Raw genomic sequence first — 288,358 nt, 5'->3', positions numbered from 1 at the left:
TTGTCGTTCAGTTTCATTAAAATTTCTTTTGGAAGCACAGATTTTTTCAAAAAAGTAAAAACAAGAACCGCGCGAAGTTGGAGATGCTGGGATTTGAACCCAGGACTTTCAGCATGCGAAGCAGACACTCTACCACTGAGTTACATCCCCGCTGTGAGTACATTTCAAATAGCTAACTACTTCCATACTATTATGTTATCTCCTTCAATATTTAGTGGAATTTAGACACACACTGACATTTTGCAATGAAACATGTAAAGTATCATTGTTGACATGCGAGCGGAAGCTGTTTAAGTGATACGAGGGGTACAAACTGATCACAAAGCTTTTAGTCCGCCTGTTTATCTGTCCTTCGAAACCGATGTAATTATATTATTGCTATAACAACAAATGAAAAAAGGGTATGAATGTCGTTTTTTTTTTCGTAACCCTCACTTTTCTATTGCAGTATTGATGAACTGGAATATTTTATTTATATGTCGTGATAATCAGGCCTATATTATTGTGGTCTCATCATGAAAAATTCCTTCTTTTTTTTAAAGGAAATAGCCTAGAGCTAAATGTTTTAAATTGTGATTTTCAATATACAGAATCAATAAATTTTTAAAAAAATATCTAAGATGTAAACTTTTGTTGTGGTTTTAGGTAACTTAAGTACTACTATTTAAAGTAACAAGAAAAGGTTTTCTCTAAAGCTACTTAATTCTTGCTCCGTATTCCAAAATCTCTTATTTTGTCGTTCTCTACTGTTGATCCAAGATTTTTGCCATGCTAAGTAAAACTTCAGTAAGCCTTGGGTATATCAAAATTTTCCAAGCATCTACATTTGAAACTAAAATGGTATCCTTACCAAATTCAAATGATGAATAAACATTTTAGACATTGGCCGAAATAACTTACGAAGAACGTCACGCGAATACTTCAGGGTTTCACGAATATACACAAAACTATTTTGTAAGACAGGCATTGCTCAGTATGTCATGTAACATGCACTTTTGTGATTCCATTGCTCGAGTACGCATTGTCGGCGTGCATGGGAGACATCGCGGGCAAGCAATGTATGCCGAAGGTGAACCTCGAGGTATGCAGCCGAGTATGTCAGCTGTATGTGTAGGCTATAACTACAATATGACTTGGAACGAGACTGTTATTCAAAAAATATGTATACCGCTTCTTAAATCTTAAAAGAACTCATACCAAAGCCAAAAAGTTGAATGAAAGCGGTGAATAACCTAAACAAAATTTTTAAAGTAATTATCATTAGTAATTATCAATTAAAATAGTAGTCATGAATATCAAGCCTTTAATATAGCATCTGTTTCCATGAATGCAACAAATAATTGCAACACTTTTTCCCCAAATCAAATAGCGGTAATACAAATGAAGCCATCAACGATATAATTATGAGCCGTCGGCCACAAATCACGTTAATGAGATAAAGATGATTGTCAGCCAACATTGAACTATTAATGAAGTCGCGTTTGAATACTGTTTAACTCGGCGATCAATCAGCATTCATTGTCCGCCGAGCGCTGGTGAAGGCTTCAATCGCGGAATTATTCACGCACATAACACGCGTTTGATTTTGTCCACGCCTGCTATTGTTGTTTATAGATTTACTGAATAATCGCTTTTAAATTATACGTGATTGCAGCATTTCAGTTTTAAATTTGATGTATTTTATCATAATAGTTTTAGAGGTGTATATTTTTGTTACAAAAACGTTGTTTATTGAATGATCTTTTTTAAAAATACAAAACGATGTTTCCAAGTTATTGAGAGAGTATGAAAAGTTATTTACGACAATGTTAGAGTGATCTTCATGAAGCCAATTGAAATAAATAACCTTTTCTATCAACGCAGACAAAAACCCATAAAATGACGCTTACATGACAATTGAACAAAATCGGCCACAACTCAGCATTATCATTGAATAATCCTCTCCTTAAAACAATTTAACTCGCGCTTAACGGACGCCGGCTAATAAATTATATAAAACATTAATCTAATACAGTACCGGCGTGATTTATTACCGGGCAACAGGTGCCCTAATAAGGGTTAATATTGGAAAAATATAACCGATTGTATTTGAAATTTATTGTTATAAACAATGTATTGTGAATGTTGTGATGTGTGCGGAATGCAATATCCGTGGGGCTATGCCGGGCATCACATCGCCGGATTGTTGGCATCGTGATCCTCAGCCTAGCGTGACATGGTCATATGGGCATTCTTCTTTTTTGGGAGTCCCATTAAAATATGTCATGGTGCGACTCAATAAACCTGTCTGTTGACAAACTACCACAATACAACGATGTATTTATATAGTCTTGATAAACCTCTTTCCATTTTTGGTTGCGTGTTACATGCTGTCATACAACGAAACATTAGTAAGTTTGAATGTAATATAATTAGTCCATAACAGCAACAGGCTCTCTAATTTTCTGACATTTAACATCACGTACTCTATGTATCAAAATAGTTATAATTTATTGCAAACTCATAATAAAGCTGTAACAAAATGGAATTTCAATTTGTAACTATGATTCAATCAATGGCTATCTAAATTCATTTGACTTCGAATTATTACGTTAATGAGAATTTTAAACAAAACATTACAATGTGTTTTCCTTCTCTTTGTATGAAAAGCTGCAACTCAACGTAACACACTCATAATAATCAGCTCCTCATCATCAGCCCACATTCGTCCACTGCTGGACATATACCTCGCCAATTACACGCATGCAAGACGTAAGACATTAATCCCATTTTTTTCAATGAAATGACTTTTAACCAGTACCAAATATAGTTCAAAATTTGTATTCAAATTTCCGTATACTGGCACACGTGTATAGTAGAGACACGCTTCTATTACACTTGGGCTCTATCTTGAGAGTGTGACAGGTTCTAAATCGATCAGACCTGTATCGACTAGCGGCCGGAACAGCCCCAGGAGGCGTACCACCACCGCGTACAGCCACACCGTTGGAATTGTGGAAGCAAGACAGCGACATACACGGCGTAGAGCGGCCTCTCCCTTGCACAATACAGCGGAGTTAACTGTAGAGTTGGCGGTAGGCCCCAGGTAGTTCTCACAATATTGTGTCAAGCCGAGACGTGAAGCCACATTACCCGGCCGTGTTATGCATTTAATAAAGCCGTAATACCTATGGTAATACGACGGAGGATGTGTCACAAAGAAATGTATTGCGCAGAATGTTCACAAAAATGATGCATCCGCCTTGCTTGATATTTAAAAGTTTTATTGTATGCTAAATGACGTGACTGACAAGCTTTAGAAATACTATTTTTAAGAAGCTTTATACTTTATGTAATTAATATTTATGTAATGAATAGCCTTATTTTCAAGTTTACCATTTTTAGGTAGAGTGTTTATATTAAAAAAGTACTCAATTGACAGATCACTAAAATTAAGTTTTTGTATATTATTTCAAATTAATGTTCGTGTAAAATATGCAGTCAATCCACAATGCCTCATCACACCGCACAAACTTGGCTGAAACTTGACCTTAGCAACCTTCACAAGTGAACACATCCATAAATAGAAAAGTAAGAAACCTCTTTTCTCGCGGATGCAACGTTTCAATAATAATAATAATATTATAGACTTGTCATACTGTAGTTCCTCGTTCACAGCTCGTACGTTCCGGAATGTCGCACGGATCCGCAATATCTCAACGTGCCTATTTGTGTTCACGTGCTCACGTGGCCACTTCGCAACATAAACACACACAACTTTGATGAAGCACGACTCGGAACTACTTAAAGTACTTCTACGGATATATTGTTCATAATATACACATTTTATTATAAGTCTAGCAATTAGAGAGGATTTTCAAATAGCTAAGTTAGCTTATCGTAATGTTAAACGTTTCAACCTTATCTCGTTCCAAAACAGTGAAAGAGGCTTTTCAAACACCCACAACAATTAGAATGACAAACTAGATATATTTAGAAATAGATTTTTAAACTTTATTAAAATCATATCCTAATTTAACACTTCAGACGAATAACTTTTGTTGCTTTGATTGAGTCAGAACTTAACTCTCATTCAGCAACTTAGTCGTGTTCAGCAAGTAAGTACCAAGTAATACAAAGCCTCCGTGTACCTCTAAGATAAAACATAGATTCTTATTCTTGATTATGAAAACAACTAAAAACAACGCTTAGTGAAATAAAGTCATCTCGTTGATTACAATTATTTTTACAACACTGAAATTTTCACAAAAAGCGAACATCAAACACGGCTATAAAACTGCGGCCCGAAGTCTAAATACAAAACTTTAACGCAATTCTCTAAACAAGAACACAGAAAGGCGAAAACACAACTTTCTGTTATTACTCTTCTTTATTTTATTATCAAAAATGTTTACGAGTCATTATACAAACTCCCGTCGTTTGGAGGCCTTGATAAAGATAAATTTGCTCGGCAATTGCTTCGATGATTAATTATCATAAACAACAGGTGGAGGTTTTTATACCCGGCTCTAATCCCGGCTAGACCTGACGAATATTGTTTGGTATCCACCCGGGACTGGCCTGTCACTCTGCCTGATGCCTTCCTACACAATATGACATTTTTTAATCTTTTCAAAAGTGAAGTTGATTAAAAAATCGTGTATTGTTACGATTTTTGACATCGAACTGGGAATAAAAGGAAATTCGTTGTGTCAGGTGATTGGTGGCAGCGAAACGCGGAATATGGCCGAGTGGATTGTAAGCGATGGGTCGCAGCTGTCACCCGGGATCTGCGGCTGACGCGACTAGACATCAATCGCGGACCTGAAGCTGTATAGTGACGAGATTGCAGAGTTACGCGGCGTTCGGTGGATTATCGGCGACACAAATGCTGTCAATATCCTTAGTCTAGAGTCGACAGTTTTCTACACACCTACATGAATATCGTAGAGGAGTACTCTAAACTTTTCACAGATAGTCTCTCGACTGGTCTAAAGGGTTCGTAGAAATAAATGTTTCACGAATCATGCTTCATCGAAAGTCAAATTTATTTTAATATGAAAGCCCACGATTGAATACAAATAGACGTTTAAATCATCTACTCCTTATTCATTAAGTATTTTAAGCCAAAATTACATATTAATGAGCAAGTCTTGAATACTTGGTTCCCCCACTCCGCACAATAACTGTGTTATATTCAACTTGACATGTGAATCATAAACACTTAGTGCTGAAATTGTTGAAGGCCTAACGAAATTGGAATTATTACGCGAGTACATACGCTGGTTTCTGGGAACTTGTAAAATAAACGGCAATTTCGTTTTTCACGTCAGTCAAATATTTAATGGTGGATAGAGCTTTTGATATTTCACAGCATTATAAAGCCTTTATAACTATTAAAGCTGATACAAGTCTCTTTGTTTCAGGACTCACTCGTATCCTAATGGGGTGTCAACTTGTCCGCTAATTATCAGGGTTTAACACTGAACGCTGCTCAATACACTTAGGTATTATAATCCTCTGAATCACTGTTCTTACAACGCAGACCTACATCTATACAATAAATCTAGTCAGTCCAAATATTCCAGCAAGTCCATATAAAAACATTATAACCATGATAACGGCCGTCGGCCGCCTGCGATAGTGCACAACCAAGAATTGAATTTTAACAAGGCCGTTTCATGTGCCGATGAATAAACGATTTCGGACGGTTTATGTGTTACCCTTGGATTATGGCCCCCATGACGCTCGCTCACTTTACAAACATGCACGTTATTTTGTTGTTAAGATATTCCTGAGTGAAATGATGGGGTATTACGGGGTTCTTTATTGAAATTATTCAGCCTAATGTTATGGGGGAAAAATTGAATGTGTTTGCTGGTTTAATCATCCGAGTAAGTGGATGTGATCGAGATCTGTGGGGATGACAGTGAGTGAGTGTGTAAAGCTGTCACTTCGGAGAACAAGGAAAACAAGAAAATGACAAGTTTATATAAGATGTCGCTCGGTACAACAGTACAGGTAACAATTATTCTGTTCGAGACGGTGCTTTACGCTTATCAAGCATTTATTAAAATATGTAAACAAAGATGATTTATAAGAAAAACTAAATTACTTAATGTCATTCTCAATGTGATTTCGTCAAGTAAAGCGAGATAGTTAAATAGCTCCGTCACAGAGCGTCTCAGCTCTACAATTCAATTACCGAATCTCCCCAAGGGATCCCTATGTGAAAAGTTCAGTCAACCTAGAACATGTAATGGAACTAAACTTCTTTATTGTGAAATAAATTGATTAAGGCTGACATCAAGTATTCTTTTGGACCTACATTTTATAAGCAATAATTGGGGTAAAAGAATTATAATTGTGTTACACTCACTGTTTTTACGATGTTTCGTAGTTTTAATTTTACTCTAGATAAGTAATCATGATAATTTAAGTAAAGTTTAATTATAAAATATGGCAGAAATAATACTATTAATTATCTCCATCTCTGACTACCCAAAGAGTCAGTCGACGTTTTTGTCGTCCACATAACTATAACAATTTGTCCATTTAATGTAAATAAAGTAAGGACATTGAATCTTCATATCGCAGCTACCTCATTCTAGTGTAAGTAACAGTGTTTTGAACAAAGTGCCTGGAGAACATAAAGTCTTCGTGAAATAGGTTATGTAAATGCAAAGAATATAAGTTCATATCAACATCGGCGATGCAAGCCGCCAGGTTGCTGACGAAACACACGCGCAATGACTGTGGACGGACACGCTAAACTTTGAACTTAGTTGACTCTCCTTAATTTTTTTTAATTATTTTATTATTTAAGTTAAACTTACTATTGTAAGACTAAGGTTAGAGTTCCTAATTGTGTTAATACTTTTGCTATAACTATGTCAATATGTTTATCGGTTTAATTAGAGTTTTAATTGGACCTTTACATTGATTTATCCGTCATAATAATATTTCGCGCATGTCACACTAAAAGCTAATCGAACTAAAGCACTGTATGAAAGTTTATCAACCAAGGTCCTTTTATGGAAAATCCATAAAAGGTCTGTAAGTGCTACATGTGATAAGTGTGTTTATCATCAATTTATTACGCCTTACACGTGACTATAATATGCCCCGGTCATAACACCCGTTTAATCCTAATCTATATAAACCTCTGTTGACGCTAGAATCAGTAATTCGAAGAAATCTGTATCGCTCTTACAAATATTTGTTCATTCAGAATTCCAGTGAGAATTAATTCCGCGAAAACCAATGTCAAATATTGTTTTGACTTCCATCAAAATATTGTTCTTAGGAAAACAAACGTGTAATTGTTTACACCACACATCTAGTAACGAAGCAAGCCGCATCTGTTAGCTAATCCCTCATCAATGTATTATTCAGCTTGTACTAGACCAAAACTAACTTATTTGGAACAACACTGACCTGCCAGAGAACCAAAATATACTATCTGGTTAAAACACGACCTCTATAAAACACAGGCGTTAAAACATAATTAATATGTAGCACGAGACCCGAAGCTTGTTGTTTCAACATGTTTGAATAAACTGAGCTCCGAAATTATACATACGTAATGACTTTGTAGATTCTACGCAAATTACTGGCAAATGTTGCTTATATACATAATCCTAGAACGTAAGTGCTCATTCCGACATAGAGAAATACTTCATTAGAAATAAGAGGCGGCGCCTAAGTCAATTTGACTTTCTGTTTGTAATGTCTCTTCCAGTTAAAAGCCTCTCTATCTACAATAATATCTAGCTTGTTCATTCATGTAAATAATTTTAAACGGAAATCGAATATTCTTACCAAGAAAGAGCAGCCATTAATAACTAATTCTTAGGAAACCTTGCCAAATTAATATGTCAGTTAGATTGCAGAGCGTTGCTTTTGCAAATTTGAGAGAGTTAGTTGTTTTTACTGGTGAAACCCTCAGGTGCACGGGAGGCCGCCCGGCGCCACCTCCACGGCCGTGTGTCGCCCTTCAGCCGGCACTTGTGTCGCGAGCGTCTCTTGGCAAAGCACCACTATAGTTCTTCTCAAATTGTGATTTATTCGCGACAAATGTCGAAATAAACCCTCGCCGCCATTTTATATTGCAGGCCCGTGTGCTTGCGTTTTATTTACATCCCACTTATAAAGAATTGGAACTGTTTGCAGAATACACAATTTGTAAACGACAATCCTCTTCAAGGCCAAAAAGACTCAACCTTCGCGATTAAAGCCAATATTTTGCAGGGTTTCTTAAAACTTGGCTTCTGAAATTTTATCGAAGGTCCATATTTCATTTCGTTACCTTCGCAGGGTAAAAATAGAGTTCTTTTCGTTTAGTTTCTATGTCTTCACCTTGAAATGAGAATAACTTAGAAACTCAGTGTTAGGTATAATTTAGCCCGTAAACTTCTTTTTTAATCGAAAGTCGAAATCTGATACCAGAGACAGGCGAAAGAAAGAATACAGAAGACCCATACTGACCCATTAAATTGACATTCCATAAGAAACAGACTCTCCACTCATACACTTATATTTTAGACTCTGTTCCAGGCTAGGCTAGAACTTTACAATGGAATAGAAAAAAGACTACAATTATAAGAAGTTTAGTTGTAAGTATATCTCACTCTCAGTTTTATTACAGCCATTGGTTTGAATTTTTACGGCCAGGACGTAATAAACATTTTAAGGCACATTTTGTTTCTCGTAAAAATTGGCTATTGCTGTTATTTCGGAACAATCAAGTTAGGGGCTTGATATAATTGGCTTTCTGATCGTTGGTCTGTAGTGCGATGGCCTTAAAGTCAACAAAGTAATTGGTTTCATAAATCTGACTTCAATTGAAGATATTTCTAGTTTCTCGTAATTGTATTTTATGATGGAAAAATATTCTAAAACATCGTTTTAAATTATTGTTTTAACACAAGTTTATATTATTTTTATGATAAGGTTTTGAATGACTAGATAAAGTAGTGTCTTTTGTAGAATTTTTTTGAAATAAATTCAATCAATAATTTAAGTAATTTAAATTTCTGGTCTTTTCTTCCCTCGGGCCTCTGTGAACATTTTGAGCGGTAAACAAAATTCAATTCTGGGAACCCGATCACAATATCCGGATCCGGATCTGGAGTTTGTTTGAAAATTTATACATATGCAGATTTAAAAAGAAATGCCTAACCGGGTCAGTTGATTGGCCGACAAGCCATTGAGCAAAATGAATTTCTAAAATTCTGTGGCTTTGACTTTTAACTATTTTTAACTCTCGTTTTTTTTGTAAACCGTTTTAGAACCAAAATTGGCTTTAAATTCACAATCGAACTCATAAATTCTAAAACAAGTTTCATAGTCGCCTAAACTGCACGGTCCATAATTTTAAGTCTATTACATCAATTTAACTTTTTTGGCACGGCGACCCTAGCTCTACTGGCTCTATATAAAACCTATCTTCCCCTACTTAAAATGACTTGAATATTCTTCAAGTTTAATAATGAGTGCTAAGCCGGGCTCCCTCTCGAGGGCGTACTCAATGTTAAATGAACTAGCGGTTGTATAAAACGTTAATATCACAAACATGCGGCCGCATCCTAGCCCCAATTATGGCGAGCCAGGATCGCGCTCATATATATTTCAGTATTTACTCGCGGGGAAACAAGCGGATTTCCCTAGAATAAAGCTAATAATACCGAAGTATCGGGGAGATGTGCAAGGGGTGAACGGTAAGCGGTTTAGCACGGCTACTGTATTGTGTTTAAAATTGGATCGTATTCTTTCTTGGAGCATTTTGTAGCGCTGCACTGCTTTGCTGTAATCCTTATGGACTGGCTCGGAGTTTTGGAATTTTCGATGGTTTTTGTTTAGTTTGACAAATATTTGTGTTCTTAACTAGTATTGAATTTTTTAAATATACATTTCTTCTCAGCTAATGCAAATCTCTGCTTGCTCTGAAACGTTCAAAGTGTATATTTTTGTAATAGTCACTAGTTTTGGGGTAAATCTTATTTTTTCGTTTGGCCATTACTGTCTCTCTGTAGAGCAAAGGATCTTTATCGTATACTTACAAATATAAATAGGTCCATTAAATAAATCCTGAATAAACGTCATCCAGCCTACATCCTCCCTACCATAAACGCGACATCTCATCCCCTGTACCACGGCAAGCTCCCAGTCGTCAATCCCGATCGCCCGAGGCGCGGACTCGTTGTTAACTATGACAAACACAATTACCCACTACACACAACACGCGTATATCAGCTATATCCCGCTACATGTGATTACGGTCAGAACCTATCATTGTAACCCGCTCTGCTTTATTGGAGACTCATCCTATTTTCACTAGGTGAGTGTGCGTGGGTCTAAGTATCAAGTTTTGTAATAATTATGAACTAACTCGTGGAATATGCAGATTGTGTCTCTGTTCTGTTGCGTTTTTGTCACCAGTTAGATGTGAAGCTGCAGAAAAAGAAATGAAAAGTCCATTATAACGAATTTTCCAGGAAGAATAAATATCTACCATTTTTTTATCTAGCCCACTGTCTCCCACGGCTGGGCAAAAGCCTAACCCAAATCCTTCCACAAGTAAAACTACAATACAAAACCGACTGGCAGACAATATTCATCGAATATAACATTACCGACATATAAAGCGATCTCGCATCAAATCTATGAGAGTTACGCGTCCAGAATGCCGAGCGCCCATTATATTAGGGATAAAATTCCAAGTAAATAATATGGATCAATACATACGTTCAATTAGTGTAACGGCCGGTTATCCTACTGGCAGCAATGAGCTCGGTGTTATTTACTGCCTGATAACGTATGGGTGGTTAAGAAACAATTATTATTCTAGTGGGCGTTGAGTGTAGTTATGTACTAGCATTTGCACTACTTTTGTATAATCTTTTGACTCGCGCTAAGGGGTAATTCAGGTTCTTATAATTATACATAGTGAATTATTAATATTCGCCTTCAACCTCATGAGACGAAACCCGGTCCGTTTTAAGAGCGTACACAGGGTCACAGGTCCAACATGCTGCTGCTATCTATTATTATTGCGTGTCAATTTAAATGTTCAATGAACTTCAAATAAGTAACCTATTGTAAATTTCAACATTAAGAGACTGCAAGTGTAGTTTACTATTCAACCATAACATTTAACTAAACCTAGAATTCTACATCTTAACAAAACGACTTCTTAGTTTCCTTGTAAATGAGATAACAAGCCTTTAAGCAGTTAAATGCAGCAGTCATTGTCATGGCTTGCACTTAACTACCATGTACTATTGTACACACAATGCGAAGACCATTACCGAGGCTGCACACAAACTTTGTATGTATTGCATGGACTGCCGCTAAAAGTGGCCAACTACATTTACGTAAAAGATACTTAATGGGCAATACTCTAATCTTTATATACCTCATTATTTCTTAATCGATCTATCTAATAAATTATACACCGAAAAAACAATTGAATTAAACGGTGATTTTGTCCTTTTACTGTATGTACTGAAGCCAAGTTGTTTGATATGAAAGTCGTACAATCCGTGTACAGAGAACGGGGCCAACATGATACAAATCCTTCGCATTAAATAAGAATTATCAAGAAGCCGACATCGGAGACAAGTGAACAGCAAAACGTCCAGCCGTAAGCCTGTAACCCCCAAATAAATAAGGCATAAAGGTGGGATCGTGACGGGAACATTCCTCATAATCCTGGGTTATCTTTATGAAAACTATTCGCTGTCTGGCATCTGTATGCCGCGGCCGACGCCAGCCAATCCGTCAGCGGGGCTGGCGCGTGACAGGAATCCGCTCCCGCTACCTTCACGTAAACAAAATAGAAGTGGCATGTTGCGCCCGAAGCACAGTATTTCTAGACCTCTATACAAAGTCATAAAATAAGGAAGATTTATCAGCAATTCATGATGGTATAGATCGATGTTAAGTGCATCAAGATATGATGCATCAGATGGAATAGTATCTGATTGTGATCTGTAAAGTATTCAAGTTTGCCAAAAACGGCACTTAACTCAGTCTTACGACGTGCTGCTCAAATCCAGACACTTCTTAATAACATAAAGCATCATTATATTTGTGTCACGGGTTCAGTATAATAATTAAAAAAGTGGTCACTTCTAGTAATGTATTCTGTTAGGGTATCCGTGTTGTTATGAAATGTTACGGACACACAATCGTTATGCTACGCTATTGACTTAGATTCAATGACGTCATTTGCTGGACATGCCAACCTCCCCGTACATTATAGCATTATTCAAGTTTATGTCCCATTTTTAGAGTCCCTGAAATATTAACACAAATACAATATGTACGTGTTTCAAATTAATGTAGGTACTATTCCGAGCTAAACATAAAAGGGGGTTCTTTATAACAATTTATTATAATTATGAACAGTTTGTCTCTTGTTCGCATTTATTTATTTTTAGTCGGTGTCTTGTCTCATTATATTCAACTGAATACTATAATTTATTGAGAGTACACTTTTAATACCCCCACCACCCATTTTTACTGCAACCATTTCTTTAATTTTTTTATTGTATTTCTTGTTGTCATTATTAGCATCTGTCTAAGATCAACTTAAAGCAATCGCAGGTAGCCTGAGCAATGGCTTGGTTTCGAGGCTCTTATAGTATGTATACTTTGGATAAATCTCATGACTTAATCAAAGGGCAAGTTACTATAAGCATTCCGTGACAAACACAAAAATAAATACTGTAAGAAAAATACAAAATACTGGAAACTAATAAATATACGCAAATCTTATTAAAAAACGCAAATCTTATAAATTTTTTCCTTAAGGCTATAAAGTCTAAAACTATAATCACTTTTATTATTTACCAAGTTCCTGACACAAAAATTAATATCAGATATAATAAACTCTCTCTATTATTAAAAAATTTTAGATGACTCATTTACTATGTAATCAAATAGACAATAGTATTGAAATAGAGTGTCAGGAATTAGATAGAATTGAAAACTGCCGGAAAGTTTTGACTTCCAATTATAGCCTTAAGATGTTGACTTTTAACATTCGCAGTATACAGCACAACTTCAACACCTTTTGCATTGCACTTAAACGTCTCAACATCGCATATGATGTCATCGTTTTAACCGAATGCTGGCTAGCGAGTAGCCCAGTTATTGGCCAGATCCAGGGTTATACCTCATACTCTACGCAGAATAACCTCAACCAGTGTGGTGGTGTCGTTACTTACATCAAAGACTGTTGGAATGCAACTGTTTCAGAGCCTGTAATCCTGGACGCTGAATCACTATTAATAGAATTATCCAATCATATATCGCTAATCGCCATCTATCGCTCTCCTTCGTACAAACAACTGGATAACTTCTTCACTTCTCTTGATAAAGTACTTACCTCAGTAAACAGATACCCAACAATCATAGTTACCGGAGATATAAACATAAATATTTTATCCACGTCGGACACCACTTGTTCTGAATATACGTGCCTAATGTGTGAACATGGATTGAAACCGGTCATCTCCAAACCAACCAGACTAGGCTCTTGCCTGGATCATATATTCCTTAAATCCAGAAATCAGTCAATTATGGGTCTTGTGTGCGATACTGACATCACTGATCATTGCATGGTAATGATGGGTTATAATATGCATACACCGTCGCGTAAAAAAAGTCAACACCGCACTGTCAATAAAACAAATATACCCGATTTACTAGAAGAACTTAAAAATTGTGACTGGAGTGGGGTAGAGGCTGCACCAGATGTAAACGTGGCTGTTAATGAATTTTACACAATATTAAACACTGCAGTTAAAAAACACACCGTTGTGAAGAAAATTAGCCGCTCTAAATATATTTGTAAGCCGTGGATTACACCTGGACTTATCAGATGTATGAATCATCGAGATAAACTTCATCTGGATTTAAGGAAACATCCGAATGACCAAACCAAGAAACTTATTTACACCCGATACAGAAACTTTTTCACCAATCTTGTACATACTCTAAAAGCTAACTACGACAGTCAAAAACTTGAAGACAGTGCTCACAATACCAAAGAGTTATGGAAAACCATTAAAAATATCAGTGAAAACCCAAACAATAAAAATAACGCTTTAGATCTTCTAAAATCAAAGCCTACCGAACAAGATGCAATTAACAGCTGCAATAAATACTTCTCCTCTATCGGTAAAGATCTGGCCTGCAATATTCTTTCTGAAATTAAAGAAACGCAGGCATCATTAATTCCCAAATTAAAACTCGGTGAGCCAGCGAGCATTAACTTCTTCTTGCACCCTACTGACGCTATAGAAGTAAATAAAGTAATCTTAAATCTTAAAATTGACAGCGCCCCAGGGATTGATGGCTTTACACCAAAACTTATTAAAGAAATTAGAAGTGAAATAATAAACCCCTTAACCCATATTTTTAATCTTAGTATAAGTACGGGAACATTCCCTGACAAATGGAAAGAAGCTCTGGTTACACCAATATATAAAAATGGTTCGAAACAAGACCCTGCGAACTATAGACCAATATCACTACTGGGAATATTTTCCAAAATCCTTGAAAAGATTATAAACAAACGTCTTACCTCCTATCTTGAAATTAATAAGCTATTGTCCGATAAACAGTTTGGCTTCAGGCAAGGCAAATCCACCGAAGACGCAGTTAGTCTACTTACCAATCTTGTAACATCCCACCTGGACAATAATGAAAAGTGTATAGGTGTATTCCTGGATCTGGCAAAAGCATTTGATACCGTTGCCATACCCATACTACTAAAAAAGCTAGAGACGATAGGTATAAGGGGTTTGCCACTAAAATGGTTTGAGACCTACCTGACAGACAGACGACAAAGTGTAAAGGTGGAGGATTACGTCAGTAATCAAAAACATGTAGAATTCGGAGTCCCACAGGGTAGTGTCCTTGGCCCGACTCTGTTCATTATCTATATGAATGACATTCACTGTGTACTTAATCAAAATGCAGAAGTCATTTGTTATGCAGATGATACAGTGGTAATTTTCCGAAATAAAACATGGACTTCAGTATACGAAACTGCGCAAAGAAGTTTATCTAAAATTAAAATTTGGCTGGACTTGAATCTGCTCTCGTTGAATATTAAAAAAACTAACTACATCTGTTTTCACAAAACGCTTGCATCAGCATCAAACAATAGTTCCAAACTTAAAATCCATTCTTCAAATTGTAACCTAGATACCTGTTCCTGCGATGATATTAAAAACGTGAAATGTCTGAAGTATCTAGGAGTTATAATTGACCAGCGACTTTCATTTAAACCCCATATTGACCTGGTATCTAGGCGTGTCAGAGGGCTGGTTCACATAATGAAGCAGTTGCGTAATTCGGCCAACAAAAAAATCCTACACCTCGTGTATGTTTCGTTATGTGAATCAGTTATCTGTTACTGTATTACTGTTTGGGGTGGAGTGGGCACCACATCCATGATACAAATAGAACGTGCCCAACGCTCTGTACTAAAAGTCATGTATAAAAAACCGTTCGAATATCCTACTGTTAGTTTATACCATGAAGCGTCTGTGCTAAACGTCCGCCAGCTTTACATCCTTAAAATAGTCTTAAAAAGACATAAAATTATTCTTCAGTCTTCAGTATATCCACAATTAATCAAACGACGAGTTTTCAGATGTCCAACAGTTAAAGTAAAAACTAGTTTCGCCCGGCATATGCAAGAATTTATGCTTCAATTTATATATAATAAAGTAGCTAAAATACGTGACATTAAACGGTGTAGAATTAATCAATTAAAACAATTAGTTCGGAAATGGTTACTTACCCAATCCTATTCCGAATCCGAATTATTTGTTAGAGTGCTAGCATAATATCACACCCACATACACGCACCTACACACACACACACACACACACACACACACACACACACACCTGCACAACACACACTCCCACACACACAACACAAAACATATCCTTACTCATACACACACATACATTTACATCCTCAGATACACATACACATTGCATGGATACATATTTAAAATTCCTTATAATTTTCTTACCAGTGGTTGGATATCCTTGTTTATTTTCATTTTACGTTAGCTTTTTATTTTTCTGAATTTTTACTTCCTGTTTAGAATTTAAATAACTTAATCATTACGTATCGAACCGGAATTCCAAAGAAATAGCTGTAATTGTGAGATTCCAAGGTCTCCTCGAGACAGGCCCGACCTAGTGTGGAGACCGCAAGCAAAATTTCCTTTATTTTTAAATTGTTAACTACTATTGTTAATTGTTAGCAAATAAGGAGATGTATGGTACAATTTTACTGGCAAATAAATGATTATTATTATTATTAAACACTTCGATAAGAACAAGTAAGTTGTCTCGCGAGATTGTATCTCCGAAGTAACGTCTTCTTTCATACAAACTTAGTGGAAATACCTCCCTTAGGGCGAGTACATAACCTAGGAGATACAAGGGACTAGTAACAACGCATAAAAAGTACATAAGTAGCTATAATAAAAAGTAATGACACTTGTTGTAGCTTAGTGTGGCAGCCATCTTGTAAACGAGACATTCAAAAGTATGTTCGTGTACATATATATTTAGTAGATAGGACTCGGCACGCTGAAGCTGTGCTGAAGTTTGATCGTAACATAAATGTAAATATCAACATACAATATTAAATTATTGAAAATCAAGTGAGCAAGAGAACTACTGTTATAACATGCTGTTTTAAATATTGAACAACAAAAAATTGCCACAACTCAAAAAACTTTTCTATATGTGGCAACATTTGTACGAACTAAAATCAAATTGTACGATTAAAATCAAATATTAGAGGTTCGTTGCCCCGAGCGCACCCGCTGCGCGGCCCTCCCGCAATACCCCTCAACCTAGATCCATCACCCAAACAAGGGCTAGAGCAATAAAACCGACTACGAAACATCTATATTTTGAAGACATAAAACTTATATTTGAGCATCTGGCTGCGGCTGTCTCAATATCTCAGCTGGCGTCCAGGACCGAATACTTGGTGTTTTTCTCCCTTTTTCCAATTTCCCGGGGCGTGCTCGCAGCACCGTATTTATTATTATTTGTTTTCAATTGCAAAGTAATCTACGGACTGTGCAGCTGCCGGCGTAAGATGAGAACTACGAGCACAGTGGAGGCGCGCGCGGGAGCGGGAGCGGGCGCGGAGAGGTGGAGGTTCGTACCACACAGCTCAATGGTTATAAGGTGGCGTGTGAACAGAAATTATCAATGTCGTCATTGATTAATTAAAAAAAAGGTAACCAAAGGCAGTGTCTTCATACATAAGAGTATAATAATCCATTTTATTACAGTGTCGTACAATACTGAATATTAAAAAAAAACATCGTCTGCATACTAATTTTCCGACACAAAAACACGATCCTAAATAACTTGAATCTGTAAACAAACTACAAATACAACATGCCCAACAACTTACTTATTAATAAAGCAAGCTTACTTTACGCAAAAGTTCTTGTTGAAAAATTCCAAACGTTTTAGAACAAAGACGCAGTCTCGGTCAGATCCATTAAACATAATTCCTCGAGCTTTATGTTGAACAGTCGCGGTACAGAGACACAACAGCGTTCCTATTGTAGTGTCACGTCTTACTTAACCCAGCCTATTACAGCACAACGTGATTACAGAACTGTGTCACCGAGTGTCGCCATTTCTAAACTGTAAACTAATTTGTCAGGGGAATGCCGCGTCAGCGTCAATGCATTAGAGATAATTGTAATTATTGAATCTTATCAACTATTTGCAATATAGACAGGATATATAAGCTAATAACGTATTAGCGTTTAAATATTATAGACGATCAAAATAGTGATTTATAATGAAAATACAATTGTATTATGTCACAATTGAATATGACTTGTCAAGTCTTTTTATTAACGCTTAATGTATATTCAAAGTTAAAAGTAAGATAGAAATACAATTTCCCACTTTTTTGTGCCGTCGTAGACTTTTTATCTACTTGTTCCTTCGCAAAACTTATTGTACTTTTATAGTGAAAAAGTTATAGTAGTGACACAAACTTGAGTATTTTGACTAGCTGTATCGCTTCTTAGGTTCACTATCTTCCGCTTTCCTTTAGCGTTGAAACCCCAGCCTAAGAGACAGGCTGGTTCGAATACGCCAAAATTGAGCCGTCAATAGGGGCGAGAAACAAGTGATTAAAATGTGCCTCACCGTGGTGCCTTTTTATTTATTCCAGGTCAAATCTGGATAAGTTCTCCTTTTCTCTTGGCTTTGTTCGCGCAACGAGATTTATTTGCAAATAAGCTAACATCACGGAGATTATTCTTTCTCATTCAAAAACTTTGAAGATTGTTGTAAAATATTTTCGGATTGTTGAGGAAGTTTTCGTTGGAATTACAACATTATTTACATAAAAACCAACATAAAGCAGCGTTGGATTAATTATGTAAATATAATTTATTTGCAGTGAAAATTATATTCAATTATTCTACAACTAAAATTCCATACAGCTGTAGTATAAACAATCATTCTGTAAATAGCAATTAATAAAACACTCAATTTTACGGCGCATTTTGGTTTTGTGAACTACAAAACAAATGCCGACATACTGAAACAAGGGTAAAAAGCCGGCCAAGTGCGGGTAGGACTCTTACAAATAGTCAAAAGTTAATTATAATCAAATCAGTGGGTGTCAAACAAATTTATGCCGGTAACAACCGTTGCTTAACCATAATCCTTAGGTACATACTTTGTAAATGGGATCGATCAAAACTTGTTTTTATGTACAGTCAGTTTGTATATACAGCCTGGTGACGGACGGATTGACAGACAGGCGAACGGACATACCATTTGGGTACACTTAAAACTACGTCAGCCGGATCGCCAAGACCACAAAGCAAGATACACGGGAAGCACTAAAATGTCATCAGATAATGAAGGGAGTTTTTAACACAGAAATTATAGCAGCAAGTTTAGCAGTGCTCGGTGCTCAGTGAATGTTGTCGCCGAACTAGTATTATCAGCACAACTATGCTGAAACTCACGCCACGGGGAAATTGTTACACTCGAATTTCAGACATTTAGGATATTGTAGGTTGACTCAGAAATTTTGTAGAGTAAACGTATAGTAAGTATTATAAACTTAAACAAAAAAAACTTAGTAAAAATGTAAATAACAGAAGTTGCAATAATTTTCCAGACTGCCATCAGAAGTATCAGGACATTTTTTCTCATTTTCTCCCCTTCTACCAGTGTGTATTTAAGATCGCTCTTCTACGTAAAATGTACATAACTTTGACATAAAATCAAGTCACAGCATTGACATTTGAAAGCTGTATCTGAGTAAGTACAGCAGTGAACGGCTAGACTCCACAGTTTTACGAGACCTCATAAATCCTGAGCACACACGATCCAACATAGATGATACACTGTTTTATAATGATGTTGCTACGAACAGAAAATAAGCGGAAAATGTAACGCAATATTCTAGACGATGTTTTTGATCACAGAAGAAATAAATGTAGAAGAGACAGTTGCTAATATTGGGAGCCACATCATATTTTAAGTTATAAGGTATTTGACAAAATAATCTGTTTCGTCCGTCACAGACTGATTCCTAAAATATTTTGGACACGTATTTTTCATTTATAACGTAAACAAAAAATGAAGGAAGTTCAGTGAAATAAAATCTCGTTTGACGTCAACAGTTCCGTTTTAATAGCATCGTTCAATATTTCGTTATTACACATTCAGCAAAGATAGTGCTGTCCTTGTAATCATTTTCTATCGCTACACTTAAGAGTAATTTACAATCACGATAACAACAGACAGGACAAATTGAACATCTTCAGTCGTTTGTTAGTCTGAGTTAGTTTAGCCTCTGGGATTAGCTACGATTTACTCCTACGTCTAATATTGCACGTCTAGACTTTTAAAAAAACCTTGACCTGTGCTTGGGGGAGTTTATTTTTAAAAATAATCACCAAAACGAAATCCTAAGCTAAATAAAGAACCTGATTTTGAAACCTTATTTTAGTATATTGTACCCTCAGAGTAAAAGGCTCTATAAGCTCTGTTCTCTGTCCGTAAGACTGTGCCCAGATTGCATTTCATTAACCGTGATAGGTAAACAAAAGATTTTCTTACTCTTGATATATATGTGTTGTCTCTATACATTAAATAATAGAAAAATAAACATCGAGGTGAAGCAGCGAATGGTCTTCAATTTGATGAGTGACCAATTGTTTTTGTAAATTATTCTTAATACTTAGCCTATTCGTCCAGAACGCTATGTGTCGCAAGTCCAACCAGTTTAATTGAGAATGTCTGGCTTTGGAAGCCGTAATTTTCCGAAACGTTACATGATAATACAATACAGAGTAGAATTTATTATTCAGAACGCACATACATTTACAGAAATAAACCTAAAACGTGTACTTAAGTAAGACATCAACGTAGTTACATGATAGAGCGAAAAATAGTGGAAATATCATAAAGTATTCCCGTAGCTGCTATTATAGCGCTTATCGTAAGATCTGGGGTTTCTCAAGGCCACAGGCTCGAGATAAATATCTTATACGTTACGAGAATCAATTATATAAGGATTCGTACATGTACATGGCTAGGGCGGCTGGGTATGTTGTAACTGTGGGTGACGAACACGACGCCCAGACACGATATATGAAATATACTTGAATGAATTCTGATAACAAATTATTACATAAACCATAATATATAGTAAATATATGTCGTAAGAAGTCTCCTTTTCAAAGACTCTTCAGTAACCAGAATTAGTATTAAGCTCCGTGAATCTTTCAAACTAACTTATTACAGAAGTCGTCTTTTTACCTTATGATATTAATTTTATGCCAACAGTTTTACATTCATCTACAAGATTAAAAATCTAAAACACTAAATAATTTCTCTTAGTCTCCTCCAGCTAGACCAAGACCTGATTTCTCCAACACTCTTTGTTTATAAAACAATACCTTCATGTATTATATAAAGTCATAATTTATTTTCATAAGCCTGGAAGTACTCCTGTTCGAGAGACACAGTCAAGCTTAGTGTTTCAGGTGGCTGACATTTCTCATGATTGAAGATTATGTGCGATCCCAGATTAGACAGGTTAGCTTAACGCAGGTTTTCTCGAAATTGCCGTAACAGCTCTTGTAAACACATTTTACGAACACATAAAAGTCGTATACGAAAACTGACTGGCAATTGTTTTAAATGACACTCTCTGTTCAAGTCAGTTTTATTTTATCAAACAGAGTTATTTTTGAAGTTTTATTTCATTGAGAATTTTTCTCATTGGTCTTTGTTCATGTTATTTTTGGTTGGTTTTCGTTTTTAACTGAAAAATTAAACAAAGAGAAAGAAAATGTACATATTACTATATTACCTTTTTTCTTTTTGACAATATTAATTCGTTCAACGGGTTTTTGTTTTTTTTATGGGTCTACTGACCTGATTAAAATAAACAAACATGATGAAACTAAAAAAGCGTATAAACTAGAGCTAGCGCCGTATCTCAAAGTCAGACATCATCCAATACCCCTGGGCACTTCACACTGGGGCTGCTACAATATAATCCGATGTTTTACGCGAAATCAATAGGTCACGCGCGTAAAGATAAGGCTGGGTGGCAATATCGCCGGACCCATGTCAGCTCCGCGATATTACGGCCGATATTACGCAAGCCAAGGTTTCACCAACCTCCTTACAAGCGCCACGCTTCAACGAAACCAACCAACCTCTGAAGACATTAACGATTCCAATGAGTGTATTGCTAGACCTTGTGGGGACACTGGCCTCTTTGACATTCCACTGTTATATGAGAGTACCGGAACTGAACTGAGGCCCTGTACCACGTCGGGAATATGAATCTTTTCCTTCTAGTCCTTTTTCCTTACAACAGCTATGGATACAAAATAGAAGAAACAAAACGAATTATATAAGTCCTTATCTCCTTATCCTCGAATGTTGGTATATAGTAGCAGAAGTACGGTGTACCTTAATACGCCTTGTCACCTAACATTTATGTTATTGTGTTGGTAGGACTGTTCGCGTGCCACCCAAACAAGTTATTTTCGTGAGGTTGTTTTCTTTTCGTTAAGAAGCCAGTTTAGATTGTAGATTTTGACATTGCACGCCATCGCGAATATTACTTTCAGGTTAATTGTACTTATTTTTAAAGTTTCATTCTTTTTTACATATTTTTTTCTCAAATTGCAATGTTTAAAAAGGAGTTATTTAAAATTTCCTTGACACGGTTTTAAAAATTAAACTAAATGCCTTGCAAACGGTCTTTTATAATTAAGCATATTTAACAAGCCGTGCATTCTTCTTTATAAAGTACTTCAGAAAGCTGCCGTACTTTTGATTGTGTTACGAAAATAAACAATTGACATGAAGCACAACAATAGATTGTTGCCCACAACTTATTTTTGTATTTTACAAGAATTCGCCCGTACATTTGCCTACTAAGTACCAGGTGCGCATAAACCTGAGAAGGTACAACATTCCGCATTATCTTTTCATCAATCAATCGCTAAGCATTTATTTAATTTGCGAACACTCTCGCCTAATTCTATTACCGGCCATGATGGATGGACTGCCCGATGTTTACCATCATGTGGGATTTCGTAAACAACGCCTGGACGTGACCGAAATATAAGAAATAAGAAAATTTTCTCCAAAATAAATTTTGACATCCTGTTTGTCGAGCAGCGGGCGATTTAAGTGTGTTTATATAATATGATACTTTGCATTATCCTTTTGTTTCACACTGTGTCAGTGGCCTTGAAGTACAAGAGTGATCGATCTTCTGTTTTGTGCGCGCGGACAGTGTTTGACAAGTCCACTTGAGTTGTCCGACTATCTAGTTTTGTATTTAATCATCATTTCATTTTGATGTCAAGCCCCAAATTATTGGTTTTAGGTCCTAATGCAAAGGCATTGTCTTTATTCTTCCAAACCTCTTGCCGTCAATTATCGTATATCAAACATCACACACTGACACACATTTCGTGGTCATTACATTTATTTTACATCGATACAATTAAATCAAGTTCCAATTTCATAATAAAAACGTACATTTGATTATAATCAAAAGTTGGCGTAAGGGTTTCGTTCAACAAAACGAGTTCCACGTTAACGGGAACAGTTACTGATAACATCTGCCTTTGAAATCACATCAAATTTTAGTTGATAATTTGATTTCAATCAAACAATTGCAAAACTTTTGCTTCGTTAACGCCCAGAGTTGTTGTAACTTCTGATTTATTCACAATTCATTTGTTAAATTTGAATTTTTGATTTATATAAAATACAATCCGTTTACTTTTAATAGATTGAAAGTTAATTTGATGAAATTTTTGTTTTTATTTATTTGTTTGTAGTACATTAGACTCCTACCTAAAACGTAAAAAATCAAATCAGATACCCTAAATGACTTTAAAAAAACAGATAACCTGACTTTGAGGTAGACAAATCAACGAGCACAAAATGTTAATACTCTGCTCTGTAATTGACGTCAATATTTGGCAGTTCAATTTGGGCCTATTTACAGTTAATGATTTCACCTTAAAATGTTCCACTTGCAATCTTTTTCCAGTGACTTCATCTCCGAAGCTGAGCTCCGAGCACATTACAAAGCAACAACAGAACTAGGTCTAGCCTGCGGTGGTGGCGCCGCCCCGCGGTTGCGACAAACACTAAGCTAACAAGTTAATTTGCTCGGCGCTGCATCGTAATCTGATTACAGCGCCGTTATTAAATTAACCGAACATTATACCGCCAAGAATCCCTAAAATACCGATAAATTAATTTTCTATTCTTGTCTGGCCTCACTTGGTAATTGTGATTTATTATTCGCTTTTGTTCTGACTGTACTCGTGTCTTCTGCCGACCGCACTAAACGCCGGATTGGGACTCTTTAGTTTTTGGTCGTTTTAATTGTGGGTTAGATGGCTTCCCTTCCTATTCTTGCACAGCGGCTGTCGTTATCACAAAGGATTTTCGTACGTCAAATTAAATTGTAATTGTGATGAGGTATTTTCATTACTTTTAATTTGATTCAAGCAAAACCAAGCTTTATTAAATTACTAAAACATTGTGACTTCCAGAAAGAATGATCGAAGCTAATTAAGGTAAGTACAATATATGTTCGGAGTCCACTCCTCTCCTCTCGCGGCAGGTCGGTGGCTGGCGGCTGCCGATGCCGGCTATCGACTACATCCACTATAAATCCACCGACATTGTTACGCCCCTACAGATAAGGCGCAAAACACAGATAACACTGCCTGGATTGATCTTCAATGAGTGGAAATTCATTTATCTCGACTAAACCTTAAGTGTGACAGATCAACAAGCCAATTTTAACTTTACTACGAGGCAATAAAGTTGATTTTATGTAAGTAGTTCTGTGTAAAGGTAGAGATTAAGGGGGTGTTTGTCTAGCACGGATTTTAAGTGGGTTCATGAACGATTTTTTCAAATTCGATATTGTTTAGCTTTCGCATTTTCTTTAGCGATTCGAACGTTTTTAAGGCTTCGTGCCCAAAGGGTAAAAACGGAACTCTATTACTGAGGCACCTGTTTGACTGTATCGCATGAACTGTGATAGCTAGGCAGTCGAAATTTTAAAAGTTGAAGACCACTTGTTTTTCCCTAAATTTAATTTATATGAAAATTTAAAAATTGTTGCTAAACCTTAAGAAGACAACTGGCAATTACTAAGTACTTTGAACTCTCAATTGATAGCTAATTATTATTCATAAAGCCTGTAGCTTTAACAGAAAGACTTAATCTCATTATTAAAACTACCCCTTAAACCAAGGAAGCACATAATTTGTGACCGCTATCGACACGAAGATAAAACCGTTCGATTCGGCACGACTTTAATTTCTTTCCCGACAATAAATGCCCTCTTGTGCACATCCCGCTCACATTGCATACGTTAGAGGGGGACGGAGCAAGGTTTGTAGACAAAGAAGTTTAGTTATTGGATCACAACTAAGAGGCAAGTTGAATTGTGTTTTGTTTTTTGGGTAAAGTGTTGATTGTGTGACCGTGATTACACGGTTCTAGTTTTAGTTAGAGTTATAGTTCGTGTTGCTTACTTACTTTGCTTTCAATGTAATGCTATAGATATAATTAAAGTAGAATGTACTTGTTATTTAAAATCAATGACAGATTAAAATTATGATCGATAAATAGCGTACTTCATTTCGTTGTTGATTGTTTAAAAATTATTTCTAAAAGTAAGAATACTATTCATTTAAATAATAGTTATTATAATTTTAAAGGATTATCCAAAAAAATATGTCAATTTTTTTTGTCATCGTTCTCCGAGAACCGAACCCAACACTAAGTTCCTCCCTTCTGCCTTCCTTCTACTGTCACCCACAGCAGTGTAACCGTCGCCACGAATATTCTCGTCTACTAAGTAAAACTAGTGTTCTGACAACAATTTAAACGATGAACAACTCGTAGAGATGTGATCTCTCGTAAACTGTTACTCAAGTGGGAGATTACAACTGCGGCCGTCGAAACTACACGTGACTCTGCTCATACATCTAGAATGTTCCACAAACTTCTACAAAGTCTTATGTATTACACTCAAATTACTTCGTTTAAGTCTTGGGTATTATCCTAAATGAATCTGTAGCGAACTTCGTACGATGTTAATCTTGCAACAGCAAAAAGGTTTGAGACCTGTCCCACTGTATTTAGTTTGATACTTAAAACGTCTAATACGACTCTACAATTCATGTGATTAAACTGTATGGCACCAAACTGTCTCGTCTACAGATTTATTACCGTAGAGATTTATATTTTAAACAAATATTTCAAAAATAAACAATGTATTTGTTCCACGACAGCTGAAGACACATGATGTGGGTTCAGATTCAGACACGTTCCATGAATTTCAAAATTAAAATTGGAAAATTCATTGACCTCTGTCAAAAATTTAAGCGAAGTCTGTAAATGTGAGGCGTTGTCCTATGAACAGTTTTTTGGCAGCGAAACCTCTGTCAAGCCTGAAAGAAAATAAAACTCTTATCATTGGTAGACGCTCAGATGTTTACACAAGCCAAGCGTGAATTATTGTGAAACATATTTTATAGCATCATCAAGTTATCTTTATACTAATGAAAAACTTTAGATTTCTTCGTACATTGGTTTTATGAAATATGTGAAATTATGTGTAATGTAGCGTTACAGATTTAGTGTTCTGTGAAAACATATTTGTTATGAGATAAACCTTATGACATGACCTTTGCCTAGCTTACTTAGTTCACTTTTTGGTTTCAACGAGCTTTTTAACTTTTTGAAAGCACTAAACATTTAAGTAGCATTTATAGATTTTTTGTCATATAAAAATCCCCAAAACCTAAAACACCTGCTAAACTGACTTAAACTTGAACGGAGAAGAGTAAGTACAAATTTATCTGTCTCACATAATGGCTCAGACATACATACACAGGTAGATACTACGGTATAGGTTTAGTGTACATTTGATAGAACGAAGTGAACATTAAACAAAGCGGCCGGCCACTTGCGGCGCTGATTAAATCTGAAGTGACGCGGAGGAATGACCGGCCGTGCGAGAGCACGGGATTTGGATGCCGGCGTGTCACACCCTACTGTAACATACATAGGTCATTAATTAATTAATTCAAGTCTGATTTCCTCTTTGTTTCTGCTTCTATTTTCACAACATAGTTGAAGAGTATTATGTTTAAACAATTAACCGAAGAAGAGACTATTGAGCGTAAGGCAACAAGTTCATTTTTTTTTTATAAAACTCATGATCCATATCGTTCAATCTATTAAAAGTTATTCAAAAAGAACATCATCGTCACCTTTGTAACAGCAGACACTACAATAACAGCACAGCACTCATATAAAAGAGATGTTACAAAAAACGGGTAAAATTAATACTTACTACGAAATTACAACAAGCCAGACATTGGTGTAACAGACGCCGGTCTCATGTTTAATCTAGGAGCTGGTACCTGGCGGGGTTTAATCTAGACTACCTGCGGTCGCCGGAGATATGGCCTGCCAGCCACGCAGCAGACCAGCTCGCCCTGTCATAGGCCGAGCACTAACTACTGCTTAGACAGACTAAAGATACCGGGATCTCTTAAGATATTAGCTGAGATTTAACAAGTTTATGGTTATTTTCTGAGATCATTATAGATTTCATTTTGGGCTAAACCACTTTTAGTATACTAAAAATTTATAATAATATTTTTATATAACTTTTTCTATAGATAACCTAACGTGTCATTTTCCAATCTTATTTATACTATCCCGAAGTTCGTTGCTCGCAGTGAGCTTGAACGTTTTCAACCCGCTCCCAATCCCCAGCATCTCCTGAGGATCACTCAGCCAAGTGCCTCAGATAACGCGCGTCTCCGGCAACACAATTAGTCGTTAGCTGCACCGGAAATGACGTCACCCAGCAAATGCTCCACCATTCGTGGTTTAATAAATCTGCACACCTAAGACTTGGTGTTAGTTTAAATTGTCTTGTTTAAGACGCTCTACATCACTATCTTAAGTTCTATAACTCATGCAAACGAAATTCGACTCTGAACATCAAATTATAAAGTTACATTTGCCGTAAGTTAATTTGTAACAGGGTAAGTTAAAGTGCTTTAATGGATTCCAAATACATTAGTCTCCGTGCTTGCCTTGACATACAAACGAAGTGAAAATAATTTATTAATACAGTGCTGCCATTAATCAGAATAAAATGTGAACATTGGCAAGCTTCTGCTTTCCATTTGGAATTTTAATAAACTTGTTTAAAATTTATTATTGTTTTCATTTCGATCTGAGCTCGAGAAAAATGTGTATAGTTCCAGTGTTAGCTGTTTAAGATTCTGCACAAGCTGTTGCAAACAATAAAATAAGTTAGTTTGCTGGCTGTACACACGGCATTATAGGAAATGAACAATACTGGAAAGTAAAAGGCTAACGGAAAGATATAAACAAGTTGCCAAAGAATATTTGATTCTAAAAACACAACACGGAAAATAACAATTCTGTTTCGTAGAACTGCTGAAAGTAATTGCTTTTAGCAAAATAGGTAGAGACAACAACATACAACAACATTTATTGTAAAAATACTTTTAATTTTAAAGGCAACACATCAACTGTCTCAATAGTTAGAGAGCGTAAGAGCTCTGCCTCATTTTAGAACAAGCTTTTCCTGGAGTCGAAAATGCGATAAGATTTTTGTAAAGATGCAAAGTATACCGACATCCTTGCAGCCGTATATATTTTGTTAACATTATAACGTGGAGATGGAGCCGGCGCAGTAAGCCTGCTATAATTTGCGAAATGTGGGTCAAGAATTGCCGGGTTTCATTACAGGAGAAGGATTCATTCATGATACGACAAAATGTAATAACGTAATTTTGATGTAAAATTCCACTCAATTAGGGTAACATTTTTATTTTCGGGGTTCGCGAGTCGAATGCCTGGAATCAGGTAATAAACAGAGTTCAATTTAACTTGGCTTCGTTTACAATTCTGGGAAATTTTAGCTTAATTTTAGAACTTTGATTGAAACTAAATTAAATATTATATGGTAGTCACATTTGTGTATGTGTGGGTGTTAGAGAGCGATCTTATTGTAGGTCTGTATTTTACCAGATTTACAAGTTGTCACTTACCTCATATACACCTACTTTTATTAGGAATGTATTGACCGCAGTCAGAGTACAATAAACAAGGGATACGAAAGTTAGTTCACGGTATTGTACCGTAGTTTTAACACTTTCTAAAAATCGAAAACATACAAATAATGGTCATAAAATACCGCCAGCAAACGGTATCTCTTCACCTAAGTTATTTGCTCAAACCGTTGAAATTGTGTCGAGTTGTTTTCTCACCAGCAAATCCTTGCAAAATGTAAACTAGCGTAATTTGTTACTCTCGGACTCGAGATCTGGACGCGTTGATTGCGAAACACCAATTTATTTATTGTCGTTGCCTTTAATCCTTAGATATATAGCTGAGGACGAATCAAGAAGCTCCGAACATTCCAGAAAACTCCAGAATTCTTTTGTTTCCCTTTGTTTTAAGAGTCGGTGACACAAGTAACCCATAGTCTATACGCCTGTGCGGCAGTCACACGATACATTAATTTCAAAAGCAATTACTAAAACAGTTTAGTAAGCCAATTCTCGTATGAGAGTAATGAGTTTGTATGGTTAACCATTTCTATTGTTTAACTGTCAAGTTCATTTCCATTTCAATTCAATTTATTCATTTAATTTAGATTTTAGTAGCAGTTATTAGATAGCATAATAAATTTAATACCGAAATCATAATGTTGTTTTATATGAATACTCTAACAATGCATATCTACTTAAAACGATGACCAATGATTTTTAAATTAACAATTATTTTTATAGTCTTCTTGTTTTTCTTACCATATTCCACTCAACAACGTAATTCATAATATACGATAAAATAGGGGTTCAGATAATATTATAAAATCTTAACTACAATCTTTACCCATATACAGAGCCATAAAGGTAGATTCCATGAATCACAAAATAACTAAATTCGAATTCGAATTAGAGTCGATTAAGTCTCTTCATTCGAGAATCTATTAAAAACCAACAGCAGATCTTCCGTTCAGTCTATTATCGGATCAAACAAGTATCGATTCATCCAAATTTGAAATAGCTTTGTTCGAAATAGCCGTGCCTCCTCAAATTTAAAGAAGATGAACTCCACAAACACAACCTAACTAAACAGTTATACGAATTTATCCGGCTTCGTTTGTTCATTCTGTTTAGGGGTTTGATAAATTTAAGACAAAATAATGTATCTCACAACATTCGTTTAGTTGACTAGTCGATCAGTGAAGGTGTGATTAGAGAGTGGGCATCACTTTTGCGCGTTACAAATCAGCAATACGAAACGGGCTTGATCAATAGCCAGCAGAAAGCACACACACAACAAAACAGGCAGTGAGCGTGCACTGCATACTAACAATCCCGTTAATTAACCAAATTAGTTTGCTCACCCTGTACGAAACAAGCAATTGCCGGCGAACCGTTCTGCAGCAAGCTTTCAATATAGAGAGACAAATACCCCCAGTATTACGCGACACCAAAATAAAACTAGCTCACTTCAATTTAGTTAGATGTCCCCGTGTGGCGAGAGCGGCGATAAAATAAAAATTTCAAATTCAACGGAGTACGTTTCAGTGTTTGCAACGAAAATGTTTCAATTTCAACGCACTCGAGTATCCCGCATTTAATGCATCCAAACTCCTCGCAGTTCCAGAGTGATGAATAGACGCAACAAATTATTAAGTTTGCACGTTGATGCACCGCTCCGCGCTTTGTTCCGAACGCTCCTGTTTTACGCTGTGGCATTGTTTTTATTTGTTTATCTTATAATTGGGAGCGAGAGAAGTATTTAGTTTTGCCGACGGTTAAGGGTGTTTGCAGTGGAATCTTTGTTGATTTCGGGATTTTGTTGAAGCAGTGGCAGATATGATTTGTTTTGTTTTTTTTTTATCTTCTATACGCCACGCTTTATTTACTATTGAAAAGAACATCCAAGTGAAAACAAAGAGGTTCTTAATTTGTTTCACACGTACGATCAAATCATCCAAATCCGGTGAGCCAGAAACAAACGAGCGTCTTATTACGCGCTCATTTTGAGCACAATTTTATATAAACTGGCATTTGAAACATAATCTTGTCGAATTTAAACGACGCCATCAAATAAGAAGTCATTTGGACGAGTGAGCTCTTTAATTTGGCAGCGTTGGAGGGAGAAATCTGTGCTAATGAGTCGACCCAGTAATTAGTCATTTATTCCGAGTCAGTCAGTTACCTTCGCGTCAGCGTGGGTTGGGAATATTTTCCACTGTTTAAGTTATGCCTCCCTTTTGCATACGATTTCCTCTGTAGAATAACAATGTGGAACAGAATACGAGATGTATTCGTGGATATGTTCTCGTTGCTCTAAAGTACTGCTTGTTATTTAACCGTGAATTCTGATTCTATTAAAAGAGCATATTCTGTTTTACTTGCTCTGTTTGCATTGCTATTAATAGTCTTACCCGCGTCTCTTATTTCCCAAGATAGACAGCCAACGTCTAGCTAATTTGCAAAACTATTTTATCTAGCATTTAGTTATTTTAATTCCCCAGTAGCATGTACTCTGAAGTTAAATGTTAACGGAACAATGTCATTTAATAAAATTGAATGAACATGTGAATTGAAAAATGATATGGAAAAAGTAAATACTGAGTCAGCATGAAAAATCTTAGTAAGGTAATCCAAAGACAGCGAGACAAATGTGTTGTTCAAACAAATGTTAGTGAAGACGACGAAAGGATAAACTACTATTTTTATCCTTCAACGAAATGTCGGGATTCGAATGTAGCAGCATTAATATAAGTGTGTAAGTCAGTTCTCTTGAGGGACTAATGCGGGCCTACAACAGTAGGATTACGAGGAATTCGTCGCGGCTCATTGGGCTGGGCCTCGCGTCCTCCAGGGCGCCACTACCGTGAACTTCAATGTATCGCGACATAGACCTTGTTATGCCTTGTTTGACTTACAAAGGCTTGTATTATCAGAGTATGACCTCTTTTGTTACTTTGATGTTTATTGTTGAACTATGAGAAAGATGTTTTTTGGCATCTTGTCATTTATACAAATAGTCGAGATATGTCTGTCGTACGAAACATTAAACTATTTGTGTGATCAGACGTAGGTATGTTTCAAGACGTTCGCAAAGGGATAAAGAGTTTTAGGATGAAAGGAAAATGTAACAAAAGGTTATTCTATAATAAATAACAAAAGAAGCTCAAATACAACTGTATGAGAGCCATTAAAATAATGCATTTTCTGTCGATTGGTACAATCGTTGAAGGACCTTTTACCCAAAGCTAAGTGCACGCAACAACGAATCTTTATCGTAGGGCTGCTACTAGTCGTAAGAGGTAAATGTTTAACAAAATGAGTAAGTTTTAAATATTTTCCTTTTTATTGGCAAGTGGCCCAGTATAATTATTTATTAGTCATAGACATCTTCAAAAGGGAAATTCTTGGATTTGACTTCTCCGCTGTCTGATTTTATAAATGGACCCAAATTAGTTTACAAGACTATAAAACTGTTACTTCTAGATATTTTTGATACCATTATATTATGATTGTTATTTTTAATCATGATTGATTTGATTAGCTATAGATGATACAAAAAATAACGAAAAGCTCTAAATGAAGACCAAATAGCAAACGATCAATTGTTTTTCAAGTATTATGTCCATGTTTTTGTTTTTAAAACAAATCGCGTATTGTTAGCGATATACTGCGGTGACAGCCCTACGTCTACTGGCATGCTTTTAAAGACAATTTGCACGTTCCGCATAGAAAAATGTTCACTTATGGATTTGTCTATCGACTAGACGTCCTTTTCTTGGCGTAGTGATTCATTTTTATGACGCGTTTGGATATTTTATACGAAATTATTCTGTGTTAGTATAGAACTATGTTATTACATGGAAATTGTTGGTACTAGCTCTTCGTCTAGAGCCAGACTTTATTGAGTGTGGAAGACTAGGTAACAATTACTGAAGCTTAAATTTGTATATAATGGGATGGGAATAATATACATATACATAAATGAATATAGATAAATTACACCCAAACACCTAACAAATGAACGTGCTCATCACAAACATTTTTCCAGGATGGGAATCGAACCCACAACCTCCGGTATAGCAGCCAGGGTATACTAGCCACTAAGCCAACAGGCTAGTCAATGGTATAATAATATTTTAATGGTCAATAACATAATTAATATGTTGATCTTTAAAGGCAGAAACTTTAAAAGCTTTGTAATTCTAGCGCAAAATATGTATACTGTTATAATATGTATATAGTCGTGTAAACAAGAAGCGTTGAGCAGAAGAAACAACAAAAGTAATTACGACGTACGACCCGCCTTAAGCTTTGCCTATTTGTGTTTTGTTTTGAATTTGTTCAGGCTCGCTGTTTATGTAGCTCAGGTAAGAGGCGTGATCTTATTCGCCTAAATTGTAAAATATCAGAATAATCAATAGAAACACGACTCCCGTCGGATTCCCAATTTACGAGACAGCTGTCGAATCCAGTCACATCAGAACATTAAAGCCACTTCGGACCTTAATAATAATGAATTATCATGTTACTGAAGGATAACGCTCGATCCTCTTTTCAAATCACTTTTACAGAAAAACTGACTATATTCTTTACGCCACAAAGTCGTGTTTCCGCTGAAGAAGAATTATTTTTAACCAATTGTCTTGGGTTGGAAGTTTTACTTGTTCCAGTTGTGCGTGGGCATGACAGCGGTGTCACAATCTATGAAAGATGACCTGTTCCTACGACGGACATGTCGGGCGCTACTATACTGTTTTCGAGAAGCTTTGGCTAAACTGGTCCTTGTGGTCGAAATACTGAGGACCGCCGTAAGTTGAGCTGTTTTCCGTATGAAATTAGGCATGTACGAAAATAGCCTGTGACGTTATCTGGGTAGAGTCTATTGTCACGTTAGTATTATTTGCGATAAGAGTGGAATAACAAGGGGAATGATATATTAAGTGTAGCACTAATCAAACTACATTTGCCGGATCAAATACTTCGCAATAAAGGTGCTGGAGTTTTTATGGGAGTACCTAAGTATCTAGACCACAAGAGGCGAGGCAGTTAAAGTCCAATAACGTCAGTATTATAGTCGAAGCTTTATTACTATGGTTGCAGTGAGCGGGCCGCAGGTGACACTTAGCTAACCATATGAAGCAACCGATAAAAGTAATATGAGGACAATGTAGGGGTGAACTCTCCGGATCTCAACACGAGGAAATGTATTATTCAATAATTACTATATTCTTTACATATCCATACAAAGACCAACTAGGTATGTTATTATACTAAACAAAATACGCATCGTACCAAGAGTCCTTTATTTTAAGACAACTGTTACAACTTTCTACGGATTTATAAATATAAATTGAACTATGTAAATGTCGTGTGTAGCGGAAGCGTGCATGACGTGCTCGGCTGTCGGCACCGCCGCCGCGCCGGCAGGACCACAAACTGCCGGACAACTGTCAAGTTTAGGCAACATATAATGAGAAAATCGGATTCCTGAAACTCCACTTAGGTAAGTATCTTAAGAGATTAGATTAACTTACCTTTACTTAGATTAGTTTTCTTGGGTTAGATTAAGAAGCACCGAGTTTACCAAATTTTCAAGTATTACTTGTAGAAAGAAACAGTTTTTTTCCACCAACTTAGAAGTTTGTTTACCAGCCGCGTTATTATTTTTCCACGAAATCTGGCGGGTAATTCTGTTTAAGGATTCCTTTGAGTTATATTCTAAATGATGAATGATATTAAGGGAACTAAATTTTAATCATAAAAATATGTCATAAACATTTTTCTAAATATCGCATCCCTTATTAAATTACTCGATAAAATAAACATAGTTAAGCAGCTTAAAAAAATATATATATAACTACACTCGTTAGGTGAAGGTATAAGTAAGCGAAACTCATTAATTGTATTTCCATTCGCAGACAAAAATACAAAACTTCTTCATCTATAATAGACCACCCCTCTCACATCCTAACAAAAAAAGTATTATATTAAACTGTAACCTATATTTCAAGTAAACTCACACGCGAAGAGAATTGTGTTAAAATTATCATATTTTCATCCCGCGAATGAATTTTAAAAGGGGAATTCAGCCAAGACAATTTTAATTAAGTCCCTGAGAGCTCATTATCTCCGGCGTCACTCCCTCTGTGCGGATGGAAGGACCAAGTTTTTTTTTAACAAAAATCTTTTATGTTAAGATAGCGTTATCTGGCGCAAATGTACCCAACTTATATCTACGTAGTCGCATTAAGTTTCTAGAATTCAATTTTACTTTTGTAACAACTTGTAACTTGTAAGTGTTTTCAACTGTGGCGTGCGCTGTGCTCCTTCATATTATTTACTGCCGGTTAAAATAGATTCCAGATCAATCCGATTTTTTTTGCCGCTTTTTACTTAACAAACATAAAAAAAAGGTTTACTAAACTCGATCAATTAAAAGGATTTTATTCAACTTAAATCAAACATGAGAAATGAACAAATACCGGAGAGTGCAGCAATACCAAGCATATTAAAACGCTTCGTTGTATATACCATGCACGAAAATATCATAACATTTTTAATCGCGTTAACAAAAATTAATACTTGATCCGGTTCACGAGGGAATAATTGATATAACTTCAAAAGGACTGCACTGAATTCACTTTGTCCGTGAAGGCTTAAACATGACAAGCGATTTAAGCCTTAAGCGGTGATTTATTTTAATAAATAGAAAGGGGATTATTTAAACGAGTTTTTTCTACAAAAATAAGTTGTCGATGAAACCTTTTCGCCCTCCTTGATTCAATTTAATTAAACCTTTTTGGGTTATACGTAGGTATTCGTTTAACAGTTGGAGTGGTTCAGTTATTTTATAGAAGAAAAACTTTTATTGGACTATTTTTCACTTTTCTATTGCTTTTAATTGAAAGATAAGAAATTTTAACGGGACTTTCTTTAAGTGAGAAATTAGCTTAATTGGTTGCTATTTACAGGTGTTTTCTTTAGCAGTCTATTTTATGAAATAATAGCATAGCATAGTAGAAATTCTTAAAGAATATCTAGGAAATTTCTTGGTGGGTTATCTATTCATAATATTATGGCACTAATGTAGAGTTTAAAAGAACACGAAAATACTGTTAAACTGATCACAATTTTACATAGAAAATGAAAAAAGTACCGAATTGTTTATATTATTATTTTTTAGTTCTCTTAACGAACATTCCAAGAGTGTACAGTATGAACGATTTGCCGTGTGTCATAAAAAATTCTATTGTTTAACTATTATGTCTATTGGCGGAACAGCGAAGCAGATAAACAAATAATAATAACATAAGCCCTATCTAGTCACCGAGGACCACAGACTTAACAACATAAGGTCGTAAGTGGAAATTAATCGCTGTATTTAGATATCAGGCGTAATATTTACGTCGAGCGAAGAGATTTTGTTCGAGTATGAGGGATTAACATGATTAATGTGAAGGCGAAGTGAATTAATAACAGTTTATAAAGTTATATATATTGTCGTGCTGGCCTTGCGGCTGTATGCACGAGGTGAGGGTTCGATCCCAACAACGGAGACATTTTCAAAGTTATATGTACTTTGGACACTACTGTCAAAACGGTAAAGGAAACCTGGACTCCCAATATTGAAATCTGAAATTGCCAACCCCCAGCAAGGTATGCGGTGATCAAAGCTCAAAGACTGTGCCCAGCAGACGAACTTGAATAGGTTTATCGTTATCATAAATGTAATAGCTATGTTTGTGATAATAAAATAACACAGCAGGAGACATTCACAATTTTGTTTAGTAATGAAACTTGACATACTCGTTGTAAAACTTACGAATTAAGTTTTCTATCAATTTCGTAACATCTATTATACCTTCTTGTTGACAGCTCCATTCGCTATTCGTGTTGGTTTAACTTATTTTAATACAAAATCTATAAAAGTTAAAACGGCGTGGGTCGTTTAATAACGATGTCTGACACCCCTTTCAATTTCTATAGATGTACAAATGTAGTCGGCAACTTGGTGTTTATAAAATGTATTGAAAACTGTAAGGTTTCATTTATTAAGTGAGGATGGATGGATCTATAAATAAAACGTAGCCGTTTGTTCGTTAGATAATTATGATTAATTTTGCTCTTTAAAATTGTAGTTCTTTTAATTCCAATCGAAGATAATAAGATGTTGTAAATCCATCATCGTAACAGATAAGTCTGTTGTTGAAGTTTTGTAGTTTACAATAAAATAAGGTTCATCAAATAGGTATTTTAATTATTTCAAGTTTAATTGAGTGAATTGGCGATGGTAGTGCTTCTAGAGCTCAGTAACTAAATGGTCCTTTACGCACGAAGTGACACAATTAGGGTCAGTATTCGTAACTCGGGGCTCTTAATGAGTCCTGTCCCTGATAGACAGGGATCACTGGAATTTGTAACTGACCGCGGATATAAGGACCAGAAACAAAGTTTGTTGATACAAGCGCCGACGGAAACAGACAATTTCATGTTACTATGAGAAGTTGTTTCGGTGAACCCATGTAACTATCGTTCAAAGTTTCAATTAATAATTTAAAAGGTCGCTCAGAGTATATATCGTTTTTAATCATCAATTAAAAACTAATTTTCACCATGTCCTCACCCAATGCCCAATTAAAAAAAAACTCTTTTGAAATAAAGACCTTAACGCATCTAGCACTAAAGATCCAAAGAAGAAATTCCCTCACAGCCGTGCATTGTCCATTCGCGTGCACATAATGCTGATGATATAATAACTGCTATCACGGAGTGCATCTGAAAGCTTTGGACATGTACCTCCGTCTCGTGTATACTCACCCTTATGTCTGTACGTCGAAGCAAATAAATATTCATGTAGTTGTAGCTTTATAGCAACCTTTTTTAAGTCACTATTTGGTTATGGCGTGTTGGTAGTAATTATAAGTGTTGTTCATATTAAACTTCTTATAGGGAAATGAAAAATAACTGTTGAAAGCATTTAGGCTGATAACTTTGTTTTGTAGTTAGCTGTTTATGCCTTAGAGCAATATAATTTGATTATCTTGTTTTTGTACGATGAAGTAAAGTTACCTACTCTTTGGCTGCCTTTTAAGAGATCCCCAAAATATAAAGATAGAAAATAGCCAGTAAAAATGTTTATCTCTTTGAATGGTTAGACACTTTAGAAAGAAAAACGAACTCCATTTAATATCCTCCAAAAATACAAATCTGAAGGTTTCCATCAATACCAGTTAAATACACTTACAACTAAATCCGTCTGTCAATTAGTCCGGGTGAACTCAAGGAATATCACAAAAGAGGTTTGTTGAAAAGTTTTTTTAAAAAAGAAATGGAAAAAGTTTGCTCATTATAACAGGTTTAAGGGCGGGCATAGAAAGGGGAAAGTTGCTTGTAATCCGAGGCTCTTCTGATTTGTTGAATGTAGAAAACAGATGTTGGTATAACAGCCTATAAATATTCAGCCCTAAAAAATAATAATCCGGATGAAATATTGTTTTTTCATTATAATCAAAATTCGGCCTCTTTCGACAATTTATCGTAGGCCTGGCCGTAGCTTGTTAAGTTTACGGACATGATTGAGAAATTCAATTAACTTTTGACACTAATAAGCGCGAGCGGCTCCAATTATGTCTTACATCTACATATTACGTGTGGAGTAGACATAGTGAAGTATAAAGATATACTTGACTACTTCATTTTGACTTTTTAAGAGATTACTTGATTTAACTGAAGTATGTGGAAATCTAGCGTACGTATAGACTAATAACCAGTACGTAAGTAGATATGTATATAGTTCACAACTATAGGAGTTATACTTATGCCCTTTGTCTAATAGGTACTATACTGCGAATGCCACAATATATATTTTTAAGTTGTAGAGCTAAAGTAAATAATGAACGTACACTCAGACCGCTAGAGACCTATTGTCGGAGAGTATCTGAGCCCCGTCAGGAGCACACCCACTAATCCCACTCCGTAAGGAAAAATAACTTTAATTCCTTGATTAAGGCGACACATTTGTCTCTTGATGTACGACCCGGCTTAAAGTATTTGAACTGGAAATAGTCATTCTACGAGTTACAGCTCTCTAGTAAATATTGAACTTAGCTTTCTGAACAATGTGTTAGCTTATTGCTTAACATCTCGCATTATTGGGGTCCTATAGCCCTGGCTCTATTGTTTTAACTGTAAACACAAAGGAGAATGCAAAAATACATATGGACTATTGTAAAAATGTAATCGTAGTCAATTCTTCTGGCAAATTATTATTTTTCACTACTTTCAAGACCATTCTTAATTTAAATTTCAAAACTCTCGCAGTGTATATTCAGTATGAGCACATTCAGTGCGATACATTTCATCTGGTCCTTCGGTACAAGTCAACAGTTAAATGCCTGGAGTTTCGCATCAAGTTAATATGTTTGCTACCCTCGCTACCGTCCAGCTAATGAATTAGTTTAGACTATGAGATCAAACTCGCTCAAATAATTAACTAGTTCGTATGTTTGAGTATCTGAGTGAGGTTATTCTATATTATTAGAGGAGTATTATGTTATAAATGAACTAAGTTCAAGTAGCAGTTTAGATTGTGTTGTAGCCTGTACTGACTGTGAAACCAGTTCCCGTTCAGTTGCGTTTTTGTAAAATAAGATCCTTAAACTTACATTTTTTATGCAGACTTTTTCTGGTACTATTTTTATACGAGTTTCTTTGTTCAATTATTTTGACAAACCGATATTGATGTATATTTTTTACATTTGGTTTCTTAACTTATTTAAATAATTTTGGAAATCTACGTGCTCATACACGACCTTAATGCCAATTAAGGAAAATAACCTTACGTTTTAATAAATTACTGAGAATTCAGAAAGCGGCGTCTGAAGTTATTTTAAAATATATTTTAAAATAACTTAAGTGAATTACTTTACTTACTTTTAATAAGTGAATTAGAGCGTGATCCACAATTCGGTTGAACTTGCCCTTTGTATCTATTTTAAATAATTTGGTTATTAATAAATATTATTTATGTATAATAATTAATGAAGAATACATTTCTCGAACTCTTGTAGTATTTTACAAAACTTTACGCATTGTAGAATTTATATGGCATCTGTGATTTAAATTAAATAATAGATTTATTTTAAGAAGGAATACATCGAACCTAATGTTCAGAATTACAATAGAGAAGAAGAATAGGCTATTCTAAATTCGCCTTTTTGTATTTTTTATCAATAACGCTATGCTAATACTAGGACAGGTACACGTAAAGTGTGTGAATATATGTGTGACGTAAACAGAAGCTAAGCAATTACGTGGAATGTTAACAGGCAAGCAATGTGGGGCGTGTGATGTATTCCCGTGATTAGCGCCCAGCCGCCCAGCCGCGCCGCCCAGCTAGCCGCCCAGCCCTGCGCTGGGCACTGACATATAACACTGCTTACCGCTTTTTGTGTAAACCTTGAATATCATACTTTAATATAACACGCTACTGTCTAGCGAAGCCTCAATAGCACGTAAATCTCTCTCTGACGGAGGCCAAAAGTTTAACGACCTAGGACACAAAGGTTTAGTAAAAGTCGAATATATTCAGTTAATTTTAAATTTGATGTGAAGCTACGTAAATTAGACCAGTAAATATGAAATAGTATGATTAGAAACCAGACCAATTGTACAATTATTAGTAGAGTTTTGATAAAAACGTAATTCGTTTAATAACATAAGCCGACGTACGTTACAAAGGCAGGCAGAGGCCTGTTTGTTCCTTGTACTGTAGCTTTTTTTACTAAAAAAATTTATCAAAATCTCTCTCGTTATAATTTAATGGAATTAATTTCGTCAAGGGAACAAATTTTAACGAAGTTACAAAATATCAGCATGTAAGTAAATACTCTTGGCCAAATCTTTTACATAAAATGCTCGGTCAAAATGATGACACAAGAACACGTTGTATATAAGTCCAAACCGTGCTCGTCGCTGTAGGAACAGAACAATTTGGCTTGGAACACCTGGTGAAATCAATTTTCTGGTACGCGCACATACGGGCGCCGGTGTTTTTGAGCACACGACTTTACCGACAAAATATAAAAGCTATTTGTACGCCCATTTTAATTATATGAAGCTGATTGAAATATGAAATTGTTTTCATTTTAATGTGCTTTGCAAATTGCAGGGGAAGTAGTTGAGCTGGGGATTCATAATCTCTCAATTATGAATGCAAGCTTATTTATTACAAGTTTACATTCATAATTCGATATTTCGTGTAATGCCTTTTTCTGATTAATGTAATACGAAGTTTAAACCAATACATTTCTCGATTAAATAAAAGTGGCAGTTCAGTTACAGTTTTTTGAAAGTAAGTTCGTGCTTTTCTAATAAAGTATTCGTCGTTCCGAATAACCGCTCTCGACTGCATTTGTTTTATGTTCACAGTTCGAAAAACAATAATAATGGTGTTTCTACTTGACTGGTTACAAATGTAAATATTGTGTATTGTATTAGCACTGCATATGAAACAGAGGGGCTTTCTTTCCACAGTTTTATTTCCGCCGTTATCCTATTACCGCCCCCTATGCGAGGCCGGTCGGGTTCACATTCTCTAAAGCTCCAAGGGCAACTATTGTTAACCTACTTACAGTAAACTCTATAAATAGCACCTTTTTGTTTACATACGTATTTATCATGGTTGGACAAACTAGTGACTGGGTTTTAGAAAAGTATTTATTTTACACAAAATTAACTAGATATACCTACCTAACCTAAACGGTTTCAAGCTTAATAAGTCTGTTTTTGCAGATGTGAAAGTCTTTCAAATTTAAATCTGGGGTTAATTGAGTATTTATTATGATAACCACAGACCGCAAAACTTAAGACTAGATTACTCAAACAAAAGTCTTCACTTTAATTTATATTCAAAAGAATAATTTAAAAATCTAAAACGAATTTCATAAAATCTTTTTAAGTTATTTTATTAATAATATCGTGTTTTTAATTTACAAAGCAAATAGAGAGAACCGAACTAGTATACTTACTAGTATATGCCTAAAATCCAAGTAACGTAATAGTGTATTGAAAACGTATTTTCCATTGAAATTCAGCAAAACGGTCTTCAGTGTTAGTCCCGCCACGAAAGCCTCGCTCACATCGGCACGGCTCACTGGGTTTCTACAGAAATGTGACAGACTTCAAACACTGTTATACACTGGGCTTCTGAGACTATCTTAGAACAAGATTCAATGAAAGGACGGTTTGAGAGTTAATGAGAAATCGAAAACAAATTAACTTTAAGAAAGAAAATTATGAAAGATAGCAGAAAAGTATAGAAAAAGAATTGTCTCCTACCCATTCTTAGGTAAACTATGACATAAGTGATTAATATTCTACAACTGTCACACAACGCCATCTAGTCTCAAACGAAGTAAAGCTTGTAGGTATTTTGAGTAATTGATAACTGATGAACACACTAAGTGCTAAATACTTACGTATTATAGATACACTTCGTTTTAAACCCTAAACAAAATGTCAGTATTAATTTACAATTTCTTATATTCGTCGCCTGCTCTAAAACACATGTTTTATGACACCTAGCGTGCATTCTAGTTTCCAATATAGTCCAGTTTATTGAATCAATCTGCTATAAAACCTTGAAAGTTCTCAACCCTCGGCCAACCCTTCGCTAAATATTGACAGTAACTTTCTTAAAAGCCCGTTAACCTCTTGTGCACGCCGCCTTAACCACGAGTCCGCATGCTTTTAACTGATTGCCGACGTTTCGGGGCTGATAGCTTAACCCTGTGATGGTAGTTAGCTATCCATGTAACTTTTCAATTTAGATCGGTTAAATAGCATCTCTGGCTGGCTTTGAGAATCTTGAGAGACTTGAAACGAATTCTATAGATACAGTATTTACCGTTTCACTTGAATTTTCTTAACTTAATGTGAAATGATCTTTACCTGGACTTTTATTTTCGACCTTTTTGCTAGTACGATTTGTATTCAACCTGAGGAGTTTTTATACCGATACCGACAGAGTTTTTCTATAGGTTAATAATATGAAACCTTGCCTAATGTTAATTTATCTCGCGGTCTAACAGCGACTGTAAGAGAAGGCGAGTGAGACTCAGACACACCCCGGTGCCCCTGAGCCACACTCGAGTATCACGCCATCGTATCTTAATATCGCGTCAAATACTACAATAGTGACACTCCTCCCACTTGCCTTCCTTTTGACGTCCATTCGACCGAGCAATTCGTTCATTGTTTCTTTTCATTCACTCACTCCCGGCCGTTGAATGAACGAGTCTGTTGAACGGCTCGGCTCAAAGACAACTCTTTTGTCGTTCGAGATGAAAAAGCTACGATTGGAAATGTCATTTTATGTTCTATCCGTGTTAAAATGGAGTCTCTGCACTTTTTGTAAGTAAAAAATAAGTGTGCAATTTCTTTTGGAATTGAAGACTGAAAGTAAAGTATTTAATTATGGGCAAGCTTTGTTTAGGAAATACAAACTTTATAGCGTTGGAGAGATAAAGTGATTGTTTGCTTGCGACAACGACGTAATTAGTGATTTATTAGAGCACCGACAATGCTGAAAACGCGGTTAAGTGGAAAAAAGATAGGTACCGGAAATCAGAGAGATATCAGATAAAAAATCATGAAATAGCGTAGAGTAAATAATACAAAGCAAATTCTAAATTACCTGCTTGTCATAAGACCTTTTTGCAGGTACGCAACCTTCCATGTGATACTTACCTTCTCAAAGTTTGCACACTTTTGAGTTATGAAACTTTAACTTAAATTATACTTACTTTGTTCTTGAAACTAGTAGCTAATACCTGTATATAATACCGTTTCGAAAAGTAATTAATTAAATAAGGTTACTCACCTACTATACGGTTACTACGTATAGTAGGTGAGTAACGTATATTAATTGCCTTTCCTTTGTTGGTCTTCTTGCTCGTTTTCCTCAATATTAGGTTTGAATCAAGATACAAAGAAAAAATGTGTTATTGGGTTAGTGCTGAGCACGTAAGGTTTATGTTGGTGGCCGATATGCCTGTCCCCTGCGTTATTGCCTACTGGCAGATAAGAACATAACTTGAAACAGAATATAGGTCTGTGTTAAAACTCCAGCAGTAAGCATATGTTTAGTGTACTTTCACATAGATTTCCCGCATAAGAGAGTTATATCAAGAGATATTTGACGACCATCCAGAAAGCACACTTTGTCCGATGCGGGTCGCGATCACGGCTACCGAACTCATTAATCACTCGGGTTTCTGTACTTGGAACGCATTTCATCGCATATTATAATACTCTTCTGATAGTACAAACCTTTTGAAATGAAATGTTAATATTGGTTAACATTTTATAAAGCCATTGTCCTGTGGCACCATTTTGTAGAGCAGGAAGTTTACACCTCCAATGTTTATCCATCGAATTGGATCCTTAAAAATATAAATACGTTGAAAGTGTTTCCAAAGCTCTTGGCTTTTCATTTTCGTCCGTTTTGAAGGATTAGCCGTTCTCGTAAAGTGAGCGAAGCAACCGTTCACGGAGTACGTGCCTCCCTCCATATCCCTCGGCTATAGATATTTTTAAATCTTCCTTATAAATCTGAGAGTGAAAGGAAAAGGTATACTTAATGTAAGGGTATTTAATATACTGAACTGAAGAGACACACAATAACCCTGTGTTTATGAGCTGAGCTTCATTTTGTTAGACGTTTCATCGATATTCCTGCTTCATTTTAGGGATGCTTTAACACACGCGAGCTGACTCCAACACGAGGTTTATAAGGAAAATATATTTTACGAGTACCAAACTAATTAAACGTGGTCGCAAATTGTACAAGTTATTCTTAGTACATTATGCAATTAAATTATAAATGCAAACTTTTCGGTGCCTTATCTTATAAAGATAGGAAGTAAAGTTGACTTGCGACTTGATTGAGGCAGTGCAGTAAAAAAGTCATAAATAAGTTTGAGGCATTTCTCAAGAAACTTTTTATACTTCTTAAATAACTAATAAAACGAAGAATGCATCTTCAGGAGGCGTGGAAAATTATAAGAAAAAAAATGATTATCAAAATCTCTTTTTAGATTAACCTAATCAGTAAATTTATAGATTTCCTTAATTAATAATTTACTTTGTGAAGACAGTTATGAAAAATATGTAGATAGTAAGCTTGCGCTATTAACAGTCACTCGGTAACTGGGGTATGGCAGACAACAGCCTTTTTACGCGCATCATCAAAGTATTTTATGTGAATTCAAATCCCTTCAGGCTACTTTTATTTTGATGCCTACTCGTAAAGTGCTGACGTCACCGAGTAGTCGTATCGTTGAACTGTGGTACTTGGTAAATATTATCATTGGAGTACAGAAAAAGAGAAGTTCTTGTCTGAAATTCAGAAATGAATGCGAATTTACCAAACAAAGAAGTATCCTTACAGAATTGAAAATGTAGAGATGAAAGATGGTGTACTTATTAATTAGTGACGTCACTCCTGAAACGCGATTAACTCTTTTTAAATGAAAGGTTAAAATTCACGCCACACACAAAACAAAGACCTTATGGATATAAGTCAGTATCAATTTGTGAGGCCCCATGATCAAAATTGCAACTGCAACTCAGCCAAAAGTGCAGTTAAACTCCAAATGAATGGGCCCGTTAATTTAATTTAATCGCTTTATTCAATTAATTGCCCACGGCAGCGCAAAAATACAATTTTGCTTTTATTTTCGCCGAACCCCGCTCGCTCTTGATGACTCATTTGGCGTCGAAATGAGCTTCCTAGTGACGAAGTAAATCGACTGTTTAAACCTATTAGTATAAATATCATGTCAAAGGACAGATTTTAATTGGTTCACATTGATTTCATTAATAACGCAAAACGGTTTATTGTGTCCTCATATTCCCGAACGATTTAACAAATTGATATGAAGAAGAGTCTTTCATCGAAAACAGTATGATCTTCATTATCTTTAGCATCTCTCAGCATGCTATTCGTCATTCCCTAAGCTCAAATTCCAATACAAACTCATCGGGCTTTCCGCAAAATCTTATATTTCTTAATTATTTCCGCGTTGACGACAAAATTGTTGGTGTTTTGGTCGTTTGGCTTGATTGCGGATGAGACCGTGAACATTGCTGGGACTGAGTGATTATAACTGCATCGTTTACAATGTGCGTGGACGATTTTACAGTTATTTTTGAACAAATTATGATATTATATTATATCAGACTGATTCCCAACTCCTGCTATGGCCGTAATAGTCTGCAATGTATTTCGTTTGTCAAGAGTTACGAAATTTCTCACAAACCTGTAAACATCACCAATTGAAGGCTTCAACAATTATGACAACTTTCATTCGAATTCAATTCCAGGGAAACCGTTCAGTCAAACCGACTAACTTTTTGACTGGTGGGTTTCCCTATTCAAATCCAAACCATCTGTAAGTTAATTCATTTCGAATTCTGGTAAGCATCTCCATAAACAATGTTGTACATAAAACAATCTGATGTACCTCCGCGCACGGCGTCTGATTCAATGAGCAGAACCCGCGGGACCGCGGCGGCGGGTGTCTTACAAAATTCCATTCCAAATAAAGTCATTACGCACGCCCGAAATCCCTTGGAAAACTGTGAATAATGACCGGGAATTATACTGTGTTTTATGCCTCCGTTCCACCAGGACTCAGAGGGGAAGCAGCGAACAGCGGCGGGGGAGGGGGCAAATTTTAACGAATTACTGGAAAGATTGGAGCTTTTGCCTGAAAGAATTGGTGTGTGAAATTAGATTGTTGGTTTCAGAAACTTCATATCAGTTTATTACACAAAGAAAACGTAAAATACGAGGTTCCCAGAATTTTTGGTACCTCTTAAATGTTGCTACCTACTCTCAATTGCGAAAACTTTAAATAACGATTATATATGTAATTATACTATAATTGATTTACGAGTAAGTACGTATTTCTAAAAAAATCTATAAAAGCAAACGTTGACAAAAGCCATCGCTCAGTCAGTCAGCTGAATTTTATGTCAGAACCGAAAAAAATTATATGTCGGAACAGATCAATGCAACTTCATCACCGTGAATGTAAGTCAAAGTCAAGTTCGTCCGAAAAGCAAATGTATGTTAACCAACCATAGTATTATTAAGGCAACTATGTTGAATTTTATACATGTTCAAATGTTCTCAACGCGCGTCGAAAAACCTGATTCTACGCAACAATGTGTGTACAGTACAAAAAGCGAAATTACCAAACCATACAAAATGATATTCAACAAACACCAAACTCGTCACGAACGCAAAGCTTTAAAAAGAAAGCTAATTACTTAATTTTTGTTCGTATATTTTGGTACAACGTTATCAAGGCAAACCGGGCTCAGTTAATATCATGGGCCGACCAAAGCCAAGTAATTATCAAATGAGATTTTTATCTCCCCTGCTAATATCCTTAATTTAATCACTTCGGTATTAATGCCGATGTCATAATGGAGGAAGAAGAGTATGCGTTTTGTATATAAAATGAGAAGGGCGTGTTAAGCTTCATTTTAATTAATAACTCAGGGTAATATCTTTGAATCAAAACCCATACATTTACACAAACCTGGTGCCAGACGAAGATGATTAGACAGTCAAGTGCACTTGACCAGTTTTTAATTTTTACCGTTAGTTTATATTCTTTAATTAATTATGATAAGCCGAAAAACCAGTATTAATGTTTTGGTAAGTATCTTCTTTTCTAAGTAAGTAATGTTGTGTTTCTAAATGAAAACTTAAAGCTTAAAACTCAGATTTAAGTCATCTTTAGATCTTTATAGACAATATTTCATTGATCATCATAAACAACAACAAAACACACTTGAACGTACATTTTACTTTACAAATTGCATAGCACTGCAATGCAATGTCATAAAATACTTGAACTAAAAATAATAAGATTCAATCGCTTCCTCGTAAAACAATAGCTGCATGTTACACAAATAGCGGGAACAAGCGCTGGTAACAACAAATTCTTTTCAGAATCCAATATATCGGCGCATCGATGTATCATGCGAAACATTATACATCACTCCGACTTTATCCGTTCTATTCCGGACATCGTATGCAGGATAGTATTCGAGAAACTTCGCCGCGTAAACACACGGCGCCGGGTGGCTCGTAGTTCACGGGTAGCGGTCGCTCTGCGGGACCTTTCGTTAGCCTACCTGGCTGCGACAAAGAGATGCATCTGGCTTCACCAGCCACCGAGAGCACAATGCTATTTATTGCGACATGTATGGTAGCCCTTAGTGTATTGGTGTGTATTTGCTGAGTCTCACTTATTCATTTCGCATGAATACGCCAATAATACTCGTATACAATGTAGGCCAATACTGGTTTTAATATTTTCATTTTTAAGAATTCTTAAGTACGTGCAGTATTTCCAAAAACCAGTGGCGAAAAATCAATTGGTAAAGAAAATGTTCAGCGATGCGTCGTACATTACCATGCCCGCGTACCCTTCTCAACTGGCTGTTATCAGTATATTTTCACACAGGCCACCGTACAAGTCGTGGCCACTGTCTACCACAAATGCTTTTCTCAATCCAAACAAATACAACCCCTATCACAACTATGTAAAGTCCATCGCAGCCGCAGGCTCCAGTTGGTAGATACATAACTAGTTGGACCGAGGTTTCCAACAATTTACAGAGTCCGTTCGTGGCGATCGCTGGAATTATGTTTCTGTGAGATATTTCAAAATTTTCGCGTTTTTATTGTAGTGTTGTATGAACTTCGTCTTGTCTGTATTAGCATAGTTCTCTTAATTGAAATAACTCTGTTAACCTTTCATTTTGTGTCTATTGTTTTATCATAATATCTCACCCTAAAGCGATCTTAAGTCGGACATTTGATGTGCTACTGATGTCCCACAACGAGCTCTATATCTGGTAATGTAAAACGTTTATGATTTGCCAAGTGGCGGCCGGTCGTAATTCTGTCCTAACCCTTCGATACTGGTGCCTTTTAATCGGCACATCACAATTTGACGGCCTATTATTAGGTAATTCCAAGTAACGTCGTCGTTTCATGAGGTGTCCAATCTACGACCGGACGACATTTTGAAGATTAAACTTAATTAATGAAGATACTGGGTGTGTTTGAAATTCTCGAGCTATTTATTATAATATTTACGACGAAGCGCTCGCACCTTAATCCTGTGAAAGTTCTTTATTAAACTAATAGGAAAACGGCAACTAGGATAAGGGAGCTAGACAAAAAAGAAGCTTAAACAAATATTTCAAATACATACTTCATTTTTAGTAGTATTTTATTTTACAGCCTTTTCTTATTTTGTTAGTTTAAATGTCAGTTTCTTTACCGAACTGGCATACTTTAGTTCCATCAAAATTTAATTTTACTCCTGAAAAACAACCTATTTATTTAATGAGCCATAAAACTGCCGGCCTTTTACAGGCATGTATAAGGATTAGTTTAACGTTAATAAGTATATATTTCTTAACACAACTGTACAAGGCAGTAAGTTAATCACCGTTTTCGGGTCGTTCCGTACCTGGCAGAGAGCCAGGTGCACTGATAACGACTCTTGTGATGCAAGTGTTGCGTTTTGTTGTATTTCTCTCGGAATTTACGACGAAATAATTACTGATTATTTAGATGGTAGCAATGTATTATGCTGTGGTTAGACACTTTGCTGTTGCCAAGTTGTACTAAATGCATTTGTCGGTACTAAGCTGGTGTATTTATTTCTGTTGCTTTTGTGATTAATTATTGTACAATATATGGAGGATATAGTAGTAACAGTAGACGATTAGTCCTAAATAATATTCAGGTACAAGAAGCTATAGGTTTATGTCAATAGTAACATGACATTGGATCACAATGACACGTTTGATCTACTGGCATAGGACCAAGCTTTTAATTATATAAATATGCCGTCATTCTCGAAACACCCGAAGCAGCTAAAACAATATCATTAAAAGGTATATGGTACCCATCCACCATAATAATCCCGCGTCATTAAGAGTGACGGCCCGCCCTTACGGCCCTGTTCTTAACGGAACCGCACGGCCTTATAATTATCTCAAACGACACCAACCCAGCATTAACTCTATAAGAACACATATACTAATTGCTTCATCATGCCAAAGTAAAACATCTTCTAAATAAAACCTTTTAAAATTAGCATATGATGCGTCCTGTCGCGCGAAACAGTAATTACATTATAGCTTTTAATTACTTCCCAGCCGTTTAGCCCGCTTAGTAATTAAATACGGACAATTTTACGTCGGAGCCTTGAGGAATAACGGAGCTGTCTGGATTGCCAGATTAATGTAGATTATAGAAAATTGTGTATTAAGACTGGGAGACAATAATAGCTGCTGAGTAATTATTATTTAAACTTTAAGGAATTTTGTAGACGATCATAAACTAAACAATCTGATTAAAACGTCCGTTTCATGTATTTTAGATAAAGTTTTATAGAAAATATGACAATGCTCACTGAAAATAAAGTACAATAATTTTAAGAAGGGGTGCACTAACCAATACATCTCTACAAACCCCTCCCGGAAACACAATACGTACAACCACACTCCATCCCACAAATTCCATTAACTTGGTCTTCTTTAAAGCCCGAACAAAACGAAATATAAAACTATATCGGCACATTAAATATATTGGGGATAGTGATTACAGTTCGGAGGCCAGGCACAAAGGCCGCGCGCCGGTGCGGTGCTGGAGCGTTTACCTTCGTCCCCATGTACTGATTGTGCGCAGTTGAAAGCGACTCACAATAGAAACTTATCCCCCGGCCGGCCAAGTTTCCCGACACAGATATCACGCCACTAGACGAGCTAACGGAAATAGGTTAAGAACAAAAAGTGACTACACCAGTACGTGGGACTTGACTGAGTAAATGCCTGGCAGTACTTGTGGAATGATTACTTGCCTGATTTTTAGACTGCTTACGTGTCAGCCTATTTCATGAATCCTTTCAATAGTACTTGTTATTTTGGGCAATGATACATTGTATGTTTACTAAGTACGAATTGATGAATTCTCTTGGTATTTTGGGAATACCAAAGCGATATCAAGGAGACAAGAACGATATCGCGTCGTGTATCAGGTGGTGGTCGCTCTACGCAGCGCTAGATCGGGGTCAACTAGTTTACCGCCTCGCTACTTAGACAGTAGTCTTAATTCAGTTCTGCTGTCGCAGCCAACCGCTGCGGCGCCGCAGCGATCCAGCGACGATAAACTTGCGTTAAACTGTTGTTCACTAGAGTGAGGCCAGTTAAAACTAAACTTTTTCAATTATTCCTTTTGTCATTTATTGGATTCAATTCCATACAAGCAAGTTATTTGATTTGCAAGTTCCAGTAATGCCGTTGAAAACTTGTACAACTAGTTATGGAGAGAGATTGAGGAAATTCTAGGAATGCTAAGATTGTCCGCTCACAAAGCCCTCATAACAAAAGTCAGTCGTTGCTAAGAAAAAAGTCTTTTATATTTGAAAAGCGGATACGAACTGAAGGAAGAGTTCTGTTCAAATAACTCTCAGATTGACGAGATGAGATAACATCTGCACAAGAGTCTTTATCTTGTTAAATAATTACGTTTTAATTAAGATATTCATTAAGTGCAAGATGCTGAAAGTAGCCAGAGAGACAGCAACACTTATTGCAAACATTGCTTACCGCATTATACTGAGCTAATCACATACTCGTTTTAATACAACAAAATATTATCAAAGCTTATATTCGACATTCATAAGTCGCCAATCCTTAAAACAAAGTTATCTTAAGATATTTGTATTTTTTCAACTTTGCCGCAGAATGTCTTGCATCGCTTCTGAAAGTGTATAAAACAATATTTTCCGATATTAAAACTGTATTTCGAATCGAGTCTCAACAAAAATTCGATTTGGTAACTTTTGTGAAACGTGCCAAAGTTTAGCAGAGTTCCTAACTTGTCGTCATATCGTGGCCGGAATACATGGCTCGCACGTCTGCTGCGCATGTAAGCTTTATGACATACGCCTTAAGGACTATATTCGTCAGAATGTACGCATAAACCCGGTATTATTAAGAAACATGTGATGAACATCAATGTAAATGTTTAGTTAGTCGCTTCCGACGCTCATATTTATGTTCCTGTTGCTTTGAAATTACACACATATGCGTATGTTTATATCCAACTTATATTCAACAAGAAATCCGAAAGATGACACAGTAATAAAATGGATCCCCGCGGTCTCAACTTTGAACTCGCCTCGAAAGTACCTCCTCATCGGAGTTGTATGAATTACATCTCCGATCATATAAAGGAATGTTATGTTATACCTGCCCAGGTTATGTTATTCACATGAAAAGGCAACAAAATATTTCTTAAGCAAAAATATATTATGATAAAAGGCACTCCTTAAAGACCTTTTCTCTGTATCCAAATCCTGCTCGATTTATGTAGAACTCTCACAGTCTAACTTCAAATAAAAACAATGTAGGCTTTCTTGGAAATCGTTTTGAGTAAATCACAGTTGAAACATAAATATATTGAGAAGAGGGCTATGTATCCGCTAGATTATGTTAAATGGGTCGGCCAGTGTTTGAGATCATGATCCGACCACTTACAAAACATAGTTGGGCTGCGGGCTCCATTTACCGCTGGTCACTCTAACCGGATCGCGCCGGTTAAATCCGGTAAGTGGGGCTCGGTGCTCGAATAAATCCCCATATTATTGTTATTGCCGGAGAGGAGCCCTCCTTTGTATACGGCCGTCTCGTACTATTATAACCTGCTTTTCGATTGTGATTTCCGAAACACATTATACGTTCTATTTCAGAAGTTAAACACTCTTTCAGTATGTGTATCTGAACTATTGACAGATTGTATTTAAGTTTAAAGTTATCTGCCATAAGGGTCGAAACGAAAATGTGTTATACGAGGACAAACATCCTTCTTTTCAGGATCCAATTTTCACAAGTACTTTTTTCTCAATGCAACATGTTTAAATGTTAGTTTAGCAAATACTTACATGTGCTTTAATAACGACGGCAGTACGAGTTTGCTTAAGAACAACAAAAAGCGGCATTACTTGAAACCTACTAAAAATCGCGGAACCGACCTAGGGGTGTTTCGGCTGAGTCTAAGTGTCCTCTATCACTGAGCAACTGGTCGTCACTGCTTCTCCGGGCACCCTGTATATTGATGCATGAATAGAAAAATTACAAATCGACCTCGATTTGGTTCAGAAAAATGGAAAAAGGACGGGTTGCCTAATAAAGGAAATAGGAGAATAGAATAGGTTTTTATTTGGAGCTGTACCTACAGCAATTATAAAAAAAAACGTTTGCCGAACACGCGCCTGCGATTCATGCCTGTCGATTTAATTTCGTTTTAATGCGTTGAAAGGCAGGTGCCATAGTATTTCAAATTTTGTGAAAGAATCTTTTACATTATACAGGATTACACCAATAGCCCACATTAGTTTTAAGAAGCTCCAAAATTTGCAATATCTATTTTTGTACATTGAAATACATTTTAGATTAAAATTCCCAATAGGTTTCTGCATGTAAGACCAACAGGCCTAACACGGGGTAACAACCACGTATAAGCGTTTAAAAAGGGCGGTATTTCTTCCCGTTTAGTTACCCCGTCCATAAAGAAGGAGATACAAAAATGGTGACAAGTACATTCACAAGTTTATTGGACAGTTAACTGTAAGAATATTAAAACAGACTTTTTCTGTAAGTTAAAATTATTTCACTTCCCTTTGTCTGTAAATTATTTCTTCTTCAGTTTTTCTCTTTCTTTTTCTTCTTCTTCCAATCTCTTTCTGAGTGATTCTGGCATTTCTGGAGGAGGAGGGCGAGGCATTCTCGTATAAACTTTAAAGGCATCGTACACAAACCATTGCAGGCCAGTCAAAGTGCCTATCATAATGATACGAGCAACTAAGCCACGCCAGATGCCCATTGGTCCCACCTCTGAAATAATGCCACCGATACTGGAGCCCGGTTCTTTATTAAGTTTCGACACTATCGTATCAGCTGGATGCGACACTATAGCACATAATACTCCCGCGATATAACCAGCTGTGAACGTGACTATCAACTGTTCTACTTTTGTGCATTTTTCTCTGGCCTTGGGGACAACAGCGTGATACAAATACTCCAATGTCCTTTCGAAGGAAGCAAACTTCATCATTGTGTAAGGTATCTGCCGTCCCCATAGTGGCGCAATCCCTTTGTAGAACACACCAAAGCCTTCCGTGCTCAACATGTGAGGCATGGCCTTCCTCATCTGCGATGTGTATCCAGGAGTAGTCTGCATGCGCACTTTGGTTGCCTCCAGCGGACATAAAAATATATCAGCAACAAATTCAGCTGACGCAGCCGCAGCCAAGTACAAGGATGTTCGGTATATAAACGCGTTTTCCTCGCCAGCCATCGTCGCATATCTGTATTTAAAATACTCATAGCCGGCAAACTTGAAGGCTCCTTGCAGGGAGTATCCTATACAAGTAGGCGCCCAGCCCTTGACGATGTTCCGGATGCCTCCTTCCTTGATCGACACGGAGAACCCCCTAAAGATGGACTTGTACTTGCCGGGGTCCACCTGCAGCCGGCACTTGACCAGGTCGAGAGGTGTCACGAACGTGTGCGTTGTGCCGCATGCCAACGCGCCGCCGAACGCGCACAGTATGAAAAATTTGTTACTGAACATTTCGCAATAATACTTTTCTTCTTTTTCTCCATCTTTTTTTGTCATTTTGGCAAATTTTGTAGGTATAAGCTAATATAAAAACTAAAATTAAAACATAAGCCACCCGTTAGTCACAAATATATAAATACTGTCATGACGACAGAACGTTTATTTTTCTAAATGACAGAATGAAAATACTCAATCAGATTCAAAATGAGGTATCGTTATGAAAGAAGTATAGAAGTGGAAAGAACTTTGTTTACCTACCGAAGTACACAATCAAAAAGAAGTGCAAAAGTACAAAATTCTAAGCAAGGCACCACTGCTTTATAGAAATCGGCGAAGTAATAGTGGTGTATTATAATAAGAAGAAAAAGAATAAGTGAAATAAAATATTAGTTGCACCCAATCCCGAAGGTTTCATTAGATATAGCAAAATAATAAAGTTTGAATCGCCAAAATGTCAACCTTATGTGATCTACGAATACTTTTTATGAGTCTGAGTTTGTACATGTAACATGGACGTTTGTGAAACACGCAACACAAGGGACTATGTATTCCATAATAATATTGTAAACGGAAAGACAGGTTGTTGCTGTTTCTTCTTTCGCAGCAATAACGCGATGAAGGGTGGGCGGAACAGGGTGCTGTCTAATGTAATTTGATCTTCAAAAAGTGTTACTTAGTAGCGTAATTTGAATAAATGGTATGGCAACCTGGTAGGTACAAATGTTGAACAAGGTCTACTTTAAAGTACAGGAACGTTTTATCGTACTCTCATAAAACGGAAATAAAGCAAAGTGTTAAATTAAAAATTTATTAATTTCATTTTGATCCACTTTGTCTTACAACTAAGTTAAAATAATTCCTTAAATATTCTTCACTAAAAGTAGCTACATATTTTATATTAATTTTATTATTTGTATACACATATTTACAAAACAAATCTATTGCATTGGTTTTTGTACTTATACAAAAAGACTTATAATTGCCCAAAAACTGCATAAAAAAGTATGTCGATTATTTTGAAAATCAAAATCGTTGCAAGTTAAAAACTACGACAAAAATAAATAGTAAATTATTTCGTATAGGCTTTTTAAGTTGCATAAAATACATTTCTTGAAATGTATCCACATTTACATAAAACTGGATATTATTTTGACATAATTAAGATGCAAAACATGAAATAACTGTTAAAACATAATATTATGGCAATTATTATTCCAATAATACCAATCCAAAAGGAGCGATTCTAGTATTAGACACCAGATTTCTATTATAATAAGAGTAAAACTCACTAACTTTTAAGATAGTAGATGAACTGGTATCGTATTGTTAATATTACGTTCAAAAACTTTGTTACTTGAATCGTCAACTAACTAGGTATTATGCATTCAATCTCACACAAATTATTTAATACTGCCGACGCGGTCGGTGTCGCCGACCCGATGGGAACATGCGGCCAATATCTAGTGGGGACGGCCATATTGGAACATGTTAAAACAATCGCAGCATAAAAAACAATTCCGTCGGCACATAATATTTAGTCACACATTAAACAGAACCAGTCTATCATTTCAATGACACATCAATTTTCGTTTCGTAGTGAGACGTTATCATTACATTCCAATCGGTTAATCTTAACAATCATATGAAATCGATTGTGTTATTTTCTAATTTACAAAAGAATTGGCAGTCGTTGAACGTTGGCAGTGTTATAAATAAGGAGTATGTACAAGTCTCACTACAGGACACAAAATAGGAAGAAATAGAAGGCTCTATCCTGCAATATGGAACCCACACAACCATACACTCTAAGGGCCCAACACACAGAGCAAAGCGCAACTAACGTTTTGGAACACTTGAAAACAGACAAACTATTCATCGCCCATTAATTAGTATTAAAAAAAAGAATTTTTAAGATCTCTTTTTGAGTGTCATCAATAGATCTGCTGTTTTGGGCAGTGCGAACTTTGCGCCAGCCCCAAAGCACAATACACTTGTAAATAGTTATGGCTTCAACATGGCCTTTAGAATATACACGTGTGTAAATTCCATTTCGACGTTATACATTCCTAGGCAACCTATCAAAACGTTTCCAAAATTCAAATTCATATAAAAACTTAATTACTAACAAAGTGAAAATGGTCAGTTCCATTTATTGTTTTAGATGGTCATGTTAGTTGATTATGGTGTGGTGTGGTATGTGAGTCGTATAAAGCGTTCGATAGGTCCCCCGTTGTGTGTTGTGGTCAGGTGTGTTTGGGCGCGATCCTCACGGACACGTAGAGGCGCAGCGGCGCGGGCGCGTCGGCGGCGCGGCGCGAGCGCAGCCCCCGCACGCCGCGCGCGCGCCGCCCGCCCGGAGACACGAACCGAGCCTCTAGCTCCAGCTGCCGGTCCATCACCACCTGGTACCACAAAGCAATAAGTGCCACATTCATACTTCAATGTATTCAACATTTAGAAAACCGGTCGAAACATAATTTTTATTTACATTTCTTTTTTCAACATATCTGTGTCAGTCTAAGCTTCCATGGTGTCCCTCTAGGGACAATCCTTGGATACTTAAATATTATAGTTATACGTTCTTGATTTTTCTGAGATATTACATACAAATATTAAAGGTAAACTAAACCAAACACCTCTCTAGATTTCAGGCGTAGGTATAAATGATTTCAACCAGCATTCAAATTCTCTTTCCACAATATAGGAAGAGGATGTGAATGATGTTCAATGACAATTCAATTTCACGATCAAACATAACACAGATATCCGGGTACCTGTGAGTTGAGATGCCTGCGCAGTCGCAGCGCCCAGACGCCGTCCCGCTTGGAGAGCAGGAAGTCCTGGTGCGGGTCCCCGTAGGCCACGCGGTAGTGCGCGCGCGCGCCGCCGGCGGCGGGCAGCAGGCGCAGCAGCGGCGCGCGCCCCCACGTCTGCCGCGCCGTCGCCGACACCACGATCAGCTCCGCCTCCGGCTCCAGCACAGAGCGTCGTCCTGACAAACCATCATGTCAAACTTATTATCTGAACTTTAAATTTCAATTCACATCTATTGCGCATTTAGAAGCACTGAACGTTAACTAACATTTCATAATGGTTTTTTTTTTTAATAATAACCTTTTTTATTCTTAATGCGATTGAAATTTGCTTTAATCATGCACATACAGTATATTTATATCAGCTACTTATAAAAAAAAATAGTTTGTTATTGTAATCATTATTCATTGTATAAAAGCATTTCTTGTTTTAACGACAATCTCTTTAATCTTTCAATCCAACAAGTTGTTTTCCTTCAAATATATTTATACAAAATTAAGTTCAAGATACTCACGGCGACTGCGTCGTTTACGTTTCCTGACGATTGTGGTGCCGTTCGCAAACACAATCGCTTCATCGGGAGCTCTTCGTCTACGTCCGTTCACCTATACGTAAGTAATGGATTAGAATGGATAGAGGTAAGGTCACAAATCAAGTCTCCTATCGCTTGTCTATGTAGGACAACATTTCAGAGATTGAAAAAACAAGCTTGATTATCCCTACTTCCCTACTAATATTATAAATGCGAAAGTAACTCTGTCTGTTTGTCTGTTACGCTTTCACGTCTAAACCACTGAACCGATTTTAATGAAATTTGGTACAGAGATAGAGTTGACCTTGAGAAAGAACATGGGATAGTTTTTATTCCGGACTTTTGAAGAGATCTCTTGGAAACGCGATATAACTGACATCGACGAGGGCGAAGCCGCGGGCGAAAAGCTAGTTTCTTATAATAGCACTCACTTCTTATATTTTTCCAACAAAAGGTTCTTCAATCTTGTATTGAAAAAAATGTAAGCAGTGTATGATATCGCCTAATTTAAAAATAAGCTAGCCCTTCTTCTGAAGTATTCATGTAGCTAACTTTTCACGACTTCGGCACTAAGGAATTTACTCGTGGGGACGCGATGGTTCACAATCATTCACGTCACATGCACAAAAGTCTCAGACTCTTGCTCTACGCTTGTTCTATGCGGGGATCGAACCCACAACATGTCAAGTACAGCAGGCTCGGCGTAGTGACCTCAAACAGACCTCAGTTATTCTTGCTAATGAATACTTTTCTTCTCTGCTCGTTGTGTTCTCACCTTGCAGCTGAAGCAGCCCTCGGTGGAGATGAGGTCCTTGTCTCCGCCGATCTTGTACTGGTCGCGCACGGGGAAGACGGGCGCGTCGCCGATGTCGTCGGGCGGCAGCGCGCCGTCCAGCGCCGTGAGGCAGTGGCCCGCGCCCACCAGCTGGTAGCCGGCCGGGCAGCCGCACTGGTACGACGCGCCGAACGACGAGCAGCCGTACAGGCAGCTCGCCGTCGCGCACCCGCCTGCCAGCTGGACAACATACGAGTTTCATTATTTAACAGTTAAAAGAAATTGATAGTATCCTCAAAATAAATTCTGTCATTTTTCTTTTATAACTTCTTTACCGCATGAGTAACTCCCAGTATCTAATGGCACTTATTTCTCTCTTTATTCATTGCAACATCTATGTACGTATTGGGATTGATTTCAAAATATAGGTCCTTCAGTACCTAATACTTCAAATCTCTTAAAAAGACGGTGCTATACTCAAACCATCACCTTTTTGCCACTCAGAAATGTACTATCAATTTAGAATGTCAGGTTATTTGTAACATGTTGTTACCTGCAGACACACGGCGTGCCCGGCGTCCCAGCCGTAGCCGGCGGGGCAGCCGCAGCGGTAGGCGCCGGCCACCGCGAAGCACGGCGAGCCGCCGCACGGCGACGCCGCGCACGCGTCCTGCGGCACGCACACGCCGCTCGACGACCGCACCGAGCCTGACGCCACACAACAGAATTATCATATAATAACCATTATTGTTTTAATAATAAAACAAATCTAGCCCAAGTGACATCAATTAATTAATTGAAATCCAAAAAAAAACTAAATACATATTTCAATTGGATTTTGATCAGTTAAACACTGCTAAATAATTGATTATTTGAGTTTATTTTTTTCCATCTCCAGCTATTTTCACAACAACGCCATCTGTGTCTTAGCAATGAAACTAAATGCACGACCCTTGTTCCAACAAGTTGAAGTAATGCTACTCTTGTGCCGCCAACGAAACTGGAGATACTACGTAGTTCCAAATTACAACACCCCACTGTATATTTGAAGTATTTTCATTACCTTAATCGTCTTCTCGTTTATTTAAAACTGAATGAAGCTATTGGCGCTATTTTGTAAATACTGATGCAGTATTGTGTAACAACTCTGCAGCTGGTGACGTAGTGGGACCTACAATCTCCTAAGAAGAAAAATCCTTGATGAAAACCAATGAGCAGGTAAGTACATACCAGCGGGGCAGTCGCAGCGGTATCCGCCGGCGTAGTTCCTGCAGGGCGACTGGCAGCGGCCCGCCTCGCACTCGTCGCGGTCCAAGCAGCGCGCGCCCGCCACGTCCAGGCGGAACCCGCGCGGGCACACGCAGCGGAACGAGCCCAGCAGATTCACACACTTGCCTGGCGCCGGGCACAAACCTTCTTCATGGCACTCGTTCACATCTGCAAAACAATAGTAACAATAGTGTCTTGGCAATAGATTGGAATTTTAGAGCAAGTATTTTTTTTTATACATGTTTGCCAGTCCTTCAATCTGACCAAGTGTCTAGAACTCGACTTCCAGACATTTAAAGTTTGAAGATATGACTAACCAACACAGGCATCGCCCCTCTTCTCATATCCGTCCTGGCAGGAGCACTCGTAGGAGCCCTCGGTGTTGGTGCAGGTCTGCTGGCAGGTGTGCGTGCCGCGCTCGCACTCGTCCACGTCGCGGCAGTTGGCGCCGTCCTCGTCCACCTCGTAGCCGCTGCGGCAGAGGCACTCGTACGAGCCCTCCGTGTTCTTGCAGAGCTGCTCGCACGGCGGCGGCCGCACGCTGCACTCGTCGATGTCCGCGCACACCTCGCCCGCTGCTTTGAAGCCGCGGCCGCACACGCAACGGAAACTAATAGAACAATCATAATATTTTGATTTATTTAAAAAAAAATACCTTTTTTGTCATGAAAAACTAACTAACTGTAAAAGACAGAACAACGATTGAGGAAGCCAATTTTCACCTTAAAAAGATATGCAAATCGGATTTATCAAATGTTTCCAAACTTTCTCTCTCTAGAACTTTTTAGTGACACAAATATTTATTGATTTTATTAAACATTTGGTCAAAAGTCTGTTTTGAACTCACCTGCCAATAGTATTAACACATCTGCCGGGCGCGCACAGGCCAGGCATCGCGGCACACTCGTCTACATCGAACATGTCGATGCCGTTCCCGATCTGTCCGTTGTTCTCTCCCTTCATGCCGGGTATGAGGCCAGTGGTGCCGCCGCCCAAGTTGATAGGTGAACACAGTTCCAGGCGCTCGGGGGTGCCAGGCTGCGGACACAGCTCGCATTCCGGACCCCAGGCAACACCCAGCGTACAGCAACATTGCGCTCTAGAACGTACAGCAACAATGTGTAGTGGTTAAATCAAATCAAATATTCGCTTTTTATTGGTATTTTTATGGTATGTTCATTAACGAAAAAAAGGACTTGAATTGAATCTTTTTTTTTTTCAGCTACAAGATTTTTTTTACTAAATGCAATAAACATATGAGAAACGACGTTTTAGAACTAAGAATAGGTAATAGTGACGGTAATGGTCTTACTTGGTGACGTGTGCGGGCGGCGCGGGCGTGGAGGCGAGCGCGCGCGGCCACGGCTCCGGCATGCAGCGCCCCGCCACCAGCGAGCGGTGGCACATGCCTGTGCGGTGGTCTGCGGGCAACAGCGCAATAGGTGATACAACTCCTACAGGCTTGGACAAACTATAGTTACCAAATGTCAAGTCCTGCTATCCCTTAGTGAGGGATACCCTATACCTATCTTCATCTGAGGGATGCCAGACTCTTTTTAGCTAAACCTATAGAGCAAGGTGCTCTATAGGTCAAGTACCTTATGTCGAGTTACAAAAAATTTAGTCACAGAAATGCTTGGGTAAACTACCATGTAATTAAAAATCCTCACCGATACAGGCCATTCCATCTTCACTCGGTTCGTAGCCCACATCGCAGTCGCAGAGGAAGCCGCCCTCGGTATTGATGCACACGCCCGGGGAGCAGCGCTCAGCCTCCAAACACTCGTCGATGTCCTCGCAGGCATCCGGTGCATCGTGGGGTGAAGATGTTCGTTTGTAACCTGTAGGACAAAAAAAATATTTTAAAGGTTTAGAGGTTTTAAAGACTCCACTGAATGGCCATTTTCATTAGTAAAGTAAGCATGTATTACCTTCCGGGCACTTGCAGATGTAGGACCCGACGACATTCTCGCAGGCGTGCGGACAGACCTTGAGGTCCTGCGCGCACTCGTCGATGTCGGTGCAGTGCACGCCGTCCGCCGCCACCGCGTACCCGTAGGGGCACGTGCAGCGGAACGAGCCCAGCGTGTTGTGGCAGCGGAACGTGCACAGCGCGCGTCCCTCCGCGCACTCGTCTATGTCCACGCACGTCTAGAAGAAAAATACTATGATTTCACTGAATTCACTTAATCAAACACAAAACAGAAAATTCTTGTCACAAGGGTTGTTATTGGTTATGTCATAAATCCGTCAAACATTTTACTAAAATACGTTTTTTAATATTATTTCGTTCATGTTCCTTGATTTACACAGATATTGATACCAATCACAAAACCAAATAAATAAATGTTTTAAGCCAGGGCCAAGGGGTTTAAAATTTATAAAATAGCTAAAATTTATAACGTCAATGACAAGAATGATAGGAACTACAAAGGATTCTGTCGTCACCTGATCAGGTCCCTGTGTGAAGCCGTAGTTGCAGCGGCACTCGTAGCCGCCGGGCGTGTTGGTGCAGGTTCCGTTCCCGCAGATGCGCGGGTCGGCGGCGCACTCGTCCGCGTCCACGCAGGCGAGCCCCGACGCGTCCAGCACGTAGCCGGCGGCGCACGCGCAGCGGAACGACCCGTCCGTGTTGATGCAGCGCCCGCCCTTACACACGTCAGGGCGGACCTTGCACTCGTCTAGGTCCTGAATGTACCCAGGTCAGAAATAATATCTAGATACAACGCATCTAAGCATCACGGATATAGCTTTGTGAAAATAATTTTGCGAGTATACGTACTATGGTTTAACTGAAACTCACCTGAGTAAGATTAGGTCTGCCCATTCCACCTTGACAAATTCGAAGGAATTCAGGTGAATCTGGCGTCGGACAACGTTCACAGTATCTTCCCCAAGCAGCACCTATAAATGACAAAAAAATTATCAGTTAACATTCAGAAACACTTACCTAAAATCATATTAAACAAAAAGTCTAAATATAAATTAAGTTTTACCTTCGGAACAACAGCACTCTGGTCGACCAAGCTGTAGAGGTCTAGCCTTGTGACATCTTCCGGATTCGAACTCATCGTAACAAAGTTCTTTACGCTCGTCGACACAGATGGCAGCCGCCTTATCGAATCTCCAGCCAGGTGGACAGTCACATACGTATCTAGAAATATAAGTAATATTTCATTATGAATACAAGACAAAAAAATCGTCTACAATATTTTTTTATGTTAAAAAATTAAAATTGTTTGACTTAAGTAATGAGTATTTTTCATGAAATCGTTACTTACCCTCCGTTAAAGTTTCGACAGTCTCCTCCAGCGCAAACGTATTGGATCTCTCTGCACTCATCGCGGTCCACACATCGTCGCCCGACCAGCCTCCAACCCGCACCACATGAACATTCATACCTACGCACATTTTTTAGTTAATATCTAATTTCTAGTGTAATTAAGGAAATTTATCTTTGATTAAAATTTTTGAACAGAAATGTAACCCTAAACTTATTTAAATGCTCATGCACTTATGCAGCACGTCATGTGCCAAAGGTGCTGCCATTGGCCTGGCCACTTTTAGGGCAGATTAATTGTACCTTTATATTATATACTATCGGGTCTCTGACGAAGAAGAACATATTAATGGTAGACGAGTAGTAAGTATAGTTTGGATACGGACCCTCCGTTGGTGTTGGTGCATGAGGGCGAGCCGTCGCGGCCGCAGGGCTGCGGCAGCTCGGAGCACTCGTCCACGTCGCGGCAGTGGCGCGCGTCCGCCGTCAGCGCGTAGCCCGGCGCGCACTCGCAGCGGAACGAGCCCACCGTGTTGCGGCAGCGACCGTTGCGGCACACCATGCCGCCCTCGCGACACTCGTTTATGTCTGCAAGCAAAATATATTACACTCATTATTTCTTAAAGATCTTATTTGTGGAGGGGAGATAATGTACGTAGTTCGAAATGGAGATTTTGTATTTTAAATAATAGTACGAACCTATACAGTCGTTGTTAGCGCCTGGCTTGAAGCCCTCATCACAGTGACAGGCGTACCCTCCGGGCAGGTTCTCGCAGGTTCCGTTGCGACACATCGGTCGCGGGCGCGCGCACTCGTCCACATCACGACAAGCATTATCGCGGAGCGTGTAACCTGGCTTGCAGTCACATCTGCAGAAATAAAGAAACATAAATAAAGACGTCCAGCCTCCTCAGTCTCATTATGGGAAAAAATGTTAGGCGGAAGTTTTTTATACATATGGCCAAGAAGTGGTGTAGTGACCTGTAAGATCCGATGGTGTTCCTGCAGTCGCCGTGGTCGCAGAGGCGCTCGTCGGCGCACTCGTCGACGTCGTCACACTCGTCGAGCGAGGCGCTGAGGCGGTACCCGGGCGGGCAGCGGCACTCGAAGGCGCCGGGCAGGTTGACGCACTGCGCCAGTCCGCGGCACACGCCCGCCTGTGACGCGCACTCGTCGATGTCGCGGCACAGGTGTGACGTGTTGTCATGCTCGTAACTATACAAAAATATGCACATGTTATAACAGCGATAAACATTTAAAATATTTTCATAATTAAGATTTGTAGCTCACAAAAAAATAAATGTAAGAAAATTAGTCATACAAACCTTAACGAAAATGCATAAAAAATTACTTACCCGTGATCACATCCGCACTGGAAACCAGTCGGAGTGTCGTGACAGGTTCCAGGTTTACACAGTTGTGGCATTATATCACACTCGTTGATAGGCTTGGTCTCATTTGTCATAGGATTGATGTATTCTCCAGGTTTCTCCCCACAGAGAGCCATGTGTTCTTGTGATCCCTTGTCTGGGCAGGCTTCGCAGGGTGCACCCCAAGCTCGGCCAACGGAACAGCAGCAAAGGTATTTAGTTTGCGGTACTCCGGCGGCACCCGTGCATCTGCCCGTGTCAGGATCCCAGTCCATGTAGCATTGCCGTTGACGAACGTCTACACACTCCTCTGAAATAGTGCATGGATATTAGAATAATGTAAACCACGAGCATGTATTGATGAGTGTTTTTAGAGTACTAACTTCCATTGGGCATGGCGACGTATCCCTCGGGGCAGAGGCAGACGTAGGAGCCCTGCAGGTTGCGGCAGATGCCGGGCCCGCACAGGCCGGGCGTGGCGCACTCGTCGATGTCCTGGCAGCGCGCCTCGCCGGGCGCCAGCTGCCAGCCGGCGCCGCACGTGCACACGAAGGACCCGAACGTGTTGGTGCACGTGCCGTGCGCGCACAGCGCCGGGTGCTGCGCGCACTCGTCGATGTCCGCCAGCGTCACCACGTACGACGGCTGAACAACACACACATATCAGCACAACTGATTTAAAAGACCATCCCAAAAAACATCTAATAGGATGTGAATACATTTCATCATTGCATGCAAAATCCTATGGTAAATCAACGTCATCTCATTTAGGCAAATTTTCCTAAAGATTTATATGTCAACATCACCACTCACTGGTTCAAGCACAGGTTGGTATCCGGGTCCACCAGGGCAAAGTTGTCTATACGCTTCAGAGCCGGGCTCCGGACAAAGATCACAATAGTTGCCCCAAGCAGCACCTGGGGAAAAAAAGATTTGGTAAATATCGGTAACGATATCATGAATATAATGTCTTTCTCCTGTAAATGTGACTCACCAACAGAACAACAACAAGCGGCCATTGTCCCATCTTCAGATAATTCGTCACTGTCTCGGCAATGTTCTGCTCCAGACTTCAGATCTACTTTGCCATAACAGCGAGCCTTTCGGGAATCTAAAAACAGATGTAATTTATATCAAACACGTAAAAAAACACTTCGTCATCAGATGCTAGAGAATTAACATTTCAGACTTTTACGGAAGGAGCTTACCATAACAAGCAGTGCCGTCGGAGACCAGCTCGTAGTTAGGCGGACACCTGCAGATGTAGGAGCCCTGAGTGTTGATGCACTGTCCGTACTGACAGGACTGCGGTGACTTACACTCGTCCACGTCCGTGCAGTTGAAACCGGGCATCACTGGAAATAATGTCATTATTAATCAATAAAATTATTCGAGAAAGCCGCTTGCTTCTTTCTATATTCCAAGTAACTCATTCCAAGAACTCACGATCGTCAATGCTGTCGGATTGGTATCCCTTGTCACAGATACATTTAAACATGCCGTACGTGTTCACACACCGACCGAAAACGCAGACATTGTCAAATGTCGCGCACTCGTCCATATCTGAAAACATAGAACTGTAAGAACATTTCTTTGACAAAACTTAATTAATTCAAGATCATTATTTATTAACTTACCAAGACAGGATCTGCCGTCAGGTGACTTCGTAAAGCCGACATCACAGTCGCACTCGTACCCGCCGGGCGTGTTGGTGCAGTGCCCGTTCTCACAGAGGGTCGGGTCGTTTGCGCATTCATCAATATCCACGCATGAATAACTGGAAATGAAAAGGAACCAGGTTAACAAACATTTTATAACGGTGGTCTCACTGAATTACTGATGCGGCAGATCGATCGCGCGTCCAACTATTACGACTCATGATTAAGGACTCCAGTTTGATCGGGAAATAGTCAGGCGATCAGGTAACGCGGTAAAGTGACATACGATGATCGTACATCGTAATTTATATTGTCTTGTTTTACTTACTGTAAACAATTGAATAACTGTAAGATCGGTTCTTGTAACATTTAAAATATCCTGGTTAGAGGGTTATGTGTCCTCACCCGTCGCCCTTGTATCCAGTATCGCAGAGGCACATAAATGAGCCGTCGGTGTTGGTGCAGGTGGCGCGAGGGTGGCAGCCGCCGTTGTTGGTGAGGCACTCGTCGATGTCCTCGCACTCCGTACCGTCGCCGCGCCAGCCGTCGCGGCAGCGGCATTGGAACGAACCCTACATATACAACACGTGACATTAAATGCAGAAGAGGAATCTTCTCACTGCCTTAAGAAAGTTAAACACATTGGCGAAGTTGCCTGGCAATTTCTAAAAAAAGATAGGAAAAAAATATTCCAACTCTTGCAACTCACCGGCAAATTAATACAATCAGCAGCTGGATGACAGTCGCAAGTACCAAGTTCGCATTCGTCATCATCAGTACATGCGGGACCTTGCTCCGGCTTCACGCTGTAACCGTCGGGACAGCGACAGACAAAGCTTCCAATAGTGTTGTGACATTCACCAGCTCCACACAGGTCAGGAACCTAAAGAAAGGGAGTGATATTTAAACCAAGTCATATTATTGAATTTTCTATTGACCTTCAGGTGATACGCGCGTTCAACTACATTATAATACCGTCCAAATACATTGTTATTATAAATTTCTGATATTCTCTTCATCATTATGATAGTCCCAAAGCATCTCTTAAGAGGATGAAAAAAAATATTAAGAAGACTACTAACGTCGGCGCACTCGTCAATGTCGTGGCAGGTGGGCTTGGCGGCGTCGGGCGCGGGCAGCAGGCCGTCGCTGCAGGTGCACACGTAGGAGCCGGGCGTGTTGCGGCACACGCCGCCGCCGCACGGCCGCGCGCCGCCGCCGCACTCGTCGATGTCGCGGCACGAGCGCCCGTCCGCGCGCCGGTGCCAGCCCTCCCTGCGAACAACATACCATGAAGATTCCAGGCTTATACAAACCCAAAACACACGTCTACAGCTGCAGTACAATATGCAGAAAAACTCGAAAAAGTTTCCCTTTTCAAACTAATTAGTTTTAAGTTCATTAAGATGCTCTGAATTAGTATTTTATTATTTTAGAAGATCGAATATTTTGTTCTTTCAACTCACCTGCAAGTACAGTGATAAGATCCAGGAGTATTGACACAGTCGTGCTGACATCTCGTGGGGTCCTCCGTACATTCGTCGATATCTTCACAGTGGGACTTAACAGTGGACTGTGCATAACCTTCGTCGCAAACACACTGGTATGTACCCATGAGATTCTCGCAAGCGCCGTTGCTACAAATTCCTAGAGAGACAAAAAATAATAAATTCGTAGGGAGCTCAAAATGAAAAGTTGCAGCATAAAATAAATAAAAGCAAAGAACTGACCAGAAGTGATGGAACACTCGTCCACGTCCTTGCAGGACAGTCTGTCGGGCGACAGTTCCATGCCGGGGCCGCACTCGCAGCGGAAAGAGCCGGGCGTATTGATGCAGCGACCACCGCGACACAAACCACGAGTCTCAGCACATTCATCGATGTCTGGAAATTATAGTATGAAAATAAAGGTACACCGTAACTTAAATCAAGAATTTATGATAAAGATTCAGTGTCATAAGTTCTTACCAACACAGACTTTAGAGAAGTCATCAGCCTTATGTCCAGGGTTGCAGTGGCAGGTGAAGCTACCCTCAGTATTGCGGCACTCGCCAGCTCCACAAACACCGTCTACTATCTCGCACTCGTTTACATCCACACATGTATGATTCTTTGAGTCCTGATAAAAATAAGTAACATGATGTGATAATCAAATACTTAAGCTAAAAATTTGTTTTTTCTCTACTTCCATTCCATTCCAACCAAACAAACCTTTTCATATCCAGGGAAGCAGTCACAAGTGAAAGTGCCGACCAAGTTCCTGCAGCGGCCATGTCCACAGAGCCCCGGGAAGGCTGCGCACTCGTTGACTTCCATTTGTCCGGGAATAACCCCAGGCCCGCCCTTGTGCCAGCTGTCCCCGGAGATGTTCCTCCAATTGTCATCCCCTCCACCGACTTGTTCCCAATCATAGTCTCCTTCGCCACCACCGCCACCCCCACCAATACCACTGATACCGCCGTTGTCGCCTCCCCACACACTACCATTGCCAATGGGTCCTCCTGGTCGGTCCCAAATTGTTGGCGGGTGTCCTGTCCCTTCAGCGATGCAAAGGTTGCGGTATGCATCCGTTCCTGAATCAAATGATGGCCGATGTAAATATGTATAGAATAGTCATACAAATAACAAGGTAGGCTTTCAGATATTTAATGCAACTGCTATAGAAATAAACTTACCCTTCTTAGGACAGGCTTCGCATCGCCTGTCTCCCCAAGCTTTACCCAGTGAAGAGCAGCAGCAGACAGCGCGCAACACCTCCACTTGCAGGGGATTTGAACAACGTCCTCCAACAAAGTCAGTATAACAATATTCACGACGAGTGTCCACGCAACGGTTACCTGGTTGGAAAAGACGATGGAAATTACAGGTTATGTTTGACTGCATCCGCATCACCCTATGGTTGACTGGTAGAGAATGCCTCAGGCATTAAGTATGCCAATGTACAAATATTGTATAAAAAGTGTAAATAAATAAATTAATAGATACTAGGTAGCAATAACGTCAAAGAATAAAAAATGTTTCCATACCAGTTGGGTCAAGCGTGAGTCCTGGTGGGCATTCGCACTTGTAGGAGCCATCCGTGTTTACACAAGTGCCCCCAATACATAGCTCAGAATCTAGCTGGCATTCGTCCACGTCTCTGCAGGTCGCTCCGTCAAGCTGAAGTCATGACCGAATTATAAAATATGATATTAGTATGAAATACGTTGAAGACTTTTACTGCAATCAAAAGCAATTTTGACACGAATTTAGTGAGGGATGGTAACCTTGGCGAAGCCCTTCTGGCAGGGACAGGAGTCGGGGTCGCAGGGCTCGCAGGGAGAGCCCCAGGCCAGCCCCACGCTGCAGCAGCACTGCTGGCGCAGCAGCGGGCGCAGCGCCGCCGCCTCGCACTGGCCCTCCACCACGCGCCGCCAGCACGAGCCGCGACGGTTGTCTGCACACACACGGAATCACAAGTTATTTTAATTCAGAAGGCAAAAACGATGATCCGATAGATCAACAATGTTTATGTTTTTCATTTTTATTCAGTTCAGCACTAACATATGGAAACAATTCCCATACATATAACAGCTGAATTTCTGATCAGAAAGATCAGCACACTAAACAATATAAATAGCCACAAAGTGCTTAAAGTTTCGAATAAGTAAGTACAGTTATTTGTAGAAATCCATTTTAACACTGATAAAAGTGATCTTACCAATACAGTGCTGGGCAGTAGCGTCAAGTACAAATCCATTTTCACACTCGCACTCGTAGCTACCGTGGGAGTTGATACAGCGGCCATTATCGCAAGGGTTCGATTGTTCTATAAAAGTACACGATATCTTAAATGATGTTTAAAGCAAAATTAATCAGGTATTAATTTATTCTCGTTTTATTTTTTATTTATTTTCTTATGAAGTACAGAATTTTATTTTTTATTTATATTTATATTATTTATTATATTTATGGTAATATAGCCAGCAAGAATGTTACAGAAAAAGACTTCATAATTTCTTAATATTCTAGCTGGCAAAAAAAGGTAAAAAGGAATTTTGACAGCAAGAACCATTTTTACGAAGAAATAGTATCGTTAAAAGTGAAATATTAAGCAGTGCAATGAAATCGATTGCGTGAAATTAATGTTTAATTATAGACCGACATCCATTCTCGATGGTAATACGTAGATTAACATGACCAAGCTCTGATGTTGGTCAAATGACATGAGCTAGTCCGAGGTTAAGATGCTCGATGGATGGAACATTATGACGTGTTTGCTTTTCACACAAAGGTTGGTAACCTGTTCCGATTGGGATCATAGGGGGGATGTCGCCCCGATCGTATTCCTTGACGATGAAAAGAGTCTCACCCTCGCATTCGTCAATGTCTCGGCAGATTTGTTCGTCGGGCTCGTAACGAGTCCCCGGTGGGCATACGCACGTGAAGCTTCCGAGCGTGTTGCGGCACTGACCGCCTGTGCAGTACTGCGAATTGAAACACAATTAAGTAAATTGTGTCGATAGTCAGTCTACATAATAATATATGGTTATCATACTTACCGACTGGTGCATATCACATTCATCAATATCCCTACAAATTCCATCAGCATCGGGATGGAATCCAGGGTCACAGATGCATTTGTATCCGGGCTCTAAGTTCTCACAAGTACCGTGAGGACAAATTCCAGGAATCATAGTACACTCGTTAATATCTGCTCCTCCGTTATCCTTGCTCGAACCTTCGGGACAAAGGATGTCGTATTCCTTGCTTCCAGCTTCAGGACAGGCTTTGCAAGCAACACCCCAACCTAAATGAAGACCTGTAATTGAACAAGTTTAAAACGTGTAATTTATGTTTCAATCGCTGACATCAATCAAAATGTTGATGGGATAATTACCTTTACTAGAACTACAACAGCACTGAGATCGAGTTACTGGATTTTGTCCAGGTAAAGTACAATGCCCTTCTTCAAACTTTTCGTAACATAAATCTTGCACCTCATCTGCAAAAAAACGTTTATTCTTATTTTGGTTCTCGTAATTAATAAAATAAAAGTTAATATCTTTATATGAACCGACTTACCAAGACATGTCCTACCATCGTTGCTTAGCGTAAAACCAGGCAGACATTCGCATCGGAAGGAGCCGGGCGTATTATGACAGCGGCCATTCCTACAGACTCGTTGTTCTGAGCATTCATTAACGTCAATACATGCACCACGGTCTGGAGTGGGTCTGTAGCCTGCCTCACATACACACTGGAACGAGCCTTCGCTGTTAACGCAGCGACCACCCTGTTAATTGAGAACAGATTTTGAATACTTAAATAGTCCTAAGGTGTAGTCCTTGCGGTACACTATGTATTACAAAACTTCGGTTGTATGGAAAGACAAATTAACTGTTTAAAATTAAGTCAATACAATAAAGGCTTGATGGATATTACAAATCTTAATTAATCTATCTAAAAACGAACCAATATAGAAAAACAATATTAAGCTCCACAGTATCAAAAGCTTGTTGTAAGGCTACCTGGCAGACGGTGTTGTCGGCGCACTCGTCGATGTCTGTGCAGTAGCCGCCGGCGCTGATGTCGAAGCCGGGCTCGCAGTCGCAGTCGTAGCCGCCGGGCGTGTTGCGGCAGCGCCCGCGCCGGCACACGCGCGGGTTGTCGCGGCACTCGTCCACGTCGCGACACGCGTGACCGGTCTCCGTAGACTCGTAACCAGGGTTGCACACGCACTCGAATCTGATGGAAATGTTCATATCATAATGTAAAGTTTGCCGCAGAGTTTTGTATTTTAAAACCCATTCAAATTTAAATACAGTCAGTTATCTAGTATCTAGATAGAGTTTTACGCTAACCTTATAAATACATTGATAAAATATGACAGGACAAAAATAATGCTTACCCTCCATCGCTGTTTCGACACTCTCCATTAGTGCACATTCCTCCGTTCGTCATTTCACATTCGTTTTTATCGCTGCACCTTTGACCGTTTTCGACAGGATCGAAACCAGGTGGACACCTAAAAACACAACATTTAGTATAATTTTGGAAAACTTTGATGCACTTGCAAATTAATTGACACCAGACAATTTTTACCTGCAGTCAAATCCACCTGGTCTGTTTATACACGTTCCTCCTTTACAATATTCAAGAGCACATTCGTCGATATCAATACAAATTGGGTTGCCATCTTGTATCACTGATTCAGCACCATCCCAGCAGTCACATTGATATCTGCAAGAATTAAAATCAATTTATTAGTATTCATAATTTGTATCTTGAGCGTCATGATATTATTGGTTATCATGAAAATTGATGGTTATAAGAGTGTGTGTGAGTACCCGATGTCCTTGTCGACGCAGGTTCCGAGTCCGCAGATGCCGTTCCTGAGCATGCACTCGTTGATCTTGGCGATGGCGGGCGGCTCGTACGAGGTCCCGTCGTCTTCGCCGCCGCCCGTCACGTTGCGGCGCCAGTTCGGCGGGATCGCGCCGCCGCCGCACAGGTGCGTCCACTCCGCTGCGGGGAACAAGAAACTTTGAATGACCAGTAGAAAGTGCTCAGGTTCAATGTGTTCATCGGTCACCGAAACAGTGTAACATGAATAGGTTTTTGAAAAAATATAGGTTTAGTAGTAGATGACTAGTGATTTTTTCTCATTCACTTTACTTTCGAAGAAAACTTAATAGAAAATGTTTTCTCTGTACAATGTCCACAAGAAAGAAATAACATGGTACTAACTGGATCCCCTAGGCGGGCAGGGCGTGCAAAGGTCCCCCCAGGCGCGGCCCATGTTGTACCCGCAGCAGCAGTCGCGGTTGGAGAGCGGCATCGGCAGCCGGTCCGCGCACTCGCCCGTCTCGCTCATGTATGTGAAGCAGCTGCCCACTCGTCCGTCTGGGGAGAAATGACATTCATCGTATAGTGTGACGTTACTTTCTTAAGTTAAATGAACAAATTTTAAAAAATAAGTTCGATGCATTAACAAAATAATGAAAAAAGTAATTACCTATACAAAACTTTTTGTCTGGGCTCGGAATGAAGTGAGGGTTACATAGACAGTAGTAGTCGCCTTCCGTGTTAACACATTTGCCGTTCTGAAAAAGGTAACATGGCATTAAAATGCAGCTACATAACACCAAACTGTAAGTTCCTTTTATTTCGTCAACTCACCGGACAAATATCTTCGTCCTCGCACTCGTCGATATCCTCACAGTTGTTGGTGACGCGATGGCGGCGCTGTCCGGGCGGACACTCGCAAGAGAACGACCCGATGGAGTTGATGCAACGCCCGCCCTCGCAGAGACCTGGGACTGCTGCACACTCGTCTATATCCTGGAAATTAGAAGCAAATCAGAAGGTAAATATATTGCTGAATAAGTAAGGAAAAACCTGAACTTGAAATTCAGGTTTCTAAATATTAGAAACAGCAATCGCTATCTGGAAATGAACAGGTGTGTAATAGATAGGTAATAGGTAAAACAAAGGCTCTCTCAAGGCTTCTCAGTAGTGAGACTTTTACAGGTCAATATTATCGAAAAAAGGCAAGAGCAGCAGTCAAAGCGCTTAAAAAATTGCATAGATCTATTCAAAATGTGGCATGTCAGTGTGTTGGTGAGTTACCTGGCACTCCTTGGTGGCGAGGTTCCGCAGGTGCCCGTGCGGGCAGTCGAGGTCCGCGCAGCGCTCGCAGGGGTGTCCCCAGGCGCTGCCCACGGTGGCGCAGCACAGCTGCTTGGTGCACACCACGCCCTCCAGCGCGCCCGTGCACAGCGCGCCGCGGGTCTCCGTGTAGCACGGACCTGCCCGGGACACGGACACATTACAGCACTGATAATATCATATACAAAGAAAAACCTACAAGGAAAAAGTGATTTACCTGTTTTTCTAATAACTATAATCGAACCACTTAAATCGAGGGATGGATTTTTATTAGAACACTAAACTTCTTACCACGATGTAGGAATTCTAAAGACACTTACTTATGCATGGAATGGATTTATTATCCAGACCTTCAAGCATAACCCAAATTATTTTAACAATTCATTCGATTTCCCAGTTTTCGGCAAAATGCATGAACATTCAAGGGTACAGAATTATATTACTAAAACGATAACTCACCAGTTCGCCTGTCAATCTCACACCTTGTGCCGGACAGTCCGTGGAAACAGACGCATCGATCGGGAGCGATACATCTACCGCCGTGCAAACATGGCTCACGACATATAGCTACAATCAAAAAACAAACTTCATTTAAAACAATCTTATTTTTAATCACATTAGTGTAATCGAGCGAACTAGTCACAAATAAAAATCATGAATGTGCATTAAATTAATTTTACATTATCCTCATCATACTACAATAATAACTGACCTCACACAATGTTCTTGACTCCAATGACTTAAGTCATTTAAACAATCAAAACAATGAATTACAGCTAATACGATGGAATTGTTTATGTTATGCTAAATGTGTTGCATTAAAGTTAAGTAGAGTCTCAATCTTCGCTCAGTTAAAAAAAAACAACAGGAAGATATGTTACCAACCAGACCTTCTCTCTATCTTATATATTCGGGTATCGGGCGAACTAATGTTATACCATATGGATACTCACGTTCAGTACAGAACTCTCCGCTCCAGCCGGGCGCGCAGGAACAAGTACCATTGGAACAGGTACCGCCGTTCATGCAGATACGACGACAGCCGCCCGGCGTTCGTACTGCAAACAGAATCCAGTATACATATACAGAGAACTACTTGAAGATGTCGCTCTAAGCGTTTGACATGACAGATTTGAAAACATGCACCAAATACCGAGATTGACAAATTAAAATTTCATTGTTAGGATGGAATAGGAGGGCGCTTTTTTTCGTTTTGAACTCTACATTATACAAATATTTGACTAAATATCACTTATCTTGGATCCTAAATGTAATAGTTACCTGGGTAGGGGTAAAGTCCGCCACCTCCACAGGAGGGCGCCTCCACTCCGGTGGCGCAGCGGCACATGTTGGGGGCCACGCACGCTCCCGGCGAGCCGCAGTCAGGCCGGCACACGGCTAACAAATAGTAAAGGATTATTTATTTAGTTAAGTACTCTATTATACTATTTATCCCTTAAGAACACCCTTTAAAACTTATCATATTATTTTAGATTGTTAAATCTGACGATAAGAGTTAAAAGTAGTCACATACACATACATAGTTTGAAACCCAATACAGCGAGAAAACAGGAAAAAGGGACAATATGTGGTCTTAACAATCACAACATGAAAAATAAACTACTGGACAGGCCCATATTGAGGTCACGCGAGGATTACAACCGTGCCCTTAATTCCCACAAATATTTAGTTCACTACCGTAACATTCACTAAACCGAGTGTAGACAACATTGTTAACGTGAGTAGCAAAAAAGATACAGTGAAGTATAAGTTGTGTTACTTACGGACTATGCAAAGTAATGAATTCGGCCTGGACGTCCATCCGGGACAGCAATGCGTGCTGTTGCGAGATCGACAAACGTGGGGCCTGCAAATAAACAACATATTAATTACTATTTTCAAAAAGTATAAATTAATAAAAAGTATCTACTATTCAAAATCCAAACTCTACATAACTCCATTAGCGCACTTAAACATTTTACATTACATGATAATTGTCATACATAATTCTACGGTTCAAGGATACCACCAACTCTAAATAGGTAATACTATATAATGAGCCACATGTGTACTTCTAAACAATGTAACCAAACTACTAGACACATCCCAACAAAGGATTGACTAGCAGCAAACTACAGTTATTTGACACCCGTCAAATAATACATTACAATTATTTATTATAATGCAAATGTAAAGCTTAACCTCTGCACTCTATTTAAACTACAATTACTTGAGTCCGTAGAACATAAAACTTAGTGTTCAGTTAACAATGCAGATTCTAAAGGCATTTGTATGACAAGTAACGAGAAGCGCTCATTAAACTCGGACAGGTGTTGTTTAATTCTGATTTACTGCCCATCGTAAACACGATCAACACAACATGTTAACAGCTAACATATTTTATGGAAATTCGCAACTTTTCAAGCGCTACTGTTTACTACTAAGTCTTTATTCGAAATCTTTTATTCTATGAAGCTTCGTCTATCATTATATTATCCTACTTTCTGTTCGTTTCAGACCTAACGGTTAGCGATAGGTCATCGAAATCCATAAACGGCTTGCCTCTAGACATTACCATTTAGACCGAGACGTTCACGAAAACGGTGGTCCTTTTTTACGGAGCGTGCTATATTGACTGTTCTAAAGTCTGTATATGTTTTTAATCACATCCGTTTTTTTAAGATACTTACCTTGTAATAGAGATGAGATAGATATCATGCCATAAATACGGCTCAATTAGCACTCCCTAACAAGAATGTCTCAGTAACAATTACGCAATACTTAATAGAGCAGCTTATGAGCGATGATCCTAATAACCTTGCTCATTGTGCGACCGTATCTAAGTTGTACCAAATAGATTCTCTACGCTTGTTTAAAGTAGACTAATTTGTTCTAGGGTCAGAGAGTATCGCGAGTCCTTACACCGAGAACCTTGTATCGAAAACGAGATTTAGTGCATTGATGCACTTAATCATATCAATGTTTTGCTAAATATTAGCTTATCATTCAAGAGCATTGCGGTCAATTAAATAATTATTATTTCTGAATAGATATTAATCATTATTTAATTTTAGGTTATTGAATTTTTGTTCGGCCTATGTTATCTGCTAGCTTTGATGTATGCGGGTAATAAAGTAAGATAGCATCATTCTGGAATTAAACAGATTGTAAGCGGTTCCTTAAGTATAATGCCACAACCACGCTGCGGTCATACAAAATGGGCATAATGTGTAACTTGCGTGTTTACCATAGTAAGTGAGTGTTACCTCATCAGGCGTTCTGTTATCATAGCAATACCAACATCATATACTGTGCAAATATTCATTTGTTATTCATGATCTCTTAGCTCCTGAGTTTAACTACGGTCAATAAATACATTTTCGCCAACTTTGCCTATATTCTTAAGCTGAGAGTTCGAAATTTCAACTTTATCAGTCATTCAGTTTCAGAAAACTGGATTGCCTGTAAGCATCTACAATAAAACCATAATAAGTTATTATCTGTTGTTACCTCATCATACCTGTAATAAATTATGTCCAGAATATAATCTTTTATTTCCTTGCCTATTCTTTTCGATTTAATAATAAAGGCCTCTCTACTTCCTTTGTTAATCAACGCGAATCCATAAAACAAACTGTATTTCAAAGGCCCAAGAAAAGTATTCCCACAATAATTTTAATTGCCTGAAATGGTCTAGAGAAGACCTATTCTCAAACGCCGTGACCGATTTAACCTAATTCTGAGTATCATCCTTGCATCTGTTGATTGCATCTGCGACCTTGGTCGAACCTGCTCTGTCATAACCTGTCCTAGTGAACTCAGCGTCGGTTCCGCTATTGCCCTCTGCCCGACTCCCGAAATTGTAAGCGTGAAAATCACCTACGCGCCGCCGCCCACGGAGAGTGTACTACACATCATGTATTATGTTACTGCTCTCTGACAAACTGTATAAGAATATTATTTGGGACTGTGCTCTACATTTTAGTGTAAAATCATATTTTTAATTTCTGTAAAATAAAACGACTTCAATAGTTGCCAAGTATTTTGATGTCAATAATAGCAATTTTTGAGATCCTCTAGATAAACTTTTGTCTCAAAAACATAGCATTACTATGACGATTTATCTCATAAATGTTGAACTTAAAACTCAAGGGTAGCTTTAAAGTAAGCAATTATAAAATCATCCAACGTGCGACGTGAACTGGCCAGATTTGTATCAAGGCACGCATCACGTACGCTTCCAAGGACCGACGAACGATGCACCAGAGATTAAAATGTATTTACATCACATTCTTCACTTTGGCACTTGCCTACAAGGACCACAATTGATTTTTCCGTTTACAATATACTATCCTCAGTTAAATGCGTTAGGCAAATGACTCAGTCTTTCGTGAGTGATGTTGTATCTGCGGTAGGTAATATCATTATTACATTCAAACCAACACTAGCTACTGCACTTACTATGATATTTAAATGAATCAAGGAGTTGCTTAGCACCAGTCTAGCGAACATCCAGTAAATACACGCGAGTAGTACTAAATATTGTAGAGCGTTTTAAGTAATTACTTACTCATTTAAGTCTTTGGATTCTTTCGAGTCTATGTCCTCTCTTCTCGTAGTCGTAAGTAAGCAGAAATGAGTGTCAAATACCACAATCATTCAACAATTTTGTAATTATTTTTTCAAGTAATGAATTAAGTAGTTTTAAGTTAACACTTAACGAAACACCAGCTGATTGTATATTTGTAACTAGCATAAAATTTTTAAAGACAAATTTATTATTACGAATCTTTCCAATGGAATACACAATAAAATAGTTGGCTTTAAAAGTAGAAATCAGATAAGCATTTTTCAGAACAGTTGAATCTATTAGTCCACTCTGTCCATTTTCATTTTATGAAGAACCTAGTCATAAAAGCATTGTAGTGTAACTTACCCTACGAACTGGTTGGGCTTGCGATCTGAGAGCGTGCGCGGCGCTCTGGGCCACAGGCGCGGCGTGCGCGTGCTCTGCGGGGTGCGCGGGTCGGCCGCGGAGATGTGAGCGCACGCGCAGAGCACTGCCGCCGCCGCCACGAGCCGCCACATTGTCATCTTGGAACCATCACCCTGGGGGACGAACAGATACTTATAGGAAGAACTCTTTGAAAAACTCTTCAGTAATATAACATGCTCCACTGAACGTGTTTTTACAAATATTTTAATTACAAAATATGTTTTCAAGGCAAACCCTTAATCCTCTAAATTATTCATCATAGGTTTAAGTATTTTTGTACGATACCTGGGTGGTGCCGCAATTGAATTAATTTACATGTTGATGTAATAATTTCAATATTTTTAATAGATGTTATGAATGAGTATTTGTTATCGCAACATTAATGACATCTAAACAATTTCAAATGACTTTACAAAGTTATTCTATCGACACGTAATACTACACTTACAAGAAACTAAGATAACTCCCCTAACACGAGATAACATATCGCGCCTTTAACGTTAGCAATTAGCAACATCTAATAATAAAATAATTATGTAACTTATCCCTGAAAACAAGAAAACAACGAAAAGAAATACCCCTTCAAAAATGATTCTAGTTTAGTTCCGCAGGTGAATATCGACGGCAGTGAAGGTTAGAGCCGAAGAAAGGCGGTAATTTACTTATATTCATCAACCAGGACAGGACTACAAAACCAATACGCCACAAAAATAATTATAATATATTAAGCTCACTTACATAATTGAAGTAGCCAAAAATATTGTGAAACTGACGCGCTATCAACCGGTATTGGCCATTCACGGCCACATCGCCAATAAAAATATGAATTCAATACAATATTACATTAACCTTATAAAATCTTCATAAACAAACAGTAATTGGGGCAAAGATTACGTGGTGCGCACTCTTATCGACAACTGCATTGATAATTGTGTGTTTACACAATAAAAAGCACATTCTGATGTCAGTGCCAAAAACATTTTTAGATATAAACGCTATCAAAAGCTTGACGATGATAATTTTGTGCGAGTTGAAGATACAAGAATGCGACTAAGTTTTCGATTCTAAAATTATTTAATTGCGAAGTTTATGAGTTTTTTAGATTTAAATATTTGCGGAGACCTAAGTTATAATAGAAAATTATTATTGTTGACCAATGAGTCACTAGGCCTCACTAGGCATATCAAAATTATATAAGCGTAAATTATTACTAGTGCTTTATAGACTCGTTATAACACAGTTAAATTAAATTACAAAATTGTTTGTAACAATTCTAAAGTACTTTTGAACTAAGTTATCACCGACTCATACACAGTATGATGTATTGAACAAGCGGGGACATTTTTTACAAGCGTTCCTTGGGCTAAATAAACATGGAGTACAAAAAGTTGTTTATAGAGATTTGATTTATTAGAGGCAATTAATTAGAAGCTATGATCATCGTCACTTCAGATACAATACAACCATTCAAGTCACAATATCCAGAAGTAACAATAAAAAACTTATGGGGTAAAGTTAAGAATATACAAATGTGAGCGACAAAAAATATTTTTGACTAAAAACGACAAAGCAAGTAATGAGAGAGAAGCAAGCATGGCATAGGTGGGGGGCGGGGGCAGCGGGGCGGGATCAAGCAATCTGTGCCGAAATGATAACGAGGGCCGTCGACCGCGCGCGCATCACTATCACAATCTGTTGCTATAATTAGTAAAAATTCTTTAACGGCTTTGTTCTAGACATGACGTAGATACAAATCAACAAACTTTCTTTACAATTTTGTCGTATCGTTGAACTAAAGAGATTGTGCCGTAAACACCGGTATGAAGTCATAAATGTATATTTATATATCATGTCATCTTGTCATGAAATTATGGAAGAATTCTTAGGCTCAGTAAATATATCCTACATTCCAAACACATAAGGCTATTTTTTTGTAGCATTGCCTGTGTCAAGTTCCGTCAATGTTATGATATTTTTCTTTTCTTCCTAGTGTAATACGTTGACTGGACAGGAACGAGTCAAAGTTGGGCGCCCATCAATGGCATGAGTCACGCAGAGTGAATGCCACCGCCCACGGGACCGTCTTCCTTACTACATGGCCATTTGCCGGCCACACACTGGATATCATAATGTGACGTGACGTACTTGACGTTTGGACGTGATGTATAAAAATATTATAAATGGGGAGCCGTGTACTAGGAAGTCAAGGGGTCCTAGTTACGGGAAACAGGTACAGGTACTCTCAGAAGCAAAAATAAAATTGGTGATTTTTGGTACTACATTCAAGTACATAAAAATATGCTACCGACGCTATTCAAAGGTAACAACTATCACTGAAGATGTCCTAATGAGATTTTGAAATTAACTTATTCAGAGACTTTAAATGATGTATACTTAGAATGAATCCTCCGGTACATAGTTAATTACATTTGATTGAGACGCTCGTGAGTTACCGATCCTTGATGAGTACCGTTAGATGCTGACCCACATACGACCTCTCAAATCAAACGCATCCTAAGTAAACATGTTTCCTATACACTCATCCTGAATAGTCACTAATGAGCTTACAATATATATTTTTACTACACGGATTTAAAAATATAAGTATTTTTTTTTATAACACCTTGTCAGAAATATTTTTAGTGTTAATGGTATGATAAAACCTATGTGCACTCACATCGCATTCAACGCTTTTCCTCTAGAAGCCCAAATACCCCACCCAGAGCCGAATACCAAAGAGCTAAATTATCCGCAACCGGTAAATTCTAAAGTACGCAGTTTCTCAAGTGCTAAATCCTATTACTTTAGGCCGTTATCAAAACCATGTAAGCTCATAAATATCTAATGCAAAACATGAGCATTCTCATAGCTAAGGTAGTGGTGTGGTCTAGCCGTCTCTAAGGACCCCACACAGCACCCATTATGTGTACTCCAAGTTGCATGTCCATATATTTCCACGGCATTCGTTGTCCTAACAAAGTACTATTATTAGTACAGTCGATTCATACTGATTTTGATCACAATTGGCCGTTAGCACCAATGTATAACAATAGGCCAACCGCACCTCGATATGCTAAATAGCGTTTAAAGTTATGACCATCATTAATATCAATGGAGGCGCCCCGAATACTGCCTAATAACTATATTATGTGTGTGTTTAGTGCAGAGGACAATGTGATAAAAAGTATTTAAAGCGGTTGCCAAGTTAATTTCTTTTCTCAGTAAAAAACGCATAACGACTAGACCAACTCACTTCTAAGTATATTTAAGAACCACTAAACTTTAAATGCGTGAACACTAAAGCTTCACCTTAAACCCATCCTTACCTTCGTCCTTGTCAAGGTTCGAATCATAGCATCGCCCAATCAGTGTCAAGTGTCACACAACTAGTGTGTACGGTCAACAAACGCAATGATCAACGATGATGCGTCAAACGCTACGGCCGGCAGGCGACGTCGGCACGCGCTTAGATCAATATTGTAAGGAGGCGAGCGCTACTCATGAGCGGGAGCGACTTGGGTACTTTAGCTAAGTAGTACGGTGGCAAAAGTTTATTTTAACTCCATTTCGTTTGACTTTAGTAAAATATAGTTCTGTGCAGTTAAAACCAGGGACCGGACAACCCCACTTTAGAGTTAAGCCGTTTGACAGGGTAACCCGTACACGGGGTAACTCATATCGCAGTGTTACCTTTTGTTCGAGTTACATCCTCGAAACCCAGCGAAATGGTTAACACCTTCATTATGGTAACCACGTGAAGGGGTTAACCCCTTCAATAACTTAACCCTTTGAAGTGGTTACCTTCACGAAAGGCTTTTATTCGTGTTACCCTGAATTACCCACTAAACTTGAGCTGCATACTTGCACCCTAGCGGCCCCTCATTGCTTTACTAAGACTACGGCTGATTTTCTTCTATCGCCGACGCGTCGCGCCTCTCGGACAAACTACCTACGCGCGAAACGTCATATAGGTAACTAGTTGTTGCCCGCGACTTCGTCCGCGTGGTTAGAAGATATAAGTTAGGAATTTTTTCTTTATTTGCCTTCATCAGTATATTATTTCTTTTGTTTATTTGCCACATTTTCCATTAAGTCTTCGCTCCTATTAGTTGCAGCGTAATTTTATATACCTAGCCTAAAACCTTCCTCGATTATTGGTCTATTGAACACAAAATGAGATCAAATTTTTTAGATGAAATTATTTATAATAATTTAAAAAAAATCGAATACAAGTTTTTTTTTCATTTTTTGCATTTTCTGAGAAGATTTGACGGGTGAATTTTCGATTGAAAATTAGAGTGTTTTTTATATTAATTCAAAATAAGGTGAAAAAATAAATATTTTTAATCAAATAAATTACAGCGTATTTGGGACACAAAAAAGTAAGTTTTCACCAAATCTCGTTACAAAAATAAATTTTGGTAAAAGATAAAAATAATAAACCACAATCTTGGTTTTTTAGATTTTTCACATAAATTTTGACGTTATGTGAAAAAAATGTAAACACAAAAGTTTTAGATCTTTTTCTTTTAGAACTTTGCCATTTGACTTTTTTCGATACGAATTTTAGTTTTGCCGGAAATTGATAAAAACCATTTTTTACTCTTCAAACGTCACTCCCACCCCCTTCCCGACCTCAGATCACCCGTAAATTATTTTTCCTTTCATTTTTATAATATTCCCCTCCTTTTCTAATGGGTTTCATCCTACTATTTTTTAATTTGGTTTTAAAAATTATCGACCCTGGTCTACAAGTATAGACACGAAAAATATATATCACAACGTTTGAAAAGTGCGACAAGCAAAATTAAACTGTAAGATCATATCTACAATGATTTTTATTCCATGTTTACAAGTCGCTCGGTAAATGCAACAATGGCGCCGCTGGGCGGTAAGATGTCACGTGCGCTCGTGGTTATACTATTTTCAAACTAATGTCTATGATAAAGAGTGCATATTGCATTGTCTTAGGTTGGAGTGGGTTACCCTGTTACAGTGTTACAGGGTAGTAAAGGGTAACCTGTTCAGAACAGGGTTCCAGTAACCCGTTCGAAGGTGTAACATATGTCATAGGGTTTTTTCTTGAAGCGCTTAAAAAAACCCCTTCAAAAACCCTTTCAATGAGTATCCGGCCGGTCCCTGGTTAAAACAGTCAAAGGTAAGTTTATTTACCAAACAACATTTAAAAATATACCTCATGAACTAAAAGTTATAAGTACTTGACAATAATTGGTAATAACCACTAGATATCAACACCTCACATACTGATATTTTGAAAAAGCATTAATATACGACATGCAACAAGGATACAACTCGCTACCGCCTATGCCTTGTAACCGCACCTTAAAAAGGCGAGCGAGTGCCCCCAATTGAGGGGTTATTAACGCAGGCCGCTGCGCCCGCGCTGACTTCTAACGATCCGAAGCAACAAACAAACACAGATTGTTTAAGTAAAGTTTCATGTTGAGCTGAGAACGGTGGGAGCGTACGAAACCTACACACTACTATTCATATAAATCACTATTGATCGTTTATCGGGGAGTCCTAATGAATCTGTGGCGGTTAAGGTAAAGAGAAAAAGTGTCGAAAACAAGACCAATAAGACACAAGAACAACTCTTGTTACAAGATATGGGTAAGCTTAGCTATATGTTCAGACGTGATTGTGCATTGTAAAGCGTAACTGTCGAATAGAAGGTTTGTGGACAAACCATTAATTTCATGAGCAATTTCGCATGATACGATACTTCAAAATTGACGTGCATGGCGCCAATAGCTACTGCATATAAGTGCAGTGTTTCAGGCTGAAGCGTGTTCTGATACCGCGGGCTACGGACCATGAAGGACGTGTCATTTAGGTCGTTAAGTCACGTGCCACTAAAGCCCACTGTAATCCCACCTTTCAGTACTGCCGAGGACATATTCAGCGAATTCGGATATTATTTTTTTCTTTATATTGTTTTTTGTAAGTACTTTATGTGATTGTGAAAAAAGAATCGCTACACTACGAAGAAAGTCTCTTTACAAAAAAAAAATACAATACTTTACAATTGAATAAATTAATAATAAATTTAACCGTACTACACAAAAATAAGGACAAAAATACAGCAGCCATTTTTTGTCTAGAGGGTGGTCCAGCGGTACAAAAGCCTGGCCATTAATTAAAATACTTAATTATACTAGCTCCGAGAGAACAATAATTAATTATAACCCGTATACTATAATAGTAACTTAACTTAATTGATTATATTAAATAATTTATTAACCATTAATCGATTATAGAACGTGAGATTTTCTGTATTCTACAGCGTCAGTTAAATGTAACTAGAAATAACGAAAAATAGCAGGACTTTTAGAAAAATAAAGAAAGTAATAAGATCGCTCAACTCAAACAAAATGATTCGAAATTGTAATTCAAAATAATACTGAATTTCAAGTGTATTCGTCGTGTGAATACAATATTTTATTTAGTAGCAATAATAAACATGAGCTATTTGGAATAATAAATCATATATTTTTAAACATAATTAAAAATGGCTACCATAAGATTATGTTCGTCATAAAGTAACCACAAACGGTAAGGTCGTCGACCTCGCCTGCATGCAGACTGCTAGGCGCCAAAACATTTGACATTGAATCGAATGATTGATGTATTTGTAATCGATGATCAATCGAAACTCTCGATACAGCTTCATGTAACTGTTTCTATGCTTACTCTTAAGTACAAGTGATGTAACTCAACTTAAGGCTTATTATTCTCGATACGTTATAAATATAAGACTAACTGATAAAAAATCAAAACTAAACGTACACTTACCTTATAAAATGGTTATGCAATGATCCGTGAAAATAAATTGCACTTTAAGCATTTCTGATGTTAATTAAAAACAGGCATTTACAAAACGAAGTCATATTCTAACGATTTAACAAAACCGTAAATTAATAAAATGAACATAATTTGCGTAATTAAAAAGGTTTATTTTTATTTACACCACACAGATAATAAAAAACAAAATGGAATCTAGACCAAAAAGGTTTGTAATGTTGACAGGTACAAACCTCATTTCCCAACCAACCTTAAAGGACAACACTGGCACCTCACAAAACTAACACAAACTTGATAAGAGCGACCTCATTGCGTTGCAAAATAAAGGTTTGAACAATAATGAGGATCAATCATGATGATTGATCGGCGAGGTAAACACGCCGCGACCGACGCCGCACCACTATTGGGGCAAGAATGCGTGACACTAATCTTAATTAGAGCGCATGAACTAATTAATTTAAGGTGTTTGAATTCCGAGGATGAGGCGTGGCTTGGACTCCGTAGCTCGTATAACTCTGACCTGTTTCATAACTCAATTTATTCAACTCTAAACGCATTTTATAATATTCATTTTATAAATTTGAAATTTAAAATAAAATATTCTGAAAAAATCCTCCTTTTTTCCTGTCTGAAAAAATATTTCGATATTTCTTGCATTTTTTATAATTTTCGTCTGACTAATACGACTACCAGAATATAACGAAACTGATCTAATAGCTCCAGCATTGGTGATAAACAATTGGGTCAAGGCCATTTCTTTTAGTGATTCCTTTTTGTCATTTTCGACTCTCGGTTTGAATAGATTTCAAATATTAAAAGGGTGTTTAGCTTGATTGCAAAAAAACATTAAAAATAGCTGCCTGACCATTCTGACACATGTACAAAATCATAAATAATTTATATCACATTTATGTATGTAAACCAACCAATGAAATATATTCTAATTAACATACTTCATCAGAATTACGCAAAAATCAATTCAATAAATTTTCGTGTTGTAACAATAGAATGGATTCTGTATAAATTCCAATTCCCGAAACAGAACATAAAAACGCAGAGACCCAAATACCGGAACGTCTTCGATACACAAACTGAATATCCATTTAGATTTCGTCGTATCGCAAAAAAAAATATCGTAATTTAATCATCCTAGTGATTCTAACCAAATATTGACAAGCATGTCCGTTCGATTCCGAAATTTTTGTATTCCTGTCATTCGTTTAACCACTGCCTGAAGCAATAATTTTCTATCTCAATGTAAGCGAAACGAAAACGTTGCGTCTATCGCAATAGACAAATTAAAAAGACGATTTCAGTATAATCAAACACAGTGCAGCTTCATTTAACATTATTAATGAATACGACACGAGAGACAAAACCAAAGCTATACGACAACACTATAGATGATTTCGAATTCAAAATAGACGCATAGAGGTTAATACCGACATTTAATTAACAGTAATACTCATTACACTGAGGAAATTGCATGATTTGAATGTCTACAACATTGTCTGTTAGCGGTAACTGACATATGGAGGATCTGGCGATTAAATGTTTTGCAGGCATTTGCAGACATTTGTCTGTAAGATAACCTTAGGCGAAAACAAAACGTGTTTAATTTTGTCATTGACTCTGGTCTCCTGCTTCCCAAATATCCTTGAGCAGAGTCTCAATTATAGAAATAATATAACATTAATGTCGGTCGGCCGGGCTGCACTGGCCGCTTCATATATTTCCGCGACGCATCGCATCGCCTCCACCATAAAAACAAACTCGACACGAGGAAATCTGTTTGTGTACGCGATGCACTAATGATCTGTCATTACAGCAACTTTATTTTCGTTTAATTAATTCCAGATGTGATTTCAAATAGCTTTATGTTACTAATTAAGCGTGGATTATTATAGCTTCGAAAGTGTGTGAAATGTTTACAACTCATAAAAAATCAAAGATGCTTTTTTGATTGCTTCACAACAGATATGTTTCTTTTGAAATTTGTAGCTAAGGGAATTTTAATATTGCTGTTAGGCTTTGTCTGCCATTAGATTAGTAGTATCAGTTTATATATCTGAGATAAAACAATGTGATAAACAAAAGAAGATCCATATTTAAAGTCTAGTCTAGTCGATCCGCGGAGTACACCAAGGCGCGAAGTCGACCTCACTTAAGTTTTGTAGAGATTACACTGTACGGATTCACTTGAACGGCGCTCAATATCGATCATGTTGTAATACCAACATATGTTCTATATTTAGAACTAGAACGAGACCAAGGATTAGTACAATGATACACGTTTCAGGATTTAGGATTATCTCATAATTTACGTCTGATGGTGTTCTGAACATGGAATTTTGATTCGATTATAGCAAATTAATACTTGTGTCTTTAGGCAATACGGATACTAGCCTATTTGATATTTTTGGAATTCGATAATGATTGTCTTAGCTTCAGGTATACATATACAGTAGCAAGATGACAAGTTCTGCTTCAAATTTGTCATCTTACTCCTCACCATCACACCATCACCACCATCAAAATGTGGCTTAGCGAAAGCTTCCCCTTTACTTGCTCCCCTCGCACCTCACATAAGAGGCCATTCACACTTATTCCATATCTCCAGCCGCGTGTAACTTGTAAGCAGTGATTCCACATAACAAATCAGCCTATTTCGATCATAAGGAGGCCATTCATACGTCAACTAGGAAGCGCAGGCGCCGGTGTACGTTTCAGGACGATCAAAGAGCCACTTACGGTGCACTCGCGAAATGGAGATAGCTGTCGAGCATTCGCTTTGGGAGTAAGTGTGCTGCTATGTTACGGTGTATGTAGATCGCGCTTAGATATCCTGCCCCTTGAGGTGTTGTTACCTGACTACACATTCACAACATATTGTTGCTTGTTACCTAGTTTTGTCAGGAAGGAAAAGAGCTTGCGTGACCTCGTGTTTTGTAGAGTCTAAAGTATAGTGTTCATTGGTTATTAATAGCATCATTATTTTGTCTTGAGGTGCTTAACTATCGACATCTATTAAAAAGCCTGCATCTTGAGGAAAATGCAAATGAAATTGAATTTAAATAAAAACACTTATTATTTGTGACAGTATCTAACTCAAACAAAGGCTAAAAGAGTAATAGAAGTGCACCGTAATTAAGCCGTGAGCTTGATATCGGAGGCAGCGCCGCGCGCCGCCACTAGTGCATGATGACAGATTGCTCGGCGTGCCTCCATGCTTCGTTTGTAATCTATTGCGCTTAATTGACTCTACGGGCGACACCATACATGATACATCTTTTATCTAAAGCCGCACCAATTTCATTTTCCTTAAGCAATGACCAGCCCGTATACGCGTTACCCAGGAGACGCATATTTTATTCTATGTAAAAAAATTTATTTGATTAGGGGTAAATACCATGGTGTTACTGAATTTATAAATATTGTGATCTCAATGCAACTCAGATCTAAATAGGCGAAGGAAGTTATTTATTCAGAATCTAAATAAACGGAGCATTTCTTAGCCGAACTTCCTCAATTTTGTATTTTCTATCACAAACATACATAATTCATTCAAAATCAGTTCGAATGTTTAAAATATTTATAAAACTAATGCAAGTGGAAATAAATGAGACAATTAGATTTTCCGTACCATGCGAACAGTTAGATTTAAGAATATCGTAAACAGCCAAGTTTTTATGTGTGTATAAACAGTGTTTTTAAACAAACGTATCTTTCGTTTCGATCCATAAATACATTATGACGTAACAAACAATCAATTTCATCCATTAAGATTTTTATATCCCGCTGGATTCTGTTTAAATCTATAATTTATCGTATTCTTATCGTAAATTTTGCATCATCGAATCGAAAATAGAAAACGTAATTGTATCATCAATCACTAGCAAAGATAAACAGAGCAAGTAATGTGGAATACCTCAAAACCAAGTTATCTCTGTTTAACATTATTTTGGGATCAGTCCGCTCTAGCGAATTAATTAAAGGAATCAAAAGCTCAAATTTTAAGGTACACTCACGAAATGTGGAAAAAATCTATTGAACCAACATCTTCCTTGACAATCGTCTTATGATTAACACAATATCTCTCAAAATAATCTTTCATGCAAATCTAAATTCAACTCTTCGATCGCTTCTCCATGAGACACAAAATACTTTTCTATTAATTACATATAAACGAAGGTAGTGACATCATCGCCGGACCATATTAGTTCAAAGCTACTTAGATAAACAATTTAAACCATAAAATCTGGCCGACGAATGTGACAAATACTCGTCTTTTAATGGGCTATTCGAAAAACAAACAAAAGCAACTGAAACATATGTTATATCTGTGTCAAAGGAACTTGCAGCGCAGCTGTGCAGACAGTTCTCATGAAGACGCCACTTATTTGCAAATGTAGGTTACACTTATTGAAAATGATTAAGTCGTCACTTAAATTTGACCTTACACGGATCGAGAATTTTCTAAACCTAACTGTAAGCAAGTACTCATTTTTGTTAAAAAAAAGCTTGAATACATTAGGTACACTAATCGCTATTTGACCATATCAATAAATCTTAAAAAGAGTCATTGGCTAATTATTTGTTCGTAGTCTTTGAACATAAAAGTTTTGCTTTTGATAAACGTCCTGTAAGCGGTAGTTCGCACAGTACTTCAGAATTATCAAATTGATGATGACATAACATTTCGGAACAAAACTCGTAATGTTTTATCGCCGACCACAATACCGTTCAAAGTGACAGATAAGTGCCAACACTAAGTCATAACGACATGTTGTAAAATCACGAATACAATGGGGAATTAGCTTTTAAATGTAGTGCCAATGCCGGCCGGTCCCGACTCACAGATATGATGCAAATTGTAATCATTAGAGTCAAACTCGGCGGATCATACAAGTATAATGTTGAATTAAGGTGTAAATTACGGCACGTAGAAGGCGTGAAATCCGATGTGAGATAGCCGAGCCATAACGTCATGTTACTATCGTCAATACCTCTCGACAGGGATTATGGATTTTTGATGCTTTCAGAAAACGATTTGTCTTTAAAGAAGGCTTTGTAAATTTTTATTTAATCATTAAAGCTAACGCTACTATAGACAAAATTCTGATAGGAAAGACTTGTCCGATACATTGAAAAAGCTAAGCTTAATAAAAAAATATCCTCCCATAGTTTCGGAACTTTAGCGGAACGTACCTCTATGAACATAATTGCATTTTGGATGAACATTTTACTAACGGTAATAAGTTTTGCATACATTCAAAGACATTTAAACCTAACCTTAATTACAAGTCGCATTCATCAAATAGCTTTTACTGAAAAGGTAAAAGCTTGCCTCAATATTTAAGCCCTTATCTTATATAAAGGACAAATAAAGCTCTCAATAACGTGAGACAAGCATGTCTGGTGAGCCTTTCATATAATTAGTCCAAACGGTAGCACTAATGGAGTTTCTTGTCGGCTCTTCACTGTAGGAATGATTCTTACAAACCTATCAACTAGACTCGACTTTATATTACCGCATTTCTTAGCGAAGCCTATTCTAAGTAACAGTTTTTAAGGTTTTCCTTAAAAATGAAAATCTTTTTATCATCACATTTTAAGAGTCCAAAATAAGGTTAGTGCAACATTTTAAAATTTGTATTATGAGACCAAAACTTGTAGTCACGAACAGAAGCGGTTACAAATAATATGACAATTAAATGGAGAGCATTATTCCCACACAAGTGAATTTAGCGTCGGACGTGATATGGTCCGGCCGATTGCGCAAATCGGCTAGCCTTCGGCCGGTTCCTACTCTGATAAGGGACTCATCGCTGACCAACGTTTAACCCTGGCCCTATTAACTGAGGATGTAGGCATCATGCTGTTTAAATGGCAACATTATTATAACGAGAACAAGCAATAGTCAGCGAAACTTGTAAAAAGTTCAGAGAGAACTGAAAGGACTCGCGTGCGGAGCGCGGACTCGATCGAGCTTTCATCTAACTTGAATTGAAACAAATGTTTATGTGCATAGTCTTGTTAAATTGCAATCTTATTCATTTCCAATGCAAGTCGCGCACTAGTTTCCCGTAGTGTTTTTGTACTAAATGCTAACATGCCATAAAAAATGTATAAATAAATTAAAAATAGGTTAAAAAGATTTAAAAATATAAAATATTTTTTAATACACATTACGTAATACAATACCAATCTCTAGCTCTATTCACGAGACAATAGGCGGCAAACACCCAGGATCCGTCCGTAACAAAATTAAATCAACATTATCCTGATGGAAGTATTATCACAAATTACCATGCCACTGGATTCCTCGATGGAGGGCAACCAGAGTACTGTTCGATGTTCGAGAGTAGTTCGTTTGTAGATGATGATACGACCGGATGGATGATAAACGCGCACGGGTTCCCGCGCCGACCGAAAGGGAGGACCGCCTCGATCCACGGCACGCTCCCGACTGACAACTAAAATTGCGAGCTTTATCATCGGCCATACAATGCGCGCACGCGCACGTTTGCCCAACCACTTAGATCTGCGGTGCTTCCGTTACGCTATTAGTATTGTCTTTACCAAAATGTCTGTTGGAATACTCTTTACACTTCTAAGGTAAACAATTTTCATACATTTTCCTTTCTTAACCGAACCTCATTCATGATACGTATCGAGATTTCTGAAAGTTAATCATAAACAGCTATTTAATTAGTCTTGTGTAACGGACATAAGTGTTGAGTAATGAGCCAAGCTCACATTCTAGCCCAGAGTACTCATTACCTATAATTATCCAAAATCTGCATTGCAAGAGTCATTGTTATATTAATAAGTGCTGGTTAAATGAGATAGAGAACTTACGACGGTGCGAGAGTTCGTTCCGAAACGGTTTAAGTATACAATGAACTCTAGTACTTCATTACTTTCAATTTTTGATTAAATGAGGTTAAAATCTGGAACCAAAAATTCCATTTGTGGATATATTGGGTCATTACTCTGAGTAATGGGACCGTGCTGGGTCTTGTCCACTGGCGCCAACTAATCGAAAGCTGGAGTGCCCCTATGGTACCCTACTGTTTAGTAAATAGCTCTCATTTGCATAAACGTTTAAATTAATTTGTCTCTAATAGCCGTTGATAAAAAGTTACTTTTTATTTAGCGTTACGTATCTTACAGGTATAAACTACCTATTACTGAAGTTTCACTGTCTATCTATTCTTCTTCCGTCACTAGGCTGTGTCTCATGAACTGTGAGAGCCAGACAGTTTTGATTTTTTCATAGATGATGTATTTTTACTGCCTCTATAACAACACATTATAACGAAAATTAAGTTCGAGGTTTTTCATTAGGTACGCTAATTTTATGTAACTCTCAAAGTTAATGATCCAACTCGCGCTTGATCTGTTTTACTCATGTGTGGGGTCTCTATCAAGTTCTATACAGTTAGGTTTTGGTAAATAATTAGGAAATGCCGAATTAATGATAAAATTAATTGCCGTATAATATTTACGAAGTCCCTCTCTCAAGTTTATACAAAGTCGAAGCTTACGTTACCTAGAAATAATGACATCAAACCAGATTAACATTAGTGGCATGTGCGCAATAATACATAATGCAAGTCCTCGCGAATTTAATAGCGGCAGTAAAATCCTGCCTATTTATAAATAAACACATATGTACTTTAGCTTGTAAATAACCATGAGCAATGACTTTGTAAAACTTGACAAGAAAATATATGTATTTACAATATGCAGAACTCTAAACAAAAGTTCCGAATGACTGCAGACTTGACATTATATTAGAAGTCGTCAAACAGTCTTTTCTTTCAAACAATTATAATTATGTATAACGATGTTTTATTCTGACTCGTCACTTCTGACCAATATATTAGTATAAACTTGTTGAGGGCAATATAATTTAAGACTATAGTTTATTCGTGTAATTAATACTGTACACTATTAAATGTTTTATAGGCACTACATCTCGCAATAAGGAAATTAACGTCTCAGTAACTTGTAAATCTCTTATTCTTTGATTGCAGAGATTGTGAACTTGGCAATCATACTTCTGTGAATAGGGATGTTTCTGGGTATAAGTAGTTTAAATATATATTTCCAGTTTCTCCAGTTAATTTTAACATTAGACACGATTTTTTGCCCTATCTTGAACAACAAAAATTAATAAAGAAAAGCTGCTTTAAAGTTTAGGAGACAAGAGTTACGATTTCAAAAATACACAACAGTGTCGTCACGCGTAATTTCCATTCATTGTTATTTGATCAATTTGTGTTTGCGGGACAACCGAAAAAGTAACTTATTAAACGATAATAAGGAGTCTAAAAAATAATTGTCCTAATCCCTGTCTTAATTCTAATGCCAATTTACTTAATAAGGATCCTTTGTACCCAACTGTTTTTTTTTTTCGAGTCCAAATAATATTAACAGTCGCTTAGTATTAACAGACTGAAAAATATTGATGTCTGGTTTAAATCTGTTCCAATTCATTTGCAGTTTATTTTAAAATACAGAGCACACGATAGAATTATAGTGACATTTAATATATTTATTGGATCTAGGTCCCTTCGTGTTTACAAATAAGATAGACCACCCACCACAAGCATCTGCGATACTAATTATTGCAATCGACAAGAAAACGTCTTTAGAAAGATCTCATGACTGAGCTACAAGTGCACAAGTTGATTGATCACAGGTTAAGCTATGCTTGATACGGTCAGTTCATGGATGGGTCAAAATCTAATGAACTCCTTCGTGTTTCGGAAGCCTGAGTCGAAGCTTATGATGGAAAATATCTAAAGAAAAATCAATATCAGAGGAAACCTTCGCGATTGACCTTTCAATTAGGTTTTTTAAATAAAGGCAAATTATGCAAAGCGAAGAGCTTGTGTATTAAACCTGACAGCTCTAATTTGTTACATGATTGACCGTCAACAATTACTCATATTTAACATACAATTAACACCCATTATGACTTTGACATGAGATTGATAGTCGCCTATGATTTGTACGACGATACACCACCATTTTGGTGACCGCGTCTGCTGACCACACTTTATTTGGAGATCGTGGGCGAAGCTCGCTTTATGTCAAAGATGAATACTCTTTGAATGTTTTTTCTGTAACTTTGTTAGGTGCATGAACAGTTAGAGAATGGTATTGAAATCCTATTAAAAAGCTTCAGATTAAATAAAGAAGAAGATATTTCGGAAGTGTTGATGATGTCTGCTTTGAAATTGGTTTGCTGCTTTCTGTGACAGCTTTCACCTGCTTGAAGAGTAATTTATATTCTTAAGTAGCCTAAGATTAAGCGAAGTAAAATAAAGTTAAGTACTCAAGACCTAGGTGTGTCCAAACATTTGCGTGCAGTCTGGCTTAAAAAAAAACAAAGCAATGCAACAATTTGTACGAAATTATTTAAGACTTGAAGATTTAAGAGCGTTTTCAAACTTATAAACACTACAGATTCATTTGCTAAAACAACCTTACCACATGTGGATAACAAAACAATCTCTTCGCGAGATCGTCATCTGTTTATTATTACTTTTATTTAGAGTTGTAGTAACTACTTGTATAAAATTGTTATGTTGTAGTGACGACCTTGTAATGTAGCCATGTGTTTCCAGAACATGAGCAATGCGTCATGTGTGAACGCGATACTTCTCAATCTGGTCTTAAACCTGCCAGTGGAGATTAGTCAGTATTGTTATTGGGAAATTTGTCTTGAAAAAAAGCTCATAAACCTATGCAACTCGAAACTTGTTGGTCAATTAACCCCAGTGCACTAACGAATGTACTACACCAAATGTCAGTAGCTTTTGTTTTATTACTGGAACGGCCATCGCGTAACGCTCGCTTGTCCTTCACAACAATATACTGACGCCAGTATTGACAAGTAAAATGTATTGCATAATTATATCACCCAAAAAGGCATTACCCAAATAGATGGAAAACGCTTACCTGTTACATATGGAGGCGTTCTCTATCAGCTTGTGTCGTGTGTAGGCTCAGCTTTATTGCCCACCAATTACGAGTAACTATATGGATACAACTCACTTTGTTTGGATATGTAATTATCTGTTAAGTAAATTGGTAGCTTGATGAATTGCTGATCAATTGACTCGACTGTTGAATTATGTTTTCAACCAGTCCAAGTTTTGTTACATATCGAACAAAAAAGATATCTATTTTGATTAGTGTTTGCGGAAGTAAAAGAGAAAATGTTTGATAAATCTTTATTGCCCTATATTCTGATGTTAATTTTATAAGAGTCCCGGCAAACTAAAAACTATGTATCGTTATCGTTCCTCACACATAATTGGATTAATGAGATATCGACTACTAATCTACTAAATAACAAGTCTGTATCTACGATCTCAGGCTCTAAAACTTTCAGGAATTTGATGGTACTCTAATAAGGATGGATAATTTTAATTTTAAAGTTGCCAGTTTAAAACTAAACGAATTTCATCGAAACAGGTTAAGCAATACATATTTTTTCTGTATTAATTTATCTACTTTAAAATATTTCAAAACAAGCCATTCATTGAAAGAGAAAATCAAATTGGCTCAATGTCCCACATCAAATATTGACTTTACGTCTCAGGGCCAGCAGCTGGTGCGGTCCTATTGTCTGAAGTCCGACGTGTCCCAGCGAGCCCCATGCCCGCCTGCCCGGCCATTCACCTGCAGATAATATTGTTTATTACATCGCGATAATAAAACTAATTGGAGACAAACTCTTGTTTAGTTGACTCAGTAATGTAGACTTTTGTAGAGTGTACACAGGTAATCCTGAAAGTGTTTCTTCTCGCCGCCGCCGCGGACTTTAACCCGCAAATATAAAGTTCATGTAAATATCCGATTTCGTATTCTTACTTGGTTAACAAAAAACAAACACAAAATCATATAAGTTGTCTTCGCGTATCTTTTAACCTTTTAAATTGTATTGGCAAATGTATCCGAGTCGCAATGGCGGACCTATGTTTGTACTTTACTCCACTTTAAGATGTTTTAGGCACAGTAAAGACTAAGCACGCAGTTTACATTAAAATACATTGCAAAAAATATATACTTATTCGGGATAAATGAAAACAATGATAGCGGTACCCTCTGGTGTTTTAAGTGAGAGGTTTTATTCATTGTAATTAATTTAAATGTCAAATTCTCTTATACCTAGCATCATTACCGTAGCGCTGACACACAGACAACAACGGTACAATAATAAATAAAACATTGGCTGCCAGCTACTATAACTACTAACAAATGACATTTGACCCCAACATTACTTGAATCATTTTGAGAGCACAATGTTTTGAGACGCAATACACGTGATGTTTGTTTAGAAGCTATATAAAACACACCGACATACATACAGATAGGTACGTTTGTTTTCAGTCTCTCATATTTCGGTGGTTACGTAGGAGAGGAGGCATTCGCTTGCCATCAGCAGGATTAACACGTGAACTAATAAGATAAGATTGCGAAATGTTTTGTTGCTACGTGAGACCCGTACGCCTGTTTCTATAAATCCCTCTGTACACACTGACAGTCACTATTTTAAACTGCTCTAATACTAAAACTACGCGGGACAGTGATCCCTTTAATGGCGATGAAACATTATAAAAGTTAAATGCCAAGTACAAAGCAGAATCCAACCAGCTGTTAAAAATTAAAAATTACTTAATTGTGATTTATTTAGTTCTTTTTAAATACTTTAAATCAAAAATAGGTATTTAAAAAACAAGATTCCATTATGTAAGTCAAAAAAAGTGTTTGGATAAGTAAATTCCTGAAAGCTAATAATCAAACAAGGTTAACGTTCGCAGTTTGCTTATGGATTAACATTTTTTAAATACTTTCTTAAACTTCAGGTCAGTGTACAGACCACATTCCTGGTTAATGAAATGACTCATGACAAAACATACTCAAATTGTTTGACCGCTTTCGGAGGTTCAGTATTTTCATAATCCCGACTAATACCTACCCACTTTGATCTCAGGGGTCCTACGACCGCTTCTTAAAGTAAAACCGCTGCAGTTATGAAAGCGACTCAGCTAGCAACACAGCGTGGACCTAGATCCTCTACAATTCTGGCATTTTTTGTACCATCAGAGGCACTGGTAGGCCCCACAGGTAGGCCTCTATTGAATTGTCAATTTTCAATTCAATTTTCTTTTATTGACTACATTCATCTCCAAGACAGAGATTTGCATTACTTGCCTAACAATTTTACCCTACGTTATGTTAAACCTATAGGAGTACCTGCGGCACCTCTCTCAGTTTTCTTTGACCAAATATTTGAGGTTGCAAAGATAATCTCGTAGAAGGGCCACGCGGTAAATTGTTCCAATTCATTATAGTAATCTGTTAGCTAATTCACGCATCACTAGTTGGCGCTCAGCTATCTCGTGTTTGTAAACGCTATCTAATCTCTGTTTGCCGCAGCCTCCTTGCTAGCCTGACCCAATTTCTGGACTTCGAATGTTTTACTTGAGAGCATAAGTAATTAATTTTGTTGAAATTTATGGCAGGAAAATTAAAAAGATAGAGTTTTCTAATTTCATTTGCAGGAAACTGATTTTAAATTCACGATAACAGTATTTTTTCTGAAATATGTAGGTAGGTGATGCAGCAGAATTATGTTGTTTTTTTTTCTAACCAGAGACATATTTACGGTACTACTTTTAAAACTTGTGATATTTCACAAGTTTTAAAGTAGAGTAGAATAGTTCAAGACGCGGTATAAATTAATTGCTCCGACCAATTTGCAGTTATCTCAGCGAAACGTTAACTTATTGTGTTATCTGCAACCTTGACTGGTTTTTAACTATTGCTATGAGCGTTATCAAACCTCGTTATAACTATTAGCCGATTCATTTATTTGCAACTTCTTTACTGTAAGATCAAGACAAATGTTTTCGCGTTTGAAGGTAGAGTTCTCTCACTATTATTCGGGACTATGTTTTGAGCATGCATGATTTCCAAGTAGCAACAGGCAGTCGCTACTTGGAAAACGCTGCATCCGGTTAGGCTGGAAGCCAAATCCAACATAGTTGGGAGAAGGTTAGGCTGATGATGAGTATAAAATGCACTGTAATAAGTCTAAATAAATTAGCTGTACACAATGCTAACTTCATGTTTTACATTCTGTAGAGCTGACATTGAGTATGTTAGCTTCAAAATTATACCGTAGGTACCATATGAGATCCCAAATAGCTAGGCTAAAAGTGAACTAACAAGTATCTAGATAGGTACCTACAGCTATATGATGTTCTGTAATCAGACACAAAACTAGTCCCTTTGAAAAGCTTATCAAGACATCAACAAATCATGAAACTAGATTGCTCAACGAATCTAAATAGCAAAAGTGCAAACATTAGTATGTTATGTAATGTTGAGTAAACAGCACAAACAGTGACTACGGTGAGATAATATTTATTTAATGTAAAACATATTGTCGCACATGCTGGAGCTTGGCTGACATCATATCTTACTTCACACCGAATAATTAGCAAGGGAACTAAAAATATACCGATAAAATCGTAGATTGTCTCATCTGGAGGTTCTTTAACAATTTTTTTTAAATATTGCGTTGAAAGTAGCCTTAAACAGAATTAGTTTCAAATCCATATACCTCCTATTTCATATAGTATAAACACTCCCACCTAAAACAATCCCCACTGCGTTTAGTAGTCATTTCCAAAACATTTTTCTTTACCTCTTCAGCTTACCTTAACCGAGATCCCTTTGGGAAGAAACCTCGTCACCTAGTGTGACGCCAAGAGATATAACATTATGTACAATTAATTATCTTTAATTATATTATCTTTCGATGCACACCGCTCGTAAAGATAAGTCACACTTTGGTATGCGACCTCAAACTGTGTTTGATCTAGCATGCACCCAGCGCTGTGCAAATATTTTCGCATTTTTTGGCCCACATTTAGTTTGCAAACATATGCGACTATGTTACATAGTTGAATATTTTCTATTACAACTTGAATCATTGTTAGGAGAATGTTTATAGCCCGTAACATACGTGATCACCGCAACAAAATCAATTCCCTTCAGGGAGGTAACAGATAATGACGTCTCCTGGAAAACCAGTTCACGAATGTTTTGAAGGTAGATTAGCAAGAAAATAATTCTGCTAATACCTGCATTGCATTGTTCCAATTAATTAAAAAAAGTTGATTTCTCTGCTAGTATTTCGCTATATAATAATTAAACTACGATGGATCAATGTGGATACAAGTAATAAGAATAACACTTAAACCTACTAGCGCAAGCCTATTTTAATTCGTTATTCTTAACTAGTTAACCTGGTCACGTCTGATTTCCAGGTCAATTGCACAACAGTTGTGCCACCCGGCGCCATATCTCCCAGATAAATTACAGCGTGATGCTCCATTCACTGCGATTATAATGCTCCCGAATTGCGTAGCCAAAAAACAATCTTCAATGAGAGCCCTTTGACTTGCATCCTACAATAAATTGGATTATCCTTGCCTGGATAACTTGAAATTATGATAGAGCCAGCGCATGCCACGAGTACAATAACTTATTATAATTCCTTCCCGTCGCCTACAAAAACTAGTGTAATGAGCATCACTTGTTAACATTGTTGCAGTATAATGAAGATTGGCTTCCATCACGCGGACACGTCGCCACCGCCCCCGCGGAACCGATCCTCGCACCTGAGTGACGTTGACACGTCATGTCCTTTTGAAACAATAATACCATGTACTACTTTATTAAAGTTCCTACGTAAGAATACCGACAAACAGACGCTGAAAGAAGTTCCAAGAATTCAATTAATTTATTTATTCATTAAAAAGGTACATGGTAAAAAACATTTATTGATTAATTTTGTTATAGTACTGAATTATTCTAGATCGTAAAGGGCTTAAAAACACACACAAAATGAAGAAAAGAAAAGGGCTCTTGGATATCACTTCAATGGTTCATTACTTAGCATATCCCGGAGCAGTATCCTCGATGTAATATTGTTTTGTCTATAAAAGGCATCAGTATGTACCTATATTTAATAATAAAAAAATCCTTAAGAATGTACGAAAATCCTGAAAAGATGTAGGTCTAGAAATAAAAAAGCAAGTCCAGGTTTGACTATGGTTGTCCAGACCTACAGACCCCTAAGCAACTCTTCATACAAGAATAACCAGTTCATAGTTAATGTTCTAAATATTCCCTTCAAGTATTACTAATGCTAATACATAGGTACCTGGTTAAAGTTGGCAGCCCTACTGCCGACCCACCGTAACTTATCAGTTTGATACTAATTTTACAATTTACCATGCTATACTTACACCCACGGCCGGATAAAAATATGATAGTTGTCGCTTAACGCTGATGCTTATCGTGCAGGCATCTAATCAAGGCCTTGGATAAAGTTATGTACCATTAGAACATCGACTAGTAAGTATGTAGGTTTGGCTGCACGATACTTAAAATTAAGGGGACCAGAGGACCTAATGCCTCGTCTTAAAGTAGATAATCAAGAACTTAATTAGAAAAGGAAGGAGTTCCCAATTGTTTCCAGCGAGCTACGGACTGGACAAACTGAATTTCTTGACTCGTTTTTATTTAAATTGAACTAGCTGTCACTTGGCCCCATAAAAAATCATCTAGTTAAGCTCAGTATTGTTTAATCTGAAAAAAATTATTATTATTGCAGGTGTTGAAGAGAGATGCGGCTCTACACCGTGTGGTGCGCTATCACGCTACCACAACTATAATAATATTGCCTTCAGACTTGGTAATAGAGTTTTAGGCGATTTCTCACCCTCAGTCATGGTTACACTTCGCAATAACATTACGAAGAGGCCATTTAAAAATAATCGATATACTAAGGCGGCTCCCATTTTTGCAGATGAGAAGTCCACCGAAAAGCTTTCATCATTCTCATTCTCATTCTCTTAACTCCGCTTTTCTCTTTCAGCTCGTCCTCTAGGACTGTTCCCCCAGGGCGGAGTAAATCAAAATCACAATATTTTTATTTCCAGTAGGCCTAAAACGGCCACTTAAGAGACGTTTTATACAATGAATTACTCTAAGTGCATTAGGATACAAAATCCGTGAAAACCGTGGAAAAAAAATTCTTTATTATTATATTAAAGGTTACGCCAATAGCTTTAGATATTATTCTGACAATAACCAACTGGTAACATTGTTCAATTTTGAACAGTGCTAGTTTGTTATTGATTGCTTATAATATTTTTTCAGGCGCTTTAAAATAACTAGACCGCTGTTATCATATGAATCTGTTGATAAATATTTCTAACCATATCTTAAACATATTACCATCAAATCACAATACTACCTTTACCACTCAATAAACTTGGAAATAACAGATTTTAAGTTTCCCTTACAACTAAAACCTAAGAATTACAATTATTACGTATAGTCGTATGCCTGATCTTTAAGCCTGGCCCAGTTACCGCACAATACTCATCCTAGACCTCAATAGGCTGAAACCTGACTATCCGATCAACACTAATGATGATGGAATGGAACAGCTGAGACAATATCGTTCGCCCACCAGAATCATACATGATGCACGACAAAGCTAACCCAAATCTTATGCAGGTCTCAGGACGATCATACAACTTTATAAATGATGTATAACATATTATAAGTAGCTTATCTTTGACATATATCATTTAAACTACGCCTCATAACTTATAATTTTTAAAAAAACAGCAGGACTATTCTAATGTGATGTAAAAACCTAAGAATTTTATAAATATTTGTTTAGAAAGCTACTGTACCCTGTGGAATCCGGAGGTAGGTTAAGTAAGGTACACAACCTGTAGATTCTTATAAAGTTAAGTCTTACGGAGATTATGTATTGCAGCCCCTGTAGTTATCAAGACCAGTTAAAGAATCCTATATGAATTCCTCTTCCAAAGACAGCTGGTTAAAAAGGTGTGCACCAGCCCTACGAACTTAACTTTTCAAGGACCAGGACCACTTACAGCATACCTAAGACAATTACATGAGAATGATGCCCCACACGGCGAGATATTCCACAATAACACAGGCGGTGTGAGAAACGCTCTATCTTGATTGGACCAATCAGCTGCTGATCTCAGATAAATGTATCAATCAGTCCAAACACGCAAAGGATGGGTTGACGTCATCCCTTGTTAGTTGGTATGCACTTTACATTGTTATTTAATACTTGAACAGGACTCTACTAGAATACTTTATTTCAACATAATCTTTTGATTTAGAAAGAAATAAATGAATGTTCTAATTAAGGCTAGCACAGGACCGTAGAAATTGGCACGGGAAACGGGAGGTCTATGCCCAGCAGTGGGAGGATAAAAATTGTGGATGATGATGATGAATTTATCGTATCCCACCCAGGTCTGATGTTCAATACTGTTGAATTTTTTTTAATGTTCTTTTCATCCATTTGACGTGTCGCAAACTGTTGGTGAAACAACAGCTTTTGATAAGAAAAATAAAAACAATAATAATTAAAATATAAATTTATTTAGAAGATCACATAAGTTTTGGTTTGACACTTATTAGCCATAAATCACTGAGTAACTATATGAACCGCACAGGAATGATCTAAGCTAAGTAAGAGATAAATTTACTACAACTTACTGTAAGTAACGTGCTAGTACAAACAGCCTTTATAAAATGGTAAGTTGGAAAAGTGTGGGTAGTAGAAACGAGTTTTACACATAACACATATTTTTATTGAAGTAATTCACATAGTAGGTACGTAGTACTTTGACTATGATTATTTATCTGTACTTAACTAATCAATTATCTGTTTGTATTTCAGTCTTGGACAATTTCTTCCGGAACATTATAAAAGATCGAAATAGGGTTTTACCAGAAAATGTTCCTAACGCGTTATTGGCTGCCTGTTTTACCTACCCGAAACTCGGCGTAGTTACACAATATTACTGTGGCTTTAAAACATTCAAGGCGTTTCCCCTGTAGGAGTAGGCTTTAAAATCGCCAATCTTCTTGCCGTCCTTATACAGGTAGAGTTTGAAACAAGTCTCGCAGAAGAAGGAAGGGTCGAAGGGCACTCGTGTGCAGCCGACGACGATCCACTTGGCGGAGATCTCTGCGCAGGTGGTGCAGTAGGTGGTCTGGTTCTGCGCGATGGCGCTGGAGCAGGGGTAGCGCGCCGCGCGCAGCGGGTCCGCCGCCGACAGCAGCCGGGCCTCGGAGAATATGAACACGTGCTCGCAGTTGCCCTGGTGCACGTACACCTGGGGGGGGGGCTTCTTATAAAACTCCTTAGTCTCGGCATTAATGGCGAAACACTAATGAGCGGATTGCTAATAATAAAGAATATTATCAATTAGGCTTTCAAGTACAAACTTGTGGAAGATATATAAGTGTTCGATCCAGTTCTCGAAAGTGGTCAGATCACACTGGACTATTGTTGACAATAACCCTGATATAATGGTAATAGATCGATTTACACGGCACGTATTGTGAGGAGGTTCATCTCTTTGTAACCCTAACCACCGGCAGCTTGCTAACCGAAACCCGCTTAGTCCGTCAGTATGTCAGACTGATTCTCAAAAAATATTGAGTATGTCATCATTAGAAAGTGTGAATGATTAAAAGCACTTAAGATGATGAAATGTCAGGTAGTAACTGCGTAAAAATAATACGTAATAATACGCTTTTTACTAGCACTTGCTAGTAAAAAGCGTATTGGTAAGTAAAGTCACACCAGGTTTTAAATCACAGATTACCCTTTATTTTAGTTCGCGAGATTTTGTCATAAAAGAAAAAAAAATGGAAATCTTTCTGACCGACCAAACAGTTTTTTTTGTTTTTTTTGACAAATACAATATTCTTAAAGATGCTAAATGTTGTTTACCTCAGGATATCCAAGCTTTAACGTCAGTTCTCCGAGTGTGACAGTGCACATGTCTTTCTTTGGAAACTCGCCGAGTTTGCTCTTGATGGCCCACGCACGGATCGGCTCGCTGTAGTCGATGCATCCTTTGCGCGTATCCACGTAGAACACGTTGTTGATAAACAAAAACCCAGACGGGAACAAATCCTGGGAGATACAAAATGACCTCTTAGTAAAAAACGAGTAACATGTGCAATAATTGCGATTAACTGTTTATGGTAATCTTTTATGATTAGTCTTTCATTATCAAACCAAAAGAGGTGGAGGAAACTAGCAACAGCAGAAGAATTTTTCAAGGATGAGAAGTCCAGTCAACAGCCAAAAGGATAGTTTAAACTCTTCACCAGATTACGTTATACATCAACCATCCGAGGAAAAGAATGAAAGCATGGCTACGAGTTGCAAAACTTCCTGAGAAGGCGTCCTCATCCATATCACCGAATATGCCTTGGGAATGAACGGACGAGACACCCCTGTACCCGTTGCCCTGTAGGTACCTTAGTTTGAGCGTCAGTACTTATGCGCGGCTGGATGCCTCAGCTACCTTAGCTTTCTGTGTGGGCAGCCTGTCAGGGTGATGCGAGACGTCGGTCCGCGAGTCGAAGTCGTTGTGGCACACGAAGCGGTCGCGCAGCTGCGCCAGCGTGTTGCGGCCCGTCAACACGATGTCGTAGCAGAACACCGAGTGCCGGGTGCGAGTCTGCAGGAGTAACATAAACAAATGCATTTCTAAAAATGATGTGTAGTCTTTCATACTCATGCTGAACGGAATTCCAAGTATATTACTAAAATAACATGTAGAACATAAGAATTGCTGGTGCACTATTATTATAATGACGGACGCACGGATAGCCGAGTGGTTAATGACATCACGCCACACTCACAGTGCGCGAAGTGTCGCGGGTTCGATCCCCGCGTAGGCCAAGCGATTGTGTGATCCAGGAATGCTTCTGAGTCTGGGTGTCTTTGTGCATGTGAATAGGGTAGTTAACAGTGAGCAAATATTTTGAAGATTTCTATTTTTTATGGTAGCTTAATATTTGTAAATGTGAAAAAACGATCACATTGATTAAATAAATCATGATTATTTAATATTTTTGAGAAATAACATTCCAAAAATACTGTCATTAGTCACGTGACAACGAACGCCAATCACGACGCGTGACGTCACGTGTTGCAACACAAAACAAACATTTGACAATATTATTCACATATCGTGGTCATAAGCCTGGACAGTATGTGGAGTTAATTCGTGCTATGTACAGGCAATCCTGTACATACGTCCGATCGTCTGCTGGCAACTCCGACCAGTTCAGTGTGGCGGTGGGCTTGCACCAAGGGTTGGCATTAAGCCCTTACCTCTTCCTGCTGATTATCGATGCCCTTACGGCAGACATACAGGAACAGGCACCCTGGTGCATGCTGTTTGCCGATGACATTGTTCTGGTTGGGGAAAATGGACCCGAGATCCAGAGCAGATTGGAGGTGTGGCAACAGAAGCTGGAGAGTGTTGGCTTGAAAATCAGCAGAACCAAGACAGAATACATGTTCTGCGATTTCGGCGGTCTCTCCAGTCCTAAAGCTATAAAGCTTGATGGTGTGCGCCTTCCAGTCTGCTCCGACTTCCGGTATCTTGGTTCATTCATTCAGAGCGATGGCGAAATAGATCGGGCGGTTAAGCACCGAATTAACGCAGGATGGATGAAATGGCGGCAGGTAACGGGAACGATTTGTGACCCCCACATTCCCCTTAAATTTAGGGGGAAGATCTATAAGACCATGGTCAGACCTGCTGTCTTGTATGGATCAGAGTGCTGGGCGACAAAAGGGATGAATGAAAGACAATTGCATACAGCAGAGATGAGAATGTTAAGAGGTATGTGTGGTGTCTCCGCTCTCGTAGAGCGGATAGAGTAAGAAATGAGTATATAAGGGGAAGTTTGAAAGTGGCACCGGTTACAGAGAAACTACGTGGTAACCGGCTGTCATGGTATGGGCATGTTATGCGGAGGAATGAAAATCATGTGGTAAGGAAGGCGTTAAGCATGGATGTAGATGGATATAGGGGAAGAGGACGACCAAAGAAACGATGGATGGATTGTGTGAAAGACGATATGGCTGTAAAGAGTGTTCGTTGTGAGATGACGGCCGATAGGAAGGTATGGAAGAAGATGACATGTTGCGCCGACCCCAAATAAAATAATTGGGATAAGGGCAGGGGAATGATGATGATCGTGGTCATAATACTCTACTGTGCGTCTACTTGTATTTTGATTTCTTTGTTGATAATCTTTGTAAATTTATTGTTATTCCGAAAAGTGCCGGTTTAGTTAAGAGTTTGTTACAATGGAAGCGGGTTTTACAAAAACAAATAGCAGTAATCTGCCCAAGATCGATGTCATCATGTTGGGAGCATTTTTCACAACTAACACCAATCTTTGCTCTGCAGAATTCCGAAATATTAAAACTTCGGTGTTAGTATACAATAGTACATCAATATAATCATAAAACTAATTAGCCTACCAACCGTTCTGCGGAACTATAGTACCTACCAATCAGATAATTTTATATTGTTTATTTTTATTCAACCCACTTATTTCTTTTCTTTTTCATGTTACAATAACGATTCTAACCTAATAAAATCTAGTCTCAATCGGGAACAGTAAAATTTGTTAGTTATTACATTTATAAATTTAAAGAAACATAATTAATAGCTTGAAAGTTCAAACTTACGTCGAAATGATCCTCGCAAAAATACATTTTGGAATCCGAAGCTACATTTACGTCCCGTCTTGCAAGTTGTAGCCACTTTTTCCGTATTTGTTCCTTTCGAGGCACATGTACAAATAGTTTTTTTGGTGTTTTGACTGTAGAACTTTCACACTGAGGTACTATACAATATTTATAAAACTTGTGTTGTTATCCACTCAACCAAACAGTTTGTTTAGCATATTGTGACGTAATATAAGTCGCCATGACAGTTTGGCGTGTTTTTTAGCCATATATAAAATATAATATTTACAGATAGAATTTTACTGAAATATTCATATCTCAGCTAAATTAGACCATAAGGCACACAATGAATTAGTTTTTCAAAATTAGTCAACTACCCTATTGTATGTCTGTGAAACCCCCCGCGACACAAGGATTAAATTCCTTAGTGCGGGAATCGTTTTTACAAATAAGAAACAATGACAATTTTATTATTCCTGTGGGAATTAGGATCTAACAGACACATTCTGAAACGATACTGAAATTACATACAAATCTATCCTTGGCCGAATGGTAGGCATATGGTCTGTAGACCCTCACTCGATATATCACATCTTTTCCTGGCTCTAGGTCTTCATCAGGAGTTGTAATAGGTGGAGTAATATTGTCAGGTGAAGTTGTTTCAGGTGATGGCTCATTCAATGGATTGTCCTGAAAAGATAAAGTGAAACTGTAGTTTCTTTCTTACAGCATTAAGTATTAGCTCCATAAGGGAATATAATATATGGTGTAATACATATTAAAAGACATATTGTTTAAGTATATTTAAGATTATATTGACTATATATATTATTGAGTATTTAATTTGAAAAGTTGTTTGTTTCATACTAACTTCCTGAGTGAAAGGCAGCATCCGCACTCCTCTGTACTTAAGCTTCTTGGAGAACAGTCCTTTACGATCCCTAGCAATTCTCGACTTATTTCTTTTATATGTGGACAGGGAGAGAGTTTTCTTTTTCCCCTCAATTTTAGGTTCACTGTTTATATGCATGTTCAAAACTCCCATCATTGGCACATTAGATCTCATTGTCAGGTCTATATCACTTCTTAAATGATCTGGACTGTAAACAAATTCAAACACTGTTGAAACCAATGAGATGTTATGGGTCCAGAACTAAGAGATGAAAAAATGTATCTCAATTCAGTTGTATGACATGTTAAATCAATTTTGACCTACACACACTAGGATACAGTTAGACATGGACCAGGTACCTACTTTAAACTTTAGAATTCAAAATGTCATTGTATCATTTCAAAACTAGATCTACAATTCCCCTTGAGCAACTCTATTTATTTAGTTTGATACAAAAACTATCCAAAATCGAACATTAGTTGCATCTATCAGCTTCATTAAATGTCATCATACACTAAAGTTGTAACTAACCTGCAATATCTTTCCAGTTCTGAGAACTCTTCATCATTCATATCACATCCCACAAACTCTCTTATTTTTTGATTTAAGAAGTCCTCCAACTTAACATTTTTTGGAGGTGCCCCAAACACAGGTAGGAAAGCAAATACATCAGGTAACCGCCTTGTTATAATTGGAGGGGTGACAAGGCTACCTTTGGCATTATACATCTGTGGTCCAACATCATCAGTGTAGAGTGTAACATCCCTGGTTCTCACACACGGTGGCACAATGCTGTCTATATAGTCTTCATCATCTTCAGTGTCTACTATTATGACACCTGAACCTGATTCTAAGCTTTTTGCAGTCTCTTCTGAGGATTCTTCATTACAATCCATACTTTCAACAGTATCTGAAATTACAAGTCACAGTACTCAAATAAAGATTAGCCTGACTTGGCATGTCCCAAGCTAAACAGGGCCTTGGCATCTACTCCTTCTAGAATCAGATGAATGCCATATTTAAGATATGCAGAAAAACTGCTATTACTGCATTAACCACTACAAACACCACTACATTAACAGTGCAGCACAGAACTACATAACTGCTTACTTGGAGGTAAAAAACTGAGATTTTAACAAGACTTCCTTAAAAAATTAAGTTTTTTTTTTTATTAATTTTCATACTAAGATTTTAAACAGAACTTGGTCAAATTCATTAAACCACTTCTGTGCCTGAATATAAACAACTTTCATCAAGGGAGCAATAGCACATTTTAACCAGACCGATGATTTTGATCCAGAAAACAATGTTCAATGAATATTCTGAGGGTTTTTGTCACCCCTTTTATTTCTGTGAATTACAGTTTATTCATGGGTATTAAGAGTAGGGACCTGAAGAGGCGGCAGGGGGCGAGCCCGCCGCCTAGAGTTAATTGTTATTTAATAAATAATAATTCTGAATAATAAAAAAATACCGTCTTCTGTACCCACAGTCTCATAGCTACAGAAGTACTGTAAAATTAATTATGTTTTCTATGGCACAAGACTTGTAACCGGTAATGATTCAATTTAGACCGGCTTTTTTTGCCGAAACATATTATGGTAAAAGTCTATTATACAAAAGAACAGTTCACCTTTGCTCTGTGTCGTCTCCGTATTCTCGTCGACTTGTTGACTAGTTATCGAAAGGCTAGATTCAGCAGTCTTACTTCCAGCATCACATGTCTTGATGGGATCCGAAGTGGTGCCAGACATTTTATTGTTTTACAAATGAAACGTAGTGCCTAAATGCTAGTCTATTATTACGGATACAACCAATGTCTTCGAACAATGTCGTCAAAAAATGTTTGTTTTTTTTTGTATTTCACAAAAAAAATATTAATTTCTTGAGTGAACAAGTCAAGGAATCAACAACTCACAAATGTCACTAATGTCAATACGATGCAAAAAGTCAAAACAATGTAAGCTGAGATCTATAATGGTCACCAGCTGGCGCTACTGGCACTTCATAACTTTTTGTCACTTTTTGAAGCCTCCTTTTGGGAATAGATCTGAAACGGGAAGGTTTTTACTTTTTACATAGGAATAAGTTATATCACAATGAGTCAATGAGGGATCAAGATCTATGATACTGCAAACGTCGTTTTTGCATCAGTGTTAATAAAATAAGGATAAACTTCCGAAAAATAAAGTATTAATAAACTAAGTTTCGAAAAATATTTCAAACCTGCTTCTAAGAGAAACACGTTGATCGTATCAGCAATATCGGCGTTATGGATAAACTACTTCCAAAAAATACCGGCCCAATGAGAATCTTATCATTTTTGAAATCGGATAAATACGAATAATAATTGTTATAACATTTAAGACAGAGTCGTTACGAAAATGGGATAGTTTCGGAGACTGGCAGAACGTGAGCAGTTGAAGACTGGAAAGGGCTAACATTAGAGCTTCTATTTTTTTCGTACCCTTGAAGATTTATTACATTGTTAAGATCTAACGTTGTGGAGCGAACATACATTATGCTAATTAGTTTCATGGTTCATATAATGTACAATATGTGTACGATACGTACAATGGAGTGGCTGGGTTGCTGATGTCAAAATGTTGTTGTGTTGTCACTTGTCAATGCCAAACGTTGAGTTAACAGTGTCAACTGTCACAACAAATACCGACGATTATTTTCAATATTTTTTAACTTCTTAGATTAATTTAAATTGTTCAATATGCTAACGTTATGGAATTTGTTTGAGGCTTCGTTACTTTGTCTGAATGCTGTCTGCGTGTTACACGAGGAAAGATTTATGCAAAAGAGTAAGATTAAATTAAACCTAACCTATTTTTCTATCCAATCTAGGTATCGAGTAGCTTGATTCTCATACAAATGATCATACTATGAGTTAAGGACCAACATTATTTGTAAAACGTACAACGAGATAAATCAATTTTATGTTTTACATTATTTCAGTGGGATGGGGATCCAATAATCAGAACCAAGGATTTGAAGATCAATCTACAGTGAAATTCCAAATTTTAAACTTGGTCAGATCTATAAGGACGGTTACAAGAAGTGAGTATCTTGAAATATTTTTAATTTATAATAGTAATAAAAGGTAATTTCAGCCTGTATAGGCACATCCCACTGCTGGGCACAGGCCTTTTTTATACAGGCAAGATTTGAGCACTGATCACCACAAATCCTGGTTATGTTAATAGTTTTCAATTTACATTTTATTAGTGCTGGCTTAGAATAATTGATAAATTACTATTTAAAACTTTGAAAAAGTTGCATTCATACTGTACCCATGTTGGGATCAAACCTGTACCTACTATGACAATTTTTTTTGATATTATTTAATAAGTAACATGATAGGTACAGAAAAGTTACCTATTTGAATTTGAATATAATAACATCAATATGCAAATTTATTTATGCAATATTACATTATTAAATGAAATTCATTTCTTTTTTCAGTTCCATTAATCATCTTGAACATATTAACAATAATATTTAAATTATTATTGGGATAGTAGGATTATATTGAAGATGTTTAGGAGTTTAAGAAAATAAAAACATTACAACAGTTTTTCAACAAGAACAACTAATCAAAGATAACTGGACATGATCCCTGAACAAGTGTTTGGTAAAAAATATTATTAACATGGTTCCATACCAACTTATAATGTTTAATATAATGTCTTTGCTACTTTAAATAATCAGTGTTTTTATTTTAACATATCCTCGTTTTCTTCTTTTTTATATGGTTCCCATTCAGCTTATTCATTTGCTTTAATAATGGTTTCCATAAAAGAATAGATTTCTGTTTCCACAGACTAATATTATGATTTTAATCATGCAACTTAGTGGCATTAATTTATAATTCTTCTGTATGTTAGTCACAGAAATCCTTAACTGATGCCTGACTTCTTCAGGCATACTAAAAAAGAACTCAGTCAAGTTGCACTTGCGTTACAGAATGAGAGTAAGAATGCTTATAATGATGTGGTGATTGTGGTCATCAAACTTTATATCCTCCAAAATGTTCAGTATTGTCTACTTTAATATACACAAGAGTTAAAAGCCTTCCCCTATCACAGTTCATGAGAATCAGCATACGGTCACACGGCAAAGCCCTATTAATATAGGTATGATATACCCTTTGGGTACGGAACCTAGGAAAAAACTAGACCATGGTAAACTTTTATCAAAATAATGGCTGTTGCCTGCGACTTCGTCCTCGTAGACTTCAGTTTAGAGCGCGCGGTGGGTGGTTCCCGTTTCCGTGAGTACGCCGAGAAAGAATGAAGCCTTCACCCCGTTAAAATCAAATAACCCAAAACCTCCTTTGCACATATTTCATTATTTTAAATAATCAATATTCAAGCCAATTTTCAAAGACCATTAATATTTACGACAAAAGTATTATATGAACTTCGTCCCCCCACTATAATGTAATCTTTTTATCAAGATGAAACTAGCCTATGTGCTTTCTCAATCTGTGATTCTTATTTCATTCATAGATTTAGAATTATAATAAATTTACAAGTTCTATTTTAAAAACTCTTAACTAATTACTAATATAGTATCTTAGTATAAATTACTAGCTGTTGCCCGCGACTTCGTCCACGTGGTTAGAATTTTCCCCGTTTTTTCCACATTTTCCATTGTATCTTCGCTCCTATTAGTCGCAGGGTGATGTTTTATAGCCTAAAGCCTTCCTCGATAAATGGTCTATTCAACACAAAAAAATATTTTTCAATTTGGACCAGTAGTTCCTGAGATTAGCGCGTTCAAACAAACAAACAAACAATCAAACAAACTCTTCAGTTTTATATATTAGTATAGAGTATAGATTTGATTACAATCGGTTTAGTAGCTTTGGCGTGAAAGCGAGACAGACAGACATACTTGCGCATTTATAATATTAGGATTCAAATTTGTAATGTAACAAATAATCTACTTCTAAATTTTTAACGAATTCTTTGCCATGTAATATTAACAGTTTTAAGGCACTACAATTTTTACGACATCATAGAATGGAAACTTGATATATTCCTAGGACCAGATAATAATTACTAAAGTTCAACAAAAAAAATACGTGAATCTTATGAGCTGAATATTGTATTTTGTACGCCCGTGTGGGCAAAACATGTAAGGGCGTAACTTTTTTTATACCATCTTGCTTGCAAACCTATTTGTATTTGTACTGCATACTCATTTTTTTTTTACAAATAAATGAAACAAAGAAAGAAAGAAACATTTATTTGTTAGAATGTAGTAGTTACAATAAGTGTTTTATGGTTAGTAGAGTATTATACATTCTACCGAATCGGTGTACAAATATTAACTTATTATCTAGGTACTTATAATAATTATTATAATTATACTGCACTATATCTACTATACAACAATGATCTTTTATATTTTAACAGAAATTGAGATGGACCTAATATATAAGTCTACTAGAAAATCTAAAAATATGAAAAACCTAGTGAGGCAGTCACTGAACTCAAAAATAATTATCATGATGGGACCCACTTCATAAACCTTAGCCTATCGAGGATATCAGTCCTTATACTCACTAGTTACTCAGTCAGTGTAGTAATTTTGTCTATGCAAAATTTTAATGTTGCTATAAAAAAGTCGTGCAATCAAATCAAAATCATTGCAATTGTACAGTTTATATTCAATTCTTACTTCATAGTAACAGCTTTTTGGTTCACATAAACTGTAAGCAATTTCAAAAAATATAATCCTAAATCTCGAATTTATTCTACGCCTGAAGTTAATAATTATATTAACTTTAATTTTATACTTAACTGCTATTTTGTTTAAGTTAATCCATTGATTTTTCAGGATCTGTATGATATGTATGGAAAAGTAAATCAAAAACTGTTTATTATGTGTGCAAAAAATAAGTACGTGAGTACATGTCGAAATCAGTTGAGGTTTTATTCGAATGTTTTTAAAACAAAATTGTTAATTTAGTTTTACATAACTGGCAGTACTTTTCGAATCGATAATCTTGGCGGCCATATTTGTCAAAGACAAACAAAACGCCGGTCTTTTCCGCTCCGAAGCGTCTGCTGTTGTTTCATTGCGGAAAATTGGTAAATGATGGCAGCAAATAATTATTTTGGGTTTACTCATGGAGGAACCCAATATGGGTAAGTAAATTTTTGTGACGAACAAACAAAGTTATCAAGTAGCAAAGCAAGTTAATGCAACATAAAATATTGTGATGGATGTGCCTTGTGCTCATGTTTGTCCAATTCAAAATGGCGTCTGATGTGTATTGATCGTGGAATTGTGTTGTTAAAATGTGATTTTAAGTGAGATATGCGTATCTATTGCTATTTTAGAGCGGCGACAGCGAGTGCGGCATATGGGGGCCAAACAGGGTATGCGGTAGCGCCAGCGGCGACTGCTGCTACCTACGGAACCCAACGTGCCGCCGCCACAGGATACGACACGGCTTATCAGGCAGCAGCGGCTACTCAAGGTGCGTGGTACCATCAATCAGTTATTTTACGATGCTCTTGCATTGTTTACACAACAATGGTATCTATAATAGTATCACTTTTTCCACAAAAAGTATGAACTCAAATTGATATACTTTCACTGGATTTGTGTTTTTCTCGCTATGTATTAAAATATTAATATGATAACTCTTGTTAGAGGTTTTGAACAATAACCTCATGGTTCAATGACTATATCATACTGTCACAGTCTACCTATTCTAAGATCGTATTGTTCCATATTCACAAAATATATTTTTCCATAGAACTGCAATCTAATTTCATGCCATTTTCTTAATAAATTGTTATGCATTAAAAATCCGATTGAGATTGAACAATGACATGGCATAATAAAAAATAATACTGAAGAGAGGACTCATGATCATTTGTTTTTTATTATGATGCAAATCTTCAAGCTGATGCTTGTAAGAGTTTAGTAACATATGTGTTTTTACCAGCAGCGGCTCATGCTCATGCACATGCAGCAGCCGCAGCAGCATCTGCTTATGATGCCAGTAAGTCAGCATACTATCAGCAAGCGGCTGCAGCCTACCCTGCAGCGGCACCTCCACAGCCGCAGCCCACATATGATGCTACAGCTGCTAAACCAGCCTACTCTACACCAGCAACTTATGCTCAAGTTAGTTCATTTTCTAGTTACATTATACTCAAAGATCTGTTCAGTTCTACACCGTACGTAAGAGTTGTAATGTCTGTGATTTTGATGTATCCAGTATTGAACATGACTATATTAGATTAAGTCATTCAAACTGTTTAATGTAGATGTAGTATTAGTAGCAGCAGTTCATTTAATGCTCTCAATAGAACCTAATGTACAAAGCTAAGACAACTAGCCAGCTTCCATTATTTTATTCAGAAAGTTCTGCTAAATTGCAGAATAAAACTTTGATCATCTTGCCTTAAAAAGTCAACCACTCTTTTTATTGCCAAAAATGTACCCTGCTGAAAGAAAGATGCGTATTTCTTGTAAAAATGATTTCATTATTCTTATTCTGGGCAATTTCTGACCATGTCTGTCCCGAAATAACGTCCAGATCGTCACTCCACCTACGCCGCGGCCAACCTCTGCGGCGATACCCGCGCTCAGCCGCCCAGTGAGTTATAATCATCATTTTAGCCTTAATGTAGGGGTGGGCTTGGACTGAAATTGTCATTGAGTATTATTCCCTGCTAATAAGTTCGAACTCAACATTTTATATCAGTTCTATAAGATTATTTTTCAGATGTATGTAATGTTAATAATTTCTTAAAGCAGATAAAAATTTTTGGCTTTCTTAGTACCAACCAATATTTAATAGTGTACTGATTGATATTCACACAGTTGTAAATATTTGTACACAGTTGTAATTATTCTCTCCCTTTTTCAATACAATATATTTATTTTTTTGTTGGTTTTCAACCATACATTTGGCTAATTAACATAATTGGAGAAAAAAAGGCTTTTGAATAAAAAGAAAATCACAAAAATAACACTGTTATTTAGTATTAGGAGTCATCATATTCATTTTAACTTGGTTTGTGTAAATTGGATGTTTGCCAAAATATGAACTGTAACAAAGTGGCCTATGTATGGCTTAAATTAAAGAAGTTTCCTTTTTTTGCTGTCATTATTTTCCTATAGTATGTAAAATGTTAATTTCTGTGTAAATCATAATTTTAAGTAAAAATAATAACGTGCATATCACATAGCTTGCATAGTATACTTATAAGATAATTACATTTATTAATACGCTAAAATATAAACTGACATAACTGGACATAATTATTATAAACTAATTACACTGAATCCATCATAGATGACAGCAATGTTTTGCTATGCTTGTAAGTGTTCAGTGGGTACTGTAGCGGGTGTGTTCGCGCAGGGCGGCGCGCGCGCGGGCGGCGGCGCCAAGCCGGCGTACGGCGGCGTGTACACGGCCACGACGGCCGCCACGTCGTACCCCACGCAGGCCTACACGGCTACGCCCGCGCAGCCCGCCAAACGTCAGTATATACACGTCAACATAGGTACCGTACTCTTTGTGCAAGCGACACCACGGGATTGCGGTCGCCGCGCCCAGGGCCCCCTCCTGAGTTTGTTCCTCTACCGCACTCCCGCGCTGTCGCCTACTGTACTTGTTTGTCTTACTGAGACGTGGAGTAGTCAACTGATGAAGTGCACGTGCTTCTCTTTTCATTCGATCTACCCGTTGCTTCCCTATATTTTAATAAAACCGCAGTACACGCGTTGTACGTGCCGACCATGCTTGTTCACCTGCACGGTATCACTCCATTTGTTTACTACTCTGGAATCTATCTAAGAGTATGAAAAAGATTTTACGAAGCGCGTCGATAAGAGCATGATATGTTTTACCTTTAGTAAAATTAGATCGCGCTCCTTTTATTTTCTTTATTCTGTAGCATTATAAATTTCCATACAGTTTATTGATATAGTTTTTATATAACTAATGAAAATAAGTGATCGCGTTTAGTTCGCGATAATTGCCACTAAATTATTTGTAGATGAACACAAACATTATTTACCCTTAGGCTGTATGTAATCTGATATATTTTGTTTATAAAATACACTTGCTTTTAAATAATGATTCTGGGGTAGCAATATATGTTGGATTACGTTTAGTGTAAGGTATGCTAGAAAACTAGATACGCGCTTTGTAGCTTATTCATACTCTTCCAGAAATGGCAGCCACTGTCTGCCTACTAAGTTTATAGAACGTACTGTGATAGTGCAGGACTATGTTCCAAAAATAAGTAATTATGCATAAGTAAAATTCAACATTTTAAGACTATCCTGCATTTTTTAGAATAAAATAGGTATATTAAATAATAAAAGGCGAAAGTTAAGGCAGTACCTAAAAAAGGAAATAATTGTAATAATGTATCAACAGTGTCTTCCCAATGTGTTAAAATTAATTAATTAAATAAAATCAATGTTTAGGTATAACTCTTTTGGACTTCATCTATTGCTTAAAATATGCCTTATGTTAATTAATATGCCTAGTGGATGTATTTCAATATTAAGTCGCAAGGTATAAGGCAGACCGAACCCAATATGGTATTATAGTTAAAACCTATATTAAAACCAAAACATCTACATATATTCGATTCTGCTATATGCTATACTTATCTTTTTGGTTTTGCTTTAACCACTTTTGCTCTGATTTGGTGTTTTTTCAATACTTCTTTCAAATCGGAATAGTATTATGCAGATCCCATTATATACAATAAGGAATTCTCTTCTTATTGTATATTAAAAATGCTATGTTTTAAATAACCAAGTCAGAAACCAGTGCTAGAACTGTATATTTTTAGTTTTAGAAAGGTGAGATAAATACCTAGTTCTAGTTCAAAACGTACAATATTTTTAAATTTATTACAATAATAATATGGTAATTAAAAAACTTTAGTAAAAAGCAGATTTAAATCTTTATAGAGCCAACAAACAGAGGGAACACAGCATACGACACTGCTCTCTATAACGCGGCAACGATGTATGTCGCGCAACAAAACAAAACGGGAGGTGGAACGTAAGTTTAAAAATAAAGAATATTAAGAAGCACTTTAAAAATGAAAAATAAAAATATCACGCCATCTACTCTAGTCATATTGTAAAATATTTTTTATTTTGGGCTATCAATAAAAAATACTTTAAAAGCAATAAGCGACGGTAGGAAAAAAATGATGAGACGTTCGGGCTTGCCGACAGCGGCTGGAAGAACTACAACAAGAGCGGCGTGGGCGCCGGGCAGGCGCGCCGGCCCAAGCCGCCGCCCAAAGCGCAGCAGCTGCACTACTGCGACGTCTGCCGCATCTCGTGCGCCGGCCCGCAGACCTACAAGGAGCACCTGGAGGGCCAGAAGCACAAGAAGAAGGAGGCCGCCGTCAAGCTGGCCGCCGCCGGCGCCGCGGCCGGCGCGCTGCGCGGCGCGGGCGGCGGCGCGCTGCGCTGCGAGCTGTGTGACGTCACCTGCACCGGCGCCGACGCCTACGCGGCGCACGTGCGCGGCATCAAGCACCAGAAGGTCGTCAAGCTGCACACCATGCTGGGCAAGCCCATCCCCTCCACCGAGCCCACCAAGCTCGGACAAGGTACGACATTCAACAGTAAGCTTATACTGTACCCGCACCCTTTATTCCAGAAAAGCTGTATTTTGAATGACTTAGCAGGTATAATTTCGTCTTGTTCAGCGTGACAAAACCATCGTTTTCCTTTTCAGTATTTTTTTTATTGATAAATCAAATCAAACTAGATTCCAATTTATAAACTATAATTTTGTATATCAGATATGCTCTCCATTTGCGATAAAAATCGCGAGGAGAACATATTTGTTGATACCCCGCTTCTGTGCTGACCCGCATTGCCACAACGCCATATCTGTATAAATGCGCGCGTCTAGTTGGCAGTTAGATTTTCAACAGTCAAATTTTCTCAATGTTAACCAATTCGGCACCCAATACAGATATGTGGAGTGTGATAAATGGGCCTTTTTTATAAATGTATAAAATCATTTAATTAACCACAAAATAAAAAATCCTGTTAAATATACGTAATATGTAGAAAAGGCCCAAAAAAATATTTGTCAAAGTAAACTATCTAGGAAAGTATCTAGAGAAAATTTGACTTTTCCGATCTATCAGCCAAAAAGACGGTGGCCGGAACACCGAAGATCGCATTCGTTGCGTCCGGCGGGCTCAGTACAGTCGCGGGTACCTCCAACAAAGACCCAAAACCTGCCCAAGGCGAAAAAGACAAGGACGGCGAGGACAAGGACGACGAGGCCGACACCGAGCCCGAGGTCCAGCCCGTGGGGCAGGACTACATCGAGGAGATCCGCGGCGACGACGGCAAGGCCCTGTCCTTCAACTGCAAGCTCTGCGACTGCAAGTTCAACGACCCCAACGCCAAGGAAATGCACATGAAGGGCCGCCGCCACCGCCTGCAGTACAAGAAGAAGGTTCGTCTTGCACGCTTTACTTACACACACTATATCCATCAGGCCGCTTTATCCGATGATTACTTAGTAAAAGGTTTGAGGTGCATGTAGAGCCTGGCATGTCCTAAACAACATGCCAAGAGTTCCGTGTGCTAAATGATTAAAATTTTCAATGAGGATGCTTGATCATCGTTGTCTACATGAATTAAATAGATGCTGTTTAGTAAATGGACTGAATTATGCAGGTACAACCTGATTTGGAGGTGAAAGTGAAGCCATCAATGCATCAGCGCAAGTTGGCAGAGGCGAAGGCGCAGAGAATGATGGTACGCGATGAAATGTGGGCGCGTCGTCGCATGCATGACGTATGTATCGTGCCCTTGTAAATGTTAATCTGCGCTGTAAATGCATGTTCGTATACTCTGACTTTTCTAAGAGACTTATGACTGTTTTAAGTGACTGGGAAATAACTTAATAAGTTACTCATTGGATTTACAGTGAAATTTGGTTGCAACAGTTTATTTTCTTTTGTTAATTTGTTAGTGTTTCATGAAATATTGCTCTTTATGCTATTAAGAACCTAAATCTAACTCGTCTTGTCACATAATCCTTGGCTTTTCATTCGCCTTGTGTTAAATATTCGATTTTTAAACTTCAATATTTAGTGTATTGACTTGCAAGTATGTAATACAATTTGAAAGGACAATCGAAAGGGTTTTTACTTTTTTCAATTTTAATAACTTTTCATTTACGACTTTGTTAAAGCATTCAAAATCATCATGATAGATCATAACGTTTTTTATTTTGTAAAATTTCAATAATTGATTGTGTTGTGAAGTAAGGGCAAACACAGCAGTACAGCTGGACCATTTAAGTTTAGCCGGATGGCGGATATCCGCTCATCGACACTGGTATGCAAATTTAATAAAATGCCTAATTTTAATAACCGATTTATGATTTCGGTTTTTACTATAACTCGGTAATTTCCTTTTTCTACTTTTATATAGGTTACTTGCTTGTCTTACGAGATCTGTAAAAAAGTTCTTAGAATAGACAGAGTGTACTTGTCATCGTGCTTTGAAATGTATAGTCGTCGAAGTAAAAGTGCATAAGTAAGTAAAACCGAGGGTGCCCCGCGGCAGGGCATGGAGGAGGAGGAGCGCATGTACTGGGAGGGCGGCCTGGAGGCCTGGTGGGCGCGGCCGCACCATCACCACGCGCTGGCGCCCGGCTACCCGCCGCCCGCGCGCCGCCCCGAGACCTCGGACGACCGCCACGTGCTGGCCAAGCACGCCGACATCTACCCGCCCGACGCGCAGCTGCAGGACATCCAGCGCGCCGTCAGCCACACCGAGAAGGCGCTCAAGTCGCTCTCCGACGCGCTCGCCGACCAGGCGCGCCCCAAGGTAGGCCCTCACGCGCGCGCTCGTCCGCGCTCGCCTCGCGCGTCCTGACTCATCACCACCTTCTGCTACAGGGACCCAATGCGGCTAAAGCTTCAGCTAAGCCAGATGACAAGAAGGATGATAAGCCTGAAGGAAAAGAAGACGGTCGTGATAATCAATTGTGAGTAACATTTTGGTACAGTACCTATATTTTTATAATAATATATTGTAATGTATTTTTTTGCATTTTTGTTGAAAAAAAAAATTTGTTGTAAAATATATTTATTGTTTGTTACATACACAATTGTATTTAGAAAGGAAGTAGATTAAAGTAGGGTTGAAATCGCAAGGTTCAATACAAAATAAATGAATAGTATTTTTAGTGGAGTTATGAAAGCAATTCCATGGGCGTGCAGGTTCTCGTTCGCGTGCGAGGGCGAGGCCGGCGCGGGCGCGGGCGCGGGCCCCGGCGCGGGCGAGGCGGGCGCGCGCGCGCTCAAGGGCGTCATGCGCGTGGCGCTGCTGGCCAAGGGGCTGCTGCTCAAGGGCGACCGCGACGTGCGCCTCGTCGTGCTGTGCCACGACCGCCCCACCGTCACGCTGCTCAAGCGCGTGGCCGCCGACCTGCCCGCGCACCTCGCCAAGGTCAAGGTGAGCGTCGCGCCGGCCGCGAGCCCGGCCTCCAGCCCGCACTGACCGCCTGTCTCCCGCAGGGCGGCGCGGACGAGCCCCGCTACAAGGTGGAGCTGCTGGCGGCGGAGGGCGCGGTGTCGGTGTCGGACGGCGGCGTGGCGGTGCTGGTGAGCCTGACGTCGGCCGTCATGCGCGAGCCCGCAGGTGCGTGTTCTGTGTCCGCGGCGGGCGAACTTCGACGTCGCCAATTTCACCACACACCTGTTCTGTCACTTCTCGATCTGACCGCTCCCGGCTCTTTACATGTTTTAGACAAAACTTAGCGCGCTGACGATACTAACACGGACGAGTGGAAATTGGTAGTCGAAATCGTCTATTTTTACTCCAACCGAAGGAGGACCGTTCAGCTCAGAACAAACTATCTAATTATGGTATCATATATTGTATATTTTGTATATGTATTTTACTAAGTATTTTTGTTTTACATTATCTTAATGTGTGATGAAAAAAAAGATAATTTGTTCAAAGTTTACCGCTCGGCGCCCAAGGCGTCGGGCACTGTGTTGAATGCTTATTTTTAGGTGTGAGTAGGTAAGATGCAGCGAGAAGAAAAGGATTTTTGATCATCTATCTCGATATATCACGCGCGTTGACTCCGCACTGGTATATCACTCTACTGAAACGGAGCAAACATTTTCTTGTATATCTTTATCATGTATATATTTATTGTTATTTTCTTTATATACAATTATTCTTCTTTGAATTTAATAAATTAGGAATTATCTAATGCAAACCTTAACTTTCGTAATGATTATAAATTGAACACGTGTTTTGTAAGATCCGTAAATTATCTGTAATATTACGATTATCTACCGATCATTACACGCCATATGTCAATTTAATATAAACGCCCGCTACTTTCAGGGTGCGATCAGTATAATTCTAAAGATCTCATCCTGAGTTAGTAGTGAGCTTGGCCCCATTAGTGTAGAGCTAGGGCTACACCCATGTTTGCCCCGTTTTCGTCGATGTTTTGATGGTCAAACACCCTTTGTGTTGTTGTCGCTAGACGGTGGCGACATAAAGCGAGACGACAAGGATGTGCTACCGCGGCAGAAGTGTTTGGACGCGTTGGCCGCCCTTCGGCACGCCAAGTGGTTCCAGGTACATCGCCAGAACTTTTACAAAAGTGTGCGCACTCCACTCCACATTAGAACATTATCTTTCAACAGTTAATAATCCTTAGTCCCGTATCACCTCACTTGTGCAATTTATTAGTTAAAGCGGGAGTGCGCACGTATTTTTTAGTCACATGTTTATTTCTTTAATTTATCATCTAAAGCAGTAGTCTTTAAGTTATAAAAGTAAAGTGAACGTAAGCTCCCATGAACATGTGGCTACAAGTGCTTGTGTGTGCGGCAAGCTGCGTTTCCCGCACTCTGTAGCCACCAGTGGGACCTGGAAACGCAGTTTCTGTTTCGTGTACTGGCTCGGCCTCCGGGCGAGCGCAGCGTGACCCTTCCGCGTGTGCAGGCTAGGGCGGCCACGCTGCAGTCCTGCGTCATCATCATCCGCATCATGCGGGACCTCTGCCGCCGCATCCCCAACTGGTCGCCGCTCAACCCTTACGTGAGTACTGCCACTGCTACCATGGATATGATGATACCGATGACGAGGCTGAGACCACGCCGAGTTAACGGTTAATGTGCGTTTGTGTCGAGTTGTTTGACACTTCGCTATGTTAACTGCTACTGGCGTGTTCGCTGACGACATGGCAATCTGATCCAAATTAAGAACCATTTCCAGTACAACGTCCGTTGAAAAGCAACATAGTTAATGAAATAAAGTGCTCTATGTGTTACTAAATATCATCTTATGAAATCGAATGCCTTAGACTCCTAAGTAAAGGAAACAATTACATACTTTTATCGTAGAAAGAATATGTGCACTCTGCATTGTAGGAATTGATTTTATGCACTCATTATTTATAAATTCCAATTAGTTCGGTTGGTATATCGCAAGAAATCGCAACAGCGCCTGCTCACAGTGACATTCGCTTATGAATTAAGAGTAAATAAAAATTGCATTGATAGCCCTATTTTGTAGACGTAAACGCCGTAATAGAATCAGTTCAGCGTCAGTGAAATCGGTGAGGGGTAAGACGATGCGTATTGGTGTCGGCAGGCGATGGAGCTGCTGGTGGCCGGCGTCATGCAGTCGGCGGGCGCCGCGCTGTCGCCGGGCGAGGCGCTGCGCCGCGTCATGGAGGCCGTGGCGGGCGGCCTGCTGCTGGAGCACGGGCCCGGCCTGCGCGACCCCTGCGAGAAGGAGCTCGTCGTGAGTCACGCACGCTCTCTTACATTGTTACATGCGTAATGTTAACATGATGGCGGACATTGTGACTCAACTATAATAGTTTAGCAGCGTACGCAGATTTCGATTTGACACTTTGGGGGGTACACTAATATCCTTCAAAATAAATTATAGCCTATTTTGAACGAATTTTTCAAATCGGTCAATTAGTTTCGAAGCCTTGTCGTTTCAAACTCTCCCGCTTTGGCAACGCCCACTTTGCAACGGGCCGTGCAGCAGTAATCGTAATATTTTACTTTCACCATAACTTTAAATTTTAGTAATTGATAGACTAAATATTATCTACATAAAAACTACTAGTTTATTAAAAAATGCGGTTAAATCCAGTAAAAAGAATTAAGTTTAAAATATAAACTGGTTGTCGCGCAGTGCTTCGCGGATTTTTTGAACATACTTATACGATCTATTATGTCCTGAATGAAATTAAGCCTATGTTGCTCGTGGATAATGTAGCTTTCGAATGACGAAAGAATTTTTAAAATCAGTCCAGTAGTTTTGAGCCTATTCATTACAAACATATACACAAGTTTTCTTCAAACATTACTCATACGTTTTATCTCATTTTTTATAATGTGGTCAAGAAATTGTCTTCTTAAAATAATTAAGAAAGTGTATGTCTTTAAAATGTCAAATGCACTTGCTAGTTCGCATCAAATGTGCACTACATGCACACATCCATACATGAAAATGTTTTATTATGTAAAATTTCAGGATGCTCTGGGTAACCTGCCACCTCAGAAACGTGAAGATCTGACTGCATCAGCACAGCAATTTCTCAGACAGATTGCTTTTAGACAAATTCACAAAGTATGTATAGATCTAATTTTATGTTTTAAATTGCTAGATGAACTATGAAACACTAAAAGAAATATGATTGTTACTTAGGTGCTAGATATGGAGCCGCTTCCCAAGCTGAAGCACACAACGGGCGCGTGGAAGTTCCCGCGCAAGCGCAGGCGCTCCAACACCGACGCAGATGCGGACACTCCTAACGGTAACATACGTTTACATGCTTTGATTTACTTCCACATATCCCTTTTTTATTGTATGCAGTCAAATCTTGCAAGGCTAATTTGACTTTTATTCCTTTTACCGATTGAAATTTGTATGTATTCAAATTTTTGTTTTTCATTCCTAAATAATAAACACTGATATTGGGAATTAATACTCAGAATGGTCCACTGCACTTGTTCTTGTGTATACAATGAACAAACAATATGATGATATCTGATGACGAGTCGTAGAGCGCGCAAAGTGTGCTGTGATCCAGCTATAGCGTCGAGTTATTCGATGCTTCGCTGTGGTCATCGCCGCTCTCGCAATCCTTGACGACATGGCACTCTGACTTAAATACGCTTAGAAATTTCCATTAGGATTTTTTATTATTTGATTTCTAATTTCTTAAAACATTTATTACAGGTGAAGGCAAGGTGGTGAAAACAGAGGAGAAAACCGATGCGTCTGAAAACCAAGCCAAGAAGTAACAGTCAAGACTTCCCGCTGCTGCTGTGCTCGCTGTGCCCACGTTTTCGGGAATCGTTTATTTTCAGACATTTTAATTACTCTAATAATCACTAAAATGTGACGGCATAGCCATCGCAGCATCAGCAAGTATACTTTGCTCTGTGTTAGCTAGTGCGTGCGAGTCAAAATCTCCGATATTTTGTATTACCGTGTATGGTTTACATAAAATGTTTTTTTGGTCACACAAACTCGTGGTGATGATCTGTCCAAAATATTCTAGTACACATAAATATAATGCCGCGATTTACAGTAGTGTTTAATATTAGTTAGGATTAGACTTCTATATTATATAAGTAGGGTTAGCGTATGCAAAGAGACAGGGAAAGTCTAACTGACGAAATGCCGATCGCTGTAAAGGAATTGTCATAGAGATGATTGCGATTAGAGTATATGGATCTGTCTCAGACAATGGAGCATTTGGAGAATAATATCTGTATAGCTCTTCGTCTTCCACAGTATGAGCGACGAAGTCTCTAATCTCCAAGTTTGCAGACAGTTTTTATGAGATAGGGTTACAGTATTTTGACTTTATTCATATTTAGTTCCTTACCTGCCCAGCCACGCTGGTCACGGGTACGTTATCCTGCAACGATGCAGTTTATTTTTAATATACGATACCCTATATTTAATAGTCGTGTAAGGTGTATATTTTCGTGTATGAATTTTTATGCTGCCTCATGTGGAAGTATACTTAGTATTGTATCCAAGAATTGGTATGAGGTCAGCTTTGGTCCTATTTTGTCGAAATCAACAAATAATGTTTAGTACACGCAGTACCCGGTAAGTACCATATGGTACTTACGACCTGTATTTATACGTCAAAGCAATTGCTATTTTTTCTGGTTTAGGCATTAATAACAGTATACCGTAAGCTAACGCATCTGAATACGTTGCAATAACGATAATGCCTTAATTATGACAGTTCTGTGTTATATACGTTAAACTTTATTGCTGTTCCGATAGCAATGTTAGTAATTTAGCAAACACCAATCTTTTATTATTAATATCGAGTTCATATCGCACCATGCTACATAAGAATTCGGTGTGTGATGTGTTGTATTATATTATTTATTATAATAAAGGGTTATTATGTTATGACCCATGAAAATTCGATACATTTAATAATTTCTAACTAGGTTCTGTGAAACTTTTTTTTGTATTGTGAACATTATGTACTTGGGAGATTAATGTCAATAAAGATAATGACTACAGTTCGTCAGTCTTTTATTAAATCCCGGTCATATTATTATCGCTTCTGTAAAGTATATTTTCGAAGAAAAACCTACGTGATTCTGCGGATGTCCGTGAGGCACCAGACGCGAGGGAACCCAACGTTCTCTACTCCCCCCCCCCTCAGAATGAACAGCTTATGAGCAGCACGTTTACAACGAGTGGCGATGATTGAGGAGCCATATCGGATATTTGATCTGACCTCACGATTATTTTTAACAGCAGTATGGCTTATTTCGTAGCACTCGACAAATGCCATATTTAGCAGAAAAAATAACTATTATTTTAGTGCAACAGTGGCTCCTCAATCTAATCGTATGAATTGAGGAGCCACATCAGATTTTTGAAATCTGATTTCACTATTATTTAGCAGCTATTTAGCTTATTTAGCAACACGAATGCCCGATTTAGCAGCAAAATATATCAGTAGATATTTGCAGAAATCTTTGCTAAATATATACGCACAATTCAACAATGTACATATTATTTTGGATTCTGGAAAAACATTATTAAAATATTTTCTTTAAAATTCTGTGTACAGTAGGGTGACCACATTATACTGTAACCACACGGTTACCATGATTATGATTCAAGAATTCGTAGGAGTACTAATCATCCAATACCGTAATATCGCGTTAATCCATAGCGTAATTGCTTGCTAAATAACCAATCCATACAGAAGAGATATATTATTAAATGATGTAACGGTTTACTCACGCGTATTTATCGGGGTAGCCCGACTAGTTTCGGACCCAACCGGAGTCCTTAATCATGAGCAGACGCGGCGGGATCGCGAGTCGAACTGACGTCAGCGGCCGCGCATCTCGCTGCATAGCGCCGCGCTCGCGCCGTGAGCGGCGGAGGGGTCGGCGACGCCGGTGTCGCGGGTGGGGGGTCCGCCGTCGTCATCGTCATCATCCGTCAATACGCGTGAGTAAACCGTTACATCATTTAATAATGAATCATTCTCACGACAGTTACTATCAGAAGAGATATAATCTGTTACAAAAAATAAATTTAAGCTTACAATATGTGGTCACTCTACACACAGAATTTTAAAGAAAATAGGTAAGTACTGTTACTTAACGAGTTCTAGGTAGCTCCTCAATTCAGACGTTTAGATTGAGGAGTCACTTTTGCACTCAAATATCTACTGATATATTTTGCTAAATGATGCTATTTCATAAATATTCATCGATTACTTAACGAGTTCTAGGTGGCTCCTCAATCCTTACGAACACGAGTATTTATAATAATTTTGTATTATTTAGCATCAATTTTGCATATCACCGTCAAGGAATAAAATTCTGCTTCAGTAGGACTAAAAAAAAGAAAATACAATACTTTTAATACAGCTCCTCAATCTAAGAGGTGAATTTCTATTGGACGTGGGCGTCTATCATATACTACAAAATGACCATTTTGCAGATGTTGTGCTTGTTTTTGCATTACATCGGAATAAAATATAGTAAAGCAGTAAATATTGTATATCAATGCATTCTCTTTGGCTCCTCAATCTTGATGTTATATTCCTACCTATATTCACCCCGATTTACCCTATATAATATGTTTTAAAGGAGTCACCAGAGTTCTTTATTTATTTAGGCACATCAACAACATAAACACAAATATTTCACGAATCTTGAAAAGATCAACGGAATCTAAAGCCTACTAACATTTAGCAGAAATGTCTGCTAAGTGTATCTGCACTATTCAGCAATGTAGGGATTCTGTAAAAATAAAATTTATTTTCTTAAAAATCAGTGTCAAAACGGACACTACAACGATGACATAACACTTTGGGATATAGGGTTGCTTAAACAACCAGTAAAAATTTAACAATACGACCTTACATAATACAAGATGTTTGCTATGGGATACAGAATATTGAGTAGGTGAAGGGTAAAATAATACAAGTGTTTGGCAGTTGTATATATTTAACTATTACAGAATATTTTCTTTACAATAATTTCTTTGTACAATATGGAGATAAAAATCTGCTTGTGTTCAATAAAAATAAAATGCAACACAAGACTAAAGTTGTCAAAAACGTGACAAAATATATATTTTTACAAAAAAGAGGCCATTTAGAGGCAAAAATATATTACATGGTCACACTATACAGATAATTACAATAGTATACAATTTAATACATAATCAATATATAATTACATAATTAAACCAACCGTTGAGCGGAATAACAAAATGAGAAGATCTACATTTCAGAGGAAAATTTGCATTTTATTTCTATGAACCACAATTAACAATTCGGAAAAATTAAGTACGTTTTATAACGGATATATACCTTTTTAAATATAATTTTAACATCTGTTTTTTTTAAACAAGGGTTAAGCGTGAAATCGCTTTTAAAATACTGCCAAGGAGATCAAAATACCTTCGATAAATAATTTTATTAAATAACAGCCAATCCTTAAAAGTATAGGACGTTAACCTGGCAGTGATGGTTTTATAAAACAGTTCAAATATAGCCCGCAAGTAAAACAATATCTGTTTGCGATGGCTTCTTTGTATTGCATATAATATATAGAAACGGGACGGTATGAGCCTAAGCCTTCGAAGCAAACGAACTCTAAAGAAATTATTGAAACCTACGTGATTCATGTAAGTTAAGTTCATCTTTATAAATAATACTAATAGACAACCACGTTGGTTTCCATTTATCTTTAGCTACCGTATAGATGATAAGCAACGCTTTTCCCGTTCATCACTAACTCAGAAAACTGAATGATTAAGCCATAATCATCATAGCCGTGCAGTTACTAATAGAATTGTAATGAGACTGGTTAACATGTCTCCATTATGTCTGTAAACATATTTTGTAGAAATGTAGTGGAAGAGGTTGACCGAAGAACTAGCTGGACGAACTAGTGTAAAGCAGTCGTCCTCGCAGTACCATCGTCATAGTTGTAACGTTTTACACAAGAGTAGCCTGGCAGTGAAGGCAGCAGTGCTGCTGCACTCTTGACAAGCGAGGTTTGTTACAGTTATGCTAGCTTCTGTATCTACATATTATATATTGAGATTTATTGGCCAAATTCATTCAATATCTTTCCTATTTTCAGTCATTTTTATATTAATATTATGAACAATATCTTCAAAAGCTAGTTTTATTTTTAAAACAACCCCTGAGATAAATGATTTTTTTTTAGATTTTTTATAGTATATTTGGTAATATAGTGCATTAAGTATTACATAAATATTGATTTAAACAATAACAAAAAAAAAAACAAATCCGTTTTATACGAGGCACATGAAAGCCAACTAATAAAACATGCAATTAAATTTTGTAGTTGTCAATAATAATAACAAAAGATTTTTTTCTGCGAATTTTACACTTTTTTTTGTATTTTTTTTATATTTTTTTGCTTTTATGTTTTTTTTTTATTTTATGGTTTTATTTTTTTGAGAGTTCAATTTTATATATTTTTTTGTTCTTTCAATTGAGTGTCGAAATTTTTTTTATATCTTTTCAAAAAATTAACAGTTTTGAGAGACACTTTTATTTATAACTCTAATCAGTTTTCTTACATATAACTTGTTTTTAAAAATTATTTATTGTACTTTAATTATTCAGCGCGGCCAAGTGCCTCTTATGTAAAATCTTTATAAAACTTATACATAACGCGATATAAAATGCCAGGCGTTTCAATATTACATCAAACAGTGTCAGTGCTTCGGGCTATGGGGGACAACGTCCAGATGGTGAAACGTTACAAATAAAATTACAAAACAACAACTTAACAATTTTAGTCTATCTAGTGGCTAGTAACCGTAAACTTAACCAAACAATAGTTGCGAGGCATCGATGAAAACATATCGGTAGATGCCGAATCTTAACCAGAACAATAATTACTATGTAATCTAACGACTAATTTATTTGACTTAATTATTTTAGAAAAAACCTGTAGAAATATATGAACTTTGATAAACAACACATTTTCGATTCGAGTTCATGCGTGAAATGCTGTAAAACATGTGGCGACGTTCAAATTATTTATACTTCATATTGTCAGTTCATTATGACGCGACCGCTAGTGGTCGCGTCATACTTCTTAAGGTACAGAATTCCTAACTCGTGTAAGTCATATTTTATACAATCTTTGTATTATTTTTATAGATATGCATTGTTAGTAACCTCACATTTAATTATAGGAATTCTGCGCTAACCATTTACACAAACGCAAGATCGTGTCAAGATGTTACTTTATACACAACATACATATACGTATAAAATAAAATCTTATACATTATTACTTGTTTCATGAATGTTGACCCGATCTTGTCTCAATAGGATTATTGCTCTTTATTATTAATATTAATAGCACAACACATACTAATTTAAGCTTTTCTCAATTTGAGAAAAAATGTAAATTAACATGTCAAGTAACATGTAAATTATGTATTAGGAATTATCTAGCGAGGAAAGATTAAAGAAGGCGTATAGTTTAATTTGACAAGATACGGAAATATTCGTTGGACGTATTTTTAATATATTATTTCAGTCAAACTGTTGAAATTCGACACTTCTTAACATTTACAGCCAAAGAAAAACAACGTGTAAATATATTATCTAAAACGTCTCATCTCCGTGCTCGTACGGAAGCCTTCCATAATCTTACGATACCTAGCAACTGTTACTTCGTATATAAGCGTAGCCGAGCGCCAAATATAAGGCAACACAATAATTTAGCACCATTATGTAAGTTCCACGCACTCCGCCGGCGACCGCGGCTCGCCGCTACTTCCTAAGCGTAACTAACAGTGTTCTTGAGCTGCAAACGTTGCATTTGGAGCACAAACATCTAGTAATAGCACCTTTAAACAATTATTTCAACATCAAACACTGTACACATACACCAATATAATTTGTTTCGTATAGTATCACAGGAAATTTACTATCTCCCACCGTACGCTCTCCCACATATAGTGTTTGTTACGTGTCCGGTCCTGGCTCCCTCCACGCAAAGCATGCATATCATTATATTATTCTATAATATATATTTTTTTGTCATTTACCCTTTCCTCATCACAAAAATACTATTTACATAAAAACCATACACGACCCTAAAATGAATATTTATGTATTTTTTTATTTCTTACTATTTACATTTATTAAATAACTTATAAATAAACAATAATAAATATTTAAAAACGAATAGGACGCCTTTTTGTCGAGGCAGCGTAACGACTTGTATTGCGACGGTCGTTTCTGTCACAGAAATGCGACCGACATTATCGACTAGTGAACCACGTGATAATTTCATTCCTTCCACTCGGACTCCGCTTCAGTCTTGTTGGCGTGTGGAACAACATGCGTTTGACTACAGATAATTTTGACGAAACTCTTTGTATCAACATACACGATTGTCTGCGGGCCGAGGCAGGGCCGCCGAGACCAGTCTCGCGGCGGCCGCCAGCAGGGGCCGTGTCGACGTGTTTCTGCATCCTTCGCACATGCTCAGGGACTATTTGCACATGGCCGACCTGCTGGCGACCGAACCTGATTAAACCTAGGTAATCACAACCACTATGTTTAGGCAACTTCATTAGTTGTTGGTGTTTACAGATCACAATTACCAGTCGACATCATTCACAATCGAATATGTTGCACGCATGTCGTGCATTCGAACATAACTAACTAAGGTTTTGAGGTATAACTCTTATTGTGACAACTCATAGTTCAAATAATATTTTCACTTAACTTTGGTCCAAATTGAGCACTGGGCTTATATTAGAAGGTGGGTTACATATAAAGTATTATCACTTGTTAGATAGGAATAAATCGACTAGCTTCGTTAACTATAAAATAATTAAACAGAACTTTAGGTATTTGAGATCTATGAACAGAAAAGTAGAATGACAAGAGCTGCATGCACGCTCTTGTCATTTCCGAGTATCGTCCGGGAACTATTGCGAGTCTGGTCTCCACGGGCCGGGCCGCGTCCTACAAGTTGCTAACACGCAGGACGCTCGCCCGGCGGAGCGACACTGCATAGGGGGTCGTCTCAATAAGATTTGTACCTCAAAACTGAGCGCTCGTAAACGTATCAAATACAATATGGCACTATGGAATGTGAACATATAATTTTCATAGTGGCACATCTACAGTGAATGTAAATAGTGAGCTATTGTTGTGTCCCGCGCGGCCTGGCGCGTCATCATCGCTGCGGCCAGGCGTCGGCCAGGCGCAGGCCGGCCGCCAGCCGCTTGTAGCTCTCGCGGAACGTGTTCACGATCTTCTCGAACGTTTCGGGGTCATACACCGACCGCGCCGTGTTCGTCAGGTCGAAGGGCTCTGCGGACAACGCGAACACCTGTCAGACTGCGACGGACACGACTGTCGGCTTGTATGCACAGTCATAATTTAGACAACAAAACAGTAGTTGTGTAATAAACATGTAATAACGTTTGCACGGTAAAGCAAAGCAGTATTTTGCGGATCAACGTCGGCCGGGATTATTGTGAGTGCTTTATCTATGATTTCTAGTTTAGGCACTTAGAAAGGTAAACAAGAGGTTTCAGTAGTAGATTTCATATTTGATTTAGTAATTTCTTTAAACTTTTTTCCAGTTTCGTTTTATTTTTAAATTGAGTGTTTAATCACACACAAATTGTTATTATATTTTAATTATCGAACAAAATTCATTAGTTTTTATAGGATAAAGTTATGAAAACTGTAGGTTATGGAGGAAGGTTTGAATCCAATAAAATGTTTAGCCTCATTTGAGTAACGATGTGTGTCGGTGGAGGTAGGTAGGCAGGCGGCTCACCCTCGACGCAGAGCAGCTTCCACTGGTGCGGGTCGTTCTTGTGCGCCTTGTTGGAGCGGCAGTCGGCCACGGGCACCATGGCGCCGGCGCGCACGGACACGGCCATGCTGTCGTAGGGGAACTCCGCGTAGTAGCGCAGCAGCTGCAGGAACAGCTCGGCCAGCGGCTGGCGGTTGCGCGCCGCGCCCGCCGCCGCCGCGCCCGCGTCGCCCGCGCGCGGCAGGATGCGCGGCGCCGCGCCGCCTGCGGAGCGAGCGCGTCAGTAGGCGCGGGCCTGGCCGCGGCCAGCCGCGCCATGGCGCCATACTCACACTGCAGGAAGTGGATGACCATGAGCGTGAGCGAGTACGAGGACAGCGTGCGATGCCGGGCGTCGTTGATGTCGTGCGCCTGCGCCCACAGCTTGGTGAGCGCCACCAGCGGCCGCACGCGCCAGTCCACTGCAACACCACATAATGTAACCGCGGGGGGACGCGCCTGGACAAGTCACTCGCGACAATCAAACACACCAGGACTTACCAACGCAAACACTTTCCAGAATAAATAACCTGAACACAAGTTTTCGATTATTACCTACACTATCACAGTCAGCATAACTTTCGTCACTTAACAGTGCAAAGCATCACCATGAAAACTTATTAAAACCCGTCAAGTGTACATCTTAAACATTAGGTACTCCTATTTACGCATCTATTCCATTAATTATTGACGGCTATGAGACGCTTTTTTTTAATACGAAAATATGGGTATCAAATAAAAGATACGTTTTTTTTAAAATATCAGTTGATCACTATTTCGAATACATTTAGTTTATGACGATACAAATAGTATAATTTGTGAATATGTTACCGGTCGTATGAAAATAATAACTCACGTCTGGAATAACAGTGCAGCAGATTGGTGTTCCGGATGCCGACCACGTTGTTGCAGTTCAGGTCCACTTGTAAGCCGTTGCGGGAGTCGCGGAACTTCAGGATCGGCACCTTCGCCTGGATCAGCTCTGCATCTAGGTGAGAATGGACTGTTGAACATCTGTTGGAGATAACTATTAAATATAAAGGTATATCGAATTCTACGTATATCGATGTTTCATTATATTGTAACACCAACATTTTACTACATTCTAAACATTTTTTTAATTCTTCCTTAGGACATATAGTATGCAAAAAACTTTAACTAGAGACAGCGGAAAAGCGGGCATTTTGTCACCGCTTCATGACATGATTACGGTTCCCTGTGACGATGTGGTGAGTCGGCAATTATAATTGTTTCCGTCGGCGCAGGGCTCTAAGCGTAGCGTCCCTGTGTAGGCTGTGTAGGCCGGCCAGTGGGTGTGTACTGACTGGGGTCGAAGCTGCGGATGTAGCTGAGGATGTAGTTGAGATGCAGCAGGGCGTGAGCGCGCGGCTCCAGCTCGTCCACGGGCCGCACGTACAGGCACAGGTCCATGTCCGACGAGTCCAGCCCGAACCCGGACATGGTCGAGCCCACCACGTACAGCCCGTAGCGTGGGAATATCGTCTGGAAACCATGCGGATTATTAGCGACTTTGTGGCGAAGCAGTTCATTTTCGTTCTTTGTGGTTCATAATTGGTCGTCAGTAGTGATACGGCAAAACTTATTTATGCTAAGCATGCAGCAACTATTGAACATTGGTTTCTTGACAAATTACGCAGAAGCGAAGAACACACTAGTAAAAAACTAGAATTCTATTGATTTATGAAACTTATTATTATTACTTTTTTATAGATAATATGTCATCAGCGCGTCATCATATTGTATCAATGATTCACATACTTCAAGATGAGTGGCTTCAAACATACCTTGATTGTTATAAATAGATATCTCCAAAGGTTCATTTTCTTTCTAAATGTCTCTTCTGTCTGTTGTGACTTTATGAACTTGTCCCAAATCTCTTGAGATAATGTGTCCCATTTTGAACCTGAAACAGAAATTTCTCTTACTTATTTCCTTTCATATAGTGTCAGAATTCAGAGCACTCCAATCACATGTAGTGTAAAAAGAGCATTCCGGTTTTAAAAGTGGTCACCCATTCTCGGGCCAATCTTCTCACCACGAGACTTTTGAGGAATGAATGTACAAGTAATGTGTTGTGTCTCACCGTTTAGCAAGTCGTCGGGCGTAAACTTGACCTGGAACGGGTAGGAGCCGTTGAGGTACCTCTCGGGCGCGATGCGGCGCTGCGGGCGCGGGTCGCGGGGACGCCGCCCGCGCCACTCGCGCGCCGCCGCGTACCCGCCCGCCAGCAGCTGCGCGCCGCCCCGCAGCGGCGGGTCCTCGCCTGCGCCCCACAACAACTCTGTTACTCCATGAAGATAATTCATTTTCAGAATTGGATAGAGGCTAGGCGTGCTTTTAGCAATTAATGAAACGTCAAGAGACATTTAGTAATTACTGCTACTTTTACTCAAAATAAATGTATCTTGCTTGCTACGAAGCAAAACGGATCCATAAAACTGTATAACCGAGGTATGTACCTGTTAAATTCATAAAAAAATCCAAGTCATCCAAGCAAACAAAGCGTAATCAAAGTTCGTCTCTCCTTTATATGAGCAGAGATTAATTTCCCCGCAGTGGGACAGTATAGATTAGTATTGTTACAACATGTTTAACAAGTACCTCTGTCGTTATGCAACAGGCAGACGTCATAAGGTTAATTAACGTCAAGATTTATCATTCGATTTACGCATATTTAACTTAAAGAGTCAAACTTATTTGGAATTTATGGAACTATGGTTTAAAAATTACTAATATTTTTCGAATATGGAAATTATATCTACTTTGAAAAACTGATTTCCATTACTTCGTATATGACTTTCAATCGATGACGGCATTAACGAATTTCGTCATCATATTGCACAATATTGTTAAATGCATTATTGCGCTCTTGGGCCTGCGCATTGCATCAACTACTGAAGTCACTAATATTTCTAGATAATGAGGCACCTACATGACGTAAATGGTAAACGGGATTGCAATCTTACAGACGAATTGCTGTCTGTCTAGTAATATTTCTATCATAGATAACAATCGTCAGGCTATTTATCCTACTTAAAGTTTGTTATCAAGGACCATTCAATGAGAATTATTGTAGTCAAGTATAATAACGATAAAACCATCAGCTGATCTTAAAAAAATAATAATTTGTTAGTGCGTTATTTTACAAGATGACTGTTTCTGAAAGTAAAACAGGCTGGTACTATTATTTTTTTGGCTAGTTTAGTTCACCAAATAACATAACTAGGTAAATATGAATCAACGCGTAATTCAATTACTAGACTAGGATAACGTAATTACGGTTTTGACTGGCAAAGTCCAGCTAAACCCTGATTATGAACAGCTTTGCAAATTACGGTGAATGTGTAAGTTTACAAACGAAATAAGCATTTATTCACGAAAAAATCCTCATTTTTTTGTAAGCTACGAGGCGCTGTTTGACATGTGGCCAGTTTTTCCTTCAATTAATTTTCATACCTTGGTTACTACAGTCGGGAAATGGCCAAGGTTTAATGCTTAACAATGGGACTCATAATTTAAAAAAGGCAAGTAACTATCTGAACCTATATCGGGTAATGATCTGTCCCCCATGATCTCGTAGCATACCACGTAATCAGAACGCATGTTTCCTGCAGGATGACAAAAATTACTGGAGGCGTGTCCATCGCGAATAAAACGTGTAACGGGACTGTTTCTATGCAGCATTAAGTTTATAGTAAACAGTATTTTGAACCTACTGAGCGCTTTTATACGATTGTTTGATAGTTGGTCACATTGGAATCGAACCGCTATTAATACTGTTTTTCATTTAGTATAATTAATAGGCGACATTAGCACTAGATATAAAAAATTATCTCTAGAAATGTCGAATTATATCAAACCGGGTTTAATAAGCAAAAAGCCTTCGTAATAAGTGAATTCAAGAGTGCACAAATTACCGAAGCTTACCATCCATTAAACAAAGCCCGTGCAACCATATTAAAACGTGCAATTAATTTCTTATTATTTTAATTGGCATAAGAGCGCCAAATTAAAAAAAGAACGGCTTAGCAACGGTTACGTGAAATCAACGTTAGTTAAGTGGCGATAATCTTATTCGTTGCGGATTTTACTACAGGTTTCTGAGAAAAGAAAATATTACAGCACAATATAATTATCAATTAAAATATAAGCGGTATGAAGCATTCGCTATGTATAATACCTAGCTCAAAAATGTGATTTTAGGGGCGAGTTAGTAATCCTATACATTTCTCTATTTAATAAAACGTATTTACTCTGGACCCATCGCGTCGCTATTAGAAAAATAAAATTAACACGAGTGAGGTCTAATTTAAAAATTATCAATGTGCAGGTTTGGTAACCGTATCAGTACGGTAAATCTCTGTTATTCCCGTACAACGACCACGTCCAAAAATGTATGTACTTGCATTCTGGGAGTAATGGTTATAAAATAGTTCGGCGATGTTTTTAATACGCCAAGCGAGCTCTGTAACACCTATTTTAAGAATCTAGATGACTTCTCATTGCATAAATTGCTAATCTTGCCTGTACTAGGTGCATTGCTTATATTTTTGGATTGCGGGTAGTAGTGGAATAAAGTGATCGAAATTGAAAAGCAGTTGTTGCTACATAACATAATTAGGTGCGGATCTATTCGTTGGAGTTATTAATCCTCGTTTTTATATAGATGTTGCATGTGGGATTTACTAAACACGGATATCGAATAATACAGGGGCTGTTTTCTCAGCCGATAGGACACAACACGTAATGGTTAAGATTTTTATCTAATTTAGAAAATGAACGTGCAGTTTGTTCCGAAAGCGTATTATTCGTGTTATTTAGGTCGTCAAGCCAGATGATGCTATTTTCTTGTTGAACAAAACCAATTTTTGCTATAAAATTGTAAAAATGAACACCGCTTTTACACGTTACGAGTTTACGAGCTAAAATAATAATTCATATTGCCTCCGTAATACGCAGTTGTATTTTGTAGACGGTGGATACACCTAAGTGAATAACATATAGCTGTTAAAATAACTTGTGTTTTTTATAATAAAGCGTGCGTTTTGTATTTACCATTTATAATGTAACAAATCGTACATAATAGCCGTTGTATTAATTTTGATAGAACGATATTGTAATAAAATCTTCATAATAAGAAGTTGCGCTCAGCGGAGTGCGTCTTCGGAATTTGCGCGTCACTGCTAGTCGGTCATGGTAGTAAATGGGGCGGACCAATGAGTCCGCGCACTTTTTCAATTTTCCTCGCTTCGTATCATACGACACAATTCACGAAAGAAGCAAACTGATCTTATTTAGACACTTATCTCTGTCGCTTTCAAGGTTAAATCAGTTAGATATTATTTACAATGTTATCTAATATTGAAAGTTACGTTAAATGCGGCAGGTGATGCATTCCATTATCACCTTTATGTCTATTCGGTAAAGCATAAAATTGTTGCATAGAGAGCCCGAGTATTTCAAGCATCTAAATATACCAACAGAATATGTGTCTACAATGGGATTTTATTCTTAGTTTTTACGAAACGTTTAAATGCGTAATAGCGTAAACACTATCGGGAAACTAGTGTGGTTCGGTTTCAGAGTTATTATTTATGCAGTAATAAACATGTTTACATCAATCTGTTAATTTACGTAAACATTGCCGAGACAAACAGAGAAAGGCCAGTAGAGTACTGCGTAACTTACAACGCATATTATCTTTTTGAATCACTACACGATATCACAACTACGTTTTGGTTTGTAACAAAACTGCGCAATTGAGGCGCCAGGAAATTGAGAAATACGTTTAAAAATATAACGACAAACACGTGAGAAATCGCGTGCTGCAGCTAATTAGCGACCACTGTAGTAGTGTCCCAGTTTCGTGAAGGATGTGATACCGACACGAATTATTAGTGATTGTATTATTTAGTTAGGCACACTACAATCTAATTGGATTAACAAAACCTCGTACTGTATGCAAAGTCAATTTCAATTTATTTTCACCCTTTCTTTACTGAAGAAAATGCTAGCTTGTATTTTACAAAAAGGCGACCATATAATAACACACTGAAGGAGATTGATGGAAGCAATAAAGTATTGAGTATTGAGTAGGAGAGACAGTTCTTCATAATCATTTACAGAATTTTAAGCTTTCCACAGTTAATACAACGCCATTAAAGGAAGTGATTGTGATCAGTAGACTTGCAATAGACAGTTTCTACTGCATAGGAAAATGATATGGAGGTAACAAGCAGGAGTGTCAGCACTGTCAAACGGCAACAACTAAACTATACCTGAAAATGGTTCCATCAATATCGAAGTTCTCTTAATTTATTAATTCCATTTAGTTATGTAGAATAAGCTATTTAATTATCATGCATATGTTATTAAACAAACAATTGTTTGAATAACTGAATATTTTAAATCACAGTGTCCGTAACTACCCTCAAGAATAAATCTTAATATTTTTGGGTTTTCAAATAATGGTGTTAATTCCCATAACATAGCACACATAATGTAAATAATATAATCACAATTAATTGTTTAGCAAACATCAACCTTTTGATTAGACATTCCTTAATAACTGATTTTCACTTGGCAGTTATCAATTCTCTAATCAGTGTATTTGTTTTGATGTTAATTTGAACACCATTTAAACATTATTTTGAGTAATGATAAATAACATTCTACTAATTATTTAACCTGTTAAGTGCTTTTAAATATGAATAGTTAGTGAGGGTGGTATGAAATATAAAAAAGTGTTGTCTGACAAAACCCAAATTAGGAGATAATTGGTATTAAAAACTGCACTTTTAATTGCATAGTAAACAATTATACAGGACTGAGTAAAAAAGTTATAATATACTTAGAAGCTAGTCTTACCTTTCTCTCCAGACTTGTTTGACCCAGAGGCATTGCTTGACAGACTGGAGTCGTCAGAATCATAACCAAAGGCTGTATTGTCTCCCGCGCCCTTGGCGTTGGGATGTCGGTCGCGGCGGGGCTGCCAGCGGCGCGGAGTCGCGTGCCCGGCCGGAGAGCCCCCGCCCAGGCTCTGCAGAGCGTCGAGCGGATAGTGCCGCGACGCTCTCTCCTGCCCGCCCATCATGAATATCTGCCCCGGCCCTCCAAAGCCCCCGCTCCCATGGTACATCATAGGCGCGCCCTCGTTCATGCCAGCCTCGATACCCTGCCGGCGGTTCAGGTTATGAGCTAGGTTCACCGGCAAAATTTGACAATAATTTTTTGCATACCGACCTGTATTTCAACCGTTAATCCGATGGTGTCCGGCGTGGCTGGCGACTATTGCGTCATAGTAGGCGTAGTAAATTAATTAGAGTATGGTGCGACGTCGAAATCGAGTGATTCTATTTATCTTGAGTACGCCGAAATTCGAGACGTTCGCAGAGTTAGACGTTCTTTCCGATTCAAAAGCTTCCGGCCTCTTATTGTGTCGATAATAACGTGTCGCTGGCCTCCCACTGTGTGAACAAAACGAGCTATAATTATTTCGACGCCGGTAATAATAAATCTACCCACGAATTATGGCAAATCTGTAAAATCTAATGAGGAAGATCCGCCATGACTTTAGGGAGCAACACTAGCGACATCTGATGGCAGGCATTGAGTGAAGTAGTACACGTGATTTTACTTTTTTCTACTTCAAATTCCAATGTTCCATTTTGAGCCAGTGATAAAAATAAAACTGTTTTGGTTATGATAACAGTGCTGCATTAAATAAAACTCTGTATTTTCCGTAGGAATGTACTGCTTATTTAAGAAATATCAGATCTTGTAAGTCACATGACAATATTCAAATTGTTTTTTCCGTATTGCAATAATTACATGACATTGACATTAATTTCGTTCCAATAAGTCTTCCGTCAAACTCTTGGCATAACAACATTCCAGCCTTGTCTTTCACAAAGACATTGTATAATGATATCTCTGTCTAACACTTTACATGTCCTAAATATTTGTGTTCACCTTACAAGCTGTTTGACATTAGTGTTTGATTTGCCAGACACACGTAAAAATAATAAAATTACGTACAAAAATAATCCAATTTTCCATTAAAAATTGTTTACAATGATCATGGAAAACATATTGGCTTTAGTGCAGTTCTTTTATCTATACTAAAATATTTTAAGCGAGTGATGACGTTGAATGGGGACTATGTAACCTTAAAAGTGCTAAACGAAACAAACTTTGCTTTCTCATTGTTTGATAATCATCGTTATCTTTGCTGCACAGTGCGTTGATATGTCACATTTCGGAGATTTTATGGACGGTGTACCCGTTAAAATATCAGAAAAATATAAGCGACCGCTGCGAATCGATTTACCTTACACTGTAAACGAATGCCCCATTAGAACGCAGAATGTTGTCGACAGCGCTAACTATTCGTCTACATTTGAGAAGAACGTTCTTGCTAAACTCAAAGAGCTTAGGAATGCGAAAGAGACGAAGAAAAATGAGAGGAGGCACCGTCTGCAGCTGCTGCAGGAGGCGGAACAAAAGAGACTCGACGCGATAGCTGCCGCCGAGGACGAGGAGCGGCTGAAGCAGCTGAGCGTGTCCGACGTGACGTACCCCAGCACGGACGAGCTCAGCGCGCCCTCGCCGCACGACAAGCCCAAGCACTGTGATAACACGACGCACGTCGATAATACTACCCATGTAGATAATGTCCCTGAACATGTTAATGCCTCCACTAACTTTAACTACCCAAACACCAGCATACCCACTGACTCACAGTTGAACATTTTACAGCCTATCCTGGTGAAGGCTCACCAACAAGAGAACAGCCTACTGGATGATCCTGATCCTTTGCAGAACTTAAAATTAAATACAAAGATTACTAGAGTACCACACAACCCTAATATAGATACATTAACATTTAGAGACTTTGAGAATGACACTTCAAGCCCATTTGATAATGTTGAACTGAAGACTATCAATGACATGGAACTGTTGGCACAGGTGCTGCAGGGTCAAAAGGACTCCTCTACTAGTTGTCACCCACAAGCTGGCTATGCACCAGAACAAGGATACACAAACTGTGCAACACAAGCACAGATAGATGGCATGACATATTTACCAGCTTCATATTTAGAACAGCCCCTTCAAGGCCCCAATATGATATATAATTCTCCACAGCACTACCCATTATCAAATGGATACTATGTACCAACAGACAATGATACAGTCAACATGTATATGCCAAACTATCCATATTATGCTCCTAACCCTTATGCTAGTGTGGACCCCTACTATGGAAATCAGTTACCAACAACATCAGGGGATGTCAGTCAAGTGCCTAATGGTTCATCATACATTCCACAGCCTTATTACTTCCAGTATCCTCACATGCCAGTTTCATATCAGCCTCCAAATGCAACAGACACTTACACTGCCCCTCAAGTAGCTAACGAAGCAGCCGAGCAAAATACAGCAAATACAGGAACACAGAATGCAGTGAAATCTAGATCTAGGAGTGTACCGGACATTGTAAAGGAATTGAATGAAGAGTTGGCTAAACTGAGAACTAGTGAGAGATCATACAATGCTAGTCCCGCTCCTAAAAACCAAGCTGCTCAGGCTGCTATTAGTGAAAGAAAAGAGGAGAAGAGAGTTAGAAAGAAACCAGAGCAGTTGCCTAATCCATTTGACAAATTAACTCCTAAGTTGCAGGAGATGTGTAAAAAGATACATGGAATGGGATTTCCTCTTGACAGGGTAGCCAGAGTCTGTACTCTTGTAGGAGATAATGATAAAAAGGTAAGCTTAACCGTTTTCTCAGTAATTATAGCAATATTTTGACATTGAATAGAATATTACTGTGTAATATGGGTAACACACTAGCTTTAGAGTATTACCAATTTATTTTTAGAAAGCTAATATCTAAATTGAAACTAGCCATATATTTCATTATCTAATTATGCTCTGCAAATTTCCACTGAAATAAAAATTAAGATTATAATTATTACAGATTAATATCATGTTGAGATTGTTTTGTAATCAACTCCATATAATACTATCCACTACTTATAATTAAAAAATGGTGTAAGTTTCACTTATCCATTTATTAGTAACATTAGAATTTCACACACACACACTAACTAAAACTAAGAAGTTAGTGTGTATCTGAAGGTTGCTGATAGTAATGAATTTGACTGTTTCTGTTTTTCCTTGCAAATGCGACTTTTACTTATTCTCTCCCTGAGGCCAATTATAAAACCATTTTAAGCATTATTAATTTGACAAACCAGCCTTTATTCTCCTTCAAACATTTAACATAGATACATAATAGACCAATATATTTTTTCCTCATGATTACTTTTAGAACATTGAACCCTCTAAAACGCGTGTTTGTTGTCTGATATTAAATTAACATTGAATATGTTTCTACAGAGCAGAAATAAGCTTAGTCATCTAATTAAGTTAGTTTTTGTGTCTATAACTGGACTATACAATGATCCTTTTCCCAGATGATTGAAAGTTACAGGGTGAAACTAAAGTTAGTTTTATTGTAATTTGAACCTAATGTCCTTGAACCAAGGTTCAGAATATATTAAGTAAGACTATCGACGGGAATGGGATCATACAAATACAGAATACTGTGAAATGAACCTTGTGCCGTGGTCCGAGGATCTTTTATTTGTGAGCAAGGCTTGTGGCGTTTATCTCTATAAGTGTCTTCTCTTTATTTTTTGTAAGAAATGATATTCCTTTATGTAATAACCTAATTATGTTGGTATTCGTAGCTCCGATTACAATGTTTACTTAAAATAAACTCATTAGCGTAGATAATGTCTTAACACTGAGAAGACCACCACAGAAAAGTAATTTAAATAACGTGGCTATTAAACGAATGTTTTCCTTATCAACAAATAAATGTTGAACGATTTCAGGGTCCCATAAAAAGTTTAAACATAAAAAGATCATAAATCATTAAATTATACCAATGCGGGATTCCGGACAGTAATAAACGCTAATTTAATTAGTGCCAATCATAAAGCTTATTGTGAACAAGACTCAAGACACCTACTGATTTTGTTGTCGATTTTATGTTAGACACATTAATATGCTAGGCTTAGAGCAGATAGTTTCTGTACCACACGTCGGATTTCCGTAGTTTTTAATTTTAAAACTGAATCCTTGTTTGAAACGCTTGTTTGAACATACGAAACATGATTTTTTTTATTGACCTGTATTTATTTCTATAATTCCAGGTGATCGAAGGTCTATTAATACTCGGCGAGCTGATGGATCTGGGTTTCTCAGAAGGCAAGGTGTCCGCAGCTCTAGCGAAGCACGAATTTAACAGGGATAAAGCTTTGGACGCGTTGGTATCTTAACAGAGTAAGGAAATCACAACATACGTAAAGACTCGAAAAGTCGAAAGTCAAACGATTATAGAATTTAAGACGAAGGCAGTAGCCCTTGTTTTTCTATATGGGTCAGACTGGTGAATAAAGAATGGCGACGACACGGTTAAGGAGTCAGAAATCGAGGGTTGATTTTTATGTGATGGTAGATGAGATACAACCAGGGTTGCCATATGTTAAACTCCTGTTGCACTAGACGTACTTTAAAAAACGAATCTCCTAAGGTTGTATATGTAAATGATGGTCAAAATTAAATAAGTGTGCTGTGTGGCAAGCAAAAGATCTAAAGGAAGAGTCTTGGAGGTTGGTAACCCTTGAGTGTATTATCTCAGTCCTGTGAGTATTGAAGAATAATTACCCTGTAATGGAAGGCAACAGAGAAGAGATTCGTGAAGTATTTCAAGTGTTTTGTAGTTGAAAAATACTATAGAAGCATTAGGTACAGGTATTAAAGTTAGTCGAAGTCTTAGCGTGAACTTGCCAGCTTAAAAAAAACATCCTATATTGCTATACTATATAAAAAGTATATTTTAAAAAGTGTGTCTATATAATTTTATTCTGGATTAGTGACAGAGTAAAAGCTTATGCATAAACAATATTGTGATATAGAACTCATTTGATAATAATTAACTTTAGATCTAGACCCGGACACGTCCTTCACTGCCTAGGTCAATCTGACATAAAACAATATAAAGCAACAAACACTTTACTGAAAATGAAAAAGAAAGCAATAAAATATAGACATATAAGGTAGCTTTGTTTTAAAAAGTCTCTGTCTTAGATTTTTTATAAAATGTTATTAGCTATTCTTGAGACTTAAACACACCGACTGCATATAACACTATTTATTTATTGAAGTGTTACAATTTGTCTATCAATTTAAGAACTGAATTATGAAGTAGATGAATCGTCATCAATTTACTGTAAAATTTAATTGAAAGTCGATGTATTAGTAAAGTTTTCCGAGATACTGTCTTGATGAAATATATTTTCTAAATATTTGATCAGGTGGCTTGGGTTACCAAGCGATCTAGATCGACTATCGTCACTGTTCAAATTAGTGTTGTATGTAGGTACTGTTATTTACAAATGCATAATATATCTACTTTTGAGGAATATAGAATTCATTTTCTCTAGTTTCACTTAAATTACTGGTAATTTTCGGACGTTTTATGGCTGTAGCAGCAATTACCTTGTATTATAGTCTATTTTTAATTTATCGCTCTAAGCAAGAACAACTTTCAAAATCTGTTGTTTTGATATCAAAACAACTGTGTACTGCAATTGTAGATTTGAATCTTTTTACTATTTCGTAGTAAAATTATAATTGAAAAGTCATATCGCCTTCATATCTATTTTCCAATAACTATTTTGTAACACTTGTTTTCCTTGTTCCGTTAATAAAAACGTTGTTGTTAACACTAATTAATATGTGTAATCGTGTAGGTAACACAACATATAAAACGACTTTCTTGTATTTTAAAAGCGTTTTATCAAACTTCCAAAATACTTTTCATGTTAGATCGGTGTCCGGAAACGTATAGATTTGGGTTACGGTAAATTATTTAGAAATTTCCCCTTCCTTGTTTTTAGCGATTACTATCAAAGTAATAATATCTAATCTGTATGATAACATCTTACACCTTTTGATAAAGGTTCCTAGATTTTTACAAGACAGAGCTTTCAGATTTGTAAAAAGGTATTCGATTTTTTTATATAAAACTTCATAAAGTTAAAACTACATAATTAACTTTGACACCTGGTGGGCCACGGTCCCGAAATAACATGCAGTAGCTTACTCAAACAATAGGAGTTCTGTTTTAATTGAATTGAGATCGGCTTGGTGCTTTGGATCCCGACCCTAGCGCTAATTCTTGCAGTAGTACGAGTTGGGACTCGATCTTGGTTGCTTTTGATAGTACCATCGTAGAAATAAATCGAGAACCGAAATCGAGAAGCTTAAAAAATGGCACCAAACCAGTTTTAGAAGAAAGCCTACAGGAGATCACGTATTGAAAGTAACATCACAAATTTCATACGTGTCTAGTTATGACATTACAAATGATATGCATTTATATTTTACTTGAGATAAATACAATGTGATAATCATCATCAAATAATAAATTCTTTTACTTTAGGGCTTTTAACGTAATGTTAGCATTTGTGTATACGAGCCTTTGAAACACCCTTTTATTAGATCCTACTATTTTAGACCTGTAGACAGTTTGTTTAAATATTTTCAAAATTGCCTTTTGCGAAGCCTTGTGTTTCTTATATTTTAATAAATTTATCAAAAATATGATAAAAGAATTGATTGTATTCTTTGAGTGTATGATGCGAGTAACTGCCATTCTTAGACCCTTCTGTATTCGAGTCTTGTATTTTATATAATTATGTTTATATTGTAAATATCACTATGTGCAATTTTGTTATATAATTTAATTCATGTATTACAATCACAAGACTTCATATTAGAAAATGTTAGCGAAACAATATTAAGATAAAACTTTTATGATTCAGTGTACACGAGTTCATTCTTAAAACTTGTGAGCGAGAGCGTACTGAAACTGTGCGGATGTGTGTATAATGCTTTGAAGAAATGTTATATTTTTACTCCTAAGGAAAAATTTTAAGAAAAAGAAGCTTATGTAAAATACTCTATTTTTATTAGCTCGTTGTTTGAATTTAGCGTCATTTAAGCTTTGGTATCATTTTGAAAAAGTTAGTACTTATATTGATACTTTTCTATCAAAGCTAGTACTGCTAATAACGAGCTCTTAAGAAAGAGTAAAATAAAAGAGAAAGCTAGATCTTCAATTGCCGAAGTTGCGTATTGAAATTATATTGTTTTACTGAAGACAATAGAATCTACTGATGGAGTAGAAAACAAACGAGGAATTCGAAATATATTTTGCATGCATTGACCGGTCCCGTTGTAGCTATTGGAGTATTCGTAAAACAGCTTGCGCGGTGACCAAAATCCCTGGTAAATATTAAAATAATTCCAATACTGTAGCATCCTTGAAACTGATGATGATGATGAAGTAAAATGTATTCACGACAGTTTATTTTGAATTTCGCATGTTCTCTACTCAGACAGTATTCACTTTTGTCGTAAGTATTATACCATACTATATAATTATAAAGACTAGAGGTTATTTACATTTTACTCTTGGCACGCCTTGTTAAGATTCCACGTGAGCTCATACAAAAACCTTCTCGAAACACGAATTTATTGAAACTTTTCTATCAGGGGCTTATCAGGTTCCTACTAAGACTGTCGAAGGTAATGAAAGAGACAGCGCTATAAACCGTGTAGAGCGATGTCTCGCTTCGACAATTGAAACAGACCATAAGACATGGTAGGAGGCCTCTGATTTAAATGAATTTCCTATTATTGCTAAGGTTTTTATATGAGAACACGTAATGCGGTTCACAATGACGCTTATAATATTTTATTTTTGTATGTAGATATTAAAATTACTAAAAATGTGAATTGTGTGAACCTTGCTGTGGAGCTCCTTGATTCAAACGAAGTTTTTATTTATTTGTAGAATAAACACGTTACTAGTAGTAAATTATAAGTGAAGGCTTCGGTAGTGTGGATGGAGATTTTATACATTACTGCTTCACAAACGAAATGTATAAATAAATTGTTATTTTCAATGTTATTGTTTTATTCACTATGACAGGTACCTTTTTTCGGCTGAAAGCTGGTTAGACCTAAGTTACAAGCAATGTTATTTTTAGAGGCAAAGCCGCAACATGCGAGTATTGAACCTGTATACTTAGGTGGATCGACTCGACCGACATGCCATAGTTCACAGTCTCGATAAGGGCTTTCAATCGTGCAAGAGCACGGAACAGGATCTCAATAAGTAGAAATAAATAGCTAGTTCCCTACAGGATATCTTCAAAAAAAGTATTTCATTTATTAAGTTATAAGTAATATTCGTAAGATATTTGTTAATTTCATAGTTATATTATTCCTAGTAGTTCATTTAACTTCCTAGTCTCATAGGGAGGAGCTCGTGGCTAAGCTATAACCGCAGAAGTGAAACGATCACAGGTTAAGTTATGCTTGACGCGGTTGGTCCTTAGATGGGTGACCATCTTTGTCATAACGAGTTCCTCCGTGTTTCGGAAGGCACGTTAAATTGTGGGTCCCGGCTGTTATTCTTACATCTTTGACAGTCGTAACAGGTAGTGAGAAGCTTGAAAAGTCTGACAACCAGTCTAACCAAGGGGTATCGTGTCGCCCAGGTAACTGGGTTGAGGAGGTCAGATAGGCAGTCGCTCCTTGTAAAACACTGGTACTTAGCTGAAACCGGTTAGACCGGTAGCCGACCCCAACATAGTTGGGAAAAGGCTAGGCCAATGATGATGAACTTACTAGTATAGTTTCATGGATAAATAAATTATCTTGATATTTTGTTATTTAAATGCCTCATTCTCAAGTAGGTGCAGTGCATACCTATTAAAAATACTATGTAAATTTCGGTCTGGGTTATTCCCACCAAAATGTGAAAAAAACCCAACGTCACCTGATGGTGCCCTATTTGATGACAAAATACTGGAAATTACAAACGCAGTTTTAACATACATAGCGGAATTTAAATAAAGAACTGTCCCGCCAAATGTAACGAGTCAATGACCATTGTTCATTGTAAAAACAAGACACGAATAAACTAGCGCTTGTCTTCTAACTACTAAAGACCGCTTAATTAAAATCCACTCGCAAACTTTCCGAGTTCTTGTAACCAAACGAACAAAAAACAGGAAGGGTTTTTATACAAACTGCAGTGCCGACAGACGAAACCCATGCCACGCATATTATCTCCGACAAGTCAACACTACATCTGCGTTTAATTTACTTACGTTAATCCGTGTTACTTAAAAATGCTCTCTAACGCCTTGTAATAAGAGCGGTGAACTAAGTGGGTTTTTGGTTACATTGTTCCATTTCGCGTAATAGGTCAATGCCAAGATTGTGATTAATGAATGCGTGCACGCATGCGGTTGTTTAAACACCGGCCCCGTGTGTTTGTACTTCGGTGTAGTGGTTTGATGTTGCAGATAGCACGCCATGGCGCCGGAAGATACTTTTATGTTGGAATGTAGGCAAATGTTTTCTTTTATGTTTCCTTTTGTAGTTGCAAAAACAGGTAGTTTTACCTGACTTGCTAGATTGGTCGGGAGAAAAACCAAGGAGTATTGAACAAAATTGTTAAATTAATTCTAGGTAGGTTTTCTAATAGGCTAATAAATAATATGCAGGTATTATAAGCGTGCACTAGAGAAATCGTGTGTGTGTGTTACTATACAACAACAGGTAAATTGGCAAAAATTTCGTCAGGTAAAGAAACACAGCTTCCTGCGATATCGCGTAGTTCCCGTCCTCCTGTAAATAGGTCATAAAATTGAGTTTCCGCGAGCCGGTGACCCACCAGACAATGGGCGACCACCGCATTGTCTATTGTCATCACCGGCCAGACATGCTGCGATGAATGGGGCAAGTTCATTTCGATCCGGCCCACATTAGCTGTCCGAGTGAAATGCAGATATAGCAAATCCATGCGCACGAACGAGACGTCAGCAAGAATACGGTCTGCGCGGACAGTCGGAATTACCGCTGCTTGAGTTTTGTTTTGGAACGGTCCAGTTGGTTGGCGGGCGGCGCACGAGTCGAACTGTTCCCACGCGCGATACGATTAGCTCGGCGCTGAGTAACGTAACATGAACGGGTCGCATTTCTATACGCGCCGCGCCTCGCCGCGCTCGCACCACCGATAACATCTGCGAAACCGATATTTAGGCCGGCGATAGCGTGATAGGGTTCGAATTCGTGCGCGACATTTCGCCGGCATCGCGCGGCCATGTGATCGCTCCCCGACCGATGGGAGCGAAAATCGAACAAAAAAGCCGCCCGCTAATGTCTACCCCTCCCGGCCGCTACAAAAAAGGGATAAAAAGGTTATTCTTGGAATGCACACATGTGGACGCCGGGTAAACGTGGGTGCTCGTATTGAATCTTCAGTGTTACTAAGATGCCTCGGAGGAGCAGGTGGATGCACCTCGCGGCGGGTGTCGCGCTCGGCGTCACCTTCGGCATGTTCCTCAAGCTGTGTTTGAGGAGCTCGTCCAGGACCACCATCGAGGCGTGTCCGGAATCGGCCAAGCAGTATGTCGAGCCCGACCCGCTGGCCCTGATAGGCTTGCTGCCCAACGAGACTGTTCACAACTCGAACAGGACATTAGTGTTCGTGGGTGTTATGACAGCTGAACAATATTTAGGGTCGCGAGCGAAAGCTGTTTATGAAACGTGGAGTGAGGACTTGCCGGGACGAATAGCATTTTTCAGTTCGGAAGTGTCGCGAGCACCGGGATTGCCTTTAGTTCCTTTGCGTAATGTGGACGACAGTTATCCTCCGCAGAAAAAGTCATTTTTGATGTTGTTGTACATGTATGAGAAATATGGGGATAAGTTTGAGTGGTTCATGCGTGCTGACGACGACGTTTATGTGAGAGGTGACAAGTTAGAGGAGTTTTTGCGTTCGGTGGACAGTAGAAAGCCGCAGTTTATAGGTCAAGCAGGGCGCGGGACGAACGACGAGAGGGATGCCTTGTCGCTGGACTACAACGAGAACTTCTGCATGGGCGGGCCGGGGGTGCTTTTCTCGCGGGAGACTCTGAAGCGCGTGGCTCCGCACGTCAAGTACTGCCTGAAGCACCTGTACACCACGCACGAGGACGTGGAGCTGGGTCGCTGCGTCGCCAAGTTCGCCGGCGTGTCCTGCACGTGGAGCTACGACGTGAGTACTATACGCTACCTTAGGTTTAGTATTCTACGGGGGTTGGATAGTCACAACAAATGACTCGAATTATAAATAAGTAACAAAGCGTATCATAACAGCATTTATTATCGTGTGTTGGACTATCGAAGGTATTACGTTATTAAACACAGTATTTAGATTAATAGGTGCGCGCGTTCTGAATTGTAATAGTTTGACTTTTGTTGCTAATTAGCGAACGCATGATGGAAAACAAATCCTAGCATTGATTGTTGGCTCGTCTGTGTGAGCATTCGTTCAGCCTCGATGCTGTTGAAGCTCCTTTACCTAACAAATACCGAGTAATTGATTAATATTTGCTCTGTCAAAATATTCTTAAGCTGCGATCAATATCAGGTTTTAAGTAGTATTTTTTGCTGATCGATAACGTGCTTATAAAAACTATAATATCCTTATCGGATCTGGTTTGACTGGAAGACCGACTTACGTAAATGGGAAGACTTGCGTGGTTACGATTTGTCTATTTATAAATAAACGAATGTTTAATAATATAAAACTTTGCTACTTACAGTCAAAGTCTTGTCTAAGTTGTATTATTATTTTCTTCTAAATCATGTGTAGTGCATAGCGCAGTGGTCGAGTAACATCTTACGGCGTCGAACTCAATTAAATTCATCCTCATTTAGAGAGGTATCATGGAAACTATGATTGAAGTCTATTTTATTGCAACGAGTACAGCGAAGGAAATCGATTTAACAGCCTTAAAAGTAATTATTCGTCGATTCATTGAGCGTAAATGTTTCTGAGTGGCCAGTGTTTTTCTATTTTAAGAGCACTGACCGCCACTACCTGGCTGTTTGGCTTTACGGTATTTTTTTTATGCGTTTGGTTTACCCACCTTTTTGACACTTTGGTCTTTTTTTACTTCTAGAAAATAATTTATTATTTTGGTTGACTTTTTTGTGTCGCTATACTTTCACTTGCATATTATTATATCGGATAGTGACTTATTTTCTATAAGAATTCATGGTTATCAATATCAATCAGGCATTCTTGTCTTAATTATTATGTAAGGGAAACGGAAAAGGCTTAAAGTAATAAACTTCCATCTCATTAAGAAGGGATTTAAGTGGTTTGAGTTATCCGGTTTTATGGTGCCCGACATAAATTACTTTCTGTACTCAACATCAGGGTTTCAAGAAAAGAATATTTAAAACGAAAAATACAATGTCACAAACCTTTTTTTGGGCTTTTATGAACAGAGCATAAAAAAAATCGCTTAAATTGCATGATAATTTTTAACGACGACTGTATGTATGTATAATGATGGCATTGAGATACTGTTTATATCAATATAGATAAATAAAATTACGTGCAGCTGTAAATCAAGTTGAAAGATTAATGACACAAAATAACTATACAGAGTGTTTCATACTTGATTCATACTTAACGGAATCTTTTTATGTTAAGTATCGATTAGGTAACATTTTTTACAATTTTGTCATTTGGTGAAATCCGTCCAATACTCATAAATTTGATCAAAAGATACGTAAGGTAACATATAATCCTACCAACTTATTGTTTTGGTAATTAGCAACGCGATGGTATAAATTGTTCTTATACTTTCTTATTCAATAATTTTAAAAACGTTTTTAGTATTTCCAAAAAATTAAGTCATATCTGCTTCTAATTTACACATCTAGGCAAAGGCCTCGTACAGACAGGGATTAAGCATCATTCGTTCTATGCTTCCTTGGTACAGTTTCAACATACACTGCCGTACTTTACTTACCAACTCTATAAGTATGATGTGTGCCCGTCGCTCAGCTAAGAAACAATATGAACCGTTACATTTGGACTTGTTTCCACGGCTCGTGTTAATTTAGAGCAATTGCATTATAAAATGAAAGTGTTAGCCTACATTTATTACTTCATGGTGCGGCCTATAGACGTGTGCTTATGTTTGTACACCATCGCGATTTTTCCATGGTAAAGACCTACAAAGTAACTCTATGTGGACTTAATGATTATTCTGTTAAACTATTTTCAGGTAAAGTGAATTTATTACAAAGTTAAGAAAGTTCAAGGCACGTGACGTTTAGGGTCTCATCCGTATTGTTTCTAGGTTTCAGTTTAATTTGTTTTACGTCAGTTAGTTTTATAGCAACTGTTAATGAAATATCATATTATGTCTGGAAGACCTGAAATAATACTGTAAATGTAAATAAACATTCGAAAACAATTTGAACTGAAATAGACTCGGACTGATTTAGAGACAGTCGAATTAAATAGAGGGTTAGTCGGTCATTCACGAGGGTAACTAGTTTTGTTACCAATTCAGATTAAATTATACAATGTGAACTATTTAAATCTCATCGATGGGTTACGGAAAGCGTCGAGAGCGCGAACGAAAATCGCATTTGTAAAATCGATAACCGTCACTACAGACGGTTCTTTTGGACGAATACTTTGTGAAAGAAAAAAATAAACGTCTATGTATTTTAAGGTCCCGTTATGTCACACGATGTCACTAGCCATTTCGAGAGAAAAAAAAGTGACAGATAGACATTGGAGTTTGTAGAACATTTCAATCCTATTTTTTATGAAGCAGTTTTTTAGGAACCCTATGTGTTGTTGTGGGCTATAATCTTTCTCTGAGCCTCAGTAATTTTTGCGTGAACGTGTAACAAACATCTCTACATAGATCCATACATCAACTATTGGAATTGAATAATTGGAAAAAAATCTTTTTCCTGTACTAAAAATAACACGGCTACAAATTAACTCAGTTTTACCGGTAAAAATAACCGTTTACAATCTAGACTTTGCCACCACGTAAGTAACCTAAGGCTACGTTTACATCACAAAGTTCAAGGTGACGCACTGTTTATTTTAACTCGCATTTCCGTAATACTGGTTTACACGAGGTTAGTAAAAAAATGATCGATAGTTAGATTTATTTTTAGGCGGATTTTTATCTTTAACCCTTATTCAATTTAAAATATTAAAAGAAAACTAGTTGATTTGAAAATTTTACTATGGTAACATTAAACAGAGAATATTATAGGTTGTTAATTAGACCTTTTTGAAATCAGTTAATATCGGTGTTTTTGGGGTCGATTCAACATCTTATTTTACTTTTCTTATGTAGTAAAACTATACAATATTTATGTAGAACTCAATTAACCCGTCTAAGAAAGTCACTCAATAACAAAACAATTTAGCCAGTACTGACAGCTACCTGCTAAACAAATATGGCGTCAAAATGACAAATGTAATGTCATTAATATTAGGTGTAGGTCCGTCTTTTTAGAATTATTAATAAGACCTTCGTTTATCTATAAACTTGATTGTAAAATAATTAATTAAGTAGGTAGTAGTAGGTACTCGTGTTGGACAGTTACCGGTAATCAATGTAACCGGTACTTTTAATTACAAATTACAATACTAATGATAACGGTAGCTTCTCAGTGGCTATCTTGCTTAGGGATGAAACTTGGTAAAATTTTAAAATCGATTTCAAATTCTCAAAATTTGCGATGTTTATTATTAATTTATATGTTTTTTTTTTAACTTAAAGAAAATGCTTTTTCGGTTTTTAGTGCTCTAAAATAATTTAATCATTAAATGTTGCCATAACAAAATTTTGTATTTTGCTTGCACATTATAATCGATTTTTAGTCAATTCGAAACACGAAATCAATCAGCTCACTATATTATATTTTATTTGGTAACAATTTTCGCGTCCATTTACTTAATCAAAAATAACACCTTTCTGCTTAACGAAGTATTCCATACATACAAACATGTTTATACATAGACATTAATTAATCCAATTGACACCTCAATATCAAAGCAGAAGAGTTCATTTTCGTAACTCATTAAACCACTAGATAATTTAGTGTATTCAATTAAGGCTATAATTAGAAGTGTTTGCTTCCTCCTGTGAACTTAATATGCACTTAAGGCTATTCTGCTTACGACATGGGTATCATTGTTAGACCACAGTTAGACTACATTAGTATAGTAATGACGGGAGCCATGAATACAGATCGTTATCACGATGCCCGGTGCATAAAAAATATAGGGTTGACACTTGACGGACACTAGAAAGATTTAATAGATTTTTTTTGGGACTCGATAAATTTTTTTTTTATAAAATTTCATTTTATAATTAGTACTGTTTTAATTCTAAAGACACAAAATATTATGGGCTTATCGACAGTTAAAAAGCTTTTTTTCGCGTTACACTCATGTTAGGGTACTAATTGCTTTTTTGCGTAAAGTCTAAAACTATACCTAAGGGAATGATAATTGTGTGTTTGTAACTCAGTATACAACGGCTTGTTTTATCAGATATGGTTCCAAGAGTCTACGTTACTTTCCTTAAGGCTCTCACTTTCTTTTTGTTCGTGGGTTCAAGTTTTTTCTAAAGGACGGCTCTCATATTTTTTGCTGCAACCGCAAGCAGTCTGTGGCTTTGTCAGACCTTATTAGTACAAACCTTGTTTAACATACCGCATCTATTACGATTTCTTCCTATCATTCTGTTTTTGTAAACTTAAGCTTTCTTATATATTTTTTGTTTTTTTGACGACCCTAGCCTCTGACATAAGAATCGGGTACTGAGCTAACGGTGAGTAGACATGAGTGTGTCTCAATTAAATTAAGTGGCACTAGCTAGTCCCACATACACTAATCTCAAGTACATATTAAGTACTGCGTTAAGTGTATGAACAGTTTTGCGTATCTGCATAACACGCTTTTCTTGTGTAGCATAATACAGTCTAACAACTTGCTTGTCTAACTTGTACTTGAGTAATTAAAGCTGATTTAATACTGGTGTCGTTGTGGCCTTGCGGTTCAATGTATGGACTTGTCTGCACGAGGTACAGGTTCGATCCTAAGGCTCGCAAACTAATAAAGTTACTTACAAATGATAAAGAAAAACATTGTAAAAAAAACTTAATTAAAAGTATTGTAGTCTGTAACGGCCAATCCGTAGTCAGTTAGTCGGTGTCGGGTGTTCCCTATATGGGATAATGCCTGTGTCTAGCAGTGGGACATTTATAGTCTGGTATTATTATATTTTACACCATGACTTGGGATTATCGTCGTACAGCTATTTAATAGTCCTGTGTCTCTTGACTGTGTAATTAGATACTTGGAAGTCTAAAATAGGGTAATGTGCACTTTCTTGTAACCGTATTTGGTATTACCAAGTATCTTATTACTTCTTGAAAAATATGTAGATTCGTTTTATTTCATGGACGCGTTGAACACATTATTCTGATGATTGTACTTCGTTGAAATAACATCATAACGTGTTGTGTAACTTCCGAAAGCCTTCACTTTACATAATTGTTTTGTCTTAGAATTATTCAAATTATTCATTCAAGGTGGTTAAAATAATTTTATGCTGTTAAGTAAAAGCTTACATAATTAGAAGTCAATTTTAATATGGGGTAATAAATAAATACCTAAAATGTTAAGTATAAGAAACGATTAATCTAAAACTAAAATTAAACTATCAAATGCGCAGATTAATGAATTAGTTCTAATGAAAATTTCTAGAGATTTATTCGAACTTGTTGTTTGGAATATATAAGTTACCAATAAACATTGAAATGAAACTACTTTTAAGGATTTTATGGCGGTTTAATTTTTGATTTTAGTTCCCGCCGTTTCGACACCTTTGCAGGTATCATGGTCACGGGCAGACTCAACCCGCGGGAATGTCGGTAACTAAAATCAAAAATTAAACCGCGATAAAATCCGTAAAAGTAGTTTCATTTCAATGTCTAACATTCGCGTAAACCTAAGAAACCACTACTACTAATAAACATTTTTTAATACTTCTTTTTGCATAAGAATCGGACACAAGACACACCTGCTAATAATGTCCTCCAAATAATTCTAATGCTCGCATGCATGCCCACTTAAGTTCGATGTACCCGTTTGACGTTGTTTCAATTAATTTGTATTCAAAACATTAGCACTCGTCTACAAACGGAACTAATGCACTAAGTTTTAGTGTGTTGTTGTCTTGACGCATTTATAACCGAATATTGATTGTAAACTATCTTACATATACGTCATCAAAATTTTTGGATTACGTCAATCAGATTCAGGTGGTCGGTTAAGTCGTTCTATCTTGGTCAGATTTGATTGTAAAGTAAAGATTAAGATTTAAATTAGTTCGGATCTAAGATGTAATTCTTCAGTGTAAGATCAAGATCAAAAAGCAAATTTATATTAAGCTAAGATAAGCTACAGATTAATTGAAATTATAGGAGCAAAAATGCCTTCTACTTTTTTTAAAACTTTAAAGTTCAAGCTAATTTACATTTTTATCACAAATAATAAAATTCAATTAAGATATTTCTCAGCGTACGAGTAAGCTCTCTCGTGCTCAAGTATTCGTAATAGCATATTAAAGTATCAAAGCAACCCCGGCGCGATGGTTGTGCAATCGCAACCGGTTTTTGTAACCGCAAGCAGTTTTTGCGACCACGTGATCTACAGAAACGGCCGGCATACACTAGAATACCATGAAGGCATGAAGATTAAAACATAAAAATGCAAGGAGTTTGTATGTGCGGCATTTCATATCTTTCAAGTTTACATGACATTAATATCCTTCGTAGAAATGATTACGATGCTCCTTAAATGTAAACAAGTTTTGATCTGAGATCTTAGATTCAGATGACAGTTTGTATCTATATAACGTGTTAATATACATGAATAAATCCAATTACGGACTTACAAAAGTTGAGCAAGAACATTACCGTGTAGATTTAATTATATTTGCATTAAAAACATTCTCACTTGACACCATCATACTTTCTTGTAAGGGAAACAATTGTTTATATTTTAGTTATTTTAAATCGTATTTTCACGATGTTATGTAAAGAATTCCATCATTAAACCGTAGGTCATATAGTTTAACCATGGCTAAACCATTCTTCCTCATGGCTAAGGTATGTCATGATTGAAAAACATCGACTACGTCTGCATAAATTGTTTTTATGTTTAAAACATTCCTAAGTACAGTTTCACGATTGTAGTCGACGCCAGTACTAAAAGGATAACATTGCTTGTTTGTTAATCGAATTTCTGCGTGAGACAATACAATGTCCTGACACCCAGGATACAGGTTTTATACAGATATTTATTTTTAAAGCTTTGCACCTAGATTTGTTGTCGTATATTGGAGTATTGTGGAGTAATTATGAAGAAACTCGAAAAACTTACATTTCAAATTGTAGTATTTTGAATGAAATCACATATTATGTAATAACGATTTAATACCATCACTTTTAAATGTCAATCCTGAGAAGAAATGTCGAAGCAAACTCAGGAGTCAGAACTGGTCCAAACTCTTTCTGTATAAACACATTTATGTAGACTGCACACATAAAACTAATTATAGTCTAATTTATTTGAGAACGAGACAGGAAATGATCTAGACTCAAAAATATAGGTACAAGCGACAGCTATCTGAATTTCTCTATTTATTCGTGAATGCAGTGCAGTGTTATGCAGTAGCTTCCTACAACATTTATTTAGCTAACCAAACACGTCACGGTTTGCGGGCCAGATAAGATAGCCTGAATCTTACACGGTTCTGGTCTGCGGGCCGCGTGTATCACGATAATAATAACTAGCCGAGAAAGGGAAAGTCACTAATAACAGCAGAGTCATTAGTGACGCCCCCAATTAGTAACATATCTGATAAATATAAACATGCAGTTTAGCTCTTGAACATGACGCAAAGTTGGAGTAATAATAATAGTGAAACTACGACAATAGTGGATACAAAACGTAAACTTCGGAATTTTGATTTTGCTGGATAGTATTCAGTTGAATATTTGTTAGGACTAGAGGCCAAAAAAATTGGGGCATAAGATTTAGGTAAGGATAGCCTTCTTTAACAGTTACGATGTTACAAGTTACATAGAACAGTTGGTTTTGATAATTCTGTATTTCTTCATGCAGTGCCCATTGACACTAGATTTTTCCCCGTAGTCAATAGTTTGTCTTTATTGAACAATACTTGCACAGAACGTGTCTAAAAGACATTATTCCCTATGAGTGTTCTATAAATACACTTATAGTAAATAGTAACAATGTTAATTCAAATAAAACAAAGGACTACATTGTTGTTATGTAAACTCCTTTGTATAAAATCGTACGCTGTTTGTTTCACGTTACATAATAAACTCCAAACTGTCTAGTTTGTTAAAAATAAGAATTGTTTTACAAAATGTGTGTAAATGACTAATTTGACATAAATAATAATTTAATGTTGCGTCTGTGTAAATTATGCGAAGTTGGACAATCGTAGAATAGTGAACGTCAACACAATTGATCCAAGTGTATTGACTTGCTTGTTCATTAGTCGGCACGTGTGTGTTATTATTTCACAATAGTTTCTAAATAACACTTGTTTTGAAGCTAGGTAAATTGTAGGTTGATTCTTTCTTATTTAACGTGAAATTGCTCATATTATTTGCCAATATATTTTATCAAGATTGATAATAATTAATGATTAATATTTTTGAATTCGGTTGTATGTTATTGTTGCTAAAACACATTATTATAGCTCAGTATACTTACTCTTCTTTCCATTTTAAGCAATTGTAGAGTAGAAGACTTACCATTCCTCGTTGACTAGACAGCATCATGGTTACTTAAACAGGTGATAGTATACACCAAGGTTTCATTCAGTCAATCAGGTTGCATCCGTAACAAAATTAATATCTTTGATTTACATTTCTCTTCTCTCGTATTTCCTCTTCTAGTATTAAGTACTATCCATTAATTTATTTTGCACAGTGCAGTCATGTATTTAGTATCAGTGTTCGCTCGAGAAATGTCTTTATTATCAAATCTGTATTAAATTGTAGGTTACGTGTAGGTACGCAGTGATATCTTATCTGCTACAGTGACGCTACAAAGGCCATGTGCGGACAGACGACTGTCTAAACTTAACTTGTAAAATACAAAGTTCGTAGTACTATGGTGTTAGTGCTTGAAGAATATCGGAATTGTTATTATATTATACCCAAAGGTTGACTGGAAGATAATACCTCGCGACATTCAGTCCGTCTTATGTACCACAAAGTTCCGTAACCAAAGTATAATACGGTCATAAATTTGTTTAGTGAGAAATTAATTAACTGAACCGCACTCTCAAATTTATTTTTGATTTAACTGATTTGTTTTTCTTGTGCCTATTATATACTTATCAGAAACATAAAGGCAAAATGGCTACAAAAAGTTAGATTTTTTGGACGTCATTTTTCAAAAACATGTTGTTCTGTCAACTTAACCAACGTAAACGAATTTGACAGAAATTAATCCGATTCATCAGTTTATTTAACTCATCCAATTCTAGAGTATGTAACTATTAATTCCGCTTCAGTAAGCAAATATTAATATTATGTAATTTCATTTGTTTTTCAATCCGAAAATGATGCAATTTAATATCCTATCAGCAATTGCAAAACAACTTCTGAGCTTAGAAAATAAAGGCTAAGAAGAATATGCGAACTCTATTTCAGTTGTGGGACAAATATTTATGTGTCAGTGAAAATGCCGTTGGATAAATAAGTCAAAGTTTACGACTTAATAAAATGAGCATTTTTCACTTAACATATTTTAAATAACTTCCTATCTAATAAAATTAAAGAACTCGTATTTTTTTCTGTTAAATTATCTTTATCATGAACAAGTCAAGAATAACGTGAACGATAAAAATTATCTTTAAACTTACTAAATTAGGATTTTGATATAAATACCGAATAATTCTACAGTCATAAAAAAGATAACGGCTTTCAAAAACTAAATGTGTCATTTATTTAACACGAAATATCTATCAGACATGATTGACTAAATTGCATCGTGCGCTCAAATACCTATTTTAAGTACATACTTAAAATAGGTGGTATGTAGGGAGTATGTATCACCAATTATTTATTTAAAGAAAAACCCTGAAAGCTTAATTCTTCAGTAACATGTTCAGTATCCGTCTTGTAGTTTATTAAGTAATGATGAATATGTATTTTTTTCTGAAAACATAAATGGATCAATTTACAGTGAATGGAACTTACGCGTATCGTCTCATCTGTGTATAAATTTTGCGATATTGTTACGTCAGAAACCGTCACCTTAATTTTAGAGCATTTTATCTTATCTTAATACGTGTCTTATATTTTTTAATATATCATCAACCTGACGGACTTAAATGATTTTGATGTTTTATAGCCAGTCATCATCCCTATTGTGAAAGCATGCTAGCAATTCACAAACTACACAAACGTCTTTCTTCCACCTCTGCAATAATACTGCCATATTACTTTAGGGGGTCGCCGTAATTTTTGTTTAATTTTTGCCCAACTGTCTATTGTCCAAATTGCTGAACAACATCGTTTTTCAAAACGGTGCCAGTAATAGCAACTAGCTCCTAAATTGTTCTGAATTTTCTACTTAACAAATAATTAAGATACTTTAGATACCCAATAAAAGCTTGCAGTTAACCGATAAATATAAAGTACATTGTTATAGACATTTCTTTATTAGGAACCCAACCTTATTTCCCTACTGTATTCATATTTGTACAATAAAAGGTCGCCTTTTTACGAATATCTTGGCAACAATTATCGGTGGTGCTAAACTCCTAAACAGATGCAATGCAGTTGTTTATCTGCCTGAGTGCTTATTGTATTTGGACATGGTTTGTTGGCATTATGTATTCTTCTCGATACATTACAGGTGCTTAGTATTTGTAGTTTTATGCTTTAGCTCTTTAGCGGCTAGCTGTGAAAGACTCTTAAGAGGTGCTTTTTAGTTTTTTTTTCTGTCTTAGCATTGGGCTATTCTTTTTTATAAAACATATTTTAGAATCATATTTTTACATTTAAAATTCGAGACGTGCCTTAAAAAATATCGCCTGTTCATATAACTTCAAATACTTCAATACACTTAACAAAATCCGTTGGACGGCTTAACTTTAAATCTGATAACGCGTGGATTCCCAATTCTGCAGATAAATTGCTACTTGTGTGCGAATGTCTTGCGGTTTTGATATCGTTTCGTCAGATTGATTCCTGACATATCTTGTTACTAAGTTAACTTTCAGAAATGCAAGCGAAGTTTAGATATGTTATAAGCGGTAGTTTGGTAAACGAATGAATGTTTGAAACCAAACTTTTATGACATAATAAGTTACTGACAAAGAATAGAACACTGATAGTTTAGCAGTATGATCACCGAGCTGCCAACTCAAAGATCGTATGTTCGAATCCCGGCACACACCGATGTCTTTTTAAATGTGCGTATTATAAAGGAATTCTCACTTGCTAAAAGCGGCGAAGGAAAACCAGTAGAAACCCGAGAATTTCGCAAGGGTGTGCGTCAAGCCACGTCTCGTCGTCCTCTGACATCATATTGTAAGTAAAAAAAAGAAGAACGAATTAGAGGGTAACCTGTGGCTTTCTTGAATATATTAGGATATATCTTATCAACGCTATAAAAATCAGTGCTAACCAAACAACAATAAAAATCTATTCTAGTACATATCTAAGCTTAGGTGTTTTCGCATTTATTTTTACCCTAGCCATAGCGATAAAAACAGGTCTGTCCTGTACATTATCGATAGTAATCTCCTAGTAGCGGGTCCTCGTCATAAGGAACTGGGTAGTGATGCGCGGTAGTGGGCCTGCGCCTGCGCACCATTACTGTATCGGTATTGTGCTCCGGCACTTATCGTGAAGTTCCCGACTATCTCGTAAAGGGTTATGAGAACTTGCGAAATGGAAGATAGACATAAATAGGGTTGGCAAGTTGTAAAAAACAGTCATATAATTATATTGTCTGATATTGTTTATTAATTGATCGTACACTCATATTTGACTGACTCTTTAGTAGTATTGATACGCGCGGTACGGGAAAAATCAAGGTAACTCAGGTAGATCTAGCAGTTGATGGCTTCTTTTACTAATCATCATCATCGGCCCAGCGTTTCTATCGGCCTTCCGATTGAGCTAAGTACCAGTGTTTTACAAGGAGCGACTGCCTATCTGACCTTCTTAACCAATTTGCCTGGGCAACATGATACCCCTTAATTAGGCTTCTTTTACTAATATTGATTTAATTTTTTGTTCAGTAGTTATTAATCGTGAACTAAAAATAATATATTTTATTTCGGATCATCCTTATTTTTCCATACCTATTCATTGACGTCTCAATATAATTTGATTTGGCGAATCATCATCATCATCAGCATTTTAGTGTTCCACTGCTGGACATAGGCCTCCCCCAATGTGCGCCAAAGCGCCCCGTCTTCGGCTTACCGCATCCAGCGTCCGCCTTCAGAATACTCCATAAATATTCATTTTGAGTATTTATTAGTATATATTTGAAGATCTGACAACCCTACTAAGGTTTGTTGACATGATATGTCTAGCTGTATGAATGCTGGCTGTATTTACAATAGCTATCGTTCATGTTTATAAAGACAGTGTTTAAGTTAACTCTCAAGGACAAGTCAGTTCCCTTTATCGCGTTAATTGTTCTGTGTCATTGGGTTATTTATTCTCGTATCTTATTATTTGCTTATTATTGCTGTATGAAAGTTAAAAATATATAAATTTGCATATATTGATTGAAACACCATTCTGTTGTTAAAAATATTAAAAGATCTGTTTTAAGAGGACCTAATTTTTGATCAAATGAAATAATTTATTACTTTAGCTAAGTATTTAACTAAATAATAATATAAATAAATGTTACTTGCTAACTAAAAACAATCTAGGTTTTTCAACCCAAAGCTATCTTAAGGTCAAGAACACGCAAAACATTTTACTGAATTTAGCTTTTTTAGATATTATGAGGTACCAACTAACTCATTAAATTACGTAATGAACTGATAATTATAATATACCTAACGCTTAACCTTAACTCATAGTGATATAGGTACATAATGTACATACCTACGTGTGCTATTATTATAGATAACAAAATTATGAAATAGAAATAGAATCTACAAATGTGTTTCAAATGATAGACGAAAGAGATAAGTTCGAAATTCGAATGTTATGATAAAACTACGCTCGCTGTGACGTCAGAGTCTACATGTCATAGAGTGACGTCACATACGATTCGCGAGATAGTAATTATAGGGAAATGATGTGTCACTGGAGTAATGACCTTAAAGTTACATCATTGTAGTTCAGGAAGATAGAGATGTCGCTCTACGCCGGTTACTACGTCGTCTCACTTCCACAACCTATATTGCAATCAGAGATTATTCAAGGCGGGTTTGCATTTTTTTTTCAATTTCTAGAAGATTTTTTTTAATATCGTGGAGTTATTAAATTTTCGGCACCCATTTATAGAATTGTTGTTGAAGGTAGATCTCTTGTAATGGCGAATGCTTAATATTGTTTTAGGATGACAAAAACGTCTCTGCTGGTTTAATTCTAACCTTTTTATAATTCTATAGAAATAAAAAAACAGGCTGGACAGGAAATGTATTAGATATTCCAATTTTAAATAAGGAGAAATGATATTTGTTATCTTTACACACAGCGCGAAGGAATTAAATTATTCTTATTTATTCATGGATCTTTATTGCTACTTTTAATGACTAATAGACAATTTTATTCACTCCATTTATAGACCAATTAATGTCATTTATTAGCAAACACATAAATCAGTATGAAATCACTTGTTAAGTTTCTTGTTTATTTCCAAACTAAAGCTGTCGGGGGATATATTTAAATAACTATAAATTAACTAACTAACTAGTTAATTATTTGCGGTAAGTTTATCCAAATATAAGTTACATAATAAATCGCGCTCTAAGATATTCTCCACTTTTATTATCTTAACGGTAATCGGTAAACACAATAAGAGAAAGTTAAAAATCGACGCAAAAAACAACGATACTTATGAATCGAATACAATAATATTATCTCAATTTTTTTTGCGAATACTTACAATTTACACTTATAGCTATATGGCTGACAACGTAGTTATCAGTGCCTGTTCTGTAGGTGAGCTACACGCACACACGCACACTCACAGACACACGGACAGACGTAAGCGTGATTCACTCTCAGCTCAAGTGATCGTGAAGTAATTACTACGGGACAGTGAACTGCACGACAGACTAGATTATACCAACTGTAATTGATAGATTTTTATTCTATTCATAGATAAAAAGTTCCAGTTAAAAAAGAAAATAAGTTAGTAAAAATATGTATACTTGGGTATTTCATAGATTCATCAGACCAGGCTCCTGAAGGTAGAGTTAATGTAAAAAAAGCTTGATTTGAATTTATTTATAATATGAAACATCAAAAAATCCCTGTCGCTTCGGTGAATGGAAATAAACAACTTATCCAAGAAAGACGCACGTTGATGTAAAATTTTCTTTCTCGTACGAAGTTTGCTAAGATTAGCGCGGAATATTCATGTTAGAAAGCATAAATGGTCTAAAACCAATACGTCAATAGTTGACAATAGGTTTGAATCTTTACATCGTGTAATGACGACGTTCGATAGAAATCAAGTTTCTTGTAAATAATTGTCATTCTTACGTTTATGCATTGATAGATGCAAGCCATGAATCTCAACGCCATAAAAGTCCATACTCATTCATATAATAAACACGACTTGCAAAATATGCACATAAGAAGTTTTAGTTTTTGTTATTCCATTAGAAAAGTCTTATTTACGTTTCAAATAAAGATCAAAACAAAGCAAAGCAGAAAAGAATTATATTGAATAAGGTACCTATACAAAATTGCCGTTCGAAACAATATCAATTTTACCGCCATTAAACTCTAATTGACTTATACGTTTTACAGTGATTTTACAGGCACATAAAATGTAAGAATAACCTCTATTTTACCTGTGTACACTATTAAAAGAGGAATGTATGACGACACTGACGAATTGACGACACTCGAGCATTGTGGAGTTGTTTCATAAACGTCATTAGCATTCCCGCCATTTTCCTCCAGTGTTGCCGTTATATTGTCTGAGATTTAGTGAAACGTCTCAGTGATATTATGAGGAATTGTGCAGAAGTATTATTGCCAACCGCAATTTAAAATATTTTGATGAACAATAAGAATTAATTTGATTATTATATTTAATAAACTTTGCTTAATTTACATGCCATTCTCAAATTTAATTACTGTTAACACATAAGTAAAAACAGTTATTATTGTAAATTATAGGTTAATATGCGGATGTAAATTATTGCGTAGGTTGAGACGCTAAACATTACATTAATGTAACATAAAGATATCATAGTGTCAGCTAAAATTGCTTTGCCAAACAACTTGTCACAAATGCAATATTACACAGCAGCTAATATTAAAACTCGTTTGGTCACTTTTGATAACACAATAACTGTTCGGTATTCATAATACCTAGACGTTAGTTCCTAGAAAATTATTTTATCGCTTATATAAAGATAGACACAAACATTATCTTTTTTTTAAGCATTACCTTTTATTGTTGACACAAGAAAGACTTGTGGTAGGCAAATCTAGCATTGTCGCGGTGGTCTGCTGAAGCTTTCCCGTTCGTTTAGGATCAGTAAACATAATGGTAAATACTCCATAATTTGTATGAGTCAGTTAGGCATTCTTATCATTAACAATTATTTCTGGACGATATTCCGAGAAAAACAAGCAAATTGAGGGCTCTTGCCTGTCTGTCATTTAAAGTAGCGCTTACGAGAAGTATCCATAGTAAACCAACTTATTGTAACTCACGTCAATGATAAAAATACTTGTGAAGTTTGCAAGGCCGTGGTAAGAAATAAAATCAAATTATGACGGTTTAAAAATAACTTACAAAAAACTATTTTACATACATGCGGGCTAAAAGCAGGTTTGTTTTTTTTTATCAAATTAAACTTTTTTCGGTTTTGTATGGACGTTTAAGAATGTACACGATATATTATGTCGATACCCTTTAGGGTTACCAACTGTTTTATTTTTTTCTCTCTCGACTCACATGGCTGAGAATATTTGCAGTCCAAATAAATTCTCAGGGATTTAATAATGTTTACTTGCAATTTATTATTTAAGCACTTATGTGTATTGTTCTGTCTGTTTTATTAATTGCAAACAGTGGATTAAGTTTTTTTGTTGACTATGGATGGGTTAAAATATTCGCCACTAGTGACCCACCTCAGGGCAAAGGTTGTTCTTTCCTCCTTCCATTTATTCTATCTATGGCTAACATCGCCTTGTTTTGTGAAAATAAAAAGGGTTCGCTCTCTTATTTTCTTCTCTTCCTCTTCTTTTTCTTAATGACCGATTTCGTTACCTTTGCCCAAAATGACAATGAAATATGAGAACCTATTAGTTGTTAAAAATATGTTTACATGCACAAACGTCGCAGCAAGGATTGTCAGTCAAGCTATGCAAATCACACCATTTAAATCATAATTTGTTTGACTGACATTTACATGTAGCAAATTATGTTGCATTAAAGAATAAAACTTGCTTTGTGGACCGCCTTTAGAGCTAAACGATCATACAATTATTTTATGGATCCATATTATGTTAAACCAGTTTGCAGAAAATTACGGGCACTTAAATCTATCTGGGCCAATGGTGGAGGCATGTTGAGAGTGATCTTACTAGGCATGTAATGTACGAGGTGAAGGAAGAGTATCTGTAAAACATGTTGCTGTGGGGCGATGTCTTGATTCTATTAAAGCAGTGACTAAGCTTAGTTGTAGTAGTATTTACCTTGTTCGTTATGCTGGTTACATAGTCATTTTCCTGGTTTCCAAGAGTTTGTTCAATCTAATATTTAATTGACGAGTTGAATTTTTTTAAATGACTTAGACCTAAAACATAGCAGTTTTAGGTTACATAACAATGCTAGTACATGTTATCATTGAATTTTACAAAGTTTATTGTTGATGGAATAAAAGTTACTGCCAATAAAGAACTCTTGCAAAGCCATAAAGACAGGTTTTTTACGAATATCGCAAAATTAAGAAACCTATCGGCTTTGGCTTACAAAAGAGTAGCAAGTTTACAAAAGAGTTATTAATACTGGCAAGTAGATGTCCCAATGCTAGGCCTCTTCCAATATATAGAAGTTTTGTTCTTTAATCACCACACTAGCTCACCGCGGGCTGGAGGTTCCAGTAGGATACTATAATAATTTCGCGGTTGTTTGCGAAAGCCTTCTCGCATGGCTCCCGACTAAAGGAAACGGGGAAGCATTCCAGTAGTTTTAGGCGGTAGGAGTTCCGCAGGGTGAAGGAGGTCCATGAGGAATTCCACTGTATAAAAAAATACTATAATAATTGCGTGTGATAAGTTATCACCATGTTTCGGAAATGTCTCTTGCAGGTCTCTCCATTATGTTTTCTAAGATAGTTATTGCTAATAGCTAATTGATAATCTTATTTGTGCGACGTTACGTAAGTGCGAGAAGCCCAGTGTCAAATGTCAATGTCGGTGTCTTGTTGGACAAACTAACAACATCGTCAACATCCTTGGCAATATGACACGTAAGACAAATTACTGTGACGCTACTTAGGTCCAAAAGCAATACTTTAATTATGCTCGTGTTGCTTATATAGTCAAGCTTTTTGTGATGCCTAATTAATGATAGCCGTGGTCATGTACTTGTTACAACTGCTGAATAAAAAAAACCGTCTGGCATAGCAGGTGACTGGAAGGTGTTAATTCATTTTCAAACTATTTCTATACCAAGTAGCATTGGCGGTTACGAAATTTAGAATAATTTGCGCAAGTTTTAATTTAGAATATTGTGAAAATAGGTTCTACATAAAATAAGGTCTATCATGTCACAGTACTATATGATATTTTGCTTTTTCCAGTGTTCAAATATTTCATAGTTAGTTTTTTCTCGAGATCAAAGTTTTATAACGATCAATTCTCTAGTTTATCCGTAAGATGTCACAGACGAGGATGTAGACTAAGTTTCTTCCTTATTCACAACATTAGTGTGGATACTTAATTTAGTAACATCTAACCAGGTTAGGCATCAAACTACATCGCTAAACAGCATGAATATTCGGCGCGTTACAAAGATAATTAGCATAATGTTATTCTCTTTACCTCGTTATATTCGAGCACAGATTTTATCAATAAGTGCATCATTATACCAGTTTTCGAAAACGGGGAATCAGAAGACAATGGTAATGTTTTTATTTCTCTTTTACGTTGAATTCGATGATGTATTTAACTTGCATATTGTGTTTTAAAGTGATAAGAGGAAGTAACGAATGGTAAATCTATTTCAGATTTAATAAAAGCATCTTAAAATGCTTTCAAGTGGGTTTTGACAAAAACTGTTTATGTTTTAATTGACATTATGAAGAATTTAAAAGATTGTAGTGGAAGAGGTATGCTAGCAGAAAATTTTGGGACAAATCTGAATTAAAATTTTATTATTCTGTTAATATTAAAAAAAAAATGCCGATAACTAACAGGACTTCAAATTATTTAATAAATAAAAGCTTATTTTTAGAATATTTCTTATCGATGTATTCACAAGTATTTGACCTCTGATTTGGTCTCCGTTCCGCGTCGCAGATCACTGACTCAAATTGGGTGTACTCAAACCGAAACAATTGAGTATTAAGATGTTGAACGTGATTTATACTTCCTACGTCTAGGTACAGCGTTAAGGTGGGTTTTCACTGACTACAGAAGTATATAGAACTAATTATCCTAAATATAAGGTTCCGAAAAGGTAGAGCCTTCCATAATTGCGCTGCTATTTAATATGACGAATTGTACCATTGTACCACACAGATCCATGTAATATGGTCATTTTTACAGTTAATTTAAAACGAAAATTTATTAGCTTATTATTATACAGGTCTACATTTGTTGATAAAACCTATTGTTTTTCCTTTAAATATTTCACAAAGTTCTTGTCAGTGAAGACGTACCTTAAGCTATTTATTTTGGACCTGACCTTGGGGGTCGTCAACTCGCATATGTTAGGCAGACCGAGTGTTCTAGACTGAATGCCAGTCCTGACAATATATTATAATTAATACATACTACATTACTAATTAGGATTTCAAGATGATGCTTATTGCTTCGTAATTAGTTGCTTAAGGTAGAGTTATTTAATTATGAACGGATATCCTGTGCTCCAATATTATGGTTCACGTTTATTAAGATTGCTTTTTCATTCAAATTAGGTTGAAAATCAAGGTACTGAGCGCTGCGCAGGGTCCTGATTACTGAGAATTTAAAAATATTATGTTACATTGTAAGGTTAAGCTTAAGTACATAGGTACATGCTCATACATTTTAAGTGCATACACTAGATTGCGAAATAAAAATTGCAATAATCAGATTTGTATTCAACATTCCGTTTGAGTGGCGGTTAAGTCTTGCTCTCCCTGATATTACCGTGTGAAGCAGCAACAAATAGTCATTTAAAATCTTCAGTTTCAACTCTTATATTGTTTGATGGATGTATACTGGTCGGTTTGAACCCCGATTGAGCCTGGGTATTACTTGAATTTTTGTGAAACCACCGCGACACAAGGATTCAATTCCTTAATGCGGTCGTAGAGTCGTATTTAAAAAAAACTAATGAAACTTCAGACCATTCCCTTGCAAAGTGACTGATACCATCCCGTCAACTAATTCATTATGTATCAATAATCGGCAACACATTTTGCAGTAACAATAACAGCAATAGATCGAAACAATACCGGTCCTTTGATCTCCAAAGGACGAGTTTCAATGTTAATTGCTTCAACATCCTTTTACATTCTCTTTATTCGATTGTTCTCACTATCGCGTTTATCTTCGGGATAACGACGGCTCTGCAGTCGCTTTATAAGAATCTACTCAAGACATACGTTGGGTTAAAAGGAGGTTTATGTGTAAGTGGTAAGAAAAATGTAGAGACTTAAGGGAGCTTATGTTAAGTAATTGGTTTTAAGACAAAAATTTAACACTTATGAGCACATCTAGCCAAGTAAAGTGTCTTTGAAACAGATATTTGAATAGCATACATTACTTATTAAAGAAACCGACACCGCTCAGCCCAATCATAATTACTTTTCCCTTCTTAATAACACGCATTAATCACTTTTTAATCGTGTAACAGTAAACCCTTACTAAGTAAAAATGTAGGTTACATATGAGCTTAATTATGGCCCAAATTATACGTAGTTCAATTTTAACCGTTAAGCTTCTGCTGTCCAAACTTTTAAGTTTTCATTTAAGAGCTTTTAAAAGTGGAGTTCGCCTTGAACTATTTTTCAGTTTTCTGGGGTTTGAGTAAAAGTTTTCCGCAAATCAAGACGACCGCATAAGATCAACGAACTCGTGTGTCGTAAGGTAACGCGGGCGACACGCGGTGGCATGATTCAGGTGTTGTCTTACAAACTCACTCGACTCGAATACGCATGTTGGCACACTAAGGACTTTTATACACGAGGCAACACAGGTCCCCAAAACCGACGACTGGATGCCTACAACCAACAATTGTGAAAGAGAGACGTCACTCTACACTAAAGAGTACGTTATCTCTTTTCCTCAACTGTAGTAGTAAAATTACTGTAAAACGTGGCCTCAGGCCTTCAGATGTTCGTAAATAAGCAATAAGAATACGTCTTCGTATTATTGAATCTCATCGTCATTGAAGTTGTCGTGCGCTATCACGGTTTTCTCGTAATAATGTTACTTTAATAAACGGTGGTAGGCATTCTGTTCAGTAATCAAAGACTTGAGTTTAGCAGCCTTGTGTAGCCTCGTGTATTAAACGCTTAGTAACAACACCTCGTAAATATTGAAAGTAAGTTTTCTATGATAGGAATGTGCTTTCAGCAAATTCTTTAGTATTGTGTCAGGAAATGATGCAATATATGTACATATATATAATGTATTTGCACTTCTTTAGTTTGTATTAAGCAGCAATGGAAAAGGGAAATGGAGTATCTAGTAATCAGAATATGTGAGTAATTTTCATAGAAAAGTCGGCAAGTTCAGGGGGGCTCATTAGGGGTGATGCCCGCCAGATCGTTTTCTGGATTTTCTGAAAGATTAGAGATTTTTCGGTGCACGATAATGTAAAAGTCTGAAATTCTCTTTCGCTCAAACCTAAACAAGAAAAGTGATTTGATGATTTCCCATCCGAAAAAAAAGTAGGAAATCACAAAAAGAGATATATTTTGCCCAGTACATTGGCAACGAATTTGGGTCTTTAATTCATGCAAGAAATAAGGACATTCTTATCTACTTCAACCTGCAAAGATTGATGATACGTTGTACCCCTATGTAGTTATGAATGTAGATTTAGCAGTGGGCGTATGACATTAACTAATTACACGACAATGTCACTCTCAAACCTAACTGTGTATGATACAAAAAAATATGAATATTAAACATGTATTTTCAAAAGTAGCTGTAAAAACAGTTTTGGATTTGCATATCATTTGTACCTACATATTATCAACTCTTAGAACTGTTCGAAGGCAGTGGTGCGAGCGAGAGAGCAATATAAAGTCTAGAGCGGCATCTCTCTTCCACCACTATACTACGCTCTCTATTCTACACGATAGTACTTTAAAACTTTCTGGGGCAGTGTCTGAACTTACCTTTACTGCGGTGGATCAGAGGTGACTCCTAAAGAGTACAGATTCCTTCTTTACCTGCTGCATAGACCAGTACCTAAACTTTTTATTTAAGCGGTTCCCACGTAACATTGTGTAAAATATATGAAAAACCTGGTTATGAAACGGTGACATGCTAACGTGTCTTAATGTTTTCTAAATTCAAGTTTTGATGTATTCTTCTTGACCATATTGTGAGACTCTCTGAGACACAAGGACTAACTTCCTCGCTGCAGGGATCATTGTTTATGTAATCTTGATATCTTCATCCTTTCTGAGGTTTGAATTTGTTTATTGTTTTTTTTCCCTAGCGTTTCCATTTTTAAGTGTTTTAAGAGGTATATTTGGGGCAAAGCAGTAATTATTAAAGATTACACACTAACAAGTAGGTGGAAGGTGCTTCGCGAATTCCGTATTAAAATTATTCACATTGCATCATTTAGACAACATTCATACTCTATTGTCTAAGCCGATTCCTTGCGTCACACACTAATGAATAGACTCTAATTCCTTATACAAAATGTTACGTGACATTTACGATCTAACAGCTCATATTAAACTGGTTAAAAACTTTTATAGAAGTATCACCAGTAAACGTAGACCCCTGTCATTGAAATTTCGACCTACAAATGCGTTGGAATTTTCAGTGTGGTTTTAGTGCCATTTAGCATTGCACCTTTGACAAAACTATAAAACAAACGCACTTTATAGACATTCAAAATACCATTATCTTTACAAGCCCATGCCCCACACACAGAGGTTATTGAGTTATGTGTTTACCCATAGATAACATAGACAATATCTAATCATCGCATTACTTTCTATTTTGATAAATAGGTTGCAACATATTAACCTACTTAATACTTACATTTGATACATGAATTTCGTCATAAAAATGTTTATTTTAACCATTGAAACATACTTCAATTTTCAGAATTGCTTTCGAAATAGGATCGTGAGACAAATTGTTGTAGTTGATAAATGTCGAGGAAGGATGCATTTTAGAATATTTTTTTGAAGTAATTTCCTCTTACTAAATTCGATACATTATACACAAAAGACTCGAAGGTCAAAACAATGATTGGCCAATTCATAAACACTCCAAATAAATGGTAATGCCGTTCGATGATTGTCCCTAATAAGAGACCCAGATATATTTGCAACAATATGGAGTGCCGTTTGTCATCATTGTTCTCACTTCCCACGGTGAAGACGACTGGGAGTTGCATTGTAAAATGTTTATCAGTTACCTAGATTGACGACACATAGATACGTGCATTTAGTATAGTCACATAATATAGAATAGTACTGTACAGTATAGAAGTGTGTTTATGTTCTGTTGAAGGTAATATTATACTTAAATGCAAATGACTCGATTGACGATGTCAATACACTTTTCTAAGTGATTTAGTGAATCACAGATTGAGTGGTTATGTAAATTTTGAGAATTCTTTGTCATAACACTCGTATGGAGAAATAAAATCAGTAGCTTATTGCTTTTGTTTGCTTTCCGGAATCACGTTTCTTAGGTTTCGGTAAACGTCTTTAACTTTCCAAAAGACGGTTTAAAGGTCCTCCAAAGGACCCTGTCAAGGTCAATTTAAATTTATGAAAAATTAAAGTGACCCGTGACCCTCACGACTGCGGCCTGGTAATGGACCATAAAGTTCCAATTGCTGCCCACCTTCCTGCTTAAAAACATAAGGATGTAAAACATTCTGAGTGTCAAACCGACGACTTACTTATTTACTGCTTTGAAGACCATCAAGATGGCCCAGAAAGTGGAATAATTCTGCGTTAAAAATGTTGAAATAATTGAAATTTATGGAAATAGTTGCAAGAAGAGACCGTTATTTGATATAAGATCTAGACCTACCCGATCTAGTTATACTGGTTATGCAAGAAGCTGGCGAAAAACTCGAACTTAGGAATAGTTTATCCTGTCGAAAACTGATTTTTTAAATCAGCATTAATTTGCAGAAACCTTTGAAGTTGTCTACACGGGGCCACACTGTTTTATTTTTTATCGTGCGGCTTTTGCAAAGCTTCGTTTATAGGGATCAATTAAAACATGGTATGCAATTTGAGCCCCGAGTCGTAAGTAAAGGTCACCACGCCATACCCGCTGTAAGTGAGTGTAGCGTGTTCGATCCCTGCTTAGGACAAGTATTGTGTGATCCACGAATGTTTATTTTTGTCCGAGTGTCTCTGTGCATTTGATTCGCATTTATAGAACCTACGAAACACAAGCATTAGTAGCATTACAAGCGTTACCTTCCTTAGGGAATTTTTAAGTAAGGTTGTGAAAGTCAATTGTGGAGTTGAAACGGCATATAACACGGCGCCTGCAGCGTGTAGCATTGTCTCTCTTCCACAACTGCAATAATCTTTCTTCATACCGTGCCAATAGGCCCTCTGATCGCGTGCATCTTAAACAACACCACAACATTCAACTGCAACCTCTTGGCGTAATCACTTCACAAAACAAAAAGTTAATAATATACACTTGCTGTAATTTCGGTGTTCGGCGTACTTTGGCGCCAAAAAATATGGTAGCGCTGTCCTGGGGTGAATGAACAGATTATGTTTTCCGCATTTTTAAGGACTCAATAAGGCTTCGCTTACGTCTTTGCTAATTGGGCACGAGCATCGACAGGGGTCCAGCTCTTTCAGAAGTATTGCCATTTATTTTGACTGTAGTACATGTTTGACTTATTTAAGACGACAGTACAGTCGTAAGTGGTTTCATTGTTCTGTGAATGCTTGTACGAAATCGTTTAAGACGAAATATAACAGGAAAATACTTAACGATTGCTATATGATTTTTTTTTCGCTTTTGAACATAATTAACAGTGTAATTTAATTGAATTGAAATGTTCGTTCAGAGCCAAGCTATCAAAAAGTTTTTAATCGAATTGTCATTATTTATGTGTATATGGTCTTAATTGGTAATCTTAAATTCTAAGTGTTTATGATAATTGCAACGTTCATTTCACTGACGTTATATCGAGAATTCTGCCAAGTCTGTTAGTAACAAAATTAAATAATATTACATGTTAAGTAAAAAAGTATTTTGTAAGTAGAGCATGTTTTCTTTACATTTTGTGTTGAGCCAAGTTTTATCTATTAATACACTTGACACGGCTACTCAATTGACGTACCTATCTTAGCGATAAATGACACTTGATGCCTGATCAGTTTCTAATTACAATTAAGTGTGTTTGTAGTTAAAAAACCATTGTGTCATTATTTTTCATTTTTGAGCTTTAAAATCATAAGGCGTGTACAATTTTTAGTATTAACACTTTTGGTTGCAATTACTTGAGCATGCGGTCTATTAAAATAAATAATACTCTGGTTTTTATAATCATTGCATGTATAAGAGTGTAAAGCGTTGAACACCTCTGCTTACCCTCTAAACAGCCGAGTCATGATACACACGGACATTTAGGTGTATCGTTATTCGCACAAAGGAATGTAATTACTTGTCTCTGCGTTTTTTTTTTCTATTCGTACCTGCCGGGCATAGGTTATGTTACAATTCAGGCTGGGCACGATCTGATGATACCGTTAAACCGTCTCGTCTGCTAAAAATACCATTTTTTATAGAACACGGATTTTGGACAGGCGAGTGATACTGAGAAGTGGTTTAGGTATTTAGACATTGTGAATATTTATCTTTATTTATTTTTCTCTTGCTTTACTTATTGTTAACTTTTTACTTTAAGTATATCAGATTCGTGAATTAAACGCATGTAGAGTCTAATAACAGATTTTATGTATTTGAATTTATGTGCATGAATATTGAAGTATTGTACCAATAATGGTTTGACAGACAAACAATAGATGTCGATAATGTGCAAACGAAAAACTATAATCAACATCGGTCAGTCAACTGCAGCTTGATCAGCTCGGTAGCTAAGGACATATGGATATAGTGATACATAATTATGCGGACAGGATAACTCAAACAGCTGCGGTCAATGTAACTTGATGCAAGAAGCAATTCCTTCTAATAACTCCAGGCAGCCTCGAGTCAACGACCGCTGCCAATCAAGTTTGCCAAATTCGCTGCCAGACGCGGCCGCGGCGCACAACGGAAACCGAAAGTGCAGAAGTTCTGCCACACTTTAATAGTATTGCGACGTTTTTTATCTTTTTAATGTTGGCATCTAATTTGTGTCAGTTTTTTGTGTTGCCAATTATTTAATTGATATTGATTTGTAGAGGTGTAACGGGCGTACTCGTTTATGTCGAAGAGTTTTTCACGTTATAATTTAGACATATTATCTTGTATATTTGAGTGAACTGATTCATTAAATTCTAATAAAATCCTTTTTCCTCGCGTTATGTACCTTATATAATTAATATAAGGTATATATAAGGTAATTAATATTGATAAGCTAGTTGTACGTTTGGCTGTTTTAGATTTGCTCCAAATTAAATCGAAATTGAAATAAGGCTATCGAATGTTGAGAGGAAAATGTGATAATATTTTTATTTCATTATAGTATTACGGTTAACGGATTTAATACTAGGTATAGTAGTATTGTATCGTATGAAATACTTATTTATCAGTGAAAAGGGAAATGTATTATATATTAATTGGATAAGCGATAAAGTTATCTACATACAAACTTTTGTCGTGGATTTCGTCCTTATAGATTGGTTTTCAACAGACCTTTTACAGAGCAGGGACGAGGCAACGAGGCAACGGGCGAGTCTTTATTCAATATGATTTATCCATAAAGTTAATTTCCTCAAAAGATATTGGAAAACTGACGTAAAATGATTAGATGTGGCCTGAAGATACCTTTCGAAATAAAATAGTGTGTAGACGTGTGAGCAACATGCTGCTCTACAAAGCGCAGTGCGCTGTCACTCTTACCTCCAAGTATTAAAGTAGAATTTACTAAAATTAAGTAATATTTAATTTTGTCACTTAATTTTTGTGTAAACAACATTAATATACGACAAGATAATTGCCAAATCATCATGACTAGCATATTTTTAGATTATAATGTTTGTGAGTCTGTAGTTATGTAAGAAGGAAGTATTAAGCAATCTCTTAAATACATTACGTTAGTTTAGATAAGCTTTACCAAACACAGCTTTATTTTCTTTTTCATAACTTAACATTATATAATTGCAATTAAACTGAAAACAACTAAAAATACAATAATCCATCTCGTTTAGTTAAAGAGTAACAAACTTTGAAGGCTTAAAATAATATTCGGTTACTAAATTACTCAATACAGCTTACTGTCGAAGCGGGCAATAACCCATAAAATAAAGGAACATCATATTTTGATCGGCCGTTTACCATAAAACGAGCATTTACTGAAGGGTAGCAATTTGAGGAGTAACAAGAGAAAAACGACGATCGTGAGTCGCGGTGGTCGACACCGATTCCACGAACATTGGATGAGAATTATTGCATGCGTTAGGTTATATGGTATATATATACCATACATTCAACGTGTGACGCACTTTAACTACAACGATTTATTGGATGGGTTTTTTTGAGATTTAGGTTCATCTTAATTTTTCCGATAAGTCTGTCGTATCAATTTCTGATGCCAAAGATATAAGGTAAATCTAAAATGTTAACAAAATATTCCTTTAACCGCAGTCGGGTAAAAACCCCTTTAAATTAACACGAACAGCAAGAAAATGACCTCACCTGCTTGGTATTTAAAGTAAATAATGGACACATAAATGTAGGCTTCTAACTTGGTCTGTTGGTAGCAAAAATGCCAACAAGTTTACCGTTAAGTTAAGCTCTGCTACCGGTCCTCGGCTAAATATTACCGCAAACAAACTACACGCCGTACTATAGGAAACAACCGACCTTCTTGGATTCACTTATATTGCCAATTGTGTTTGTGGCCAATGTTGGGCATACATTCAGCTTTCGTTGCTAAGTCGTAATATTCTCATGAATTAAAGAAGATGATCTATTTTATTCGCGGATCTAAAAAACGGAATTACTGCGTAAAGGTAATAGAAATTCTGGCCGTGTTCTATTTTTAAAATGTTTGGACAAAGAATTTGCAAATATAATGCAAAATAGAGACTTTATTTTTTTGTGACCACGAAATGATGTTATTAGATGTTGCCAGCCGAAAATATAGCCCAATCGATTACTCTTGCATGAGCCTATTACCGGATAGCTAGGGCAACACAGCAGGTGGAAGTGGCATACTTTGAATGATAACTGACCATTGCTATTATAGAAATTGAAGGCATTGAATCAGCTTTTGACTATAATTGCTTCAAATCGGCTAATAAATAGGTAATATTAATGTGATCAGAAATATTAAAAGGCACTACTAACTTACTAAAACCTAATAAAGAAGTTTGATGATTTATATTAAATAACAATTACCCTTTAAATAAACAACTGCCAACGAGTTTTTATCGATTTTTTAATGAATTTACCAAAAAGGAGAAAAATGTTTTTCTTACACAATATTTTTTAAATGAGTACCGTCGAAACCCGTGACTTCGCCTGCTCTACCTATCTTCGCCTAATTTTTAGTAAGTTAGATTTGCGAACATATTTTTAGTACAAATTGTGCAAAATACTACTAAATACAAAGGATTTTTTACGTATGGCAAGATTTTGCAAATAAATTGTGACTTACTTCACACTATTGGCCACCATTGCGTTTTTTCCGTGAAATGGACGACACGTTTTTTTTTGCTGGTGTTTTAACTTCAGTTTTAGGCAGTATTACAGAACAGGTAATGTTTATCTTATTATTTTATTATGAACTACAAATATCTCTCTTTCATTGGACACTATTATTATCTATCTTATTCACGTTTAGAGGCTACAATTAAATAAATATCATTGTGTTGGTACTGGTAGCCATTTTGTTGCCGAACTTCGCCTACTGCTAGGGTTGTCAATTCCATTGTTATTGTCTTTTATTTATTATTATAATATATATTATACAAATAGTAGAGCTTTTTGCTTTAAAAGTAAGTACAATTGTGTAAAATTTTTATAGATATTTTCTTAAATGGACAAAACATTTTTTTTAATAAATTATTGGAAAAAAGAGTTCAAGTTTCCGGATACATTTGATAACAAACTGGTTGTTGCAGAATTACCGACAATGCAAGCGAAGCAACGCAATAGGCGGTCATACACTACAAAACACTCACAGCATATGATAGATTTGGCAGTAGATGCGTTACAAAATAAAACAATGTCCTCGTACGATGCAGAGAAAATTTTTGGCATACCTCGTCGAACATTATTAGACAAACTGCACAATAAACATCCTAAGAGTCCAGGATGTCCGACAAGGCTCAACGACCAAGAGGAAGCTAATATAATTAAAGTTCTATTAGCAGCGGCAGAATTCGGCAGTCCTTTGACTCTTCTGGATTTGCGAATTGTCGTTCATAGGTAATAATTAAATATGTTTTATTAGCAATTCTATTCAACAGGCACTCAATATATGCAGAATCTTGTAGATAAATATGTACATACCTACTTTAGTTTAGAGTGGTATTCTTTTTTCAGATACTTAGAGGGCAATGGCAGACTTACTATTTTTGACAACAAATTACCCGGCAAGAAGTGGGCATACTCTTTTATAAAAAGACATAAATCTAAATTAGCATACAGAGTGGTACAAAATATAAAACGAAGCCGTGCAGAAAAATCTCCTGATGAAATGAAGGAATACTTCACAAATTTACAGTTATCATTGAAAGATGTTCCTAGTGATAACATATTAAATTATGACGAAACGAATTTAACAGATGATCCAGGGTCCCAAAAGTGCTTATTCAAAAGAGGAGTGAAGTACCCCGAAAGAGTATTAAATAGCACGAAAGGTGCTATCTCTATAATGTTCGCAATAACTGCTGGAGGAGAATGTCTACCTCCTTACGTTGTATACAAGGCGGAGCATTTATATACAACATGGACATTAAACGGTCCTAAAGGTTCAAGATACAACCGTTCTAAATCGGGATGGTTTGACAGTGTCTTGTTCGAAGATTGGTTTGAAAGTATTATTCTACCATGGGCTAAAAACAAAACCGGTACAAAAGTTTTGATTGGGGATAACTTAGCGTCCCACATAAATCCCAAAATTGTGTCATATTGTGAAGGAAATAATATACGTTTTGTATTTTTACCTCCAAATTCGTCACATTTGACACAACCGTTGGACGTCTGTTATTTCGGGCCATTAAAAAAACTGTGGCGAGAAATTTTACTAAATTACAAAATAAAGAATCCAAGACAAACCACGGTTCACAAAGGACATTTCCCAGATCTTCTCAAAAAACTGGTGGTACAGCTTAACGAGAAAACAAATAACATAATTAGTGCTTTTAAAAGTACTGGCATTGCACCATTTAACCCCGATAAAGTTATTTTAAAAATACCGGATACAAATAAAACAACGATGACGTATACTGTCGATGAAGCACTATTAGATTGGTTGAAAGAGACACGTAAAGCAGATCCTAATAAGAAAGTACGAAATAAAAAACTAAATGTCCCACCGGGCAAATCGGTATGTACAACGGACTTTGAAAACTTAAATATTCTTCCAAAAAAAGTAGGAACATATAAAATACAAAGAAAGACGAATTCCAACACTATGCAATTAAATCCTGACTTATTACTGCAGCCACCTTTGATGCTTATAAATCCCGATAGCCTCAAAACGTTGTGTCTCAGAAGCGTTAACAATCATTTGGTTCAGTTAGAGCAATACCAGTACCCAGGTGAACAAACTTTGCAAGTATCTGACGTTCATAATTTGTGCGATATTTCAAAAAATTACAATGCAAATATGCGATTCATAAATGAAATACCAAACTGCCTACAAACCAACAAGCCTAAAATTATAATTACCTCGGATATCACTATAAAACCAGGAGAGTTTACAAAACATCAACAGATCAAGCAAGGAAACATCAATATCAAACAGAAAAAATGTAAAATTACGCGTTCCGCCATACATATGAAATTAATTCCAGCAAGAAAAGAAACACTAACCAAAAGAAGAAAAGTTTTTGAAGATATTACAGAAGAAATCAAAGCATTACACACACAAGTCATTAGTAAAGTTAGCAAAAAACCTAAAGAAGAAAATATGAAAAGAAGATTAATAAAAAAAGAAACTAATAAAGCAAAACAGAAGAAGCAAAAATGCAAATCTATGAAACAAAAGAAGAAATATAATAGTAGTGAATCTAGCTTTACTTCTGACACTGAAATATCTTATGCTGATACGGAAGATTCAGAATATGAAACAATGGACGATATCATCACAAGCCAGCAAGAAGAAGAAAATATTGAACCATCTATACCCTACGGCATTTCCGACATTAAATATCTCACAGAGGATGATAAAAAGTTAGAAAACGACTCATGGATTTTGGCTAAATTTACAACAAAAAAAAGCATGAAGCATTTCGTTGGTAAGGTAATATCAATAAAAGATAACATTCCTGAAGTCAAATTTGTGAGAAAAAAGAAGGAATCTAAATTTGATGGAGGATTAGTATTCAGCTATCCAAGAGTAGATGATATTTGCACCATGCAACATTTAGATGATGTTATTATGAAATTGCCCGAACCAAATATTTCTCGACGCGGCGAAATCATATTTAATATCGATTTGAGTAATTATAACGTACAGTAGGTAAAAAAGATGCTTGTGTAACACATCATTTTTTTTAGTACCTACTACATTCTAACTGAGTGATTGAGATTGATTTATGTTTTTAACCTGATTTAATAACTGAAACCAAATAATCGTGCCATTTTTTGTTTATCTATAGTTATTGTTACATAAATGTTGCTTTGTAGTAACGGTCGATTAAGTAAATACTAAATAGGTAGGTATTCTGTTAAAATCGATCGTTTTTAACAGTTTAAGAAACGGTAATTATTGAAGATTCTTTTAAATCTTACTAATTAGGTACTGATTTAATAAAAAGTCTGATATTAGTATAAAAGATATAATATTTGTAAGTACCTACATAGCAAATAAGTAATGATGCTAAATTGCCTTCAATTTTCTATGAATGTTTGTTTTTATCTTTTATACTTTTAAAAATAAATAAATAATTGTATACATTATTTTCCTTTAAAATGTCCCCTCCTTGAAATGCAGTAAAATAACAATTGTTTGGCAGCCCTAACATCGTTATAACAAATGTATGGAACAACTTCAAACTGCTCCCTATCTTCGCCTACTGTACTCATTTTAAAAAAAAAGGATTCTATTAAAATGAATGTAAGGTATATATTAGTCTGTCACTTATTAAATTGTTTGGATCAGATGTACTTCACAGAATTTTATATAATTATCTATAATTCGATACCTTACGACGATGTAGGCGAAGTTAGGGAAACTCATCCATACTTCGCCTATCACGTTTGAAGCCAAATTTTAGCCAATTCACAACCAAATTTAAGACTTATTTTCTTTACAATAGTAACCAAAGTGCAATAAAATATTTTTTCTGCCTTAGTGATTCAAAATATTTTCGAATTAAAAAGTAGTGTTGAAAAATGAGTCAAAACCCAGGCGAAGTTACGGGTTTCGACGGTAATTATGAATTGGGTAAAGTCTTTTTTTTTTATAGTTTGGTGTCGGGTCCCAAGGCCCAGGCCTTTCTTCCGCAGACTGACATCAAAAAGTATATTCGAAATAAATTATTCCTCTCAAACATACTTTATTATTTGACTGATTAACAAACTTTTCTTTTCACACGTCACATTTACCTACTGCCTCCGAATAATATGGAAATAAACTTATACAAATACATCTTCTGCATACGTCACTATACCTTGAAACATTAGCACCTGTTTCAATAAAATAAGACGAACATGGCTACCAGCTACTGTAAAACGCAAGGAGGTTTTATTTAATTTAAACCTGTCTGATCTTTATAGAGCGGTTTTAATTTCCGAAGAATTAAAATAATTCTGAATGTTATTCGCAGCTGCAGTAGTTGAGTTGGACAGTGTGAGTTATATAGTAAGTTGTTATACATTGCGGGTTTAAACGAATATAGGTATTGTAAGTTACCAGACATAGTAGGCAATGTATCGCAACTTGCACGATAATTTTCACACCTTTTAATGTAAGCTTAAAGTAGTTTTTCGATAGATAGTCATTAGAGGCTTTAATGTTTTTGATTTCAAACATCAAAGATGTTAGGTAAAATAGGTATTTATACGCAAAGAAAGTGTTGCCAACTATTTATTTTCAGACTTACATGTAAATTCATCTTAAATTAATTTTCAATTCATCGACCGATATTGACGCACGACCCATATCCGCCATCAGATTTGAAATTTAAATCAAAATTTATTCTTTATCGCCAATGTCAAGGATAAACAAAGATACCTTGACATTGAATGATCAAATTCAAATTAAGTCAGGAGACAAAATGTTATGCGGTTTGGCAGAATTTGGTAATAGAAAAAACTTGTGCAGTAAGAGTACTAAATATTAATTTTCTTTTTTAGGCACTTTCGAAACGTTATTATCAATGGCTCTGGTTACACAGATTCCAAAAGTCATAGTTAGCAAGTAACTCTATAAAAAATAAATTAAAAATCATGAAAAGAGGAATAAAAGTCAGGAAATCTGTAATTGCAACGCAAATAATTATGATTACGATAAAATGTTGATACTGTGGTCGCAAAAGGATCACGATATTGGTTTTTAATTAATAAGTGGCACCAACGGACGCAAGTCAAATTAACTTGATCTAAACAAATTGTTTTGGTACCTAAAAAGGTAAATAATCTTCTTAAATTAAAAAAAAAATTGCCAAATCGATCACTTTTTCTGTTTTGCTATAAAAAAATACCAAGATTCACATTCTCTATTGTAAGATTGTTTACTATTTTAAATAACCTGAACAAATGAAGCATTGGCAAATGACTTAGACATTCTATTTAAAATTAAACCACGTAATACTAAAGATTAGAATATTGCAAGTCAAAGTGCAGTGACTCAACTCAGATAAACCTGGAGCAAAGTCTCTTAATTGATATTACATAGTTTATAATTAATGGCTAAGTAATTTGCTAGAACAGTCATTATAGACCAAGTGTTTGTTTTGTGTTTAATAGAAAACAAAATCAATCAATGCTTGTGTAGCAGCGGTCGATCAATGTCAGATGACTTTAATACAATTGCTTGTCTATCATGGTGTAATATAACGATTATTTGCATGAAGTAAAATCTATGTTTGAGACATCAAAACATTGTTTTTGTATTATTGTGACTTTAAGTAGAATGTTATAAAAAATCCTAGAAAGAAGAAGAACTATATATCATCATTCTCCTGCCCATGCATCATGCATCATCAGCAACATGTCATCTTCTTCCATACCTTCCTATCGGCTGTCATCTCACAAGAAAAACTCTTTACAGCCCTATCGTCTTTCACACAATACATCCATCGTTTCTTTAGAATAAATAAAGAAGAAGAAGGGAAGAACTATATAATCTAAAATTAATAAAACTTTCACTCGGAACTGGCACTTTTGAATAGTTATGTATTTTTTACTTCTCTTATATAAATTGTTTGTAAGTCTGTAAGGTATGTTGCCTGATATTTATAAATGATTATGATAAAATATTTATCGATTGGAATCTATATCAATAATCGGTGTTAAGACTAACTCTGCAAAGACGCAACTACAAGGATGTTGCTTGGAAATTAAAAATAAATCCTAACAATTTAAAGCTTACTACTAGTATTAATAAAAACATTAGATAGATTAGAATCTAACTTGAGATGGTAATGATAGTTGATTAGGATCTACATTTGAAACCAATTAATTTATCTTTCTTATCATAAATTGTTTCCTTAATATTTCAGTACTTATAGTTGTTTATTATAAAATTGCCTTTTGATGTACCGGAAAAATGTATTTAGATTGTAAATTGATTGTGTCGATCGATTGATGATAAAATAATGCGACTGATTGTACATTAATATTTACTATCACAATATAGTAATGTTGAAGATACGTCAGCCACTATGTTCAAATGACAACATTTTAGTAAATTATGTGTTATCTCAAGTAAATATATAAAAAACGGGTTAAATGCCGTAGAAGAAGGTTGAAGAAAAACATTTCTACAACAAATTGCTCTCTAAAAAATTCATTTTTAGTATTTGTTGTTTGAAGTGGCAACAGAAATACATCACCTGTGAAAATTCCAAACTTTCCCCCGTGTGCCTATCATATTTCATGAGACACTGCCTGGTGGAGCCTAAGTAAGCGTCAGCATCCTTCCATAGGGAATCCTAAGAAATAAACGACAAAGCTGCTAGCGTAAAGAAAATTCCTATCTATAGGTATTATTAATATATGAAGCTGAAGAGTTTGTTTTTTGTTCAGGAACTACTGGTTCAAATCGAAAAATTATTTTTATATTGAATAGAACATTCATCGAGGAAGGTTTTATAAGGCTTTATATCATCACTCTGCGACTAATAGGAGCGAAGATACAATGGAAAATGTGAAAAAAGCAGGGCAGGTATAAATTATAACTTATATCTTCTACCCACGCGAACAACAGCTAGTTATTTATAAAGGAAGAAAGTAATAGTTACAGGCTGCATGATTATTCTCTACCAGTTAGCAGCTTTCTATTTCGTTTCAAGTCTTTGATATATTTTGACATGTAACTCATGGTAAACACATTTGAAGACGCCAAGTTGTGAACACCAGTCGTAACTCGTACTGAAACAGGTAGACTAGCTACTTATACGTGTTAATGGGCTGTGAATCAGCGTCTTCCTATTACTTGAGTAATTTTAGCTCAAATGGCCTGAGGGCTTGTATTTAAGTAACTGTCGTGGTTGTGGAAGAGCGATGCTGCTCTAAGAAGTATAGTGTGCTGTCTCGTTTTTAAAATGGGCAGTTTTATTTGAAGCTCAGTTGTGCTGCGGAAACTTTTGTGGGTATCGTTAAGTGAAGCTTGCGTTGAAAGGTGTGATTTTCCCTTTTTAAGCTGTAGTTATCTGGTGGTCTTTGCTCCATTTGTTTGGTTGTTGTAAGTATTTACCATTCTTACGTCTTATTTCGTCTCTCTTTCCACATTTTTATTAACAAACATGCCAAAACTTTGTCAGAAGAAATGCTTAGATTCCTTTCTCTCTTAATGCTTTGTTCGTCATCATGATCTCTGATGATTGTCAACTTTCTTTATCTTTCCTCATCATTTGGACACGGCGTTAACCCCATTATGAGGAGGATGTGCGGTCTCAAGAATATCGCACTGCCAACATCTATTAATCCAACTATTTCCATCTAGGTCAAGGGGATAATTGCCATCTCCAAGGACCCAATCAGGAAGTAAGTCCGTCTCAGTTTTGTAAGATTGACGTATCCTCGCGTGCGTGGTTCAATTACACCTTAGGGGGGCAAATGGGTGCTTCCTTTTGTTGGCCACTCAGTTGTTCTTTCATTGCAATCTAATTGGCGGTGACAGATGTTGAAGTGAACGACTTCTGTCAGATTATGTGTCATTTGTGAAGCTGGTTGATCGTCATCCTCTATTTCTGGACAGCCGGACGACGAAAACTATTGCAACTGTAAATGTTTTTTAATCTCCGCTTCACTAAAATTTGAGTCAGTCAAGCGACTATTCTTATATGTCTCTCTCTCTCCTCTAGATCTCCGTCTGCGTTTACTTCTTTAGTGTTGTTCAGGGTCACATCTGTCTATACATACATATTTATTGCAGTGAAGAGTCTGCTACGTATTTACGCAGACCATCCCGACTTTAATACGACATAGCATATAAATTATGATATTTACTCGAACTCTTATTGCTTCAGCTGTTTTGTGCAGCATCCGTGTGCCCGATAAGTCCTTTTTATCTATTTTCATTTGTGACGTATTTTATGTTTAACACTTGTGTATACATTTAATATGTGCCAATGTTAGTATATGTATGTAAGTGCAAGTGTTCTGACATTGATAATATTTTTACACTCTTATTTAATTTATTAAATAAATTCCGTTTGCATGTCGAAATGTGCACATGTATCAATACTTTAATTAAAAATAATAATTAATTACTCTTTTTTTAAGTTATACGTAATTCATGAGATAATAAGTTAAGGTTCAGACTACGTTTTATTAGATTAAAAGGAAAGTGAAACATTTGTCATTGGCGGTTTTAATTTGGTTTTTATCCGGAACTAATTATCATATATCTAATCATATCCTCTACAAATATTATAGTGACAATTGTGTATAGATTTTAAATTGATTAACATTCAATTTAGTTTGATGTATGTAACATAGTTATTTAGATAATACATCAGTGAATGCCGACCGATATTCATATACGATAGAAAATATTTTTAAAATACATGATTATATGAGGAAAAAGGAAGTGTTAGGTTGCAGTTACATAAAAACTATATAGGATATAACCTTTGTGTTATTCGACCTACAAAAACTATATATAAAGATAAAACTCACTAATAGGAGCTATATTCAACTGTCTAAAAATAAGCGTCGCAATTTTTTGTAACTATTGTGACGTGCCCGGATATTGACATACGTTAAATATTATAAATATATTTTGTTAATAATTAAAACAGATGCAGGTATATTTGGTGAGCTCAGTCTTACGATATCCTTGTCTCAGGTATTTACTCACGTGTGCGCCGCGGGTGGAGATCGCTCACGATTTAGGATCACACGATATTTCTTTAGTTTTATTACTTGTCTGTCACTTGCAACGTATTGCACATTTGTATTCTCTTGATAGCTTCTAAACATTTCACACACTTATAGGGCTGTCAATTCTTCAAAACAATTTCTAAATCATTTAATTAAATTTTGTAAGTTTGTATATAAAATTTAGAACATACGAACTCACTTAAAATAAATGCAATTGTAACAAATGGTCCATATTATTTATTTTCATTCGTATTTTGAAGTTAAAATGCCGCAGTATTAATATTCTAATTCCACCACCAGCTATGCAGCAATAAAAATAATTTTCAAATATAAATCGACAGTAAAAGTAGAGTTGACAGCCCTAGAAGCACTTGTTAGTGTTGTGTTATTGATATGCATTTGGTGTTTAGTGGCGGTTAGGAGAATGATGGAATGAACATGGATGAGAGAGCGACACATCGAGATGCACGAGGGTGACTCAGGCAGGGATACCAAGAACTGGAGATGGAGAGTCAATGAATGAGGCTTAATGAGGAGGCGGGTCGTGACAGCCAGATGATTAGGTCAGGAGTTCTTGCTAGAGTTGTGAGGGAGCTATCTTTGGATGCTTTTGTTGGTGTAAAATGACATAAACTAATGGGGTTGCTTTCAAGACAGTATAGTTTAATCTGATATGAACATTGCAGATGGCACTTAGATTAAAAATCGACACGATAATATTTTCTGGTGCTGATGTCAATAACAGAATTTGGCACCTCGATTTTTGGAATAAATTATTATAGTCTGCTGGTATTGTTCACGCGCGTTGGCGGGCCAAACAAATATTTATTAGTGAGTCCAACAAGTGAAGTATTAGTTTGGTCCACAGTCCAAATATTTGTCCAGTACAGGGATCTGACCCAAGCAGTGCAATGAACTTGTCCACTTCACCAATCGTGATAAATGTATTTACAAATTCAAATTCGACATTCACGTCGTATTATTTGTCTTTATTTTTAAATAAATTTGTTATTTCTCAATCTTCTGCATGTGAATCTGACTATTAAACCTCTTTGCTCGATCTCATAAACTCCAAGATTTAAGTATAATATTATTGTTTTCGGCATTCTTTACACAAGTATGTGGTTCAACCTAGTCTATGTCAACGTATTTGGCACACGTGGATGTTAAGATAAGATAACGCTAGTCAAGGATGAGGTGTGATTTGATCGCGGCCTGTTGGAAAACGAAAGGCAAAGATAACTGTTCGTAGTATACGTTAATACAGTACTTAACATGTGTTATGCCAACTTTTACATGTTTTCGCTACTAGACTATAACTGGCGAAAATGGAATGAGTAACTGAGTTATTTCTTATCAGTGAACTATCACTAAAGTATATAGTAGCTTATGAATGACGCCAAAATAATCACAATCGCTTAAAGTGAAGTACGTTGTACAGTAAGTCCATTAATTCAATCCCAAAAATTAGATGGAAAATGTGTGATAGTTGACTGAAGGTAGAGATTATTATATGGTTAGCACATTTTGAAAAAAACTTAGAAGTGTAATATTGGAAGGAGATCATAATCATAGTACTAATTCCAACGACATTTTTTTCAACCAAGCAAGCAGTTTACTTACTCTAAAATAAAATTAGTTCAAGTTCAAGGTACTTATTTGATTAAAAGTCCAAGTGAAGGTCAATATTAATATATAACGGTAGAATGAGCATGAGTCCCCTCTAGTAATAAAAAAAACTGACCGTTTTCAAAGCCAATTTCGAGAGATTTAAATAAGGTCAGCTGAGGACAATGCTCGTGTTTCTCAGCCCCATACAAATCAGACCACATCTGCACGTTTACAGGAACGCGTCATGCAACAAACGATTTTATTGGATTTAAAATGGCTTTTATTAAGTAAATTGATGGATAGTGTGCGGATTCACCAGTTCAAGAGATCATTTCGCAATTGGAGAATAGGCATTTTAGAAACGATTGAAGAATATATAATAGGTAATGATGGTTTATTGGTTATCGGGTTTTGATAACAACAAGATGTCTTGTTAAATGATTTGGCAATGAACTTTACGGGTTTCATTGCAATTTTCGAGCATGTGGGTTGGCATAGTAACGCCTTTCGAGTAAATTTAGTACGACCTGCGTTTTTTTACTTGCTGATGGCGAATTTTCTTTTAATAATGTTATGTTTGTATGTTAAAAGAAAAATCGACAGATAGTATATGTAAGTAGTATTTGTGTCTGCATCGAGTATGAATCTGTGGAAAGAGTTACGATATAGGGCGTGCAGACCGGTTATGAGTATTGAGAAAGTGTGCAAACTTGCAGACTTCACCTGTTTTTCTCTCACCAGCTTCTATAGGCACAAGGTTTATGAGATAAACACTAATATGAAGTTTCTAATTATTTATCACGTTATAAAGAAGAGTAATTACAATGACAGCGTAACGTCCAAAGCTTTATTCTAAAGCAGTAAGGTTGATTTTCGCATGTCATTGCTAGGTAAGCTTACATGCGGTCGTATGTATCTGGTAAAAAATAAAGTGGTCGTCTAGAGTGCTTTCATTGCATGTATCCGTATTCTAGTTTGCAAATGACTTTAAGTCATTGGACTGAATTGCTGTTTTAATTGATTTTTTTACGAGGAATGTCTCGTCATGGCCTAGTGGCTTCAATGGTAGGATACGTGGGGCTCAGGTTCTAGGTTCCAATTCAGTTCCTTGTGGTTTTTGAATCAGGAATCACGGAATCATGTTTTTTTTGTCTTCATTTAAAAAAATATTTTTATTAAAGGTTCACTCGCGCGCTTTTATCTTCCCGACGCTGTGGCGGGGTTTCAAAGCAATCTGGTTCGATTTGCAATTTAAATAAATAATTATGAATCCGCCTCACAAAAGTTATTATCTACTATTAAATAACGTACCTACGTAAGAAGGAAACAGGACCAATATTATCAGATTCTAATAGTCTTAAGATCATTGATATGATCATTTCCACATGGCCTGCACTATACGGCAAAAATATTTCAGCTCGCTTTAACTCACATGAAAAAAACTAAAGGAAGTAGTTAGTCAAAAACATTCAGTCCCGATCATTGATACTCTTAATTTTAACTAGAGTCGTAATCGCATCACAGTCAAAGGTCCGTTGAACTAATTCTGGGAACAACATTACCACTAACAATTTAACAGGATTACATGCGACATGTTAAGTGCCGCTAGTTAATATCTATTCGCTCTTAATAGTATAAAGTGATCCGCCGGCTCTGGCTGAGAGGCATTTAACTGATTCAAGACATGGTGCTTTTGAGTAAATGATTATTTGACCCTTTCCTGATAAAAAGCTTTCTTTTTTAGGATCACGCGTCTTAGGTTAAAAACTAACCCTATTATTGAGGTACCACTGGCTGTGCATCTGTGTGTTTTCTGAACCTTTCGGTCGAAGTTGAGCAACGTTTACTTCGGTCATATATTTGATGGGTGATCAATTTTGTTTTCTTTGTCACATTTGAACTTGACCCTTAGTTTCACGCGGCTGACTCTCACTTAACCGTTTTTTCACTTAAGTGACGTATTATCCTTAGATTCCGTTTATCCTTAAGTTTTTATCGTTAACTGAATTATGCATGACAGAGAGTGTTGAAAAGCATCGATTAAACACATCCCTACCTATCAAAATTCGTACGACATTATTCGTGAACTCCTTCAATAATATAGCCTCTGAGACCCCACAACCCGCCGCGGCGGCACAAATTGCAGAAATCTAGACAATTTAGCATTAAGTCTAAAGAAAGTGGGTCCTCGTCTTCAAGGGGCCGACAAAGTCAGGCCAACTGTATTACCACACAATGGGTTCACAAAAACTTGTCGCGACATTTGAGCTTCCCTGCGACAAACAATATTATTTTCTTAAATTATTTTTAGATTTTGCGACTTAAGAGGACATTCCTGTTCGAGAAAGTCGTATTTCTAAACGTTATTATTTAAACAGAGCATTATTAGATCTTCTATAGACTACCTATATGTTTTTCTTCTTTTTTATCTTATATTTGGTAAGCCTCCATCAGCTGGCAAAATATAAGCAATACCTACCAACAAGTTTGTTTTTTTCTGTCTACGTACCTATAACAGTGATCTAATGAGTAATGTGTGCGAAACTGAAGACTCCCTCCAATTCGAAATCTGAAAGCTAATAATTTCAAAGTTCTGAACTTCGTGTTAGCATCTGCGTAAACAGCGTCTCCAGTTTTACATTTTGAGTGCAAAACAAGATAAACCGCGATCCGCTCGCCGCAGTACAAAACTGAGAATGTTCCGCATTCATTAATTCAATTATATGTAACTGTAATTTGTTGTTCTCGCACTTTCCCTGTTCGTAGTCAACGGCTATTCGTTCCGCTGTGTCTAGGTGTACTGCTACAGCACTTGATTGGATATAATTTGCATTATTTTCGAGGATAACAGTAACTTCAGTCTTTTGTTCAGAAATCCATTATGCTTCGCACGCTATGTCTTCAGTAGGTATTCATTCATTCGCTCGTGCAACGGGCTCACGGTTTTTAGAACGAGCTTGTTTCGAACCTTGCATATCGGACCTTTGAGATGATCAGATCTATAAAATGCCGTTGTAGTCCACGTGAAGCCAGACCTGTAAATCTATATATTTGTATTGTCTTGTCTTGTAAGATAATGGGTTGATGGGCGAAGTGGCTGTCTCAAATGAATACCATACTATCCAAAGATCTGATTGCATAACGGGTAATAAGTATTACACTGACGCTATGACGTTGGTTCTGCAATGGTTAGCACCTTGTCGTCACATAGTAAACCATTGACTACGTAGGCGGCATGATATACTCACATACCTCACAATCTAGGTCATAGTATTCCGTCTAGACACAGAACAGATGTCTTAGAAGCATTTTTATTATCACAATGTTTGGACTACAAGTGTAAGTATAATCGATATATTTTGATAAACATTCGATTTTGTAGAAAAAATCCCTTACATAATAAGACCCAAGGTCTTCGTGTGCATTTATTCGTAAATATTTGGATAAGTTTGTAAACTTCTAAATTACTTATTCGCTTCTTTGGTTGTGCAATATCCATAAATCTGCAGTGTTTATTTTTCGGTGTGTATTTTGATAGCTGCAGTGCATGTTACTCGATTACTTTCATACAAGGTTGGATTCCATCGAAAAGCAAATTCTTCTGCTTCTCCTGTATTTCTAAAAACATAATAACATATTTTTTAAAGCAACATTTGTTTTAATTATTCTTTTCATATGAATAACAACGTGTGTATTCTTTTTTATGGCTAGTCTTTTCTACGCTATCCATTTTTTTTTAAATTTTCGTAAAGATTTTTTTGACTTCCATAAACAAAGGTTGTTTCTCTTTTTGAAGACTTCTATACAGTTAGCTTGAGCAACTGCTTAGGCTACTTCACCGAAGTTAACGAAAACCTTCATATTTTTACCTACCTTACAATCTATGTCCGTAAGGAGAGCCGTCAATATAAGTTACGGTAGATATTCCTGTAGTCAAACTGATGCGACACCAGGCCGCCGGCCAGTCGTGACTGGCGCTGCAGCCTGCATAGCTGAAGTGCTCTTATTCCTCGTTCAGCCAGATTTATAGACCATTAACTGTAAGCTTACCTGAGGGTCTAGCACCGCTAAATATTATGACAGTTGTGGGAAAGAGATGCATCTCTACACATTGTAGTGCGTTGTCCCGCTTCCACACCTGCAGCAATTTTACTTAACGACGTGATGGTAGGTCTCCTGAAGATAGTTCAAACTAATGTTAGGTCTCAGGTTCAGTAGGTAGTCTAAGTGTTTTTTGGAAAATTTCTGCTTAGAAATTTAGTGTAATGGTTTGACCTAAAATTTGTGCTTGGTTATTTGCACCTATCCTATAATTTAGCACCGTTGTGTAAAATTAGGGGTTTTAAAGCCGCTTCTGTTGTTCATATCCGTTTTAAGTTAATCTTATATTTAGTAAGGCTATTTTAACAAAACTGCTATGAAGTGAACTTTGTGATATATACGATAGTTTTGTTTTTAAACCAAATTTTAATAGCTATCATTAGGTTAAACAAATAATAGTGAGCATAGTTAACGGTGCTAATTATAATCATAGTAATACCGGCTCTAACAAATAACGGCGCATGTTATCAAACATTGATAATTTTAAATGTTTTAATTAATTCCTCACAAATCGTATTATCGATATAACAGAGTTTAACTATACTATCGGGATTGTTTTGATTGCTCTCTGGGTCAAAACCATATAGTTACATGTTATCGTTATCACACTAATTATGAGTTTAGGCGCCGACTTTTGACCAAAATTTTGTTCGGAAAAAATTATTGATGCACACTTATATATTATGGATTTTCATTTTTTTTTAATACCCTTTAATAATAAATTCCGGCACAAAGGACCAAAAACATATTAGGGCCAAGGACAAACTTGCTTAGTAAGACTTTGTCACGTAAGGAAATTGTCGTAAAGTGATTAGTATGTAATAGTATATTGATAATTACTCATAATCTAATTAAATATAATCAGTTCTATATCAGTTTTCTTGATCTTTCACCTACAATTAATTACATACGTCTTTGATGTGCCGATGCGGAAAACGATATTATTGAAGTGAGAACGTTCTGCATTAAGTGTCGTATTGAAACGATTGACTAGAGCCGTATGAAAATGAACACAGTTTCAAAAAGCTGAGGGGATAATTGGTAATGTTTAAAATGATACATCCTCTAAAATATTTGGAAAAACGTGTTTGTTTGGTCCCCTAACTAATTAATGGCTGATGTTATTATATACTTTTCTTAAGGTTGCTTTTTGAACTTCAGCTTGTTTAATTCCGATCGCAAATCAAAAGACCTACACGGGCTGGATTATCGATGGATCCACAGCGAAAAAAACTAGAATAATACAAAACAAGAACGTAACGGATGTGGTATAAAATGAAGTAATAATTAATCCATTCCAACGGAAGAAGCAATGAGCTCGGATAATTTATTAGCAATAACTTGGACACATTTCCACAATAGCTTATGAGTTTGTAAACAGCCGGTCAGTTTGCACAACAGATTATCCCGCGACACAAGGCTGTTTGACGCTTACCTGTGCCACTCCGTTGTATTTGTCACTTTCAAGGCTACAGAATTGGTCGTTCGAATTTAGAACTTTGATTGTCTATACAATTTATGTAATTTGGATAGGTTTTGAAATTGGAAGTACATAGCAACGAATTTTTTTTTGGTTTTTAAATTAATTCGTTAAGTCTGCATTAACTTATATCGTTGCAAATTCTTACTTTTCTTTTTGTATTTTCCAGATGCAAACAATTCTCCACCACAACGGCAGCGGGGCCCTTGCCTACACGGGCAGACTCAAGAACAGAGAAGTCCACAGAGCCATCACCCTCCATCCTGTGAAGGACCACAGGCAGATGTACAGGATACACTCGTACTTTAAGGTAGGAAGGATATATATTTAGACAGCTGTCAAGATTTAATGTCTAAAGTTGTGAAGGCCCAATAGTAGTTTTCCAAAAGACGAAAAAAAATATTTGAAGTATTTTGAAAGCAAGAAGGTTTGCTTCCATGAACAATCCGGCTGGAAGGACGAGTAATTTTTCGAAATTTAACTTACTTCCATTAGTAATGTTATAAGTTATTACCGCAAAATACAAGTGTTATGCCCAGGAGCTATGAGTAAGAAGATTTATGATTAACACATGGGCTGTGACTTTAACAATTTGCTTTAGATTTAGTGCGTTTTAAAACCGATCGTTTCCTGAAGTTCGTTGTTCTCAGACATTGTAAGCCACGTGTTGTGTTATTATTTTGTTTACATTAGTTTTCGCGGTAATTGTTTTAGTTTTAGTTGTTGCTTCATTGTTTGAAGGAATGTGAGTAATTAAGACATCAGCTACTACTGATTTTGTAGCTCATTCTAAATTATTGTTCCTTTTGTCCCTACGATTATCGTGACTATTTTATTTAAGTGAAATAACTGGTTATATGAGTTATATCTCTCCGAGATTGGAACGTAGGTTGTGTAAAATCATGGCTACTTATCAGGGCACTGAGTCAAATATATGGTTCAATACTTTTTAAGTTGTGTAGCGAAAAATATCAGTGTACATTATTTATAACCAGCTCAGGCCCGAAGAACAAGATCTAGGTGGAAACCATAAATCATCAGACGCACAAAGCAACCTGCCTTTGATCTTTTATGGTTGTTTAACTGAGTATTAATAGGACAAGGTACGTAATCCATTACCAAGTTAATGTTTTATCCTTTACAATTCAATTAATTTATTTGATACAAAAATATCGCTTGTGTGTAATTTTCGCATTGTGATTATAATATATTTATAAAGTGTTAAAAGTCGGTCAAAGAAGGTTTTAAATATTTAGTGACACTAAGATAAATTGTGCATTTTCGCAAGGGTTATCCATATTATTTTTTATTTATTAACAATATTATTCAACTCCTTCAGGTAGGTTTTAGGCAAGGGAATTTTTCAGAGCGCAGTGAAGAATATTTCTATAAATTATAGGAGCATGAAATCTCTGTACTTTGTCAAATTCATACTCCGTAGTAGCCGGCGGGATACCCGGAGTTGGTTTATTATTGGAGATACCCACTTCGTTATTGTTTATGAGACTTTGATTACACAGATGAGTTGGCTGCCATTTTTTTCGTTCTGGTACGGCCGTAAACTGCCAGGTTAATGATCTGAGAGCGTTAGGGCGCAAGGTTTTATTGCAATTACTAAGAAACGTAAAGGAATTTAAAAAGAAATCACTGGTGGCGACTGTCCAGTGTCTATCTTAACTGGTGGTTGGGTTTTACAACTGCACAATAATAGTTGAACGAGTTGGAATGAATGAAGGAAATGTTTTGTCGACGGATGTTTGGAAATACCTATGACTAAATTTCTGGGTATAGAATTGTATACTTATTAGTAGTATCTAAGAATTATCTTGAGGCCATACAATTTTGAAACGCGAATGTTTCTTGGTACGGAGGCGTCTTAGTGTAAAATGACACCACCAAGAAGAGAAAAATAAAATCAAATATTTCGCTACCTCATATTTTTATGCATATTATGTTTCGAAAACGATTAGTCGATAATTGAATATAAATATTGAGTGCATTATTTATTCGGTAGGATAACGGATGTTGACAAGATAATGCGAGTGCAATAAACGCATTCACATTAGTCTGACTTTTTATCAAACTTGTTATCTCTTGATTTTAAGAGTCAGTACATAAGGCTATCGACAGATCTGCAAAGTATGGCGCATCCTGGTCTTATACTTCAAATGGAAATTCAAAGCATTGTCAGTTTAAATTTCGTTTTATACTTAAAGACATTTCCAAATCAAAATCGAAATTTTAACAAGTTAAGCTACTTACATGAGTATTTATGTTCTTAAAGCTGCTAAATATGTGTGATGATTTTGAGATTGGTCCTTTTCCTAAAATCTTTTTTTCATGGTCTGTAACAAATCGATATTTAATGACTAACTCAATAACAAACATCACCAATAGCAAAACATAGTAACAATAATTTTCTTCGTCAATTTCCAGAACCTTCGCATCCAAGAGCTTCGAGAACGTTCGCTGGACCTTCACCGCGATATCTCCTCGGCCATGCACGAGCTGAACGTGCCTGAGGACCAGGTTGACGACTACCTGCTTCAAGAAGACGTGCCGCTGTTCCCAGCTAAACTTGGGGAGCCTGAGTACTTAGGGAACAATAAGATATTAGGTAGGGGTCTTTGGATCCTGGAAAATATGATCTACGTAGTTTCTTGATTTTATGAATTGCCGCCGTAGTTATAAAAAGCACGAATTAACCCATGGTCTCGTACTTAAAGACAATATTATTCACATGATGATGAGATAAAAGGGTAAATATTACTAAGTAAAATATGTAGCATCTATATCAAGGATTTTGATCATGTAGGCACTGAAGTGCTTGCAATACTGTGTTTTTACAATATTCGTACAGTGTAAAGGCACAGTGGCAGTCTTAAGAACCAATAGTGTCCCACCGAAGAAATAAAAGAGTTTATATAGTATTATAAAAAGTTTCATGTTTATTATTCTAGGAGCTCCAATAGACATGAACCGCTACAAATCGAACACGGTGGAAGACATAGTGCCTTTCGATTTCATCAGCAAGTCTCTGTACTCCGCCAGTCACTCCAACCCGAAGAGACGGATCGAAGGACCGCTCCGAGAAGCTCTCGACGATGTTATAAGAGAGGTAATTTAATCACTAAATGATGTGAATAAACACTAAACAATTTATGATATAGCATTTGAGTTAGAAAAGTGTTGCGAGCCAATCAAAATCGACACCAAGACTTAGAAATGGGCCTAGATAATGTTAGATTGCATTCATTAGAAAACTCCTAATGTAGGAAATATTACGTTACAACACAGAAAGGTATTTTTGCTAGTCAAGTGAAAAGAGTTTGACTAGTAAGTTCAAGACAAATATTTAAGCTATTTATCAACGTTGGTTCTCGGAGAAAGGCTGTGAACAAACATTAAATACTTAATAATATCAAGGTCGATCCACCTGTAAAATATGTATAGAACTTCTAAACAACAGACCTCTTACAAATTCCAGGTGATGGAGATAATAAACGCTCCGTCCCGGCAGCGCGGGCGCGTCATCGACTTCAACGAGCTGCTGTACGGCTACACGCGCCTGCAGCCGCTGCACGGCGCCGACCACGTGCTGGACCTGCTGCTCAAGTACCGGCGCTACCGCGGACGCAAGATGACTGCCGCCGTCCGGAGGCACGCCTATCTGCAGCAGAGCTTTACTGGTCAGTTTCTCTGATCATTCGGGAATTTGGAATGGCAAAATTGCTTTAACGCTTGACAACTGAAGATACAATTTATAAAGTAATCGGTTAAAAACTAAATTTAGTATTTTTTTCCTCTTTTCATTTATAAAAACACATACAATTTTATATATCTTAAAGATTCGCTAAAAGAGCCGTATATCCCCAAGAGAATGTTTTCTTGGAGATATACCGCTCTTTTATCTAAATAATATTAGCCACTTAGGAGCAGAGGGCTTCCCTACTGCCCTTTAGTAATGTCATAAATAACAAGATTAACAGCAAAAAAGATGAATACATAAATAATTTTATTTTTAGGTATGGAAATCAGAGAACTGCCGATGGGAGATCCGCCGCCTTTTGAAGATCCAGACATATTAGATAAAGATGAAGTGAACGCGATCTCAGTTGATTACGAGGACTTTGACGAGTCGCGCCAGCAGCAAGACAGCTTCCTCGATAAATTGAACGTGAGAGAAGCTCTCGAGAGCGGACTCATGAAGTTACAGAATTTGCCTAAAGTCTTAAGTTGGAATAATGATGACGCAGAAGAATATTCTGTATATGATAGGCGAATACATTTCATAATGCCACTGTCTGGCAGACAGGAAACTTTCGGAAGGTTCATGAGAAACTACGAGGACATCGTACTGAAAACCAATGAGGCTGTATCTCTGATAGTTGTAGTGTACTTAGATACTACTAGCCCTCTAGACTATAAGAACACAGAAAATTTAATCAATTATTACATCGATCTCTACGGAAAACCTATCAAAATGGTACAAATGGGAACAGAGACATTCTCAAGAGGTGCTGCATTAACAGAAGGCCTTAGACTCTGTTCAGGTGATGATTTAGTATTCTTCATAGACGTTGATATGATGTTTAATTTTGATACGCTAAGACGAATAAGAATTCATACTATAAAATATCACCAAGTATATTTCCCCGTTGTATTCAGTCAGTACAATAATGAAGTTGTTAACAGTGATGATTATAACAAACTTATAAATGATACTCCAGAAGAAGTCCAAGATATGGACGACATGGAGGAGAATGAGGAGCCTGTCGAAGAAGAAGTCAAAACAGAAAGGGAATTGATTAATTTGAAGTACACTAAAGAAATAGGAAATGATTTTGGATACTTTAGGCAATATGGCTTCGGTATTTTAGGTATTTATAAGTGTGACTTTGAACGCGTGGGAGGATTTGATTTAAAAATCAAAGGTTGGGGAATGGAAGATGTTCAGATGTTTGAAACATTAATAAAATCGAATTTGTCAGTGTTTAGAGCAGCAGACGACAGTCTCGTTCATATTTTCCATGCGGTTAACTGTGATAAAAACTTGGAGAGATCTCAGTTCTTGATGTGTCTTGGAACAAAAGCATCTACGTATGGCAGTGAAAAACAAATGATTTATTACATGTTGAATCATCCTGACGTATTATGGCCTGAAGTAAATGAAGAAGAAGCTGCTAAAAAAGCCGAAGAAGAAAGACAGGCTGAAGAAGAAAAAAAAGCAGAAGAGCAAAGAAAATTAGAAGCTGAAAAAAAAGCTGAAGAAGAGAAAAAAGCTAAAATAGAAGCTGAAAAGAAAGCCGCGGAGGAAAAGAAAGCCGCCGAAGCGAAAGCTGAGGCTGAAAAGAAAGCGGAGGAAGAGAGGAAAGCAGAAGAAGCAAAGAAGGCGGAGGATGCAAAAAAGGCCGAGGAAGTAAGGAAATCTGAGGAAGCGAAGAAGGTTGAAGAAGCAAAGAAAGCAGAAGCAGAAAAACAGGCTGAAGCGGACAAAAAGGCTGAGGCTGACAAAAAAGCATCAACAGAGAAGAAGGGTGCTAGATAGTACAGGGTTAAAACAGTCTAAATTAACGGTGCAAGTGAACTAAGTAATTAATGATTTGTATAAATATGAGTACGACTTCTAGTATTTTTTAATGGTTTATCGTCCTTTTCTGTACATATTTGTGTTAGTTTGAAAAGGAAGTCAAGTCCGAGGTATGTTAGACAAGAGAGATTTTACATTATTTTCTAGGAAGTTAAAATTTACATATAATGGGAAAACATTTTTCCTCGTAATTGTTTTTACATGAACGCCTTCCATTGACTCACGTCAAACTATCCTTGTACATTTTATCTTTAATCTTATTCTATAAAATATTCCAATCTTTAATGATGCATTTATTTCTATTTTATTAATTTAGTACTCTCTTATTTATTTTATAATTTATGCCTTTTGGATTTATGAGAGTCCATGTTATTGACAATATTTTTAATCGATAAAGTAATTTGAAACTGCAAATTATACTATAAACTGTACTGTAATGTTTGGAAATTATTGCCTTGATGTCCACAGCCTTTATCTTACATGAAGATTATCGTAATGAAATTGAAGCACTGATGAAAACTGGACCTATTTACTTGTTACAGACTTAACTTACTCCAGGTTTCTGCAGAAGTTTTCAACAAGCGTTGTCTCACTACAAGACAAATAATATGATCAATGACAGCGCTTAATATCAGATTTGAGAAGTTATGATTATACTGAGTGACTCATTATTAAAGCATGTTAAAGCAGCTGTGGACAGAAAGCTTTAGATAAGAGTAAAGTATAATAATTATTTTGTTCCTATAACGCAAACAAATTAAACAATTTTAATCCTATTCATAATCTATCCAGTTGTGTATTTACAGTAATATTTTTATTGAATTATCAACCATATTTATATTGGAGTATGAAGCATTTTTGTGTGACCGTCGATCGGTTTAAGGCTGAGCCTGTTACATTAATGTCACTGTATAGTCTGTGAAGACCAATGAGTCTTACAATAGCATAATATTATAGTATAGAGGAACTGTATCAAGTTCAACGGTGTTCAACCAAACTACGTTATTTCGCATAAGTTTTGTAAAATATTTTCTTTCGTCCATCTACTGTCCATGTCATACAAAATACTCGTAACTTTGGTTGTGACAAAGCTTATTTATCAAAAACGTTCAAAATAAGCTCAGGTTCGAAATAGGCAATATCACTTAAAGGCAATATTACTTACTTTACTATTATTTAGGAGAAATATTGAATTTGTGATGCCCGGTTTTACGACGTAAGGTTCTTGAGAGATTGTTTAATTCTTAACTTGGAGTCTTTGCCAGATACGTAATTGTAAAAATTATTTAAACCTTGACCGAATGTTTTGTACAGTTCATTTAAGGTCTAAATTGTTTTTAAATATCTCAAATTGAGTAAATGAATTATGTATATTCAGGCAATTGAACACACTATGAGTTGTCCTTTGTTACTCCTAAAATAGTGTTGGTCTTTTGAGCCAAACAAATGCAAGTAAACGTGAGCACTGAGCAGTATACACCATAAAGATTGTTGGTTGTGTAAATATCTCGTCGGCCTGGCATCATTCTGCCATCAACTAGTGATCCATCTTCGTCTCCAACCCAATGTTCTGTCATAATACGTAAAAATAAGTATTATTTTTAAATAAATGTAAATAATCATGTACATTGTTAATATTGTGCTCACTAAGTGCCAACCCCTAGTATTTTAAGTAGAACAATGAACGGAAGGCAAAACGTATGTATATTGAAATTATTTCGTGTTGATATTAATGTTAATATTGAAAATTGTATTGTGATTTGAAAGTGATGAAATTAATCGAAATAGTATGGAAAATTAAATATATTTTGTGATGAATTTGCTGTGCTTTTATTTTAATTTTTGAATTAACAATTTTATATCAAAAGGGCCCCAATTACTCATCAGAGATACACTATAGGCAAGGAAAAGGGTGTATTACTCAAAAGATTGAAGAAATTAGGCAACTTAGCGTATACGAACCTAATAAGTAAAGGCTACCGAAAGGGAATCTCGGACCATTATCGATAATTGACGAGTGTTATATAGTAATTCATATTTTATTTACCTTTTATGAAGTTATGTAAATAGGAAGTGTAGAAACCAATAGAAGCTTGCCGTCGCAATGGTTTGTAAATTTTCTTGACATGAATGTTAAAGCCTCTTACGCCTCTAGTGTCACTTCAGAATACATTAGGTACGCAACTCTGACAGCCAACCATATTTAGCTGGTTTAGAAAGTCAAATAACAGGCATTTTAAATGTTGATGCTGAGGTGTTGTTCATGTGATACCCCATTTTTAGAGGTCCAGTTTTACTTTTTCTTTGTTTTTTTTTAATCCATCTTCCTGATTACTGGAGGATGTCATTTTTAGCTGACTATTGGTATTCAGTATTAATTTGGAGCATGACCTAACAGAGAGTGTAAACTTTTATGAAAACGACTCTCTTTAAGGAATGCGCTAATTGTGTCCCCGTTGGTGTCACAAACATACAAATCGCATGCACATGCCCACCTAGACTTAGACAAAAGAATTTGAGGATCACACAAATGATGGGGATGGAACCCGCGACTCGTCGCCCTTAGTGGGACCAACCCGCCAAAAAAGATTTACCGAAAGTCTTAATAATAAAATCACCTAGTGGTTTCTTAGGTTTACGCGAATGTTAGACATTGAAGTGAAACTACTTTTACGGATTTTATCGCGGTTTAATTTTTGATTTTAGTTCCCGACGTTTCGACACCTTTGCACGTATCATGGTCACATCCGTAAAAGTAGTTTCACTTCAATAAAATCACCTCCAATAAAACCTACATCATCCCAACCAACACTAAACATACAAATTCCTGCAAACCATGTCACCAAGCCATCACACGTGTCCCAAATTGCGTGATAACACAAAAAGATAATAACAGATGTCTGGTGATGATTGATAACTGTCCCAGTACGTCACCGTTGAGCAAGATGAATCGTGAAATGAAAAGAACATGAGCATTACCTTACATAAAACACTTTCGTTGAATTCTGTAAGCAAATAAAGATTCGATTTCACTTCAAGTATTAATCCCGTCAGTGTGTTGTTTGTTTAAAATTCTATTTGTGCTACTTTTACTTTGGTTTTCGTGTTAATAATGTATAGATTGGTTTGCTGTAGAATTTGTGTGTGTGGACGTCATGTGTTGTATCATTTTATACGAATGCCCCTCGTCTGTTTCATTGATGGTTCTTGTCGGAGGTATATCAAAATATAACCGTGGTCCAGTTACTTGAAATTACATTAAAATAAAAGACTAGTAGATTGTAATTAGTGTTTATTGTTATCAGTATAATAGTACTTATTTGGTAAACATACCAAGGTACACAAGAGCTAAAATACCGAAAGCAAAAGGGACGAGCGTCAGCTTATGCCCAGAACTCCGAAGGGGTTAAAAAGCCCTGTTTTCAGCTTGAAACTGTGACTCCAGTTTACAAAAGTGAAAAAATAGATATATTTCAAAGAGTGACTGACAGAGTATTGACTCTAACTGCGTTGTAAGGCGAGGCTAAATTGAATTCAATAACCATAAAGTTCTTTGGTAAAATATTCAAAACCTTTGGGAGAAAAGCTGTATAATAGATTTAATTCACCATCTGTGTCACATCTTCACACACTAAAATCTGTGATCTATCCTGGAAAGTGAGTTAACAATGTCGCCATAGCTTTAGTAATTAGCAATTAAATAAACAATGGCCGCACGCAACCGCCCGGAGGCTGAATCTAACCGTTAACGTGCCATTGCGACAGGAATGCGATTACGTTGCGTTTCTACGTAAAACTTGGGACATGACTTCATCTTAAAATCTTTGAAGCTTCTATTTCAGTAACATTTCATAATTCAAACCATCACTCATTATTCTTTCAGGTAGCAAACTTAATAGCGAATTAGTCGATGTTTGAATGAGTCTGAAAATCTTTGCTAGCGCAAACATTTCAGTTGATTCCCATAACACCAAGATGAATTTATTCGCTGCCTCATTATCATCATCACCCTAGCCTTTTCCCGACTAGTCGGGTCGGCTTCTAGTCTAATCGGTTATCGCTTAGTACCAGTGTTTTAAAGGGAGCCATTTCGTAAACCCAGTTACGACTTAACACGATACCCCTCAGACAACTTACTCGCTACCTGAGCGGCCATTTTTTTTTCTAACTGATAATTAAGTTTTTTCCTCGGTATTGACACAACTTATATAACAACTGAAGGCATGCTACGCAAACAACGTGATGCATCCTTAGTAATGGCGTTCGTCCAAGTGACTAAATTTTAAAGATTCAAATGCAATTCTTAGATGAAGTCAGACTGGCGAGAGACAGTCCAGCTGTATTACGTACACATTACAATTGTCAATCAGATGCTGATGAGATGCGCCGAGTTGGTTCTGTTCACATGCATCGCGCGTATATAAATTACGCTCTAAGTAGCACTAAGTTAATCACGTAAGACCTTTCTGGATAGCTGCTTAAGTTTCAACACGACAGCCTATTGGCGTGATCCTGCTTGATAGCTATACCTTTTGTGTGCCAGGCAATAGAAAAAAGTACTGGAGCATGATGTTGTATTTACTAAAACACAAGGGTTCTAAACTCCAACCACTGAAAAAAAAACTGATCTTGAAGACTTTCTTGATGACTGCTTCTGATTTACATCTTACAGTGATGAAGATTGAGGGAGAAGAGCACTCAAATTGAAAAAGTTTCAGCGTTCGGCGTTTAGTGGTCAATATGAAAGATCTATGGGAAATATGGTGTACGGAGGTCGTTAGATAAGGATGCAAATAATAAAATAATAAGCTAAAAGTTCGCATGATATTAAAATATTTTTTGCCACAACTATCCTTTTGTATTTGTTTTATTTTATCTGGTGTGTTACCCCTCATCAAAATCTCAACGATTAGTATTCGATGTGTCAATTAGCAAGATATTGTTGACATAGCTTGTCATCGCTTCTAAGAACTTCACAACTAAATACATGCTATAATAGGCATATCTTATTGCTTTACAATACCTCTTTATATGCGTCAATAACTATGATTTATGATCGTTAAGGATTTAACGATGTTTAGATACTGCATTAGCGGTAATGAGTTATGTATTGAAGAGTTGATACTTGGTAAAAAGATTTAATATTATTTGAATTATCCGCGTCTCTTTGTTCAGGCGGATTTGAGCTGATAATGCTAAATTGACTAATTTGGTCATTTATAGCCTTTCTCATTGCCTAATACAAGTTTAGGGTTATCCTCATTAGCTCCTATGAGCAACCTACGCGGAGCCCTTAATGATAAGGTGGCGAAACTAGTCAAAACTGATCGGTCCAATCGATAAATATACGTACTTTTGGAAACCCTGGGAAATTACGAGGCAGCATCCTATTACCAGGATAAATGTTTGTGAAATAGAGTGAAGCTTTCTAACAGCAAGTTGTTTATTCACCAGCTCAGTATCGCGTACTAATTACCAAACCAAATGTCTAGTCTTAATGGGTAAATAAACATTAAATGAAACATCCGAGAATACCTTCAGTAGCAACAGTAACAGCATTTAATTTTTCATTGACCCGAATGAGTTGGTGTGGTGATTTTGCAACGGTCACATACATGTCGGCTTCCAGTCGCCGCCGGGTGATGACCATTGTCTTCTAAGTCGCGTTGTATGACGTAATTTTATGTAACGTGCATTACGCCCGCAATTTTAGTGAAATTAGCCGTGGGATTGCGATGTTTCACAACTATTGATGGTACTCGCGCGATTGGGATCGCGTCGTGCTGCTTCTAAGGCAGCGATGAATTATATTAAGATGTAATCGCTGATGCGGCAATACCCAAACGCCTGAGGAATCAGAATTTTGCTCTAGAGATCGTGGGATAACTATTATTTAGGCGATCTGATTGGATTGTGTAATTACAACGTTTTTGTGTTCGTTCGGTATTTTTGAAGATACCTACAAACTTTGTTATCTAGACGAAACGCTTTTCTGGACTTGGCACGTAAAACAACCTGGATTCTTCTTCGAAGTAACCTTGCTGTAGAGGATTTTTATCAAGATCATAAAATCGTACCACCGAATCACTGAAGAATCATCATTCAGCCGAAACACGTTCGTTGGACTGTACACTGTTGGACATAGACCTCCCCCTGGAAGGGGAGGTTTGCCATAATCGCCACGCTTGATAGGCGGGGTGGTGATCGTAATATGGTGCTTATAGCACTCAGAGAACGCTGCTGCCCATTCTCTAGTGAATCCCTTAATCGCCATTGACAACAACCATGTGTTGAGATGGGGTGGGGTGCTATTCTTTATGTCCGGGACCACATGTGACGGCTGAAGGATAATTAGTATTTTTTGTTCCTTTCAACTTAATTTTAAATTAAATATATTTATCTTTGAAAAGATAATTACTTTAAATATTTTTGCAACAAAACTTAGAGCTTATTTATTTTGCCTACTTTGTTGTGTTTACAGTAATTGACTCAGTTCAATGGGAACCATGTTTCTATATAAAACTATCTGACCCAGCAACCATTGTTGCGCCAAATGAAAAAAAAATATTAAAAACAAATTGATGTTGTCTGATTCTCATGCACATAAAATTTCATGAGAATCCGTTTCGGAGGAGTTCAATTACGTACACCGGGACGCGAGAATTTAGAGATAACAAAATTTAAATATAAATATTAATAGATCGTCAATTTATTACTTCTGCTGTTATTATTGCATTTATTGAAATACCCACACGGTACCTGTATAATGTTTATAGCAATTACTAAACGCCGCATTGATATGATGCTTGTGCAAACTTTATGGCAGTTTGCGCAATACTAACATTAATAGATACATCAAGTGACCTACACAGGCGTTACCTTACTTTGTGAAATGAAGCACTTTATGGTTGCAGTCCCTTCACTTTCCAAGAATATAAACGAAGTAAGAATAAACAAAAATATGATTGAAATGTCTTTTTTGCCGGCTCTTTTCAGTTGTGAACGAAATGAGAACATGTACGAGTTTATTGGAGTAGGTATAAGAATGTTTTTGAGGCATTGTCAGGGATTGAAGTTTTCAAATAGGCTGGTTTTGCTTATACTACCCAGTTTTTTGTATACTTACTCCATATTTGTCTATTTTTTTTAATACTAATATTGTGTATGATATAAAGACATGGCGTTTTGAGAGTGCTTTGAGAGTGGTGGATGATCATGCTACGTAAAGAGTATGACACCTTTTTAATTACTAACTTTTTTCGACGGTGTGCCGTTTCCATCACATTTCGAGTTGATCTATTGCCCAATCTAAATTTAACCTCTATGTTATTTAAAGATAGAGTTGTAATTATTTTGGAAAGGAGATTCCGCTTGAGGCCGCTCAGATGGTCATTTATGAAATAAGATTGCCAAGTAATGTGCTTTACCTTCCGATCCGTTAAGTGAACTATCACAAATCTGCGTCAGATTAGATTGTAACATTAATAGATATTCTGTAATGATACTGTGATACTGATGGTTTATTTACTTAGTTTGTTCTTGTAACTGTTGAGGCTACTGAGTAATAATGGTGTGTCAAGATGATTTTACTAGGTTGATAAAGATATTATAGTTTTTTGCAAATGCTGTTATTCTTGCTTTTATATCATTCATTGTTTTGTGGGTGTGTCAAGTAAAATTTCAGGTTACGGTGTCAAAATGTATTTATTTTTCTTTTTTTGTAAAATAAAAAAAAACATAAACTTAATAATACAAATAAGCTAACCTTACGATAAACTTTATACAAATGTGAGTTAGACCCAGCGGCTAGCCACTTCGAGTTGTATGGCGCGGTCCGCCAGCTGAGACCCTGTCGGTTTGACAGAAGTGACAGCTGTTGGAGTCGGCCACCCGCGACTGGTTAGCCGCTGGGAGATGTTCACCCGTGTGCGTGCACAGTCGCAAGCGTTGGCCGGCGGTGACAGCGGCCAGGGCCGGCATCACCTACATTGTACGTGATTGCCGACCAATTCGAATAAACATTCGAGCGGCTCGGGGATGTTGTGAGCGAGCTCGAATAACGTCGACCATCCGAACTTTATGTGACTACGGCATTTAGACAACTTGCTATTTTACAATAATCCTTGATGTTACTCGTCTAAATGTACTTGACAAGTTCGGATATATTAGTTAATTTAGTAAGGAGCGCCGTAGCTGCCGGAGGGGGCACCGTAGCTGCCGGAGGGCACGGCCGCGGGGTAGCCGCCGGAGGAGCCGCTGGTCTGCTGGTACTGGGCGACCTGGATGGCCTGACGGACTCCCTCAAGGGCGATACCGACCACGCGGGCAGAGGGCACGCCGTAGCTGGAGGAGGGGGCGCCGTAGGAGGATGAGGGCACTCCGTAGGATGAGGAAGGAGCGCCACCGCCCTGTCCTCCGTGACCACCGCCGAATCCGCTGCCGGATGAGGCCTCCTCCTTCAGGAGGATGGAGCGGATCTGCTCAAGGAGCTGGGGGTCGACGTTCTGTCCCTCAGAGGTCTGGTAGCCGGTGGAAACGGCCTGGTAGCCACCGCCGCCGCTGAGACCGCCGCCGCTGCCGCCGTGGAAGCCACCGCCGCCGCCGCCGGAGGGACGGTTGTAGTTGTAGCCGGACGGGGGCTCGGCGCTGGCACACGCCACCAACGCGAGGGCTATGCACTGCGGAAACATAGGCTTCATCAGTAATAAAGTCAAATTTAGAAAACGAAAAATTAATACTTTTACAAAGAAGTGACAAGTGCCTGATTTTGCTAATATACATGCATCGAGTAGATTCTTAAGATGTGATTTGCTTTGCCGTTGAAAAAAAATCATTTCTCACATTCCGAAACTTTTGAATTTCAAAGCTTGGGTACCACATAAGTAATTGACCCAAACTCTCCGAAGAATGGTTCATAACATTTAAGTGACATTTGCCCATGTCTGTCCGTCTGCGCATGCGCTACATACTTTTGTTTGTTCTCAAGCTAATTGAATGTGAAACGTTAAGTTGCATGACCATTATGTAATGTGTACTTTGTCAGATTGGAGTAAATACTTCAAGGTTTGTAAAAAATAAAATCAAAAGATAATGATGTGAAAATGAAAGCTGTCAGCAATTAGAAGAATTAAAGAGCAGCCGAAAAACTGCTAGAATGGATGGAGGCCTTTTCTAAGCGATGGAATCTTTCGTCTATACATAATCGTCTTGAAGAATGTAAAAACATTCACAAGAGACAAGAGGTCATAAGGTCGTGAACTATAGTTTTCCGATCACAATTCCACAAGGCAATTAACACTCAATATTGATTATAATCATTTAGTTGCACTACCAACAATAGTTAAGAGAAAGTGGGGTCAGGTAAAGGCGGTGTTGCATCACTAGCGAAGCGAGTTCACGCGATTTATGTGAGAACATGAACTTTGACTCTATTGCAGGAAGATTGTTCGAATTTATGCGTACCGTGGTTATATTACACGTTTAGAAGCAACGCAGGACCTGCATGGAGTTTTGATTGCGTAACTACACAAATAACTTGATACTTGAGAAAAAATATGTGTTATATACATGAGCATCATTATACCTCTCTGGTTTACCTCGATAGATATATATTATGCAATATGAGCAAAAGTAACGGGATAGGTGTGAGGAAAGATGCCCAAATAAGATGAATTGAAATCATTTTTTAATAGCTTGCAGTGTAGTCTGACCCTAAGAATCTAATATTAATTTTATTCCTAGATTTATACCCATTAAAAAAAACACACATTAACATAAAATGAGAAACTGCTTGTGCAATATGGTGTAATGTGTTATGTTGTATGCGCAAGAGTGGATTCCTGGCAAGAATTGTTCCGTGAACTTATACCGCGGAAGATGCACGGGTCACGTCTGCAATAATGACCATCTCATCTCATCTGCGAATGCTTTCTAATGTTTAACGGTAATGTGCTAAAACTCTTTGGTGATTTGCATAAAAACCATGTTTGAACACGTGAATTGACTGAAATTTGAATTACATAACATTCTTATTCGCAAAAATAACAAAAACATTCACTGTTCGATGATGTGTCGTAAGTCTATGACTAATGATATGTATGGGTTTCTCTCGTGACAATGTGGAGTGCACTATGACATGCACATTATGTCATAAGATGGCGCCACTTCCGCACCGCCGGAAGTCACGGAGCCACCATTACTGAGAGCTTTCGACTCTGATCACAATCGTGCTTACTGACATAATGACTTCATATTATGAGATGGGATATTATTGAGCCCTCATTTTAAATAGATGATGGGAAAATTGTCGTTGTAATAGCCTATGTTTACGATGTTATGGACGATATAATCGACTTTTATGCCATAAATACTAAATTATGTCTTTCGTTTTGCGATTCCAAGCTATAGTCAAAATGTCCATTACTCTTAAGACTATCAACACAATCACATAAATTACTTGTACATGTTGTTGTTGTGTGCTTTAATTAAAGGAATATTTTACACAGCAAATGTTTGCGCGTGCATAATTTGTCTCTATTGTTAGTACCAGAAACTAATACAATTTCTCCAAAAAAATATTTGTTTCGTAACTTAAGCTCTACTTTTTTTGAATATAAAGTCATTTCCTAATTTTAGATACATTTTATTGTAATAAAAAAACGATTACGAATCGATTTAATTAAAAAGTTAATTTCAAATAATGCAACCTCCTTTCTCATAAACAAGGAAATACAATTGTCAAATTTATAAATCGAACCACGTTTGGATCTACATCTCTCGAACACACGCCACAAACATGATTAGAATTAAATTCCTTGCGTTGAAGTGATTGCGTTTGAATATCGAATAAGATTCTATTGTATTTGTGTCAAAGGTTTGGACTAATATGGTCTTGTGACCATTTGGAGATGCGTCTAGTTTACATTATTTTATGACAAGTCACGCTATTACTATCCGCTAATGGTTTTAAAGATGCTTATCTTAATTTTGTTGCCGTAAAACTACTATTTTTAATTGCCGTCTGGTGAAAATAAATTAAAACTAGTTTTATTTGGAGATAGTAAACTGGTAAAAAATAATAATATCTCGTATGAGTAAATTAGTGACAATAATTTACAACTATTAGAAAGTAAGTCCAATCTGATCATGTTAAGCGTAACCAGATTTTTTAGAAAAATGTTATTTACGTAATTTTATAAGTATGCAAATCACTTTATTGCTTATTTGGGTAATTTTATGATTTCTCCGTGATATAATCGTCAGACAAATAATATGTTTATTTAAAGATTCATTATTTATTTATTTTTTTCGTTTATTTAAATCGAATAACGTGACTAAAAACACACAAAAGAAAGCTTTTTATTATTTAAAAATCGATAAAGCCATTAAATTTCATATGATTCTCTATTCGAAGTTTAAATACACTCTGACGTTCATAATACTGTAAAGACAGCGTCAGTCAGAGAGTCGTTACGACGCGACAAAGATGGTCGTAAATCGGTAATTACGAATATAATGGTCGTATCAGTAGCACAAGACATTTGACCCGGCCAGGATCTCTTGAGTAATACCTAGTTACGCTGTTATGTGTAATCTTACGTCCAATAAAATTATTACCTAGTTTTGCGGAGTTGCGTACTGTACGATTAATGTGTTTTTGTCATTGCGAAGACATATTGGTGTGTAACGGGGGATTTTAATTGTCGGAATGTAATTGCCAGTTGGTTGCTTGATTCAATGAGGTTTGTAGAGAGTTACTCAAAGACTTTACATTTGGAACTTCTCAAATTTTACTGTATAGGTTCTGAATACAAGACTTTTTGCGAATAAAAGCTCTATTTTTTTAGAAGAAATTGTAAGTAAAAAAAAAATTACATTTTTGGATTTCATTACTGCTTGCAACACATACTTCTATAATTTAGTCTAGACTTTAAAAACCTAGACTGAACACATAAGTCAATCAACTCAGTTATTATCTATGGGAATATCCTATTCATTCTCAAAGACTGCATTATTATAATGAGAATGACAAAAGTGTTGCATAGAAAAAGCGTAAAAGCAAACACAATAGGACGGCGACACGAACTGTGAGATCATTCCGAATGTATGCGTTTTGACGGCTGAATAGCGTCTCGCCTGCGCCGCATGATTAATATCGATTTTTAATTGTTTAGGAAATCTCTATGAGACTTTCACACGAGAGGTGGAAAGTTTAAGCGACGGAGTATTCGATTAATGAAATTGTCTTTTGTTCGTATTTAGATATTTTTTGGGCATTAAGTTGAGCCAAAGCGTTTTAGGGACCATTTAGTTTTATGCCACTACTTTAGCAAAATACTAAATATTAACTTCGTAAATACGCGAGCTTTCGAAATAGTATCGAAAATCCAAAAAACTACTAAAAAGATACGACATTTCTTTAGTTATCATTTTGGCTGTCCATATACGTCCGATAAACGCGATCAATCGATAAAGCTCTGACTAATCGATGCAAGCAAGTATTGAAGTTATAAAAAAACAAAACAAGTTATCGAGATCAGATTACGATCGTGATTTGAATACAAACAGTGTGTACAGTTTATATTCTATTTGCGAAAGGTCTTATGTATTCGAGTGAACAATGTTGTACTTTATAACAATGCATCAAAGTTGAATTTTGCATTGTTCTGTTATCACATTTGTATTTTAATTTTATTGTTATGTCCAATTGGCCTAATAATGGACAACGGATGAACTTATTGTTTTCATGCATTGTAAAATGATAACATAATAAAATCACGATCGTATTCCAAGTCGAATCAACGGTAAGTTCAGAAATCAACATGAGTGCATTAGGCTGGATCACATTCCGAAAATTTATAAAACGAACACACGCGGATCCCGATGCACTATTTGATTTCGGAACGACACGGCACTTGTCACTTTGATTTTTTTATTGTATTTGTTCACGAGCACGAGCACTGCACTAGACTTACCGCTACGAAGGCTTTCATGATGTTTAGTGATGGGTCACTTCGGAACGTAGCGAAGTAATGTGATGTTCTTGGATGGTGCCTGGTGATATATACTAAAGTATGGCCGCGGTGGGGCGGAGAAAGGATAGCTTAGGTTGTGTAAGCACGGGAGATGCCACCATCCGAATAGGAAGTTTTGGTTAATTGGAGGGCGTCATACGCTTATATTTTTCTATGATTGATATGTGAGGTCAAGGGTTTTGAGTGTCATACTGCGGTTAGAGTAATTTTTGAGATTCAGTCAGGATTTTTTCGAACATGCTCGACCTTAGACGCAGACGCGAATTCGGTAATTACCACTTTATAGTATTTAGTACTGATTTGTGGTACAGATTTTAAAACATTTATTGAAGCGAAGCAAATCTTCACAAGGTTTCATAGATATTAAGTAAATAAAATTTTCGTGACTAATAAAATGTTTTAAGGTTTATGTAAATATGATTTTTCAGATTGCATGTCATTTAAGCAATAAACTGAAACACTTACCAAATACAGAATTTTAATCAATGAATTATAATTTGACCCTTGGGTCTAAAATCTTATCTACAATGACAGGCCAGGTATTCAAATCCTATAAGTTGCGCGCTATGACTACTCCAGGTTCGTTAGGGGATGTGTGCAGTTTGCATTCTACAACTCCGTAGTAGCGTATTATTTTTTCTCGAGAGTCGACTCGCACCTGCCTGGTAAGATTCGCAGGTAATCTTCAATTAAACTAAGAATGACGACAATTATTTTAAGAATTGTCGCTGTTAAATACGAAACTTCCCTAAATAAACTATAAGTAAAAATATGGTCAAGTGCGAGTGGGACTCGCAATACAGAGACATAAAGATAAACAAATCGTTTGACATATAAATAAATGTGTGGGAAGCTAATAAAGGAGAAACCCGATTCTGGGCCTAGCCGTTACACGAATGAAATATGTACCAAAAAATTCTACTATTTTTCTTAGTTAACCCATTTAAATCTTAGCAACAATTACAATGGCCAAGTCTAAAAAAAAGTACATTTTTATTTTTCTATTTAAAACAACCTTTGTAAAGTATTTATTTTATTGTACATAACTTCATTTGGAAACACTAGCATAAAACAATAGAGTGTACCTAGAATATAATCGATTTAGCGGATATTACATTTTTAAAACTATATCAATATAAAATGAAAAATATACATTATTTACAAAACGTCAAAAAATACATCTTCATCCATGCCAAAGTCGGGAAACATGCCCAAAAGGCTGGTTGCATGGTCACGTTCTTTGGGCAAAATATAAACCTGCATTAGCCTTTATTTTATTGTAATTGCTTTTTTAAATTCAAATCATTGTAAAATAAAAAAAAATCTGGTGTATAATAATATTTTTATGTAAGCACGATTAAAAAATCATTAAAGGAAATAAATAATTGAAAAAATCGATTTCAACGAATCGATTCATTTATTTCACATGGATTGCACTAGTAAATGGCAAATGCCAATGTCAACGTCTGACAATTGACATCGTTTTTCCGTGTCATTCGCTCTTCGTATCTTCGCGCATGTGAATGTGTTTTTCAAATACTCGAGATTCATTACAATATTAAACCTCTGCTCGAATACTGGACTCCGAAACTGATTGCCTTCTGACTGACCCTCGCTTGCATATTGGATGCCTGCATTCCTGCTGACCTTTGCTGGACAACCGGATCTGAATATTGCTCTTCTGACAATTGGTGGATACGGTATCATGAGTGCATTAATGGTGGAATAGCAACAGACCGTTGCAACACAATAGAAAGGCGAATATTGGTTGGGTGCTGTGCCCACACCATGGACCAATTATCCTCCTGCACAATTCCTAGATAGTGTATTATTATATTATGATAATCCTAACGAAGGTGGTTAATAAAGAATGATCTCAATAATACGGTTTTTTTATTTTAATAAACCTATTGTCGCAATCGCAGTTTACTGTAATTTCAGATAGCATCAAATTCCCTGGTAGTAAACACAATGCTTAAATATGTCATTATTGATGTAAGTAGGCCCTATCTAGCAAACATAGTTTTCTGCTGAGGTTTTCAAGAATATTAATCTGAATTCACCACTTTTTATGTAAGTAGGTACCTAAACCTCATCATATTAGGTTGCGAGCGCACAGCTCGAAACAAAAATATGGCTGCGATGCCTGCTGACAGCAGAGAGTGTGAGAGAGAGAGCGTTGCTAGGTTACTAAGCACGCTCCGTCTTAAAGCGCACCGATAGTCCAGTCACAGTTTTTGAAGAAGGAGGTTTCAGTAAGGATCTTGAAGAATTAAGGAGGTTTCACTATAATAAGGAGGTTTCGCTGAGACTAACAATCAGTGTAAACATTGTCTGATTTTACCAACTTGGCCATTGCTGAGAGACGTGAAAATTGGGGACCTGAAATCTTCCTAAGTTCTCTAATTTATGGCAAAATTCCAGCTCTGTAACGCCAGGCCCAAGATTCTATGGAGTTTGGTTTTCTCCTTTCTAACCGTAACAACAGTTGCTTTACCTCGATCTTTATTTTTAGTATTTTGCTAGAGCGGCCGCAGAAACATACATCTGTGAAAATTTCAATTGTCTAGCTGTTAAAGTTCATGAGATGTAGCCAGAAGAGCAAGTAGGTAATACGATTCCATTTTTACCCTTTGGGTACGGAACTCTAAAACGACGTTATCTCCAAGTCAGTAGGTAAATGCTGAGCTATTTGTGTATCTGCCGTGGGTGACGGGTGCTGTTTGTTAAACAGCTAGCGCGACGCGACGTAACCCTAGTGTTAATTGTTTAACACTATCTATATGTTTAAACATAAAACTTTGACAACATTGTAAATTGTTTGCTGTTTAAATTGACAGGATTTTTTTTTGTAAATATTTGCCGCAAACTGTCAAATCCTCTGTTTCTTTTTATATATTTCTAGGGTGGTTTACAGACTATTTTAAAAGAATATTGTCGTTTTAGCTATTAAAAAAAAGAGACGGAAATATATTCTACTTTTCTTTCTGGTTTATTTTTTCCTAGGTTTATAGTATTTTATATTTTTTTAGGTCATCTCAGGCTATTGCTGTTTTGCTGGGTATACGTTACTAAGTCTGCCGTTTAACCTGAATTTAAATTAAATTCATTAAACAACCGAAACTGGATTGATTCTGCGTAGTACTAGAGTACCATCATAATCTCAATTTGATTAATACAGAACTCAATCCCATCGGGGCTAAGCCTACTGGATCAGTTCAACTTAGCTTAATTTTCTAGTTTGTCTTTCCGTCCAGCGCTTTATACTATGATTAAATATATAAACAAAGCGAAAGTTATAAGTTCGTTTCATTTAAAAGCATATTTGATCATGCTACTATAATATAATGATATTTGACTGCATGAATGGTCACGATGGTTGAGGTCCTAACGCCAAACCCACTGTACGTGAGTTGTGGGTTCGATCAAGTGTTTGTGTGATCCACGAACATTGAGTACCAAACAGTAATAATAATTGTTACTCAATTGTAAGGACATAAACTACGTTAGTACCGTAATATTAGCTATGTAATCACCCGGTGATTGATGGCGCTAATTGTGAGACGCGTTTAATGGATTCAATCGTTTCCCTAGTAACAGAAATTGTAGTTATATTAATATAATTTATAGAGGTTTTTAGTTGAGCGATTTTCTCATAAACAAGCAGTAAAAACTTGAATAGCTGCTTGTTTATGAGAAAATTGCTCAACTAAAAATCTCGTTATTCCGAATATTAACTGTATTCAGGTATGCTATTAGAATTAAACTAATTTTTTATTTAATTTCTTCGAATGCTAGGGACACACTATATGTATAACTTCATGTTTCTAATAACTAGTTTGCTTATAATCCTTCAATATTGGGTAGTCTATAATGAAGATCAACACAAAAAAAACATAGTTATGAAAAAAGCCCGCTAAAGGGACTATTTGTCCACCCAGAGCTATCTCTCCATCTATTGAAAACGTTCAACTTATTAAACCCCAGTTTCAGTATATAAAATAAATATTTAGAATCTCCACAAATACGTATGCTCCGAAATAATTGAAGCTTCAGTACAATATTGTCAAGCTTGCAGTAATCATTTTAATAGCATGCGAGTGACCGCGGGAACAGTGCACGTGACATAATCACCTCTTTGCATCTGATGAGGCAACCGTACTATAGTTTGTGTGATTCCCACGTCTAGTGCGTATTGGTTTACGTTGTGTTTTCACATAATATATCTTTACTATTCCACTTTAAGTTCGTTCTTAATGGATTGGAGAGAAGAAAGCGGCTTATGATGATGATAGCTTAGAAGTTGACTCATTGGGAATTTGCATTGTATCAATCATGTCATTGGAATTAAGTCAATAAATAGCAATAGTATAATCTGTGCATTTACTTGGCCTTACATTAGCGAACTTGTAATGCAGTCTAAACTTTTTGGAAGAAGTGTTACTCGCGCAATAAAGACCTAGGATAATATTATTTAGAATCGGTAACGTTTAAACAATTCTTTTATTGGTAGATAACTCACAAGGAGCGCCAAATACAAGCAAGTACGCAGTAAATAAGAAATCAAAACTTGCCCTTGTTTGATACAAATCTTTTTAAGCCTTGACATAAGTGTCAGGTGTCGATTGCAACTTGTCTGTAAGCGCCTTAATGTAAAGTTTAAATAAACCGCTTTTATATCAGATTGGCGCATGAACCATATCTTCCAAGTGTTACTGCATTTTGCGGGTGATATGTCCAATTTTGGACTGTGATAGTATCAGGGAGCCAACCAACCACCGTTTAAACTAAAATTACTGCGGATTTCTAAAGGTGACCACCTACTACATGGCGTAGAGGTGTGACTCTCTTCCAGGCCTAAAAGTATATCTTCCATGGCTTCTACTAATTTTGTGATAATCTGTTTTACGAATGTGCTAAAATATTTAAGGGAAGCTTCGTAAGTAAGTGCATTCAGATGGCGACAAAAGTCGACAGTCGTTCATAATATTATGGTTATCACCAATCAGCAAATTGGCACAACCCTGGCTGGTTAGGGTGCAAGTTATGCTCATAGATTCAGACTAGATGTACGGTATAAAAATGTAATGATATAGAAGATCATGTCATAGTGATAACTGGCTGATAATCTCTTAATTCAGAAAATGAGTTACGACGAAAAAAAAATGAGGTAAGAAAAACATTTGTTGCTGACACGTCATCACTAGTGCATTCAAATATAGAATATCATTGAATAACATGTGAAAACATATAAATATTTAAATCGATTCACAATCTCATTATTTACAGCCAGCATTGTACAGTGGGACCTGTTTTTGTTCTCGATTTAAAAAGGAAAACATCGGAATTTCTAATTTCACTTTCGTTTCTATTATTGTGAGGTGGATTATAATTATCAATGTTTAGGTTTTTAGCACGCATTCGAATTAAGTTATAGATAATCAATTAATATTTATTAATGTTCCTTAGTCAATAAAAACCATAAAACATTGTAGCAGATATATGCACTGTTCTTTTAGTATAGAGCTTCAGAATTCGAAATCCTTCAACGGTTTTTTTTTAAGTTTTTTAGAGTCTTATTTGTCACTAGAATTTAAATATTACTAGATCTACTAACGGGAACCAAATTATCTGAAAAAGTAGAAAAGTAGTATTTGAACTCTATCGGATATAGTCTCGGCATAGTAGTACATTTTAGAAAAAGCACGGTTAGAACATAATAGGTATCATTTAATTAAAAAAGAGACGATTGTGATTTTAATGTTGTGCAATACTAACATTACCGTTAACTAGTATTAGCCGTTCTCTTCACAGTAATTAGCCGTTAGTCTGTCTATTAATTTAGATGCTAGTGACGTGAGCGAGGCCAACCCCCGGTAATTAAATAAACCGTGACTTTAACATCATTATGTTAGTCCTTGATAGACCGCATTTATGTAAAAACTACTTATGTAAAAGAATTAAGGTTCTTGTAATCACATTCTTGAAGGTGGCATCATATGTGTGTTTAAAACTTTATACGTTTAAACAACTAAACCAATATTGATGTAAGGTATGCATGTAGTTGTCTCTGTATTCCGGTAGCTACGTTATATTGTGGACGAATTAAAAAATCCTCTCATTTGTTCTTAACACTCGTTTCTGGTAGTTAAAAGCCCGATAGTCTAACACGCCGAGGTGAGATGGGCAGTCGCTTCATGTAAGACTAATACTTGGTTAGACTGGAAGCCCAAAAACATATAGTTGTAAAAGGCCAGGCAGAAGATAACATAATAAGTGAAAAAATGCAATACCAAATAGGTTACGTACCTTGTCATGTATTTAACACAATCACTTTTGTTTTTTTATTGATTATCATCAGGGTAACACTGTCGGCCAAGTACCTAATTAATTATTAAATATAAATATTCGTGAGTGAGATAAAATGAAATCTAAATTTCATTCAATAATTTATGGACACACTAATTTATAAATCCTCATTATAGTAATATTTGTACACATTTATAGATTTATTAACACTAAAATAGATAACCAATCAAGTGGAGCACATAAAACATAATATATCTTCGTAGTAATATATTAAATCTGAAACAGGTTTGAACGATTAATTCGGAGATTTTTGACTTTTATTTGTAGAGCCATAACTTGTGTAAATGTTACAGAAATATGCGATTTTCTTTGAGTGATGTGCGAAAAACGTGTGATGTTTGTCTGAGGTTTTCTGAGAAAGGTGTATTTATTTAGTGTAGCTTAGTAACAGCAATAGATTCTTGTCTAATACCCCTTATCTGTCATGAATACTTGCTCTTTTTTGGGTTCTCTACTCTAAAGTATAAAACGGAACCCTATTACGTTCGTCTGTCAGTCTGTCTGTCTATCCCTCACTACGCTGTATATCATGACCCATCATAGCTAGACAGTTGCAGTTTTTGCAGTTGATATATCAGCTGCCGCTATAACAGTGAGTCCAAAATCCGATTTAAGCAACGGTGACCATGAGGGTTGGTCTTTCGCCTATTAGTACCTTACGATTTGTATTGCGAGTCTGACTCGACGTTGATCGGTTTTCTTAACGCTTACTCCAGTTATATTTTTTTTTTTTTTCCTCTAGCCCACTGTGTCCCACTGCTGGGCAAAGGCCTCCCCCAAATCCTTCCACGACTCTCTATTCTATCCAGTTATATTACCACAAGCAAATACAGTCGAAACTTCGTGAAAGAAAATAACTAAGAAGTACTCCTTGCGAAAATTATGATCACGATTAAAACTACATGTTGCATACCAAAGCTTTCAAGACTTTCCATTTCATTTTAAATCACTACAATTTTCTGCCTACTTGTCTTTGTAAATAGGTCGGAAACTGAATTAAGTTATCTGCAACATAAGTTTAAATTAAACAGTTACTTAGAAACTAAGTATAGAGTACTCTTCATGTGGTTGATCTTTGTGGTTTATTTTTTCGAAATCAAGGTCATTCATGATGCAATACCAATACGTATAGGTATGTCAAGTTCAGTGCAAATAAATTAAAATTCGATCGTAAGTTTGTGCTCTTGTGGGTTTTGAGTAGTCAGAATTGATTAGTTATTTATATTTGGTGTAATGTTTTCCCTGGTAAATAAATGATGAATATCAATATCCAAAGGACACATAAATAGATGAACTACACAATAAGAAACGTAAAAAATCGTGTCGACATATTTAACTATGTTATAACATAGAGCATTTTATTATTAAAGCATGAGAGGAGGAACTTAAAGTACACTTGACTAAATCGGCAGACCGTCTGAAAGCCTCGAACTAGACATTGGACTGCAAACTGCAAACTTTTTATTTATTTTTGGGATCCGTGCCCAAAAGGTAAAAGGAGGGTTCCGTTTGTCCGCCTTTTACGTGACATTAATTTTCATGGGTATTTTACTGCTAATGTTTATTTTTAGTCTATTTATGCATTCGACCGGTTTATTTAAAACTTTTCTTTAATCGACACCCGTCAAAAACGCCTCAGCCAAATATCATTTTACATGTGTGTCGTTCTACTTTTCAGCCTATATTAAAAACAAAAGAATTCATCTTTCAAGTGATCTCATTCGGGCACTTTTGATACATTAGAATAAAGACTATTCCCTATTTCCTGCAGCATTACTTGATTCTGTTTATTTACCTAATACCTTGGCTATTTAAGACACCCATGATTCATTGTCTACTATGCTATTTAAACAATACTATAATTAAGGTTAATTCCTCGTATAGTATTACAGAGATGTCTAATGACTTTATTCGTGGAGTCGTGAAAATAACTCCATTATACAAGACATTCGACTTGTCTTTTTAATTGACTTTAGGAATTAAGACGTGGGAACACACGGTCTGCTCTACGAGGTACTATTTTTGTGAATAATTTTACGAGAAAGATGGGCGAGTGGTAAAAGCTACTACGCCATTGGTGTAGACTGCAAGCGACGTAGGTGACTACTACGGTTTCGGTTATCACTAACGAAAGCCTCTGTGTTGAAAAAACTTTTTTTACTTTTGGATTGTTTATGATATTTTTGTCTTTGGATGTTGTTGAAACCTCCCTTAACACAAGGATTAAATTCCTTTTGCAGTTGTCGAAAAGACCGTGCTTTGCCTTTCTAAATCCATTTACAATACTCCTACGATATCAAAACAATTGCTTAATAATTTAACAAAGAGGTTACTCCGAAACAGTATTCATAGATAACAACTTTACAATTCATCTTTAAGAGTTATAATGTGTGTGAGTATCTCACGCAGTAATTATCAATTGCCTCAGAACAAACGCTTGCAATAAATGCCTTGTTATTTCAATTGTTAGTGCCCGATTGAGTGCAAGATAATCATTTGAATTTATAGTGCTTTTTTATAGCGTCGGTAATGGCTGATTTGAGTTTGCAGTTGAAAATATAGTGTAGAAACTATATTTGAAACTGATGGAAATATTGTTGTTAATATTCAAGTTCTGTATACAATTTTATTTTCAAAAATAATGTTTTCTTGATTGGTTTGCTTCGTCTTATTCTTTGTTGAGTAAGTTTTGATTAAGTATTTTTTCTTTTCTATAAATTTTCAAAAGCTATTATTTATCTTGAATTTATTAAATAGTTCTACGATCTACTTGTATCGCTGACCAGTGATCTGTAAATAACGTTACACATAACTCATGAATCAATTCAGTACAGTTTCCCTTTTAAAGGCCTCTACAATTGTAATGCAAATATTTTAATGTTTGTTACCCAAGCGGTAACGGCTAAACCGATTTGTGTGAGATGATGTGATTAGATACACCGCACAGTATTAGATACATCAGAGGCTGTGACCATTAGCCTAGATTGCTAAAACAATAAAACACACACCATATACAATCCCATTATACGCACAAATAATTCAAGTAGTTTCTATGTTTTTTATTTAAATTTAAATAAACTAATAGCATCATAATAACATATTTTTGTGAGGTGTCAAATACTATATTATCTGATTAAACTATACTCAGGTACCTAATGATATTCAAACGTAATATTTGTATCCATTTTTTGTGCGAAATATCGCGTTTGCTAACTATAAGCTATTTCCACAGGACCTGGTACAGGGACAAGCAAGACCAGTACAATTTGATCTCATGAAACATTGAAGGTTCTAACGTTGATGGGTCTTCGCATGTTGGTTATACAATCGAATCCTTTACTGTAATGATATTGATATGTACGTTATGAGACAAAACTACACAAAATCACACGCGAGCCGTCATTTGATAGAAATGAGACTCATTAGACGGCTAAGGTCAGAGGGAGAATCTGAAAGTTTATATTAAAACTGACATTTCATCATTGTTAAGTTTGTGGCACAAGTTATGAGATATAGCGGGTAGAAAGAGCGGAGTTCAGCAGTAAAAGTGAATAAAACACACCGAGTAGACTTTCTGAATACAAAAGAGCGCAACGTGTCTCGGTGAAACACGTATGGGTGAGCCATATTCGGGATTCAGAATGCTTGTCTTGAGTCTGGGTGTCTCTGTGCATGTGACTTGAAAGTTTGTAGAACCTCCGCGACACATGTATTAATGTAGGATGAAAAAATGAAATAATACAAATTTTAACTTGGTTCAGTTTGAAAACATACTGATGAACAGTAATTTGTCCTGATAAGTAATCAAAGCCTTTTAAGATTTTTCAAAAACTCATTTATATTAAATCTTCATATCCATAATTAATAATTAGATAAACACTTTTCAAAAGCATAGGTATCTACTAATATTAATTAAAAAGTGGTATTAGAGACTCAGTTACTTTCTTCTTACATGCTAAATTACTTGGCATTGCACACAAAATAAATTGGAAGCAGTAATGAAATTAGCGCAAAATGATGAATGACCAGTTAAATTATTAACAAGCATTAGTAAAAAATTGGAATTAGTAGTGAGTTAGTGGGAGAAAGGAATAAAGAAAAAAAACGTCTTTACGTGTGGTACAGTGATTCCTATTTTACCATTTACGTCTAGGTGTGTTAATATTTTATTGAAAAGAAATATTTTCGTAGGCGGCCAATGAGCCAAACTGTTATTGAGTTCTGTCCCAGAAGAAGGGGATAGAAATTATTCACAACCGAAGGTATGCTGGCTGAAAATAACATATATTCAGTAAACTGAAAGCTCTCGGATGAGGATCGAGAAGGCCAGATTGGAATCAAAGAAAAAAAGAAAAGCTTATAACGTCAGCATTAGATGATTCCATGCGTAATACCGATGACGAAATGGACCTTACAGTCGAAAAACAACACCGTAGTTGTTAAAAAATGAATGATACAGAACTTGTAGTTCATAGGTCAGTAGCAATACTGGCAATAAGTAACCATCGACTATTGACATACTTTGACCATCTCAGACTGAAGTAACAAACTCAAACCGGCAATTTAAGCGCCGACAATTACAGCCCGCAATATGTTTGAGTAACACTATCAGAATACTTATCGAACTTAACAGTTATTTTTTTTCTTCAAGTCGCATATTGAATACGAATTATTGCACAATGACCTTCAATGCTTCAGGGCCGGACGTTTTTAGAATCGTCCGATTCTAAACGCGTTCTCCATTGTGCCGTAACTTCGTCACTAATGAATTCGTAATTTTAGATGACCTTTGGAAACCGTTAGATGGTTTTAGGTCAAAAGCTGATGGCTGCCTCTCAGGAAATTGGCCTGAGTAAATTTTAATTGAATATCTTCTGCTACAGCTCCTCGAATTAATATTTTTCAGTATTCTCGTCAACAGGGCTGGGACGGAGCGCCTGAGGAATTTTAAATAAATGGAAGACCTGAAAAATAGCAAGATGTCATCAGTTTTCAAAGCCGTTGAGATAAGTCAATATTTAAACTTTTAAATTACAAATAGATATGAGTTCGACCAGAACATTATTCCAAATCCAAATGAGTGTGAACGTACGAGACAAAGATGGATAAAATACTTGTCAAACTTAACAATCATTAGATTCAAAAGCAGTTTTCCATAGCAACAAAATCATCATCAGTACAGCCAGCCCTACCAGCATAAAGCAATCAAGGACCAGGTGCAGGCATGCAACAAGTACTGACAGGTCATCACATATCGCAACACAACGCTTCTTAATGTTTTTGTAACTAAATCCTAATTTGTTTTTCCTTATGGTGTACGATAAAGAGTATTCTATCTATCTATCTTCGCGTAGGAATTTCTGATGACGTCACTACGTCACGAAATACATGCATGTAAATAGTGTAGTCCATTGTAATTTCTAATAAGGGTTGCACAAAGCTTCTATCATTTGCCGAGACGAGAGAGTTCGTATGAAATACTTAGCTCCCGTAGACAAATGACATTAGTACAAGCGTCAGCGTATGTCTTAATGTATGGACACGATATAAGTAGACAAGTCTCGAGACTTTAAGTGGTCGTTTCTAAGGGAATCAATATTTAAAATGATTCGTGATTTATTGTAACAAGCTCCTGGGCTAGTAGAAATGTTGCTTATTTTGTAGCGTTTACTTGATACTTAAACCATGTAATAATTTTGTATAATATTGTAAAAAAGAGACAGCGTTCTATGTTGTGGAGTTTGTTGAGCCATCTCTTATAAACAGCTAATGCACTTAGGAAGCCGTGTAGGGCGGACGATACGTGGAGTAGTATAATTATGATACTTTGAAAATCGAGAAATATAATTTGAGTGAATGGATTTTGATTTGATTTTGCTCATTTATTTTGAATTACTTTTATTTCTGCATATTAAGAAAACATTATGTATTGAATAAAAGCAGAAATATCCTATTAGTGGATACTTTTTTTTTGCAAAAACACTACAGTAAATCAAGCGTAGTTTTTGTTTATCTTAATGAATAAGTGCTAATGACATATTGATAGACATTGTCCAATACTTGCGGTTTTACGATTTTATCATATACATTTAAATGAAAACTTTCCCGAAAGTCACTTTCAAATGGCACTTTACTAATACTAATTGTAAATCAAATAGCCTCTAGATTGTACATTACGCAAATATTTTGCAAAATATTCAAGAATATTTTTATTCTAAATGACCGCAATTCACTTGCTCAGCAGTGAAGGCTGAAGTTCATTGAAAGTGATTTAAATTATCGATTTTTCATTTGTTTTAAAATAACTTCTTGAATTATAACCTTCTTTGTTTTGCAAATAGCTTCATAGTTTAGTCACCACATCCTAGTATTATTATAAACGCTAAAGTTTGCATATCTGGATATTTGTTACTCTCACCCAAAAACCACTAAACTCAAACACTAAATCAATGTTTTTATTTTAAGGAGACATTTTCTCAAGGCAATCTTAAAACTTTGAATTTTAAAGAGAAAAAATTGTCATGAATGTAAACTAGATATTAAACTCTACTCTCGTTCTAAGCCAGAATTTCGTTATCTATACGTTTTCCTATGTAGCAACAACACCAGTTACCGAGACTTCCCAACATAGAAGACCAAACAAGTAAAATGAGGTCGAATACAATAATTATTAGATCAAAGAAATGGTCATGCCCACCATTGGAAATTCCCATCATTATACAAAATTGTAGAGTCACTAAATGTTTAAAGCAAGTGTTTGCAAATCACACATTATTTATAATATATTTTGAAAGTGCATGTCGCTTCTATTTTGGATTTACAAATAACAAACGGCATTAACAAGTTAAGAATTCAGTAGTTTCATAATTTAGGCACACTACAAATCTCACCTTTCCAAATATTAGGTTTAAATATCGGGGTTTTAGCAAACATTAGTTCACTCTGTGGTTTAAGACCGCAACCTTTAATGCAGTTTCAATGTTTATGACTATATCAATTATATGCTGTTTAAACAATAGAGGTTTCTATTGTATTCAAATATTTATGAATGAAAGTCTGACGATCAGACAAACACTTCTCGTAATGAGATGGGCTCTATAAGAATTAACTTTTTCATTCGTTATTTATTGCAATTTTAATAGTTCTTCATCATCTTACTTTATCTATATTTCAAGTCTTAACGAAACATGCCTTTATTTTTTCATCCTGAAATGTTTGAGCGTTATTGATTGGTATAGTTTTAGAATAGCGACACCTTGGAATGTAATGTTATACTAAATGATAATCTTTAATATATTTTTCTATTTCTACTTCTCTACAGGGAAACAACATCGCCCCGATTCTGCTATCTTACAATGGCCGATGAATGAATGGCAATAGGATTAAATTTGATATTATTCCTATTCTATTAACAATTTTGCCAATACAATATTTGGAAGTTAATTTTGACCTTGAGTGTACCGTCCCGTACTGAATTTACATTTTTTGTGTAGAAAAATGCTTAAGAGAATACGAAAATTGTCATTTAAGCCTAATTTCATTAATTCATCGGCCGTTGTAAATAGCAGAGTTGGGGCCCTGATCATCAGCATCTCAATTAGTGCCAGGCAATACCAAAATTCATCAGATCATTGGTAATTGAGTGTATCACGAACATAAAGCACGCAACCAAACCGCGGAACCCGAATTATGTAGAAACACAATAGTTAAAATCGTTGCTATAATACGTTATATAAATATGGATGTTTGCAGTCTGCTGCGTGATCATTTAGGCTCTCGCCATTAAGAATGTGAATGTGTTTTTTTCATCTGGTACTAGGATTTCACCTTCTCTTGTTTTTTGTGAAGAGAAATTAACCTTTACGAACTTAAGCTAACAGAAATCATATACTCACCAAGTATTGTTATGATGGAGTATTGTCTACTATGTTTATGTTCAAGGTGATATCAATCGCACTTCAAGGACATGACATGTATCAATTATGTTTTGGTAAAGAGGCCTCGCACTGCGCCGAAAGCTAAAAGAAAATTAGAACTATTTAATATATCTTGTCTGATAAGAGATTTTTTTAATGTGACATTATACATTTTTACCATCTTTACATCGAAAGGTACAATAAATGCGTCATCGATTTCAGATTTTATGAGAATAATAGAAATAAGCTTAGAAAAGAAATCGGTGGTTGCTTAATCGATTATTAAATAAAGTAATTACGAATACTAATTCATTATATTTTTATTTAAAAACCGAAATAGCAAGGATTATACTCAAAAATTATAATTAGATTTAATAGATAGTTATGTTTATAAAATGCAATGTATTAATGAGATGTATATTTTTGTTCATGTATAATTAATAGATAGTTTGCATTAATACGCTAAAACTGGTCTCAGAAGCTTTTAGATTCTTGTTTACTTAGTGCCTGTGCAAATTCTTATGGATATTATATATACTTTCCAGCCGATTTAGGCTATCGTGACTACTTTCAAATATTGTTTACAGAGGAGCTAAGGTGTTCAGATCTTCTATGCGCCCTTTGATGGCTGCAGTACCGTATTTTACGTGTAAACGTCCGAGAGCATTGGCTGCACGTGAGGATACCGTCCACGTAGTTATATGGATAGCTCTGCTTAGACTCGGTAAAACGGCAAAACATTTTTTATGCTGCCTTCGCTTTTTCAATATAGAGACAAATATTCATTTTAGAATGTCACTCATATGAGTTTCGATCTTGCATTCAGCAAGTTATAAGTGTTATAACAGTAGGTATAGTCATAATAATAAAATTAAATTATCCAGTGATTATAGAATCACTCTTACGTAAAGCTTATCTAAACTATTCTTATTTAGTATTATTTCCAAATTAATCGATATTCGATATCCTTTTTGTTTACGTCACGGAAGAGAAATTAAGTCGTTTGTTTTTATTAGCTTTACTTATAAGTATGGTTAAACGTGTGGACTGGATGAAGCCTAAACCTAAACCACGAAATATCAAAGCATTATTATTGCTTTTGTAAGGGCGCGGGGCGTGATTATGCATTACAAGACTAGGGGCATCTCTCTTCCACAATTGAAAGAGTATTAACCATTTTTTTTTTATATTTGTCCGACATAGGTGTGTGTGGGGATATGTCGGACTTCTACCGACTAAAATACCCCGGACCCCTTGTACTGCTTTAGCCAGCGTCACGCGATCGCTCCCCCCCCCCGAACCCCTCAACCCTGATAAGACTTAACTACTAAACGATTAAAGTGACCGGATCGACTTTTGATCGATAAGTAAATGTTAGTCAAACATTGAAAGTACAAATAATCACTTACCTTGGTCAAACTGTGTGGGAAGCTTTGAATGCAGACACATAAACTATGTTTAATTTAATTCGTTAAATGCTGTGTTATAATTACAAGGTTTGGCTTATAAGGGCATAGAGTTAATCATATGGACTGGGCCTGCATATTAAATCTTTTGATTTAATGTGAATCCGATAAGCTAAAACATATGCTAGACAATTACATCTATGCAATTAATGTATCTATTTCTATGTCTATACAGGGTCTCATTCAAAATTCAAAAAGCACCCGACATTAACCCTCAGTCTAACCCTAATCACTTCATTTCGTTGCATCAATATTCTATTTCAGTTCGCTATCATTTGAGTCAGTACTTCTGTATATTTGCAGACATTTTGTTATTCTTTCCCTACAAAATGTAATCGGTTCAAACAATTATTATAATCATTATTATAATTCACCTTTAATACAAAACATACTCAATTGAAATCGATCAATCCGTTCTGGACCTATCATGCCACAGACAGACACGTCAAACTTACAATACTCCTCTTTATCGTCGCTGATTTCAATAATCCCTTAATTTTCTATAGCGAAAAAGAATGCTTGAAACCATCGATGGGTTTCAAACGAAGACGTAAATATGCAAATTTTAACTTCGAAATAGATCCATAAAAATGTAGCGTGGAATTCTCGTGACGTCTCGGTCGCCCACGTAGGACAAGGCCAGAACCGAACATAATTTCTATTATAACTTCGTTTTAACATAAATTAATATAAATTAAAATCAAATTTTCCCTCCCAATGTGACGGTCACTTTGTAGGGAAAAAAGGTAAACAAATATTATAAGGTTACGTGCAAGTGTGGGGCGGTAGCGGAAACAAGGGATCTAAAAAATAATTAGACCATCTTAATTACCAAGGTGCATGCAATGAACAATACTTTTTTGCACAGAAATAAATAAATCTTTTCAAGAAACAAACGATACATTCCCAAAATACTATGCATATATAATATATTTCTCAAGATAGGAAATAATGTCAGCTGATAAAAATTGGGAGAAAGAGATAAGTGAAAGAAGAGTGGGGAGGAATTTGCCCAGCAGTGGGATTTTCCAGACTAGTAGCAATAATTAAAATTAATGATAAAATTAATGTCGAACATTTTTTTAACTTATACTATTCGATACTGTTTGCTTACATCAATTACTTCGTATACGTAGCAGTATTAAGGGCAAGGGCGCCCTTATGAGTCGTCTAGACTATCTAGACCTACCTAGGCAGAAGGTCTAGACGGGCTCAATAATTATAGATCGTAATCACATGTTTACTCAGATAATTATTTAAAGCTTTGAGATATAATAATAGAAAGATATTGACTCATCAATCTATTTCTATTATTAAATATACGTAAATCATAAATATATAGAATTAGACTCAAATTCTTTGAATAAATCAATTAGTATTGCGAAAGACTAGTCAATCTGCATTCCAGATCACCAATAAAGAAAGATTTATGGATTTGTGTAAAAATAAACAAAATCAGAGATTTTAGTCAAAAACTGATAGCGTTGTAGTCTCACCTCACCCCCTACTGCCGTTTAAAGGCTTCGTCCATAATCCTACATACATTCAATAACCTGCCCCTATGACAAGCATTTTTCTGCTGGTTATATTGGGCATTTTTGTTGTAAAAAGGTACAAATAATACATTACAGATCATTCTATTAACATCTTGATACATTTCTTCGCCCAACCTTCTAACAGGCCTAACAGCCGACATTTTTTCCACAGCATCATTTACAGACCAAATAAGGCATTTTAGCACTTTAAATAAAATCACAGTGCCATATAAGGCGCCGGGACGCTCGCTCGTCCAATATGACCTGACCCTAAGCGGCACAAGGCTGCCATGCTTAAAGAAATACTTACGTTCCCCGCTCACTTTTTAACATCATTTAATGTAAATATTTAGCTTACGATATGCATAGAGGTTAAGTTTTTAATAACAGTGTTATGTGTGTTTAAATTACTTTGAGCATAATTAATAATGCAGCAGTAGTTGATAGTTCAATGTTGTTACTTAAATCTTAAATGTTTTTAATTATTAAGAGTGTCGTAAATATGACTGAAATGTTTACTGGAATTTCGTATGAAACGGCCATGGATATTGTTTGAAAGGGAGATTAGTTATTAACTTAGATCGTATAATTAAAGAGTCTGCCTAATGAGATATTTATAGATATGAAGAGATTATACTTAATTTGAGTTAAATCGTATTTCTATCAATAAGTCATCTGAACCGTCTGAAATAAGATGGGGAAGACACAGCTATTCTTCACACGAAGGATGCAGTTCCTATCATAGGAGCTCCCCTGTCAGTCCCCGTGGCCCCCGACGAAAGCGAACGGTAGAAGAGTTCCCCAAATCGAAGGAAGTCTTTTTGTGTGACACTAATTTAAATTGTGACTTCTGCAGTGCAGTTCTCAATTCTGTACTATGGTACTATCGAACCATAACAAAAACAAGTAGCGATCTAATGTTAACGACGCCGCTAGGCATTGATTTAGCATGGCCCCTCTATCGAGTTCCATAGGTCCTTAAGTAAGTGACGAACCTTTAAAAAATATATTTTATGAGTATTTAAAAAAACGGAGGATAAATGAAAAAGATTTATAAGCATATGCAAGTATGTGACGACACACGAAATCTCAACTTACTGTACAATGTAAATCTTTATCTTTAGTTCACGTGGTAAAAGAAAAAAAATATACCTATCATTTTTATAATAACTATCGTGAGACTGATTCATTATTAAATGATTTAACGGTTTACTTAACGGGGTAGCCCGACTAGTTTCGGACCCAACCGGAGTCCTTAATCATGAGCAGACGCGGCGGGATCATCGGTCTGCTCATGATTAAGGACTCCGGTTGGGTCCGAAACTAGTCGGGCTATCCCGATAAATACGCGTGAGTAAACCGTTAAATCATTTAATAATACCTATCATTGTTTACACACATACTAACTAATGGACTTGTTCGATTATTAAATTCAAATATTTAATTCTATCAATAGAATACTCCATCTTCTCAGACGCTCACTGGTTTAAATACACTCTACAAATGTATGTACGCTCAACGTAAATACGAGGTCTGTGGCAAATGAAGTTTATACTTTGGTGTTGACATTGTCACGTAGAGATTTTTCTACAATTATGAGGATTACACAACAGTATATAATAAGTGATCTTCCTGGAAACCAGAGACGAGTAGTTAGTGATCCAATAGGTTATGCCTTACGTAACGCCTCTCACCGGTGTAGTGGTCATGATAAACTTTGAACCCAATATGTCATTACTGTATATTTCTACATTTATAAACATAGGTATTAATTATTAATGCCTATGCTCCGAATATCCTAGGTTTTATAAGCAGCTATAATTGACGTCATTCTCTCTGCCTACTAAAAAAAGCTTTCTAATGTAAAATTTCCTGTTGCTATAGCTGTTTTTAATTAATTTATAAGTTACAATCTTATTGAATTCTTTTTTTTGTTATTTCGAACAAAAAACAAACTGTGTTGAAAGACAGCTAATCAAAGTTTGAATGGATATAGCACCAACCCTTTCAAAAAATCCCGCTGGACCGGCAGCGAAGCCCTATTGGGCCAGAATGCGTTGCACTGCACCGTTGTCTTCTTTTAGTTAGTATGCTTCCAGTTGCTTGGTAATTAGACTTTCCCAGGAGTGAAGATTTGTGTAGCAAACTTAAGTATTTTACAAGGGTGTGGTCTACCACGTACCACGTACTACGTCATCGGCCTAGGGGCAGTTCAAACTCTGGCACTTGGGGACATTGGCTTTAGCTGTAGGAAGGAAAGAAGATGAACTTCCACAAACGTATCTGTTATGAAGATAATGCAGGTGACCTATTTATTTTTAATAATATGTAAAATTATGTATAATTTAGGCGCCATACTATGTAGGAGGTCGTGACCTCGGCGCCACCTCGATCTCAAATTATATTTCTTGTTAATTACATATTTTAACGCAATATGTTTGTGTTACAATAATTTGGCATTGTGTAAGGAATTTGAAGATGATCAAAGTAAGTAAAAGTTTTCATTTTAGGATATTATCAGGCGCAGGTCAGTGAGCAAACAATATGGCATTTGCATTATTTTCTAATACGTATCTTATTGTGACTAACAAAAAATAAAAGAAAAACTAACATTTTTCTCTTTGTTTTCTCTGTTTATTCTTTCGTTTGAGACTCGAAAAAACGACGAGGATATTTATTTTTTGCATCAATTTCAGGCCCATGCCGGGAAAACCTTCCTTATTAGGAAGAACAAGACAAAATTGCATATTATTTACTGACTTTTAGTGTTTTTTTAGGGATCCGTACGTCTGAATACAAAAACCCTTATAGGATCACTCGTGTGTCTGTCCGTCCGTCGCTTACAGTCAATTATCTCCGAATCTATTAGACCGATTAAGTTGAAATTTGGTACACATATCAATTCCTGTGACCCAAACACAAAAGTGTGACGTGAGCAGATGAAATCTGTATATGGGGGGTCATTTTTGGGGGGGAAGGGGAAAATTAAAAAAAAAAAAACTGGGAACTGCATCGTGTGGCATATCAAATGAAAGGTCTTATTGAGAAGATCTTAAATGTATTTTTTTGTAATTTTAAAATAAATAGTTTCCAAGTTATTCAAGAAAATAGACGAAAATTGACCCCCACCCCCTTATCTCCGAAATTACTGAACCTAAAATTTTGAAAAAAATACAGAAATTAGTTTTCTCCTTATAGATTACAGGAAAACCTATAAAAAGTCCATGATATTAAAATAACATGGTAAATCACTCAATATTGTGCGTACCAACTTACATTTGCAGGTGGAATGTGAGGGAGAACATATTTTTTAACTCCAAAAACATGATAGGTAACATCGTACGGGTTCAAGTCGCACTTGTCCCCTTTTTATTTTACGATGGGTAAGAACAAGCAGGGCCAGGGCAGGGCAGGCCTATGTCCAGCAGTGAGAGAACGAAATGTCTGTCTGTGAATGATGATGATGATGAAGGACTATTTCAAGAAAATACGAACAAAAAAATTAGAGACGGCAATCTTTAAATAAAGATTAACATTAACAAGATTAAATCCGGTTCATAAATTTAAAAAATTGCGTGTTTATATTTGCATATAAAAACAATTATACCATAAAGATTAAAATATAAATATTTATAAACATGACATTGTTTGAACAGCCTCAATGCGTGTTGCATTTAAATGTGTTTAGTTTCTAAGACATATCTTACAGTCTATGGCGCCAATTACCTAATATTATAATTAAGTGATTTGCATATTAGAAAATTAAATATTTTTATACTTAGATGTACATTTTTTATTAATATCTCGCTGTTTCGCATACCAAAAAAGCTTTTTAAAAGTTTTACGATGCTGTTGTGAAATGATTGTATTTTATTAATGACATTTTAATTCACAGAAGCATTTTTCTTATCTATACTTCTATTACTAATATATAAAGCTGAAGAGTTTGTTTGTTTGTTTGAACGCGCTAATCTCAGGAACTACTGGTCCAAATTGAAAAATTCTTTTTGTGTTGAATAGACCATTCATCGAGGAAGGCTTTAGGGTATAAATCATCACGCTGCGACTAATAGGAGCGAAGATACAATGGAAAATGTGAAAAAAACAGGGGTGGTAACTTATATCTTCTACCCACGGGTACGAAGTCGCGGGCAACAGCTAGTAATATTATATTAGACAACGGATTTTGATGTGTTTGACTCTTGTTTTTGGATATTTAAGTTTCAACAAAAAGAATCACACTAATGGACTATTTTCAAAACAGTACTCATACCCACACTGAATACTTTCATTGCATTCCGACGGGCCTGTTGGTCTAGTGGTTAGTGACCCTGACTGCTATACCGGAGGTCGTGGATTCGATTCCCGCCGATGACAAATGTTGTGTGATGAGCATGATCATTTGTTCTGGTGTCTGGGTGTAATTTATCTATAACATGTATGTATTTAGAAATATATAAGTAAGTCTTAGAAACCAGAAGTGAGGACAGGTTTTTAAAAAGCAAGCACGGTTACGTCACAAACAATTAAACCCAATCATTACAAAGATAACTTAAAGTTAATACATCAAACTCTAATTACTGCAAAGGAATAGGTATGAATGGCAATTATCGAAATAACAATATGGCTGCTATGCTGAATAAATACAACGAAGGTCACGGAGATGTTCCAGCGAAGCCAGCTGACACCGGAGAGAGAGCGTTGCTAAGCGCGCTCCGTCTTTTATAGCAGACTGCTTGTCAAATCCCAGGTTCGAAAGAGGTTTCACTAAGGATCTTGAAGGAGGTTTCACTTTGAAAAGGAGGTTTCGTTAACACGGCCGTTCCTGACAGCGAGGCGTCCTCGACCGCATCTTGCTTGGAGTCTTCACTAGCTCAAGCATCACCAGACTGCTGTCGCTCTCAGACTGGAAATAATCATCTGCAAAATGACAACAACACATACTAAACATTTGTTTTCTTGCGACACTTGTGTCGAAGCTGGAAAACAAAAAGCATTTGAAGTGATTTTGTAAAGTACGCGATAGTGAGCGTGCACTCCCACCATCAAGTACCCAACAAGCGAACAGAAAGATTTCAGGAATGTTATTGAAATGGTAAACTTAAAAGCTATGACTTAAAAATATTGCACAGCAAAATCAATGATTCTTAAAAGTAAATAAACTTAAAAGCTATGACTTAAAAATATTGCACAGCAAAATCTGATTCTTAAAATTAAAATGTAAATGGAGCTTAGTAACATTCCAAGCAATGAAATTCCCAACTTTCATTGTGTAGAATGCTAGCCAAGATAAACAGATGGTATTGAAGCTGATATACTTAACCAGGTCGGAAGCCATGAACTGTAGGTCCAGGCCTAACAGAAGCCATAAGCCAGAGGTTCAGACCAAACAGAAGCCATGAACCATAAGGTCCAGGCCAAACAGTAGCCATAAGCCAGAAGTTCAGACCAAACAGAAGCCATGAACCATAAGGTCCAGGCCAAACAGAAGCCATAAGCCAGATGCTCAGACCAAACAGAAGCCATGAACCAGAAGCTCAGGCCAAACAGAAGCCATGAACCAGAGGCTCAGGCCAAACAGAAGCCATGAACCAGAGGTCCAGGCCATACAGAAGCCATAAGCCAAAGGCTCAGACCAAACAGAAGCTGTGAACCAGAGGTCCAGGCCAAACAGAAATCTTCCTGTTGCTCCGCATTCTCGAAGACAGCACAGCATGCGTCCAGCGTGACTCGCCGCGCCAGAGCGCCATACGCCCGGCAGCCGCAGCCGAACCAGCCAGCAGTTCCAGCTCGCAGGGGCGATGTAGCTGTACACGTAGGAACTTACAGGACTCCCGCCTGTCAGAGTCGAGCTTTGCTGCGCTCCACGAAGCCTTCTACAGAGTCGCCAGCAGCGTACGCTCGTGGTTGTTCTGGTTGGTGTAGTCGTATTGACGCCGCTGATTGTCTGTAAACAATTCTGAGGCACGCTGTCTCCTGAGAGACATAAATGCTTCTCGATTAGGGTTACGATTGTCAAGTGTTAGATCACACACTATAGAGCATGATACTTGTGTAGAAGCCTACCAGCCACTCCATTTTTCTTGAGCTCGGCCGCTCCTGACCATTATCAACAAAACGTCCAAAGTAATCTATTTCAGTATCTACGAAAGAAATATTTTAAAATAAATAAAGTCCTTAAGCAATTCAATTTGACATAGGTATAGTAACAAAAATTCAAATAAGTCCGTTATTTTAAGTTTCCCATTCGAGTATCAGTAACACCTCTGACTATTATTGCAACTTTCAGATCGTCAGACAAACCTTTTTGGTATAAAACGCAAAAGAGACTTTCGGCATATGTCATGAACTTATTTAAATGTTACACATAACCTCAACGAGCTAATATTCAACCTAAGGCCCGATCACGCGTGGAATCACGGCAGCTATATGAGTTATCACAACGTCTATGACCACTTCATGGACTACGGAACACAGAACGATGTTTAGAATCAAGGTACGCTCGCGACCACGAGAACGCTCACGGTGTTTATGCGATGATAAAGCAATCTACTTCTCAACGTGCGAGATCAATTACGACACGATCTACGCGAATCGTTTTGGTTTTTAACACTTTTTCAAACGTTCGGGCATGTCTCGGGAAAAGCAGAATAAAAATAAAAAGCTCACCGATACTCGTGGCACAGTCAAAAATAAAATTTGCAGTAATTAGATGAAATTCAACAAATCCTTAACTTTAACTGAAAACAGATGGCACAAACAGCACAAAGCACGTGGTCTATCCCACTTCTGATCTTAGAAACCAGAAGTGAGGACAGGTTTTTAAAAAGCAAGCACGGTTACGTCACAAACAATTAAACCAAATCATTACAAAGATAACTTGAAGTTAATACATCAAACTCTAATTAGTGCAAAGGAATAGGTATGAATGGCAATTATCGAAATAACAATATGGCTGCTATGCTGAATAAATACAACGAAGGTCACGGAGATGTTCCAGCGAAGCCAGCTGACACCGGAGAGAGAGCGTTGCTAAGCGCGCTCCGTCTTTTATAGCAGACTGCTTGTCAAATCCCAGGTTCGAAAGAGGTTTCACTAAGGATCTTGAAGGAGGTTTCACTTTGAAAAGGAGGTTTCGTTAACATAAGTTTATCAGTTGTCTGGTAACCATAACACAAGCTCTGCTTAGTTTGGGATCAGATAACAGTGTGTGAGTTGTCCCAGGATATAGGATGTAGGACATGTATTCTTAGGTGGTAGGTAACTGGTAACTATAACGCGCATCGAATATAATTTCCATTTTCCACACATTGATTGATTTTTATATGGAGTGATCTAGCCCAATACGATATTCAGTCATGATAGTTTTTATTTTTATTCAAAAAATAAGGAAGTTACGAGATGAAAAGGTATTAGAATATAAAATAATAAAATTCCATAATCAAATAAGAATCCAATTTTTTTAGGCCCGCGAGCAGGTCCGCTAGAAATCGAAGATGATCCCACGGGAACATAAATACAGGATAAAGTGTATCCTATGTGTTAATCCTGGTATATAGACCTGTACAATGTTCTGTCTAAATCTGTTCAGTGTTCTCGAAAGAGGAACAAACACCCATACATACAAATATTCGCGTTTATATTTTTATGTTAGGAAGTAGTACTTTTATTTTCATTTAATGTTTAAAAAGTAATAAGTTATCTTCTGATAAGTTTGTTCACGTAATAATGGCTTATGGTTGCAGTAAATTGCGTGCAGATTCGAGTTCCGGGTCGGGCATGTTCTCAGCCCGGAGTGCCTAGGTCGGAGGTCAGTCAAGGTTCTGTCTGGCTAAAGTAGGCTCACTCATGGAGAACCTTATTTCTTATATAAGCTTTATGTAAGTCGTGAGATATATCATGCGTAATTCCTTCTTGAAGATACGTTTTGGATTTAGTTTGATGGGATTTGATGATAAAATATCACCAGCCTTTATCTCTCTCCACTCATTCCACTCACGTGCATAAAGACACGATACAGATTCGGAACGAGCATTCGTGAACCACACAAATGTTTTCCCTACGTCCAAAACGAACCTGCGACAAGTAGCTCACCGTAGGTTTGGCGTGGAGATATTATTCGTTGCTATAAACACCTTGCTACTCTATCCTGATAAAATCTCTCAATGCCCAAGGAGAAATGAAATTAATAATTAATTGATGATAAATAAGTGTTTATAAAAAAAAGATAAAAAACCTAGTAGAGAAATCCACACACAAACATAATTAATTTCAATCAAATGACGAATGTGCCTAAACGTGTAAGCCCATGTTACGGACAGTCGCTGTCATCATTCTTAACTCACGCAGTCTTGTATAGTTATGTAAATTCATATGTAAATACAACTGTATGTTTACTAATATAGCGATCATTCACGGTGCAGTATCGCGGACTGATTGGTTGTAATGTGCTGGTATTGAGTAGTCCGGTTGGTTAAGAAAAGTTAACACAAACAAATATATTTAATTGTTGTGCTATTAGGTAAGAAACAGCGCTTGACAACATTTTTCTTCCGGGTTGAAAATTACTTCATACCACGCCGATGGCACTTCGCGGGAACATATCAGAGTGTTGACGACTAGAAACACCCCGGGCCCGTTCAATTGCTTGTGATAGAGCCACGATTCGCCCGCGCGTGCTTCGCGACTCTGGCTATGTGCTTGGCACCTAGTGGCTAGTGTAGTCAACACGATTTTCTACATGTCATAGAAAATTACTGGCGCTTTGTTCATCGGGTTGTTTTATCGACTTCTATTGGTGATTATACTGATTTCCTTAGACAGTACACTTAAGTATACATTATATTTTGTCAGGGTTACTTTTTAGAGGCTTTTAGGTGCACAAATTACTGTATAAATGAGTAGATCATGTCGCCTAGGGTTCGATCCTCGCAGGAAACAAGTATCGGTGTCGTTGATAAATTATTGTGCATTTTAATTCTATTAAGTGACTTTTAATTTAAGTATTTGTTTTTGATTCATGACTCGATTGATGAGATTTTTACCGACCTCCATTTATCACAATATACTTTATGCAGATTTTAGAGATACCTACTTCCATAGCTTCTAAGGTCTTTACATGAATAGTCCATTTTATTTTTTACTTTCTAAAGACTAGAAAGTCAAAACGATCAAGGTCAGCACTTTTAGCGCGTATGCAAAACACGGTACGGTTCACTTTTTGATAAATTTTATCCAAAACTTACTTAGAACAATTATTAAACCGATTGAACCGTGGAACGACTGTCTCAAGCGTCGCTTGACCTATGACCGATCAAATCTTATAACAACGTAAGAAGAAATTGCTAAGATTGATAGCCGAGTGGTGATCATGCCAATAACCACTGTGTACAACGGGTGTCAGTTTTGAAGCTTCATATGACAAAACATCTTGAAAATATGATCGACACTTTTCTTAGCAACGTTCTCAACCGTCTGTATTTCTCGACATGTCACTTGGAATAATTTCGTTATTAAATAAACCCTTTACCTTATCAGATTCAGCTCTTCTTTTTCAATGAAATTGTTATGTGTACGGTATTGTTATGTAACTTCAGTGAATTGAATTACAGTTTGCCGACTAAGTTGGGTTAATTGATTCAACCTTCTCCATATTTCGACTCATTTGTAGCCTATAATCAGCATCATAAAGATCGGCTATGTCGACCTCTTTTCTACTAGACTAAAGTGTAGCCAAAGGCCGAAAAGAAATTCTTCCTTTCACTCGTAGTGCTCAAAATAGTCTGACCTCAAGCGCTGACCGGTAAATACTGTTTTGTCACTTTTAAATAAGATAATTAATATAGAAATCTGATAGGTATACTTATGGTATAGGATCACACCTATACCATATTATGCTATAGTCCGTTTCTAGTCTGACCGGATAATTACTGCATGTTATCTCTGAAACTGACACAACCCATTATTACTGGGTAACACAGTATTCAGACTTCCATGGTAATATAAAAGGCTTGTCTTTTTATGTAATGTATGCTTGCAATTTAATAAAGATTATTTATTTATTTCTGTACACACAACATACACAGAGTAAAACACACATAAAATAAAAATACAATAGGTACAAAGGTACTGCTTATTTCATAAGAAATTTCTGCCTGCAGTCCTGCGACAGGAAATAACAAAAATAAAAATAGTCGCAACTTATAGACGAATATAGAAAAATAAGAAAAACAACGAATACAACTTTTATACAATAAACAATATTAAGAAATTAAGCTATCTTTTTCGAGATTATAATATCTGACTTTTAGTAGAGTTATGCTTTCTTCAAAGAATTAATTAGATCTGATCATAAAGCATATGACAAGGCATCACGAAACCAGACTCGTGCTTACCTCTTAACGGTTCAATAATTACTTAACTCAACACCACGCCTGTCATACTGAAGAAGACGTCTTATAGAACAAATTAATATTCATATCATAAAGCTTCAACAACATAACTCTTATCATAAAAAAAACCTTTAATAATTAAGATTAATTAACAAATAAACGTGATACATCAGACTTTCCATCACGATCCTATTAATAGATAATTTAAATTTATAAAATCTTTATAAAAACTATGATCGGCAATTTGTTATTAATTAAAAGCTTATGGATGCCGTATATGGGTTGCGAAATGCAATTAAGGTGTTCAGTGTACACGATACGAGTACGACACGATTGTGTTAACGAGATGAGTAGGTACGTATTTAAAATATTTTTCTCACGTCAAACAGAACAGTTAATATAATAATACTCTGACTAGTTCCCGCAGAATAAAAAGTAAGTATTTAGTGGTTTCTTAGGTTTACGCGAATATTAGACATTGAAATGAAACTACTTTTACGGATTTACGACCTACTGCGTAGGTCGGACCACAAATAATTAATTAAAATATGAAGGTAGAACGAGCAACATCTCTTGTCAAGACGAACGCCATCTCAGTCTGCCCGTGACCATGATACCTGCAAAGGTTTCGAAACGTCGGGAACTAAAATCTAAAATTAAACCGCGATAAAATCCGTAAAAGTAGATTCATTTCAAAGTAAGTATTTGCTGTACGCTCTATTAATTTTTATCTGAATTCCCAAAAGTATAGTGACTTGAATAATCATATTTATTTAACCCTGACTGGATAGTTTAAAATCCATTATCGAAACGAATTCCCAAAAATTTGTCCGATTTCACTTTTTTTTTTACTTTTGCTTAATAAGTGCCATTGCCAATTTATTCTGGTTAACTTTCTTTCGATAATGAAGTATAAATCGTATATCATAAAAAGGCTTCAAAATGTTAATAGAAGCAGCACCGTGCGTGATTGCCGTTTTAGACGCAAGTAATGCTCAGCAACAGCCTATCGCAGATCTACGTGTAGTACAAGTCATAGCCTTATTGGTAAATATAAGGCAGCTAAAAGGTGTTTTTTTTATTATTTTAAGTGCCAGCGTTATCAAATAAGAAAACTTTGTTAAAGCATTTGTAAGAAGATACATACAAATTGATTTAAAATACTTGTAAGCGATATTTGGGCATGATAAATTTAATTGATTTTGTTGCTATGTCACCTTAAAATAGACGCCACCTTATAAATGATTTAAAATATTGGACTCGCTTACCGCTTGCTTACCGCCTATGACTTGCGCGGTCGTGAGAAATAAAGATTGTGATATATGACGCGGCCTTCTGGTACGAAATGCCTTTCATTTTTACAATAACGACGGTAAATGCTATAAAAACACACGTAAACATCAAAACATATTTGCTTTCGGACGTGAGCTATGGTTGTCGGAACTTTTCTTCGTAATTCTAGAAGTTTTTGTGGAATTTATCTGTTAGTTGATTGTTACTTTATTTATTACGTTTTTATTTATGAAAATTCATTCTCCACTGCTTTTTCATTCTGCAAGCAAAACTGCGTAGACTTAGCGAGTAGAACACTTACGATATACCTGCTATTTAGATTTAGATCATATCTCTAGATTATAAACTGTATTCATCTTCTGAAAGGTAACAGAAGCCCCTTACTTTGTGCGGATGATGACCAACTGGCTAGTTTTAATGTTTCCTCAATCCTCACTCCTCAGTATTTTCAATACGGCCATGTGCCTTTCGAACGTTTCGTTCCCTAAAACAAACAAATAATATGTTTTCATTCAGTGTCAGTGACATTTTTCTTTATTTACAGGAAGTAGGTATAAAATTGCTTCCGTCATGAAATCTTTTACTCGAAATCGTGAAAGTTTTACACGCAAACAATTGAATGTGTGAAAATTATCTCTCGACAGTAAACCTTATTAAATTATTTCTTCACTTCACATGACCGGAAAAAAACATCAATTGAAATTCTCTTTACAGAGCAATTTAAATAATTCACTCGCAAAGGTTACTTTTTGAACTGATCATCATCACGCTGTGACGAAAGGGGGTCAAGCGAGTTAGAGGTAATTTTTGCAATTTCGTGTATTGAAAGCGTTTCTGATTGTGGGCAGGTTGGCTTGGGAGTCTTAGGAGTCACGCACACTGGGCTACTAGCTTAGGGAAGACAATGGTTTTACTAAATTCAAAGACTACACTGACTACCCTTTTTCAATATAGGAATGGCACGAGCGATAGATCCCGGTATGTGGCATGTATTTTTGTGAAATGTCCTGCGACACAAGGTTTAAAATGCTTAGTTGATCTTCTATCTGTCAATAAGAGCAGTGGAGAACATAAGCATAAGGAGAACGATCCAATTGCATCTAGGGCAGATGACTAATTGACTAAACTTCCTTAACGCAGCGACACTTGCAGTTTCGGTCTGCCGCAGTGTGGAGCTTCAGCGATACTTTGGGCAAACACTGACAGCCTGACTGACCAAGTTATTCAATTTTGAGACCATCAGAGCCGGTGTACGGCGAGACTGATTAATTTTGATCACAATGGATTGAACACTGTTCAGTAATGTAATACGAAGTCATCATTTATCACTCGAATCTATTGTATCATAATGCTTGTTGGAAACAATACTGTTTCATAATAACGATCGAAACCTAGATCGTTAGTTATCAGACTTGTGAAACGAGAGCGGCTACATTCATTTATGAGATTCATCAGCTCAATAGGTATTAAGGTGGACCAACTAAGTGGAGGCTTGAAAATAAGATTAAAGGAGATGAGCAAAGTGCATTAGAGTGGACCTACAGGTCAAAAAGAGAACTGTTCTACTTATTTTTAATTTTTCTCATAAAAGATAAACTTTGACTGCACGGATAGCCGAGTGGTTGAGGTTACCACGCCAAACCCACTGTGGGCGACGTGTTGCGGGTTCGACAAGCAATTGTGTGATCCATAAATGCTTGCTCTGAGTCTGGGTGTCTTTGTGCATGAGATTTGTATGTTTGTAAACTCCCGCGACACAAGGAATAAATTCGGGAGCCGTTTTTTAAAGAAAAAAAACCTAATCACTTATCTTCAAATTACTAATTAACACTAATTATGTTATCCTTGTGGTCGATAAACATTCGGTGGTCTAAATTTTACTCAATACTCAATCATTTATTGCATTCCACAATGTGTTTCTTAGGTGGTAAATTATAAAATATGAGATCATCATGGACCCTGTCGGGCACAGCAAAGTAGAAGTAAAAGTAAAAATAGGAGAGAGGAAGAGAGGTTTATTCAGTCTTATTTAATAATTATTATTCTAATCATTTTATTATTTCTCATTTAAATATTCGTTTACGTTATAATAACATTTATTTAGCAAGAATTGTTTTAGTTTAATTATAAAGAGGTTTAATTTCATTTCATTCTTTATTACTTCTGGAAGTTTGTTGTATATTTTTATCGACATTACGTGTGTGCTTGTTGAATGTATTTTTAATCTAGAATCTGGTAAATTTAATCTATTTTTATGGCGTAGTGTGTACTTTTGTTGTTTATTTTCCCTTGTGGTAAAGAAGTTTTTATTTTTGCGGACGAATTTACATATTTCCAAAATATAGATACATGGTAGAGTTAAAATTTTGTGTTTTTTAAATTTTTGATTGTCTGAGTGATTAAAACGAATTATTTGTCCTGTTGAAATATTATTTTAGGTTATAATGAAATGGAAACCTACTATTATGTACTAATAGGTGAAGTAAAAGCACTGGCAGAAACAACGGTCTTGTGGTCACTTCATCTATGTGTATGTTTGTCTACGTGTGAGTGTAGGTGGTAACATCATACACTCCGTATTTGTCAGCTGATTGACATTCAATTTCAAAGTATTCTCGGCTTGACCTACAAACTTAGAACATGAATGTATACAAATAAATCGGTTAACTTGATTTATATTGCATGTTGCTTCACATTGATTTTCCGATAACATTGGCCGTCAAAGTACGTGTCGGCCTATTTATCAATATTTCAAAACAGTTTAACTACTACGACTTTAGACTAGACTGAAAAGTTCAAACAAAATAGGTTTAAGGCAGTTCTATCGCTGATTTTTTGAAAAGTCATTCATCAAAGCAAAATTATCTACGAAAGCGCAACGAAAGTTTACCAGAAGATTGGACAGCCTAAGGAAACTATCACCATCTTATATTCGAGTGATTTATACCTATCTTTACCGCTTTAAGAATGCCTATTAGATAGCATCTTAAAACTGTTTTCGATTACTTAATACACCATCGTCGGAAATTCGTTCAAATTATATATAGGCTCACCAAAGATGTCTGCCAGTCATTTAATGACATTCATATTGTTCGCTAATGGCTTATAAGTTCACCGAGTCTTAAGACCCGCATGAAAAACTGGCGACGCAACACTGACGTAACTGAGGTCATGACAGAATAATGTTTCTATGGAAAAGTAATGACATAACGAATTTCTAGATTTTAATCGTTCGCTAGTCATGTCTGTGATCGTTTTCGAGAGATGCCGATGCAGACTGATAGAGCCTTATGTACAACGAGAGGTTAGTTTTTATGATGTGTTTAAGACTTCTAAGTTTATTTATTTATTTATTTATTTAAGTATAGACGATACTGCTAGCAGTTAGCGATATTTAAGCTTTTTGGTTTTTTTGAAAGGTTTTAGGGTTTCGAGATCGGAAGGCAAAACTGGAGAATAGTGGAGATTTTCTGTTATCTTATCAAGTATTATTCGATTCTTTGCTACTGACTTTTTGACTTGACTTTGCTGCTGAAAATGAACAAAATGTTTACTAAAAAAATTAAGAAATGTAAATGACAGCTATTGTGGTAAGTATTAATGGACAAGGCAGGTACTAAATACAAGGCTGATTATATTATGTCTCATAAAATTTATTTGTAATGTTAATAAACTGATGCAAAACAAACCTTTTATTTCACAGTTCAATTACAATTCCTAAATGAAAGTGAAATTTTCCATCATCAATTAAAATAAAAGTACAAGCCTGTGTTGAGAATAGCCGATGATCAATACATTTAAATGTAGGAATATCTTTAAAGAATTTATTGCGCAATCCAGACGGTTGTGGTTATAAACCAATATTGTTTTCATTACAGCAGGTTGTAGTGTCACATTATTTAGTATCTTAACATCGTTTGAACATGCGCGTCTTTAGAAACACATTCACTTATCAATATATTGCATTCACTTGCAGATATCTTAAGACAAGTTAAATATACATTTAATTTTATACGACTCGTTTTAATAGATTCAGGTTTAATGTTAATGATTATTCCTCTGCACAGAAATGGCCGACTTTTCAATAGGTTTTCATTCGTGTGTAGTTTTTAATGTTTGTTACTGCTGATATTTTTTTTTTTTGGTTTGAAATAGCTGTCATTTGATCGCATAAAAGTTTAATAAAATTGTCTCAGTACCTTTTTATTTGAAGTCGGTTATATGTTAACTACGGGGTTAAAATCTGTCCATCTGTCTTTAGGTAACGTCACACGAACCGTGGTATCCAGACCTAGTGAATATTGTTCATTTCTTCCTTTGCTATTTACTGTGTTCATATTGTATACAGTAGCTCCGACACTCGTCTAAATGATTCTCGCAACTTAGCACATCATAAATCGTGTATGAATATTTAGTTCTCGTATACCGCATGGTGTTTGCGCGGCGATGTCGATAAATTGCGACGGTACTGACGCTGACGCCATAACCTTTGCCTCTTACTTTCCAATGACCTGCGCTAGTGATGTGCTACTGTGTTTATCGATAGTTTTGTTGTAGGATAATTAGTGGACTTTTAAAATGTTGTTTATGTATAAGAGAATTTGTGCGTACCTACGAGACAAAATTGAAAAACTTTTATTTTGGAAGATATAAGTTTAAAATATTTGGCTCATAATGAAATCGTAAAAATATAATCAAAGGTGCTTTTTATTAAGCAATATTTGCTAACAATTGCTACACAAGGATTCATTCTTGAGTCGTCAATATATAATTCCCAGAAAAATAATTAACCATAAAAGACTTTGACCAAATTTTGTCGATACCTCAACATCACTAGTAGTTAACCCATGATTGTTATTATGTCACACAACTAAAGAAATAAAATAATTATCCGTCCGGCTGGTATTGCACGGTTTGGAAAACAAAATGACTGGTGTTTGATTATAAATTTTAATAGTCATATTTGTGAAATATCGAATAAAAATCTTAATCATTAGCGGCAATTAACACAATAGTGATGGTATGTTACGACTACTTACGACATTATTATTTTAGCGTTATCGATAACATACGATGACTTTTATAGAAAAACGTCTTAATAGAAAAACGGAACCCTTATAGGATCACTCGTGTGTCTGTCCGTCGCTTACAGTCAATTCGACAAATCTCCGAATCTATTAGACCGATTAAGTTGAAATTTGGTACACATATCAAGTCCTGTCACCCAAACACAGAGGTGTGACGTGAGCAGATGAAATCTGTATATGGGGGGGAAGGGGAAAATTTAAAAAAAAGATCTGAAAACTGCATCGTGTGGCATATCAAATGAAAGGTCTTGTTGAGAAAATCTTAAATGTATTTTTTTGTAATTTTAAAATAAATAGTTTCCAAGTTATTCAAGAAAATAGACGAAAATTGACCATTCCCCCCCTTATCTCCAAAACTACTGAACCTAAAATTTTGGAAAAATACATAAATTATTTTTCTCCATATAGATTATAGGAAAACTTATAAGAAGTCCATGATATTAAAATAACATGGTAAATCACTCAATATTGTGCGTACCAACTTACATTTGCAGGTGGAATGTGTGGGAGAACATATTTTTTAACTCCAAAAACATGATAGGTAACATCGTACGGAACCCACTTCACGCGAGTTCAACTCGCACTTGTCGCCTTTTTTTTTATTTTGTTATAAAACAATTTACTCCGTATTTTTGTTTGTCAAAAATGCCTACGTCAATACTTAATCATTATAAACTCCAAAAAACTCATTTTTATCTAATAAATAAGATGTTAACCGTTAAATAGCCTGCATAGAATGACAAGAATAATAGCTGTTTATGTCATAACATCAACACAATCATGTTTAATAGAAAGCATCGTTTGACGAACGAACTCTAGCCTCCTTGTAAAGGGCATCTGTCGATTGAATAAAATAACATAAATAGTATGAAAATGCGAAAGAAACAGCACTTAGTTAAAAAACCAAAATCGTGACATTTTAAAGTTAATTTTGATGTGAGTAGCTTATAATCGATATAATATATTCTTCAGTTAAATTTTGACGTCTAAAAATAAAGTATAAATAGAAAGTCTTTGAATGTGTAATGTAGATGATAATTCGCTCAAAATATAATTCGCGTCAGAGTTGTAAGAGACGTTGTTGTTATTCATAAGAATTTTAAAATGTCTGCTCCAAACGAAAATTTGATCCACTGCCGCAAGCGTAGAAAGCCTACCGACAACCAAATTGATGGTGTTGTTACGTCAATTGACTTGTCAAGAGTTAACATATTATTAATTACTTTTGACATTTAGTTAATATTTTAACAAAGACATTTTAAAACAATTCCTGTGTCAAACATTTATCGATATGATCCAAGAATATATTAAGCACATCACTAACTAATTAACCAATCCAATTACGTTACAAGCAATTAGAAGAAATTAATCGTTTTCTTGTTAATTTTATGAACTGATTACTGCCACCATAGAGACGAAGAACTCATTAAAGAGGCCCTAATAAAAAGAGGAATTTAGAGTCTTTAACATCGTAATGGTACCAATGAAAGATGCTGGGTAACATCAAACCCCACAAACGCCTAAAGGGTCGCAGAGGTCAGAAGCAACACGGTCCGGTAAAACGAGATAGGCATAGCTTCGCGCATAGCAATGAGAATAAACCTGGATACAACAGCACATGGAATTTTGAACCTTATTGACTAACACTTCGCTATATCAAAGCAGAATCTTCTTTGTCAGCTGAACTACAAAGCTGGATGTGATGAAGCCGATGTGTCAAACGATCAACAAGCAAGGCACGGTTGCGGCACTGTTACCTAAGTCATCAACTGCACAGTAGCCGAGTTACGCTTCTTAGAACTATTCACAATAGATTCAAACAAAGTCTTGCACAAAAAGAAATCCATTGGCCGTTGCACAGCTGGACGCGTTGGCTCGTCCTTGAAGAAAGCCATATTAGTTTTTGCATTCACTTGCACTTCAGTAATTGCAGGCTTTTGTTTAGCAGTTCCATTTACATGTCTGATGTGTTGGATTTGCATAATGCAGCCATAAATACTGCTGGAGATGCTACTGTACTACGATCGTCTTTGTAATTAGTAGATAAATGTAGTGTATCTTTGTTTGGGTCATGCAGAAAGAATTTTGAAACCAGACACCAATGTTCGTAAGAGTAGCCTTTTAAAGCTAACGAGATCTACCTAGCAGTGCGCTATACAGGACTGATGATCGTATTAATAATAAATGCGAAAATGTATTTATAAAGTGCTCTTCTATTTTCATTTTTTATATTTGAAAGCAACGACGCTCGCACTAAAAAATTAAATCCTTTTATCGCCCCCATGGTTTGACATAACATTCAAGTCACATGCACATGGCAGACAAAAAACACTTGTCCTACGCGAGCATCGAAACCGCGGCACGTCGGTCACAGTGGGTTTCGCGTAGTGACCTCAACCACTCAACTATCTGTATCTGAGCAGCTATTTTCCATTTTAGTGCCAATAATGGAAAGAGAAACTAAATTTTAAAACTCTTTAGCTGTCCAAAGTTGGCAAGATTTTGGGACATTTTACTCGTAATCTTTGTATCAACTTATTTGGTAATTTACAGAAACTTAAAATGCGAGACATCGACAGCAATAAAAGGATCTCAGGTCGTAACGCCGAGGACTCTCGTCCATAAACATAGTATTTCTAAACGTCTGGACCATAATAAGACGCGGCTTAAATATAAACGCTGACATTATTTTGTTACTAGTATCAGAACGAGGATGCGACACTGACAGATTTTAAATTAAGATATTCAGTTTAATTCAGATCTCCAATCTTTTGGAATGAGTGTCTCAATGGCATAGTTTTCTTTATATGTAAAATACAACAAAATCCGTATACAGAAGTAATACAACATATTATAAAAGTTTGTCTTCCTGAAATAATTTGGTTAGAGTATAAAATAAGGTTACAAATGACTGACAGAAAATCCCTCTCAAAGAAGTAGCGCGTTATACAGGGTCGGACATTGTATATTCAATATCTGCCAAAACTTAAATCTTTATGTTTTGACAAATTGTAATTCCTAGGCACTATTAAATAAACTACAACACACATTTCGCACAAGTCAGCCTTCACGAAGATTAACCTTGTCCAGCATTTTATTGACTGTAAAAATAAAATGACCGTCGTAAATATATTGAAGTAGCTATTCAGGTAGCGACCAGCTGCCTCTAGAGAGAATTGCCGTGCTAAAATAATATAAGTAGTTTCATTCACAAACCCTATTCAGTAGCGACTTCAAAGCACGTATTAGATTGTCATAACATGTGTTGTGTGCATAGAAACTGTTTGCAGTAAATATTTGTGATGCACCGCGTAGCTCTTACGAGGAAAACACTTTTCTACTTGACCGCAGAATCCTTCTGGGGTATTGACGCAAGTTACAAGAGAATTGATTCAACGGAGTTTAAAAAAATAGGAGAGATCTTTTAAGGATTTGCGACTAACAAAATATAGATGTGTTTAGGGTGCGGTCTCCAAATAGTAAAAACGGATCCCTATGACTGGCGGTTTTAATAAATCCGTCTGTCTCCAGGCTGTACTAAATGAAGCGTGATAGCTAAACAAATAAAATTTATGCGCATACGATATACTCACGTCTCTCCACTACAAGTGCTACAACAAAAAATAAAGATCGAGGTTACGTAACGTTATAACAGTCATATGTTTGTTGATTGAAAAATATTTTTTGGATTGATTAGCATGTCATAAAGATTAAATGCCTGACTGCGGCAGTCGTTAAAAAAAATATGTCTTGTTTATTTAACCTCCTTGCACGGAAAACTCAGACTCACATTAAATCGGTCATTTAAACCTCTACTCGCTCTCGCTTCTCCCTCGTACCATGACCACATTTGCGTAATTCACACGGAAGCAAGGAGAGTGTGACTGACATAATGATTAGCGCATTACTGTTGGCACACAGGCGTGCATTGATATTTGAGTCATTGTAAGAGATCTGTGCTGCCTTTTTATATTAACTTGCTTTATTGGCTAACGGTACTTTTACGTCATTCTTGACATGCCTCTCTTGATTGTGTGATCTACTGCATGAATATTTACTTTACAGCGCTGTGGACTTAGACAATGAAGCATAAAGTTAGTGTGGTCACGAAAAGAAAACTCTGAATGTATGGAAATGTAATTTGATTTGACAATACTTGTCATTTAACTCATAAGATTGTGACAGTGAGATTGGAGTGATTCGACTAGCGTTAACTTATAAATGTAATTTGAATTTTTTTTTCATTCTTTGCGTCTGTTTTTTTTATGTCTGTGTTTTTTTTTTATATTCATGCGTTCGAATTTCAGTATACGTAGGTACTTACTCAAAATCTTGCTGTCCTCTAATGTGTTGCGAGTATTTTTTGTAACAGGTTTCTTTTATTGTCTAAAGTGTATGCTTTTACTGCTTTTGCGCAAAATGTCTTTAGACAACTTTGCTATAGTAAAGATCTCAGGCACATTTTTACTTGAGGAAAGTATAAGCCGGAAAACCACCATTCGATAATTAAATGATCAGGAAGACTTTCAACTACAACAGAACACACATTATTATTAAATTCTTGCAGAAATGTAGCCGTGACGTGGTTTTGTATTGCTTTCCTTTTTTGTACTTCGCAATCAGCGTGGATCATTCCGTCAGATACTTGCTGTATTGAGAAGGCGCTGTATTGAAATAGTACTATTTCAACTACTTCTCAATGGAGTGGAATGGGATTATTATGATCGTAGAGGTTATAATACAGCAAGGTGACATACAAATATTTTTTCCAAGATGTTATATTACAACAACAAAATTCATATCATGGTAGTAACTACTATTTATAAAAACCAGCTAAGCCGTTATATTTGGTTGTTAGAAGGTTATACTATGGAGTTATGTTAAAGACAAGTCAAAATTCAAAACCTTAATTATCATTACTTTCCTTATTTTTTTTACAGACAACAGCAACAGAACGGAACAAATATATACTAGGACTTTTGACTAACTGTGTCGGCTTTGCACCCATCGGTCTATGGGCATCGTTTAAGGTGACAAACTACTGAATAAAACTATGCAGACATTGTGAATGATTATAAAATAAAGTCCCAGTTAAAGCGTATTCATTTATTCATCCTTTCTTCTTGCCCTTGGCTCGTCTAGCATTCTCGTCGTAATGCAACAGCGTATCGATTTCAAGAATAGACTCCTTAGTGGCTGTGACGTATAGTTCAAACTTGATGTAGTAGTCGCCATCAGCTATCGGGATCGGAATGTTCTTTGGTGGCAGTTCCATGTTCCAGTATGAATAGGTACCCTGGGAATATTAGGAATATAAGACGGTGGGACTGAGCTAGGCGCCTTCCAGAAACTCTTATAGTAATATTCGTCGTTTTGAGAAAGCGAGACAGACGGAGATACAAACAGACTTTGACTGCACGGATAGCCGAGTGGTTGAGGTCACCACGCCAAACCCACTGTGCGCGACATGTCACGGGTTCGATCTCCGCGTAGGACAAGCATTCGAACGCTTGTTCTGAGTCTGGATGTCTTTGTTTATGTGATTTGTATGTTTGTAAAACCCCCCGCGACATAAAGATCAAATCCCTTGACAAACAGTCAGATAAAATTTTACATTTAGTCAAACTATTTAAAATTATCACTTACTGCAGGAAACGGACACTTATTAAGTGTCAAATTGGTGAAAGATGACATGAACTCATTCATCCATTTTGTTTTTGTCGTTTCGCACACTTTCGCCACGATACGGAAGACGCCCCCAGAGGTCAAGGTCAAAGTTGTTGCGAACTGTAATAAAATGCCAATGATAGTATCAAAGGTATCTCAAAGAGGAAACAATTGATAATTTCTATAATTTCTAAGATTGTGTATTAATTCATTTATACACAGAATGTGTTCATAGTAAAAATAATGCCTACTAATATTATAAATGCGAAAGTAACTCTGTCTATCTATCTGTCTGTCTGTTACGCTTTCACGTCTAAACCACTGAACTGATTTTAATAAAATTTGGTTCAGAGATAGAGTTGACCTTGAGAAAGAACATAGGATAATTTTAATCCCGGACTTTTGAAGAGTTCTCTTGGAAACGCGATATAACCGACATCGAATCGGGCGAAAAGCTAGTTTCTTATACATAAGCGACTTGGAATACGTCGCAACAATTTGCTGAGTCACTTTAAAATTGTTTTTTATTTATACTTGGCAGTGATGGAACTGATTAATACATAGCGCACTAAACTGAGTTATCTTTCTCAATCACCCTGGAAGTCACTCGACTAACACCAGACCCCCGAGTGAAGGTTTGCACCTAAATGACTGGGGTGCTATCAGGCATCGCTCTTCAGCTGATCTGTCATATCAGATATGAATATCATATCCTATAAGCCCATACACCACTACACCAGTTATAAACTAAGTTGATCTCATGCATGTTACTGACATTGGCATTCAGTATCGAATTACTGGGTCAGCAAAATTCAGAAGTATAGAAGAGAGATACGTTATTTTCGGACTACTTACAGTAACATTATTACCATAAGGCATCAAGAGTGTTCCTGTCATATTAGTAAGATAAGGATCTCTACGGCTTTTCCGTCCAGTTAGCACGGACACATTGCTTATGAACTTTGGGTTTGCAACCTTCAGCTTGGCTCCTTGTTGCTTGAATGAGTCCTGAAAATTTGGACACCGAGTATAATAATCTGAGCAAAATATGTCAAGCGAATTTTTATAACAATTGAAATCAGACTTTACGGATTTCGCTAGATGTGAGTGCATAATCCAATGAAAAAGAATTAACATCGATAACGTCGTTTGTATTGCCGCATCGTAGTTGTAATTTTAGGTCAAACATTTATGAACTTACGACCAGAAATATACGTATTTTTTATATTCTCTATATCTTTTATATGCCCGATGTAAATCTTCTACTTACAGAACACCAATTACCGAAAACAATCATCAATACAATATAAGACACCAAGTAGATCCGGTACATTTGTGAAGAACAGATAATACTGCAAATAATAACTATAACGGACAGTTACAATGACAATGCTGTACCTCCAATATGTCTAATTTTTCTACAACAATAGGGATATTATTCGCCTCATCAAGTCTTTACATTTGTAATTCAGTCATTATTTAGGCATCTAACGCTTGTTTGCTCTCGTTATGAGATTATAATTCGCTTCAATAATGGAGGACACTAATCATGAACAAAGGAATTAAAAATTAAAGTAAATACCATTATCCAGTATTTCTAGAAGGAATCTATATCGCAACTTATGACGGGAAATAATAAGTCAACCTGACGACTCCACAAAATATGAAGATAGGAAAAGCGTTGATAGGTCTCTTATAAGAGCCAATTCTTTACATAAAGACTTCTTCACACTAAGGTGTTCTTAAGTCAGCAAGTCAGAAAATACATAAGTAAGATGCTATCGAAAAGTTGTGATCTAGTTAACGTTGATAAAATGCACGGCTGTATTGCACCCGGGATAAAACAAGGAGGTTAATACGCATACAAAACCCGGGCAATGGCATTCTACCGGCTGACATTTACGTTATCAACCCATTAGTACTACAACACTGGACCTTAATAAACTTGAACGCAATAAACAAGCATCAAAACATTCTTCGAAATGCGTTCTCTTTTTGGAGTTAACTGGGTTGAAACGTAACCTTGGAAACTCACTTTATTTTAACTCACATTTAATTGTTATCCAAATTAGCGATGTTAAATATTCCACTGCTGCTCTACCGGTTTTTAAATATACTGGGAAAACACAAGTTTTTGCGGATATTCCTAAGCAATTTATGTCTATTGTAAGTTATGATTTTATACGATCGTTTTCGCTACATCATCGAGGCGGAAATCAAGCGAGATCTCATTGTAACGCAGGACCCTTCTTGCCTTGAATATGATATCAACGAACTTGTGACGCACGTAAGATTTAATTTTTCCTCTTAAATCTTAGTATATTGATCGACATCAGTAAATGAAGTTGTCTCAGCAATGTGTGAGACTAAGGAGAGACTGGACGGCAAAGTGGCGATAGTGACCGGTGGTAGCTCAGGAATGGGCTTTGAAGCTGCAAAGGATTTGGCTTACAGAGGAGCTAGAGTCGTGATCGCAAGTAGAAATGAAACGAAACTAAAAATAGCTAGAGACCAAATTATAGAAGAAACTGGAAACCAATTCGTTGCCTACAAGTCTCTTGACTTAGGATCACTGAAATCAGTTCGAAGATTCGCAAATGAAATCAATTCAGGTGACAAAGTCAACATTCTAATAAACAACGCAGGAGCCGTAGCTCTACCTGATGTGAAAACAGCAGACGACCTGAATCTAACAATGCAAGTGAATTTCTTCGGAACTTTCTTACTTACGTATCTATTGCTGCCAAAGTTAAAGCTCTCAGCGCCGAGCAGGATAATAAACGGTGTCGCTGCGTCAATGTATGTTGGTGATATTGATTTCGATCATTGGAATGACGTTGGACATTACAACGTGATATCGGGATTAGCGAGTTCTAAGCTGGCTGTGGCTTTGTTTAATGCAGAACTGAATAGAAAATTGAAGAATACAGGAGTCACTGCGATTACATATGATCCTTTTGTTGTCCGCGATACAAATATTTTGACGAACGTGCCGGGAATAGTGCAAAATGTATCGCAATTCTTCATTAATATGATTGGGCAGAAGAAAGAGGATGTGGGGAAACAGATTGCTTACTTGGCTGCAGCATCAGAGTTAGAGGGTGTCAGTGGTAAACATTTTAAGTTCTGTCATGAGTTTTTTAATCACTGGTCAGTGAATGATGAACAGTTGACGAAGAAATTGTGGGAGGAGGCAAAGAAGGCTGTAAAGATAAGTGATGATGAAGACTGGGAATAATAAACAGATATTTGTTATCAACAAATAGACTTAATATAATCTAAGTCAAATTTGTAGTCATTGAGTAACGTATATCTTTTGATCATAAGCACATTTTAAAGCAATGTAATCGTAGCTTGTAATTGCAATCTATGTATTTATAAGCATTATAATTTTACTAGCTTGCCCAGAATTTATTGACTTGCAAACCTATAAAATGAAATATTTTCTACGAAGACTCAATCGCCTTGAAATGCAGAAAAAAATTGTTTCACTGTAACTAATATATTTTTGAACCTGAGTCTTTTCTAAGGTTTAAAATATGAAGTCACTCCTGTCAGAAGCGACAAGTATACAAATATGTATACAAATGTTTACATAGATTTTGTTTCTCGTTTTAAAAATTTGTATTCCAAAAAGATTTTTTTTAATTGAAACTGTAACGTACTGATGTAATACGTAACTGAATTAAATGTATTTTTGATACAAGTCTTCAAATACTGGGCAAAAAGCTCTTCCTGCACTTAAAATCTCGCGATAAAAACTATCTCTGCCTAATGATGTATTCAAATAATAATTATACTTAGATACGTTATTATAAACCACGCTTTGATTACTTACATATTATTATGTTAGGCCACGCGGCCTTAACATTGACATCTGTATAAAACACAAACTCTTGTTTTTCCTTGAAACTTCAACTGGTACACGGATAAATGTTTAGTATCATTTATGACGTACATGTGTTGTTTCAGTATTAAGTAAAAAAATATAAATTGCTGTCTGTAGTCTGTATACCATGATAGCTAGAAAGATGAGATTTTCATAGATTTTGTATTTATATTGTCGCTATAAGATATAAGAAAAATAAAGATAAAAGTTAAGCAACTGTTTTTATTAGTCAAACATTAGATAAGTGATTAATTTTATTTATATGTATCCTCTTTGTAAGGAACCCTCAGTGTTGTATGACTCGCGCTTGATCAGTATTTTAAATAGGCGTGACGTAAACTTAATTCACGCAAAATCTCCATTCAATTAATTGGGAAAACCCAGAAGATTTACTCGCAACTTGATTAAAAGTAAAATATATACATGAATCCTTTGTTTGCTGCACTCCTACTAATTCATCGTATTAGAATCGCTGCAGAGGTCGTTTCGGCCGAAAATCTACTGAAGTTGACTATGCAGGCATGTGTATGGTTATAATATTTTTTTAACAACAAAATCATACAATTGACAGCAAAAAAATCGGTTTGTCGGTCCAAAGTTAAGAGATAACAAAAATAAAGAGTACAGACGAATTGAGAACCTCCTCCTATTTTTGAAGTCGGTTGATAAAATAAAGTCCCAGTTAAAATGCATTCATTTATTCATCCTTTCTTCTTGGTGTTAGCTCGTCTGGTACTCTGGTCGTAATGCAGCAACATGTCAACTACAGCTATAGTCTCTCTGGACGCTGTGACGTACAGTTCAACTTTGATGTAGTAGTCGCCGTCAGCTAAAGGGATCGGAATGTCCTTTGGAGGTAGTTCCATGTTAAAGAAAGAATATGTGCCCTGGAAATATAATGGAATGCGTAGGCATAAAAGACTGAGTAGGGAGGTTGATGAGACAGGGATGGCAGGTTGCCATCTCTTTAAGTAAAAAAGTGAAAATAGATGAAAAAGAGTGTCTTTATGGAGTAGCCTGTGTCTCCTGTCCACAATGACAGCTCTCTTACTTCATAAGCTGGTAGTAGGACCCCAGATGAGTCCGGAAGGTTGTCGAATAATGAAAATGTCTCAGATTACAAATATATACATACCTACATTATTGTAAAAGAAACCGGACTAATAAAGTCTAATATGTACTTAGGTAAGTAATCTGTCATAGATAGGAATTATGTAGGTTATCACCCCAAATGCACCTTGTACCATATGTAGCGGGCTCGATTCCCTCGTAAGACGAGATCTATTGTGATCCACAAATGCTTGTTTTTAGCCTGTCTTTGTGACTTGATTGTTTGTAGACCCCTGTGTCACAAGAATTAATTTTTCTAGAGCAGGATTTTATTTTTTACGATCATTTTAATTCACTTCATCTTTAAAATAGATAACAAAAGTATTGAAAAGAGTCAGACTTTACATGCTTCACTGACAAAGACTCTTTTTTAAGTGTCACTTACCGCAGGAAACGGACACTTATCGAGTGGCAAGTCGGTGAAAGATGACATGAACTCATTCATCCACTTAGTTTTTGTCGTTTCACACGCTTTCGCCACTATACGGAAGTCACCCCCAGAGGTCAAGGTCAGCGTTGTTGCAAACTGTAATATAATGCTAATGATTAAATCAAAAGTTTCTCATAGAGAAACTTCTATGCCCATACACCAGAACATGGTTGATCTCAAGCATGCTACTGACAGCGTCATTCATGTAGCGAACTACAAAACAGACAAAATTTACTAGCCTTCGATTCGGTTATAGAAACAAGGTATTTTCTGACTACTTACAGTAACATTATTACCATAAGGCATAAGGAGAGTTCCTGTCATGTTGGTAAGATAAGGATCTCTGCGGCTCTTGCGCCCAGTGAACACGGATGCATTGCTCATGAACTTTGGATTTACAATCTTCAGTCTGGCCCCTTGTTGTTTAAATGAGTCCTGAAAATGTGGACACTGAGTATAGTGGCCCGGAGCAGGTATGGCAAAGCGATTAGTAACAGTCGAAATCAGACTCTATCGCGATCAGTGTAGAGTGCATAATTGTAAAAAAGAGGATATATGTATAGAGCCACGTTGCAGTTAAAATAATATTTTTAATTTCATTACATATATGTCACAGAATTTGCTACTTACAGAACACCAATTTCCGAAAACAATCATCAATACAATATAAGACACCAAGTATACCCGGAACATTTGTGAAGAAATTATGATACTGCAAATAATAACTATTACCGCCAGTTACCATTACTAAGCTGTACCTCAAATAAAACTATTTTATTCTATAGGTCACAATGGGGATATTATCCGCCTCATCAAGTCGGTATGTTTGTAATTCAGTCATTATTTAGGCATCTAGTGCTTGTTGGCTCTCATCATAGGATAATTATTCGCTTCAATAATTGAGGGCATTAGAGCAAATTCTTTAGCTACGCTTATATCACGCTTCGATTACATACATAATATATTACGTCACCACGTGACCTTGACATTGACACCTGTATAACAGGTAACCTTTTGGTTTTCCTTCAAGTTCAACTGGTGTACGGATAGATGTTTGGTATAAATTAATATTTCCATGGGCTTTTTATACAACGTTTTGGAAAATTAATTAATTTTTATGGGTCATAAAAATTATGACCCATAAAAATTAATTACCCATACAAATATAAAAAAAAAAACTATTTAATAAATAATACAAGTTTTATGGCTGTACGGTTTTTCCCGTGAATAAGTAGACGCTCTACTTATTCACGGGAAAAACCGTGAAATAAAACTTGTATTATTTATTAAATAGTTTTTTTTTTATATTTGTAAAAGAAAGGTTTCTTTAACAAATAAAAAAAAACTATTATTATTAACTAGCTGTTGCCCGCGATTTCGTCCCCGTGGGTAGAAGATATAAGTTATGATTTATACCTGCCCTGTTTTTTTCACATTTTCCATTGTATCTTCGCTCCTATTAGTCGCAGCGTGATGGTTTATAGCCTAAAGCCTTCCTCGATGAATGGTCTATTCAACACAAAAATAATTTTTCAATTCGTACCAGTAGTTTCTGATATAAGCGCGTTCAAACAAACAAACAAACAAACTCTTCAGCTTTATATATTAGTATAGAGTATAGATTAATTCGTACATTTTGCTTTCTTCGGAAAATTGTAAGTTAAATCTCACCAAAACAAAAAGTTTTTGTACCTACCTAAACAGTTCTGCTACAACTTTCAGGCAAATAATAAAAAACATTTGAATCTACTTCTGTCACACGCATAGGTCATTGTCCTAGTTTTTATAAAAGTATTCTTTAAAATGCACATGCAATATCATGAACAATGCACATGCCTATATAAGTATACATCTTTGTTCTATCGTTCTCCATAAAAATCGTCCGAGGCTCGATCAACAATTATGACGTTACATGACCGTACATGATTACATTAGCTGCCGGAAACATAAGGAACGAGGTCAATGTACCAAGTGTTGTGATAGACGAAGTGTCACGGGTTCCATCCCCGCGTAGGACCAGTATTTATGTATGTGATTCATGCTTGTTGCGAGGCTTGATTTTTCATTGGTTTTTAGGCGTTTTAATGCGAAAAAAAATGAATACAGGGATTTGTTTTTATGTGCTTACTGCCTAAATTTTCTAATTGTTTTGGGTCCATCCTATACCAGGGTGCCTACCGCTACGTCTTAAAGTAATATTATGTGCGCAATGTTAGCTTCAGACTGCAAACTGCAACAAATCGTGCGTTGCAATAACGAATTATATGGGATTATGGGTACTAATAGCAGTAACCGCTTTCAATGAGAAGTGTAAGGTGTCAAGGGCTTCCTTTATCTTGCTAAATTTTCGTGTAGCTATAATAGACGCATGAAAGGCACACGATTTAAAATGAAAGGATCTTACTCATTTGAATACGGATCTCCAGTACTAAGTGTTTAGTAACGTAAACTGGTTGTGGGTCCAGTGTCTACTCGCATCTCACGGCCTGCTTCGCATCTATTGTGACCAAGCTTTTGTTTACCAGGGCAATGGGAAATGGGCCAGGAATGAAGGAGCAAAACAATGCCATACAACGTTCACCTGAATACTTTGTTGTGTGAAGAGATGATAATGTGAGAATATGCAGTAATAACAATTTAATTAAAATCCGAAAAAGTTCAAAACGGTCATCAGAAAAACTTGTTACTAAGAAATTAATATGTGGTAATGGGTAATTATATACACAATGCAAGTCAAGTGTGATATTTTATTTTTGTAATATATACTGACGTCAAAATAATCCTTGTTGAAGGTTTTCTTCACATTATCCTCCTACCTTGTTCAGTTATAAAACTGTTTCCGAGGAAAACAGACCTATCATGACAGTAATAGATGACTTCACTGATTGTGAGACTGAAGCCCGACTCGACGGGAAAACTGCCCTCGTTACTGGTGCGACCGCAGGGACTGGCCTAGAAATAGCCAAAAACTTATCAAGGAGAGGCGCGAAAGTAATCATTGCAAGTAGGAATCCAAGAAAGATAGAAGATGCAAGGAAGACCATCATACAAGCATCAGGGAACAATAATGTTGTTGCACGACAAATGGATTTCGAATCACTATCATCAATCAGAAGCTTCGCTGAGATAACCATGAAGACAGAGCCGCGGCTAGACATTCTGATCAACAACATTGGCGCTATCGGTTTAGAAGATCGCTTAACCCAAGACAACTTACACCTGATGATGCAGGTCAATTACTTTGGATCATTTTTGTTGACATTCCTTTTGTTCCCGATGCTACGAGCGTCGGCACCGAGCAGAATTATCAATGTGTCTTCACTAGCTCTTCTTCTTGGACACATAGACCTGGACCACTGGAACGATGTTGGGAGGTACTCAACACTTGGCGTTTACGCTGATGCTAAGTTAGCAGTCGTGCTATTCACTGTTGAAATGGAAAAGCGCATACGAAATACTGGAGTGAATATCTATAGCATGGATCCAGGATTAGGAAAGTCAGAGTTCTTCAGAAACTTGGATCATGAATTGCTTAGGAATGTGTTGAACGCTGCTCTGTTAAAGTTTGGAAGACCTTTACCAAGAGTTGCGACTATGGCAGTGTTTCTAGCCGTGGATCCCAGTGTTGAAGATAAAAGTGGAAAACATTTCAGGGACTGTCATGAGTTTTACAGTTCCTGGTTTGCAAATGATACAGTATTGACGAGACGAGTGTGGGAGGAGTCTAAGAAACTAGTGAAAATAACAATTAATGAAGATTGGGAGACATAGTGTAAAAGAAATGTCAAACGATGAAATATGTCAGAACATTTTTATAGTGAACAATAGTTTAGATGCTCGTTTTAAAAATAATAGTGCCATGGTTGATTATGAAGATAAATTATTTTGTTGTATATGCCTTTATTCATGATGGTAAGTTGAAAAAATATAATGGTCATATTACAAAATGGTTTTAGTTTCAATAGCAATCAACATGACATTATACAGACATTACATAGATAATTATTTAGGCATTTTTTTTACTGGCATACTAACACACCATCCATAGTGCACTGTGCATTGATTTGTTACTTCGTTCTTAGCCAGTCAGATCATTTCACAACTGCATAGGTTAATTATTTTAACCTACTCCTAGATTCACGTTCATATTACCTTGATTGATGCTATGGGTCCTGCTTAGTTGCATTCAGGAAGTATCCAAAGGTCATGATAATCTAGTTACATCGAGTATATTTCAGTATACTACTAATAATAGTCAATTATGTGATGAAAAATGTTTAAAATAAATATAATAAAAAATAATTTGTAGTGACAAAGATTTTTCGAGATCATCGTCTGTTACTTTTTTTTCTACCTGACCGTTGGGAAAAGGCCTCTACATTTCATTTTGACTAGAGCTTATACTTTTTTCCAAGATCATCGTGTAATAAATAAAGAACACACAAGTTATAAAGCATCTCTATTTACTGTATAAAACGATACTGGCTTTTAAAATGATTTCTTCCGTTTTTGAGGCCATCATAAGCACCTGCGTTTTAAATTTCCCCTTTATGAGAGAATACACGTATTGCGGCATATTTTTTGGAGGAAATTCCATATTATTTAAAATAACGTCACCCTGGAACAATGTACTTTAATCAATAAATCTTTCTTCTTAAAATATTAAGTAAACTGCGCTTAGAGTCACTAGATGGAATAATGTGGACATATCGTTCACTAAATACTAAAAATGTATTCCTCTACCGATCGTCAGATGTTTCTTTGAATAATTAGGCAAAGAAATATAACTTAAAGTCCCTCATGCATACAAATTTATACATTATACCGCAATGCCACCAAAATGTTTTTTTTTTTGCAATACGTATATGGATGTAGGTGATTATTTATACACAACATGACTTACCGGAGGTAAAGGACATAGAGTGGGGTCCATATTTGAATAAGCACCATAAAACTTGGCCACCCATTCAATTTTAAGAGCGTCGCACGATTTAACTTTCACAATCACTAGCTCTGGGAAGCTTTCTCTTTCTACTGAAACTTTTACCTGAAAAAAAGAAGACCGAATAAGGTTAATAAGTTTGACATTATGCAGAGACCTACCGTGCCAAAATATTTGCCGATATAACCATGTGCGTATTAGTTGTCCGTCATCTTATTACTTGATATTCTTATTATTTTTACACTTTGTTTCTTTTTTTCTGCCGAAGCAACTACAGAGTAAATGGTGAACTTTTATGAGACCCTCGTAGATGATGAAACGTTTGTGATGTGACTGGAGAGGTGGGATATCAAAGCTGTGCTGTGGAACTGTGTATCTTCGAAAAAAATGTGACATACGAGGATGTTTGGCGAAACTGAAATAACACATATTTACGCGTATATGTGTGGCTCAAGGATAGCTATCTATATAAAATATATATTATGCGCATACCAAACAATGATAGATAGGATAGCTATCACTGTTTTGTATGCCCAAAAATCTAGGTTAGCTGAGCCGTTTCCAATAGAAACTACTGAGACAAATTTGATGTTTTTTTTTTGTGATCGAATGACTGCTATTCTTTATCATGTTAAATGAAGAAAAGAATCAACATTTTATCCAGTTTGAAATTCTGGGGTATCAAACAAAAAAAGTACAGACGAATTGAGTCCTCCTATTTGAAGTAATTTTAAATTAATATTATAGGCAGTGAAGACGATCAAAATCAACAAACATTTCCTTCATACCGTGACATTATTACTGATCTCGTATAAGTTGATGAAGGTACAGTTGGTTCTGTATTTCTCCCCCCTTTTCATACGCCGGGTGATGCAGAAACAATCTTTGAACCATTTATGATTGCATACTTCGACAACGGCGTGCTCTTGTCGGAATTCTGACTGAAAGAAAAGATTTTATTACCTACTAAATACATATGTTATATTTCGAAAATATTGATTATAGGATACGTATAATTATACATTATGTGTTTTATAATAGTGTGACATATACGGTATTTTGTAAAAAATGAAAAGGTGTGGCTGGCTAAATACAAATAACTATTTGAAAAAAGACGTTCGGCCAATGAAAATCGCGATTCAACAGGATACTAGGAACTTAACCTAAACAGATAGCCTCTTTGAAGACCTGAATCTATTTATAAATATTTTTTAACAAGCTTAAACCATTTTGTTACTATTTGAAAGTCGCTACAAAGGGAAGCCATTCCCAAAGCTGTAACGGTTATAAAAATGATGTTAGTTCAAAGCTACTTACTGCTAGACATTTGACCACGATTGAAAGCACTACAATCGTGGCAATCCACCTCATTTTCCTTTGAAGTGAAACTACGGAATAACTAAATGAACAAATATAATGGAACTTTGATAACCAAGCAATTGATTGTCATTTGATTATGTTATTATGTAATTTATTCAGATCAAAATCATCCGTTATTACAGCTTATGTGTCCGGCAATTAGGCATAAACAGAACTAAACTAAATGAGGCTGAAAAAGAACTAAGTCATATAAAATATAGGCCTGAAAATGTCCGATGATTAAAATGTTGCTGTCCAAATAGAGTAGGAAGAAGCATCGAGCAATTTATTTCTGACTGGCTGAACGGCATTCCCAACAATGGTGCAGACTGTACCGTTTTATAGTGTAGATAAAGCTACCACAGCGTTTGCGACAAACCGCTGTGGTTCTTTACAAAAAAGATTCGTAGTACATTCAATATCGAATTATTTTATCGTATCATCTCTACAGCCGACTGCACAATTTAAATTGCCAGATGCGGCCAGCATTGCTAATGAACTGAATTTTTGTATCGAATTGTGGTAGGGGAAAAACAAAACTAAGATATATTCCTTTTATATTTATTTAATTGATTGTCGTATGCGATCGGCCGCTCGTTCAGCGATGGCGACAATCACAGAGTTCGGGAATAGAGATATAGGCGCAGGTAGCACGCTGGCGTCCACAATACGAAGTCCGGACACTGTCTTCACTCTGGAAACAAAAGTAACTTATGTTAGCATCAGTTCTCAGTTCAATGGCATTGGCATAAATGGCCAACACCAATATATATTTCAGGATATTACGTTTGATCAATTTGACCGATTCAGTAATATGTATTATTAATACAGGGCAGGAGTTCTAGGTATGTACCTACGCTTAAAGACTTTTACCAAAAGGCATACAATCAATGGGTATACTTAGAATGTGCAATAAAAGAAAAGACTCAATACCAAAAAACTTCCCAAATTTCCAAGACAAATTGGCCTCTTACCGTAGCTCTTGATCTACAACAGTGCCTCCCGCACAAGTGCCTCCAACATGATGCCCCGTCACCGCCACTTCCCTGATGATGCACTCCAGGAAGGCGTCTGGTGGACTTGGTATCTGCCTTGCCTTCGGTGACTGAGGTTCTTTAGCTTTTGGCTGGTTCTTGGTGCTGTTGAAATAATATTAGAGGAGCTTAAATTAGCCTAGGATATCGGGAAACCTCATTGCCTTTAGTACCGAAAGCCATAAAATTTTCATCAAAAGCATTATTCTCAGAAAAATGAATAGCATAATAATATGAACAAACATCATTCGTGATCGTGATCTTTTGTCATTGACAAAACTCAAATATTACAAACCACGTTTTATGTAAATCCATTATATCTCCGACGTGTGATCAAAGAAGCCAAGGTTATATAATAATGATAATATTTATTATTTAGCTTACATTTTCCTCCTTCTTAGAACCGGTCCTTTTTGCTCCTCTTTGCTATACCTCCATAATGAAAGGCACCGTTCCGGTCGTGGCCAGTGTATCCTCGCTCCAATTTCTTGAAATGGTTTCGATGATACTAATTGTTCAGCTCTTCTTATTGCTGTGGATGTTGAATTTTATCACAAATTACTAGATTTAGATTTTGATAAACGACAAGTCTAGAGATCGATCATAGGACACAGATTTTTTATAATTTCAGATCGTACCTTAAACCCCTAGAAAAGAATAAAGTATTTTATGACCTGCTTTTTAAAGCAGAGACCGAATGTATTAAATTCCTGAATCACCCATTGAAATCTGGAAGGACATGGCGCTAAGCTAATCGTAGGGATGTGACAATACTTTTAATTCCATCTTTTATTTCAATATTCTATCAAATGAATATGTATGATCTTGTATATTCCAGCTGCACTCACCTTTGATCATACACTGCACATCATAATATTGCTCCAGATAGTTAGGGTCCACTACCGGCGGCATGGCGGTCGTGAAGCCAGCCAGCGTGACGGTACCCCGACTTCGCGGCTGGACGCAAGTCGATAGGAACATAAAACCTTCCTTGCTTGTGACGTTGTAGAATGGGAAAGTATCTCGGAATACCTGGAAGTAGGATATACCATTGTTATGACGTAGTTACTACAGCAATTCATGAGCCCAGTGCCTGTACCTACAATGAACTCTTATATCAGGATAGTTGGCAACTCGTTTAGTTGTTTGTGCTATCAAGACGGTGTACCACAGTTTGGAAAGCGATGAAGTTCCACAAGGGCTACAATTTGCTTTAAAGAGCATAATAACGTAAATGAACTAGTTGATAACTCACTTGAGGTTTATAGTTGGACAAGTCTCTGAGCAGTCTCTCGCTTGCTGTTCCCATGGAGAACAACATGACCGCTGACGTGTTCTGATACTCCAAACCAGATAGAGGTGGAAATGACAATAGTCCTGCAAAAAATGATTATAAGCGAGTTCAGTATGATTTTTTTTCGAGATAAAAACTGCCGGAGTTCCCATATAAAGTGCAGAATGAAGATAGTTAACTTACCCGTGTTTTTCCAGAAATATTCCGTGAGAGTATTAAAGGTGAACACTTTAGATAAAGTGACGCTGATCGGTTTTTTTATGCTGACGTAGATTGGCATGTTCATGTGGTCATGCAGGTTTTTACCGACATCAGGGTTTTCTGACACTAGCCTTATTTTTAACCTAAGAACAGAACGATAAAATAATATTTAACGAATTAATTATTAGCACTTAAACAAGACTGGCGCTTGACTGATAAAAATTACATTTAAAACGAAAAGCTCAGCTGAGGGATTAGGTATAAGGAATAATGATGGTAGAACTTTTAGATCTAGATTTGGGAAATGGTGAGAGATGGAAATTATTTGAGCAGCCTGAATTATTATAACCTCTTTGCTAGAACTCTATCGTTACAACATAAATTAAGTAACCTTAGCCGCCTTTAACTCTGTTGTCTTAGTACCTTTGCAGTAGTTCCGGTGGCCCGATCCCAGATAACATTAATAGCTGCGGAGTGTGAATGGCGCCTGCTGATAGTATGATCTCCTTCTTAACGAAAATGTTGTCGAGGTCGCGGTGATTCTGTAGGATGTAGAGTGATGACGCTGTGGTGTTCTCGAAACGAATCTGAAACGGAGTATTTTGGAATAGATTTGATGTATAAAGGTACTATTTTATAAATTAGTATATTTTGTGTGTGCGCATTCGATGGCACTTTAGTAGTGACTGGTCTTTAAACATTCACATAACTTATGAAGCTAATTAAGATCAATCAACCTTTTCCACCAAAAAATAGAACACTATCTTAAATCTAATATCTTTAAACCGAAACCAAAATCAAAATAAATAAATACATATCATTTTTTAAATAAATATCATTTTTTAAATAATTCGGCTCGAATTCGGATCGAACCCTAAAAACAACCCCTGTTTAAGTGCAATGTTGCTACAACACTCAACCAAGCATGGATATTGGGTGAACTGCTCAACTGAATTCGCTTGAAGATAATACGTTGGGCAACGTAACATGACATTACTTACAGAAACAGCTTGTGTCCTAAGCAGTACATGTAAGTTTTTCCGCCTCAACGCTGGCTTCAGATAAGCATCGTAAGTTGAATGTCTTGCTCCATCCTTGATGTAAGCAGTTGGTTTCCTAAAGATTGTGGTTTTATCCTTCGAGCTGGTGGATGCCTCTATGAATGTGTTCATAAGTTCGTCTTCTTCATTTATTTGTTTTAGTTTCATTGGGACCTGTAGTATTGAAAAGTGGAAACAGATATTAGAGAGAAAGGAATCATCATGAATTGACTGTGATAAATTATTTATTAGAAAAAATTGGGTAAGGTCATTTAGGTAAATAAAAAAAAAACAAAACAATGTCCAGTCCTGTCCTGTCACTCAGCACGTTAACAATATCACAACCATTTTAACATTGTCATCTTCTACTCATCATTATGCGTCATGATATTTTGTTTTCCAAATAAAAATGTTCTATTTAACTATTATTTTATGAAATACCCACCTTAGCTCCCGGACATTCCCCATCCACTGCGCAATGACCAGAATCAAATTCACTCCTGACTGTACCGAAGGCCTTTATAAAGTACGGCCTCAATATCTCTGCTGTCCATTTATCAAAGCCAAGTTCAGGCCACTTTTTGTAATCACCAGGCAATCCAAAGCCGTGCATCAGAAAGTTTATTTGGCCTGATCCACCGAGCCCTTTGCCTCTTGGGATGAATTGTGACTGCAAATAAAAAACACACAAGTAAAAAGAACCCGTGTTTTAGAAGATGAGTGACCTAGTGTCCAGAGACCAAATGAAGATTAAATTTGTAGTTCCAAATATGATTCCGTATAGAGAGGACATTGATTAATGGTCAATGCCTTGCCTACACGGTAAGAGGCCTGTGCCCATCTTACTTGTCTCCATAGACCAAATGAAGAATACTTCTGCGACTTAGTCCGTATAGACCAATCATCAGGTCCTTGTTGCGCCGCCGTGGGTGTGAGTGGGATCTTGGTGAAGTAGCCCATGTGATCACCAGCCTCCACCAACAGCACTCTTATTTTTGGATCCTCGGTAAGACGGGCTGCGAGAACACAGCCAGCTGTGCCTGCACCGACTGGGATGGGATTTTAATTTAGTTAGACTACATAATATGGGTTAATCGGTAGCTACTCCCGAATAAAGCAATGTTTTAAGAAGGAATCCCTACTAAACATAGTTCGATTTTGAACCTACTTAAAATAAGTACTAAATTACTGGACTTATAAGTCCATTATTCAAAAAACTAGGAATGGCTTGAGGATTTCCATTAGCAAATAAAGCTATTCAATAAGTTGCAGGAGTTGCAAACGATACAAATTAAAATAACTTACCTATTATGTAATCGTACCTTTTCTGCGGCTTGCTAATAATACTTGTGTACACATTTGCATATTTTTGATACACTATATAAGACACACATGCTAAAAACAGCCCGAACAAATACGAAAATAACGCCATTTCACAAAAGAAACATTTAGACGCCTTAAAAAAATAAAATAGCAACCTTTTGTTAGAACGAGAAATCCAGCGCACTCAAATAATAACTCGGTTCGAGAGCTAAATTGTTTAACAGGAAGGAAAAGATTGTGCAATACCTATTCTATAACCGAGTAGTTTGATTTCTCTAATGTTATTTCATTCTTACGTTACTTACCCACTAATTAAATTATGTCGGGGTTGACAACATTTTTATGACAGGCGACTATTAGGTAGCACCACTCATATTTTGTACTGTTCTCGCACAGATGTAACTTTTAAGCAGGAGTAGTAAAAGTAAGGTCGGATAAGAGGAGCTTAGTGATTCTGATATTAATTCTGGGGTAGATACTTTTATCGCCGGCGCCGGCGTCCGAACTCGATCAACAATTTTTGGGGTTCAAAACTATTTTTTTTGTTACGTGTATGTATGAACTTTTGTAGGAATTTAATGGCTGTTTATTTAAATAATAAGGTATCTTATTTTATAAGGAATTGTTCGCAAAATGTTTGTGTCACATGTTTGCTAAGCGGATTACAGTACGATATTGAGGTAAATCAATACCCATTTTATAGGGTGTCATGCAACACGCTAAATATACATACTTATATGGTTTGGATACCTTTTACTGATTAGAAGTTTATATTCAAATTTTGTTAATACAGTCACAGTTGAGTTTTAAAGCTTCAATTCAAATGGACTTCAAGATCTTGCCCTACTTACTACCCAACTCAATCTAGCTGTGGATTTTTTTTTAACATTGGTTATCATTTGACATCAATGCTTTTCAAATAAAAACCCAACATTAGGAAATAGGTAGGTACACATAAAAAGTGAAATAAAACATTTTTCACTATAAATAAGTTTAATTATTGTAATAATCTTACATGAATGAGTGACAATGATTACACAATAATTACAATCACGTAAGAAACTTGTTCAATGACCATTTACATAAGTTTAAAAACTGAGGTCGATACATTTCCTTTCGTCAACTATGTTTTTGCTGAAATTATCGACCATACAGCTCAGAGAAATTAACATGACAACAAGTTCTGTCACACAACATCTGTTATCAGAAAACAAGGAGCAAAACTTCACGCTTTCAAATTTCCAAGTAATTTCTAAAGTTCTTTTCCAATTTTTTCATCCCTAAGTCATGTTTATTTGTATTTGTGCATAGAACTATCCATGAAATATGTTTGGTTCTATGTAATAGCTGTTTATAACTCAATATCTCCGCCATCTTCAATCATGTCTCCTGTAGCTGGTACCATAACGGGAGCCTCAATGACTTGCTTACGGCCTTTAGCATCAACAACCTCAATGGTTTCAGGTTCAATTTCCATTTCAGTTTCTTCAGCAAGCTGTCGCTGTTTCAGACCGGCGGCTGGTGATCTGAAAAGTTATTGATGTTAATGTAAGTATCATCAAAAATATTCAAACACTTCACACGACACCATCTAGTATCAAGATTAGTAAACAACTACAACTGATTAACTTACTTGTGTATTCATAAATATAAATATTTATAAAGAATAATTAACATAAAATTGGTTATGATATTACACTGTACTTATTTAAGTTCTTTAAACAATGATTGAATACACGGAAATTAGCAAAATCTTTGATCAAAATATCTTGGAAATTGTTTCAATAATTCAGTAAAGAGTATGAGGGACTTTATATCAATGTTGTTGTTTATAATTTTACAGAATTAGCCGTCGGTGGAATATTCAAAAAGATTAGAAGTAATAAACTTACTTAATTAAGGAGATATCTCTCTGTACTTCTCTGACATCTCGTTGCCACTCCACTTCCCTTCCCTTTCTCAACCTCTGCATAATATAGTTGTTGCTGCGTCTCTGCCTAATTTCCTCCACTTTCTTCATTGCTTCAATTGTCTTAGTCCATAACTCCCTGCTGTATTTGACCGGAGCATTCCTACGCTTTTCAAACTCGAATGAAGGATCAATTGCCAATTCCTTGCCAGCAGTCTTACGGTACGCTTTGGTCCATTTGGTTTTACGTGGGTTCTTCTTCTTTTTGAACGCTGCATGGCACTTTGATCGGCAAAATCTGAAAATCTAATGACGAATAGGTTAGTGGTGCAATGTTATGAAAATATTGAAGGTAAGAGGGATTTTAGAGACATGTGTTTGATATTTACCTTGCAGTCATTTCTGACGAATTGTATGCCGTGTCCAGGATAAATCCTGGACGAACAGAAGTAACAAGTTTCTATACGCATAATTTACACGTGCTGTTTTGTTTAGTAGCACGTCAAGAAGGAACAATATGGCTGGTTTGATAGCTCCTGTCAAAAACAGTGTTGCCGCTTGCCAGAATACAAGTTGATGGATTTAGTCTATGGAAATAATATGGTCATTCCATCCATAAAATTTTAATTATTTTTTATATGGAATTTGATAATTTTAAATTAGTGTTCATTGTATGCTATTATTAGTTTTTTTAGTTTTATTGAAACGTAGATGAGAATAAGTGAGTTTGAGTTCGCTATTGCTTCATAGATGGCAGCACTTGTGTTATGTAATTTATTCTACACTATTCACTGTTAGATGTCGCTAAAGCCCTCGAAATTAACTTCTTTAGCTTAACAAAGTTTTAAATAATTACAAAAAGTAGTTAGTTTTCAATCAACCTGCCCATTTATAGTCTTCCTAAAATAAACTATGTTTACTCGTTAGGATGGATGGTAAGCTTCTGAATTGTTTAATCGGTCAATGCTGACATTATAAATATAAATGCATTTCCTGTGCTGAATGAACACGGATTGAATTACTTTAATTTAGGGTTTTTAATAACTCGTGTAATAGTTTTATTGAACATACAATGGAAAAAAGGTACGTTTCTTTGTCTTTGATTTCATAGAATAGATTAGCTGTTAAAATAAAACAGAGGTATGTGACTTATACCAATCCAAAAAGAAAATGGGTGCTGTACCCATTTTTCACCTAAATACTTAGGTAGTTAAAGTTTTCGCTAATTATTTCCGGATGCATCGCGACTTAGTGTGAGATTGTTAAATTAAAGTATGATTACTACACCGTACCACTATTAAATCAACCAGTCATTACTATTATGGCCGTCTTAAAAGTAAAAGTTATTGTTAGAGATACATTTATGGAGTTAGTCTTAACGTTTGATGTTTTGCTATACTGTACTAAGTTCATTGTGCTCTCTGCAGTCGGGGTAGTTTGCATAATACTTACTTTTAGACGGTGTTAACAATGCTCCCGGTAAGGACAAGGAAAATATTGATTTCAAATTCCGTAGTCATTCTGTAAAAGATTTTACATTGCGGAGAAGTTAGCTGGTTGTTTTTACTGATTGTGTGGGCTAAGCTAGCTACGACATGTATAAATTGAAGTATAAATAAACATTATGAGAAGGTACCTACCAGCCTACTTAATTATTTTTGCTTATGTACTCCATTTTCCTTCGCCAACATGAGAAGATATTCTTTAGCTAATTTTAAAGGTTGAAAACCGTAATAATCTATTAAACCATCATCCTATTTTAGGCCAACAAAAATCAATAAATGGACACCTAAACTTTACATACGAAACAAATAAATCTGAATACAAAAACTGCACTAAACGCTACAATGGTTCTATTAAAACATATTGTGATGTTAATACGTGGTCCCCGGTGGTCCACGCATGCGAGCCACGTTCCTTAATGAGATGAGACTCGTGCGCAGATTCAACATCGTCTTATTATGAGCTGCGAACATCATTACTGAATATTGAACTGACATTTCCAATATGCGCGGTATGAATTTTTATGACACAGTTTAGATATTGTTAGGCTGTCTTTACTCTATGACATAATGTTGGATACTTTCTTGGGTCGTCGCGCGATACAATTTTGTCCGGATAGTTTCACCCGTTGGCGACCGGTTCACCTGCATGTGCACGAGAACGTATGGAGAGGCCTATGGCCAGCAGTGGACAGCTATAGTGGAGATGAAGATGATGATAATTGAGTTATTGTATATCTACCAAAGGACTTGTGTACTAAGGCGTTTTATACACGAGGCAATGTCCGTCTGTTAGTTATTGGTCGGATTTAGTTTCCAAGCGACTGTCATAAGTATTAAATCTCGACCAAAAGTGTAACCTCCTTTGAGAGTAAAGTTGTCTGTTGTCGCTTTCTTGAGTACAAATTCTGTTGGCGTTTAGTGTCGCAGTGTAAACGAAACACCATTTCCAATTCGCGCGATTTGAATTTTTATTACACAGTTTAGGCATGATTAGGTTTGTTGAATTTGTGCATGTTTCACGGTGTCATAGGTATCGTATTTTATGCGAGTTTAAAGCGTTTTTTTATAGTATTACGTGATCTGTGTTTCTGTGTAATGATGACGTTGAATGATTTTCTGGGTGGTACGGTAGGTCGTATTTTAGCATTTTTATTCGGGTGCTGTGAGCCAAATATTGTGAGCTGTTTATCTTGCCACCCAGAATATTGTGTCACGTAGGTCCCCTTTTTCCTTGGTAAGTAGGTATATTTGTATAACTCTCGAATTGCGTGTAGTTATTGGAGTAAGAAGCAGATATTTGTATATGAGTTTAGACGTAGATTTGCTGTTTGGCGTTATTGTTAATGTACAAATTGTTCAGAGTTTAAGCCCGCAAGTTTCTGCAGCCTAGAAAATTCTTAGTTGTGTTGGTTTCCCTACGTTGTTCGTGTTAGATTTAAGCTAGTGGTTTTTCATGCGCTCAAGTCTAGTTTGAGTAGAACTTTGTTAAGGCAATCTTCACATACCTTTATTACTTGTGATTAATGAAATAGTATCAGTATTATTAATTTTTGAACTTCAAGATACCCAATTTTCATAACTCAAGTAGGTACCTAAGTTACGTCATTTAAAAATGTAATCTTGAATAATAATTTTCATAGAATTACATGGATTTGAAATTTGGTGTTGCACACGACAAAAATGTTTTAAATTACAACTGAAGTCGTATCTATTCATAAAAGTTTTCTTAACCGAATAAAAAAATAAATGCTTAACCCTCACATAATTACCTACTTAACTTTTAAAAGGATATTCTCACACTGCCTTTGTGTACTACCTTCGAGAACTAATTAAGTTCCGATCCCCTACAAACGAATGCATTTTTCAAAGTGTGTCCACGGAATGCGTCCATGTGTCCAATTCTCACAAGTGCAGGTAAAGTGACGAGCTCATTACAATTCGGCGCGCGTCGCATGCAAACACTTCGGAATCACTCGGAACGTGCGATTTTTTTCACCAACAATGTTCGTGTCTGTCGCGCGGTAGTTACACCATGATTTTGGTGGGACAAGTTTTTAATTTATTGGTTTTGGCTTTTGAAAATAATATAGCATATTTTTGGCACATGAAAAGAAATAGTTATACCTACAACAAAATTTTAAACGTCACGAAAAAGTTTTAGTATCCATCCATCACATTTGCCGATCATCTGTATCAGGTGACAATGCTATCCATGTAGTATCAAATCACTTAAGTAATGGCATTGATCAACGGTTTCAGATCCCAGACCAGGAATTAATCAGCTGTGACAAGAACACACTAACATCCGGTGACAGTTGACACTAAGAATTTATATTATACCTAAAATGTATGAAATAACATTTGTACTACCTTCCTATTTTACATCCTGTAATTACGACACCTAAATCACTTGAAACCTAACTAATGAGTTGATGTATTAAGTATTTGGTAACGAAAGTTGTCACATTAGTGCATATTTAAGTCATGCTTGACTTAGAAGCATTGGTACCAGTACCAGACAAGTTGCCGGCAGCACGCTTATGATCTTTGATCCCGACTGCTACTTTAAGTAGCACTTCGGAATACGTGACACGTGACTAAGGTATCATTGGTGTCTTTTACAACGGATTAAGTAAAACCAGTGTGAAATCGTGTAAATTGTGCACTTTCTGGCGCCACTATTTATGAGAAATTTATTTCGTCATTTGTGGGAAATAATCCCTTATTCAGTTACGTTAGAAATTACTCTCTATTCATGTATAGAGAATAATTCCCATTACAATTACCAATCACAATTAATTTTATATGAGTTTAGCGATAAAATCCAGAAAGGCATAAGTTAATTCTAAGAGAAACATAGTATTTGTTAGTAAGGTAGGTACAGTTTTTTGTAATAATCATATAATAATAATAGGATTAATTATAAAAATATTGGCTTCAGTAACTTTCGACAGAAACATGTCCCATCTTCGCCAAAGTTGTGGGCACTGAGTGCATGCAAAAAAATGCATGTCTCGCCGTCCGCTGTGATAAACGAGGTGACATGGAGGAACAGTCACGAGCTGGTTCGTCATTATAAGTATTTGTGATTTATAATACAATCTTCATGGAAAAACGCCCTTAAAAATACGTGAATACGTGTATTTAGTTTTTGAGTATGAAACACGTGAAGTCTGATTGTGCTTTTTGTTAAACTTTGTAGTCTAGATGAATTTAAATGTTATTAGCTATGCTATGTTACAGTAATATCATAAATATGAAAACATGAAAGTGTGTTTGTATGTGTGTTACCTCTTCGTGCTTAAACGGCTGTACTTAATTTGATGAAATTGAATATAATGTAATTTTGCTGCCACAGTCGTCATCGTTTATCTAAAACTAGCTGTTGCCCGCGACTTTGTCTGCGTGATTTTCAAGATGTGAAAAACTATGAAGTTTAATAATAACGATCATCTCAAAAATGTAATGCAATATTGAAAATGAAACACTTTTTTATATTTTAAGCTTGCTTTTTTATTTCTAAATTATAATGAATCTTGAGCAGCCCAAAGACTATCAAATGTTTGAATCAAACACATTTCATCGTTTACGATACTTACTATTCTGGTGTCAAATATTTCACAGCTGTTTTAATGACTTTTTCTTATTTAATTCCAAAAAGAGGGGTTTATAACTTTGACATATCTGCCTGCCTGTTTGTCTGTACATCATTCAGATATCAGTGATTATAAAAAAAATATCAGACACCCCTTTATTCAAAATTGACAATGACAAAAATCTAAAGTAAACCTGACGATCATTGAAGTAAAATGCCTACCGTCATCCCTACTGCATAAATGGAACTTAAATAAATAATAAATAAATAAATAATGATAGCTACACACTATTATCAGCCTTATTGGGGAAATTTCCAAAAATATCTTCCTAATCCTCGTCGGCTTAGGGATCTCAGAAACTCATTCAGTCTCGTTCCTTCCCCTGTTTTTACCAGGCTACGAAAGAAGAAAATTTTAAAGAAGTAGAGATTACAATAAATTGTTAAAGGAATTTTTGGAAGGACCACGTGTGCGGTCTCTATAATGGCGGATGTAGACCGATCAAATCGTTAAAATATTGAAAAATCCCAGGTATCAGTAGACATTACTCTATCAATAGATACATAATGTCTATTCATTGATAGCTTTTGGTCTTATAGATCTTTCACATTGCATACCTATTATGCAGTTTTAATGCAAGTTTTTTGGCTTTTTTTATCCGAAATACTTTTGGCCTATGTAATGTTGTAAATTTAAGAAAACATTATTTCATTGTTTGAAATGCTTTTTTTTTTGTTTGAAATTTTATATTTTTGTTGCTAGTTGTTACAGATAATAATTAACGGTGTCGTTCAGTAATTTTTTGTTATGCATAATTATAGATGAGATCAATGTGAACTACATGCAAATTTGGGTTGAGTGTCACTACGAATGTTTTGATCTTGAAGTACCATCGCCAACATTACCGAGCTAAAAACATAGGTTATATACCTATGTTTTTGTACTAGTTTGTAGGTATTTACTCCTATTAAATAAATACAAAATCATGTTACGGCATTTGAACTTGAGTAATTTTAGTACATCAATAAAAATAAAAATAATTTAAGTTCCTTTCTTTCAAGAATGTACCGATTGTTGTAAGAATTGCATAAAAAAACGTATTAGTTTATGTTTCTTTTATTTTACTTGTGAAATAGTCGCGGTAGGCCTATATCAGACGTGAAAGAGAATAAAATGACTAATTTTGTGAAAATTATTTATTTTCGAAAAATCCTGCCAAGTCTTAAGATAAATAGCGTGATGTTTTTTGTGTAAATTGATGACCGTGCTGCCTACTACTCAATGGGGTGAAAATATACCTCATAATTGTATTACACGATGTTACGGGAGAGTCCAAAAATTTAAAACTTTACTGCTCATGCCACCTGCATAGTAGCGTTATGGTTTTTGTATATTTGTTGTATCATGTATACGATAAGGTTCATGCAAAATTCGAACGAAATATATTCAGTAATTTATGAGATAATTTGATATTTGTTTATAGATATAAAAGGCTCCTGCTCACCCCCTGTAACGAAAAGCGAGATAATAAGTAAAAAGTATGTTCACCGGACCTCTTGTTGATATTCTCTAAACATTTGAATCAAATCTATCCAGTACTTTCCGAGGTCTTTCCGGACATACATACAGACAAACAGACAAACAGACAAAAATTCTAAAAATCATATTTTCGGCATCGGAATCGTTCGTAGATCACGCTGCAATTATTCTTTTTTTTAAATATTCAATGTACAGTTTTCACTTTTCTACAATTTTATTATATGTATAGATAAATGCTGAACTGTCTATACTAAGTGATTAAACATTTAACACAATTTCTCTTACAATCAATCAAGTTGATACTCATCATCTTACAATCAATTAAACAGTAAAGAATAAAAATAACCTGTTACCCATATACTTAATTCCATTTCAAATGATAGAAACCACAGCCAAACCAGAGCAAGGAACGTTATAAATTATTTGACTGCAATGTCCTGAAAATAGGCGAGACCTGTCTGGTCACATGAATTACTGCCTGAACGTCTGTTTACCGACGTAACGTCTACGTCGCGTCATATATCATTGAGAGGCCTGACAACGACATGAAGTCAGCATGTCCAAGGATTATGTGATATATCATGATATTACAAAGTATACTCAAATATCGTCGAGACGAAAAGGTGGAACTCCTGTGCGAACTTGTCTGGTGCGAGAAGAAAAAGTTAGTTGAGAAGTTAAAGTTAGAATTAAACAAAAATTCTGTATGTTGAGGTAGCCTTGCGGTTCTATACATGGATGGGTACTAAGTAGGTTCTCGTTCGATCCCAACATAGACACAGTACTGTGATTGGTTCAAAGTGGTATGTACTTTCTCAGTTCTCCTAAGAAACCACTGACAAAACGGCGAAGGAAAATATATAGGAAAGCTGGATTCCAAATATTGGAATCAGAAATCGACAACCCGTATTGATTAGCGTGGTGAACAATGCTTAAATATTCTTCCTTCTTCTTCAAGCCTCTGTGTGCCCTTGTATTAGGTATATTAGAAATAAATTAGTCATGTCAAAAAAGGTGGCCTATCATGTTCCTATTGTCCAAGATTTCATTCCTATGGAGAGAAACTGGCAAGAAACTCCACATTCTAGTATTTAATTTTCCACAAATTAAAACCGGCAGCTATAGAAAGTAACAGGATGGTCATTATCATAATGAGTTTGTTTGTTTTCTGTTTACTAAGAAAGAGCTAGACACATTATGTCAAGTGCATTTAATTAACGAATATAATATGGCGACACGTTAAAACGAAACCCATGTTCCTACATGAAGACATTATCTCGCGAGATTGCACATTACCATTTAGCATGCGCCGGCGCACCGCAGATATTCCAATGGAAAATATGGAGCAAAGAGAGAGGATGGCAGAAGGATTATGTGACATTAATTTAAAAGACAACATTCGAAAATAGAACTTCGAGCAACCTGTGGATCTCGACAGGCTGAATAGTTTTTTTTTATTGATTTGAAAAAAGAAGCATTTGTTCTAACTTTATTACCTTCAAATATTTATAATAGCTGAAGAACCTAACAAGGGAAATCAGATATTGTGTTGTTCGAAAGTTTAAGGAAAATCCTTTCCCTTGATTTTCAGTATACGCACCAAAAGAGAGCTGTAAACTTATATTAAGACCTTTTAATGTAACCACAATTAATGCAATAAAGATTTATTATTATTATTATTAAAAAAATCTGTGACTGTTTCAATATGCTGACAATGTTTAAAACAATTTGCTTGCCACCTTTTACCTTTTTACCAATCTAAGCCATGTATATAACGCTCTCTCGATGCTGGCAACCGAAGCAGACTATTTAAAAAAGGACCTTTGTGTAGGTTTCGGGTCGAGTAGGTTTTCTGACTACCTTTACATAGTGCTGTCATAAAGCCATCGACAGCTCATGTTTAATAACTTTATCATTTCTGCGGACGTCCGAAGGTCGTGGTAAATAGCTCGTGACGGACGGACGTGGAGCTCGATTTTTGTTATTAGATATTTTATTTATGCTTCATTTATCTATATTTTGATTGAAGGGCACGCAAGACACGTCAACGTAATATTGACTTTCCCTATGACTGCCTTATCCTTCACTATATTGGAAGAGGTCTTTTACTACATATATCGACAGAAGCTTGTTTGTTTTTCACGATACACAAGAAATGTCAATGCATCCGAACCAAAACTGGTAGCGTTGAAATTAAATGATTTCTTTCTGGTACCGCTATAATAACTTACATTAAAAATAAAGACAACAACTAAGCAACGTTTGATGGTGAGTGACAAATAAAGATATTTATTAATTAGTCATCGCAAACCTCATCGTCGCAAGTCCTGTTGACTGTTTTTTTTATTTTACTAATAACTTGAACTACGCAGCTAATCGGAGCGCAGGCGACTGTTTACTGATAACAATTTATGTTCGACTTTAAAACAGCAAGAGCTAATTATGTATTCTTCCAGTAAATTATGTTAATAACTTTGTGGAAGTAAATCTAAATTAACCATGTCAGTTATCGACAAGCAGCAAGTCCGGGTTCTACTCACGACTACCGTGTTATCGGGACCCAAATTCTAATTAACTAAGCAAACAAACGAATTCTAATTAAAATTTGCAAAGACATGACAATCGTGGAATTTTATAAAGATTTTCGCATAGTACGGTTATAATGTCTCATGCTTAGTATCTTTAGACGTGTTTCGAATTGTACGATTAGATGTTTGGAGTAGAGGTATATGAGGTCTAAGGCAGTTAAGTCGGATTTGAGTAGAACACGACTGCATGGGCAGCCACGCCAAAATGCGAACGCGACGGTTCGATCCCCGCGTAAGCCAACCATTTGTGAGATCCACGAATTCTTCTTTTGAATCTGGGTGTCTTTATGCATTTGATTTAAATGATCTTTAGGAGAAATTCAATTCGTCAAAATTCAAAATTCGGAAAGGTTCTAAATTCCTAACCAAATTTTTCTTAGCACTTTAGTGACATCTTATAAAATAACTTTTGCCGTAAAAAACATATTGGCATGAATAAATTGTAGTGTCTAGAATAATTAAGCGCCTGTTACATAGATTCTCCACATGAGACATGCGGCCGATTCACCGTCCTGTTTTCATATCATAAATCCCATTTCAAACGCTGACCAGAATAAAGCAACAATACATTTTAGTTCATTCAATTGTAATTTCATACCCATTAATAAGGTTGTGACGTTGTAACCTATTTTTAAATAAAATTTAAAAACCTTAACCCTGGAGTGTGAGTGGGTGGTGTCAAACGGGACATTTTTACAACCACGACTGAAGTACGATGTCTAGACACGAGTACGTGACCACAATCGCATTACACTGTTAGGTGTGGTCAGTGACATTATTGTTTTTATTGAGGGCCAAAGAAGGTGTTGTAAATTCAAATTGAGTGTTCTAGTACCCAGTTTAATTATTTATACCGTCAAAAAGTTTTCGTTGATTGCAATCCTGTATTAAAATCTGCTACCAGCTACCAGTCATACCACTAACGCATATTATTATGTCATCTATTTTTCGTCAATATATCCTCTTTTTTCATAACAGCTTATTAACTAGCGGATCAGCTCTAACCTGAAAAAAAATACGTGTAGTTAGAAGCAGTCTTCACCAAGCTGATTGTTTCGAATAACAATCTCTTACCGTCCGAAGCTTATCACGTAATATCTCATGTCATAACTGGTAACATATTTAAGATTTCCGAATGTTGCGCCACTGTAGGCTTTCACATTTCGAATAAGGAGACAGTTGTTGCGGTTCCTTCATTACTTGATCGTGACTCTTAAAGCCAATGAGCTGTCACCATTCAGTAGCTAAGTAGACGTGGTCTTTGCCCCTAATTTTGCCAACAGACATTTATTCAACCGTAAATTTGAAGATAAGTCAACCTTTAACTTGCATATAAATAACACTCTTAAATTTAAGTACCTCGTTCAAAGTTCCGCTTCCTCATCTTAACCTTCGTTATTACTCCAATTACCAGGCGCGCATAATGCACTAGGAAGCTCACAATATGCGTTTAGTGATTCAAGTGTGACCGTCTGTAAGTAATAATAATAATAATAATAATAATAATAAATCGTTTATTTGCATTAAACATGGTATACAAAGGTGTTAAATAGGTATATAGTAGGTACAAGCATGTTTAGCTAAGATGAAACATAGCACGCAAATTTTTTAGGAAACTAAACTATTTATACATTAACATTTGTAATCCATAAATTCTTTTAAACTATAAAAATTACAATCACTTAACCATTTATATAATGCAATCTTTAATAATCTTATATTTAATACTTTGAATTTACTTGGCATCTTGTTATATATCCGCACACATGTTGCAAGACAATTTTTATTATATTTGGTCAGTCTTGGTAGATCACTCTGTGCTAATCTAAAAGGATCTCGTCTGTTGCGTGGACATATTTCATTTGCAGTTTTAAACAGCTGTATATGCTTAACTACGAATACGCATATTTCGTAAATGTAGATACATGGGAGCGGTAACAAGCCAAGTCTTTTAAACAGTGGTCGACATGATTCGTCGGGTTTTAGTCCACAAATTGATCGTATGCACTTTTTTTGAGCAATGAATGCTCTGGTCATGTCGGTGCTATTGCCCCACATTATAACACCGTATCGTAATATCGATTCAACATAGGCGTGATATGATATAAGGCAGTCTTCATATTGGTACATTTTAACTTGCTTGAGTGCGTATACGAATTTATTATTTTAGTGCTAATATTATCTACATGTAATTTTTTTTTTATTATTTTTACTAAGCTTTGTATGGTTACTCATTGGTTTATTTTATTTTTTTTTTTTTATTATTATTTGTATTATTGAAGTGCTCGTACGTACTTTCTAGGCTTTGTAATGACCTAATACGGTGTTCTGTTACCCTGGTAGCGCGCTACAATGCTTTAATGATGTAATGAGCAGGGTTACAAGATGTTGATTGAAGGTGCAGTGGATGTAGTTAGGGCATTATTCATGGACTCAATTGGGTGGCCGTACTTGGGAGTGGTACCTTTCTCAAAGAAAATTTCATTATGCTTTTTTCACAAGGGACTTTTTGCGTCATCTCTCAGAAAATAATTATTTCATGAAATAAGCACTCAAGAGCTAAGATCCTTAATGAATATAATGACATTTTAATTCAAATCCAGATGCGCTCGAGGTAATCAAAGATGCAGATCAAAACTGTGCATTAGGAATAATTATTTTGCTAACCCACAGTGGGAACCATAATAATACATTACAGTTCCATTAATGAAAGTGGACCCATACAATTAAGGCCAGTCAATGGTTGGATGAAGAGGTCCGCCTTAATAAATTTCTCGGAGCCGTCTCTAAGAACTTGGAAATGTATATAAGAGTGGATTGAAACTGATTGCTGTTAAATGTCCTGCTTGCGGTGTTAAGTGACGGGACCTCAGATAATTAAGCTTAGAAGTCATTGATGAGTCATGGCGACATGGTTATTATATATTGAGTAGGACTGTTTCTATACACCACAACTTGTTTACATTGATAATAATATTTTGTTTTCTTTTAAACTTGCTTTTTTAAATAATTGCGTTTTGGCTATTATGATGGTCTATTAAGCTCTGCTGTTCCATACCAGTGTTGGCCTGCTTATGGGTTCACATAGAAAACCAAATTACCAATTCTTATAGCAAGTTTGCTATATCATCGATAGAGGCGTCCTCATCAATTGTAGGTATATTCTTTTAGGTGACACTGTACTTGCATCTTCGCGACAGCTTTATTTACTCCGGCCTTTCTTAAGGCAGAACGAATACACGATTCCAAAACGGACGGTTCGATCCCCAATCGACAAGCGACGTCATCATCCTATTAAATTTTCCCTTCATATACTCCACTTTGTCGTCACTCGGCGTGTTATTAAAACTCCTTTTGTTCTTCTTAAAATAACTCAATGTATTCCCATGACATCACTGTGTAACATCACACGAAATGTTATGAAAATATATTTTATGAGTTGTTTAAAAACTTCAATGTTATGACTCCATTGTTGAAGTTAAAATGTTATTGAAGTGATTAGCTTCCGTTTTCATCTTATTATGTAGGTACATAGTAGCTATATGGTATGTTCATATTAATAGCCTTGCTGATGACGATCACAGCATCCAAACCATGCAAATGGGAATGTTCTCATATGTATGTTTGTGTTAATGGGTATTTTCTTTTGTTTCCATAGCACTTAATAGTAAAATCATCGAAAAAATCGTTAGATTAGTAACATCTAACTTTTTATGACTCTCAAGTCTAAAGTTAAGTTTTCATCCTCTGTGAAAATAATTTAACTCTCTAATAATCTCAATAAATAGGTTAATGATAATAATATAATATTTCTCACCATTTACAACACGGATGCGTTTATTAAATTTGCATCTTATTATTATAATACTGATGCTTGATTTAAACATCCGTATTTGCTACATCCTGTATCTTAATTGGCATCTGACAGTTGTCACTTGCAACGTTTTTAACGATAAACTTCTTATGTGTATGAGTACCGTCAATATTCCGCTCTTCTTGTGTGTCATGTTCTACTTGACAGTGACATCTTTAAGGGTTCGATAGGTTTAATATTCATTAAAAATGAATTGCGTGTTTGACGATCATTGGTTTTCTCAATGATGTACTTAAGTGGTCCAGGCTAACCAAATATCAAACGCGGATATGTTTATCTACTAAAATTGTCGTTTACGTTGCTGACTTTTTCAATTCCCGTGATGACACGGCGACACCTATCACTTAATTTTGTTTGAAAGCAACAGGGTCGTCAAAGATCCCTTTAGCGTAGAGCTTTGGAAACCGTATGAAGGAGGTTTTACCTATTTCAATAATTTGATGTAAATTATCTACCCGTATTAAATGCATTGAGGTCGGCCGTCCAGTCCGGCCCTGTAGAACAAGATTAAACGTCATTTTATTTATTGATACTTGAGGCAAGTTGCTTTGATACCGTTATTAGAAATATTGTTTGGTGTCATAGAGCGAGTGTTATTAGTAATAATTCAATTGTTAATTGAATTTAATAAGTGTCTAGTATTTTAATTGCGACTGAAGTACTTTGCATAAATACAAACTATATGACCTATTAGCATTAAGTTAATATTTGAAAGTGCTTATATAATCTGTAGGTAAGTGATAAAAAGTTCTTGAATTGAAAAAATCCTTGCCTTTATTTATTAAAATATAAGAAGGAAAAATAACTCCCAATTTAAAAGTTTAGACCAAAACACAATGCACATTAAGAATAAATAAAATGTTCTTACAAAACTAAGATATTGTGTGTCAAATAACCTATTCTTAACCTGTATGACGATGAGGTCATTACCAATATAACCCATTTCCTAATCCATGTCACTGGACCGTAAAGGACTTTCTCCACATAAAGGATACAAAAAAAGTTTGTGATCAAAGAGTTCTTAGAAGCCGATACACTATTTATTATAGGAAACATTAAGCTGGGAACAGTTCGATTTAGTTGATACAAGGATCGAATGACATCGATACAATCGATTTAATCCGAGTAGAACGGGAATTTGGAATCGATAACTTCGTGTCGTGTAATGGCCATGTGTGATGGTCGAGTCTTTTGCCTACCCTACCAATTGATTGGGTGATAGTTTTTACACTTTCAACTTGAATCAGATAGTGTTGTGAACCAATTAGATTTTACTTGCCTGGTTGGCCCATTGCTCGGCAAAGGCGTCAACAATTAGACTAATTAAAAATCAAAAGTTTTTATTTCAAGTAGGCCGTTTTCCAGGCACTTTCAAAACGTTAAGGTGATGGCTCTAGTTGCGCGGTTCCAAAGTGTCACTCTTATGGAGAAGAACCGGCAAGAAACTCCATAAGTTACTCTTTTTAAAAGTAAATGTATACAATATAATTTTTACAAATATTATGTTTATGCAAGAACAGCGTAAAATAGTAAAATGATAAAAAAAAAAGAAAAAAAAATATATATATGTGGGAGCGTCAGGAACATTTTCCGAACAGTCTAGGTTGGCCTCCATCTTGGGCGTATGAGCGACGGGATGTTCGAAATAAAAGCGTCAATGTTATCTTGTAGATTGTATAATGTGAACTTATAACATTATGGAGTAGAATACAATAGGACGGTTGAGATGGAATATTATTTGGAGCCAATAGGTTAGTACGTGCTCGCTATTTTTATGACAACTGTCTTGACAAGCAAAACGAACGTCGTCGCACCTAGCGCCACCTACTACTCTATTCGGGGTAACCCGCTCCCTTTTATAATTTACCACTTACTCATTATAATAATAATTATGGACTATCTTAATACACATTTCCACAATCAATTAAAATCGTCTAAATAAACAAAGTATTCTCAATTAATCCGCGCGCCGTCATATACATATATAATAATACTAAATCCATTACAAAAATTTGAAGTTTTACGACACTTTGTTTGACTATTTTCGTATTACT

At 36.5% G+C, this 288,358-nt stretch overlaps 14 protein-coding genes, 2 long non-coding RNA genes, 1 other non-coding gene and 1 pseudogene across 25 annotated transcripts; 7 read left to right on the top strand and 11 right to left on the bottom strand.

The window, feature by feature from the left end:
* Window positions 1–78: 78 nt before the first annotated feature.
* Trnaa-cgc lies at window positions 79–150 on the bottom strand. Its single transcript has one exon. It is a non-coding gene; the product is annotated as a tRNA-Ala (tRNA).
* A 53,233-nt stretch (window positions 151–53,383) lies between these two features.
* LOC113503489 (phosphate carrier protein, mitochondrial-like) lies at window positions 53,384–54,497 on the bottom strand. Its single transcript, XM_026885494.1, has one exon. It carries the CDS (start codon window positions 54,472–54,474, stop codon window positions 53,488–53,490), a length of 987 nt encoding a protein of 328 aa, XP_026741295.1. The 5' UTR covers window positions 54,475–54,497; the 3' UTR covers window positions 53,384–53,487.
* Window positions 54,498–55,209: 712 nt separating this feature from the next.
* LOC113503284 (fibrillin-2-like) lies at window positions 55,210–92,167 on the bottom strand. 2 transcript variants are annotated; one of them, XM_026885125.1, is made up of 54 exons: window positions 91,895–92,167; window positions 78,701–78,873; window positions 75,549–75,631; window positions 75,046–75,162; window positions 74,718–74,822; window positions 74,224–74,331; window positions 73,726–73,904; window positions 73,276–73,437; window positions 73,112–73,199; window positions 72,844–72,999; window positions 72,444–72,621; window positions 72,199–72,336; window positions 72,005–72,121; window positions 71,625–71,841; window positions 71,179–71,389; window positions 70,994–71,098; window positions 70,656–70,915; window positions 70,397–70,580; window positions 69,815–69,922; window positions 69,381–69,550; window positions 69,141–69,273; window positions 68,790–68,951; window positions 68,326–68,687; window positions 68,083–68,233; window positions 67,846–67,998; window positions 67,582–67,762; window positions 67,198–67,390; window positions 66,825–66,998; window positions 66,521–66,687; window positions 66,095–66,234; window positions 65,904–66,020; window positions 65,666–65,812; window positions 65,452–65,568; window positions 65,271–65,374; window positions 64,841–65,102; window positions 64,443–64,767; window positions 64,069–64,302; window positions 63,787–63,956; window positions 63,474–63,675; window positions 63,089–63,208; window positions 62,804–62,961; window positions 62,611–62,711; window positions 62,256–62,495; window positions 61,739–61,958; window positions 61,478–61,648; window positions 61,120–61,228; window positions 60,655–60,906; window positions 60,125–60,417; window positions 59,769–59,975; window positions 59,092–59,246; window positions 58,539–58,778; window positions 57,746–57,836; window positions 57,192–57,409; window positions 55,210–56,819 (listed from the first exon to the last, which is right to left on the bottom strand). In XM_026885125.1, exons 1-54 carry the CDS (start codon window positions 92,081–92,083, stop codon window positions 56,661–56,663), a joined length of 9,276 nt encoding a protein of 3,091 aa, XP_026740926.1. In that variant the 5' UTR covers window positions 92,084–92,167; the 3' UTR covers window positions 55,210–56,660. The 2 variants fall into 2 exon arrangements, with proteins under 2 accessions (XP_026740926.1, XP_026740927.1); XM_026885126.1 differs by having other exon boundaries at window positions 70,466–70,580; window positions 91,895–92,166.
* Window positions 92,168–103,101: 10,934 nt separating this feature from the next.
* Window positions 103,102–110,098, bottom strand: LOC113503386. The gene is made up of 7 exons (XM_026885315.1): window positions 109,781–110,098; window positions 108,679–109,057; window positions 108,127–108,355; window positions 107,787–107,945; window positions 105,067–105,222; window positions 104,484–104,669; window positions 103,102–103,860 (listed from the first exon to the last, which is right to left on the bottom strand). The coding sequence occupies exons 1-7, from the start codon at window positions 109,899–109,901 to the stop codon at window positions 103,543–103,545; spliced, it is 1,548 nt and encodes a 515-aa protein (XP_026741116.1). The 5' UTR covers window positions 109,902–110,098; the 3' UTR covers window positions 103,102–103,542.
* A 666-nt stretch (window positions 110,099–110,764) lies between these two features.
* On the top strand, window positions 110,765–111,863 carry LOC113503387 (immediate early response 3-interacting protein 1). The gene is made up of 3 exons (XM_026885317.1): window positions 110,765–110,960; window positions 111,115–111,216; window positions 111,622–111,863. The coding sequence occupies exons 1-3, from the start codon at window positions 110,873–110,875 to the stop codon at window positions 111,675–111,677; spliced, it is 246 nt and encodes an 81-aa protein (XP_026741118.1). The 5' UTR covers window positions 110,765–110,872; the 3' UTR covers window positions 111,678–111,863.
* Window positions 111,864–114,178: 2,315 nt separating this feature from the next.
* On the top strand, window positions 114,179–126,749 carry LOC113503285 (zinc finger RNA-binding protein). 6 transcript variants are annotated; one of them, XM_026885128.1, is made up of 18 exons: window positions 114,179–114,314; window positions 114,510–114,649; window positions 115,127–115,305; window positions 116,513–116,693; window positions 118,120–118,213; window positions 118,393–118,775; window positions 119,325–119,641; window positions 119,866–119,985; window positions 120,763–121,026; window positions 121,098–121,186; window positions 121,422–121,656; window positions 121,719–121,842; window positions 122,708–122,802; window positions 123,172–123,267; window positions 123,823–123,975; window positions 124,723–124,818; window positions 124,897–125,005; window positions 125,431–126,749. In XM_026885128.1, exons 1-18 carry the CDS (start codon window positions 114,262–114,264, stop codon window positions 125,493–125,495), a joined length of 2,793 nt encoding a protein of 930 aa, XP_026740929.1. In that variant the 5' UTR covers window positions 114,179–114,261; the 3' UTR covers window positions 125,496–126,749. The 6 variants fall into 6 exon arrangements, with proteins under 6 accessions (XP_026740929.1, XP_026740931.1, XP_026740930.1 ...); XM_026885130.1 differs by having other exon boundaries at window positions 115,124–115,305; window positions 116,549–116,693; XM_026885129.1 differs by having other exon boundaries at window positions 115,124–115,305; window positions 116,513–116,669.
* A 5,126-nt stretch (window positions 126,750–131,875) lies between these two features.
* Window positions 131,876–141,216, bottom strand: LOC113503521 (poly(A) RNA polymerase gld-2 homolog A-like). Of its 2 annotated transcripts, none has more exons than XM_026885545.1 (9): window positions 140,838–141,216; window positions 140,463–140,769; window positions 135,679–135,876; window positions 135,380–135,498; window positions 134,900–135,077; window positions 134,431–134,562; window positions 133,868–133,996; window positions 133,557–133,799; window positions 131,876–133,081 (listed from the first exon to the last, which is right to left on the bottom strand). In XM_026885545.1, the coding sequence occupies exons 2-9, from the start codon at window positions 140,752–140,754 to the stop codon at window positions 132,945–132,947; spliced, it is 1,428 nt and encodes a 475-aa protein (XP_026741346.1). In that variant the 5' UTR covers window positions 140,755–140,769; window positions 140,838–141,216; the 3' UTR covers window positions 131,876–132,944. The 2 variants fall into 2 exon arrangements, with proteins under 2 accessions (XP_026741346.1, XP_026741347.1); XM_026885546.1 differs by having other exon boundaries at window positions 135,679–135,858.
* A 343-nt stretch (window positions 141,217–141,559) lies between these two features.
* Window positions 141,560–148,636, top strand: LOC113503520. The gene is made up of 2 exons (XM_026885544.1): window positions 141,560–143,360; window positions 144,815–148,636. The coding sequence occupies exons 1-2, from the start codon at window positions 141,843–141,845 to the stop codon at window positions 144,938–144,940; spliced, it is 1,644 nt and encodes a 547-aa protein (XP_026741345.1). The 5' UTR covers window positions 141,560–141,842; the 3' UTR covers window positions 144,941–148,636.
* A 1,982-nt stretch (window positions 148,637–150,618) lies between these two features.
* On the top strand, window positions 150,619–203,731 carry LOC113503593 (chondroitin sulfate synthase 1). Its single transcript, XM_026885642.1, has 6 exons — window positions 150,619–151,782; window positions 196,493–196,633; window positions 198,760–198,940; window positions 199,284–199,441; window positions 199,811–200,012; window positions 200,349–203,731. Exons 1-6 carry the CDS (start codon window positions 151,018–151,020, stop codon window positions 201,869–201,871), a joined length of 2,970 nt encoding a protein of 989 aa, XP_026741443.1. The 5' UTR covers window positions 150,619–151,017; the 3' UTR covers window positions 201,872–203,731.
* On the top strand, window positions 179,886–183,537 carry LOC113503594. 2 transcript variants are annotated; one of them, XM_026885644.1, is made up of 3 exons: window positions 179,886–180,166; window positions 180,533–180,839; window positions 180,957–183,537. In XM_026885644.1, the coding sequence occupies exons 2-3, from the start codon at window positions 180,544–180,546 to the stop codon at window positions 183,097–183,099; spliced, it is 2,439 nt and encodes an 812-aa protein (XP_026741445.1). In that variant the 5' UTR covers window positions 179,886–180,166; window positions 180,533–180,543; the 3' UTR covers window positions 183,100–183,537. The 2 variants fall into 2 exon arrangements, with proteins under 2 accessions (XP_026741445.1, XP_026741444.1); XM_026885643.1 differs by having other exon boundaries at window positions 179,887–180,839.
* A 5,867-nt stretch (window positions 203,732–209,598) lies between the features above and the next one.
* Window positions 209,599–215,322, bottom strand: LOC113503466 (putative glycine-rich cell wall structural protein 1). The gene is made up of 2 exons (XM_026885449.1): window positions 214,888–215,322; window positions 209,599–210,591 (listed from the first exon to the last, which is right to left on the bottom strand). The coding sequence occupies exons 1-2, from the start codon at window positions 214,903–214,905 to the stop codon at window positions 210,088–210,090; spliced, it is 522 nt and encodes a 173-aa protein (XP_026741250.1). The 5' UTR covers window positions 214,906–215,322; the 3' UTR covers window positions 209,599–210,087.
* Window positions 215,323–238,149: 22,827 nt separating this feature from the next.
* On the bottom strand, window positions 238,150–238,951 carry LOC113503443. Its single transcript, XR_003401449.1, has 2 exons — window positions 238,300–238,951; window positions 238,150–238,209 (listed from the first exon to the last, which is right to left on the bottom strand). It is a non-coding gene; the product is annotated as an uncharacterized LOC113503443 (long non-coding RNA).
* Window positions 238,952–254,090: 15,139 nt separating this feature from the next.
* LOC113503526 lies at window positions 254,091–256,954 on the bottom strand. The gene is made up of 3 exons (XM_026885552.1): window positions 255,527–256,954; window positions 254,651–254,791; window positions 254,091–254,300 (listed from the first exon to the last, which is right to left on the bottom strand). Exons 1-3 carry the CDS (start codon window positions 255,806–255,808, stop codon window positions 254,115–254,117), a joined length of 609 nt encoding a protein of 202 aa, XP_026741353.1. The 5' UTR covers window positions 255,809–256,954; the 3' UTR covers window positions 254,091–254,114.
* Window positions 256,955–256,985: 31 nt separating this feature from the next.
* Window positions 256,986–258,289, top strand: LOC113503525 (retinol dehydrogenase 11-like). The gene has a single exon (XM_026885550.1). It carries the CDS (start codon window positions 257,028–257,030, stop codon window positions 257,907–257,909), a length of 882 nt encoding a protein of 293 aa, XP_026741351.1. The 5' UTR covers window positions 256,986–257,027; the 3' UTR covers window positions 257,910–258,289.
* A 4,438-nt stretch (window positions 258,290–262,727) lies between these two features.
* LOC113503480 lies at window positions 262,728–264,180 on the top strand (annotated as a pseudogene).
* Window positions 264,181–264,546: 366 nt separating this feature from the next.
* LOC113503287 lies at window positions 264,547–265,238 on the bottom strand. Its single transcript, XR_003401439.1, has 2 exons — window positions 265,004–265,238; window positions 264,547–264,718 (listed from the first exon to the last, which is right to left on the bottom strand). It is a non-coding gene; the product is annotated as an uncharacterized LOC113503287 (long non-coding RNA).
* Window positions 265,239–266,852: 1,614 nt separating this feature from the next.
* On the bottom strand, window positions 266,853–272,246 carry LOC113503439 (neither inactivation nor afterpotential protein G). The gene is made up of 11 exons (XM_026885415.1): window positions 271,276–272,246; window positions 270,817–271,019; window positions 270,416–270,640; window positions 269,932–270,144; window positions 269,354–269,517; window positions 268,913–269,073; window positions 268,691–268,812; window positions 268,284–268,467; window positions 267,820–267,967; window positions 267,376–267,540; window positions 266,853–267,095 (listed from the first exon to the last, which is right to left on the bottom strand). Exons 1-11 carry the CDS (start codon window positions 271,400–271,402, stop codon window positions 266,963–266,965), a joined length of 1,845 nt encoding a protein of 614 aa, XP_026741216.1. The 5' UTR covers window positions 271,403–272,246; the 3' UTR covers window positions 266,853–266,962.
* A 21-nt stretch (window positions 272,247–272,267) lies between these two features.
* LOC113503438 (probable ribosome biogenesis protein RLP24) lies at window positions 272,268–273,741 on the bottom strand. The gene is made up of 3 exons (XM_026885414.1): window positions 273,592–273,741; window positions 273,186–273,508; window positions 272,268–272,819 (listed from the first exon to the last, which is right to left on the bottom strand). The coding sequence occupies exons 1-3, from the start codon at window positions 273,670–273,672 to the stop codon at window positions 272,645–272,647; spliced, it is 579 nt and encodes a 192-aa protein (XP_026741215.1). The 5' UTR covers window positions 273,673–273,741; the 3' UTR covers window positions 272,268–272,644.
* Between the last annotated feature and the right edge of the window lie 14,617 nt (window positions 273,742–288,358).

The sequence above is a fragment of the Trichoplusia ni genome, chromosome 19 (genome assembly GCF_003590095.1).
Source record: "Trichoplusia ni isolate ovarian cell line Hi5 chromosome 19, tn1, whole genome shotgun sequence".
Classification (NCBI taxonomy): domain Eukaryota; kingdom Metazoa; phylum Arthropoda; class Insecta; order Lepidoptera; family Noctuidae; genus Trichoplusia; species Trichoplusia ni.
This window is presented reverse-complemented; position numbering and strand designations above follow the sequence as displayed.

Bases quoted from the DNA above. Each gene is read 5' to 3' on its own strand.
- LOC113503387 (XM_026885317.1), top strand. From the start codon at position 110,873: ATGCTAACGTTATGGAATTTGTTTGAGGCTTCGTTACTTTGTCTGAAT. The intron at 110,961-111,114 runs GTAAGATTAAAT...ACATTATTTCAG, and splicing joins GGAAAGATTTATGCAAAAGA to TGGGATGGGGATCCAATAAT. The intron at 111,217-111,621 runs GTGAGTATCTTG...TTCTTTTTTCAG, and splicing joins TATAAGGACGGTTACAAGAA to TTCCATTAATCATCTTGAAC.
- LOC113503520 (XM_026885544.1), top strand. From the start codon at position 141,843: ATGTCACATTTCGGAGATTTTATGGACGGTGTACCCGTTAAAATATCA. The intron at 143,361-144,814 runs GTAAGCTTAACC...CTATAATTCCAG, and splicing joins TAGGAGATAATGATAAAAAG to GTGATCGAAGGTCTATTAAT.
- LOC113503438 (XM_026885414.1), bottom strand. From the start codon at position 273,672: ATGCGTATAGAAACTTGTTACTTCTGTTCGTCCAGGATTTATCCTGGA. The intron at 273,509-273,591 runs GTAAATATCAAA...ATTCGTCATTAG, and splicing joins TCGTCAGAAATGACTGCAAG to ATTTTCAGATTTTGCCGATC. The intron at 272,820-273,185 runs GTAAGTTTATTA...ATAACTTTTCAG, and splicing joins AGAGATATCTCCTTAATTAA to ATCACCAGCCGCCGGTCTGA.
- LOC113503593 (XM_026885642.1), top strand. From the start codon at position 151,018: ATGCCTCGGAGGAGCAGGTGGATGCACCTCGCGGCGGGTGTCGCGCTC. The intron at 198,941-199,283 runs GTAGGGGTCTTT...TTATTATTCTAG, and splicing joins AGGGAACAATAAGATATTAG to GAGCTCCAATAGACATGAAC. The intron at 199,442-199,810 runs GTAATTTAATCA...TACAAATTCCAG, and splicing joins TCGACGATGTTATAAGAGAG to GTGATGGAGATAATAAACGC.
- LOC113503284 (XM_026885125.1), bottom strand. From the start codon at position 92,083: ATGATAAAGCTCGCAATTTTAGTTGTCAGTCGGGAGCGTGCCGTGGAT. The intron at 68,688-68,789 runs GTAAGTTTATTT...CATTTGATTCAG, and splicing joins CGAAGCCTGTCCTAAGAAGG to GAACGGATGCATACCGCAAC. The intron at 61,229-61,477 runs GTGAGGATTTTT...TGTTGCCCGCAG, and splicing joins AGATGGAATGGCCTGTATCG to ACCACCGCACAGGCATGTGC.
- LOC113503525 (XM_026885550.1), top strand. From the start codon at position 257,028: ATGTGTGAGACTAAGGAGAGACTGGACGGCAAAGTGGCGATAGTGACC.
- LOC113503285 (XM_026885127.1), top strand. From the start codon at position 114,262: ATGATGGCAGCAAATAATTATTTTGGGTTTACTCATGGAGGAACCCAA. The intron at 115,306-116,512 runs GTTAGTTCATTT...TATGCTTGTAAG, and splicing joins CACCAGCAACTTATGCTCAA to TGTTCAGTGGGTACTGTAGC. The intron at 118,776-119,324 runs GTACGACATTCA...CCGATCTATCAG, and splicing joins GCCCACCAAGCTCGGACAAG to CCAAAAAGACGGTGGCCGGA.
- LOC113503526 (XM_026885552.1), bottom strand. From the start codon at position 255,808: ATGTTAATTCTTTTTCATTGGATTATGCACTCACATCTAGCGAAATCC. The intron at 254,792-255,526 runs GTAAGTAGTCCG...ATTTTATTACAG, and splicing joins CTTATGGTAATAATGTTACT to TTCGCAACAACTTTGACCTT. The intron at 254,301-254,650 runs GTAAGTGATAAT...TAATATTCCCAG, and splicing joins ATAAGTGTCCGTTTCCTGCA to GGTACCTATTCATACTGGAA.
- LOC113503521 (XM_026885545.1), bottom strand. From the start codon at position 140,754: ATGAACGAGGGCGCGCCTATGATGTACCATGGGAGCGGGGGCTTTGGA. The intron at 135,877-140,462 runs GTAAGACTAGCT...ATGGAGTAACAG, and splicing joins AAACAAGTCTGGAGAGAAAG to AGTTGTTGTGGGGCGCAGGC. The intron at 133,997-134,430 runs GTGAGTTATTAT...GTGGTGTTGCAG, and splicing joins GCTGCACTGTTATTCCAGAC to TGGACTGGCGCGTGCGGCCG.
- LOC113503386 (XM_026885315.1), bottom strand. From the start codon at position 109,901: ATGTCTGGCACCACTTCGGATCCCATCAAGACATGTGATGCTGGAAGT. The intron at 105,223-107,786 runs GTATGTAATTTC...TTACTCCTGCAG, and splicing joins ATTCGGCCAAGGATAGATTT to ACTCGCACCCGGCACTCGGT. The intron at 104,670-105,066 runs GTAGCTGAGGCA...TGTATCTCCCAG, and splicing joins TGCCCACACAGAAAGCTAAG to GATTTGTTCCCGTCTGGGTT.
- LOC113503439 (XM_026885415.1), bottom strand. From the start codon at position 271,402: ATGGCGTTATTTTCGTATTTGTTCGGGCTGTTTTTAGCATGTGTGTCT. The intron at 267,968-268,283 runs GTGAGTGCAGCT...CAACATCCACAG, and splicing joins TGTGCAGTGTATGATCAAAG to CAATAAGAAGAGCTGAACAA. The intron at 267,096-267,375 runs GTAAGAGGCCAA...TTTTGTTTCCAG, and splicing joins GTTGTAGATCAAGAGCTACG to AGTGAAGACAGTGTCCGGAC.
- LOC113503594 (XM_026885643.1), top strand. From the start codon at position 180,448: ATGGACAAAACATTTTTTTTAATAAATTATTGGAAAAAAGAGTTCAAG. The intron at 180,840-180,956 runs GTAATAATTAAA...TTCTTTTTTCAG, and splicing joins TTGCGAATTGTCGTTCATAG to ATACTTAGAGGGCAATGGCA.
- LOC113503489 (XM_026885494.1), bottom strand. From the start codon at position 54,474: ATGACAAAAAAAGATGGAGAAAAAGAAGAAAAGTATTATTGCGAAATG.